The sequence below is a fragment of the Lepidochelys olivacea genome, assembly GCF_965140295.1.
Source record: "Lepidochelys olivacea isolate rLepOli2 genome assembly, chromosome: 11".
Classification (NCBI taxonomy): domain Eukaryota; kingdom Metazoa; phylum Chordata; order Testudines; family Cheloniidae; genus Lepidochelys; species Lepidochelys olivacea.
Genome location: NC_140421.1, coordinates 2,142,097 through 2,368,361, shown reverse-complemented (window position 1 = coordinate 2,368,361; position 226,265 = coordinate 2,142,097). Strand labels below are relative to the sequence as shown.

Here is a 226,265-nt window from a genome sequence, read left to right as displayed (position 1 = left end):
TGGCTTGGGGGAACACTCTCCTTCCTGGCCCTTGCTGCTGTCTGTCATGGCCTCCCCCCAGAACAGAGACCTATGGCCACAGCCACCCAGCCTGGGCAGAGCTCCCTCTCCTCAAGCCCCCCTGACCGGGGATGCCGTGCGTCCAGTGCTTAATTTGTAATCAAAGAGGTGCCGTGGCACAAATTAAGCACTGCACACGACCAACAATATATATCATGGGAACCTACGACTCCAACAGACTAGGGTGTCCCCTGCTAGGCTCACGGCTCTAGTCTCATTCCTCCTTCCACAGCCTCCAGGACCAGTCCCAGCTGAGCATGGGAATTACAAGGCAGTCAACAAACATGGACAAGGGGGATCCAGTGGCTATAGGGTACTTTGACAAGGTCCCTCACCAAGGCTCTTAAGCAAAGTAAGCTGCCATGAGATTAGAGGGAAGATCCTCTCATGGGTCAGTAACTGGTTAACAGACAGGAAACAAAGGGTAGGAATATGGTCAGTTTCCACAGTGGAGAGAGGTAAATAGCGGGATCCCCCCTGGCGTCTGTGTTCAACGTATTCATAAATGATCTGGAAAAAGGAAGTGAGGTAGCAAAGTTTGCAGACGATAAAAACTATTCAAGATAGTTAAGTTGAAAGCAGCCTGCAAAGAGCTACGAAGGGATCTCACCAAACTGGGAACTGAGCACGAAAACGGCAGATGAAATTCAATGTTGATAAATGCAAAGCAATGCACCCTGGAAAACATAATTCCAACTATACAGACGAAACGATGGGGTCTAAATAAGCTGGTACCACTCAAGACAGAGATCTTGGAGTCACGGTGGAGAGTTCTCTGAAAACATCCACTCCAAGTGCAGCGGCCGTCAAAAAAGCAACAGCGTGTTAGCAATATCCTAATGCCACTGTACCAGTCCATGGTACCCCCACCCCTGGAACACTATGCGCCGTTCTGGTCACCCCATCTCAAAAAAGAGATAATGGGAAAAGGTCAGAGAAGGGCAACAAAAATGATAAGGGGGATGGAACAGCTTCCGTATGAGGAGAGATTAGTAAGACTGGGACTTTTCAGCTTGGAAAAGAGACGACTAAGGGGGGATATGATAGAGGTCTATAAAATCATGACTGGTGTAGAGAAAGTGAATAGGGAAGTGTTATTTACCCCTTCACATAACACATAATTTCAGCGGGTGGCCTCTGATTCAACAGGCAGCAGGTTTAAAACAACCAAGGAAGTATTTCTTCACACAATGCAGTGTCAACCGGTGGAACTCTTTGCCAGGGGATGTTGTGAAGGCCAAAAGTATAACTGGATTCAAAAAAAGAAAGAGGTAAGTTCCTGGCAGATAGGTCCATTAATGGCTATTAGCCAAGATGGTCATAGATGCAACCCCCTGCTCTGGGTGTCCTTAAGCCTCTGACAACCAGAAGCTGGGGCTGGATGACGGGGGATGGATCACACAATTGCCCTGTTCTGTTCATTCCCTCTGAAGCACCTGGCATTGGCCACTGTCAGAGACGGGATACTGGGCTAGATGGACCCTTGGTCTGACCCAATCTGGCTGTTCTTGTGTTTTGGACACACACTGGCATCTTGGCCACAAAGCAGAAGCCTAGGAACAACCGGCAGAAGCTGAATGGTTGGGACAGCACCAGACTTGGAGGCAATGCTCTAGAGAAAGCATGGGCCAAAATCCCAGGGCTGGAGACATTACACCTATCAGCAGGAGAGCCTTTAACCCCAGGAGGAGGTACACTGCAGCCCTGACAGCTCCCCCTCCAGCCCACCGTTCTGTTCTCTTCCCCTCACTCCAAGTTCTGCTCCAGGAACCCAGCATTTCCTCTTGCTCCTCTACACGTCGCTTTGATCATCTTCTTTGGGCGCGTCTCCCATCTGCTCCTTCTCTTGCCCATGACCCCTCTCTACCCATGGGCTCTCTCCGCTCCTTGGTTCCTAATGTTCAGATTACAGGGACATTTGGCGCAAGAGAGCTCACCCGGGCCAGGCAAACACCTTTTGTGGGCAAACCCCCTTCCCAAGGGCTTATCTAAAGCGTCACCGAGCCAATCTCCTCATTGATCCCAGCTGCTCGGCCCGTCATCCAGCAGGATCGGCCCAAGTCTCTCCCCAACTGCCCAGAGGTTCCCAGCTGTGCTTCGTGTGCAGCCAAGTAGCAGCAGCGAGTGTGGGGAGGGGGCCAGGCTGTGCCTCCGATGGTTCCTCGAGGGCTCTCACGCAGCCCAGCCATTACACTGCGCCGAGTTGCTCACAGCAAGTCGTTCCCATCGCAGGTCTCCAGGCCGGGCCCTTCATTCCCCGACCCCGTACCACGGCCAGGAAGGCATGTAACCCGCTGACCCCCAGGCTACTGCCATGGAGGAGACCTACGGCTCCTACTCTGGGCATACCGCCACGTCGAGCCACCAGGAGACATCTCGCTGCGGCTGGTGGCCGAGGAGCGGCTGGCCTCCACTCCCAGGGTCGTTCATCAAGGCGCCGGTTCTCTCTGGAAGGTGTCGCCTCCTAGCACGACGCTGAGTCCGGGAATGCTTCGTTCTCGTGCAGGGAGCAGGAGCTTGTTACCGGTATCTCAAAAAGCCTCCAGCCTGCGAGCTGGGGGTGAAGTCTCCCACGCCGGGACGTCTCCTCCAGGGCTTGCTCCAGCTGTGTCTAGCACCTGGTGCCCAGACACCAAACTCCCCTAGCCACAGATCTCGGATCACAGCTGGAGTCACTGGGACCCTCCGGAAGGTCAGAGGAGCTGGGCCCCGTCCAGGTGAGGCCATCTCCTCCCGAGCTGGGGCAGCAGGGGCCGTGAGATCTCCCCTGGGGTATTTACCCTGGGGTCACTGCTCAGAGGCTACGTGCACTGGGGAAAACAGACACAAGGGTCTGGCAGGCTATGGAGCTGCCCCTGGTACATGCCCGATGGTTCTCCCCATGGGGAGGGTCTTTGCACCTGTAAAGCCACCATGCGGGCTCCCAGCACCCCGACTTGGGCTGCAATGCTCCACAGACTGCAGACAGCCCAGGGATGGGGATGGTGAATCAGTTCGCCTTGGCCCCTGCAGTCCTCACTGTGCTGCGAGGGGAGATCAGCAATAGTGCAGGACTTGTGTGTTCTCGCCCCGGTCCCCTCACACTTTGCCTGTCGGGCAGAGGAGCAAGGGCACAGTGGCCAAGGAGCCTGGCCAGATGGCCATGGATTAAAGAAGTTCAACAGGAAAACTCCGTCCCAGCCTGGCACGAGCCGACCTCTAATCTAGGGGAGTAGGAGACGTCCCAGGAGGCAGGTTACCCTGATCTCCACAGGCCTGGGCAGCAGCAGTGCTGGCCGCCAGTGGAGACAGGATGGCTGGATGGCCCTGGGCTCTGATCCAGCCTGGCAGGTCCTAGACTAGCTCGGCTGGAGCAGCTGCTGCAGAGACTCCCGCTCTGTCCAGTCATGCGCCTGGCATCCTCCATGGAACACGGCCTCGCAGCATAGCCTCTCGCGGCTGGCCCTGTCATTCAGATTAGTGACCTGCATGGCATTCGCTGCAGAGGGCAGAGCTCCACATCGCTTCCCCGAGGCTCTCTCCACAGGGATGAGTGTTCATTAACATCCATCCCCAGAACTACTGGCCCTCAGACTCCAGCTAGACTAGAACCAAAGCCCGTAGCCCCGCAAGCCTGGCTGTTTGCAAATAGCAAAGCAAGAGCATGCAGCAGGGAGCCAGTGCAGAACGGATCCTCTGCATGGGCAGTAGGAAGTTATGGCTCGATGGGGGTCCCAGAAGGGGAATTCTATACAGACAGCTCAAATTCCAGGGGCTGATGGTTCCCAACCAGTAACGTACCCACCCCATTGCTGGGACTTCCAGCGGGCCCTGAGCTTCCACTGCCTCAGACAGGACAGCCGGTGCCCACGTTATGCACCTCCCATTGCCTATTGGAGGTCAGGCCCATCTGGACCTGGGGTAGCGACATTGCATCCTGCATGGGATGAGATGGGCTGCAGCTAGTCCAGCAGAAGTTAAACAGGTAACAGAGGAGCGCAGAAGTGAGGAGAGCCGGACACCCGCAGGCGCAGGCTGAGAGCACAGCAAGCTCGGGTGAGTTTAACCCTGGCCTTGCTGGAGTCTACAGGCCAAGAGAGGAGTCACCCAGAAAATATCTAGGAGTCCCCATGCCAGGAAACTGCAAACATCTCGGATTCCAAGACCACACCCCAGCCTCCCCAGCAACCAGTGCTGCCTTTCCCCGTCTCCCTCCACAGCTCTCTGCTTCACTCAGGTATCTTTCTATGGAACGTCCCTTTATATGCCATGTACAGAACATGCGGCCGCACAAACCGGGAGGAGCTTGTCGCTGCTCTGTTGCCTTGTACAATCCCTTCCTATAAAAGGGACCTAATAAAATAGAGACCGATTACAAAGCCAGAGGCTGGGCTGGGCGGTGGCTTCTTTTCATGCTTGTGTACAAATGGTAGAAGTGTAAATACTAAGATGGATGAACAAAAATAGAAAACTCAATAATAATGGGGGATTTCAACCATCCCAGTATTGACTGGGTACATCACCTCAGGACGGGCTAGGAGATAAAATCTACTAATGACGGCTTCTTGGAGCAGCTAGTCCTGGACCCCACAAGGGGAGAGGCAATTCTGGATTTAGTCCTAAGTGGAGCACAGGATCTGGTCCAAGAAGTGAATGCAGCTGAGCAGCTCGGGAGCAGCGACCATACTGTAACTAGTTAACATCCTCGGGGCGCTGGGGGGAATACAAGGAAAGGCCTGAGAAAGCATCTTCTAGAGTCTAGTTTCCAGCAAGGGGGAAGCTAGCTGATGCCCGCAGGTCAACGCTGCCGCTCTAGCAGTTTCCTCATAAGCACGTTAAGTCCCCTGCTGCCCAGAGACTGCTCCGTATGCCCTGCCGGCCAGGGCACAGCTCTCCACTCGAGAGGCTCTAGGAGCTACTAGGATAAAGCTTGCACTAAAATACTGCTTTGGCAACAAAAACCTCATCAAGGAATGAGGCCAGCCTGGTAACGCCCTATTGGGGCGAGCCAGTCCACGTGTGCCTCAGCCTTCCCACCTGGACAATGGGGAGAATATTGCTCAAACCCAGAGACCCGAGGCTAACGCGCTTTCAGATCGGCAGATAGAATCATTTCTCTCTCCAGTGAATGGGAGCAGGAGGGGTGGTGCCATCCCAGCCCTTCGCTCATTCATATTAAAATCCGCATGGTTCCAGCCCTTCACCTAATGCTCTCAAAGCGCTAAGCGATGTTGCAGTGGACCTGACAAGGGTGTGTACCTAGAGGGACCCTTCCCCTCTCCCTGCCATGCAGCTGCCCCTTGTGTGGAATGCGGCTGCTGCGTAACACTACCCAGCAGCTCAGGACAGGGAGAGAGAGGAATCGACACAGCCAAGTCGAACTGCGGAGAGGATGGGGCAGCAAGAGGAAGGTGGCCAGGCCAGAGGGGTTAACACCGAGAGCCTCGTTCAGTGGCGCACCATGGCGTTAACTCAGAGGGGGCCCTTCCATCAGCTCAGGGTCAGGAAGGAGGCCTGTCCAGAGGGAGCAGCTTGAAGGGGGAAAAGCCCCACTGTTTCCTGCATCCCCTGGAGGTTTCCCAGCCAAGCAGCGAGCAGCCTCTCTAGCCAAGAAGGGCTGAGGCAGCATGGGCTGGAGAACTGACCACAGGGCTGCAAGCAGTATTTAGGTCTGAGAGACAGGTGCTACTGAGCTCCAATCGCGGCTCTGCTACAAACTCGCTAAGTGGGCGTGGCCAAGTAACAGCCTCCCCAGCTCTCAGTTTCCCCACTTAGCTGTCTCATGGGTGTGCTGTGAAGATCCATGTCTGAAATGTGATGTGCTGTAGAGTGTGAGGTGTGATTAGGAGACCTCTCCCGGGACGGGGTTTGATTTGGGCCAGAAAGGGAAGTCGGGCTCTGCAGAGCAGAAAGATACCACGATGCACAAAATGCAGCTGCTAAACACACCCAAGCGATCAGCAGCAAATGCTGCTTCTCAAGCCTGTCGTTGGATAAAAGCCCCTTCACATTTCAGCCTCTCAAATGACAGGAACTTTAATCAAACACTCCTGGTTAATGCTGGGACAAATCAGTAACTTCAAAGCCTGCCTGGCTCTCTGCTGGGCGCGGGATCTCCTATGGGGAGAGCCACCCCGCCCCTCTGAACAGCTTAGGAACTCGGCTGACCATCTTTCCAGCCGCCCTTGGCTTTGAAATTCTCCTTCGTGGGAAACGGTTCTTCTGACTCGCCAGCGCGGTACGTTCAGATCAGAGGAGCAAGATCTGCAGCACGCGGGGTTAGGAGAGGTCGCTCATATGGCGGGTGGACACTGAGTGCTGTGGGGACACTGAGGCATCCTCAACTAACGGGCGGTGCATGCAGTAGCTGCAGAGGCTACTGTGGCTCGCAGGGGATGTAGCCCAGGCCCAGCGTCCAGGGCAGCAGCTGCATGAGTCTTCGTGACAGAAGCCGAAGGTGCAAAGAAACGGAGGCCCGTCAGAATTAGAAACGAGATCAGAGAGTCCTTTTATACAACCGCATATTTTACATCCCATATACACATTTGCCTATACACACACGTACACTTTAAACAGGGGCTGCGCTTGCAGCGAGCCAACAGGGACTTGCAGTCGCCCCGAGCGAGGCCCATGAGGATTTGGCCCTGGGCTCTCTCCAGCCCAGCCTAGCCCTGCCCCGATGGCTGGACCCCGTCCTCGGCCTCCGGCTTGGGGGGCTCCAGCTGGACGTCGTGGAGGTGCAGCGTGGGGGTGCTGGCATCCTTGCCGACGCCCTGGCTGAGGTCGCCCGGGCCGCAGTCGGGGTGGTGCCGCTGGATGTGTTTGATGACCTGGAACTTCTGCTTGGCCTTGTAGCTGCAGTAGCGGCAGAAGAAGGGGTGCTCGTTGGTGTGGGTGAGGTAGTGGTGACGCAGGCCGGCCGCCCAGCGGAAGCCGCGGTAGCAGACATTGCAGACATAAGGCTTCTCCTCGCTGTGCTTCTTCAGGTGGGTCTTGAGGAGGAAGCGGGTCTTGAAGGCCTTGCCACACTGCTCGCAGATGAAGGAGCGGGCGTCCCGGTGCCGCGTCTCCTTGTGGATGCGCAGGGCATCGGCCCGGTTGGTGCAGTACTCGCACTCATCACACTGGTAGGGCTTGAGGCCTGCGGGCGGGCGGGGAGACGGAGCCGCTCAGCCTGGGGCGGCAGCTTGCCCTGGCCCGGGAGAGGGGCCAGAGACAGGCTGGCTCCATGCCCAAGAAAGGAGCTCCGTCTCCAAGGCTCTTTCAACCCACGCCTGCGCTGGGGGGCTGTGGGGGGGGGCGGGCGCCAACCACTAGGGACTCTGCACATAGGCCACTCCCTCCTCATCACCAGCCCGCCCCACGCATGGGGGGAGCGAGGGCACTGGGCCCTTCTCTGCCGATGGCAGCAACAAGCCCCACACTCCTGTTCCCAGCGAGAGGCCTGAGCTTGTGTCCCCCCCACACCCCCAAGCCTCTGGCAGTCCAGGAAGTTAGGAGTCTGATGCCCCCTGCTGCCAACTGCCGGTCACTGCAAGTAGTAGTTAGAAAACTTTCAGGCTGCTCCTGGCTAAGTCTCCTGCCCCCTCCTCCAGGGAGCTGGCTGCACTGGGCCTACCCACCAGCACCCCTCAGGCAGCAGGGGAACCCCCACGAGGAGACGTGCAGCCTGCCACTTTAGACAAGCTAAACCCATTGCTGAGCCCGCAGGTACATGCCAGGAAGGACGACAGGGCCCTGGTCAGAGCAGGCGGTTGGGCCCACTGGGGAAGCAGCGGGAGCAGCTGCAGGGGGCCCTCCCCAAGGAGGAGTCAGCGCCGGACGGAGGTGCCGTGTTCAGAGGCACTGCGGGTGCCGAGTGGAAGAAGAGCCCCACTCAGTAAGAGCCCGGCCTGGACCTGACCAGGGCCCTCAGGGCTCAGCGCCTGGCGCCGGCCCAGCTGTGGGGGCTGCTGACCCACAGCGACCTCCCTTCCCGCCCCTCCCGGCACTTGCCTGTGTGTTTGGTCATGTGATACTTCAGCTGATTCACCCATTTGCACTTGTAGCCACAGTCTGGACAAAGGTATTTCCGTTCTTCCTTATGGATTCGCATGTGGTACTGGAGAGAGAGAGCGCGGAGGTCACCGGACTCAGATGCAACCCCACTGGCCAGCCCACCCTGGCTCTGCCCTGCCTTGTGTTCCGAGGTCGAGGCAGCATGGCCTAGTGGCTAGAGCACTGGACTGGGAGGCAGAAGACTTGGGTTCTATTCCCATTTCTGTCACTGGGAAGTCATGGCTCTGTGCCTCAGTTTCCCCAGCTGTACCATGCAGGTCATGATCTTGACCTCTTTGCTGAGGCGCTGTTAGATCCCCAGCCGACAGGCCTGAGGTCAGAGCTAGGGATTATTAGCATTTGTGGTGTACGATGCCCAGGGGCTGGTTGTTTTCAGCGCCAGGCTCTCAGCTCGGAGGTCCTCTCCCCCACAGCCAGGCCTGGGCACACTGCCCAGCCTAGCTCTTTCTCGGACTTTTCCCAGTGACGGGAACTGTTTGTTAGAGTAACGCTGAGCGCCTGCACACCGTCCAAGCACCGGGCGCCTACTAACGCTGACCAGGCCTTCCTGTACCACGGGGGACGAGGGGGAAGGGGATTCAGGATAGCCACCCCCCATTGCACAGATGGGGAGACTGAGGCCAAGAGGCAAGGCAACGTGACCAAGGCCATGAGGGGAATCCATGGCTGAGCCAGAATTAGAACTCGGGACTTCCCAACTCCCAGCACTCAGCTCAGTCCTCTAGGCCATGCGGCCTCCTTAAGCACGTGGAATATCATCTCCCCCGCCCTCCCCAGCCTGACCTGGGGAACTACCCGTCTCACACAGGGCCATCCCCACTCTGTACGCTGTTACGAGCTGGCCATGGGCTGGCCCTTACGTGGGGACACGATATTTCCTGCAGTCCAGACACGCCAGCCCCTGCTCGGATCTCACTGACTGCCTGAGCACCGGGAAGCGTGTGTCTCGTGAGCAGCTCATGTCTGGGCAGTCTAATTCCTCCCACTGATGGGGCAAGGAAGGGCCTGACACTGGCCCAAGGGACTGTCCCAGCTAGGAGCTGGGCAGCCGCAGGCTGGGTGTTGTCCCAGGGGACACTCCCCACTACCCTGTCCTCGGGAGTGGGCGGCATCAGGCCAGGTGCTGCCCCAGGAGAAGGTCCCCCCTCCCGGCACCTGCAGGAGCTGGGCAGCAGCGGGCTGGGCGCTGCCCCAGGGGAAGTCCCCCACACCTGCAGGAGCCGGGCAGCAGCAGGCTGGACTCTCACCTTTAGGCGTGAGGGGTCAGCACAGGCGTACTTGCACAGATGACACTTGTACGGCTTCTCTCCGGTGTGGATCCTGATGTGCCACGTGATCTTCTGCTTGTTCTTGGTGGTGTAGTCGCAGTCGGAGCACTTGTAGACACGGGTGCCCCCGTGGCCCTTCACATGGTGGTCGAAGACCAGCTGGTGGTGGCAGGCGAAGTCGCAGAAGGGGCACTTGAGCGGCCTGTCCTGCGCCGTGGCGGGCTCGTGGCTCTCCACGTAGTGGCGCACCAGCTGCTGCCGCTCCTTGGCGGCGAAGCTGCAGTGGTCGCAGCGGTGGCTGAAGTGCACCGTCTTGTGCTCCTCCAGCGCCTCCCGGCTGGCGAAGGTCTCCTTGCAGGCGCCGCACTCCAGGTGCGGGTGCTGCTTCTGGGCGTGGCACTTGAGCGTGGCCTCGCTGTGGCACACGAAGCTGCAGAGCGGGCAGCGGTGGGAGACCTTCTCCTCGTGCCGGCGCAGCACGTGCTGCTTAAGGGCCGTCTCGGAGCTGAAGCGGGCCTCGCAGCGCGCGCACGAGAACTTCAGCTCCCCACGGTGGCAGCTGTTCACGTGGCGGGTGATGTCGTTCTGCAGGTAGCCGCTGTAGTCGCACAGGAGGCAGAAGTGCGTGGGCTTCTTCTCATGGACCCGCAGCTTGTGGATGCGCAGCTTGGAGTTGGTGCCGAAGGTCTGGCTGCAGACGCTGCAGGCGATTCGGCCCACCCCGGTGTGCAGCGACTTGTGGGCCTCCAGCCGGTAGCGCCGCGTGGTGCTGAAGTCGCAGTAGAGGCACTTGTGGGGCTTCAGCCCCTCGTGCTTGATGCGGACGTGCTGGCGGAGGCAGCGGGCCTGCTTGCAGGTGAACTCACACTGCCGGCACTGCAGCTGCGGCCGCTTGCTGCAGTACGTGCGGTGAAGGGTGCGGTGCAGCCGCAGGGCAGTGGCCCCCTTGGAGGTGAAGGGGCAGGTGGGGCAGCGGAACTCATCCAGCTTGACACAGCCTCGCTTCTTGTGCGTCTTCATGGCCCGCTCCTGGTGGCAGGTGAAGGGGCAGGTGGGGCAGGAGAAGCGCCGCCTCTTGCACCGGGCAGCTTTCCTGGCAGCCGTCACGCCCACGGCCTTGCTGGGCTGGCCCTTCCCTTTGCCAGCTGGGCTGGTCTCTCGGTGCCCATCCCGAGCCGCTCCTGCCTCCAGGGGCCTGGCGGGTGCGCTGCCTTCCTCTCCCGGAGGCCGGGAGGACTCCAGCTTGACGTGCTTTTCCAAGTGGTGGCTTCTCAGGGCCCGCCTGGACCGGAAGGCGCCTGAGCACAGGGAGCACCGGAACTGCTCCAGGCTCCGGCACCCGTCCTGCACGTGGGAGCTGATGGTGGAGACCCTGGAGCAGACGAAAGAGCAGGAGTTGCAGTGGAGCTTCCCCTGCTCCAGCCGGTATTTCTCAGGCAGGGACGGGCACTTGGCTTCCTCCACTTGGCCGTGATCTTCTGGCACAGGCAGTTCTGCCACTGTGCTCTCAGCTGCACCCTCAAGTGCCTTGCTGGGGGCTGGGCTGCCCGCCGACGGCACCTCGGGGAAGGGCCTGCTCGAGGATGCTTTCACGGGCACCCGATCTAGCTCCCAGGGGGGCTCGGGAATGCTGCTCACTTCCCCTTCCTCCGAGCCTCCCGGGCCATGCTCCGTGCCTGCGCTGCCAGGCTGCTCCTGAACGGCTGGCTTTAGAGGCTTGTTCTTTCTCAGGATCACGGGGCACTTCTTGAGGAGATGGGTGTTGAGCCCCCGCTGCTGCTTAAAGCTGGCGCCGCAATCCCGGCACACCAGTGGGGTCTTCCGGCTCTGGCAGCCGGCTTTGACATGCAGGGCCATGGACTTCTCCTTCCGTGTGATGTATGAGCACTTCTCACACTTGAAGATCTGGCTCTCCGACTGAACCACCAGCATCTGCACCCTCCCTTCTAAGACCAGCGTTTCCGCTTGCTCCTTGTCCTGCTTCCGGAGAGCTTTCAGCACCGACTCCGACTGCGGCCCCACCTTGGCCTCGGTGCACGGGGAGGCTGGGTCTTCGGGGGCAGAAAAACGGCTCTGCTCAGCTGGCTTTATGATGCTAAACCAGGGCTCTTGCATACTGGCCTCTCTAGTCTCCGGCACGACGTCGGGGTCGGGGCACTGCCCATCACAGCAATCCTCGGGCCCCCGCTGAGGGTCCTTTTCATGGCTCTCTTCTGCACTCGCGGTACAGGCCATGCCACCAGCACTGCCCTCCAGCCTCTCCTGCCCTTGGACCTCCGGCTCTTCCTCAAAGTCAGGGACATCTTCAAGTCCGTTGTCATTCTCCTCCAGGACCAGCGTGTCCCGCGAGCTCAGAACATCATAGGCTGGGTCCTTGCAGCTCAGGGTGTCTGCATTCTCTGGCTGGGCTGCCGGAGGCTCGCTGGCCCCGAGCCCCAGCACAGGGTCTGCCGAGACGTCCAGCGTCTCCAAGTGCAACGTGCAGCTTTCAACAGCGTCGCCGGCATCATTCAGCATCCCCGAGTCCTCCGCCATTGCGGAAGCGGCCTGCACGTGGGAATCTTCCAGGGGGCCCACCTCGGTGGAAGGAGCCCTCTCTTCCTCTGCCAGTCCTCGCGCCATCTCAGCGCTGCCTCCCAGCTGCCCAGTGACGTGGCCAAAGAGGGGCACAACGAAAGCCTGCTGAGAAGCCTCTTGCTGGGGTTCCAAGGCAGAGGGTTTGCTTTTCTGCCAGAGCTCCTTCCCAGACAGGGAGGAGTTGGAGTCGGACCTCAGAGCCACGCTGATGTCATAGTTCAGCAGCACGTCCGCCGAGCTGATCTCCAGCTCCTTGCTGGCGTAGTTCTCCAGCCAGTCCTTGTCTCCGGGCACGTAGCCGTGGGCCTTGCGCTTGTGGAAGAAGAGGCTGGTGTTGCTGAAGGTGCAGTAGGAGCAGAGGGCGCAGCGGAACTCCTTCTGCTTGGTGTGCTTGCAGTTCTCGTGGTTGAGGAGGGCCTGCTTGTACTGGGTCTGGTAGCTGCAGTACCGGCACTGGAAGACGGGCACCTGGTAGTTCTGCGAGTGCTTCACCTGCACGTGCTTCTGCAGCTCGTACTTGCGCTTGCAGGCGAAGCCGCACACCTCGCAGATCAGGCTCTTGCCCTGGTGGCGCAGTTTGTGGCTGCTCAGCTGGTCTGCCCGGTGGCAGCGGTACGAACACTGGTTGCACTGATACCTGCCAGAGACAACAGACACGTCAGACGGCCTGAGCAGCGGGACGCGACTGCCAGAGAGAGGCTGGGGAGAGCACCCGCTCCAGCGCAGCGCACCGGGGTTCACTTCAGGGTCAACCCACCTCCCCAGAAGGTGACAACAAGCGAAGGGGCATTTATTACGCTCTGGAGCCATCTCCTTGGGAGTGTGGGCCCTTGGCACCTCTCAGGATCAGGCCCTTTGTGCTGCCCTTCACGTCAATCCAGCCTGGGGATTCCCAGTTCCTTGGCACAGCCTCAGGGATTCCCCCCACTCCTGGTGGTCTCTGCTTCACCCTCACCAGTCTGGAGGCTTTGTAGTGGGATCACCAAACCATTTGGGCAAGGACTGTACTCTCTGCAGGGCCTATTACCATTGTCCTTCAGCTGGCCACAGGAACAGCTGCTACGCCATGTGATGCATGCAGCCAGCAGCTGAGCCTTCTGTGACGCTGGCTCCTACCAAGGTCCCCATGTCTCAACTGAACACTGATAAATCCAGGGCTGGGACCAGTCTGGCTCCCCTGTGCGTTAGTGCTGGTAAGAGAGGCACTAGGGTTATAAGAATAGGTATAGTGTTTAGACGTTATTGAATTCTTGTGGGTGGCTGCCAGCGTTAATCTGTTATAACAGCTCTATGCTGTGTTGCAAGGTAATATCGGAGCGGTTATATTGTGAGCCTCTGTAAATCACCAGCCAGGAGAGAGACATTAACTAGTATGAACTGCTGGTCTCCAACAGAAGGTGTTTGTCCTTCCTAACAGGAAAGGCCCTTCGACACGCGATGGACTATTGCAGGAAATTAAAGAGGACAAAAGACGTTTGTTGTTCCGCTCTCCTGTGTGTGAAGATGAGTCATGCAAGAGGATTCCTCTCATCAGCTGAGTTTGCAGCTCAGATCACATGACAGGAGGGGGATAAAAACCCCAAACAAAAGGAACTAGGGATCTCTATGCTACTTGGATTCAGGGGTGCAAGGTTTTTAGGTATAAGCAAGAGATTTCCAGCTGCTTAGCCTGGGTGAGCCCTAAAGGATATATAGGGCTTGCTCATTATAGAAACTTCTATTACTTTTTGAAACTTAAGATTGTTCTTCATTTATGCATGTATGTTCACCTGCTTTAACTTTGTAAAAAATTCTCTAATCTCTTTGTCCTATATAATAAATCTGTACATAGTTTACTACAAGCATTATCTTTGGTGTGAGATCTAAGATGCAGTTGACCTGGGAGTGTCACGGAGTCCCCGGGCGATGCTCTGGAACTGCTCCCTACGAAGCCAGGCAGGACTCTTGGGAAGTCTCCTCTCTGGGAGCAGACTGTCTGCAGGACACACAGCTCACACAACTTCCACCTTCCTGGGACTGACCTCAGAGCATTCAGCATCCTCTGCCCCTCCATGCGCGTCCCACAGCGAGTCCGCTCAGGCGAGCTCCTGGGGAAGCCAGAGGGTCCTGCCCCCAAACTTCCCAGTCAGACGTGACTCTCAGCCAGCCAGTAAAACAGAAGGTTTATCAGACGACAGGAACACGGTCTAAAACAGAGCTTGTAGGTGCAGAGAACAGGACCGCTCAGCCGGGTCCATTTTGGGGGGCAGTGAGCCAGACAACCACGTCTGCCCTTCACTCCATGTCCCAGCCAGCCCCAAACTGACTCCCCCCTCCGGGCTTTGTCCCTTTCCCGGGCCAGGAGGTCACCGGATTCCTTTGTTCTCCAACACTTTAGCTCTCGCCTTGCAGGGGGGAAGGGCCCCGGCCATCAGTTGCCAGGAAACAGGGTGTTGGCCATTCTCTGTGTCCAGATCCCTGCACACACCTGCCCTCCTGGGCTCTGCAACGATCATACAGAACTGCATAGGAGAAACTGAGGCACCCCCACAATATTCAGAGGAAACATTAAGAAGTGTCCCGCTTCGTCACATCTCTCCCCCCTTCGAGACCGAACTGAGCAGGGTCACTTTAGCCGGTGACCTGGAGAAGTTTGAACCCACCAACGTTCCCACGGAAGCCCCAGCATCTCTCCCTTCCTTGGTGGGAGTTACACTAGGCCCTTCCAGTTTTACACCCTTCCAGTTTCATGCCCTCCCTTAGGTCAGGGGGTGGTCAATAGCACTCGCATGCCGCATGTAGGAAGGTTTATGCAGCCCGTGCCCTTTTGCCACCCCAAAACCCGTGGGAGTCAAACAGGGATCGGGTCTTCTCCCAGCGCTCCACTTTGGAGGGCTGCAATTCGGGCTCTCTTGGTTAAGAGCCCCCAGCTTGACCTGGGCCACATGCTGTTCACTTACAGAACTAGCATGGAGACATTCCTTTCTCAATAACCTTGTCTCCCCAACAAGCTGGCCAAACACAGCCACTTGGTTATAGGACGGTTTAACTTTCTTAACAGCTTTCACTTCATCCAAGACCTTCTCAAAGCTATCCACACTGGATCTTTCAACAGGAAAGTCAGTGGACCCATTCACAACAGAAAATTTCTTGCTGTTAGGAACTGAAACTTTCTTGATTAAATCACTTTCATACCCTTCAGTTGCAGTAAACTGCTTGCAAAGACTACCATGAGGATTCCTTTCCCTAGGGGCTTTTCTACGCAACAATTCACCCCTCACAGAAATTCTGCTCCGACCCTCTTTCCCTAGGGCTTGCTCTAGAGGAACACTTTCCTGAGCAACAACAGACTCTTTCTGGGTCTCCCTTACATGCAGAATCACCTCTGCCCCATCAGGCGGATTCCTACACAATCCCCTTTCAGGCAAACTTACAGACTTCCTTTCAGGCAAACTTACAGACTTCCTAGATAAAAGGTCAGAAGCATTCTCCTTCCCTTTGCCACCCACAAGTTCAGGAATCTTTTCCTTCTTGTTACAGGTTTCCACACCCTCAGTAGGTAACACAATCACATCATCTTCATGCTCTCCTTGTGCCCTGGCTAGGATCTCACCCTGATTAGACAGAGTTGCTACAGCCTTTCCCAGCCACACACTAGCAATGGGCAAAATACAAGCACCAGAATTGTCTGGGCTCTGGGATTTTACATAGACACTAACTGGATACGACCTAGTTACAGGGCCATTCTCCCGAGCAGACACAAACTTCGGACCCTTCCCTTCCTGGGCTTTAGTTGAATCCAGAACCAGCTCTGAAACAACTGCACTACCCTCAACCATCACAGGCTGAAAGGCCCCTTCTGTCTGCTCCACAGACAAAGAAGAGCCGGACACACTTTCTCCTTTACCAGACACACAGCTTGGGATCTCATTCCCCTGGTCCCAGCACACAAGGCTGGTCACAGATAACTGCTTGGAGATCGGGGTAGCTCCCTCCATAGGCAAGTCAATACCCCTGACAGACACAGGCACGTTTCCTTCACTGTCACAATTCTCCACCCAGGTAACAGGTAAGGTCCAGGGACACTCATCTTCCACTCTCCTCGCCTTCCCACCCTGCTGCCTAGACACAGCCATCAGCTCACAAGGCTGCCTAGGCTCATCCAAACTTTCCTTACCAAGCACCTTGCCACTCCCAACAGATCCCCTGCCCTGCCTGTGTCTCCCCCGACTCAGCTGGGGTCTCAGCTCCCACTGTGGGTCCGAGGGACCTGAACCTAGGAGACTCCAAACAGACATGTAGGTTGGGACCAGGAGTGGGAGCCTGTCCACCACCCCACCCATCTGGCTGACGGAGTCTATAGCCTTGGGACCCAGCAAGGGAGCTAGACACCGGGGCTTTTCCGCAGGGTCCCCCTGGTTCAAATCGCCAGCCTGCTCAAAGGCAGTGAGGTGGCATCCACATCCCCCCACTCCTTAACCAGGGGCAGCAATTTAGTATCAAGGTTCCCTGCGGACTGGCACCCTGGGGTATATCCCCACTCAGCCCCGCGAGGTCCCTTATGCCTCTCCGCTCCACCATCGCCAGTTCATGCTGCTGCTGCTTCTGCAGCTCTTTCTCGGGCTCTCGCTGTCTCTCACAGTCCTCTTGCTCTCTCGGACTCAGCTCCAATCCTGTCCGTCTCCGATCCCTTGATGGGAAACCCGATCATGAAGACCCCCGTCTGGTCGGGGACAGGAGTCTTGGGGATACCTGGCTACCGCTCCAGCTGCTCCCAGATCCTGCTATAGCCCCATTTGGAGCGGTCATCCTCCTCCAGCTGCACGATTAACTGTGCTTTGGTGAACTTTCCAACGCTCAACCCTCTCTTTCTGCACAGGGTTACAATGTCCTTCTTAAGGAGATGGTGACAGGCCATCACTCCGCTCTTCCCAAGTTGTTGTGGACTCACAGGCCTGTGTGCTCTCAGCTCCCCACGGTTTCCAGGGGGAACCCCTAGTGTGCCAGCCCTTCTCGAGGTCACCACCTCTTTGCCAGGGTTGAGCTGCAGACTCCTCCGCCCCTTGGACTGCTCGCTGCAATCCCCAGGGGAACCCTGTTACTGCAAAAGTCCCTCTCTCTCCCAGGGCCAAGCCGCAGGCTCCTCCGCCCCTGAGACTGCTCTCCGCAGTCCCAGGGGGACCCCATTACTGCACAGTCCTTCTCGCTGGTCACACACTCTCAGGGGTTAACCGCCCCCAAAACCGCTCCTCTCTAAGCCTTCAGCACGCCTGGTCCTCGTCAATCCCCCTTTGTTTTACTGCTCCCCAGTCGCTTACTGCAGGAAGCGCCATCCATGGGGTGCAGTACATCGCACCTCTGCCACCAGTTGTCACGGAGTCCCCAGGTGATGCTCTGGAACTGCTCCGTACGAAGCCAGGCAGGACTCTGGGGAAGTCTCCTTTCTGTGAGCAGCCTGTCTTCAGGACACACAGCTCACACAGCTTCCACCTTCCTGGGTCTGACCTCGGAGCATTCAGCATCCTCTGCCCCTCCGTGCGCTTCCACCAGCGAGTCCACTCAGGCAGGACTCCTGGGGAAGCCAGAGGGTCTTGCCCCCCAACTTCGCAGTCAGACGTGACTCTCAGCCAGCCAGTAAAACAGAAGGTTTATTAGATGACAGGAACATGGTCTAAAACAGAGCTTGCAGGTGCAGAGAACAGGACCCCTCAGCTGGGTCCATTTTGGGGGGCAGTGAGCCAGACAACCATGTCTGCCCTTCACTCCTCGTCCCCAGCCAGCCCCAAACTGACTCCCCCTCCAGCCCCTCCTCCTCTGAGCTTTGTCCCTTTCCTGGGCCAGGAGGTCACCGGATTCCTTTGTTCTCCAACACTCTCGCCTTGCAGGGGGGAAGGGCCCAGCCATCAGTTGCCAGGAAACAAGGTGTTGGCCATTCTCTGTGTCCAGACCCCTGCACACATCTGCCCTCTAGGGCTCTGCAACGATCATACCCCCTTATCCCACCACCTAGATACTTAAGAACTGCATAGGGGAAACTGAGGCACCCCCACACTATTCAGAGGAAACATTAAGAACAGTTCCGCTTCGTCACAGGGAGTAACCTGAATATTGCTGTGATTCGTGCTGTGAGAGACCAGCTATCACAAAGGCAGACTCACCTGGGTGGCGACGGATTGTCTGTGACTCCATGGTTGGGCTATTACAGCCCCTGAGGAGTTCAGACTTGATAATTGGTCGGTGAAAGCTAAGCACAGGACTCTCAGCCAATTCGTGGTGCGTGCCCTGCTTCCTGCCAGTGCCTGAGGTTGCTCCCCACGCGTCGAGTTACTGCAGAGAGCAGTACGCACGATGCTGGCAGCATTCCAGCCCCCCGCAGGCCAGGAGGGGAATCTGTGCCTGGGAAGAGTCCTCAGGCTCAGTGGGTGAGGATGCAGAACACTGGCCACTAAGCCAACGGTAGCCAGGCACGCTCTGCCCATCCCAGAGCTGCAGTGGCCCAACAGACATCCCTAATTTGCAATAAACGGAACAGGCTGCAGCCTCCCTGGACCTGCCACCCACAGCGCCTACAGATCTCAGCATCGGAAACAGCCAGGCCTTGTGGATCGAGAGGGAGCATCAGATGCAGGGACCTGCCGTCTCCACAGGCTGCCTTTGGGACGCCCTGAGCTAAGCGACCAGCCCCGCCCTCTTTATGGGGATTTGCCGTTGACAGGAGAGAGGAGCCGACTGGCTGTCGCCGGACGGGAGACCCGGAGGCATGTACCTGAGGTCTCCGGTGTGCTTCCTCATGTGCACGTTCAAGTAGTGCTTCCACTTGGTGACGTACCCGCAGTCGGTGCACATGTAATTCTTGTCGCTGGAGTGGGTGAGCATGTGCTTGGACAGGTAGCTCACGTCCCGGCAGGTGAAGTCACACAGCTCACACTTGTGAGGCTTTTCCCCTAGTGACAGGAGAGAGAGATCTATTCACCTGGGGTAGAGAGAGCCCATAACTTCACACGCCCCCTCCCGCCCCACACCTCAGCACCACTGCTCTCACTGGCCGGCGACCTGCCCACCAGCCCCTCCCACAGGCCTCCTCTGAGGGAACGCGCAAGGCACCAGCTCCTCTCGTTTGTGTGACCTGCTGTCGCCTTGGCTCCTGTGAGAACCAGCCAAGAGGGCAGATGTGTGCAGGGGTCTGGACACAGAGGATGGCCGACACCCTGTTTCCTGGCAACTGATGGCTGGGCCCTTCCCCCCTGCAAGGCGAGAGCGTTGGAGAACAAAGGAATCCGGTGACCTCCTGGCCCAGGAAAGGGACAAATCCCTTCACCTCTCCTCAAGCTCAGATCGGGCACCGGCCTCTGCTGCAGAGCTGCCAGGGCAATGACCCACCTGCCCACCACGGGACGGGGCCCGGCCTGCCACGCTGCACTGCAGACAGGTCTGACGAGAACCACACCCAGGAACAGCATGGTGGTCTTGCCTTGGTATTCTCTCCCTCTGGCAGTGCAATCTGCCAGCTTAAGGCTCTTACTCAAGGATACAGAGCTGGGAATGGAACCAGGGAGTCCTGACTCCCAGCACCCCCTGCTGTAACCACTGCATCCCACTCCCCTCCCAGAGCTAGGGGTAGGACCCAGGAGTCCTGACTCCTCGCCCCCCTGCTCTAACCACTGGATCCCACTCCCCTCCCAGAGCTGGGGGTAGGACCCAGGAGTCCTGACTCCTCGCCCCCCTGCTCTAACCACTGGATCCCACTCCCCTCCCAGAGCTGGGGGTAGGACCCAGGAGTCCTGACTCTGTTCCATGCTCTAACCATTAGTTCACATTCCCACCCGGTGGAGCAGCACACCACAGCTGATCGACCCCCCAGAAAAGCAGCACAATGGGGAAGCCGAGAGGCTGCTGGTCCCTGCCGGCCGGCGAGGCGACTCACCTGTGTGCAGCAGCATGTGGCGGATGAGCACCCTCTTGTGCGCCGTGGCAAAGCTGCACTCGGCACACTTGTGGATCTTCTCGTTGGCGTGCATCTTCCCCACGTGGTCGTGGAACTCCACGGGGTTGAAGGTGGCGTAGGGGCAGAAGCCGCACTGCAGCTGCTCACTGCCGGGGTGCCCTTGCTTCTTGTGCTTGCGGAAGACGTGCTTGTTGGAGCAGACGAAGTCACACTGCTGGCAGTGGAAAGCGTAGTGGGTTTTGCGGTGGGCTTCCATGGCCTCGGCCGTGCCGAAGAGCAGGGAGCAGGCGTGGTACTTGCACTCCACTGCCTTGATGCCGTGGGCCTCCTTGAGGTGGCGGATGAACTCCTTGCGGTCTTCGCTGCAGTAGCCGCAGTCGCCCTGGAAGCAGCTCAGCCTCTTAGGCTCGGCCTTGTGGGTCTTCAGGTGCTCCTTGAGGGCCTGGCTGAGCCGGAAGGTCTCCTGGCAGACGGGGCAGGCGTAGACGTCGGAGTAGAAGTTGGAGATGTTCTCGTGCATGCTGGCCATGTGGCGGTTGAGGGCGTTCTTCTCCACCGAGCTGTAGTGGCAGAGCGGGCAGCGGTGAGCTTTCTCCCCTGTCTCGCGCAGCATGTGGATTTTCAGCTTGCTCTTGCTGGTGAAGTACTTCTGGCAGTTGGGGCACTGCAGGCTGGGGTCTGGGAAGTGCAGGTGCAGGTGCTCCACCAGGTGCGTCCGCTTCTTGAAGCACCGTTTGCACTCTGGGCACATGTGGGTTTTGAAGAGGTATTCGGAGCCCTCTGCTACATCCCCTGCAAAGAAAACCATCCCCGGTCAGCCCGGAGCCAACACACAACAGAGCACGGAGAGCTGCCGGGTCAGACCCAGCAGGGACAGGAATAAGAGGCCCTAGTGAGGGGGAACTGCAGAGTGAAGGTGCAGGAAGAGATTCTCTCCTGCAGAGGTCCCTGAGGATGGGAGACTCCAGGTGGGAAGCCCAGGAGTCATAGTTGGGTAGAAAGCCCTGGCTGGAAGTGTTGCCTCCCTTCCCTGAGCCTGTGGTCATCTGGACAATAAATGGAGCCCAGAACCAAAGGCTCATTAGGTGTGGCTGATCATCCCTGGGGAGGAAGCCAGCCTCACTCAGGCACGTCAACAGCAAACCCTGCGCTTGGAGCCAGCCGCTGCCTGCAGACACCTGCATTACTGGCTGCATGGATGCCAGCCCCCAAGCGATTTCCAGTTCTCACCACACAAAGCTCACTAACTCCACCGATGCTGACCTGCCGCCCGAAGCCACGTCTGGAGCAAGAGGGGACCAGCCTACCTTCTTCAGCCAACCCACTGCCCCTGCTACACCTAAATCGAGAAGCAGCAGCCCAGCATTAAAGCATTTGGGTGTTGGACCTTTGCTGACATCTGCCTCCAGTGGGCTGGGGCCCTGCTGAGCTGGCTCGGGCCGCATCAGGCAGCCACCTGTTATGCAGCCAGAAGGAGGAGCTAGGACCAGGCTTCACTCACTCTACGCTTCTTTTCACTTCTTTTCACAGATCAAATGAAGGTTGGTGTGAAAACCAGCACTATGAATCTCCAGGTGTGCTTAGATTCCCAGAGTTAAGGACAGAAGGGGCCATTAGATCATCGAACCTGAGTCCTGTTTACCACAGGCCATTACATTTCACCCCGTTATCCCTCTGCAGAGCCCAGTAACATGTTTGGCTAAAGCATCTTCCAGAAAGGCAGCCAGGCCGCTCTAAAGCTGGTGAATCCCCCATTCCCCAGGGGAGTTTGTTCTCGAGGTTAATCGCCCTCACGGCTAACAATTTGTGCCTAATTTCTCATTGGAATTTGTCTGGCTGTCACTTGGACAGAGCTGTGGCTTCACAGACACACCACTCACAGGCACCATCCCAGACTGGCTTTGATCTCACTTTCAGAACCGTAACAGCTCCTGGGGCTGGATTCACTGGGGAGCCAACATGCTCTGCCCCTGTGGCCCGCAAGGCTCACTTCTCTGCAGAGAGAATCCAGGACAGCTGCTGGGATTGTAATGGTCCTGCTTGCAGGGTCATCACACCTTCCAGCGGATGGGTCAGCAGGAATCCACAGCTCCTCTGGGATTTCTGCGTTGGCCTGGCCCAGCTCACCCTCTGCATCCGGCAGCTCAACGGTACCGTCCCTTTTCTTGGGGCACAGGGCTGGTCAGCCTAGAGCAGACCACTTGGCCCATCAAACCCAGGATCTTGCCTACCACAGAAGCTAGTGGCCAATACTTCGTAGCAAAGTGAAGCTCAGCATAATGCTCTTGGGAAGGACTCCAGCAGGGAAACCCTTCCTGACCATATGCATTTGGATTGATTGTCCCTATTATAGGAAATGTAACCAAGTATTATTGCTAACTAAATTATCCAGCCCCTCTTCACAAAGCAGGTACTCCGGCGTATCTCTTAGGCACGCTGACTGGGTATGGCGTAAAGCGACGGTTCACCGTACACTCTTTGTTCCCAGTGCCATTGTGATCTTTGTTCCCCCCATCATGCCCTTGGAAATCCCCCAATCAGCCAAGTCTCCTCCAGCTCTTCTGCTTTCCTAGATAAACAACCCACAATCTCATATCCTCTGCCCGACATGCCCACACTGCACACTGGCCTTTGTCACCCAGCTCTGGTGTGCGCCGGCTAGTGTAAGTTCTGCCCGCCAGCTCCTGGACCAGTCACGTCGGTCACGTGTCAATGGGATGCCCTACCTTTGACCTGCTGGGCCCGAGGTGCCTTGGCTTTCTTAGAAGCCACCTTCTCATTTCCTTTGGCTTCTGCCTCACAGGCGCTCTCTTCCTCTTCTTCCTCCAGTGATTCATCACCGGTGCTCTCAGAGTTTTCTTCCTCTGCTGGCAGTCTCGGACCCTCGTCAGATGCTTCCCTGGTGCCACCAGACACACCGTGGCCAGCCGCCTGCTCTTCTGCTTCCCAGCTGGTCTGATCGAGGGAATTCTCTGCCTCCTCCACCGTCTCCCCGGCAGCTGCAAAACGGAAAGGAAAGGGTTAATCTTCTTTGGCGCCCGACAAATCCAGGACCCAACCCCCCCTTGTGGAGATGCCCATGACCCAAACCAAGGATCTCGGCAGGAGCCTAAGGACCACACTCAGCTAGCATGGAACAGAGCTGAGTGCAGCCATCCACATCTTTCATATGGGCCTACGGCTCAAACCACAGGCGCCAGCATGCCGTACAGCCTGGCTGTGCAGATCCAATGGAGCGCTGCATGCTGGGACTTGTAGTCTCCAAGCACTGCTCACTTGGCTGAGAGCAACGACCATCGTTCTATCCCCGTAGAAAGCAGCTGGGAATTTTGGTTCTTCAGGGGTTTATTCCCCTGGACGAAGCTCAGCCCAGCAGCAGCACCTGCTTTTTAGGGATGATCCAGATTTGTTTTCTCCCAGTCTGCAGTTCCAGTCGCAGCACTTTTAGCCATAAAGCTTCCCTTCAGGTCGGCTGCATGAACTCTGCAACCTCCCAAGCCAGCCACACCCAGGGGAAAGCACCAGAGCTCAGGAGGGACCTGCTCTTTGAAAGCTCAGCGATCAAGGGTCAAGCAGCCCCTGCTGAAACTTGACCCTGGCATCTTCCCCTGCCCTATCAGCACCTTCTGGGCTGCCGGGCTTCTCTCGCATTAATGGAGACGCGCACAAGCAGCTGGCCACTGGACCAACCCAAACAGGACAGGGAACGACCACGCAACACTCGGCCCTGCTGCCGCACCTCCCATTGGAGGGACCCCACCTGCTTTGCGGATGCCAAGTCCCCACTCCTGCGTGGTGTGTCAGGAGCATGACCCCCATTTTACAGCTGAGGACACCGAAGCACAAAGGGGAAGCGACCTGTTCAGTCGCAGTGAGTCAGTCTCAGAGCTGGGGGATGAACGCAGGAGTTCTCCCTCTCTCCTACCCTAGCGAATGAGCAACACAGCTGTCCTACCCATCTGCATCTGGGCAGAGGAGCCGCTTTTGAGTGACTAACAGCACAGGAGGGGCGTCGGTCGCCTACCCCCGGATCACTGGGAAGTCATTACACACACCCCATGCCCTGTGTCCAGACAGCTCCACCCAGCAGGCCAGCTTAGCTCAGCAGCGACCGCTCACGCCACTGCAATCTCACCCCTGTAGGAAGTAGCCAGTGGCAGTGAGGGGCCCCCCTTGTCGGTAGGCTGAGCTCCCCTGGCAGCCCTAGGGCTGAGGCACCTGGGTAGGGGCAAGGTGGGGAGCTTGCCCTTTTGCCAGCCACTGTGTCTGTCCTGTAGCCAGAGGGCTCTCAGTCCGCCCCATTCCCCCCTGTTCCCCTGGGCTCAGCAGGTACCGCAGCACAGACGCAGGTGCTTGCTGGGGACTTGCCCGGCCAGGGCAGTGAAGTCGCACTTGCAGGTCGCCTCCATCCGCCCTGGCTCTGCACGGAGCTCCCCTCCCACCCTGCTCGCCGGCGAATGGCTCTGTGTGTGCTGCCTGAAGAGCTTGGCGTTGGAGCAGACGAAGTCACAGCGGCTGCAGTGGAAGGGAAAATGACTCCTGTGATGTAGCTTCATGTCCTGGCAGCTCCGGAACAAGAGCGGGCAGGCCCGGTAGGCGCAGGAAACTGGGGTCACCTTGTGGGCGCGCTGCAGGTGCCCGCGCAGCTGCTTGCGGTCCTCCGGGGTGAAGTGGCAGCCCTTTTCCGGGCATGCCAAGGCCCCCTGGGTGCTGCGATGGGTCTTAAAATGCTCCTTGAGCTCACTGGGCAGCACAAACTCCCCCCTGCAAACGGGGCACAGCAGTCGCTCAGCAGCAGAGCCAAGGTCCCCGCCCTGCCCGCTCGCTCCTGGCAAGCTCTGCGCTGGCTCCTGGCAGACAGCTGGTTCTCCTCTGCATTCGCTGGGCAGGGCCGGCAGCTCCCCCGGAAGTTGGGGGAGACCAGGAAGCTCCAGGTGCTCAGGGGCTGCTAACGTGATGCACTGGTGCTGGGTCAGCAGGCTGGGGTCAGAGAAGCTCTGGCCACACCTCTGGCAGAAATACAGCTCAACCACTTTGACCAAGACCTCTGTGGGAGGAGAGAGAGAGCGCGCGTGTCAAACAGCTGCAATCGAGATCTGGAGCCTTTTGCCTGGATGGCACTCACAGCGAGTGGGGGTGGGGGTAGTCACGGGGAGACACATCCACACAACCTGCCCCACAAGACTGGCTGGAGCATCCTGTCTGCTCTTCCAGACAGAAGGGACTAAAGAACTAGCCTTGGCCTCCCTGACACATGGGCGGGTGGCATGGCAGGGGGACGCCCCCCTGGGAGGATCTTTGATCCTCGTATAGTGCTGCCCCCTCAATGTGGCCATACCTGTGGTGTTGCCTGGACTGCTCAGAGACACATTGCCTGCCACAGCCTCTACAAATATTTCCACCTCAGCTGCTTCGGCATGAGCTCCGTCCCCAGCCATGGACGCATCCGTCAGCAACAAGCTCTGTCCCACAGTCAACGGGGAAGTCCCTGCCATGCATTCATTGGAGGCCCCCTGACTTCCTCCGGTTCCTGCCTCTCCCGAGGTGGGCAACAGCAGCCCTGGGCACAGGGCATCCATCTCTCCTCCGGCAGGCTCTGCAGCCACCACTTCTGCGCTCATTTCCTTTCACTCACCAACCTGCACCGGGCTGCGGAGGAGTAAATCTCTTTCTGAAAAGATACAGACAAGGTGACACAGCCAGACTGCCAGCACTGAAAGGGCTCGAGGGCACAGGACTCCAGAGATGCCTCCTTTTAAGGTATGAGCTTTTCAGGAGACACTAAGTAACAGTCTGCAAAAGAGACGTGATTTTGGGGGCCCACCCTGAGATGCTGTAAATGGGCTTGATTTTTAGAAGCGTTCTCGGGGTGAAAACCAGGCCTCTTCTTTTAAGGTGACTCAGGTTGGATACCCAATATCGACGTGCTCGAAATTCCAATCTCTTTTTAAAAGCTTGGCTAAAGTTCTTACCCATCATTAATAATGTATATTTTTTAATTGGAACAATAACTACTACTAGCCCAAAGGACTTCAAAGCATTTGCAGACCTACAGGCTGATGCCCAAGGCAAACACTCAGATCACTTCACCTCACAGAGAAATGCAGCTACCTCTGGAGCGGCATGACACAGCTATTTAACAGCTCGCAGCAACAGAATGCAGTGGTGTAAGCCAGGATGTGAGGAATTCTGGGTGCAGCTGAAATGCTGCGAGGATTGTAGAGATACATGAGCGAAACTAGACGACTAAGTCGCCTGCTTGTCTGTTTCCCTTCTGCATCATGAGCAAGATGCTCTCTGATGAAGGATGGGATGAACGCAAGGAAGGAGGAGTCGTAAGAACACTAGAATGACCAGACCAGGACATAGGACAAACATCTTGCCTCTTCCAAGAAGTGCCAAGGTGTCCTTTAATGATTGCAGGGAACTCAGTTTTACATCTCAGCCCAGAAGCGGCCCCAGCCCCTTTTGTGGGGACTGGAGTTGGACAAGAGCCCCCCCCGCTGAACCACAACCAGCTCCCACAGCTCCTAGGCCTCCTCCACCACCCTCTGCCTCAAGCTGGCTTTGTTTAGGGGGATCAGATGGGTTCACTGCAAGACTTAAACATCCAACTCAATTTTGAACGAGTCAATATGCTGGTGACTCATTTATACCACTCATTCAGTCACTCTGGGACAGGGATTAGACAGGTCAGTTTTACCTGACGATTTTGTGCTCCCCCATCATTCTGTCTGTCTCCACCTGTTGCCTCTTGTCTTATGCTTGGATGGTCAACTCTTTGGGACAGGGATGGTCTTTTTATTCTGTGTACATACAATGCCTAGCGCCATGGGGGCCATATCTGGAGCTCCTAGGCGCTATCACGATATAAACAGCCAGAGGATGAGGTATGAGCGCAGAACTGTAGCAGGATTAGAGATGAAAAAGGCTTCCTCAGCTCCACTCCCCCTTGGCCAAGCTAGTCTATTCTTCAGCGTTTTGGCCAGTCCAGCTGTAATGCCCCAGGCAATGGGGCAAAGCACTGATCTGTGCTATCGAAAGCTACACCTGACCGGCGGTCCTCTCTTATCCTCCCCTCGGTCCCTCCTATTCTCTGCCTGTGGCACATAACAGCATAGTCCCCTGTGGGCTGGAATACTTTGGTCTCATTTCAGTTGTAGAGTTTGTGTGCGGGTGCTGTTGGCCATGTGTGATATACCGGAGGTCAGGCTATAAGATCCCTTCTGGCCTTAATCTCTCTGACCTCCATCAGGTTCTCTCTCATACACAGATCTTATTACACAGAATCCAGGTCTGTGACACTGTATGGGTTTTATCCTGCCACCCAGCACTGTAGTTTCTGAGCAGCTTCCATGTAAAATCAGGAGAATTAGAGAAGTCCCAAGTGAATTTCATGGGTTCTCTGGTGCATCTCCCTCTGCTTGGTGTAGATTTGGAGGTTTTAAGATTTTATTCATTTCCTCTTTTATTACTGTTGTTGGCAGGGGCTTACGGGGTAGAAGGGGTTGGGGGTGTCAGTCCCATGGTGGGAAGGCTTTTTGGTAGCAATGCTCAGCCTTCTATCCCCCCTTTCCAATCCCCTGCCAAAGAACCTTGCTGGGAGCCAGGCAAGTCTAGACCAGTCCTCAGTACTGCCTCTTCTGCTAGTGCAAAGGATTAGCCTGACCCTGGTGCCTGCATTGCCCAGGTGGGCTTAGCAATGGCCTGCCGCTCACCAAGTCACTCTCCTCAGTAACCTTGCCAGTGGCACCGGATGTGCCAAGCAGCAGGGCCTGCTGCTCCCAGTGGCATGGCTCAAGAGCTGTCGGTCAGCTGGGTTACCAGTCCCATGAATAATGAGGCTGTTTCCAGGGTATGGGTGGCATCTGAACATACAACTCTCTCTCACACCCACACCTAAGTTCAGTGGCAATAAATGTCCCGATCGCATCCCAAGGCACATCTACATGGATGGTAAAATTCACACAATGAATGCTAATGCAATGGACAAATTCCCATTTGGCCAATTCCATTACACCTCCTTCAATTCCCTCCTGGATACAGGATTCGTCTTCAGGCCCTGTTCTAAACTGTTCCATAATGTTGCTGTGTGCTATTAAACCGTCATTGCATCCCATGCCAGAGGTGGCTGCATTTCCATGGTGGATGGTCAGATAGACATCAGCCTTACAAAATTCTAATCACCTGTATAAGTTCAGATATATTTTTACTAGGTGTGTAAAATATCATTCAGTTTTCCATGATAATCTTCATGGCAAAGGGCACGTGGGGGATTTTGCAAGGCTGATTATACACCGGCACGTACATATGTGGAAAGCACCTTGAGAACCCAGAAGACGCCAGATACCAGGGAAAGGCAAGTCTTAGTAGCAGTTTCCAGGGTGCTCTGGGAGACAGAAGTTCCCCGGTTTAAAGCACTTCATGGGTTTGAATTTCACACCAACTGGGCTCTTGCCACAGACATTTGAGGGAATCGGCCCCACAGCACTACTCACCTGGGTCTTGGGCCCCATCTCCTATGCTCGCCCCTCCCCTGGCAGGGCTCCATTCCCCAGCCCATCTTGGAGCCCCATAAACCCACCTGCCTCTGCCCCCACCTTGGGGGGGAAGGTGCTTAAACTCCTCCTGACCCTCCCTCTTGGGATCCCTCCCACTCACCTGCCACACTGTGAACATCCCCTTCCCCTTGCGACTGCGGGTGTGTAACTGAGGCTCCCTCTGGGCTGATCCTGGAACCCTCCCTCCCCTTCCCACACTCTAGGGAACCCCTCCCCTGGGGAACCCTCCCATGCCCCCTCCTCCCCTGGGGAGCCCCTCCTCCCCCTCCCCCCAGGGAGCCTCCCATCTCCCCTCCTCCCAGGAACCCTCCCATCCCCCGCACAGAGAATCCTCCCTCCCCTTCCCACACTCTAGGGAACCCCTCCCCTGGGGAACCCTCCCATGCCCCCTCCTCCCCCGGGGAGCCCCTCCTCCCCCTCCCCCTCCCCCCGGGGAGCCTCCCATCTCCCCTCCTCCCAGGAACCCTCCCATCCCCCGCACAGAGAATCCTCCCTCCCCTTCCCACACTCTAGGGAACCCCTCCCCTGGGGAACCCTCCCATGCCCCCTCCTCCCCCGGGGAGCCCCTCCTCCCCCTCCCCCTCCCCCCGGGGAGCCTCCCATCTCCCCTCCTCCCCCTCCCCCCAGGAACCCTCCCATCCCCCGCACAGAGAACCCTCCCTCCCCTTCCCACACTCTGGGGAACCCCCCGAACCCTCCCATCCCCCCTCCTCCCCCGGGAAACCCCGCCTCCCGGGAACCCTCCCATCCCCCCGCCTCCCCACTCTGGGGAACCCCTCCCAACCCCTCAATCCCCCCTCCCGTGGGATCCCCCTTTGTGGGGATCTCCTCCTCCCTCAGGAGCCCTCCCACCCCCCCCTCTGTGGTCCCCCCCGGTCCCCTCCTCCCTGGGGAGCCCCCGCTCGCGGGGCTGCGGCGCCCCTCCCCCCCTCACCTGAGGGGCTCGGCTCGCGCTGCCCCCGGAGCAGCCCATCTCTATGGTGCCTCCGGCCGGGAGCGGCCCCCTTTGTGCCGCGGCCCCGTCCGGCCGCTCTCTCCCGCGGCCCCGCACTCTATGGTGCCTGCGGCCGGGGAGGGGGAGCGGGGCCGGAGCAGGAACCATAGAGACGCGGGGTGGAGAGCGGGGTCCCTCGGCGGACCGGAACCATAGAGTGAGGGAGGCAGGAGGGACAGAGCGGCGCTGCGTGGCGGTAAGGGCCGGGGAGAGGGGTCGGGAGATGGTCACGGCCCCGCCCGGGGCAGAGGGAGCTGCGGGGAGGGGGAGGGAAAGGAATGGGGGCTGCTAGCGGGGCGGGGGGGCTGCTGGGGGCCGGCCCCGTGGCGGGGGGGGGAAGAGAGGGGGGCTGCTGGGGGCCGGCCCCGTGGCGGGAGGGGGAGAGAGGGGGGCTGCTGGGGGCCGGCCCCGTGGCGGGGGGGGGGAGAGAGGGGGGCTGCTGGGGGCCGGCCCCGTGGCGGGGGGGGGGAGAGAGGGGGGCTGCTTTGGGCCGGCCCCGTGGCGGGGGGGGGAGAGAGGGGGGCTGCTGGGGGCCGGCCCCGTGGCGGGGGGGGGAGAGAGGGGGGCTGCTGGGGGCCGGCCCCATGAGGTCACACCCATTATAGGGTGAGTGGGGGTCAGACCCTGTGGGCTGGGAGAACCGGTCTGTGGGATTCAGGCTGCCTTACAGTGGGGGGGGGTCAGACCCCATTATAGTGGGGAGGGAGTCAGGGGAATTAGATCCTATTACAGTGGGGGGGAAGGGGGGCAGACCCCATGAAAGGGGACCTCAGGGGGTTCAGGCTCCTTTACGGGGGACTCTATGAATGGGGGATGTGTGGAGGTATCAGGGTCTCTCTCCAGCTGGGTCAGGCTCCCTCAGCGTAAGGCAGCTGGCGGACCAAGCCACCCATCTCCCGACCAGCTGAGAGCTGCGGCAATGTGTTTGCTGGTTACAGGCTGGAGTCAGGACTCCTGGGTTCTCTCCCCAGCTGTGTAGGGAGTCAGCCTGTTGAGCAGGGGGTGGGGGGTGGAGACCCACAACTCCTGGATTCTGTTCCTGACTCTGCCACGGTCTCCCGCTCCCCTCTGAGCCGCAGCTTCCCCAGCTCTGCAGAAGGGGCGATCATGCTGCCCCCCCTTTCGCAGGGCCGCGTGAGGCTTAAGTCACTGATGCATGTAAAGAGCATCAATATGAAAAGTGCTGGATATCGTCATTGGTGGGAAGGTACAGCCCAAGGAAAGAGCAGGTCCCTGTGATACAATCAGCTTATTTATACAGCAGCTTTTATACAATGTGTAAGGCAAATTACTCAACAGGCTCCATCAGTAACAGAGCAAGAGAACATCAAGGAGGTAGAGGTTGGGACAGGACTTCGGGGTTAAACCCAACTGCCACCCAAATTTTGCATCCTCGATGCCCCTGGTAGTAACGATCCCTGGCTTTTATCGAGCAGTTGCATCGGTGGATCTCACAGTGCCTTTGCAGACAAGGCCAGTATCATTACCCGTGTTTACAGATGGGGAGATGGAAGGGAAGGGAAGGGACTGGCCCAAAATCAAGCCAAGAATAGAACCCCCTCCAGTCCTCTGTCCACTAGCCCATGCTGCCTTACCAGGGAAGCATTTCCACAGCTTGATACAGGACGGCTCTGTGGCTTTGGACCTTCCACTGCCATCACAGACGCAAGAGGCTGCTTCTGTCTCCGTCATGTCCAGGCCCCCAGCTGCACGGGACATGCCTTCGGGATGCAACTGGAGATGCATGGTGACTAGCTGCAGTAATAAATCCTCAGTAATTGCAACAGGCTTTTCCAACAGCTTAGGGCCCAAAGCCCCAGGTTTGACTTTTCACCTGAGATAGCCAAGATTGGTTTTACACTCTTGTACCCCCAGACTCCTCCTGGTGGCCTATTGTGGTGTTCCACCACTCTCCACCCTTCCCGAAGAACTCCTCGCCCCCGCTCCCGAGAGCCTTGTCCTGGCTGCATCCTCCCAGGTGATTGTAGCACTCTAGGGGCTGCTTCTCTTTCTGCAGCACAAAAAGTTACGGGGCCCCGACCCGTTGAGGACGATGGCCAGGAGTCAAGATGCTGCATTCCCTGCTGGCCGCTGCTCCATGTTAAAGGCTGCAATCTGCCCTGGGTCTGCATATCAAGGGTGGCGGCCTTCTTTAAGGGCCCAGTAATAGTTACTAAGCAGGCTACCTGAGCAGGGGAGCAGCTGATCCCCCTGTAAAGGGTAGTGGGAAGCTAGGGAGGGGAATGCTCCAGGAAAGAGGGACTGGAGAGTGCTGAGGGTGAGTAGGATCTAGCAGGAAACCCCGAGTTTTCAGAGAAAAGGCTCCTAGTGGGGAGGTCCCCACCAGGACTAGGAACGTGGACTTGAGCGGGGGCTGAGAACTCATTTTAACTTTTTTGTTACATTAAGAAATCCAGCCCGGGGAGGGGTGTTGCTGAACTTGCAGAAAGTTTGCTTTGGTAATGTAATGGAGAAAGCCCTCACAGGTGGGGAAACTGAGGCAGGGCTGCTGCAGTGTCACCTCAGGCCCCGAGGGGGCACTCAGGAGGAAGCCGGTCTGATGACAGTGGTTCTTGGGTTCCCATATGGTCATCAGTGCTGCTTCAGTTTGAGAGTTGTGTCCAAAGCAAGCCGGGATCCTCTCTGTCAGGGTGTGAGTCACTAGGGGGAAGAGGGATGAATTCTGGGTCTAATTGTGCTTGATGGGCTGAGGTATACGTTCAGGACTGTAACATCTCCCCGATGTCGAGGGTCTGTTGCTGCAGGCAGATGTTGCTGGACCTGTTACCCGTGGTTCAGGTTTTGAAGGGTTTTCTCTGCATCCATAAGGGCTAGAAACTAGCTTTGCATTTTAAGGAAAGCTCAGGTGGTGACGAATCTGAACGTACCATGCGGACGGGGCCCCGTAAAGATGTAATCTGGGCCAGATCCAGCCTGTGGGTTGTATGATTGACATCTCGGCCCTACATCTGTGTCACCGCCTTGTGCTGAGCTCTTGCATCGGCACCCCATGGCTCAGCCTTTTCCCTCTTTGTTTTATCAGCAGGTTTGTTTCTGGCTGGCAGACACGATGCCACTGAAAGCAGCCGCCTGACTCCCCCGGCCCCACCATGCCCTTTTCTGACTTTGTCTTAGCGCTGAAGGACAATCCCTACTTCGGGGCTGGCTTTGGCCTGGTAGGGGTGGGCACAGCTCTGGCTTTGGCCCGGAAGGGGGCCCAGTTTGGGGCAGTTGCTTTTCGCCGACACTACATGATCACCTTGGAGGTGCCCAGCAAGGACAAGAGCTACCAGTGGCTGCTGAGTTGGATCTCGCACTACGCCAAGCACACTCAGCACCTGAGCGTGGAGACCTCGTACCTGCAACACGAGAGCGGGCGCATCAGCACTAAGTTCGACTTTATCCCCAGCCCAGGGAACCACTTCATCTGGTAAGGGGGGCAGAGAGGGGGAGGAATGGGCCGGGAACTGCTCAGCTGCCTCCCGGAACCGTGGGCTCCATGTGAAGAGAAATTCTTGAAGAGCCTAGGGGCCTGATCCAAAGCCCGTTGAAGTCAGCGAAAGTGTCCCGTTGATTTCAGTGGGCTTTGGATCAGCACACAGGACTGCTTAGTCTGGAAAGGAGACAAGTACGAGGAGATGTGGCTGCCGTAAAATAGCATGCTGAGCTCGTCTCTAGTACCTCTGTCAGTGGCTTCATTCGGTCCAGAGACTGGAGTCGAGAATGCCCCTCAAATGCTCTTGCTCACCCGTGCGAAATGGAAAGGCTACTCGGTGAAGTTCAAACGCCGCACAACGGAAACGGATCTGTTTCTGTACGGGGTGTAGAACCGACCTGTGGAACTCACGCTGCAGGGTGGGATTGTAAAAGTGCAAAACAGTTAGCCCAGGGGACACTTAAAATGCTGCGTCAGCGCAGCTGGGCCACTGTAGTGCTTAAGTGAAGATGCTCCTAAGCCGCATCTCGCCTCATCCCCTGGCTCAGCTTCTCTCTCTCCTCCTGCTCCCAGGTATCGGAGGAAGTGGATCCGCATCGAGCGGAACCGAGAGAAGCAAATGATCGACCTGCACACGGGAACCCCCTGGGAGTCAGTGACGTTCACAGCCCTGGGCACCAACCGGGAGATCTTCTTCAACATCCTCCAGGAAGGTATGGCTGTTTGGCAGGACCCTGCCGCAACAGATTTGAAACCTGGCAGATATAAAAGCCAGGCCGTTGCCTGGTGCCTTCTGGGAGACTCCCTTTCACTGCCAGCCCCTCTTTTTGTCTCTCTCTAGCCAGGGAATTGGCTCTGAGGCAGCAGGAAGGGAAGACAGTCATGTATACGGCCATGGGTGCCGAATGGCGGCCGTTTGGGTTCCCGCGCCGCCGTCGGCCACTTGCCTCTGTGGTGCTGGAGAAGGGGATCTCGGAGAAGATCGTGCAGGACGTAAAGGAGTTCATCGATAACCCCAAGTGGTACACTGAGAGAGGCAAGGCTCCCTCCCGGGCTGATGGCTCTGTCCTTCCTCTGGGGTCAGAGGGAGGGGCAATAATGTAACCTAGAGCCAGGATGATGCGGGCAGGTGCCCTGCCTCCCCACATACCTCACCAGCCTGCCACACCTCTCCCAGTGCACCTGGATCCAAACTTGCAGCCCCTTAGCTAGTCCAGGCCAGCCTAGCCCCACCGATGTGCCTTAGTCCTGACTCATCCCCCATTATTCCACCCCTGAACCCTGGGTTTCTGTGTACGAAAAAGGTGTCCTGTACAATCCTTGCAGCTGCCTGTGGGGCACCAGGGTCCTGCTGCAGCGTCCACAACCTGAAAGGGGGGAGTTTCTGCACCTGATCGGCAGCACCTCTTTCCTGCGCTCAGCGGGCCCGATTCACCGTTGCGGGTGGAAACTGGAGCGTTGCCTTGGTGATACAGGCCCAGTGTGTTAGGCAGCCCTGCTGTGGGACTTCAGAGCCCTAGGGGCCTCTTGCTGCATGGAAGGCCGTGTTCTGTGCCTGGTGTCTGCCTCTTCTGTCTCTCCCTGGCACTGTAGGAAGCAAGCAGGTTACCCCTCCGCCCTTTAGCTTCCCCACTGTCGGTCCAGCTTGATTCAGCTCCAGTGCCCGGCTGAACCAGAGCCAAGCAGCGCTGCAGTGGGAAAGCAGGCTGGCCACGAACGACATGTTAGAGCGACGCCAGCAAGAGTCCAGCTCAGGGGGCCCAGTGCAGCTTTCAGTGACACTGGGACTTGGGGCTGTGGGCTGCAGGTGTGATCGTTAGTTAGGTTCTGTCCTTTAGGGCTCTGTGGCAGGCTGGGCGCGGGGCACGCTGCCAGCTTCTGATGGGTCCCTCTCTTCCTAGGAATCCCGTACAGGAGGGGATATTTGCTTTACGGGCCCCCGGGCTGTGGGAAAAGCAGCTTCATGTGAGTACTGTGTGCTGGGTAATGCCAGCTTTCCCCATCTCCTGGAGTTCTAGGTCCCCTTCGGCCAGATGGAGGGAGGGCCGGTGTGTGCTTCTGTAGGACGAAGGAGACTGGCTCTTTGTGGAGGAGGAGGGGAGGGTTAGCAAGGCAGAAATGTGCTGCAGAGAAGAAAGCCAAAGAACCATGTCCAGAGATGCTGCTTAGCCTGCTGGAGGCCCGAAGCAGGACTATTGGTGGGGCTCACCTGCCCCTGAAATCCTAATTGCGTTATTTCCACACGCCAAAACCCTCCTGGCCCCCCACGCGCTAATACACAGGTCAGACAGGCCACTCCCATAAGATGAGCGGTGCTTTGGGGGTAACACTAAATCGGGCCCCCTTGACCAGCTCGTCATTCAGGATCCCCCCTTCGGCCTGACACCTCTGTCTGGAGGCGCCCGCCTGGCACCTTGTGTCGTCCTGTCCACCTGTGCAGGGCGGGCAACCCACTCCCAGAGCCAAGCACCAGCACTTGCCCCCCACTCGTGCTTGCTGTGCCCACGGATGAGCGGTGGCACGAGGGGCCAGGCGGGGGAGAGTCAGGCTCCAGATGTTTCTGCCAAAGGGGAAACTTAGGGGCCCCCCTCACTGAGTACCTCGCAGTCCTTTCTGCATTTATCCTCCCAGCCCCCGGGAGGCAGGGCAGGGCTTGCATGTGGGAGGCAGGGGTGCAGAGAGACGGTGACTTGCCGGAGGTCATATGGGAGAGCCGCGTCCCAGTTGGGAATGGAACCTGGGTCTCGAATCCCAGGCCAGCACCCAACTCCTGGCCCATCCTTGCCCTCTGGGGGGTCTGATATAGGTGCCCCCTGCCCTACAGGACTGGGGAGGGAGTGGTTTCCCCTGGGGGCTCCCTCGCGGCTTGGTGCTTTACTCCTGCAATGTGTTCCCCCCCAGCACGGCCCTGGCCGGCGAGCTGGAGTACGGCATCTGCTTGCTGAGCCTGAGCGACCACAGCCTCTCCGACGACCGCCTCAACCACCTCCTCAGTGTGGCACCGCAACAGAGCATCATCCTCCTGGAGGATGTGGACGCGGCCTTCGTCAGCCGGGACCTCGCTGCGGAGAGTTAGTGCCGGCCCTTCCCCATCCCGGGGGCCTGCTCCCACCCCCGGGGAAATCGGCGCAGGCCTCGCCCTTGTCTTCAGCACCTGGGCACCCTGTGGAGATGCCTCTCCTCTCCCCTTGAGGTCCCAGCCCGGCTCGCTGCCAATGAGCGGGGCTGGAGGAGCTCCTTCTGCTGGGCCTGGGGAGTCCCTGATCCCCAGGGAGGAGGCAGCTGCATATTCCCCTTTGCTCTTCAGCCCCCTGGGGTCCCCCCGCTGGCTCCCCTGCCCTGTGCGTGGCATGGGGTGGGCAGCCTGCCGCTGGCTGTGCTGCGGGCAGGGAGTGTCCCTGGAAACATGCCCGTAGCGGGCTCGTGTGGGTTTATAGTGCGGCGGTACAGAGTGGCCAGGTTACTTGGCCTGGGACCAGCCGTCTTGGCCTGTTGTGTTGACTGATGGCAGATGGGGCGGCTCCCCGACGGCTGGTAAGCTGCCAATGCTGCTGTCTGCTGGGCAGAGTTTGGGTGCCCCAGACCTACCCTGGGTCTGAGACATCTGTGCTGCCTTTCCCTCCAGACCCAACTGCCTACCAGGGCATGGGACGGCTGACCTTCAGCGGCCTCCTCAACGCGCTGGACGGCGTTGCCTCCACGGAGGCCCGGATCGTCTTCATGACCACCAATCACGCTGACAGGTCAGAGCCCCCTTCTGTGGGCGCTGGGGATGAAATGGAACCAACCGGCTCCCAGCTAAGTTCCTCACTGCTCAGGGCAGGACCATTCCCTGAAGTGTGCGTTTCAGGGGTTGGTCTTGTCTAGTTTGATCAGCCAAACAACCGGGCTCCCCTCCCCACCTACCCCTTTTCCTAACACTGCCATTCCACAGTCTCTGTGACCTTCCTCCTGCGTCTCTCCTCGCCCCCCGGAGACCCTTCCTCCTCCTCCTCCGTGTTTCCACTGCAGAGCTCCAACAGCTGCGCTCCTCGCTGCAGTTCCTTTCACAACGGAACGCCCGTCACAGGTGTGTGGGTGGGCGTGTCCGAGTGGACTACCTGCCCAGGAGATTGGCTGCCCCAGGAGAAGCCTGATCTTTTCAGGATGCTGAGGGTTTGCTGGTCTCTTTTGTCTGGTTCTTCCCCAGGTTTCTCTCAGTTGCTTTACAGAGACCCCACCAAGCTAGAAGCCCCCAGCAGGATCTCGCCCGTACTTTCTGTGTCACAACAGTGCATGGGGCATGAGGTCTCTCTCCCAGCCTGTGGTACTTAAGTGGGGTGTTCCCATTGGAGGAAACACAAAGACGTGTCTGTGGTTTACGGCACATCCCCGTTGCTCTTGTGGAAGGTATTGAGGATAAGGGGGCCCACCTGTCTCCCCCTGCCCCTCCCTCGGGATACCATTGAAGGGCAGGTCAGAGAGCAGTGACTGGTCCCTCGCACCCAGGAGAGCTGACTCCTCTGACTGTGCAGGCCCTGGGAACTGAGCACCTCTATGTGTCCCTCTGCCCCCGCAGGTTGGACCCAGCCCTGGTTCGCCCTGGCCGGGTGGATCTGAAGCAGTATGTGGGACCCTGCTCCCGCTGGCAGATTTCCCGCATGTTCCAGCGCTTCTACCCAGACCAGCCCGTGGCTGCCAGCGAAAAGTTTGCAGAGCAGGCTCTGCACGTCTCCGAGCAGATCAGCGCCGCACAGGTGCAGGGCCACTTCATGCTGTATAAAGCAGACCCAGTGGGGGCCATTGAAAACGTGCAGTCGATTTCACTGTGACCGAGGGCAGGTGCCTTCAAAGGGGAGGGGCTTGCAGCTCCATCACTGGGAGTGACTCATGGAGGACATGATAACCGTGAGGATGCTGCTTTGTGACAGTCCCATGGAGCCGATGGCTCTTTGTTTTGCTACCTCAACAAGGCCTTGGGTTTCTATTAAAATATAAAAAGAACTAGGACACCCTGATTCCCACGGTATTCCCACTGTCCAGCGTGATCGCTCCTCCCCAGATGCAGCTGCTAGCGTGCAGGACCCAGCTGTGCCTGAAATGCCAGGGCATTCTGAGCCTGCTAATCACCTGGCCATATCCCATCCCCACACGGGGTGGCCCAGTGAGCTAAGTGAAAGACAGAGTGAGGAGATAATAGAGAGGAAGCTCGAGATGATGCCTGGCTCCGCTCTGGAGCGTAATATTTGCCAGCTGCTTTTGAATGTTCTCTGTAAATACAACACAGCGTGAAGTAGGGGGACGGGGCCCTTTTCAACCCTACCAAGCATCTACCATGCCCCTATGGGGCCTTCTGTCTTCCAGGTGCTTTGCAAACTTTCATTAACCTGCTCTGTATCTGTGGGTATTGTTACTGAGTGATCTGTACTGGGGGAGTTTCCAGGGGCCCACAGGCCAGGCCCAGGAGCCTGTCACGCTACAACCCCAGAACAAGAAGACCGTTCCTGTCCCAGAGCGCTCGCAGGCTAACAGTCTTTGCCCCAAGGAGCTCGCAGCCTAAGCATGTCTGCTGTGCCTAGGAAACGAGTGCCCTCTGATCTTCACTGGCACAGACTTGGTCACTGCGTGCGCTCACAACAAGGGCACAGTCCAGCACCTGTTAAGTTCGTGGGAATCTTTCCATCCCCATCAGCGGATCAAGCTCCAAGACAGGCTCTTTCTGACTCACGTGAGCTGTCCCTGCTGTAGTATTATCTCCATTTTATTGAGGGGGGAAACAGAGGCACAGGGAAACGAGGTAGAGGGCTGCTCTAGCCTCATTTTCAAGCCTAGCCCGAGCCCACCTGATCCTGAGTGGGTTGAGTCGTTTTCAGACCCAGCCGGAACCTGAGTCTGCACCACCTGTGCTGGGGACTTCCCACTCCCCATGCCGGGATCCGTCTCTGGCGCACCCCTGCCCGTTCCTGCGGCCGCCACCTCGCTGCACTGAGCGTGTGGCGAAGCAAGAGACGTTGCAACTCCTCAGCACGCAGCAAAGGGAGGTGGCAGCGGCCAGCAGGAGTGGGGCAAGCTGCAGCCGCGCCAGGCAGGAGGTGGTGATGAGAGGCACGGGTTGTTTTCTGACCCAGCCTACACCCAGCGCCTGTAGGCGGCTCCTGTCTGGGTTGAGTCGGCTTGCGAGGGTATAAGGGGAAGTAACTTGCCCAAGGCCATGTGGTCGGTTAGCATCCGAGCTGGGATTAGAACTATGGTCTTCCTGGCTCCAGGGTCCCCGGCGTTGCCCTCTCCAGAGGAGGCCTGCTGCCAGCTGGCGAGAGCCTGATGGGCAGAACATTTAGGGTCACCTAAGGCCTGAGCAGAAGCCCACTGAAATGCACCTATGATCTTCAGTGGGCGGGTGCTCCTTGTACCCTCTGGGTTTGATCTCTGTCTCCCTGTGTAGCTGAGCTGTGTGCATGGTGGGGGGGGAGATGTGCTGTGTGGGTCTGGCACACGCCATGGGAATGCTTCCCAGTAACATACCTGCTGGACCCCTTGTCCGGTGCCCCCTCTCCGCTCGGAGAGGCAGCTCCTGCCGGAAATACCGAGGTCACTTCAGTCTTCACTGGCGCGAAGCTTGTTGGGTGCCTGGAGCAGGAGCTCCCCGTGGAGACGCAGCACTTCAGTGACACCATCGGCCTCATCCTGGAACCGCTCTCTGGGCAGCTGGGACACCATTTTCAGGTGTGGTGAGGGGCGGGCCAGGCCTGTGGGGGAGCGAGGAAGACCCAGGATAACATTGCTAGTGTCCCCCCCACTTCCTGGGCCCTTCCGTTGACCCCACCCGCAGGGACCCTCGCCTGGGGGTCTCAGCTAAGCCCTGCTCAGAGGGGATTGGCTGTCTCAGCTGTGACTGGTTCAGTCGCCCGGACCCCCAGTCTGAGCATTCTGCTTTGGTGTAGCCGTTCCTCTTGGACTGCGACACTCCTCTGAGCACAGTGCACAGGGAAGATGGTGTGTGAGAGAGACAGACATTTTGGGGTTCAACCCAGACCAGTGAAGAGCTATATCACCGCCTGTCCTGCCACTCTGGTACCTTCACTGCAGAGCTGCTGTGTCTCACAGCCCTGCTACCAAGCATGCAGCTTCCACCGCCTGTTACTTTTTGCAGAAGGACCCTGACGCCCTCCTGGTCCCGAATTTCCCCAGCCCATCTGCCTGCAACGTCCAGCCCTCTCCCTGAACACACACAAGTTAAGTTCGTTGCTCCTTTAAAGGGTCAACTTACTGCAGCTCATTAGTAGAACTGGGGTTTGCCCCACACGCTTATTTCAATCACAGCATTAACTTGGTTTACAGTGTATTAAAGGAAGAGACCTAGAGTTACATGATACCCGTGAAGACAGGAGGGAGACAAGCAAAGAAAAGTAGAAATTCCCTTTTACAACTAAAACTTCAGCAAGTCACAATCTTTGCCCAAGCAGGTTTCTGTCCCCAGGGACCTCAACCCCCTTGGCTGAAGGGCCCAACGTTGTGAGATTTCAAGAGCTATGGGCCCTGGAATCCCCCAAGTGATGGCCAACGACAAGGGTCTCTCCCCTTCTTTTTTATAGCCCAGTAAATGTTTGAGGTGTATTCTTTGACCCGTAAGCCCAACCCACATGTGTTTCTTCTTTGGGGGTGGAGACACCACAGTGTCTTCCCAAGGTCCATTGACCCTGCTTCCATAGAGGCCTCCAAGGGTCCTGTGCTGAATCACCCCACTCAACATCAGGGGGTGTCTGATGGAGACCTGCCATGTACCCTGTGCTCCCTCCTCCCTCACACGAACCCAGCAGAGAAGCAGCCGTCCAGGTCCGTACACAGCCGCTGGGTCTGTGGGCAGCGGTGCAGCCTGGTTGTGCCTAACAGCAGGGTCCTGCGTTGCTGGACCTGGATATCAGGGCCTGCCTGGGGGCCTGGCTGTCTGCACAACGGATTCTCCTGCACCACCCCGGCTGGCAGGATGCAGACTTTGCTCTGGGCCCGAGAAGAGAGCGCCGGGGACGCTGTCAGGGGGAAGCTGACCAGCTCCCTGCAGTGGAGAGGTGCCCGACTGGCACTCGTTACCAGTCCAGCCCGCCCGACGCCCTTGTGATCTGCAGGGTGCTGCACGCCCAGGCCCCTGAGCACATGCACCGAGATCTCTCTACAATCGGCATCGTCCTGGCTAATGTGATGGAGACGGGCTCTGCCTGGAGCTCTCCCCCTGCAATCCCAAGATGTAGCCGCATCCTGATGGCTGCCCAGTGCCCGACCTCGTCGCATTCAGCCGCTCAGAGCCCGGCTGTCGCTGTGTTAACAACAGGCCAAGCCTTGCCTTTTCGACCTGCCCTCTGCCCAGCTGTGCAGGGTCAAGGGGCCAAATGCAGGTAACTGTTTACATCAACATAGCGACCGCCAGGGGAAGCGGCCCTGTGTCTTTGGAGTCGGTCTCAGGATTTCCTTACGAGCGGTGGACGGGTCAGGAGTGGCTCACTCAGAGCGCCTGTAAAGAAAGAGCCCTGGGGTGAGGAAAGCTTGGTTGCATCCTGGCTCGGGGGGTGACAGCTCCGGTTGCAAGCGCTGTGGGGCAGCGACCCGGCTGGGGTGTCTGTGCAGTGCTCGCCCCCACGGGCAGGCTGGCTGAGCCTCTCAGGGGGCTTGAGAGGCAGGGCCCGCGGGGATGCTGCTGCCCAGCTGTCTCCACGCAGAGCCAAGTCCTTGCAGTGGCTGCTTTCCTCTCAACCTCCCCCCTCCCAGGTGGGCCCCTCCCATGCTGGAGCCCCCAGGTGTGTCTGCACAACACGAGCAGCTCCGATGTTCACGCCACAGGCTTTAAACATGGCTACTCGTTTGCACGTTGGCGACGCCTTTCAGCCGAGGGCTGGACACACGGTAAGCCTCACCCAGCCCTAGGAGGCAGGTTGCTGTGATTACACCCATTTCGCAGCTGGGGAAACAGAGGCACAGAGCAGCACTGTGGCTTGCCCAAGATCATACACGCCTGGGGCAGAGTTAAGTTAAGGACAGAACTGTCGCATCCCACTGCCCCGTGCCCTGCTCTCATCACCAGACAACTCTGGTTAACGTGTGTCCGGATGCTCTGTATTCGGGGTCAGCGCGAGAGCTGCCTGGCTCCTGGGAGGCCTAGGCAGCTTGCTGCAGAGGGAGAGTGGAGCTGTCCCTCCTGCCAGCATAGGAATCACGGGGTGCAACCCTCCAGCTGCAGTCTGAGAATTTACCACTTACCCCGCCAGATAGTTCAGTGACAGGCAGCCGCTCCAGCTGCCCCTGGCTCCTGCCAAGTTCACGTCCAACATTTAAGCACAGATTTTTTTAACTCTAAAAGCCCCCCCGCCCACAATGGGGAATGTCTCTCACCCTCCTTTTGTTCCGCACCCCCCCCCCCCCCCCCCCAGGATGGCTCCTGGTTCTGATCAGCATGTTAAGAAAAGTCACCTTTTCTAGGAACCTTTTTCGTGTGAATGAGACGGATCAATTCCCTGCCCTCCTAGATCACGGGATTCCCTGGCTGGCCATAAAGAATATTCCCAAGGGGGCTGTGGAGGTTTGAACAGCAAAACTTAAAGCACCTGGTTTCCAAGAGAGAGAACCAGCTTCAAGCTACAGGTACTTGGGCAGGGGAGGGACAAGCGGAGTAGCAGGGGGTTAAATTCTGCTCTCTGCTCTGCAGCAGGAGACAAGAGGATGGCAGAGCAGGATTTGGTCCTGTTTTTTATTGCGGTGGAAATTCCTTTCTCTGGTGGCTCACACACCGTCCAGCTTCTCGTGCTGAGCATCTGAGCTAAAACCGGGTCTGTGGTCTGTGCAAACCCAGGTGCCGAGTCTTTTAATTGCATCAAGGGCACTGAATGTCAGTGCGGAATGGGAAATAGGTCAGCGCTGCACCAGAGAATCTCTCTGTTCAAACAGGCTTTGGGACACTGTCACGTGCTCTGCCCAGAGAAGTGAGGAAGATGAAGGTTCACTGGGACAAGAATCAGAGGACAAAAAATTGGGATCAAGGGTCTTAACACCTGCCCCCTCCCCATAGACTTCACTGGCTGCCCCGCTGTTCCGTCAAAGGGGAGACGTTAAGTTCTCTTTAACGACAGGCAGAACCATCCCAGGAGAGGGATGAGAACATAACGCTCAGATTTGCTGAGAGGGCTGGAGAGATGAGCAAATGGTTGCGAATAACTGAAATAATCCAATTTGATCACAGACTAGAGAGTCCCTCAAGTCAAGTCCCACGCAACCTGGCTAGGGCCTAATCCCAGGGACCAGGAAGCCCAGGCTGGAGTAGTACCAACCAGCAGGGACAAGCATGGATTAATGTTTACAGAGGGGTTGTTCATTGGGATACCATGGGGAGCTGGTCTTGGGCTGGAGTAACGCGCCCCGCCCCATCCCCCAAGGGATGGCTTGGCTCACAGGGACTGGAGAGTGCTGAGAAAAGCTGTGGTAGGGGGCAGTCCTCAGAGGGAAGACAATAGCCGTTAACCACATGAAGCCTGGAGCACCAGCTGCACCAGGGGGCGTTCACTGTGGTCTATACAGGGATGTTTACAAGGAGGGGAGGAGAACCGGTTCTGATCGGTGAGCAAGCAGAAAAGGGGGTGACGCTGGAAAAGGGACAGGCCAAGCCCCTTTTGAATATGATCAACAGGGAAATGGACCCAATGGCAGGACCTGGAAGAACCCAAAGCACTAGAACCCCCATGGCCCAGGCGGCTCGAAGCTACTGGAGCTGGACCAAGTCGAGCTCTGAGTAGCTGGGGGTGGGGGCTGTCAGTAAAGCGACGCTCCCAGCTCAAGAGGAACGGTAGTGCTATCCCGGGGGAGCTGACCCCATAGCAAGCAGCTGGAGTTCACCCTCAGGAGAGCCCAGGACACGAGAGCTGGGATTCTCCCCGCGCCCTGGCCTTGCTCACTGGCACTGAGCGGGGCCTGGCTTCCTGCGGCCGTTCTGCTCCATGGGACAGTCCCACCCTCACTTCAGCTCTAGCATTGCTGCTGACAGCATCGCAGATCCAGGCAGGGCTAGCAGCAGGGCCACTGTCCCTGCTCAGAGGAGCCAGTCTAGGCTGGCCTCGGGGCAGAGCCCGAAGCATGGGGAAGACCCTGCGTAGCCCTTATGTAGATGGCTGCAGTCAAGCGGCATCTGGCTACTCCTGGGTCCTGCCTTCAAGGCCAAGAGAGGGATTTTGCCTGCCCAGGACTAACCAGGCGATACATTGACAATCTGCCAAGAGACCCTGCAACGCAGCCATTAGTAACCACACCTGCCGCTGGTTTACTAAGATGTGAGTCCACTTCCCCCACCCCCACCCCGTGCCCAGCTCATCACACCCTCACTGTGTTCCTCTCCAGAAAGTGTTTTACCCACGAAGAGGTGTCCTGTGCCAGCCACCCACACCCACGGAGAGATCTGGGCTGGCCCGTCTCCTGGGATACGGAGGCGGACAGCTGATATTCCAATAGACTCTTTATTGTTCTCCCCAGGAAAGGCCCCCCCCTGCACCAGCCCCTGCCCCCCCACCCTGCTAGGAGCCATCCTCCTTCACTTGGCCATGGGGGTCTCTCCTTGCACTGGGCATGAATGCCCCTCGCCCCTGTGGCATCCTGGGATAGGAACTACGCTCCCTGCCCCGGGATTTCTCCCATCTCCCACAGTCCCAGGTTCTGTGATGGCCCTGCCAGCTGTTGGGGCTCCTGGGGTCACGCTGGTTTAGTGCCCGGTTTTCCTTCTCCCTGCTCTGGGTCTCAGCTCCCTGCTCCGGCGTCCAACTCCCCACAGCGGGATGCTCCTCTTTCAAGTCCAGTGCCCCTCTCCCGGGCAAGATGCCATCAGGGCCCGACTCTTTCCTACCAACAAAGGTAGCCACTCTGCCTCTGCCGTGTGGCTTAGGGAACTCCTGGCTATATCCCACACTGGGTCTCTGGCTCCTGTCCTCCCTCCGTTCGGGTCTCCAGTCGAAACCGCCGGGTCCCCCAGAGCCACGGAGAAAGCGGTAAGTTTCCGTAGCTGCTGCTTGTGGGTTGCTGTACGGCTGCCTGCCCTGGCCTCGGAATCCCGGCCTCTCCCCTCGGTGCCTCTCTCTCTTGCTCTGGTGCTCCAGGGGGACAGACGCTTTTGCCAGCTGCCCGGGTTCTCCCCCCAGAGCTAGAGCTCGGGGATGGCTGGCAGGCTCCGCAGCACGTTCTGGGGCCGGTGGTTGGCAGAGCTGCCCAGTGGCAGCCATGGCATTTTCAGGAGTCAGCAGCTCAGCGGCGGCTCCGTGGCCAGGATCAGCAGCCGCTGGAGGCTGAGAGAGAAAAGAGCCAATGGTGAGGAGAGGGCCTGGCCTGTCAGGCCTCCTGACTCCTGCTTTTCTTTAGGGAAAGGCCCCGGGGCTGCTGCCCCAGGCCCGGCTGCCACAAGCACATCCCACACCCACTACAGTCCCAGCACCAGGCAGCCCTTGGTCGCTCCTCTGCGCCGGGTCACCCGCCCCCCAGTCACAATCTGGGACCTGAAACCCACCCCCCCGACCGCTCTCTGGCATGCTGGAACATCACACGGCAGCAGGCAAAGGATCCTGCCGTGCCCCCATAGCGAGCAGGAGCTCCGGAAGGCAGGAACAGCAGAGCCCTGCGCCCCATTCCCTGCACACACGACCAGAGCCCGCAGCCCAGAGCCGCTCCTGCACCACATCAGGGCAGCACTGGAGAGCTCCCGGCAATGTCCGGCCCTGAGGAGCCACGTACCGCCTGGAGGGTGATGAAGTAGCGGTTTCTCTCTGCCTCGGGGTCAATGATCCCGCCCTTCTGTTGCTGCCTTTGGTAGATTATCTGCAGTTCCTCTCGGGTCTGTAGCGCCTTTGCATCAGGCCTGTATGGCTCCTGGGGGAGAGAGGGGTCGGGTGCGTTAGTGCTGAGCTCTGTCAATATCCAGCCTGGCAGAGCGGCTGCTCCCAGATGGGTAAATCACCCAACCCACACGCCTGCAAGGCTACTGACCGGGGCATTCAGCTAGACCTGGGAGCCCAGGTCTCCCTCTGTCCCGAGCCAGCAGCCTAGTGACCCACGCGTGCTCCCCTGCAGCAACTGGCATTGGCCTCCTCTGTGTTAGTCGGACACAGGGTAGCCACAGGCAGAGACAGCAGACTGGACCAGCTGAACCGCAGTCCGGTCACGCCTGTGTCCCTGCGAGGGGCCTGGAGAGCCGTCAGAGTCTACATGAGCCAACAAGAATTAGAGACTTACTGAAGGGAAGCTGCAATTCTTTCTAAGTGCAGCCTAGAAATCAGAGCAGCAAAAGCCCGAGTGGCCCATCTGTCCCATCCCCCAGAGCCAGGGCAGGATCACTTCCTCCAATTTGTGCTCTAGGGCTTTGGCCTGTTGGATCTTAACTTACTGAAGCGACAGGACCTCCGTCCCGCCCCTTGGGAGAAGGCTCTAGTGAGTGCAGGAAGATTCCCGAAATTGAGCCACGTTTCCTTGGCTTACTCCCATCCCATTAACCCTGCAGTTTCGATGGGCCGGAGGCTCTTTGGGGCAGGGCCCCAGCCTCGTCCTCTCCCCAGGGACAGCAGCACCCTTCCCTCTCCAGGGTGTTTATACCCATCAGACACAAGCGGACTTGTTCCCCTCCCAGAGGCAGGTCACCTGGCTACATCAGAAAAGCAAACAGTAACCATGGGATGCGGCTGGGCACGCCTCTCTGTCCATTCCCAGCCCAAGGAAGATGGGGGCTGCACTCGGCGGGAAAGGGGAAGAGTTTACATTAGGACTGTCCAGTTGCTATGAGGTGGATGCATTTAAGGCCAAATGTTAACGTGAACAGTGAGTATCTGCCAAGTTCTAGCAAATACCCAGCAGAAGCAGCCAGAAGCCCTGGGGCGTGCGAGTGGTTGGGGAGGCCCTTGAAGTGTGCCTCAGGGACCCCCCAAACACTCCCTCCCAGATCTGTGGGTGGGGTTCCAGCTAGGGACTTCTTACCACCGGGTGCTGAGGGGGGGGCGCTGCCCGCAGAGCGGAGAGGTCGTAGATTAGTGTTTCCCGGCAGACGGGGCACTGCACTCCGACTCCCTGCAGGGAGAAGAGAGAGCTGGCACACAGCCCCATCACACTAACTCCCCCTGCCCCTCCAGGAAATGAACCCCCAGGTTCTTTGAGTCCCAGGCTTCCCCAGGCACTGCTCTAGTGGGGCAGAGGATGCCTGGCTGCCCAGCTGTCTATCCTTAGCTTTAGTGCTCATATGGCTTTTGCAGCACTGCAATAGCCTTGCTGAGTGTTTTAATTCCCACGCCAAATGCACCGGGGGATTCCTGGTTTGGCTGGCTGGTAGTTTGGTCAATTTATGCCACCAGGGCATGCTGGGAGTTGTAGTCTAACAGCTGATTAATAACTTTAAAGGAGCTGGTTATAACCAATAAAGCCTTAAATGGCTCAGGTTGCCCGTACCCGAGGGACTGTCTCTCCTCGCAGACACTACTGGGCAATGTGTGTTGGCTGAGATGGCCCTAGCTTGACAGCGGGGGCTGTTCTCAGGACACTGGCTGTGAGGGGTCTTGGACCTGTTTTCTGGGCACTGGTGCTATTTAGTCCACACTTTGTGTGACTGGCCTGGGAGAGCAAGGCCTCCTCTATGTGACACCTGGGAGAGGCCCAGGCCCTCTTACCTTCTTCGAAGGAGGTACCAGGTGCTGCTCTCTCTCTTCCTGCTGCACATGAATTTCCTCCTCCATGTGCTGGGCGTAGCGAGCCAGGCAGTGAGAGTGGAAATAGTGGTAGCACTGAGTCTTTGTGAACGCTTCTCTCTCCTGTACAACGAGATGAGGCCATTTGGAAGGAGCCCTGTGTGTGCCCCACGGTGCCCTCCCCTGGTGAGAGGGCCTTCCACAAATGCTCCACCCTCAGCTGGGTCTGATTCAGATACATCTGCTCCCAGGGCCCTCCCCTCCATCAGCCCTGGGCTACAGGCTGCCAGTCCCTCCCTCAATGCACCCCATTTCTCTCCCTAGGAGACCGCAGGGCCACACACTGATTGCAGGGATTCCTACCTGGAAGCCATAGAGACAGATCACGCACTGGCCATGAGGAATGTTGTTGTCGGTGAGAATTTCCTTCCCTTTCTATAGAAAGAGGGAGAACAAACACTTTACGCACCCAAAGCACCAGGTGGGTGTAGGCTCTGACCCAACCAACCCACATGCAGAGACCAGGCGAGCGTGTGTCAATATTGGCCTGTATCTAGCACCACGCCCAGCCCACCCCAGGCCTCCCCATCTCTCTTACCTCAATCAGTTCATACAGCACGGCTGTCCCGAGCCCAGCCCCCGCAACTTGTCCCAAGGTCTGGGAAATCCTGGAACGAAGAGGCAGAAACCCGTGACTAAGGAGGGGATGTGCTAACTCCTCGTGAACTGCAGCATTAAGACGGGAACAGCCGCTATCATACAGTGGGTGAGGTGGCTGAGACAGCCACTGGATTGGTCAATAGCAGTGCCAAGTTGGGTATAGAAACCATGTGCTCCAATGTGGTTAACGTGCTCAGACCCTTCCCCCTCTCACCTACCCATCCCCCCTGGTGATGGGGGGGGGGCAGAGGAAGAGGAGTCCCATTAGAACAGGTCTGAGGCACCAGGCTTTTGGCTCCTACCTACTGCCTGGATTCTTTGGTACACACATGCCCTTCGCCAAGGCCGACACCAGGGAAGATTCTCTACTCAACACAGCCTGCCTGTGACGAGCTAACCCGGTCAGCATTTTAGTCCCACCAAGTCTGCCGCTAACCCAACTTCCGCTGCATTCACTGGTGACAAGGCAGAGAGACTAAAACCAGGCCAAACACCCAGGGTTAGATTCAGTGGGATCTGAATCACAGAATATCAGGGTTGGAAGGGACCTCAGGAGGTCATCTAGTCCAACCCCCTGCTCAAAGCAGGACCAATCCCAATTAAATCATCCCAGCCAGGGCTTTGTCAAGCCTGACCTTAAAAACTTTTAAGGAAGGAGATTCTACCACCTCCCTAGGTAACACATTCCAGTGCTTCACCACCCTCCTAGTGAAAAAGTTTTTCCTAATATCCAACCTAAACCTCCCCCACCGCAACTTGAGACCATTACTCCTCGTCCTGTCCTCTTCTACCACTGAGAATAGTCTAGAACCATCCTCTCTGGAACCACCTCTCAGGTAGTTGAAAGCAGCTATCAAATCCCCCTCATTCTTCTCTTCTGCAGACTAAACAATCCCAGCTCCCTCAGCCTCTCCTCATAAGTCATGTGTTCCAGACCCCTAATCATTTTTGTTGCCCTTCGCTGGACTCTTTCCAATTTATCCACATCCTTCTTGTAGTATGGGGCCCAAAACTGGACACAGTACTCCAGATGAGGCCTCACCAATGTCGAATAGAGGGGGACGATCACGTCCCTCGATCTGCTGGCTATGCCCCTACTTATACATCCCAAAATGCCATTGGCCTTCTTGGCAACAAGGGCACACTGTTGACTCATAGCCAGCTTCTCGTCCACTGTCACCCCTAGGTCCTTTTCCGCAGAACTGCTGCCTAGCCATTCGGTCCCTAGTCTGTAGCGGTGCATTGGGTTCTTCCGTCCTAAGTGCAGGACCCTGCACTTATCCTTATTGAACCTCATCAGATTTCTTTTGGCCCAATCCTCCAATTTGTCTAGGTCCCTCTGTATCCTATCCCTGCCCTCCAGCGTATCTACCACTCCTCCCAGTTTAGTATCATCCGCAAATTTGCTGAGAGTGCAATCCACACCATCCTCCAGATCATTTATGAAGATATTGAACAAAACCGGCCCCAGGACCGACCCCTGGGGCACTCCACTTTACACCAGCTGCCAACTAGACATGGAGCCATTGATCACTACCCGTTGAGCCCGACAATCTAGCCAACTTTCTACCCACCTTATAGTGCATTCATCCAGCCCATACTTCTTTAACTTGCTGACAAGAATACTGTGGGAGACCGTGTCAAAAGCTTTGCTAAAGTCAAGAAACAATACATCCACTGCTTTCCCTTCATCCACAGAACCAGTAATCTCATCATAGAAAGCCATTAGATTAGTCAGGCATGACCTTCCCTTGGTGAATCCATGCTGACTGTTCCTGATCACTTTCCTCTCATGTAAGTGCTTCAGGATTGATTCTTTGAGCCTTGTTCTGGCAGCAAAAGACTATCCAAATCTCACCACACCTGTGCACAACCATCTGGGACCGGGGAGGGAAGGACACAGGAGCTGCTGGACTGGACAAGGACAAGGCCAGTTGCTTCAGAAGATGCAAGAGATTCCCCTAGGGGACAATGATGGAATAATGGGTGGAATTTTCTTCCTAGCCCCAGGCAGCTGGCGGCTGGTCGTGCACAGAAGCAGGACAGTTCAGTGGCCTTTATTTATTTTCTATCCAGGCCGATGCAGCTCTGGATGACAGACAGAGCGATTCCATGTATCTGAGGGAAAAGGGGGTATTTATGTTTCCCACCCCCAGCTGGAATGTGGGAAGTTTCCTCCCTCCTGTGTCTCGAGGGCAGGTGGAAACCCCTTCCCTAGCACTCACTTCTGGATCTGCTCATCTGACAGCCCCCGCGGATTCCGGATCGAGATTTTCGGCACTTCATTGGGATACTAGAAAGAAACAAATCCAGGGATGAATGGGGCCCAAAGTCCTGCCCTGCCCCTCCCTGTGAAGCGTGGCTGCGCTCCTGGGGGTCAGGCACTGTGACCTTACCTGTGGGGGCACAGAGAGCACAAGTGTGAAGCAGACGTACTGAGAGTCCTGATCCTCCGCGGTCGCAGGGTGCAGGGTAATGCAGATTTCCCAGGGCGCTGACCTGTGGGGGCATGGAAGCTGAGGGGAAGCATCCAGCTATCACGTGAGGAATATTAATGAGGCATAGACGGTGCAGCGAGGGGGACGTGGGCTGCATATTGCCACAGCAGCACAAACCTTCCAGGCAAGCCCCATGGGGCTGAAAAGTGACTACCGTGCATGGAGTGCAGCAGAGAGGAGACCATCAGGCTGAGCGTGCCTGCCCCGCCCCAGCAGGGGAACCGCTCATTGGGATGGGGCCAAAGTGCACTAAGAGCTCAGGAAAAGGAGCTGCTAGGAATGAGGGCGGAGATTGGCAGTAGCTCAGGTACGAGCCAGGGAGCTCAGTGCGCCAGCATAGGACTAAAGACAGCAGAACCCCCTCTCAGTGAACATTCAATCTGGACACGACCATTGGAACCTTATTCTCAGCTCACCAGGGCTTTGAATCCCAAGTGCAGAATCCACAGTTGGACACCCGTAACATCTGTGTACACAAGCCAGTCCAAGGATTGCTCCCAGTACCACTGCTCTGAGATCAGACTTCTGAGATAAACATACACCAAAATGGTAAAATCTCACCCCTCAGAATCAGTGATACCTGGTAATAGCACAAATACCTGCCATTTCCTCGAGACACCTGCAGCTCGTCCAGGTATATGGACTCCAAGACCTCCACTTCTGATGGCAAAGCCCTGAGAACAGAGAAGGGACATCACACAGAGCTGCTCTCCCTCGTTCATTCATGACTCCCTCCTCCTCCTCTTCCTCCCTGAGCAATGCACAGATCTGCTTAGGACCTTATACAGCAGAAGCATCTCCCAAACTCCCAATTTACGCATAGAAATAATACTGTGGAAATTTGTTTTAAAGAGACACTGTCCAGGTAAACATGATGTGGAAGGCAGCAGGGTCTAGTGGAAAGAACAACAGGCTAGGACTCAGAAAACCTGTGTTCTATTCCTGATTCTGCCACTGACCAGTTGTGTGACCTTTGGCAAGTTACTTCCCTTGTCTGGGCCTGTCTTCTCTCCTTCCTTTGTCGGTGTTCCCCATTTAGTTAGCAAACTCTTCAAGGGGTAAGGTCTCTTTCTTGTTTCGGAACTACAGTAATGCACATGATAGATAAATTACAAACATTTATTTATCAAAAAGAAAAGGAGTACTTGTGGCACCTTAGAGACTAACCAGTTTATTTGAGCATGAGCTTTCGTGAGCTACAGCTCACTTCATCGGATGCATATGAGTATGCATCCGATGAAGTGAGCTGTAGCTCACGAAAGCTCATGCTCAAATAAACTGGTTAGTCTCTAAGGTGCCACAAGTACTCCTTTTCTTTTTGATAAATACAGACTAACACGGCTGTTACTCTGAAACCTGCCATTTATTTATCAGATTATTAAAAGTGAGGGAATTTTGAAAACTTCTTTTTTTATTGAATTTTCTTTACAGGACTCTCAAATCTAACATTTGATTCGGCTATGTTTCCATGTCAGACTCTAAACTGTAACATCAGAGTCGCAAACAAAGCACAAGCATGTTTATTTGTTTAAAAATAACAGATGTATTTGAAAATTTTAAGAACTATCTTTTTGCTTTACGTTTAAAGTTTGGGGCAAATTTCAGTTGACAGGATCTCTATAGACATAGCTGTTTCATTCTTCTCCTGTGGCTGCATTATCTCCAGCTAGGACCACCTCACATCTGGAATTAAGGAGGCTGGGGCCAGGTCATTATTCAGATGGGAGGCTGCCAAGAAAGCTCCGGTGATCCAATACCCAGGAAGGGGTCTCCGAGGGGAGCCGCTCAAGTTGCTGCATGCAGGGCACTGTGCTGCCGTCCCAGATCACTCGGAGATTATAGCCCCTGCACCCATCTCACAAGAACAGGCAAATTAGGAGACCACATTTTTAAAGTGCCTTTCGTCTCTGGAAGCCAGAATGTGTAATCGCATCCCAGCAAACTGCACCCTGGCCGCGAAGGAGGGAAGGGATCCAGGGAGGCAACAACCCAACCGAAGCGCCAGTCTGCAAAGCTGGGACGTGGCACAACAGGGGCAGCGGGCAGTGGGGGCGGAGGGGGGGGGGAAGGCCCGGGGGGGAGGGCGCGGCCAGGGCAGCGGGGGGGGGGAAGGCCCGGGGGGGAGGGCGCGGCCAGGGCAGCGGGGGGGGGAAGGCCCGGGGGGGAGGGCGCGGCCAGGGCAGCGGGGGGGGGGAAGGCCCGGGGGGGAGGGCGCGGCCAGGGCAGCGGGGGGGGGGGGAAGGCCCGGGGGGGAGGGCGCGGCCAGGGCAGCGGGGGGGGGGGGAAGGCCCGGGGGGGAGGGCGCGGCCAGGGCAGCGGGGGGGGGGGAAGGCCCGGGGGGGAGGGCGCGGCCAGGGCAGCGGGGGGGGGGGAAGGCCCGGGGGGGAGGGCGCGGCCAGGGCAGCGGGGGGGGGGGGAAGGCCCGGGGGGGAGGGCGCGGCCAGGGCAGCGGGGGGGGGGGGAAGGCCCGGGGGGGAGGGCGCGGCCAGGGCAGCGGGGGGGGGGGGGAAGGCCCGGGGGGGAGGGCGCGGCCAGGGCAGCGGGGGGGGGGGGAAGGCCCGGGGGGGAGGGCGCGGCCAGGGCAGCGGGGGGGGGGGGAAGGCCCGGGGGGGAGGGCGCGGCCAGGGCAGCGGGGGGGGGGGGAAGGCCCGGGGGGGAGGGCGCGGCCAGGGCAGCGGGGGGGGGGGGGAAGGCCCGGGGGGGAGGGCGCGGCCAGGGCAGCGGGGGGGGGGGGAAGGCCCGGGGGGGAGGGCGCGGCCAGGGCAGCGGGGGGGGGAAGGCCCGGGGGGGAGGGCGCGGGGGGAGGCAGCCGGGGAAGGCCCGGGGCGGGGGGGGGCGAGGCCGGGGAGTGGCTGTAGGAGGAAATGGGGGGGGCGCAGGGGATCGGGCTCGCTGGGGGGCTCCGCGAAAGGGCGGGGCAGCCTGGCAGCGGGCTGAGGCCCGGGGCCCCGTAGGGGGAGGGGGCTAGAGACGGGGGGAGCCCGGGTCCCCCCCGTCTCGGCCCGCACCCATCGCCATGGTTACCAGTCGGCCGCCGCCGCCGCCGCCTCCGCCTCCGCCTCCTCCTCTCTTTCGCTGGCCGCCGCCATCTGCCCCGCCTGCCCCGGAAGCGGAAGTGCGCGGAGGCCCCGGCGGCAGGGCAGCCCCGGCGGGCGGTTGCTAAGCGACGCGGGCGCGGCGGGTCCTCGGGGTCCTGGCGCTGCGCGGTGCCTGCGGCGGCGCCTGTGTAAAGAGGCGGCCTGGAGCCCCTCCGCCGGCCCCGCCCCGCCCCGCCCCGGGACAGACCGGGCCGCGGGGTCCCTGCGGCGGGGTGTCGGGGCCGGGGCCGGGCCTGGCCGCCTTTCCGCCCGCCTGCGAGGCCGGGATCCAGTCAGGCCCCTGTACGGGCACCCCGGGGGCGGGGCGGGGCGGGGCCCAACCAACGGCCCGCGCGGCGGGTGGGCAGATCGCGGTGAGCGGGTCCCGCTGATGGGGGGCGGGTCCCGCTGATGGGGGGCGGGTCCGGGGCTTGTTACCGCGGAACGGCCTGGGGGATCCCTGCGCCCGGGGGCTGGGTGCCTGCGCCCGGCGGGGGGGGCTGGATCCCTGCGCCCGGTGAGGGGGGGCTGGATCCCTGCGCCCGGCGGGGGGGGCTGGATCCCTGTGCCCAGGAAGGGGGGGGCTGGATCCCTGTGCCCGGGGGGGGGCTGGATCCCTGTGTCCAGGAAGGGGGGGCTGGATCCCTGTGCCCAGGAAGGGGGGGCTGGATCCCTGTGCCCGGGGGGGGGCTGGATCCCTGTGTCCAGGAAGGGGGGGGCTGGATCCCTGTGCCCAGGAAGGGGGGGCTGGATCCCTGTGCCCGGGGGGGGGCTGGATCCCTGTGTCCAGGAAGGGGGGGGCTGGATCCCTGTGCCCAGGAAGGGGGGGGCTGGATCCCTGCGCCCGGCGGGGGGGGCTGGATCCCTGTGTCCAGGAAGGGGGGGACTGGATCCCTGTGCCCGGCGGGGGGGAGCTGGATCCCTGCGCCCGGCGGGGGGGGCTGGATCCCTGCGCCCGGTGAGGGGGGGCTGGATCCCTGCGCCCGGCGGGGGGGGCTGGATCCCTGTGCCCAGGAAGGGGGGGGCTGGATCCCTGTGCCCGGGGGGGGGCTGGATCCCTGTGTCCAGGAAGGGGGGGCTGGATCCCTGTGCCCAGGAAGGGGGGGCTGGATCCCTGTGCCCGGGGGGGGCTGGATCCCTGTGCCCAGGAAGGGGGGGGCTGGATCCCTGTGCCCGGGGGGGGGGCTGGATCCCTGTGTCCAGGAAGGGGGGGGCTGGATCCCTGTGCCCAGGAAGGGGGGGGCTGGATCCCTGCGCCCGGCGGGGGGGGCTGGATCCCTGTGTCCAGGAAGGGGGGGACTGGATCCCTGTGCCCGGCGGGGGGGAGCTGGATCCCTGCGCCCGGCGGGGGGGGCTGGATCCCTGTGTCCAGGAAGGGGGGGGCTGGATCCCTGTGTCCAGGAAGGGGGGGGCTGGATCCCTGTGCCCGGCGGGGGGGAGCTGGATCCCTGCGCCCGGCAAGGGGGGGGGCTGGATCCCTGTGCCCGGTGGGGGGGGGCTGGATCCCTGTCCCCGGGGGGGGGCTGGATGCCTGCGCCCGGTGAGGGGACTAACCGGCCTCCAGGGGTGAATACGCAGATCGCAGTGATCTGGGCAGGGGTGATCCTGGCCATAGGATCTGGTCTGACCTACCAGATCCTGCCCCTAGACAGCCAAGCTCCGGGCAGCAGAACCAGTCCCCGTGAGGGAGACCTGGGAGTCAGGGCTCCGGGTCAGCAGGGGGAGACTCAGGGTGTTGAGCACATACTGGGGGGCTCAACCCTGACGAGCGCCATGTCGGTTCCTGGGTGCGCAGCTCGGGGCGTGGGGAGGCTCGGATGATCATGGGGGTTCCGGTCACGGGGCTTGCGTTCAGGGCATGGACCCTGACCTCATCCCCATCTGCAAAGTGCTGAGCTCACCCGGGGCGCTGTACAAATAACTGATAATAAAATAAAGAACCAGCCCAAATGTACAGGCCCCCAGGAGCCGAGAAGCTGGGACAAGAGCGGCCAGGCAGACCTTGGCCCGGGGGAACGAGCAGAAGGCTAAGGGTGTGGGAGGGGAGGGAGTAACAGGGGAGGTGAAATTCTGAGAGAGAAGAGGGAGCCAGGAGCCGGGAGAAGGACCTGATCAGGCTGGAGGACAAAGAGGAGGAGTGTGGCTGTGGGATGCCAAATAAGATGAGGGAGGCTGGTGGCCATGGGAAGAGGGAATGGTGACCCGAATGAGTTTGGGCAGCAGGGCCGGAGAGGAAGGGGTGGAATCTGGAGTGCAGAAGGAGAAGCAGGAGACTGGATGAGAGGAGCTGGAGACGTCTCAGGAGGATGGGAGCTTGAGGAACAGGGAGAGGAAAGACTGGGAACTGGGCAGCCAGAGATGGGATGTTGGAGGTCTCCCAAGAGAAGACCAATGGGAAGCATCTAGGTAGCACCGTAGCATTTGATCACCTCAGTCTCTAATGTGTTTATCTCCCCCCCCCCCCCGCCCCGAGATAAGGAGGTACTTTCATCTCCATTTTCTACATGGCAGGACTGAAGCCCGAGAGGCGACGGCCTGGATGTTCCAACATATTTAGGCACCTGACTCCCACTGAAACAATACCTTTGAGGATCTGGGCCTCAGTGACTTGTCGAGGTCACACAGGAGGTCTGGCAGAACAGGGACTTGAACCCAGGTCCCCCAACTCCTTGTTAGTGCCCTAACCATTGCACTGTCCCTCTTCTCAGCTGGCATAGGCCTGAGGGGGAAGGGGAGGCCCAGGAGGTGGGAGATGAATTGAACAGCCTCTAATGTGCCACTTTGCACTGTCAGGCTGGTGTGCCCACCATGGAGAAATACCACGTGCTGGAGATGATTGGAGAAGGCTCCTTCGGGAGGGTGTACAAGGGGCGTCGGAAATATAGCGCCCAGGTGAGGAGAGATCCAGGAAGGGGCTCTCTCAAGAGTGGGGTGGTATGGGAATACAGTACCCAGGTGAGATTTGGGGAAAAGGCCATATGGGGGAAACATAACACAGGGCTGAAGAGTTCTTGGTATGCAGCTCAGGGTTCTGTGATTGGGCCTCCAGGTCCAGGGTCCCTGACAATCATATGTGTGATCCGCACCAGATAGTTTCTCTGGTAGTTTCCACTGTACTTAAGGTTGCACAACAGTTTCCATTTTAATCCCCTGCTTTCACATGCTCAGCACTTTCTGGAACATTCCTCTTTGGGGCTGACACATTCCAGGCTTTGTTTGCACTTGATGGGGAAATTTATTTGTTTTAGATTTCTCTGATTATTTCTGAATTCGGCAGCTTGATTCTCCCTGTACCTTTTAGACAGGGCTGCAGCAAAAGCAACCAACATCTGAAACTTGGTCTGGGCAGAATCTCACTGAGGTCTGGTACCTTGGCTTGGTCTAGATAAAAATGAGGGTTTTGATTAACTCCTGACAATTTGCAGCTTGGTTACTGAGCCCGTGCAGCTGCAACTGTCATGAATTCTACAGGTTTACACACCGATTTTGGAAAGGCCTTTCACCCTGCATCCATTTCTACTGGCACGATTGTTCACCTACCGTTTTGCCTGCAGTTCATTGCGGATGCAGTTAGTGACGCTTAGATGGCTGGTACCTGATTTGCAGCAGAATATTGCAGTTATGCGACAAAGTGCTACAATTTGCACAGTTCAGTGTGTGCAAGATTCTGCCCAGGAAACCCGAGGCTACTTTTACAAATCAGAACCCCAGAGAAAGATGCACCCTGCACATGGGCAGGCCTAGCTACACTCACATACTCACTTTACAAAATTTCCCAGCATTAAATCGTCATACCTTTAAAATGACTGTAGTTTTTCAACCCTAGCTTGTTTTGTAGATCTCGCTGAGATCTAGCATGTTGGAAGAAAATCAATTCAAGATTTTAAAAGTTATGAACACTGAAACTCAGCAAACTCTGGAGTCCCCTTAATCCATGCCTGGTGCTAAGGTTACGTGCAGTGGTAGGGGAGCGTAGACCTGGCCTTAGCCTTCCACCCTAGCAGTCACTTGTTGATCCTTGCCTGGGTGGGAGCAGTGGTGGGTGCGGGCTTGCAGCTCCCAGCTTTGTCTGCTTTGGCAGGTGGTGGCGCTGAAGTTCATCCCCAAAGTCGGGCGATCGGAGAAGGAGCTGAAGAACCTGCAGCGGGAAATTGAGATCATGAGGGGGCTGCACCATCCCAACATCGTCCAGATGCTCGACAGCTTCGAGACTGACAAGGAGGTAAGAGGGCGCGTGTGGGGCCTGGGTGTGAGGGCACTGTCAGCTGCACAGCTTCTCCTGCATAGCCGTAGCTGGTCGCAGCTGGGCCCTTCCTGCAGGTGCTAGAGGGGTCCTGTCGCTTCCAGCGACGCCATCAGAGCAGGCGTACCTGGCTGGAAGAAGCAAGCGTTGGCCTTTCCAGTGACTCTGCTGCATGTTTCTTGTCCCACCTGCCGGCGGCTGGGTTTGTGCCTCGCTGTTCGGGTGAGTCCCGCGGTCGGACTGCACAGCTCTCGTTGTCTCCCACTGCTGGATTCCCCAGTGATTCCCCTTCCCCAGGGCCCAGTGGGGTGTTTCCTTCGCCCCTTGGGCTAAATCCTGAGGCCTCACTCCGGAGGGCCAGTAGGAGGCTGTCTGAGCAAGGGCTAAGTCTGGGTCTCTGGACCTGGCCAGACGTGCTGGAATCAGTGTCCTTGCCCGGTGGGTTTCCCAGCATCAATGCTCCAGCCATGAGATCCCATCCCCAGGGGCCCCCAGGACAAAGCTGGGGTTCGCACCTACTCTCTGAGGTCCCACGATCCCTTCCTGCCTCCCCCTGCAGGTGGTGGTGGTGACGGACTATGCGGAGGGGGAGCTTTTCCAGATCCTGGAGGATGATGGGAATCTGCCAGAGGACCAGGTAGCTCTCTGACGCTGACGCATCGGGGCCAGTCAGAGTCATATCAGGCCTGGGGCAGGGCAGCAGTGAGGGGCTCATTGTCCTTCAGGAAGTGGCAGTGTTGCTCCTTCAGACAAGCGGATGTCAGAGCTGGCTGGACACTGCCGAGTCTTTAGTCTGGGACTGTCCCTCCAGAGGGGAAGGAATCGGAGCCCAGATGCAGGGGCGGGAAGGCTCTGATTGGCTAAGCAGGAGAGAGAACTCACCTTTCACCTCGACGCGAGCTGGGTTCAAATCAAGCTACAAGTGACATGAATTTGCTGGGTCTCAGTCTACTTCTCCCCTGTGTCCAGGACAGGAATAGGGATGAGGGGTGGGTCGGGATCAAAGGGCTATGGCAGAGCTCTGTGCGTGGGCGGGAAGCCCAAGACTTGGATAACCGGGGGCTGTTGGTCAGGATTGAGGGGCCCTGGCAGAGCTGGGTGTGTGGAAAGCCTTGGGCTGTGGGTTGAGACACAGGGGCATCAGCAGAGATCAGTGTGTGCGCACAGCCAGAGCTGGGCTAGCAGGGGGCTGCGGGTCGGGAGTGAGGGGCGCCGGCAGAGCTCTGTGTGGGCAGGGCTGGGCTAGCAGGGGGCTGCAGGTTGGGAGTGAGGGGCGCCAGCAGAGCTGTGGGGGGCCCAGGGCTGGGCTAGCAGGGGGCTGCGGGTCGGGAGTGAGGGGCTCCGGCAGAGCTGTGGTCAGGATGCAGGCTCGGCCGTTGAGCCCTCAGGGTTGCCGTGTCTCTCAGGTTCAGGGCATCGCCGCCCAGCTGGTCTCTGCCCTCTATTACCTCCACTCCCACCGGATCCTGCACCGCGACATGAAGCCCCAGAACATTCTGCTGAGCAAAGGGGGTGTCATCAAGCTCTGCGACTTCGGGTAGGGGCCCCAGGAACTCGCCTGCCCTCGGCAGCTGGGGCCATTGGGGCAGTGGAAGGGTTCCTGGGCTGGGGGGGGGGGCTCTCGGAGGCAGAATTAAGGGGCTCCCTCTCTCCCAGCAGGTTCGCTCGCGCCATGAGCATCAACACCATGGTGCTGACGTCCATCAAGGGCACCCCGCTGTACATGTCCCCCGAGCTGGTGCAGGAGAAGCCCTACGACCACACGGCCGACCTGTGGTCTGTGGGCTGCATCCTGTATGAGCTGTTCGTGGGGACGCCGCCTTTCTATACCAACAGCATCTTCCAGCTGGTCAGCCTCATCATCAAGGACCCTATCAAGTGGCCCAAAACCATGAGCCCCTCATTCAAGGTAAAGGGGACGAGGAGTGGGCAGTTCCACTGCACCCACAAAGCCACAGCCGCCTGGTTCCAGACAGCCCCCCACCCCCGCATGGCTCCAACATCCCCTCCTCAGGCGAGGTCACTGAACCCCCCTTTCCCAGGGGATGGGCTGTCCAGGCCAAATTCCTGCTTGGGAATCATGAGCGGTTCCACTGACTCCCCTTGCAAACTGGATTCTTCACTTCCTTCCCTGGTGAGCGGTGTTGCTGTGTGCTGTTTGACGGCTGCGGGGACTCACCCCAGAGCTGGCTGCAAGGGTAGTCAGGGGCCTGCATGTTCTGTGTGTCGATCGGTGCAGGATCTGCCTCTTGCTGCTGAATCGTCCTCTGGAATCTCAGCTTAGAATCATAGAATCATAGAATATCAGGGTTGGAAGGGACCCCAGAAGGTCATCTAGTCCAACCCCCTGCTCAAAGCAGGACCAATTCCCAGTTAAATCATCCCAGCCAGGGCTTTGTCAAGCCTGACCTTAAAAACCTCTAAGGAAGGAGATTCTACCACCTCCCTAGGTAACGCATTCCAGTGTTTCACCACCCTCTTAGTGAAAAAGAAAAAGCCCAGGAACGCTTCCGTTTACACAAATTGCTTCCAGCCCTTATGGTTGTGAAGAAACCCTTCCAGGGTGACAGAAGCGTATCTGATGCAGCAACACCTGCCTGAGTCTGTAGACAGCCTGAAACAGCAGCTCTGAGGGTCACAGACTGGCTCATTAATCTCAAGGGACGTTAACTCTGAAGCATAACGATGAGATGCCGTACGCCAGCTTTTAACTATTTCAGCCATTTCACAGAAACATCCATTTCTACCCTCTACCCCACGCTCCCTTCCCAAAGTCAGGTGTAGAACCCAGGAGTCCTGACTACTCCTTAGGCTAGTGCACATGCCCAGTTCATTGTGTCCCAGCAAGAGCCAGCAACTGTGGGGGCAGTGAGTGTGACAATGGGTCTCTGTGCCCCTGGGCAGAACTTCCTGCAAGGCCTGTTGATGAAGGACCCTTGCCAGCGCCTGTCGTGGCCAGAGCTACTGCACCATCCCTTCATCGCTGGACGGGTCACCAGTGAGTACCAGCTCTCGCTGCCCCCTGGTGCAATGCCACCATCACCGCCCGCTGCCCAGCCACCCCCTCTGCCCCATCTCCCCCAGAAGCAATAGCAAACTGCCTTGCCTGGCCCTCTCTCCAAATGCCCCTTGAGACCCCAACCCCCCAGCCCAGGCCAGTCTCCAGAGTGGCCTGCCCCTCCAGCCCCCGGAGCTCCCTCCACCCCGTGTTATGGTTGCTGTGGTCCCTGACTGGGCTCACCCCTCGGCTCCCGGCAGTGATCGATGACACAGAGCAACATGGAATCGCGAACCCCTTCACCAGCAAGCTGCCCCCGGAGCTGCAGGTGCTGAAGGAGAAGCAGGCTCACTCGCTGGCCCCCAGGAGTGGCCAGTCCAAGATCCTGAGGAAGGCGCGGGAGAAGATGGCTGAGGAGGCCCGGAAGAAGGTGTGTGTCTGGTGTCACTGCAGCAGCGCTGGAAGCTCACTGGGACACACGGGGCCTAGGAGGGAACTTGACAAGGGGCTGGGCGAGAGACTGAGCAGGGCCCCTCCAGCTGGAGGTCTCAGAAGCAAGTGGGAGGGATAGTGAAGCCGGGAGGTGGTTGGGCCAGTTACGGGGGAGGCCCACAGGGGATCAGGAGTAAGATGGGAGTCTGGGGGGGTTGGTCAGTTACATGGAGAGAGATCCCCTGATGACTGGGGGGACTGAGTGGGGACAGGAGCCCGAAGGATTGGTCAGTTACACAGATAGGGCCCCTCAGGTTGGGTGAGAGTCGGGGGGTTTGGTCAGTTACGGGGAGATGGGTGTCTGGGTCTTGTCAGTTACAGGGAGAGAGACCCCCTCTGGATGAAGGGGAGTGGAGGCAGGAGTCTGGGGTCTTGGTCAGTTACACAGAGATATAATCTGGCTGAAGCTCTTCAGTCTTTTCCAGGAGCAGCTGAAGGCAGACACTCCGTCTAAAAAGGAGGCAGCCAGAAGAGGTCCAGGGCACAAACCCAAAGCAGCCCCTGGGAAGGCAGCCCTCAGGGAGGGGGAGCAGACAGCCTGCGCTCTGGGCTCCCCTCCTGGAGACAAGAACCAAGCCGTCCTGGGAGAAGAGCCCAACGAGACAGAGTGGGAGACAACTGAGCCTCCCCCTACACCACGGTGAGGGGCAGGGATGCCTGCTCTGGCTCAGCTGGGTCTGTGGGTTTCCGGGGGCGGACTGGGCTGGGGGGCACCCGTGAGCAAGGAGATGGCATGAGGCAGGTCTCTAGCTGCTCTGCTTCTTGGGCAGGGAGCACCGGATCACACAAGATTACGAGCGGGAGTTCCCAGAGGTGGACAGCAAGGCGGGGCCACACGGCAGGCGCAGCATCGAGACCGTGCACCTGGAGAGCGAGGTGAGGCGTGACTGGGTGTGGACTGGGGCACTGGGGAGGTCTGGGGCAGGGTTGGCCCCACTCCCCTGAATCAGATGGTATCCACGCGGCCATCTCCCCTCTTGTGACCTTTGGCCTAGGAACTGGATAGTGACGACGAATGGCAGCATCTGATCGAGGCCACGGAAGCCTCTGCCATGCAGCTGAGCACACCCCTGAGCCTTCTGGGGGACCCGGCCTTTCAGCAGCGCATCCGGGCCCGGCTCCAGCACTCCAGCCAGCAGGCGAGTGGGGACAGCCAGGGGAGCGGCCTGGGGGCAGCAAGCGGCTGCCGTGGTTCCTTATTCCCAGCTCGCTATTCAAGGAAGGGCTTGGGACTGGCTGGCAGGAGATCTGAACTTGGTTGTCGGCCGTGTTACCTTGCAGGACCCAGGGGGGAGAAAGAGAGAGAGAGAGGGTGTATGTGTGTCCTGTGCCTCAGTTTCCCCATCTGCACCTAGGACACAGAGCTCAGCGCAAGGCAGGGAAGCCTTCCCCTCCCCCTGCATTGGTGACCCTGGGAAACACCTGGATCCCTCCATCCTCCCTCCCATCCAGGGGAGGAAATTCCTCCTCTGTCCCCAGAAATCTGAGCTCTCCTGTTTGGTGGATCCCTGCTCTGCGCCCCCGCCCCCTGTGGGTCAGAGCCTGTGATGAGGGGAGCCCAGTGGCTGGCAGACATGCTGCCCATGCCAGTGCCGGGTTGCCCGCATCCAGGCCTGCTGCTGATCTCAACATCACAGGCCCCTTCTCTGGCCTCTCTGTGCCCAGGTGCTGGAGGGGATGTTGGAGGGAGCGTCTCATCTCCGCCCAGCCCTCCGTGTCCTGGGCAACCTGCTCGCCGCCAGGTGTGACTCAGAGCTTCTGGACAGCTTCTGCGAGGCCGCGGATTTACCTCGCTTCCTGCTGCACCTGCTCGGGCAAATCCTGCAGAGCGCCAGCAGCAAGCAGGTGGGCGCGGGGGAGTGCTGGGAATGCATGTGGCCCCCGCCCCAGAGGCTAGTTTTGCACATGCTGCGGCGGGCCTGTGGGGGAGAGGGGGTGTCGCCCCCTAGAGGCTGTTGTATCATCACCACTGCATGAGCTCTCTGGAGGCAAGTTGTGGCCCCCCTCCAGCTCTGGGTGTGTGTCCTCCCGGAGCTAACCCTGAGCGACTAGCTCCCCCTTGCAAGAGGGGGAAGGGCCCTAGGGTGCCATAGGTCAGGGCAGTTTGGCTGCCCACCAGTCAGAGTGGCACTGCCTGGCACATGGTTTCTTTCCTGCTCCCGCAGCAGCCCTGGTGCATCACGCTGCTGGCGGACCTTGTTGGCGTGACAACGGCCTATTTCACCAGTGCCTCCCACCTGGGGTGGAGCCGGAGGAAGAGAAGGTAGAGTGGCCGCCAGCGGGGTGGGGGGAGTCTCTGAGAGGCACTGCACTGAGATCCCCTCCCACCCTTCTCCCCACCAGCCCCGGGGCCCTGAGGATTGGGGGCCACGCTGCGGGATTAGAGCTTGCGGCATGGGGGAAAGACCTGAACGTGGCCCACCCACAGCATGTTGTCCTGCAGAGCTCTCAGAGCACTTGTGGATGACACTCAGGATCATCATCCCCTGTTGTAGAGGTGGGGAAACTGAGGCACTGAGGGGGGAAGGGATACTCCGGGATCCCACAGAGTAGCAGAGCTGATGAGTTCAGACTTCCTGTCTCCCATCCTGAGGCCTCCCCACTGGGCCATGCCACCTCCGTTGGGGCTGACCTGCCTGTTAGCCAGACGCCTGCCTCCCTGGGCTGCCCTCCCCCGGGGGCTCTGTAGTAAGGGCGCAGCTGGCAGATCCCATGGGGAGAGCTGTTCCCGTTGCCCGGTTGAGCGTGCAGTTCATCGGGCGACCCCTGGCCCCCCGTGCCTCACCTCACCGACACCTGCCTCCCCCAGCCTGCAGGTTTTCCACGAGGCGGCTGCCGGCTTCCTCTCCCTGCTGCCCAAGCTGCTGGCCCAGCCAATGGACATCGAGATGAGGCTCCGCCAGCAGAGCAGCATGGTAACGGTGCCCCTCCTGCGTGCTTGGCTTCCTCTCACTGCCCCGTGCTTGCTCGCTGGGCCTCTCCTGTGGGCTCCTGCCGTCCAGCGCGGGGCCTCCTTCCTGTCCCCTTGCTCCTTCCTTGTGTCTCTCCCATTGCCTCAGACCGGGCTGGCTCCCTCCCCTCTGGGGCGTGGCTCCCTCTGCCAGCCCTGGCCCTGCAGGGTCAATCCTGCGGGCCCTGAGCCCCTTGCTGTCAGAGCAGCCTCCATGGCTCAGGATCATCCGGGGCCCCCTCCCCTCTCAGGCCTGGAGCCTCCGTCCATGGCCTCCCCTTTCCTGCTCTTCCCTGCCCCGTCCCTCTCCCCAGCCGTGCAGTGACTGCGGACCTCTGTGTCCCTCTGCAGAGCTTCACCCTACTCTGTGAGGACATGGACAGCAGCAGTCCCAGGGTGTCGGGCCCCTTCTATGCCAACCTGCTCGCCAAGCAGCGCCCCCTGCTGGACACACTCCTCCAGGGGGCCACCCTGGAGATGCCCACTCCGGAAGGTAATGCTTTCCCCGCACCTGGGATGAATGGGGGGATTTCCCCCATGATGGGGGCAGCCCCACATCTGCCTGGTGGCTGGGCTCCCTCTGGCCCCTCGGGCTGGCGGGGTCCCCAGGGAGCTGCAGTCACTGCCCACGGTTCTTTGTTCCTCGTTTTAGTGCTGGGGAAAGTACGTGACCGATGGCCCTGATCGGAGCCAAGGGTAGAACAGACCGTTCCCGCCCACAGCTCTGCTGGTGCCCCTCACTCCTGACCTGCAGCCCCCTGCTAGCCCAGCCCTGGGCTCCTCCCCACGCAGCTCTGCTGGTGCCCTTCAATCCTGACCTGCAGCCCCCTGCTAGCCCAGCCCTGGGCTCCTTCCCACGCAGCTCTGCTGGTGCCCCTCACTCCTGACCCGCAGCTCCTGTGCACTAATTGTCCATCTGGCTCTCTCTCAGCACCCCGATCTTTGTTCATAATTACATATTGTCAAGGTTCCTTCCCCACTCTGAACTCTGGGGTACAGATTTGGGGACCTGCATGAAAACCCCCTAAGCTTATTTTTACCAGCTTAGGTTAAAACTTCCCCAAGGCACAATGTCTTTGCCCTTGGATTAGGTAAAACGCTGCCACCACCAAGTGTTTTAGACAAAGTACAGGGAAAGGGCCACTCAGAGCCCTATTCCCCCAAATATCCCCCCAAGCCCTACACCCCCTTTCTGGGGAAGGCTTGAGAATAATATCCTCACCAATTGGTACAGGTGACCACAGACCCAAACCCTTGGGTCTTAAGAACAATGAAAAATCAATCAGGTTCTTAAAAGAATAATTTTATTTGAAGAAAAGGTAAAAGAATCACCTCTGTAAAATTAGGATGGTAAATACCTTACAGGGTAATCAGATTCAAAACACAGAGAATCCCTCTAGGCAAAACCTTAAGTTACAACAAGACACAAAAACAGGAATATACATTCCCTTCAGCACAGTGAATTTACAAGCCATTAAACAAAAAAAACCTAACGCATTTCCTAGCTAGATTACTGACTAACTTTACAGGGGTTGGAGAACTTGCATCCTTGATCTGTTCCTGGCAAAGGTATCCCACAGACAGACAAAAACCCTTTGTCCCCCCCACTCCAGATTTGAAAGTATCTTGTCCCCTCATTGGTCATTTTGGGTCAGGTGCCAGCCAGGTTACCTTAGCTTTTTAGCCCTTTACAGGTGAAAGGGTTTTGCCTCTGACCAGGAGGGATTTTACAGCACTGTATACAGAAAAGTGGTTACCCTTCCCTTTATATTTATGGCACGTGTCTTCGATCTTTTGTCCCTGCCCAGAGCCAGCGAGGGAGGCGAAAGCCGCGCGAGAGCAGCATGAGCGTGGGGCAGATGTCTTCACAGCAGCACTGGCCGCAGTCTGCAGCCTCCCCGTGGGGCGGAACGGGTGCCAGGAGGCCAAAAAGCAGGTCAGGAGCTCAGACCGCTCATGGTTCCTTCCTGGCTGAGAGGCAAAAAGTGCCCTGCAAGCATCCTGCGTGGCTGGAGGTGACGGGGTCGCTGCAATCTGCAACCCCCCTGGCCTGATCTAGAGCATGGGATCCCGAGCACTTTACAGACGCTGCCCAGGGGACACTCGCATGCAGCCACCTCTGGGGTGGAAAGTGGCAGGTGCCACGCAGGGGCTCGGGACAGGGAGTAAATGAGGCTCCAGAAGCCAATGGAACACACGGCGGAATTCGGGGAGGGGGAATGCGATTATCCGCGCTGCGGTCTGAGCAGGACGCTGGGTTAATGCAGAGGCAGCGTGAGAGGGTCTTTACCAGTCCTAGGCGGTCTGGGATGCAGCGTTCCCCAGGGCCATGCTGGGGCATGGGGCCAGCACGGACTGCCAGGGGAGAGCGCCCCCTACAGATCTCCCACCCTGCTCCCTGCAGCAGAGCGCCCCCTACCACTTAGGTGGCTAGCAGGTCTCTGGGACTGTGATCCTCTTGGCTGATTTCCCACAGGTCGCCCAGCTGGTGGCTGAGAAACTGACGGAGGAAAACAGCCAGCTGTTAGTGAGGCTCCTGGCGGGACTCGAGCGCCCGGCCTGCTCCCTGAACGCGCTGAAGGTAACGGGTCCCTGGACTGGCCCCACCGTGCCTCCATTGCCCCTTGGTGGGCTTCCGTGGGGCCGATGGGATGGGGCCTCCCGCTGTGCTCTCCCCTGCAGATCGAATCCAGCCCTGGCCCCGCTGCGTGTCAGCTCGGGCTGATTGTCGCTTTCACAGCGCGGCACCCGCATGGCACCAGCTGTGCCACATAGTAACGGGCCTGCTGCTCTCAGGTGGCAGATCTTGGCCGTCCTGCCTCCTCCCCACTGTGTCCCTTGGGGCCCGCCTGCGATGTGGGGGTCACCATGAAACCGAGCCCACCAGGGCCTGCAGGCTGGTCTTGGGTCTCTGCAGGGCACCTCATCCCCCCTTCTCCTTTTCCAGCTGGGCTGCTGGCTCTGTGTGTCCCCCACGCTGACCTCTGCTGTCCCTCTGTCCCCCAGGTCTTGTACTCCTGTGGCCACGCCAGTAAAAGCCTGTGCCAGCTCCTGGCCAAGGGGCAGCAAGTGCCGAGCTCCCTGGCCCGGCTGGTGAAGGGCGAGGTACGTCCCTCTCGCCTCACGGAGACCCCCAGGGGGTGGATCGCGGGTACAGCTGGGCTCCTCGCTCTGTCGGGCTCCTCCCTCCTGCTGACTCCCGAGAGCACGGGCTAGATCCAGCCCTGGGTCTGGGGACTTCGTGCCCTCGGCCACCGGCTGTGGGGAGGAGGGGCAGAGGGACCTGGGGCGACGTGAGGTCCAAGGGGTGCAGAATGAGCAGAGACGACTGTACCAAGGATTGTGGGGGAGGGGAGGGGGAAGGCGTAAGGTGGGGGGTAGAGGAAAGGGATCTGGGGGAGGGGAGAGGGAGGTTAGCCAGGGCCTGGCAGGGGAGGAGTTGGGACCGGTTTGGTAAGGGGGGGGGGGCAGGGCAGGGGGGGTGGAGGTAACCGGGGAAGGAACCATTCTCCAGATCTGCATCTCGGCCTCTGGTGTGGGCAGCCCAGTGATTCCCTGGTGCCCATCCCCTGCAGCCTTTGCCCTCCTGTCCAGCGCCCAGGTCTTGCTGCCCCCAGCCCTGAGCTCTCTCCCTTCGCAGGTCCCGATGGGGGAGCGGCTGCGGGTGCAAGCCTGCGAGGCATCGCTGCACCTGCTGTCTCTGCTCGCCCTCCAGCTGCAGGCTCCCCCTCCCCGGTAAGTGTGCCTGGCCCCACCCTGCGTCCGGCCTTGGCAGGGACGCTGGCATTCAGCGCCTACAGGGGCAAGCTGGGGGGGCTTCGGCCTAGTCTACTCCACACTCCTCCTCACCAGTGGCCCCGACTGGCCCCTGGCTGGTGGCTGCTGCTGCAGAGATCTGCTCCTAGGTGGGATCCCCGCCAGGGCAGGGCTGCAGTTAGCACTGGATCTCCCCGTGCGTGGAGCCTTTCAGGCTCTGGCTCTGCCCCAGGGGAAGCTGCGTTGACCCTTCTCCGGCAAAGTAGCCCATCAGCATTGTGGCTGTAGGCCATGGGATGTGGGACTCAGCAGGGGCGCTTTCCCCTCGGAGACCACGCTGACCCCAGTGGGGCGATAGGGGCTGCGGGGCTCAGTAGGGGGTTCAGTGCAGTCCCCAGTGGGGGGCGCTGGGTTGCTGCAGTACCACTTTTCTCAGAAGACAAGAAATGAAGCCCTTAATCTCGGGGTGGGGTTTCCGTAGAGCCAGGCTCTGGACCCTCCTGCCTTGGCCAAATGCCAGCTGGGCAGCTTCATTCTGCCTCCCGAAAGTCCCTGGCAGTTTGTTGAATTATGGGATCTTGCTTCACCTCCTGGCCTAAGCCGCGCAGCAGCATTGCCATATACTGTGACCCAGCTGCTGCATTGCTGCTCAGAGGTGGCTGCCTTTCAGTGCTGGGGGAAGTGGTTGCTGTCCGTGATCAGTTTGCCCAGCTCTGTAGGGTGAGTCAGTCCCTGGCGGGGGCCGATTTCCCAGCTTCTCCTGATGCCTGGGTCTGGGTCGCTGTGTTTCAGGGTGGACCTGGTGGTGAGTGACGCCACCGAGCTCTTCACCCAGTCGGCTGTCTTCTCCCTCGTGGTGAGTCCGTCCACCTGGCACAGCCCCACCCAATCGGCTCCCGTCCTGGGAGGGCCACACCTGGCTTGAAACAGCCAAATCCCCGTCTGTGTATGGGCAGAGCCCTGCATCTCCGCCTAACCCTTCCCATTCAGGGAGCTAGCTGCAGTCGGAATTGTTCCCACACTCAGGGGGAGGGGGTCACAGCCAAATCCCCTTAGTCCGAGGGGTGTGGGGGCAGTCTGGCTGATCCTACACTTGGGGGAGGGGGTCAAAAACAGATCCCCATGGACGGGGGTAGGGGGTCAGTTTGACGGTTCCTACACCCGGGGGTGATGCTCACACTCAGATCTCCCTGGGCGGGGGTTAGGGGGTCAGGCTGACTGTTCCTACACCCGTGGGGGGGGGTGCTCATCGTCAGCTCCCCGTGGGTGGGGAAGGCGTGCCAGAGGAAGGGAGTGGCCAGCTGTGTGTACCCCCGGACTCTGCGGTGCTGAGCTCTCCCCTCCCCTGCAGAGCGCCGCGGGATTCCTGCTGGCTCAGCTCGGACAGCATGGGGCGGCCATCGAGGTGGGGTGCGAGGACGCCATGTCGGCCATGACCAATGCACTCACTGCGCCTGCCGAGGTAGGTGGCGAGCAGCTGGGGGGCTGCCCCGTGGGAGGGCAGGGCCAGGAACCCCCAGTGCACCCCCGCGAGGGGATGGACAGGCTGGGACGCCCTGACCGGGTCACCCGCAGCTCAGCACTAATCCAGTCTGGCCCGTCTGATGCCATGGGAGTGTTTGGAACCACCCACTTCTAGAGCCCAGTGCCCAGCGCTAACCTGGGCCCCTCCTGCCCCACTTCTCTTCCAGCTGCACCTGCCCCCACCCATGGGCGCTGGGCTCTACGATGGATTCCTGCTTCTCCTGCTGCAGCTCCTCTCCCAGGTACCGCGCTGCCCGCTTGGATCTGGCACCGGGACTGCCTTGGCGGGAGGCTGCCGGGGGCTAAAGGGGGTGGGCGAGGGTAAACCCAGGTGTCCTGGATCCACAGGATTGGGGTTACGCCCTGTCACGGAGTCCCTGGGCGATGCTCTGGAAGTGCTCCCCATGAAGCCAGTCAGGACTCTGGGGAAGTCTCCTCTCGGGGAGCAGCCTGTCTGCAGGACACACAGCTCACCCGGCTTCCCCCTTCCTGGGTCCGACCTCGGAGCATTCAGGCTCCTCTGCCCCTCTGTGTGCTTCCCACAGCGAGTCTGTCCAGGTGGGGTCCTGGGGAAGCCAGAGGGTCCTGCCCCCCAACTCCGCAGTTAGACGTGACTCTCAGCCAGCCAGTAAAACAGAAGGTTTATTAAACGACAGGAACATGGTCTAACACAGAGCTTGTAGGTGCAGAGAACAGGACCCTTCAGCTGGGTCCATTTTGAGGGGCAGTGAGCCAGACAACCACATCTGCACTTCACTCCTTGTCCCCAGCCAGCCCCAGACTGAAACTCCCTCCAGGGACTGGAGCCACCCATGGGTGTGGAGCTGCCAGCCCGCAGCGGGAGAGGAATGGCCCTGGGAGTGGTGCAGTGGGGGAGGAGGACCATGGGAGAGGAGTGAAGTGAGACCAGGAGACAAAACGCCCAGCACATTGACAGCTCCATTCCCAAAGCGAGCCATGATCTGGGGGTGTCTCCCTGAGGGGGCCTGGGTTTCAAAGCAGGGTGCTTGGCACTTCTGACCCTCCAGCCCCTTTAAGATGGCACAGGCAGGGCCCCCAACTCCCTAGTCGCGGGACTCGCCCGGGGAGCAGCTGCTGGAGATGCTAGTGGGAGGGGAGGCAGGGGCTGGGGGCTGGCCCGTCAGAGGGGGGTGGAGGCAAGTGAATGGGATGGGGGGACCCATGAGACCATCTCTCTATTGTGATGTGGCCTTGAAAGAGTCTGAGCCCCTGGCTGTGGTCCAATCTGGTGAGGTTCTGACACCCCACCCTGGCTCCCACTGGGCCAGGCCCTTACTTTGTGGGAGTACCAGCTGCCTACAGGACTCTGGGTTTGGCCCCTTGGTGGTGGCGAGGGTCGAGGGCGCTCCGCCCCACGCGGCATGGCGCACTGACCGGCGTTCTCCCTCTGCCAGGGCGACATGGTGATGGTGCGGGGGTTTGCCAGCTCGGAGCTGTGGAACGTCGCCTGGCACCGTTTCGCCATGGTGCTCCACCTGGCCGCCGATGAGCCAGTGATGGAGGGCGAGGAGCCACTGCCAGGCCAGCCCACTCCGGAGCCAGACTGGACCCTCGTCTCTCCTCAAGGTAGAGAGGAATGAATGTCACTTTCACCGGTGGCCTAAGACTACACATCCCAGAATGCCCTCTGGCTGTTAAATATCCCCCACATCTGGGAGTTGCTACGGGGGTACTTTGTGCAGGTTCCCATGAGGGGTGGAAGCTGCTTCCTTCACTCGGGGCAGCTCTTCACCTCGAGATGTTGGAAGCATAATTCCTCACCTGCTAATCCCCATGGAGACAACTGAGATGAATGGATTCCCTCAGCCTGGAGGTCTGGCCCGCCTGACCCTATTAGCATCTCCTGTGGCAGGTTCCTTTGAAGACTCATACGTGCGCCCAGATGCAGCCCGGCTGGTGAATTTTTGAAGGATGAAGAATATGAGGAAGGACGACACAATGGTTAGCCTGGCACTCAGGAGACCTGGGTTCCATTCCCGGCTCCACCACAGACTGAGATCGTTACTTAGTCTCTCTGGGCCTCAGTTTCCCAGCTGCCCAATGGGGATGATGGCCCTGCCTCCCAGGGGCCTGTGAGGTGCTCAGATACTCCATGATTGGGGCCCAATAGGTGCCTTAGCTAGAACTTCAGTTGACGGTTTGTGTCTCGGTGTGGAGTCTTTCACGTGTCTCACGCCATCTGCCCAAGCATCTTCTGCCTCTCTCCTGAGTTCAGCCCTTCCCTCGGGGGCAGCGAAAGTCTGGTCTCTTGGTTTATTAGTAGCTAGATTATACCCAGCGCCCCCTCACCCCTTGGCATCCTGGGACATTAACATGGGCCTTATGAGGCTCAGGCTGGTGCTTGGTGACCACGGTGGTGGGTGTCTTAGACATCCAGATTGAGTCGAACGTGGCAGCCCGTCTTCCTGGGGCAGCGACCTCAGCCAGGGAGCCGCAGGGGCCAGTGACTGCGCCGGCCTACGCCACATCCTCGATTCCTGCCAAGGTGGGGCTGGCATCCCTGCCCGTGCTGGGTGGGGCAGGAGAGGAACAGGGAAGCTGTTCTGGAGAGGAGGGGACAGCTGAGCCCTGGTGGGTTGCTTGCCGTTCAGCAGGCCCGTCTCCAGGAGATCACAGTCAGGGTCGCTAGCCTGCCTCAGGCCTGTTCCCAGCCAGCTCTTCTGGAGTCTCCCGGTTTGACGGACGCTTCCCTGGCTCTGCCTGGTCTCGGGCAGAAGTAGAGACCTGATCGCAGGAGCGCTCCCCACTCTGCCTCATGCCTGCGAGGCAAGATGGAGCGGCCTGGCTGCCCCAGAACCCGCCCAGCACCGGGACAGTGGGGAATGGGGAGGGGGGGCAAGACTCATTGCTCACCCCTCATTTCACCTGTCTGCCAATTTCCCCATCCCCTGCAGGCACCGCGCTCTTCCTCAGCCTGGCCCTCTTCGTCTTCACCCGAGAGCCTCACCAGTGCCTTCTTCAGCTCGCCCACCCCAACAGCATCATCATGGCAACCTTCCCCAAGCTGCTGTCCCTCGACTTCCTGGCTCACCTGGCGCAGACGTGAGTTCCAGCCAGTCAGGAGCTTGGCTGGGCGGGACGTGGGGGTTTCATGACTGGTGGTGCCAAGGGGAACTGGGATCTAGAGAACACGCTAACTGGGAGAGGTGCAGAGAAGAGGCTTCAAAAACCTGCCTCAAAGAGCCCAGTCTATGGAGCTTATCAAAGGACGACTTGATCAGTCTCTAAGTATCTACATGGGGAACAAATATGTGAGAACAGGCTCGTCGGTCTAGCAGAGAAAGGGTTAACACAGTCCAGTGAAGCTGGACTGGAAATCGGGTGTCCGTTTTTAACAAGGAGGGTAATGAACCACAGGAACAACTTCCCAGGGGTTGTGGTGGATTCGCCATCACTGGCAGTTTTGCCACCAAGCCTGGGTGTTTCTCTAAAAGCTCTGCTCGGAGTGATTGGGGGGCAGGTCTCTGGCCTGGGATCTGCGCGGGGTCAGACCAGATGGTCACAGAGGTCCCTGCTGGCCTTGGAATCTCGGAATCTAAGGGCAGCTGGGACACAACTTGCCCTCTTGGCATGTGTGTGCCTGCTGCAGATGGCCCCACTCAGGCGCAGTGTGGACGGATGGTCCCTGAGGAACAGTACAATCACTCAGACCTCCCCGCTGGGCCTAGCATTGCGGGGCTCATCCATCTGATCCTCTCTGACCCCTCTAATGACCCCAGGCAGGTGGGGGAGGACGGTGACCCCGAGCTGGTCCCAGCTGTGGTGCTCCAGGCCTGCCAGCTGCTCTGCTTCCCCTTCTCCTTGGACGTGGACACTGAGACCTTCAGGTGGGTCATGAAGGCCCTGAGAGACGCCGAGATCCCCGCCCATCTCCTCCAGGTACCCAGGAATGCTCCCTCCCTCCCTCCCATGGCTTGGGCTCTGGAGCCGTGATGAACGGGCCCCAGGCTCTCGGTCTGGACTCCATGTGCCCTTTCTTTCTCTCCGCGATCCCTCCACCCAACTTGCTCCCCGCATGCCAAGCAGAACCCTGTGGACCTCTCCTCCCATTTCTGCCTCTTGTCTGTGGTGCCTGTCTCCATTAGACCCTCCATTCTCACAGCCCTGGTCCATCCGAGTCCTCTCAGTAGCTGCCATCTTTCCTGCTTCTAGGTCTGCTGCCACCATCTGCCCTTCTCGGAGACCGCGCTTCCCATGAGCCTCCTGTGCCACCTCGTCCTGTCCGACGAACGGGTCATCGACCAGTTGGTGGGGGTGGCTGCTGCTTCGGACTCCGCCACTGCCTTCCTGTCGGCCATCTTGCTTTCGGACAGCCCTCTGCTCACAATGGACCTCCTGTCCCTCCTGACCCACGTGGCCCGGGCCTGTCCTGCTCACCTGCCTTTCCTCCAGAAGATCCTGGGCGGCTCGGACTCGGCCTACCAGCTGCTGAGCCACCTGCTGTGCCACCAGGAGCACCCGATCCGCGCCAAGGCCTGCAGCCTGGTGGGCAACCTGCTGCGTCACAACCAGGACTTCCCCCGGGCGCTGCGGAGCCGGGCGGGCCTGCTGGAGCACCTACTGGAGCGTCTGTCGGACCAGGACGAGAGCGTGCGCAGGTCGGCCAGCTTCGCGGTGGGCAATGCTGCCTACCAGGACGGCTCCCTTCCGCACGCCCTAGGGAAAGCCGTGCCCGGCGTGGTGAGGCTTTTGAGCGACCCCCAGGCCAAAACCCGGTGTAATGCCGCCTCCACTCTGGGGAACTTGGGCAGGCAGACAGCGGAACTGGGGGACGTGCTGATCCAGAGCAGAGCCCCCCATCTCCTGCTGGAAGTGGCCTGCCATGACTCCCAGCCAGCTGTGCAGGAGGCAGCATTGGTCGCACTGCGGTCCCTCAGCCAGCAGCCAAAGATACACCAGGTCAGGAGCGCCTAGTCAGATTTCAGTGGGGGGGAGGGGCGAATTTCAGCAGGGTCCATCCCCCTCCCCGCCTGGGGAAGCTCCCCGGCCAGGCCTGTCCCCTGCGGTTCCCTCCCCACCTCTGCCTCCCTCTGGGCCCGGCCACTCGCACCAGCCTGTTGTTAAGGGATGGCAGTGGGGGGTTTCACACCGTGCCCACGCCCCACATGCTGGTCGTTCACCAGAGTCCTGTAGCTCCAGGAGACTGCGGTGATGGTGCCCCAGGCCCAGTGCCCCTCACCACCACCATCTGGGAATTCCCGGCTGTCCTCCCATGGGGAGTCCCTCATGCCCCTGGGGCAGGAAAGGTGGGTGGCAGTCTCATGCCCCAGGGGGCAACCTAAATGATGCTCCTGCACCAGGCGCCATCCAGCCTCCCTCTGCATCCAGAACCCTCAGGCCCATCCCTCCATCTTCTTATCCTGATTCTGTGAAGTGCTCTGAGCTCCACATGTCACCTAGAAAGCTGGACTTAGACTTTGAGATGTGTGCAGACTGACGGGCAAAGAGGGTAGATGGGGCAGGGCCCCCTGGCAGGGAACGTGGCTAAGGCAACACACAGCACAGCCCAGGCTAGCTGTGTGGTGAGTGTCGTCTCCTTTGGGTTCCAGGTGCTCGTGTCGCTCAAGGCCAGCGAGAAGCTGCTGGCACTTTCCATCAGCGAAGCTCAGACCAGTTCCTATGGGAGGCCCCGACCGTCTTCAGCTCATCACTGCAAGAAGCTCATCCACCTTCTGCGCCCAACACACAGTGCCTGAGAACAGTAGGTCTCTGCTCTGGGAGAGACCATTCCACCTGCCTCTTGAGGACGACACTTTGTGCCGGAATACAGGGGACACTCCCATACTCTGTCCAGAAACAGGGGCCACCACCCCCATCTCCTGAGACCAACGCAGTGCCTGAGCATGGCAGGTCCCTGTGGAGTCGGGGGAGACCACCCTGACAAAAGTTGGTCAAGGAAACGTATCTGATAAAGACAGAGATGGGTGAAATACGGTGTGTGAGAGAAAGAAACCAGAACTCCTCCTCCTCTTGATCCAGACCCCTGCTCGCCAAAGAGACCCCTCTTTGCCAGTCCTGAGAAAGATCATGCCAGCAACTCCCTTTCCTGTCCTTTCGTAGAGATCTCTCCAACCCCAAATTTGGTGCCCCCCAAACTTCCCCAGGGACAGACGTTGGTTAATGTTCCATCTTGTACTATCTCCACCCCCACCACACTTCATTCCAAGAGCACCTTGGAATGAATGAACCCAACCCCGGTTCCAGGCTGAATCCTATCCAACCAGGTCTAGCTTCTACTTAGAGGTTCTTCTGACTCCAGGCACCTTCCTGGGAAGAAGCCTCCAAACCTAAAGTACCCAGCTTTCAAAAAGGGGTCTCATGCTTACTGAGATGTACCTTATGGTCACCTAGGTTGAGCCATGCAGGGAATCCAGCCCCAAGATCCAGTGTGCCTTTGGCCTCTCCCCATGTCAGTCTCTCTCCCACCAGAGAAGTGCCCCATCTCTCCCCATCCTCCTTGAATGAGCTCCAGCAAGATCAGATTTAATTGAACCAGATCCTGGATGGACTAAACCCAACACCAAGCCTTGATGGTTCAGGGACTCTCTCCAGGACACATTCCACATACTTACCTTCACCCTGCACTTCCAGAGTTTAACTGCAGGGTCCAGGTGATACAAGCCAGACTTGGCATCAGATTCCCAGGAGAATTGGAGTTCATGGTGTGTCCAGGATTCTGTTCACAGCTGCTGAGGGCTTCTCTTCTGCAGTGAAGTTGGAGATTGTCTCCCTGGCACAGCTTCATGAAGACAGGTTCGGTTCTCCTGTTATCCTTGGAGTGTGTGGTGGGGATTCTACTCTGCGGCTCTGACTGAAGTCTGAAGGTTTCTCCTAATCTATGTGCTCCATCATGCTGGAACCCACCACCTTTGTGGATGAGAACTGGACAGTCAAATGCCATCTGCGGAACCTGCTAGCGTTCCTTAATCAGCCAGAGGGGTCGCATTTGGGCAATGCCAGGCACTTCCTCCCTGAGGTTCCATGTACCACCTCAATGTTGTGGGTCTGAACATACTCGATCCGATGTGTTCATAGTGGTATTTGGGTGTCCATAGAAGCCTTGGGTGGACTTATCCAACCTGCATTTTCTAGCCATTTGTAGTGACTCTTTTATAAGAGAGACTTTGTGTGACGTTGGTTTGGAGTCACTTTTCTAGATTCATTTTTTGTACTATTGCATATACGTTTGTAATTTATTATAATAAACGGCTCTTCCCTTCCTGGGAAAGCTTCCTGCTGCGTGTGTGGATCCCTTAAAGAAATGAACAGAACTGGTGTGTGGCCAGCATGTAACGGGCTCCAGGGATCCCAAAGAACTTTACCCTGAAAAACGTTCCAGAGCAGCGAAAGTCTAGATCACTGATACTCTAACTTGTGGCTCCTTGGGGCCCTGCAAGAGTCTACATAAGAATGGCCATACTGGGTCAGATCAATGGTCCATCCAGCCCATCTTCCGACAGTGGCTAATACCAGGTGCTTCAGAGGAAATGAGCAAAACAGGCAATCATAGAGTGATCTATGTCATCTCCCAGCTTCTGGCAGTCAGAGGCTAGGGACACCCAGAGCATGGGGTTGTGTCCCTGCCCATCCTGGCTAATAGCCATTGATGGACCTGTCCGCCATGAATTCATCTAGTTCTTTTTTGAACCCCCTTACAGTTTTGGCCTTCACAACATCCCCTGGCAACTAGTTCCATATCTTTTTTGAGATGGGATGACCAGAACTGCATGCGGTATTCAAGGTGTGGGTGTATCATGGATTTACATAGCACCATTATGATATTTCCTGTCTTATTATCTATCCCTTCTAATGGTTCCTAACATTGTTTGCTTTTTTGACTGCTGCTGCACATTGAGTGGATGTCTTCAGAGAACTATCCACAGTGACTCCAAGATCTCTTTCTTGAGTGGTAACAGCTAATTTAGACCCCATCATATATGTATAGTTGGGATTATGTTTTCCATTGTGAATTGCTTTGCCCCTTATCAACACTGAATTTCATCTGCCATTTTGTTGCCCAGTCACCCACTTCAGTGAGATCCCTTTGTAACTCTTCACAGTCTGCTTTGGACTTAATTATCTTGAGTAATTTTGTATCGTCTCCACATTTTGCCTCAACATCTCTGTTTACCCCTTTTTCCTGATCATATATAAATATGTTGAACAGGACTGGCCCCAGTACAGATCCCTGCTATTTACCCCTCTCCATTATGTAAACTGACCATTTATTCCTACCCTTTGTGTCCTATCTTTTAACCAGTTGCCAATCCATGAGAAGGCCTTCCCTCTTATCCCATGACAGCTTATTTTGCTGAAGAGCCTTTGGTGAGGAACCTTGTCAAAGGCTTTCTGAAAGTCCAAGTACCTTATATCCACTGAGTCACCCTTGTCCACATGTTTGTTGACCCCCCCCCAAAGAATTCTAATAGATCGGTGAGGCCTGATTTCCCCTTAGTCCTCTCGTGAAATCTGCTTGTTTGATCAGATGAAATACTACATCCCCATCTAGGGCAGAGCTGGGTAGTTTTTTCTAGCTTCTTTATCCTGGCTCACACGTGGCTTTGGTCATTCAGGGCTATTTGGCTGGCTGGGACCATGGCATTCTCCCCAACTCTTTTAGAAAACTGTGGCATCGTGATCTTTGACCTGGTCCCACCCCCGGCTGGGGTGGTAGAGAGCTCTATTTATTGTCTCATCTGAGGTGGGGCACCTCTGAAAGTGCATTGCCTCCTGTACTGCCCAGTGCTGTCAGCTGTCATCTCTGACCGGCAGTCTGCTGGCAAGATAAATCCATAAGCTTCTACCCCAGGGGTACTTGTGGCACCTTAGAGACGAACCAATTTATTTGAGCATGAGCTTTCGGGAGCTGCATCCGATGAAGTGAGCTGTAGCTCACGAAAGCTCATGCTCAAATAAATGGGTTCGTCTCTAAGGTGCCACAAGTCCTCCTGTTCTTTTTGCGAATACAGACTAACACGGCTGTTACTCTGATACCCCAGGGGTGGCTTTACTGTCTGCTTCGAGTGCCCATCCAGTAGCACAGCTGGAGAGGTTCCCCAGCACCTCGAGCTCCCGCCACATCCAGGCAGGCGGGCACTGAAGAGGGAGTGGGGATGCTCTGTACTGCAGCTTTGTCTTAGCGGCTATCAAACCAACTGCAGGGGCAGGCTATAACCCATCGACCTCCTCCCTGGGAAATGGGGGGCCCCGTGGGCATTCCTCTTTGAATCCTGAGCCGCGAGGTAGGGGGGTCGGCTGGGAGGCCTGACCCTGGGACTACTGCGTGGGCGTAGGGCTGTGTGGACGCACATCCTGGAGGAGAACCCGGGGGGGCCAGTGCCGGCAGGCAAGCTTCAAACCCTGGCTGGGGGCCTAGAGCGAACCCTGGCTCGGCAGGCTGTGGGGGCCGGACCCCAGAGCTGGAGCCGTCGCCCATCAGCCCGGCTGGCCACGAGCCCAGCTCCAGCAGGAGCCATGCTAGGAGCCCTGCCCTGAACAAGTACTGCCTGCCCTGGCCTCTGTGCCACGCGGGCCATTCCGGGAGCCCTGCCCTTTGCTAGCACGGGGCATGCTGGGGGCCGTAATCCTATGAGACGCGGGGCATGCTGGGGGCTGTAGTTCTCGGAGGCGCGGGGCATGCTGGGGGCCGTAGTCCTATGAGACGCGGGGCATGCTGGGGGCTGTAGTTCTCGGAGGCGCGGGGCATGCTGGGGGCCGTAGTTCCATGGGACGCGGGGCATGCTGGGGGCTGTAGTTCTCGGAGGCGCGGGGCATGCTGGGGGCCGTAGTTCCATGGGACGCGGGGCATGCTGGGGGCTGTAGTTCTCGGAGGCGCGGGGCATGCTGGGGGCCGTAGTCCTATGAGACGCGGGGCATGCTGGGGGCTGTAGTTCTCGGAGGCGCGGGGCATGCTGGGGGCTGTAGTTCTCGGAGGCGCGGGGCATGCTGGGGGCCGTAGTTCCATGGGACGCGGGGCATGCTGGGGGCTGTAGTTCTCGGAGGCGCGGGGCATGCTGGGGGCCGTAGTTCCATGGGACGCGGGGCATGCTGGGAGTCGTAGTCCCATGGGGCGCAGTGCATGCTGGGGGCCGGAGTCCCATGGGGCGCGGGGCATGCCGGGAGCTGTAGTCTCGGTGTCGGGGACACGTGGTGTTCCGGCCCCGCCCCGGATCTCTATGGTAACGGCGGGCGGTTCGGCGCCCGGCGCGCGGGGATCCTGGGCCGCAGGAAGAAGCCGGGAGGGGCCCAGGCCGCCCGCCCCGCCGGTGAGTCCGACGGTGCCCCCCCCTTCCGCGAGTCCAGCTCCCCCCCACGGGGCAAGTCCCCCCCACGTGCCCAGCTCCCCGCCCCCCCCGCACGGGCCAAGTCCCCCCCAACCCCCCACGTGCCCAGCTCCCCGCCCCCCCACGGGCCAAGTCCCCCCCAACCCCCCACGTGCCCAGCTCCCCGCCCCCCCACGGGCCAAGTCCCCCCCCAACCCCCCACGTGCCCAGCTCCCCCCCCCACGGGCCAAGTCCCCCCCCAACCCCCCACGTGCCCAGCTCCCCCCCCCACGGGCCAAGTCCCCCCCAACCCCCCACGTGCCCAGCTCCCCCCCCCACGGGCCAAGTCCCCCCCCAACCCCCCACGTGCCCAGCTCCCCCCCCCACGGGCCAAGTCCCCCCCAACCCCCCACGTGCCCAGCTCCCCGCCCCCCCACGGGCCAAGTCCCCCCCAACCCCCCACGTGCCCAGCTCCCCCCCCCACGGGCCAAGTCCCCCCCAACCCCCCACGTGCCCAGCTCCCCCCCCCACGGGCCAAGTCCCCCCCAACCCCCCACGTGCCCAGCTCCCCGCCCCCCCACGGGCCAAGTCCCCCCCAACCCCCCACGTGCCCAGCTCCCCGCCCCCCCACGGGCCAAGTCCCCCCCAACCCCCCACGTGCCCAGCTCCCCCCCCCCCACGGGCCAAGTCCCCCCCAACCCCCCACGTGCCCAGCTCCCCCCCCCACGGGCCAAGTCCCCCCCAACCCCCCACGTGCCCAGCTCCCCGTCCCCCCACGGGCCAAGTCCCCCCCAACCCCCCACGTGCCCAGCTCCCCCCCCCACGGGCCAAGTCCCCCCCAACCCCCCACGTGCCCAGCTCCCCCCCCCCACGCCAAGTCCCCCGCAACCCCCCACGTGCCCAGCTCCCCCCCCCACGGGCCAAGTCCCCCCCAACCCCCCACGTGCCCAGCTTCCCCCCCCCACGCCAAGTCCCCCGCAACCCCCCACGTGCCCAGCTTCCCCCCCCATGAGTTCAGCTCCACCCCCAACGGGTCAAGTCCCCCCCCAACCTCCGACATGTCCAGCTTCCCTCCCCCCCACGGGACAAATTCCCCCCTCCACCCCACATGTGTTCAGCTCCCTCCCCCCCCCCCCACGGTCCAGGTCCTGCCCGGTCTCCCCTCGCGGGTCCAGCATCCAATTCCCGCCCCCGTCCCCAGCCGGGTCCTGGCCCCCCATGTGTCCAGTTCCTGCCCCCTGGCCAAGTTCCCCCCCACGTGTCCAGCTCCCCCTTCCCGCAGGGGCCAACAGGCTAGGTCCCTGAGGGAGAGGAGCCCCACCTTATCCCTCCCCCTTTCCTTTCCCACTGCTGAGGGGACTCCCGTAGGGTCCCACCTCCTCCCCGGGCGGGCTCCCCACCACCTCTCCTGCGCTGAGGGGACCCGTCTCCTTTCCCCCACCCGAGAAACCCAGCTTCCCCTCGTCCTGTCCCCACAGGCACCTGGGTGCCCGAATGTGGGGGGAGCGTTGTCCCCTCGGCTCGCGATGTCCCCAGGGCACAGCTCAGTGCACGGGGCTGGCAGCAGGCGCCGGGTCCCGGGGCACGGAGTGGTGCCCTTGGTGTCGATGCCCTGCAGCATGGCCCCGGGCGTGTGACGCGCCCTGGGCACTTGCTGAAAGTACCGTTTCAAGCCGTTCTTTAACGGTTACTGCAGGATAGCTGCTGAGGAAATGCCACCCACCCCCTCTACCAAAGCCTGGGGTGTCAGTATCTCCGACTCTGCCTTCCTCCCACGTAGAGGCTGGGGTTCGGGTCACGGGCCTCAGCCTCTGCAGCCTGCGAATGCCGAGCTTGGCTTTGTGTGAAGAGCCGCGTGTTCACCGCCCTGCCGTAGGCTGTGTCTACACGACAACAGTCAGCTTTTGTGGACGGACCGGCGGAGGTGTACGCATGGCGTTCCTCTGGCTGTGCCGACATCAGAAAACCACCTCCACCAGAGCCGCACTGTGTTAACTACTGGGGCTGTCTCCTCAATTTCACTGCACCCCTGGAGACCCATGAAATTGACCCAAGAAAACTGATTCCTGGCTCCAAAGCCTGGCTGCTGCTCGGTCTCCGCTCCAAGCTGGGCTGCCACCCATGCTCCTGGCTTCGGCTGCTTCCCGGGGTCCCGGCTCCCTGCTGGGAGCACAGCAGCCGACCAGCAGACTACGGGTGTGGATCTCCCTGCCGGAGGTGAGAAGCCCTGGGTGGCTGCCCGCCCCCTTCTCCCCCCCCACCAGCTGGGAGCAGGGAGGCGAGAAGCCCCGGGGTCAGCTGGCTCCCAGTGTGGAGCTGTGAGGAGCTGAGATCCCTGGCTCTCAGCCCCCCTGCTGCCCTTTTCTAGTCAGTGGAAGCTCTCCTAGTGAGGACGGCACACTGAGGGAAGCATGGACATCAGCTACAGCAGGAATTAATGGGGTGGCTGCAAATTGGCTGACTTTTCTTTGTAGTGTAGACGTAGCTTTAGTATGCACTTCATAGTATGCACTTCAGAGTTGTCGGCATAGCTATGTTGGTCAGGGGTGTGAGAAAACCCGCAGTGTGGATGCTGTGATGTTGACAGAAGAGGGCTTCTGTCCCCACAGTTGTGTCATTCAGGGAGGTGGAAAAACCCCTGGTGGTGGGGCAGGCCGTGTGTGCGCTAGGGGGCTATGGTAGTGTCAGCTACATTTCCAGCCCACTGAGTGATATGGTGGGGGGATGAAATGAACAGGGAACCTTCAAGCTGAATAGCTGGGAAGAAATCGGTCATGAAGCTGAATCAGGCTTTGGCAGAGCCGCCCGAGGGAAGTCGTAGGAGTTCTCCTGCTTGGGGGATCTAAGCTAGAGTGGACAGAATGAGTTACTGGCCTGATGCATGAAGTGCTGGGCGTGGGTCCGTGGGCTGTGTTTTGCAGGGCAGACTGGCTGACCACAGGGTTCCCTTCTGGCCTCCAAATCTAGAAATCTAGAAATGTACAGCAGGGTGCATGCCAGCATAGCCACCCGAGGGATTGACTGGGTCCTCTGATAGCCCATCACCCACGCCAAGATCTTATGCAGCACCAGTCACTGGTTGCTGTTACCAAGGGTTTAGTGAGAGCTGCACAGCAGTATGTGAAAGCAGCATCTGGGGCCGCGTCTTTTGTCAGTCTCCTGAGGTCACGGAGCCCTGCTGAGCAGCCTTCATGTGAGCCCTTGGTTGCTGCTCTGCTGTCAGATGAAGGAACTGGTGACTCAGCCAGGGGAGCTGTACCCAAACGGGACACTCGGAATAGGCTAGAAATCTTTGCTGAACTCTTCCTCAAGCCTGGCTGTGAGTCCGGGTAGCCAGAGGTGGGGAAGCCCTGTTAGATCATCCAGCATGGGAAAGTTTGTTCCTTATTGTACCCTCACTAGAGTTGTAGCTAATCGAGTTTCAAATGTTACACGAACTGATTGGGAGATTGGTCCCCACACGCTACAGCACCTTCTCGGCGTCTTTCCTTTCCCTTTAATCTGACTTGGCCCAGTTACACCCCTGTGTACTGGATTGAATTATTTGTATTGCGTGGCCCCTATGGATCCTGATCAGGGCCCTAGTCTGCTAGGGGCAGCAGAAACATATACAGACAGTCCCTGCCCCAGGGAGCTTACAGTCTGAGTTGGACAAGATTCAGCAGGTAGGGAAGGTAACTGTCAAATGATCCTGGTTATGCCTGAGAAGCAGCCCTCTGTTTGTCCCCTTCCTTACCATTGTCAGGTGACAGTTCTGTTAAATAATTCCTGCCCTCCTTAGTGTTTATACCCTGCAGGTTTCAGAGTAGCAGCCGTGTTAGTCTGTATTCGCAAAAAGAAAAGGAGGACTTGTGGCACCTTAGAGACTAACCAATTTATCCGATGAAGTGAGCTGTAGCTCACGAAAGCTTAAGCTCAAATAAATGTGTTCGTCTCTAAGGTGCCACAAGTCCTCCTGTTCTTTGTACCCTGCAGGTATTAGCAAGACTCTTCTGTCTCCCGGTTGTTGCTTAGCCGAGATAAGCAGATTTTGTTCCTCACAAGTCGGTCCCCGCAGCCCCCTAATTATTCTTTTCAGAGTAGCAGCCGTGTTAGTCTGTATTCGCAAAAAGAACAGGAGGACTTGTGGCGCCTTAGAGACTCACCAATTTATTTGAGCATGAGCTTTCGTGAGCTACAGCTCACTTCATCGGATGCATGCCGTGGAAAATACAGTGAGGAGATTTATATACACACAGAACATGAAAAAATGGGTGTTATCATACACACTGTAAGGAGAGTGATCAGTTAAGAGGAGCTATTACAAGCAGGAGAGTGGGGTGGGGGCGGGGGGGGGGGAAGAGAAAACCTTTTGTAGTGATAATCAAGGTGGGCTATTTCCAGCAGTTGACAGGAACCTCCGAGGAGGTGGGGGAGGGAATAAACAAGGGGAAATAGTTTTACTTTGTGTAATGACACATCCACTCCCAGTCTTTATTCAAGCCTACGTTAATTGTATCCGGTTTGCAAATTAATTCCAATTCAGCAGTCTCTCGTTGGAGTCTGTTTTTGAAGTCTTTTTGTTCTAATATTATGACCTTTAGGTCTGAAATCGAGTGACTGGAGAGATTGAAGTGTTCTCCAACTGGTTTATGAATGTTATAATTCTTGACATCTGATTTGTGTCCATTTATTCTTTTACGTAGAGACTATCCAGTTTGACCAATGTACATAGCAGAGGGGCGTTGCTGGCACATGATGGCATATATCACATTGATGGATGTGCAGGTGAACGAGCCTCTGATAGTGTGGCTGATGTGATTTGGCCCTATGATGGTATCCCCTGAATAGATATGTGGACACACTTGGCAACGGGCTTTGTTGCAAGGATAGGTTCCTGGGTTAGTGGTTCTGTTGTGTGGTGTGTGGTTGCTGGTGAGTATTCGCTTCAGGTTGGGGGGCTGTCTGTAGGCAAGGCCTGGCCTGTCTCCCAAGATCTCTGAGAGTGATGGGTCGTCCTTCAGGATAGGTTGTAGATCCTTGATGATGCGTTGGAGAGGTTTTAGTTGGGGGCTGAAGGTGATGGCTAGCAGCGTTCTGTTATTTTCTTTGTTGGGCCTGTCCTGTAGTAGGTGATTTCTGGGTACTCTTCTGGCTCTGTCAATCTGTTTCTTCACTTCAGCTCAGATAAGTTGGTTAGTCTCTAAAATGCCACTAGTACTCCTTTTCTTTTTGCTAATTATTTTTGTGGCTGTTCCCTGGACTCCTTCCGGTTTGACAATATCTTTGGTGAAACGTGGTGCCTGGAACTAGGTGCCATGCTTGTAGGGCAGGTGCTCCAAGGCCTTGTGGGAGGGGGCGGGGCTGATTGCCTCCCTCTGTGATGTGGTCGCTCTGTGTGATGCCCCAGCGTGCTTTCTGCCCATGTGTCTAGTCGCGAGGCTATCCTGGCCGAGGTGAGGGTAAAGCAGACCGAGAGGGAGCAGCGGGAGATAACGGCTACTGTGTTGGGCTTTTCCCCACCTTGGGCTGTATGGACCGGCTCACAGTCATTGCTGCTTCGCTCCTGATTCCCAGCACACAGCGTGGGGAGTGCTGGTTTGAGAGTGTTTTTCAGCTGCTTTCCAGGATGGTGATGGCAGCTTCTCAGTGCAGGACAGCGTCAAGCTGGTCATAATGGGCAAGTCTTGGGAGAACCTACAGACTTCAGGTTGTGCTCCTTTGTCTGCTGCCAAGCCTTTCCTTTGCCGGGCGTTGGCCTTCGCCTTTGCTGTACCCCCGGGTCTCCATCGCCTTGTTCCTGTGCCAGTTCCCCTCCTCCCGAGATCTAGGCTCTTCCTGGCCCAAGCAGCAGCAGCAGGGAGAGCTGGAGCCAGGCTTGTGGAGGTGGCAGGGAAAGAGGCATTTCCCAGATGTGCTGGGGCTGTTAAATGGGAGGTGGGCTTCCAGGCACTTTAATCCTTGGGCAGCAGAGGTCAAAAATAGGGCCAGAGCAGTCACTGCTACAGGGACAGTTGCGTTAAGGGCTTGGTGCTGGAGAACTGCTTGTAAGCTCTGGGAGGGTGTTTGGGTCCAGGAGGGGGCTCCGGGCTGGGGCAGAGTGTTGGGGTGCAGGAGGGGGTTTGGGGTGCTGGCTCTGGGAGGGGGCTCAGGGCTGGGGCAGGGGTTTGGGGTGCAGGCTCTGTGAGAGGGCTCAGGCCTGGGGCAGGGGCTTGTCGTGCAGGAGGGGGTTTGGGGTGCTGTCTCTGGGAGGGGGCTCGGGGCTGGGGCAGGGGTTCAGGGTGCAGGAGGAGGTTTGGGGTGCAGGCTGTGGGAGTGGGCTCAGGGCCGGGGGTGGGGATGTGGCCGCCTGCCGGGAGGCACTTACCACAGGCAGGTCCCAGTTGGCGGCGCAGCGAGGCTAAAGCAGGCTCCCTGCCTGCCCTGGCCCCACGTCACTCCCGGAAGGGGCCAATGTGCCTCTGCAGCCCCTGGGAGTGGGGGCTGGGGGCATGTGGCTCTGGACACTGCCCCTCTCTGCAGGCACCCCCTTCCCCCCGCCCTCCAAAGCTCCCACTGGCCACAGTTCCTCATTCCCGGCCAATGGGAGCTGCGGGGGCGGTGCTTGCAAGCCTGAGCAGCGTGCGGAGAACTCTGTCCCCCACCCCGGGGCCACGCTGGCCACTTCAGGGAGTGGTGTGGGGCTGCGGCAGGCGGGGAGCTAGTCGTAGCAGCTGCACCGCTGGAGATCGCGAGACGGGTGGGTGACCACTGTCCGAAGCCCTTGTTTATGGACCTTCAGCCACCTCTCCTGCACATACACGCTGGACAGGTGTAGCCCCATCACGGAACTTGGCCCCTACCCCAATTGGAATTACAGGTCTGTATAAGGTTTTGTTGCACGCTATCAGATGTACTGAAATCCTGACAAGTCACATTGGCCACTTTATGCACTAATTGTGCAAACCTACCCAAGAGTAAACGATGTATGTTTATCAAGAGCTCTTCTGCAATCCACCCCCACCCCACACACACAGCTCGGCCTATCCCTCAGGGTGCCATCAAACATTCAGTGGCTTTTTTTGTCAAAACTATGTGGAGCCATTCAACCAGAAAGAGGTGTTAACCTCCCCCTTTTCTTATTTAACTTAAATGTATGTTTGTGTTTGAACGTCCTTAGCTGGACAAAAAGAACAGGAGGACTTGTGGCACCTTAGAGACTAACCAATTTATTTGAGCATGAGCTTTCGTGAGCTACAGCTCACTTCATCGGATGCAGCTCACAAAAGCTCATGCTCAGATAAATTGGTTAGTCTCTAAGGTGCCACAAGTCCTCCTTTTCTTTTTGCGAATACAGACTAACACGGCTGTTGCTCTGAAACTTAGCTGGACAATAAAGGTGATCTGCGAGGAGGGGGAAACTGAATCATGTCCCCGTCTTTCAGACCTTCTTTACACGTCCTGTCGCAGGAAAAGATTGTTAAAAAGTTAGATTTTTATCTTAGACATGTCAGGAAAGTCAAGTCTCGTCTTCTCTTGTTTTTAGTGGAGGGGCTGCTGGGTGAGTCCGAACCAGAAATGTGCCTGAGACACTTTCTCAGCCCTTGACTGAAGGGTTTGAGCTGCTGAATCTTAGCGCAAAAGAGCTTTTCTCCCTCAGAGGTTGAAATAGGTGTGAACAAAGCCAGAAGAGTTCACAGCAGTGGGAATGACAACCCCTCCCCTCAGTTAATTATGGTTCGCTTAAGTCAAGACCTATGTTCAATAAACAGAGCGGGCGCGGGTCTGGGTGGCGGTGGTGTGGGGGGACGGTCAGGCTGTCTTTATACACCTTAAAGAAGCACAAAGGCAAATTCCAAGTCTTTTTTCCCGAGCTTAGCACCTCTGACGTCCTGCCCTGGGTGTCAGATCAAGCCTGACGCCATAATAGTTTATGGAGCAGGCAAATAGCTTCCCCAGCTTCCCCTCTTATTCAGCACTAAGCAGACAGCAAAGCCAGATTGGTGAACTGCAGTGACTGGTTCCAGCATGGACAGTGTCTGCTGCTGCCTTCCTGTTGATGGCTGGCCTTGTTACCTTTGTAGTAAGGAATGCATCCTAAGAAGTGAGCTGTAGCTCACGAAAGCTTATGCTCAAATAAATTGGTTAGTCTCTAAGGTGCCACAAGTCCTCCTTTTCTTTTTGCGAATACAGACTAACAAGGCTGCTATTCTGAAACCTTTGTAGTAAGGTTGTTAAAAGCCTGTCACTCCCTGTCCCGTGGGGTGCTCTCTCATCTCCCTCCGATTAGTCTGAGGGCGCAACTTGCTTAAAATGACACCATCAAGTCAATTTGGCCCCATGTGATTTAGTTAAAATCCAGCTCTGCAAAGTGCTTGGAGATCTCTGGAGGGGAAGCGCTGCGTGAGTGCTAAGTACTATTGAAGCTTGGACCGTTACCAGTTATTCTGTGATCCTTTTAAAATCCTGCAGGAAGACTTATGCAAATGCCCTTTGCAGCAGCCGAGGAGAGCCGGAAAGTGAAATGGACTAACACTGGGGTTCCCAAACTTTGGCGGAAAGGAAGTGCTGTTGCTATACAGACCCACTTCCCTGTGGGTGGGAAAGGGGAGAGAAGTTCCTAAAACACTATCCTGGCAGCACAAACAGGGAAAACCTCCCTCCTCTGTGTTTCCGTGTCTTAAGGCTGGAGAGGCAGAGGTGGGGAGAATCGCTGGAGACAGCTCGCTGTCCCCAGCCATGCACTGCATGGTGCTTATAAAGCAATGGCAAAACTCCTGCTGAATTCACTAGGTCTTAGATCAACATTGAAGGTGTTATGTAAATCCAGTAACTATACCAAAGAGCAGTTCTACTCGGTAGCTCTCTAAAAATGGTCTTCAGGGGCCCTGTATGTGTCTTACCATGAATCCAGTTCCAATTTGCTCAGTTCACGAGTGTTTGTTTCTGACTCTCAGCCCTGCCCGCTTACCTGGGAGCTGAGAGGCAAGCTGGTCTGTTCAGCAATAATGATTCCACCCCCCAGTTAATCGTTCTGCAGCTGATTTGTGAGCCAGGGTGGAACCCAGCTCCCCCACCTGGCGTTGGTGGCTTGGCAGGGCTGATGGTCATGACAGCTCATGGAACAGAGCAATGGAAGATGAGGCTGCCCTAGAGATTTTAGGGGACGTGGCGGTAGCAATACCTGGCTCTGTTTCAGATGCGGCGTGAATGCTAACCACAAGAAAGGGGCTGAGGGGGAGAATCTCCAGAGCAGGGCTGGCCTGTTCCTGGCAGCTGCTACTTCTCCTGCAGGAAGAGCCAAGGACATGGATTGTTGATAGTCTGGTTTTCAGTTTGCTTTCAAACCCATTGCTTGCCTTTGTTGGCAGACACTGCTCTTGTGATGCTGCTCCCCAGTTCTTACCTCCCCTGGTGTCAGTCAGCAAGACCTGTGTTATGCCTTGCACCTGGGGTGCCGTCAGGTGAGACCTCTCCCCTTGGAGGCGATGGCATTTCCCCTCGCACTTCTGTTTGTTCCGTGGCAATGACTGAGCACAGCCGTGCAATTCTAGCTGTTAAGAATGGAAAGTTCTCAGATCAGCCAGCCTGTTCCCTGGGGCCAGGCAGGGGTTGTTCCCAGCGGTGGTGCAAAGCTTTGTCCAGTCTAGCTTGCTTTGTAACACCTTTAGTGAGTGCTTTGAGGTTAGCTGGCTCGAGAACGGTGTAGCTTTGAATGAGGAAGCAAGTACCTAAAATCTCCAGCTACTGAAGAATTCTCCTCTGAGAGTTGGTCCCTGTCTGTCCTGTGCTTTGCCAGTGGCCCCGTGAATTCTTTATTTCCGGTTCTCGGAGTTAACTCACTCTGTTATCTCTGCAGGGTTCGCTTTTCCTTCCTTCCCATCTCTGACCATGCGCCTTCTCTGTGAGTTTGTCCACACGGGGAAGCTGACTGCGAGAACTCTAATGGTATAATTTATACTGCTAACACTATGTCGTATAACTGTTTGTGGGGAGTATTAGAGAGACAAGGCGGGGGGGGGGGATATCTTTTATTGGACCGACTTCTGGTGGAGAGAGAGACATGGAAGAATGCTTTCATCAACTGAGCGACTGCCTCTCGGGTAGGTGGATTACCTGCACCTACGGGGGAAGGCCTCTCATCGGGGTAGCGTCTACACTAAAGTGCTGCAGCCGTGCCACTGGAGAGGTTTAAGTGTAAACGTACCCTGAGTCAGGCATATCCTGGGTGGCGGGTTTCTTTCCTTGCTCCTTTTTACACTGTTTCTTCTCAGATTAGTCTGATTTGTCCCCTGGAATAGCTTCAGAATTCGAGTGTCTCTGCAGTCTGCGTGTGCCTGGGGAAGGAGAGCTGGAAGCAAATATTAAGTAATCTGTTTACCAGGAGTAACTCAATCCCAGCGGCTCATGGTGTCTTGGCTTCACTCTTGGTCTTGTGCTAATCGATGTGACTGTCACAACAGGGAGGCACGTGTTTTGGGTGCAGACTAGGTGACACAATACTGCGCGACTTCATTCCGTGCAACAGGCTTGATTCTCTCTGCCGGGAGCAAATCTCCACTGGTCTCCTTGTTTGCATTATTGACGGATCAGTATAGAACCGTAAGGGCTGCGAGCCACAGTTTGTAGGAGGGCGGGTCTGTGCTATCCACTTTGCCTTTTCCTAGTGCTGGTGCTCCAGTGAACCCTGTGGGTGCCAAGGTTTGTGTAGCAGTGTTTGTTGTGATGCTGTGAACACTAGTGAGCAGGATGGGAGGACAGGCAGTACATAGGCCCATGTACCTTGTTCGTCTGTGGGGACCTGCAGATATTTCACAGGCTCTCACTGGTAGCTCTTTGCAGCCATGCACATGGTGCTCATAAAGAACAATGCACTGAAGTCCTGCCCTGAGCAGCGCTCGCACCCAGCACTTCAGGACGTGAGGGCAGCAAGCTTCCTTTTCTCGCCAGCGCACAGAGCTGGGACCTGGGAACTAAGTATAGTCCAGACAATGAGCCACAGGTGGATTCTCTGGGTGCTTTCCTTGGGTATGGTTACCCTGCAGCCAGGAGCTTGCATCATAGCACAGACAGATGGACACATTAGCTTTGCTCAAGGCACTGTGCTGGACGTGGCAATGGCAGCTCAAGCTACGACTTGAGTATGGGCCGGGGGGGCCGGGGGGGGGTTGTACTCAGGTGACTAGCCCGGGCTGCTGCCCTGGCTACGCTGCTACTTTCAGTGCCTCCATGTATCCCTGCTGAGAACCATGCGCCCAGCTGCTATGTAGACACCCCCTTAGTGAGTAGTGCTGGGGAAGGGTGCCAGCTTGACATCCACAGCTAAAGGCAGCAGGGCGCAGCCTCTGTCTTGGGCCTGACCCAGAGAGATCGCTTCTGTTCAGTCCCTGTGGCCTGTACTGGTCCGTATCTCTCTGCAGAGCCTGCCGCTGACGTGAACAAAGCCTCTAGGGAGACCACATCTCACCTAGTTCGGTCGCCGCTGTCCTGAGCGGGACTCAGACTAGGACTATGAAATCCATTAACTCCTGTCAAAGTTCAGGTCTGCAGATGATCCCTGCTAGGCGCTCTGCTTGTCCGACTGAGTCCACTCATCTCTGGAGAGCTGTCTCCTCAACTGGACCTGGTGGCCTTGAGTTTGCACATGGCTCCTTTCTAAGGCAGAGAGCAGCCATGCCCGTTGCATCACCTGTTTATTTTGACAGTGCCCCAGAATCCGACTCCACCAAGTCGTGCTGTATCTGGGTCCCAGCTCATTTCCAATATTCTGAGCTTTGAGGGCTCTTTACAGGGCAAATTCTGCTCCTGCTGCTCCAAAGGGAACTCGTGCTAAACTTAATACGCTTTCTGCCTGCCCCCTTCCCAGGGATTGTAGTCTCCTTGTCCGTGAGTTCCTGCTAACAGTGTAGTACAGTTAAAAAGAGCCAAGGCTCCCGAGTGGCGAAAGGTAAACGAACGTTTGGGAATTAATTCAACCTGCTAATTCTGTTCTGTCCGGGCTCTTCTTTCATCCACATCACCACAGTATCTGGGTGCTTTCCAGTCATGCGTTAAACCATGTGACGAACATCTGTCCCATGTGTTCTCCCTCTCTCCAGTGTGCACAGGGGAGCGCGTTGGTTTGGTAGGGTTTGGGTTTTGCGTCTGCGTTTAATGTAGACGCCGCTGTGTTTATCTTAGCGGAATCTCCTTTTGGTATGGCTGCCAATAAACGTGCCCTCACAAAGGAATGGCCAGGTAGAATAGAAATGGTTACAAGTGGAGACAGCCCTCCCCCCCCCCCAAATGGTGAGATTGGCTTAAAAATCATGAAATGTTGCAAGACTATGTACTGGGATCTTATTTAGCCTTCTGGTTTTGGGGGGCTTGTCCACGCTGCCAACGCTCTGCTGCTGTAGGGCTTCAGCATAGACACTGCCTCCACCGGCGGGAGGGGTTCTCCCGTCGGCAGGGGTAACCCGCCGCCCCGAGCGGTGACCAGTCCCGCCCCGAGCGGTGACCAGTCCCCCCCGAGCAGCATGGTTAAGCTGACCCAAGTCCCCATGTAGATAGCGCTAGGTCAACGGTCCATCGACCGTTGGTAAACAGACCTTATTTTCTAATGTAGCCCAGGCCTGAGCCTTTGGAGCACACTCAGGTGACACGTTCAGGCTTTTCTCTGCAACCAGGAGGGTGAGAAACTTGAGAGTTGAGATTGTCACATAATCATGACTCCGGGAGCTGGGTCTTTAAGAGAAGCACTGCGATCTCAAGACCTGCGCGCATGAGTCAGGAATGCTGCAACTGTTGAATGCTGTAAACCTGACATTGTTCGAAGGGGTTTGGCCGTATTGTCCACCAGGCTTGGTGTGATGTCTCATCTGCTGACTCATTGAACTGTGGCTGTATTTTTTGGCAATTGGATCTGTTCTTTTGTAGCTGCTTGCGAAACTGCAAAGCAGCAGTGAAAAGGGATTTCTCTCCTGTACTTGGCTAAGAAAGTAAAGGCTTTTGTGTGGACAGAGCTCTTTTAAAGGCCACTCTGAGCTGTTCTCTGCTGCATCCACTTTTGTGTGAGAGACCAGCTGTTCTTTGACTTTGTGTCCAGTCTAGAGAGAGCTTCCATCTCTGAGAGTTCAGAACTAAGAACAGAGAATCTCTTGCCTGCTTCCTACTGCCCTGTATCTTCACATCTGTCCTGGGAAACACTGTACTCTGGGTGAGTTTGTGTGGCTCTCGTCTGAGTGAGCTCCAACAGCCAGTCCTTGAGTAGTGTGCCGCTTACCGGGGTAACACACTGAATCGGCCTGTCTGCATGCATATGGCTGTGTGGAGACCCCGTGGTGCTGACTTGTGAGGGGAGCAGTCAATCCTCAGTCTGTGATCTGTGTTTAGTTTTGATTTCAGCAACAGCATTTGTTCTAAAATCGCGGTTCTCATCAAAAGGATGGGTGGCAAACTCACTTTGCTATTTTGGGGGTAACACTGCAAGTTGTACGCACGCTTCTGAGTGGGGGGACGGTATAATCAGTCTGACAGCTGCGGTCTCTCACCCCGTGATCTCTTTCCTAACAGTGGGGTTGGGTGTGTGTTGCTCATACCATGCTGAGGGTGACCCCTGCATTTCCCAACTAGTTTCCTGAGGTTCGCCCCCGCTCCCATCACCTGAATTCGAAGAGTGTATTAATATTTTGTAACCAGCCTTGCATGTGTGAGCCCTCAAAATAGACAGAATTCCTCTCTTTCTGGTTGGATTTCTCTGGATCTGTCTCTGCCAAACTGGGGCTTCTGTAGCCTGTGTCCCAGGGGAGTACCGGGGTGTGGGGAGGGGATGAAGGTGGCATCAGCTGAGGTTTTAGCTAGCCTGTTTTGAGTATTAGGGGTGAAGCTCAGGGCCCCCCAGGTGGGTTTTAGCTAGTCTCCTTGTCAGTCCTACGCCTGGCGGGGGGCTGAAATGTTGCTGTGGGTGGTCACTCCCTCTTTGGCATTTGCTTTGTAAACTGACATCAGGAATGTCCCCGTCCTCCCGCTGAACTTCAGACGCTGCCTCTCACCCGAGTGCCCCTGTGCCCCAGGAAGCGCCGTTCACTTCTCACTGGGATGCCCGGGCAGAGCCTCAGGAGGCACCATGGGCTCGCTCTGCAGCGTGGGGAGGGGCGCAGCCATTGATAGGCAGGGATGGCTGGAGTAAGCACAGCCCACCTACCCGTCCCCTCTAATACTGTGCTACTGTCCATTGAATCATAGAATCTCAGGGACCTCAGGAGGTATCTAGTGCAACCCCCTGCTCAAAGCAGGACCAACCCCAACTAAATCATCCCAGCCAGGGCTTTGTCCAGCGCGCACAGAGCTCACCCTGCCTTGGTGCTGGGCACTGGGCAGGGTGAGCTTTGCCAGTGGTGCGGGCTGCAGCTGAAGGCTTTTGCTTACTGTGTCCTTGCTGCAGGCTGACAGGACCCTGGAGAAGATGCTGGTGATCCCGTCTGAGTCCCTATTCTGAGTCAGCCCTTGCCTGGTGTGCTATGGCTCTACATGGCCTCTGCAGAACCGGAGCACTATAGCATAGGCCTCAAGAGGGGAAGCAACTTCCAACTCCCCGTTCCAGCTGCGGAGAGACCCCCCGAGAGCCAGGCCTGGTTCCTCGCTCAGCAGCAGGTGAAGCCCATCTGGAAGCTAGGAAGAAAGCATGTAAATACTTTCCAGGACCACAGGCCAATCCACTCAGGGATCCCTCCCCAGCGCGCCTGCTTCTTGTACCCAGCCTCGTTATGCAGCAGTCACCTGAGTGACCAGAGCCTGCCCCTCTCCCGGTCCCCGCCCCATCCCTTCCCGGACCTCGCTGGGAGCCCGTTGCTGTATCGGCGCTCTTACCTCAGACACAAGCCCTACCAGCGGCTCGAGTCCATCTGCTTACGGTCCAGTGCTTTGGAGAGCCGACAGCTTCCTTTCCCACCCAGAGCTCTCCAGGCTGACCTCGGCATGGCATCCTCGGCGGTGAACCCGTTCCCCCGGCCGAGTGCAGCTGGGGAGCAGCCCGGCTCAGGGGGGAAGAGTGCTCCTCTAGGCTCAGGTAGACAAACGTCCAGCCAGTACAAACCAGTGCTAAACAATAACTCCTTCCTACGGCCAAACAGTGCTAAGGTGCCTTTGCTACAGTCGCCGGAGAACAAGAAACTGAAGACCCCCCCTAGGTCTCCTGCGATATCTTGGTCCCATTGTGGGGGGAACGGGGACGGCTCCTCCATGAGTCTGGAGAACAGATCTGGGAAAGGCAACGGCCTTGCCCTGGAGCACGCCACCCCCATGTCCCGCCTATCTCCGGTTCAGCCCAGTGCGGCTCTCCGAGCCGAGCGAACCTCTTTGTACTTGGAGGACAGCGAGAGCCGGGTGCAGACTTTAAAAGCCAAGGAACGAGAGATCCGGCTCACAGAGGCCGTGAGAAAACTGAGCGGGAAAGTTAACACCTACAACAAATTTGGCCGCAGGATTGAGACCTCCTGCCTCATGAACACGGGCTTCCAGTACAACCTATTCAACAGGAACAGCCACTGGAAACAGCATCTCCTCACCCAGCTGAGCCCAAAAGAAACGGCCGCCCCCTTGAACTTGGAGATGGGTAACCGGTGCCTAAGCAGTAACCTGAGCCTGGCTGGCCCCGACAGTGCCGCTGTCTGCACGAAACGAATCAGTGTTCGCCTCTTAGCCTCCAATTCTGACTCTTCGGACCCCAGTGCGCCCTGTCGGACTGTGAACTTCCTGGCCCTGAGCAGTGGAGACCAGGTGGAGAAAAGCGAGCCAGCCCACCATGCCGACATCTCCGCGGTAGCAGCTCAGATGTCCACCATCCAGCTGAGCAAGGATGCGAAGTGGGAGCAGGCCGCTCCCCTGAGAGACCCAGAGTGAGTACCATGGGAAAAGTCCTCCGTGATCTCTCCTTTGTGGAGCTGGGGGGTCAACTGGGCTGCCATGGCCTTGGTGCCCCTCTGCAATTCTCGGCAGGCACAGCTCGTGTTGGGCTTCTGCGTTCTCTCTGTTCTGAGAGCCGTTCCAGATTCCTACTTGGGGGTGTGGATGCTTATGGGAAGATGATTGCTTGAGAATGCAGGCAGGTTACCTAGGAGCACTGCTTCCATGTGCCATGATCCGTTATAGCTGTCGAACTGAGAGAAGCCATGTGCCCCAGACAGGGAATCGGCCAGTATGCCTGGCTTCTGTCCCTGGTTCTGCCCCTAACTCCCTGTGTGACCTTGAGTGAGTCTCTCCACCGCCCATCTGTGCCTCAGTTTCCCTATCTGTCAATTATATGGCCTCCCCTTTGGGAAGAGCTGTATGAGTACTAAGTAGGTGTTACTGCTGCAGCATGGCATTAGGCAGCTGCCGGCTGGCTCAACGTTTTTTTTTCAAGCGCGCTGATGCCCCTGTGCAGGAGCAGTTCCCTGACCTGTACTAATAACCAAATAGCCCTGTGGTGCAGACAGTGTTGCTCAGGTTGGTCTCCTGTGCTAATAACAAACATTTAGACAGAGGTGACTGTTTAATTGGACCTGCTAAAAATGAAAGGGAAGTGCCCTGAGCTTTGGAGAACCTGTCTGTCTGCAGGGACAAATGGCAGGTGAGCTGTCAGGTATTGGGTAAAGCTTTGTGACTAAATCCCAGATCAAAGGGACCTCGCTCCCTTTGCAGCTTCCCCTGTGATCTGTCTAATTATCTCACTTCCCCAGTGATCTGCCAGGCTCACTGCGCTTCCCGTGCGCGGAGGAAGTTCGGCCTCTGCAGTCAGGGCCTTTTGCCTGTCTTTTGCTCCAGTAAAGGGGTTCCTGTAGCGGTTTGCTCAGTTCTCAGGACAGTGGTGCTGCGGCAGCTTGCTGAAGCATGTCTGAAAACCGAGCACGTGTCTCTCAGCGCCAGCCCGGTTCTGAAGTAGCAGTGCTCACCCGTCCCTGGAAAAGCCCAGCCAGTTTCAGACCCAGCTCTGCCACTCAGGGGCTGCTCCTGCAGTCGCGAAGGATCCAGGTTTGTGTTTTCAGTGCAGCAGACCAAACCTTCCCTAGGGACTGAGCTGGCCTTATGCAAGCGTGGAGGTGACATGTGGGGCGCGGAAGGGAGGGGATTGAACTGCAAGTGAGGAAAGTGGGATAAGAGGGAAAATCCTTTCATGAATTGAGAACTGATTAAAAGACAGGGAACAAAGGGTAGGAATAAAAGGTAATTTTTCAAAGTCGAGGGGGTAACTAGTGGTGTTGCCCAAGGGTCGGTCCTAGGACCAATCCTATTCAACTTATTCATAACCTGGAGGAAGGGGTAAACAGTGAGGTGGCAAAGTTTGCAGCCGATACTAAACTGCTCAAGATAGTTAAGACCAAAGCAGACGGTGAAGAACTTCAAAAAGGTCTCACAAAACTAAGTGATTGGGCAACAAAATGGCAAATGAAATTTAATGTGGAGAAATGTCAAGTAATGCACATTGGAAAAAATAACCCCAACAATACATACAATATGATGGGGGCTAATTTAGCTACAAGTAATCAGGAAAGAGATCTTGGAGTCATCGTGGCTAGTTCTCTGAAGACATCCATGCAGTGTGCAGCGGCAGTCAAAAAAGCAAATGGGATGTTAGGAGTCATTAAAAAAGGGATAAAGAATAAGATGGAGAATATCTTACTGCCCTTATATAAATCCATGGTACACCCACATTTTAATACTGCATACAGATGTGGTCTTCTCATCTCAAAAAAGATATGCTGGCATTAGAAAAGGTTCAGAGAAGGGCAACTAAAATGATTAGGGGTTTGGAACGGGTCCCGTAGGAGGAGAGATTAAAGAGGCTAGGACTTTTCAGCTTGGAAAAGAGGAGACTAAGGGGGGATGTGATAGAGGGCTATAAAATCATGAGTGGTGTGGAGAAAGAGAATAAGGAAAAGTTATTTACTTGTTCCCATAATATAAGAACTAGGGGCCACCAAATGAAATTAATGGGTAGCAGGTTTAAAACAAATAAAAGGAAGTTCTTCTTCACTCAGCGCACAGTCAACCTGTGGAACTCCTTGCCTGAGGAGGTTGTGAAGGCTAGGACTATAACAGGGTTTAAAAGAGAACTGGATAAATTCGTGGAGGTTAAGTTCATTAATGGCTCTTCACCAGGATGGGTAAGGAATGGTGTCCCTAGCCTCTGTTTGTCAGAGGGTGGAGATGGATGGCAGGAGAGAGATCACTTGATCATTACCTGTTAGGTTCACTCCTTCTGGGGCACCTGGCACTGGCCACTGTGTGCAGACAGGACACTGGGCTGGATGGACCTTTGGTCTGACCCAGTCTGGCCATTTTTATGCTCTTATGGAGAGGAACATGCAGCAAAGATCTCCCAGAGCAAGGTCATGGTACCCAGCAGCCCTTGAGATTCAAGGGAAGGGGTTCTGTTTCCAAGTGAGAGGATGCCAGGAGACCATGCAGAGCAGGAAGGGATTTGAGTGGTTGTGGGGGAAGAGGTGGAATTGAGTTGCATCTCCAGAGTGCTGGGGCTAGAGAGAAGGGCAATAAATAGTCCCAGGTGTCTCCCCCATGGTGTGCTTGGGTGTCATGGCCCACAGTTAGCAAAAGGAGTTCCTGTTTTGCGTGACACATTGGGTTTTAAAAGCCTGTTGCCCTCCAGCATGACCAGGGTACAAGTGTGACGGGTTGCCCCCCTTTAAGGTGCTACCTGATGTACTGAGATACCACTGAGCCCACCTATTCTGCCAGCATGGGCCCCCTTTAACCTGTCTTGCTGAGCCAGGCTCTTAAGCCTCCTCTAGCACACACACAGGCTGGGCCACACCCTGCTGCGGAAAGACACAGACACTGAGATCAGCTGTGGGAAGACTCAGCTTAAGGGACTTGCCCCGGCACTCAGGTGCCCAGCTCCCTTGGAGTGCAGACCCAAAGGTATAATGTCTTGCGCTGTATAGAAAAATCTGCACAGCGCGAACTCATAAAAATTCACGCTCTCCCTCAATGTGAAGAGAGATGTGCACAAGTTCTTGCCCCCCCCCACCCCCTTCCCCAGTTAGAAATTGCACAAACTGGGTTTAACAATAAACAAAACAAATGTATTAACTCTAAAAGGCAGATTTAAGTGATTATAAGAGATAGCAAACAGAAGAAAGCAGATTACCAAGCAAATAAAACAACACGCAAACTAAGCTTGGTACACAAAGAAACAGATTACAAAATGTTATTTCTCACCCTAAATGTTGAATTAGGAAAATGGCAGAGTCTTGAAAGCCAGCAGCACTGGTCTGCAGCTTGGAACTTCAGGTGCTTTCACTCACAAGCTGGATGTCCTCCCAGTCTGGGCTCAGCTTCCCCCCCTCCCCGCCCCCCAGTTCAGTTCTTGTTTCCAGGTGTTTCCCAGTGTCTCTTTGGGCGGGGAGACAGAGGAGAACCATGATGATGTCACTCCCCTACCTCATATAGCTCTTGTCTATGGGGAGAACGGTTTGTCTCCCAGTGGAAAAACACCAGCATACCAAGGGGTGGGTCCAGTACCAGGTAACTCCGTCCCATGTCTCTGCAGGGTCGTAGCAGCCATTACTTGCAGGCTGCTTGGAGCATCCACAGGAAGACTGAGCTCTTTCGCAGTCCATTGTCTCTGCTAATGAGCCATCAGTCCTCTCTGGCTTTTCCATTGTTGTACCTGAAGAGCTAGTTGTGGGTGTCACCCAGAGTAGCACATTTGGAATAGATACATGGTCAATATTCCTAACTTCAGATACAGAAATGATACAGGCACACAGATTGGATAATCACGTTCAGTGAATCAGAACCTTGCCAATGAGATCTTACATGAGCCATCTGGCATGAAGTGTATCTTCGTTATGCCATATTCATATCAGAACCATATTTCTGGGACGAATATGGGGTGTAGCATCACAACAAGTACCTTGGCTCCCAAAATGTCTCGAAGTGCTGCCCCACATCTCCTCTCATCTGAGCCGTATAGGTGCCCTGGGGATCTCTGTAGCAAAGACAGATGGGCAGGTGTCATGCTCTAGCCACCCTGCCTTGGTGTAACGTACGTCAGCCCAGGCACATGGCGGAGATCCTTCTCGAGGGCCACTGAGATTCCTCCGTGGTGTGATGATGGAGACACGCCACGCGTGCTGCTGCATGGATGGACTTTACTCTCCGTTGAATTCCTTGTGTTCTAGGGCGGCCATCAACCTGCCCCTGCTCGACCCTGGGGAGCCTGAAGCTGATGCAGAAGAGGAGCTTCCTGATGGCTTGGAAGATGGCTGCAGTCAGGATGAGGAGGAAGAGGAGGGTTAGTGCGGCTGTCCCAAGAAGAGCCGGGGCTATGTGCATGTGTGTGACTGGGGATTGATGAGCACTGCTCTCCTTGCTTTCCAAACAAGCTAGCTGAGGATGCTTGGCTGGGATGTGGAGAGCTGGATGTGAGTGAGGCTGTGGGCCATGGCTTCTCAGGAATGTTTGACCCAGGTGTGATGGATTCTTCCCCCACCATCACCACCACTGGAACTGGGGTACCACTGAGCCCTCTGTTTCACCAGCTGGGGCTCCCTCTCACCCCGGGATGCTGTGACAAACTGCAGTCCCCTCCACGAGCTGTGCTCACACAAGCAGGGACACACCCAGCTGCAAGTACATGAAGGCTTCTCCTCAGCCACTCGAGCTGCCAGTAGAGTGAGGCTTCAGCCAGAAAACCCCCAGCTTCCTAGCCTGGGACCCCGGAGCTGTACTGTTCTGCCCTGGTCAAAAGCCTGACCAGTGTCTGAGTTATTACCCAGCTCGCCACTTCTCCAAAGGAAGTGGACGTGCCCCAACTCTGGTTCCTGGGCAGAGATTTTTCCCCAAGCACTTCACTCAAACCGCACGGCTTTTGGTAAAATATAAAACCGGTTTATTAACTAAAGAAAGAGCGCTAATAAGGGATTCTGAGGGGTAGCAAACAGATCAAAGCAGGTTTCAGCTTTGTGTGTATATAAAAAAATATTCTGCATTTTCCACAGTATGCATCCGATGAAGTGAGCTGTAGCTCACGAAAGCTTATGCTCAAATAAATTGGTTAGTCTCTAAGGTGCCACAAGTACTCCTTTTCTAGATCAAAGCAGATTACCTAGCAAATACACAAAACCGCAATCTAAGCCTAATATACTAAATAGGGTTTGAATTAAGCAGTGTCTCACCTGGTCAGATAGATAAAAGTCCACCAGTGTTTCATACATAGGCAGGCTTCCTTCTTTCCAGTCTGGGTCCAGCACTTCCCCCAGTTCCGTCTTTGTTCCTCAGGTGTTTCCAGGTGGAGTGTGGGGCGGGGATTGAGGCCCCATGGTGATGTCACGTCTCCCTTTTATAGCTTATTCCATATGGCAGGAACCCCTTTGTTTAAAGCCAAGCTGCCAGCCCATTTTGTGGAAAAATACAGGTACCAAAATGGAGTTATTAGGTGAGACTAAGGCTTTCCATGGCCCATTGTCTGCTGATGAACCATTAACTTTGGATAGTCCATTCACAATGTGCTGGCTAGACTGAATGTACCCCCCCCCCTTGTGGGTGTTACCCAGGAGCAAACACCTAAATACACGCACATAGTCAGTATTCATAACTTCAGATACAAAAATGATACATGCATTCAAATAGGAAAATCCTATTCAGCAAACCATAACTTTTCCATTGACACTTTACATGACATAGGTTGTAGAAGATCTATCCTATTCCTATCACTATGGTGAATATGGGTGCAGAATGTCACACCAGTAACTGGGATTCTCTGCCCCAGAATTAGAACTGGTGTTTGGCTGGTTGTAGTTGCAGGCTCTGTGGGGCATTGAACAGGGATCGTTTGAAACCCCTGTGTGTAGCCCACCTGGCCAGTTTCCTGTGATTGCTTGGGGGCGTTGAGGGAGGCTGTGAAGAGCATTGGTGGTCCTTGGGTTTCAGACTTTCCCTCATCTCCAACAACATCCCCAGTCCTTGTCTAATTTAGTCTCTCCTCCTCCTGCAGGCGAGTCAGACAGCTCCTCCGTCACAGGTTTATCGCCCAATGGCTCTGTGGCTCTAATTTCCAGGTTAGTTGTTCTAAACGGGGTCCTACAGCAGAGTGGTTGGTGTCTCAGGCAGGCGCTTGGGCCCTTGGCAGAGGGAAGCCATTTGGGTGTAGGATACAGAGTACATGTAGTGACTGGATTTCAAATCAAAGTCAGCTGATTGGAGGCATTCTGTCCCCAATACAGACTAGTCTGCAAATACCTTTAACGAGAAACACCTGTTCGCTAGTTGCAGGGTAAAGCACCTGTCTTCAGTTCACTCCTATCCCTTCGTTACTCCTGGACACAGGTTGGGATTTGCCCCAGCTGGACTTAGTTGCGGCTCTCTGACAGCTGCCTGGCCTCTGCCAAAGGAGCTGGGCTTGCCGGGCACCTCGCTCCGGTGTCTAAGGGACCAGTCTGAATGTCAAAAATGGCCGAAGTGCCTGGCCCCTGGGCTCCTGCAGCAGGGAGCGACTAGGCCATGGAGACAGCATGTACCTCTAAGCCCTCGGAAATGGCCCCCTGGCGGGAAGAGGGGCGCTTGCTCTGACACAGCCTGTGCGGCTAACCTGGGCCTCGTGCTCCAGGGCTCTCAGTGGGATGCCTTCCGCCATCACTAAACTCACTCAGGAAACGGAGCACAGGAAAGCTGCTGGAGTCGGTTGCTGCAGGTGTCCCCGAGTGAGGGGTGAAAACTCCTGATAGGAGGGACAGCCACGCCCTGCGAGAGTGTAACGTCCCTGCGGTTGGCGGATTGGGAGGGCTGGCTTTGTCCCGGGCTGGCAGCTGTACAGGGGCAGATCTAGGGAGTGCAGATCACTTTGGGGTAGCTTCCCCCTCCAGTCAGGACAACGGAGTTCCACCTGATCCTTCCCTTTCTATCAGCCAGGCTTCCTTGCTGCCCTGGAGCAGAAACAGCTCAGCCTCTCCGTGACCGGCCTCAGAGCCTTAGATCCCTCCCTGGTGCCGGTTGCGTCACGGAATTTCTGAGCCCATGGGGGTGAATTGCAGGGAGCTGGTATTGAGAGAGGCCGCCAGGGAGCTGTACCGGGGGATGCCCGTTTCTCTGGACCTGTTGTCAGTGCCTCGTCCCTTGTCTCAACACAGTCCAGCCTTCTGACCCTCCCTCCCTTATTTTCCAGGAATTGTATTGAGTGTTTGACCCAGCCACTTGCGGCCCAAGAACGAATCCTCAAACCAGCTCTCATATGCAGTTTATTCCCCACCGTGCCTCCAACCATCTACTTCAGTACTCGGGATGAGAAAGGTGAACTGGGTTTGAGGACCTCTGAGTGCTGAGAGCAGAAAGGGGCAGGGAGGAGCCATGAGCACGGACCGGGAGTGGAAGGAACCGGAAGTAGTGGAGGGCTGGAGTGAATGGTGGCACAGTAATGCCAGTTAGGTGCTCCCTTCTCATCCCGGGATAAAAGAACAAGTAACCACCTCTGTGAAATTAAAGGAATAAACTAAAATGACCACCTCCGCGGGTTAATTCTTAAAGCTGGTGGAACTCCCTGCCCCATGTTATTGAGGCAAACAGTTATGCAGGGTTAAAATACCCAAAGGGGTTAGAAATGATTGTGGTTAAGAACGTCTGCAGTGAGGTTGGAGAGGGGGAGCCTTCCGTGCCTCGGGGCAGCAGCTGATCATGAGGTGGTGCCAAGAATACAGCTCTCCCCCTTTGCAGAGTTAATTTCATTCCAGGGGGTCTTGCTCCTTTCTCTGAAGATCTGACCGTTCTAGCTTCCAGAGGCTGCTGATCCAGACAACTGGCTGGTCAGTGCTGGGATCGCAGTCCCTAGCGTGTTAGCCAGCGGGAAGAGAGAAGATATTAGACGTACTCGTGGGCAGAGCTCTGGGGTAACTGGCAGCCCATCCCCTGCTTGGAAGGGTCAAAGTGCTGTAGCGGGCTTAAGAACATGGAGAAGCTGTCTGCAGTCTTCCCAGCGTGGGAGAACAAGAGGCACTTTGCTCTGAGGGTCTGCGGCACGAGAGGGATTGGTCCGTTTGACGGAAGGGATCGAGCCCTGCTGGGTGGTGCTCTCCCCGCTCCATTCCCTTCAGTTATCACCCTCCAGTCCTTGCCCTCCTGTAATAACTTCACCTGCTTGAGCTTTCTGTGGTCTGAGCTGAGTATAGAGCTCTGCTTCACCTTTCCCCCCAGGCTGTCAATCAGCTAGCCCCGATTCACCCCTCAGGGTAAGCTTGTAAAGGCATCTAGGTTCCTTCAGGACAGAAGGGGCTACAGAAAGGTGAGCTCTTGTTTTCCCCTCATCCCGGACGTTTGCAATCACTTCTTTCCCTGCCAGTGGAGAAGCTCCCCTGGGAGCAGAGGAAGCTGCTGCGATGGAAGATGAGCACCGTCACCCCCAACATCGTGAAGCAAACCATTGGCAGATCCCACTTCAAAGTCAGCAAGAGTAAGTCGGCTGAGTTGGCAGGCGCTGAGGCTGTGGGGCTGTGGTGAGCTCCCTCTCCCAGCCCGGAGGGGAAGGCGTCTGATCCCTCCCACGTCTCATCCTGCTGCCCACAAAGGGGGAAACCGAGGGCAGTTCTGCTCTGGGCCTGTGTTGGCCTTTTCACTGCTGGAGACTAGAATTCGGTTAGGTGGCAGGAGCATACACGTAATGGTCTCGGCCTAGCCCCTCAGCCACGTCGCCAACGCCGCGAAGGTCTTTGCAGAGGATGGCTTCGCTAGCTGTTTCTGCTTGACATGCCCAGGGCTGGGAGAGGTGGTTGAGAGTCCTCCTGCATCTCCTAGCTCAGTGGTTCGTTCCCTCTGCGCGCTGGGGAAGCGGTCGCGTCTGGTAGGATGGGTGTAACTCATGAACACTGAGCTCCTGCTGACGTGCAAGTCTGAAATGAGGGGGCAGGGAGAAGCCGCCTTAGATCATTCAGCCCATCTTTCCCCCTACAGTGTGTCCTGCCAGGCTTTGACCAATCTAGCTGCAGGGCTCCTACTTGTGTCAGGACACCTGTCCTCAGCCCGGTGCATCGGGATTATAACAAGATGCCAGCAAAGAGGCTCTGTAGTATAGTGGAGAGGAAGCCAAGAAGTCCTGTATTCTCCCACTGCCTCCCATTCGCTTTGGGCAGGATGCTAACCACCCTGCCTCAGTTTCCCCATCAGTAAAAAGGGGTCTGGTTAGTTTTCTGCCTCCCCGCGTTGCTGTGGGAATTAATTCACTAATGTATGTATGGTGCTTTGAAGATGAGAGGTGCAGTCTGTGCTCAGTGCAGGGTGTTCTGCACCGGTGATAGCTTCACAGGGAAACTAGCCACCTAGAAAAGCTGGAGCCTAGCCAACATGGTTGGCTTGGCAGAGCCGGAGGGGTGTCAGTAGCAGGCATGCCTGCTTCCTGCTGGCACTGTCTAGGCCCCTCAGTCCTGCCCCTTGAGGGTGAGTTGGGGAGAATGATCCCGCATTCTTGTTTAAGATGAAATCTGGGCAGTTGGTGAATTTGGTCCCCAATTTTGTCTCATCTCCTCCAGAAAACAGTGACTGGTTGGGCTGCTGGGGCCATCACATGAAGTCACCTGGCTTCCGAGCCATCAAGGAGCATCAGAAGGTATGAAAGCGTCGGGGCTCAGTGCATGCGATGCCGTCTGGCCGAGCTGCATGCGCTTCCTTGGATACCCATTGCTACGGGCCGAGGAACTCGGCCAGGGTCGTATACCCTTATGGTGTGCAGTATCGAGACCACTTCCCCAAAACTCCTGCAGTAATATGTGCTTCTCTTCCTGGGAGAGGAGAAGTGAACCCTGACAGACCTAACGCAGCCAGGAGCTCCCTCTGTAACAGCTGTGCTCCGAGATCCTTGCAACTGATGCTGGGCAAAGGGTAGTGGAGGAAGATGCAGGTGTGGGGTGTGTCTGAGGGGAGGGTAGAGCAAGGGGGACCCGTTTTACTATGTGCCATGCACATCTAGTCTGATCCTTGTTGGGTGAAATCTCCAAACTCATCGGTTTTGTGGCTGAATCTCCTGCGCTGACCCCCCACCCCCTTTGACACCAAGCCCCTCTGTTCACGTTGGCTCAGGGCTGTGTTTGCAATGAGGCTTGTGGGGTTCTAGCTTCTGTGTGGTGAACCTGAGCTGGATCCAGATACCACCTTGGTGCGGACTGGACGAATACAGGGAGATAAGGGGAGCTAAGAAAGTGGATAAATGTTGGCCAAGGGTGCTGCTCAGGCTCTGGGCTTCTGCCAGCTTGGTTGCCGTAGGTGCACGTAACGCTTTGCCCCATAGACATGCACATCACCAGTAGAGGCCTAGTTCAAGTAGATACAGTATTTTTAGGCCTTGAAGTGCTAGCCATAAAGTGGCATGAGATGGTTAGTTCATGCTGACCTTGCTTGGGGGGCGGGAGGGCTTGAAGGAGAGGGAGGGAGGGTATCCCATGCCTAGGGGCAGTGTGGAGAGGGAAGGCAGGGATGTGGCTGCAAAAGGACACCTCTTTACTGCTGTTCGTTTGGTTCTCTCCCAGTTAAACCACTTCCCTGGCTCGTTTCAAATCGGGAGGAAGGATCGTCTGTGGCGCAACCTGTCAAAGATGCAGGCTCGTTTCGGCAAGAAGGAGTTTAACTTCTTCCCCCAGTCCTTCATCCTTCCCCAGGACATCAAGCTGCTGAGGAAGGCCTGGGAGGAGAGTGGTAGCCGCCAGAAGTGGATCGTAAAACCAGTAAGAACCAAGCTGGGCCAAGTGACTTACCCTGCTGCCGCTACAGCCAGATAAACTGATGGCCTCTGGTGTGTTTTCCAGCCGGCGTCGGCCAGGGGCATTGGGATCCAGGTCATCCACAAATGGAGCCAGCTGCCCAAGAGGAGACCGCTGCTGGTGCAGAGGTGAGTTGAACCTTTCCAAGCGTCCTTTGCTAAGAGCAGGTTGCAAACGGATACTCCCATGGGAATTCTGTGCCAAAACATTAACAGTTCTGCGCACAAGATTTTCAAATTCTGCATATTTTATATGTCAAAATAACACCCTGTAATCACGCCAGTTTTAGTTATTTTGGTAATTTCAAACCTGTCGGCACAATACAGACAACAAAAAAGATTCAGGACATTTTTTTGACAAATAGATTCCTTACTAGGCTTATTAATACAGGACTCTGAGTAATAATTCATTAAAACTTCATACAGAACTCTATTTCCTGTCCCCCTCCTCCCCTTCAGGGAAGGAGCCTGGGAATGAACCTGAAGGGCTGTTGGGGGTGGGTGGGAGGAGTATGGAACAGGTTTTTTTAGGGGAAGGGGATTTTTAGGGAGTTGGGAAGCCTTCCCCATGCAGACCCTGGCTGACCCCTAGCCTCTCCTTCAGTGAGGCACATCTGCCCCGGCTCAATGCTGGCACCCCACTAGCTCCTGAGCCTATGGCCCAGTCTGCCCCCGCACTAGCCCTTCTGAACCGCAGTCTGTGTCCCTCTAGCAGCCCCATGTGCATCACTCTATCTGTCCGCTCCCCGTCCTGCCTCCTAACCTGGCTCCGCAGGCAGGGCTCTGTGAGGAACTCGGCCAGCTGCTGGCTGTTACTGCCGGTCGGCCAGCTGCTATCTTCTCATGTCTTGCTTACAACAATCCTGCTGATACATCCCAGAATGGGGTTCTCTTGTTTTGCAACAGTGTTACACTGCTGACTCATATTTAGCTTGTGGTCGACTATGACCCCCAGACCCATTTCCTCAGTGCTCCTTCCTAGGCAGTCATTTCCTATTTTGTATGTGTGCAAAATTGATTCCTGATTGTTCCTTCATAAGTGGACTTTGTATTTGTCCTTATTGAATTTCATCCTATTTACTTCAGACCATTTCTCCAGTTTGTCCAGATCATTTTGAATTTTAATCCTATCCTCCAAAGCGCTTGCAACCCCTCCCTGCTTGGTATCATCCGCAAACTTTAAGTGTACTCTCTGTGCCATTATCTAAATCACTGATGAAGATATTGAACAGAACCAGACCCAGAACTGATCCCTGCGGGACCCCACTCGTTATGCCCTTCCAGCTTGACTGTGAACCACTGATAACTACTCTCTGGGAGCGGTTTTCAAAGAGTTATACACCCACTTTATAGTAGCTCCATCAAGGTTGCATTTCCCTAGTTTGTTTATGAGAAGGTCATGCGAGACCGTATCAAAAGCCTTACTAACGTCAAGATATACCACATCTACTGCTTCCTCCACAAGCCTTGTTACCCTGTCAGAGAAAGCTGTCAGGTTGGTCTGACATGATTTGTTCTTGACAAATCCATGCTGACTCTTACTTATCTCCTCATTATCTTCTAGATGTTTGCAAATTGATTGCTTTATTATTTGCTCCATTATCTTGCTGGGTACATGTGACGATGTGACTCAGCAGGGAGGGGGGAGTGTTGACCTGGGAATGTGCCCTGGGGAGGGGAGACCTGAGAGCCTGTCACCTGAGCCGGGAGGGGGAGGGGGAGGTGACACCTCTGCCCAGGAATGTGAAGACAGGCTGCAGGAGGGAACCTGCTGCGGGGGGGGGGGTTTAGTTTTCAGTTTGGGGCTGGGTGGAGGAACGCAGGGAACCCCAGGGCTGGGGTCTAAGCTCCCTGCTCCCCCAGAAGGACGTGATTGAGGGGTCCTGGTTGTACCCACAAGCTCTGTTGTGGACTGTGTTCCTGTTGTCCAATAAACCTTCTGTTTTACTGGCTGGCTGAGAGTCTCAGTGGATCCCAGGAAGAGGGGTGCAGGGCCTGGACTCCCCCACACTCCATGACAGTACAGAACTCTGTAATTCCCCGGCTGTCCTTATTTCGCTTTTTGTAGATGGGCACTAGATTTGCCCTTTTCCAGTCTTGTGGAGTCTCTCCCGTCTTCCATGACTTTTCAAAGATAATCACTAATGGTGCCGATATCTCCTCTGTCAGCGCCTTGAGTATTCTAGGATGCATTTCGTCAGGCCCTGGTGACTTGAAGACATCTAACTTGTCTAAGTAATTTTTAACTTGTTCTTTCCCTATTTTAGCCTACCTCATTTTCACTGGCATTCACTACTTCAGACGTCCAATCGCTACCAACCTTCTTGGTGAAAACCGAAACACAGAAGTCATTAAGCACCTCTGCCATTTCCACAATTTCTGTTGTTTTCTCCCCCCCCTCACACCCCCATTGAGTAACGGGCCTACCCTGCCCTTGGTTGTCTTCTGGCTTCTAATGTATTTGTAGAATTTTTTCTTGTTACTCTTTATGTCTCTAGCTAGTTTGATCTCGTTTTGTGCCTTAACCTTTCTAATTTTGTCCCTGCATACTTGTGTTATTTGTTATTTGTTTATATTCATCCTTTATAATTTCACCTAGTTTACACTTTTTGTAGGGATCTTTTTGATTTTTAGGTCATTGAAGATCTTCTGGTTAACCCAGGGTGGTCTCTTGCTATACTTCCTATCTTTCCTATATAGCTCAGGAAACCTTTATTCCTACTGAAGAATTAACATAACTGTGGGACACTTTGTCCTCCTGTTGATGGTTCAGTGGGTCTGTCATGTAGTTAGAGAGCATGGCTGCAGGGACATTATTCTCTTTGCAGAGCTTCTTCCCGAAACATACTTGGAGGAAACCTTCCTCTTTGTGAAACAGTTTGTGGCAAACACTGAAATCATTTCTTCCAGCACCAGCCTCAGATAATCTGCCTGGCAGAAGCTCCAACTTCAGCTCTCCCCCCGTGAAATACAGATCTGTTGTAGTGTAGTCCTGGTGGCTTTCTGCTCCAGCCAGCAAAGCTGTGAATTCTGTAGGCAAATCACTCAGAAACTTCCCCGCAAGGCTGAAATGGAACTGGCTGGAAAACAGAAATTTGTTCCAGCGAAAAGTTCCATGGTTTTGAAAACTTTTCCATCCCAAATTGGGATAAAAATTCAAAAATGTGAAATTTTTGAAGGAAGAGATTGCCAGGAGAACCAAAACAGAATCCTTCAGCTGGCTGGCTGCCTGCCTGGAAGGGCCTGGTCAATTTCACTGTCACTAGGCAGAAATTGACAAACTTCCAGATGAAGAGCCATGGTTTCAGTTTTTTCCAATGGAAGATCAAAATGTTACAGCAAAACTGAAATTTCCCCCCTGGTAAATTTTGATTTTTGCAAAAAGGGCATTTCTGATGGGAAATTCCCCACCAGCTTTCTTCCCCAAACTGAGCCGGGAGTCTGTCGGAACTTACAAGTGTGGAAAAACGTCTCCTTCCCTAAGCTCTTATCTCCTAAATGCCTTGTGCAATTAACCTCCCTGCTCCCCTCCTCCATTAGTAAGAAAGCTCATGCAGATTGGATTTGTTTTAAGGCAGATTGGTTCAAAACAGGGCTCAGAATGGAAACCATAGGACTGCAGGGTCTCCCTTGTGGAAAGCTCAGTCCTCGAATTGCATTATTTGGGCAGTGATTCTCGGTACTGCGCCCACCAGCTGCTGGTGCCAGGCCTTCTCCCAGCACCTAGTTGCTGCGTCTCCTGCAGCAATGATCAGGGAAGGCCCCCTCCTGTGCCATACAGAGTTTATCCACTTACCTGGCTCTCTTGTTCTTTGCAGATACTTGCACAAGCCCTACCTCATTGGCGGGAGCAAGTTTGACCTGAGGATTTATGTTTACGTCACTTGCTACGATCCCCTCAGGATCTACTTGTTCAAAGATGGATTAGTGCGCTTTGCCAGCTGCAAGTACGTCCCCAGGGGAAGCACGGTCTGCATGGGGGTGGCCGTGGTGGGCTCCGCAGGCGGGAGCCTTTTGACACACCGTGCTTACAGTGTGTTAGCCGCTCCCCTAGCGGGACGCAGCTTGTGTTGATAGGTTTGATTCTGGGAGGGGGATGCTGGCAGCCCCATGCGCAGCAAAGAGATCACAGCTGCGGGTGCTCGGGGCCATCGGAGACCGTGTTCTCTTATGCCCCTGGCTCTGAGCCCCTGTGGGTGGTGGGCAGAAGGGCCGTTAGTGTGCCCTCCTGGGAGGGAGGCAGCAAGGTTGTGTTGGAGCTGGCATTGGAATGGAATTCGTGCTGCCAGCCCCACGCCTATTGGCAATACCTGGCTCAGTATCCGATTGGCTGTTCGTTGTCCTTCTCCCCGGCCCAGATATTCCTCCTCCATGAAGAGCCTCAGCAACAAGTTCATGCACCTGACCAACTACAGCGTGAACAAGAAGAACGCGGAGTACAAATCCAACTCGGACGAGACCGCTTGTCAAGGGCACAAATGGTAGGGGCTGGGGGGCGGTGCCTGGCATTGGCAGAGACCAGGGCAAGGGCAGCTCCCCTTCGCTGCACTCTGGTTCACTGAGTGGTATTGTGCTGGTTCACTGGGTGGTATAGGAGCATTTATATCCTGCTTCTGTGCACGGAGCTCAGAGCGCTTTGCCAGGGTGCAGCAGCAGCATCTCTGTTTTAGGTGGGGAAACTGAGGCAGGGAGCGGGCGAGCGGGCTGGCCAAAGTAGGAGGGGAGGGTCACTGGTGGAGCTGGGACTAGAACCCGGGTCTCCTGAGTCCGGCTCGGGGCTTGGTCCCCTGGATCACATGTGCCACACGACTCACTAAAAGACGCCTGCCCCGCTGAGTGACGCGACACTCTGCTGCCGCTCCAAGGCTTTTACCTTTCAGTTCTGCTCTGCAGAGTCTCTCAGAATGGCCCCATTGACACCATGTTTGGGTTACGTATAAAAACCTCCTTCTCGCTGCCACCCCGACTCACTCTCCCTGGAATCTGAGGCTCATATGCTGGGTTCTGTCTGGCTCGTGAATCATCCCCTATAGAAGAGATTCTGCCAGTCGTTTTCTGCCTAACTGACATCGGTGCAACCCTGCTGTCTTCAGGCTCTGTCTCCATTCACCTCTCCACTCCCAGCTTCCACAATTTGGGGTACAGAGGTAGAACAGAGCATTCTGGGGAGTGGGTGTATTTCTGGGGGCAGAATTTGGCTGTGCCATTGGAACTTGCTTAACAATTCTGATGCATGAGGCTCCAGCCTCCCGGCCCCCTTCCCTGGGCACTGGGCCAGCTCTGCTGGGCTGATGGGGATCCAGGCCCCTCCCGTCACTGTGCTGGGTCTGCCGGGCTCAGAGGAGCAGAGATGCCACGTTTGTCTGTTACGTTGCCACCGCTGCCTGACTGCACAGGGAGCAGCACTGGGGAGATCTTGCTAATCCCTTCCGAGCAGGCCTGCACCGCAAAATGGGGGGAGAGGTGGTTCTGCCCGTGGGTGTTCTGTGATGTGTCCATTGGCTGCTCTCCCCCACCATGCAGCAGTGCCCCCCAAGTGACGAGTTCCCAGGATGCCAGGCTGTTCCTGTCTGGGTACAGGCACTGGGGTCCGAGGCCTTGGCAGCATTATAAATGGTGCATGATGCCACTTGCTGCCCAGCCCGAGAGATGCAGCGTTGCGCCCTGAGACCTGCCGTTGCCATGTTAAAGGTGAAGGCGATGGGAACCTTCCCCCTCTCCGCCGCGTGACGTAACCTTTGGGTTCCTGACCCCTTGCCAATGGGGCCATCACTGAACAGAGTTTGGGGGCCCCTGGGTGAGCATCTGGATGGGCTGGTCTGTTTTCTGCCCTGCTGGGTGTGGTGTGGGAATCTCCAAACCCCCGGGGGCTCCTGTTTCCCTCACCCATACAGCCTTGCGGACGCTGCTTTGGCTCAGAAATGTCTGTTCTTGGAATCTAGCTGGAGCCTGGTAGCTGCCTTGGGAAGGAATACTGGAGGGAGAGTTTTGTGCGGGGCCTGGTCCAGCAAGGGACACCCCTGTCAAGTGGTTGCTTTGGGGCTTCCCGCTAAGAGCGTGGTACATGTCTAGTTCTCATCAGTTCTTTCGTCATGCCCAACAAGAGCAGCAGCCAGAATCGGAGGGCAGCTGCCTGCGGGAAGGGGAGGGTGTGGGGCTCTCATTCTGGGAAGGGGGCACTGGCTCTTCCCCCTGATTGCCCAGCATTGATCGTTTCCTGGTAAGGTGCCCCACCATGGCTCCGGGGTCATTGGGACCTAGCTAAGAGCAGGGAAGCAGCTCCCTTTAACCTCTGATATGCTGGGGCTGAAGGGAATGCTGGGAGGCAGGGCCGGATCTGGTGACCTCCCTTTGCTCTCTGTCTCCACAGGGCACTGAAAGCGCTTTGGAGCTACCTGAGCCAAAAGGGGGTCAACAGCGAGGCCATCTGGGAGAAGATCAAGGACATCGTTATCAAAACAATCATTGCGTGAGTCCTGGGGCTCCTCCCAGCCTCTCTGCAGGAGAGTCCACAGCAGCTGGGGCTGTTTGCAGACCCCTTTCTTCCTTAACCCCACTGTGCTTGAAAGCCCCTGTCTCTTGGCTTTCTCGCCAGAGCCCTCCCTACATCCAGCTCTGTCCTCAAAGCCATAATAGCAGCCAGAGATCAGTGGCCATCTAGCGATGGGGCTGGACCCACCAACTGGATCCAAGCTGCCCTTTGGGAAGTTTGGATCCCACCTCTCTCTGCTTCCTGCGGCAAATCTGTCAGGACCGGTTCTCGGTACAACCAAGGGGTGGGTGTATTTTCTCCTCTCCATGGCACCTGCTGAAAGGCACGTGGCCCTTCCCACCATACACTGAGTGGAGAGAAACCTCTGTGAGTACGTGACCTTGTGTGCACAGCAGGGGACAAGGCCTTTGAGTGCTTCGTTTCTCTGCTTAGCTGCCCTGACCCCTCTCTGGATGGGGAAGGAGGCAGGAAGAAAAGTTCTCCCGTGCTGGGGGAATCTTATTCTTAAAGCAGATCCTCCCAGCCTGGGCCTGGACGTGGCTTCTTGCAGATCTGCTCTAGGGGGATCCCTCGGGACCTGACTTCAGCCCCAGGCGTGGTGGCGTGCTGCACCGCTGCTCCACACAGGGCTGGCCTGGCATTAATTCCGCTCCCAGAGGGTGCGTTGAAACAGCTGGGGAGTAATGCCCAGCAGCAGTGAGACAGCTGGGAACATGCGAGTGGCCTACCCGTCCGAAACCAAGCGTCTGCTCCCCTGCCGTCAGGTCCGAGCCCTACGTGAACAGCCTGGTGAGAATGTACGTGCGGCATCCGTACTGCTGCCACGAGCTCTTCGGCTTCGATGTCATGCTGGACGAGAACCTCAAGCCTTGGATCTTGGAAGTGAACATCTCCCCCAGGTAGGCCGCTGGCATTCCCCTGCGTCGCTGGGCGAGGGGTGACCCTTGTGTACCAGCTCCCTAGCTAGCCCCGTGCCCCTGTCTGCGATCAAAGACGCACGCTGCCTTTTGTCGAACCCTGCTTCGTGTTGTAGGAGCACGACTCGCTCCTGCTGGGGGGAGATCGTACCGAGCATGGACTCTTCCTGTGTGTTCTCGGTCCTAGCAGCTTTCTCTGGTGCCCCGCCGCTGGGGTTGGGCGAGCCAGTCGCCTCGTAAGAGCTGGGGTGCTCACTCCTGACTCTGGGGTCCTAGACCTCTGCAGTTGGAGATGTGCCCTGGTAGTGATGCCGACCCATCCGTTCTTTAAGTGGGAGCACCCTGACCTCCCCTTACCTAATCCGTCCGCTCAGAGGAAGGCACTGCGTTGTTTGAAGCGCTGCGAGGGACCGGAGCAGGGCTGTGTCTCATACCCCCAGGGGACTGGGCAACAAGGCTGTGGCCTAGTTAGACCTGACGAGCGTAGATGTCTGTAGGTCATGGGGAGCAGAATGCCTCCACTGCGTGCAGCTGGGAAGCCCTCCTGCTCTGTGAGCTAAGCGCCTGGCCATTGGGTCCCGAAGGAATTCCCTGCGTACATGACCGGCCTGGCTTTCACTGATGCATCCTGAAGTAGGAGACTGGGCTAGATGAAGCGGTGGGTCAGAGGTGGCTCGGCAGTTCCTACGTTCCAGACAGCAAAAGCGAAAGTGACAATGGTCTTGCAGCTGTCCGCTGACACCAGGGAAAGGAATGGGTGGTTCCAGTTTTTAATGGATGCCTGGGCACCAGTCCTCCCCCTCAGTGTCCTCAGCAGAGAAACCCCCAGGCTGACCAGGCAGGGCTCTGTCTAGGGCGGGCTGAGGCACATGAGTTCAAGGCAGTGAGGCTGCCTGTGCTGTCCCTTCCTCCGTGGAGAGGGGGCGCTAGTCCCCAGGTTTGTTGATTTCGTAGCTGCCACCAGCATTCAATCAAACTGAACCCAGACAAGCCCCATGAATGGCTCTCCAGCTGGGGGAGGCGGGCAGGGCTCCTGGAGCTCAGACAGGTCCGTTTGATTTCCTCGCAGCCTCCATTCCAATTCGCCGCTGGACGTGAGCATCAAGGGCCAGATGATCCGGGATCTCCTCAACCTGGCTGGCTTCGTTCTTCCCAACCTGGATGACGTGGCATCAGGCTCAGGGAGTGCCAGCAGCTCCGCCATCAGGTCAGGGCGAGGCTTGAGAAGGGCCTGGCTATGTGGCCTCTTCCTTCCAGACCGTCTAGCAGGGATGGACATGCCCAGCTGCCGATGCTCCATGGCATTCCCTCCCCCCCGAGGCTCTAAGCCATGCTGACAGTCTAAATCAAGGCTGACCTTGGGTTGCCAGGTGCCCAGTGTTTGACCGTAAAGTCTGAACAGGGGATCTGACGGTGTCCGGTCAGAAATACTGACCAGACACCCGAGTCTGGTTACTGTGGTGGGGGGAGGTGCTGGCTCCTCGCCTGCACCAGCCCATACTCAGCTGGGGCTGCCTCCTACCTGTGTCGGGCAGCTGCAGCTCCCAGCCCAGCTGCGCAGGCCAGTCCCTCCCGACCTGGGCAGGGGGGAGGGGGAAGCAGTGAGTGACGGGGTAGGGGGAAGGGGAATGAATGGGGGGCTGGGTTTTGGGGCCCTCTTGCTAGAGTGTCCGGTTTTTAAATATTAAAGTTGTTAAGCCTAGGCTGACCCATGGGAACGTGGCCTGCAGCTGCCCTGATCTTAACCCGCAGGGGTAGCCTGCAGCGCGCCGGTCCCAGCATGCTCCATTACCTGTGCGCCTCCTCCTATTGGTGGAGCCACCCTGTGTGTAACTAGCCACTAGACTTCCTGGCAGGCATTTCCACTGTAAACCCTCAAAGGCCTTCGTGGGCCCAGAGAGGCACCACGGTAGGTTTGCCCCGTGTTCCCACGAGCTGCAGCGTGATCAGGTTCAGTGCATCCGGGGCCTGATCTGCATATCCGTCCCTCGGAGAGGATGGGCTGCTCTTGGTGCTGTCACCACATTCAATGTTTCCTCTTCCTGGCGGGGGAGGGGAGGTTCCTTGCTGCATCTGAGCGGTCTTGCGACCACAGAAGGCCGTCAAGGAGGGGAGATGATCCGGGGCACTGGCCGTCCCTCTGGCAAGTCTGGACCCTGTTGTCCCTGGAAGTGGCTACCAATGGGCAGAGGTCCAAGCGTTAAGTGTCCGTGCAAAACAGGCCGTTGTGGCTGTAACTGCAAGTTCACAGGGGCAGTTGTGCCTTGTTCAGTTTGCAGGAGTCTCTGCTGTTCATCATTTGACCTGCACCTCTGAATATGCTGTCACCAGTCTGTGTTCAGGGACTGTCCCCCGATCGCCGGCTGCTTGTCTGTCTGAGATGGGCTAGGTGCTTTATTACGGCTCCCGCACAGATCTGCAGCCCTTCCCTTTGGCTTTTATTAAAGGGGAAGGCGATGCGAGAACTATCCCTGCCTCCAAACGTAACCAGGGTGAACAGCCAAGGAGGGGTGATCAAATGGATTTAGTTCCAGCTCTTCTTTCTGCCAGCTGCTTTGTGAGGCACGCTCATGTACCCGCTGTGCCCCCCAGCCCCCACACTCCCACGGCCACGGGCTGGCTAGAGCAAAAATAGGGCCAATTTCTTGCATACTCGTGGCCGTTCAATATATGGTCTGTACCTCCCTAAATGCAGCATTTTACTATTGCAGGGGCAGCCGCGCACCTCCCAGCATTGGTATCAAAAAAAACCTCGAAACGTTTCATGTCACTGCTGTCAGCAGCTAATCATAAGAGTTACGCAGCAGGCTCCTGCCATTTCCGTTTAGGCTGAATCTCTGCTCAGTTCATATTCAGTGTTTCTCCTCCTCTGCTGTTCAAATCCCACCTGGCCACGCGCTCTTGTTAGAACTCCTGAGCCGGGGGGCGCATGGAATCCCTCGGTAGTGACCTTAGTCGTTCAGTCGCTGGCCTCTGGGACTGAACCAATGCCCCAAGCTCAGAGCTAGGGCAGCTGTGCTGCTGAATGCACCACCTCTCAGAGGAGGCCCAAAACTGATCACTACAGCTCAAGTGTTAGCCCAGGTGTGACCAGGAGCCAGCTGAGGTCAGTCAATCAGGGGGAACTGCAAATAAACGCTGGTGGATATTCCAATACTTAGATTTACCCAGCCAGTACAAAACACCTTCTGTAGTACCTCCCTGGTGACTCAGACGTCCAAACAAGACAGTTCCCTTAAAGTGCCCAGCCTCAGGGCTCCATCCAGACACACCTGTCAAACATATGATGATAAACTCTGAAAATCTTGTCTCATCATATAAAAGAAAAGGTTCTGCTGACCCCAAAGGACCAAGCCCCTGACCCAGCTCAAATAATAACTTTAGATCTTACCCCAAATACACGCTTACAGTCAACTCTTATTAACTAAACTAAAATTTATTAAAAAAGAAAAGGGAGAGCGTTGGTTAAAAGATCAATATGCAGACAGACTTGAGTTCAATTCTTGAGGTTCAGATACACAGCAGAGATGAGTTTGTAGTGGCCGAAAGTCCTTTTAGAAATAGTCCAGAGGTTATAGTCCAATGTCCGTGTTCAGGGTGACTCCAGTCAGTGACTGGGGATCTCAATCCTGATGGCTTAAGGTTCCCCCCTCTCGAAACCCAAAGCAGATCTGAGATGAAGAAGAATCGTGTCCCAGGGTTTTTATACATTTCCAGCAGCCTTTTGGCCTGAGAAAACAATCGGCTTCACTTTCCTTCTCCCAAACACCCTGGCCATTAGCCCAGGGTCATTTATTCATCAACAGTTCAGACGCGGGTTCCCACAGCCTTCACAGAGATGAGAATACCGCTTCACTCAAGCGTCTTCCTAAGTGTCCGCAAAAGGCACAGGAGGACTTGTGGCACCTTAGAGACTCACCCATTGATTTGAGCATGAGCTTTCCTGAGCTACAGCCCACTCCATGTTAATATTCCTCTTTTGATCTTTGAATCAAAGCTAAAGCCATAGACAAGACTTGTTTGCCTACATCACAAGACCTGAGAAACATCTCCCCTTCTACCTCTAACAATGCCGGCTGCATTTCAAATCGCTATTCATTTACATCTCTTCCTAACCAGTCTTTAAAGTTCAGCCATGGGTCAGGTCAGTCTGTGAGTTAATTAACTCTTTCTGGCCCTGTCACTTTTCAGTGAGATCTTAATTTTATTAAGATGTTAAAATTAAAAAAAAATGGTACAGAGTTTAAGCGTAGACAATTCTGGTTATCAGGGAATAAGGTACAGATTATCAAGGGGTGCAAAATTCGATTTAGGATTGGATGGCGTAAGGAATACATAATCTGCAATATCCCCCTGATGGGGGGTGAAAGGTTAACGGGTCAAAGTACAAACATTGAGATATTGGGGGTATGTTGTTCATATAATGGCTATGTTCAGGTGCGGGATATAATGAGTGGATACGATGATGAGGATGGATTTACCCTCATTTGGTGAGATTTAATGTTCAGGGAGTTTATGGTTCCAGTTCATATGGTCCATACACTCAGAACGTCACATCAGGTCTGGCTGCTTTCCATATCCAGCAGCTCCCTTTTCTCCCCCACTTCTCCCTGCTGTTTTGGGTGGCTGGGAGGTGGTTCTTCACTTCCTGGGATAAGCCGCTGGTGCCCTTAGGCTGCTGCTATAGTTCAGTGAACTTGGAGGTGCTGTGGAAGGGGGTCTCCTTGCTGATCTAAGCGTTCGTGGTGGAAGCAGGAAGTGCTGACTGAGCCGAGCTCACCCTTGGGTGGGGAAATAGTGATTGCACATATCCTTTGCTTAGTCTAAGCAGCACCACGAAGGAGAAGCTGAAGTCGGCCCCGGAGCAGTTCACGGCAGAGAAGATGAAGCGAGCTTATTACTTGACACAGAAGCTACCTGATCAGGTGTGAGACGCCACTCTTCCCCAGCACTCGCCGCAGCTGCTTCGGTCTGGCCCCCCCGACGAGTTGGCACTGTGGCATGTTCCCGAATTTCAGTCCCCTGCTGTTTATCCCCTTTTCACACTGCATCCCCTCTGACTGGGGCAATCAGGGTTCAGTCCAGTTTGTCAAATGGGGCCTCCTCTCAGGAACTTCTGGTTTTCATCCTTTATTTGCCTAAAAATTGAACAGCCCAGTTCCCTCCACAGTTGTTTTCATGCCACTTGCTTTACGTTTGCAGTGGTTACATCCTGACGTCCTACCTCTCCATGTAGCGTGGTAGCTCTCCCGGGGGGAGAGCTGTCTGACAGGCGCCTGGACCACCAATGAATTCGTTCTAGGAGAGAGCAGGACAGACCTATGAGGGCGACTGTATAAAGGGGTGGCTTGTGATGGTGGGGGCAGGGCTCAGCCGCCCTGGGGGTTGTTTCTGGTTTGTATCTGATGTTCCTAAAGCTCATGCTTCAGGGTTTGTCAGCCACCAGCAGGGGTCAGGAAGGGATGTATACTGGGGGCTTTTTAAATCTCCTGCCTCTGAAGCATTGGGGTAGCCACGTCTAGAGACGGGCATCGGGCGCGGAGGGGCAGGGCTCTGAGGTGGCATGGAGCATTCTCTCTCTCAGGTGTGTGGCTGGCTGGCTCCGGCTCACATGCCCAGGGTCTAGCTGATCTCTGTATGTGGGGTGGGGAGGGAATTTTCCCACAGCTCAGAGTAGCAGAGATCTTGGGGGTTTGTCTCCTTCCTCTGCAGCGTGTGGGTCACTTGCCAGGTTCATCTGGGTGTATCTCATGTCAGCATTGCCCTCCATGACGGGGTCCTCGGGCACTGATGCCCCTCGCTCCCTCCTCTCCTCTGCCTGTGGTATGTCATGGGCTGGTCTCCTGTGGGCTGTGCCACTCAGGATCTCATGTCCGTTGGGAAGGTTTAACCAGGGGACTTAGGGATTGGGACTCTGTCCCCAGCTCTGCCACGCCTCCTTTGGGATCCTGCAGTTAACCTGTGTGCCTCAGTTTCCCCCTCCTTAATATCTGCCTGCTGCTCAAGGGACATCCACTGTCCAGTGCACTGCGGTCCCGGGGTAAAAAGCACCGTGGGGCTGGACAGTAGGGAGGGGCATGGGAATCTCTAGCTCTCTGTGACCCTGGGGCACTCTCCGCTGCAGGATTTCTACTCCTCCATCCTGGACATCCTGACCCCGGATGACGTGCGGGTGCTGGTGGAGACAGAGGATGAGTTTTCTCGGCGTGGGCAGTTTGAGCGGGCGTTCCCGACCCGGATCGCCATGCGGTACCTGCGCTTCTTCGAGCAGCCGCGCTATTTCAACATCCTCACAGCCCAGTGGGAGCTGAAATATTACTTGAACAAACCCAGAGGTAACCAGCTGCCCCCGGGGATCTCAGCCCCGGCGCTGGTGCTGGCCAGGGCAGCCCCATGCTGGTGGCTCTAGCTGGCTGGCGCACCGGGCTGAGTGGAGCAGGCCGTCTTCACAGCAGCACTGGGGAGCTTGTTCTGGTGCCAAGCTGCGTGACACCTGAGGGAAGCCCAGATCACCGCTACTGAGCAGCCATCAAATGGTTGGACAGCCCAAGAGTAGGCAACCCTGAGAGGTGTGGGGCTGGGCAGGGCTGGGTCTTGTCCCGTTGGTCATCCGGTGCCGTCATCAAAAACAAACACACCGGGCCAGTCGGGACCATCTGCCCTTCTGCATGAGGTTTTGGGGCCAGCTGGCTGCCCCACGGCCATCGCGTCCCGAAGAGACCTGTGCTTGCTACATGCAGCAGAGCACCTCCACCCACACACCCTGCAGCAGCTCCTCCGCTGGGGCGCTGCTTTGCGGTCACTGGTTCTGAGCGCCCCAGCAGCCCCAGCTGGCCTAGGGGCCGTTCCCCTTGGGGGGTGTTGTAGCTTGTCCTTCCCCTGTGCATTAGGCCAGGCTGCCTGTATCTCCTGCAAAGTCGGCACACCCCTTTCGGCAAAGGGACCTGTTGGTGCTCAGAGCACCTGTAGAGTTCACCACTGTCCCCTACACAGAGGGGCTCTCGCCCTCCCTGCCCCGCACCCACCCGAAAGGGCTGAGCTGCAGTCCTGTCTCCAGGTACGCAACGGGCGCCTTGCTGCGAACCTCTGGCCCTTCCAGTAATGTCCCGGCACCGGAGACAGTGAGTGCTTCTCCCCGTCCCCGCCGCCCCGGGGGAGGGGCATTAGACTGCTCCGTTTCACTTGCCGTTTCCCAGGCCCTGGCCCCCTCCTAGGGTCTGAGATCCCAGCACTGCTGGGGAATGTTCAAATTGTTCAGCAACCCCCCAGGAAATGTCTGCAGTCTGTTCGGGTTTGTTCCCACCTGGGAAGCGGGGGGGGGGGTCAGGTCTGTGCCCCCTTCTTTTGCTGCCGTGCGATGTATGAAGGAGGCCTCTGAAGTGGGGGACAGTTCTGCCTGTTGAACACTTGAAATGCAGGTCTTGTCTCCCCTGGGAGACTCTCAGCCGATTAGGAGCTAACAGGACAGGCAGGGGGTATCCAGGACAGGGGTTGTGTACCTGGGGGAAAGCCTAGACTAGCTTTGGATGCGGATTAATCTAAACTGCACAAGGGCACTCAGTGTGGAGTAAGAGCCCCCACATTAGTTGTTGTGCTTTAAATCCACTCCCAAGCTCCTTCACACTAACTTCCCCACATAGACATGCCCTTACTTGAGAGGGGAAGTGATTTCTCTTGAGACTGCTCCAGAGTCTGTCAAACACTGAGAGGCAGATCTTTGAGCCAGCATCTCCCTCCCCTCCATGGAAGAGCTGTGTCCATGGCAGACCTCGAGTTCTCCAGCAACACCAGAGATCCTTCCACATGAGCAGGGAAGCCAGCCCAGCCCCGCCCGGCATTTCCGCTGCAGCCGAAAAGGGTCCAGCCCCAGCCTTTGTTCCCCCTTCGTTCCTGGACATTCCGTACGGTCCCCCTTAGAAACCAGCCGCCTTCTGCAAGGGGTGGCAGCTGAATGCAAAGCAGCCCCCTTTGTCTCTTGCAGACGGATTTGGCCCTGCGGAAGCATCAGGCTGAATGGCCTCTCGCCTCCCGCAAGTGGCAAAATGCATTTTTCCCTTCAGGCCGCTGGGCCGTGTTGCAAGGTCCCTGAAGGACAGCAGGGCCCCCTCTGTTAGATGTGCCCAGGCCAGGTAGCAGAGCCATGGTGACTCCAGCGGGGAGGCCTCACTCTGCCTGGCCCGCACCCCCCGGCGTCTGACTTGGCAGCTGAACGTACTGTGGTTCCCAGCTGCCAAGAAGGGGACAATGCTGGCTCTGTGTTCTGCTTTTTCGAAGGCCCCTTTCCCTGCTGGGCTCCGTGTATAATGTGACTGGCAGGGAGCCTGGCGAGGGCTTTGGGGCATATGGGATCGCCAAGCTGGGCTGTCGTTCGGGTGTTACCAGGCAGGTGTAATGGGCCCTGGGATGAGATCAGGCTGCCCTGGGGCATTCAATGTAACATCCCTTCTCCTTTGAGAGGACCCAGGGGGTTTCCGCTCTTAGGATGTGCCCTGGGCCAAGTTCAACTCAAAGAACACCAGGCACCGTCATAACCTGCCCCGTCCAGCGACACAGGCTCTGTTTGCCAGCCTGAGAGCTCTCTACCAGTGCCGGGTTGTTGGACAGATCCCAGCTTATCATAGAATCTCAGGGTTGGAAGGGACCTCGGGAGGTATCTAGTCCAACCCCCTGCTCAAAGCAGGACCAGCCCCAACTTGTCTTCATGTGGGAGGGACTCGGAGCCCCATGGAAACAGATCAGCTGGGTTTGGAAAGAGACAGAGTAGTTTTGTGGCCACTCTTTGGAACTGCCGTGTTAAGAGAAGGGGAACCAAATCTTCAGGGCAAGAAGCCGATCAGTGAGCTGGTGTGTTCTAGGGCCGTCCCCTTCCCCTGAAGCATCCCATATGGGCCCCTGCCACATGCAGGAGACCAGACTTAAGGGCCCAGTCTGGCAAAAGCTATTGTTTCTGGGTGTGGCCGGGGACACCCGGAGAGGTGTGACATGCCAGGAGCCCAGCCTCCTCTCTGGGTTGCCTGCATCTTACTGCTTGCCCGTCCTTTCCTAGGTTTGGATCTGTTAAGAAACTGGTGTCACAAGGGATACCTCAGCGGGGCAGTGACGGACTTGGCCCAAACGGTGAGTGTCTTCCTCGATCCGGCTGTCCACAAGGCTGTCCCCTCACCGTCTCTCTCAGCTCCTTCCCTCTTTTCGGGCCCATGAGCTCATCCTGGCCAAGTGTCCTGAGTCCAGAGGCTTTCCCTGCCTTTGAGCGTGGCTGGGAGGAAGCCCCATGGCTCTGGGTTTTCATCACTCACCACTTCCTCTAGTTTCCTCTCCCTCCCTTAGCGCCAGCGTTTTCCCTGCTCTCCCCACCCATATCAAAGGGTCAAGCTGCAAGCAGAACGCATCTGCCTGCCTGTCTCGCAGAGCCATGGCCCTCAGCCTCCAGGCCCCGTTAGATGTTCCACCGAACTCCCTTCTCCCCGTCCACCTCCGGGGGACACCGCGGGACCCGTCGGGTCGGTTCTAGCTCTGAGGCTGAGGAAGCGACGGGCTCTGGTGCGATCCGGCGATTGCAGCGTGTGAAAGGCGCCTTTTAAACCACTTTCCCTGACTCCGTCTCTGCCCTGAGCAGGGGAATTCTGCCATTACCATTCTTCTCCCCTCCTAGTGGTCACTGCCAAGGCCCCACCTCTTCCCCAAGAGTGACAGCCACCTGAATGGCTTCTGCAAACTGGAGTCGGGCCAGTTCAGGTGAGTCCTGGGGCGTGTCCCCAGTGGCTGCAGCCAGGGCCTGTGGGGAGGGGCGGGCGTACCTGGCCTTGGGGCTGCCCTACTGGGAAGGAGCTCGGACGGATGGCAGAGCTGCACTGGGGCGGGATGAGGGGCTGCCCACCATGCCTTGGCTTTCGAAGGAGCCGTCCGTCAGGCTAGGCTGACGCGCCCACGTGCGTGACCTCTCCTGGGTTCTGGGCACCCCGCCCATGGCACTGGAGTGGGCGTGGCGGGAGCTTGCCCAGCCCTGGGGAGCAGGTCAGGGGTACAGGGCACACTCACTCCTGCAGCTGCTTTGTAACGAGTGGAGCTGTCCCGTCATCCCGGGTACTCCTGCGCCTGCCTCTTGCCCCCCGCAGCGAGCCGGGGACTGATGCCAAGGCCTGCCAGGGGGCGTGGCTGGGACGTTTGGGGGCGCGGGCGGATCAGAGCGTTCGAAGCATCCCTTTCTCCAGAGCTCCGTGTCCCCAGGCACTAAGCGGCCTGATGTTCCCTTTTCCTGCAGCAAACCTCTTCCGAGAGATGCCGAGGAAGTTCCCAAGTCCCCGGAGCCCAGCGCTTGCCCCCAGAGTTTGCCTCTGATCAGATATGCCGGTGGAGCCATCAAGAAACCCGTCCTCCCGCGGACACAGAGCCACCTGTCTGACTCCGCCTTGGTCATGTGACCGAGAGCCAAGGGCCCCTCGCCCTGGCGGGGGGCCGCACAAACCTACCTCAAAGGAAGACGCTGGTGCTGGAGGCCGGCGAGGCGGGGGCGACTTGTGGGCCGCGCACGGGCCAGAGGGTATTTTTGGAGAGGGATTATTACTCGGCCAAAGGGTTAGATGCTCAACGTATAGTTTTTAAAAACAAAAGAAACGTTCAGGCACCGAAGCCTTGAGAAGGCAGGTTTGTCCCTTAGCACGGGGGAACTGCAGATCTGCAAGTGCCTCTCCACTGCCAAGTGCCCTCGCGGGGAGGGGCCGGAGGCTCAGCGGGGGCTACCGAGCAAAGGGGCGGGGGTATGTGTGCTTTGACCAGGCTGAGCTCTCGCTTAGCTTAGTCTCGTATGGTTATCGCAGGCTAGTGTCTCCCGAGCCCTGGTAGCCCGGCAGGGCTGAATTCCTGCTAGCCACCAATCGTGGCTTGTGATCCCCAACTCAGCCTTGCCAGGAGCTGCAGCTGGCCCTCAGGCTCCATTCCTACGTTTCTCCTCCGGAAGGAGAAGACTTTGGGGTCTTTTTAATCCATGTGCGTCGGTCCTACAAGAGCAGCCCCTGAACTCTTAGCAAACCTCCCCCCTCCACTCCCCAACCTGACCCTGGTCCCCGAGGGAAGCCAAGGGGGGCGTTAGAAATCAGGGAGTTGTCACTGCACTAGCCACTAGCAGCAGCTGCTGCTCCGCGGAGACCCTGCTCGGGCCCCATTACACTGTAAACGCAAGGCAGGCAGGGGATCCCAGCCGAACAGGCTTGTCTCCTGCCCCTTACAAACACTGTTGCACTCAGTAGTGTAGATGGCCTCTTGGCTCTGGTCCCTACCCGGGCCAATGCTTTGGTGTTTGTCTGGTGAGAGAACCCGAGGGCCATCACGTCGCGGTGAGCCGTTAGCACTGGGCGGTGTTGGGGTGGAGATGGGGCCGTATACGGTACATGCACAAAGAAGGATTGCAGCTGCCCCCTGCTCTCTGAGGCCAGTGCGGTTCCGGGAGGCCCCATCTCCTCGGTTGGGGCCTTTTTATCTGCCTTTTGCCAAGGCCCTCCATTAAAGTTCAACACCCGAGCTGCGCTGACTGGTTTGTTTGGCGGGGTGCGCGGTCCAGCCAGCGGCTGATCTTCCATCAGACAGTGGGACGATTCCTCCTGTTCCTTTCTCCTGTCTCAGCCCAAACCCCTCCTAGCCCAAGGGGGCCCAGTGCTGCTCGGGGCCTCAGAACCAACCCCTGGCCCCCATTTTCTCCCCGGTCTTCGCCCTGCTCGGTGACCCGCTCTCTTTCGGCGGGGAGCCTCCCCTCTGAGCTGCGCCAATGTGCAGGCGAGGGCGGCTGCAGCCTCTGCTAATCCAGCCATTTGCAGGGAGGGGGCCGGGGCAGGGGGCGGCCGTGTAGGTACAGTCGCACCTGGCACCACGAGGGAAGGACACTTGCTACTTTCGTGCTGGGTGCTGACTGATGGCTCGGCTGACTCCGTGTCCCCAGCCCTGGGCGCCAGGAGCCTGTTTCATGTTCTTGGTCGTGGGTCGCTGCTGATCTGTCAGGTTGGGAGGGGACAGGAGGGCGGTGACCCTGCAGCCTTCTCCTTAATGGCAGGAAGGACTTAACCCCTTGTCTCCCTTGTCCCCCCGCCCAGAGGCTCAGCTCCCCACAGTGGCTAGAGCCAAGTCCCAGCGGGTGATAGGCCAGCTTGACCTGAGCAGCGGGGCTGTGCCATGCTGAAGGCTGGTATTAAAGATGAGGGCTGGCTGCTCTATTGCCCGGAGCAGGGTTCGCCCCCAGCACCTCCCACGTCTCCCACCTGCTGGGTAACGGTTGGGATCTTTCCAGATCTGACTGAGCTGCTCTGGCCCCGGGGGGAGCAGCTTGGGGGAAACCGGCAAGGGGCAGGGGCGTCTCGTCCGCACTGATGGTGAGCAGGCTGCCGTGTAAGTGCTGTAATTCGAAGGCATCTTGCTGCCAGGCCCCTGGGCTCGCTCGCTCGCTCGGGCTTTGCTGGAGGGCAGGGGAGCTTGTTAGCCTTTAAGGTGCCACAAGTCGTCCTGTTCTTTTTGCGGATACAGACTGACACGGCTGCTACTCTGAAACCTGCATGAAGTAAATGTCTTAAGGGGGGACGTAGGGGAGGTGCACATTCACCAGACGGGTGAGGGTCTTCTCTCCTCCTGGCACGGCGAGTGCCCGAGGGCTGCGAGCAACACTGAGCCTCTGTCCGGGTCTCGCTGGAAACCAGCACTGGAGCTGGGCTCGAGCTCCAGGACCTGCCCCCCTGCCCTTTGCATCCTGCACGTTCCGAGCCCAGTGTGCTCAGCCCCCGGGGCTATGGAAAGGGGGAGACGTACCCGGCTCTGCAGCGGTCCTGGCAGAACCACCCACAGCAGCGGACTCCTAGGACCCTGCCCTGGTACGCGGGGGGAATGGGATGGTCCACCTGCAGCTGGACTTTCTCCCCGCTGCCCCATTCCTCATCTGTCTACCAGGAGAGGCCCCATCTGCCTGGCAGGGCAGCCCCCCTTCAGCCTCTCCCTCCCCACACTACGGACCAGTCTGGTTCTAGGCCCCACCCCTCCTCGGGTGTGCACACGGGGTCGCAGGGCTGTCCCCTTCCCCGTGCCCCAGCAACCTGCTTCGTGCTTGCTGAGCCACCCGCTGGATTCACCTGCCTGGATGAGAGGCCCCCCCGTCTCTTGCGGGACTTTGTAAGGGGAGAGCCCAGGCCTGCGTTGTTCAGCCCGTGGGACTCGCTGCCAGGGGACGGGTGAAGGCCGCACATGTAACTGGCGTCTAAAAACGGTTTGGTAAGTTCACGGAGGACAGGTCCAGTGGTGGCTGTTAGCCAAGCTGGTCAGGGGCGTAACCCCTACACGGGGTGTCCCTAAACCTCTGAGTGCCAGGAGCTGGGACTGGCCAACGGGCTGGATGACTCAGTAATTGTCCTGTTCTGTTCATTGCCTCCGAAGCACCTGGCCCTGGCCCCTGTGGGAAGACAGGATACTGGGGTAGCTGGTGTCACGGAGTCCCCAGGCGATGCTCTGGAACCGCTCCCTACGAAGCCAGGCAGGACTCTGGGGAAGTCTCCTCTCGGGGAGCAGCCTGTCTGCAGGACACACAGCTCCCCTTGCTTCCCCCTTCCTGGGTCTGACCTCGGAGCATTCAGCCTCCTCTACCCCTGCCTGCGCTTCCCACAACGAGTCCACTCAGGCGGGGTCCTGGGGAAGCCAGAGGGTCCTGCCCCTGACTCCGCAGTCAGACGGGACTCTCAGCCAGCCAGTAAAACAGAAGGTTTATTAGATGACAGGAACATGGTCTAACACAGAGCTTGTAGGTGCAGAGAACAGGACCCCTCAGCTGGGTCTATTTTGGGGGGCATTAAGCCAGACAACCCCATCTGCCCTTCACTCCGTGTCCCCAGCCAGCCCCAAACTGAAACTCTCTCCAGCCCCTCCTCCTCTGGGCTTTGTCCCTTTCCCGGGCCAGGAGGGCACCTGATCCCTTTGTTCTCCAACCCTTTAGCTCTCACCTGGCAGGGGGGAAGGGCCCAGGCCATCAGTGGCCAGGAAACAGGGTGTCGGCCATTCTCTGTGTCCAGACTCCTGCACACACCTGCCCTCTAGGGCTCTGCAATGATCATACACCCTAACCCCACCCCCTAGATACTTAAGAACTACCTAGGGGAAACTGAGGCACTATTCAGAGGAAACATTAAGAACAGTCCCGCTTCGTCACAGCTGGCCCCTTCTTCTGACCCAGTCTGGCTGCTCCTATGCCCCATGGAAATTAGGGGCCTGATCCCAAAATCTTTGGCAAAATTCCCATTAATTTCTGTGGGAGCAGTCTCAGGCCCTCGCTGCCTATGTGGCCAGCGCTGGGCAAGGGCAGTGGGGTTGTGTGATGTAGCAGGGAGCGGGGAGTGTTGACCTGGGAATGTGGCAGGGGAGTTTCACTGGGGATGGGAGACCTGAGAGCCTGTCACCTGAGCCAGGAGGGGGAGGGGGAGGTGACACCTCTGCCCGGGAATGTGAAGACAGGCTGCAGGAGGGAACCTGCTGGGTGGGTTTAGTTTCAGTTTGGGGCTGGGGGGGAGGAACACAGGGAACCCCAGGGCTGGGGTCTAAGCTCCCTGCTCCCCCGGAAGGGCTTGACTGAGGGGTCATGGGGGTACCCACAAGCTCTGTTGTGGACTGTGTTCCTGTTGTCCAATAAACCTCCCGTTTTACTGGCTGGCTGAGAGTCTCAGTGAATCCCAGGAAGAGGGGTGCAGGGCCTGGACTCCCCCACACTCCGTGACAGGTTGTCCCCTGCAGCTGTCAAAGTGAATTTCCCTTGGAGTTAGCCGGCTCTGCAGCTGGGGTCTGGAAACCTTCCCCAGCCCAGCAGCTGGGGGCCCCACCTGGGGACCAGACCTGCTTTGTCACTGGCATAGCCTGGTCGGGTGGGGGGTCCCCCGTTCCCCCACGCTGTGCCAGTCACTCTCCCAGCCGTGCTGTTGGACCCGGACATGTCATGGGTGCCTCACTCGGGTCTCCTTAGTGCCATCCCTGCCTTGAGTAGCCTTTACCCAGTGACCTAAGAGAGCTGCCAGGGTGAAAGCGGAGAGGCCTGGTGGGGTGTCCTCCCAGCTGGATTCCCCAGCTGCCGGTGCCTTAATCCCCCACCGTGGCAGGGGCGGAGGGACACAGCCCTGCCGGCTGAGCAGGACCCAGGGCCACGTCCTCAATCCTGGCATGGGTTAGACTTGGGTCAGCCAAAGCGCAGCTGTCAGATCATGCCCCCGGCGAGCGCTTCTCCAGCGCGGGCCAGGCCCCTGTTGGGCGGGCGGCGAGGGGGGGGATCCCTAGGAAAGGTACTGGGGGTGCAGCCTGCTCTGTTGGGGCAAATCCGAGGCAGCCCGTAGCTCCGCGCAAGCCGCGCAAGCCCCGCAGGCCCCCGCCGAGCGGCAGGGGTGCGTCTGCCACGTGAGCCTGTCTGTGCCACCCCCTAAGTGCCCTCCGCCCCACCCGGCCTCTGCTTTCCTGGAGGAGCCCTGCCACGCTGCCCTTCCCTGGCCACCGGGAAACCCTTCTCTGCTACCACAGCCGGCTCCCTCCCGGGCGGTGCCTGGGGGCCGCTGGGTTCTGGGCAGACCCCCAGCTTATGACACTCGGGCGCGCAGAGGGACGGTTGTAGGACCCTTCCAGGAGAAATCCTCCAGGAGGCAAGGGGAGGCCGGGCTCACGCCGGACGGGTGGATGGGGGTGGACAGTGCCTCCGTGCCCCGGCCCTAATCCCGTCCATGCCGCCCCGCCAGAGCTGGATCTGCCGCGAAGAATCTGGTCTGCGAAGCGCGGCTGGACGCTGAGTGTCCGTGGGTGGCTGCCCCAGCATCCTGCCGCCATGTGACATGTTTGAATTCCCGGCCACATGGGCAGCTCCCCAGAGGGGCAGGGCGTCTGACTCTGCCTGGAGGTTGCTGGTTTGCTGGAGGGAGGTCTAACGGCGTCTGTAAGTGCTGAGGGGATCGCAACGTTGGCTTGGCCTCCAGCCCTGCCGGTGGGCGAACAGCTGCTGGGTCTGGATGTTGAGGATCCGACCCCACAGCCCTCCGCGTTCTGCCTGCAAAGCCCCCCTGGTCCATCGGCCCCATGCGCTTCCTTCTCTCTCGGGCTGGCCCTGTTCTGTATCCCCGCTCCCGCCACTTCTCCCCCTAAAACCAGAACTTCCCCTGGGACCCTTTACCTCACACACTGCACCCACCGCTCTGCATGCACTGTGTGAAGGTGGGTACCAGTACACCATCTCCTGGGGAAACCGAGGCACGGAGCAGCCTCCTTGAGTTACCTGATACTGGCTTCCTACCCACTAGTCCTCATGACCTCCCTGTTTCAGAGATCTTAAGGCTAGAAGGGAGTGTTAGAAATCATCTCCTGCAACCTCTGGGACGCAGGTCACCATGACGGGCTCCCTGGCACGAGGGTCCGATCAGGATTTAAAGATCGCACCCACGTCCTTCAAGCCGCTGAGCCCACCTGCCCCTTTACACGTGTGTCTTACTTCCAGCCCCTAGAGCTCGTTATGCCTGCTATGGGCTCCATTAATGAGGCCTCGCCTGCTTCCAGAGAGGACCAAGGCAGAAATACGGCTGCATTCTTCCTCTGCGCCCCCTTCTCCTCCCGGCTCCAGCTCTCACGGCTGCCTTGCTGGGAGTTCAGGGGGTTACTGGAACCAGAGAGGATCCTTCCATAAATAGATCTGCAGCCCTCGCCAAGCTGGCAGCAAGCCGCAAACTAGGGCAGGGGAAATCGAGCACCTAGCCCAAGCCCCTAGGGAGGGAGCTTTCCCCTTGGGTAGACCCAGGGTGCCTGGCCCAGCACGGGCTCGCGGGAGCAAGGAAGAAGTCATCTCTTTCGGGCAGACAGGAGCTGTGGTGGTAACAGGCTCGCTGCAGCTTCTGCCAGCCCCCGCTGCCTCCGGAGCACCCCGAGATCCTGCTCCCAGTGCACCCCCCAACCCTTCTCCCCTCAGCCGGGGGTTCTGCCAGCCCCACCGGGCCCCCTGTGCTGTGCTGAGTGACGGGGAGACGCGGGAAGACCCCAGTCAGCGCAAAGGAACTTTCCCCACCGAGGCTCGTGGCCTGGGGCTGACCGGTGAGAGTCCCGGCCAGGCTCGGGGGTGGGGGACTCGGCCCTGCCTGGCCAGGCCATGGCGGGAGTAGGACCAAGCCCCAGCCCAGTTGGTCGGGAAGCTGGGCTGAAGTCATGGGGCAAATTCCCCTTTGGGGTAGAACGCCACTGACCCCTGGGCCGGGAGCGCTGTGCCCCGGCTGGTTCGGGTCACTGACGGATCCGTGCTGGGAGCAGGCGTCCGGCCTGCGGAGCTGGCCCCGGCTGCTGAGCGGGGCAGGGCTCTCCGGCCTGGGATGTGCCGGAGCCGAGAGGGGATAATCCTGCTGGTCCCGGGGGCCCAGGAATCCCTGCGGCTGCCCCAGCTGCTCCGTGCGGGGACGCGCTGGCAGGTGCCAGGCACAAGGCGTCTGGGGCCGGGGCCGGGGGGCTGGATTCCCTGTTTGGAGCGTGAGTCACCCCAGTGGAATTCCCCACGGCCAAGGGCGGGGAGGGGAGCTGGCAGCCTGGCTCAGTCCGGGCAGCCGCAGGGAGCCGGGGGCACAGCATGGCAGGGGGCATGGCCCTGGCTGAGTGGGGCTGGGCGCCAAGGCGGAAAGTTCTGCAGGTCAGTGCCAGAACGGAGCGTGGGGAGACCCTGACCCTTCCACCTGCCGTGAGCTGATCTCCCCCGAGCGGCCCTACGGCAACAAGCCGGCCCCCCGGCCCCCCGCGCCCCTGCAATAACAAACTACACCCCCTGTGACCCTACGACAACAAGCCCGTGCCCCCAGCGACCCCGCAATAACGAAACAGCGCCAGAGGCCTGGAGACGCGAATCTGGGACGATCAAAGGGTCCAAGTGAGGGGCTCCCGCCATGGCCTGCTGGGGCTGGCTCTGCCCCACTGAGGGCTCTGCCGGGCCTCTCGGGGGCCGGCATCGCGGTGTCCAGTTCCAAATCGCCTGCCTGTTTCTGAGCCCCCCAGCTGAGCTCACTGCCCCACGCTGGGCAGCGCAAAAGCCTTCTCTAGCCCAGCCCCTGGCGCTGCCGTGCCCACCTGGCTCTGCCCCCAGGCCACCCCGCTGCAATTCATCTCCTCCGCAGCCCCCCGCCCCCACCGGGGCTTGGCCCTGCGACTGCCCCCTCACTGGCTCCCTTGGCCGCTCCCGGCAGGGTTCGTGGCCCGGCTGAGTCTCCGATTCGCCACCCTAAGCACAGCCCTGGGGGTGAGTCGGGGCAAATCCTGCCTCCTTCCCCACCCTGGCCTCCCTTCTCCATCCCCAAACACCCTCCTCCCTCCCCCATCTGTGTGTGTCCCTCCATCCCCAAACACCCCCTCCCTCCCTCCCTCTGCCCCTCCCCAATCTGTGTGTGTCCCTCCATCTCCAAACACCCCCTCCCTCCCTCCATCCCCCCCAATCTGTGTGTGTCCCTCCATCCCCAAACACCCCCTCCCTCCCTCCCTCTGCCCCTCCCCAATCTGTGTGTGTCCCTCCATCTCCAAACACCCCCTCCCTCCATCTGCCCCTCCCCAATCTGTGTGTGTCCCTCCATCCCCAAACTTCCCCCTCCCTCCATCCGCCCCCCCCAAAATCTGTGTGTGTCCCTCCATCCCCAAACACCCCCCTCCCTCCCTCCTTCCCTCCCCAGGCCCCTTCTCTCTGGCTGACCCATTTAGCTGCAGAGAGAAGCTGCTGGGGGCGGGGGGGGGGAAATATCTGTCACTGGACCCACGTCCCTTGGGGCGAGAGACCCGCTTTCTTTCGCGCTCGCTGAGCCCTTCGCCAGGGCCGGGAAAGGCCCCCGAGAGGAGGGCGCGGCGTGCGAGGCACGGGGAGTTAACACGCCTTGCCAGCGCCCATCCCAGGGCAAGCGGGTGGTCAATGGGCTGCGGTCCCTGGGCAGGACCAGCTGTGCCGCCGGGCATGCGCCAGGAGAGCCCTTCTGGGCCCCGGAGCCCAAATTCTGCCCTGTGCCCCTGTCTGTCTGTCTGTCCCCCGTCCCAGCTCTCCGGCGTCTGTCTGCCCCCTTCGCCCCAGTCTGTCTGTCTGCCTGCAGCTCCCGGGGGGGGGTGCAGGTCTCTATTTCAGGGCTTCCCTTGGTTCGGCTCCCCGCAGCCCGGGAAGCGCCCGTGGGGCCGTGGGCTAAGAGCAGGTGGCTGGCTGCCGGCCGTCCCCGCGGGCCCTTCCAGCCGGCTCCGGCGTGTCTCCGCGGAGGGCCTGGCAGGCCGCTCCCACAGCTGGGTGCCAGCCTGACACTCAATCTGCCGGGGCTGGGGAGCGAGCGGCAGGCCCAGAATAGCATGGAGCAGCTCACGGCCCCGGCTGCGCGGCAGGTAGGGGAGGAAACCAGGGGGCGGCCGGGGTGCCCTGTTTGGAGGGGCCTTGGAGAGGGGATTGCCTTGGGCCCCTCCTGCAGCCATGCCAGCCTTCGGAGCAAGCCTGGGGGGACTTCCTGTCCCAAACTGCACCCACCGACTTCCTGCTTCCTTTCAGCCCTGCAAGGCTAGCTTTCACCTCCACCCCCGAGACCCCTTCTTGCCCCTGCCGCCACCCCCTGGCTTCTCCCCACCCCGCCCCCTCCTCCTTCCCACCTCCCTTCCCTACCTGTCACCCCCAGCTGCTGCCCCCTGCCGGCCCTGCCCTGCAGCGGTGCCCAGCCCAGCTCCCTGGCTGCCAGCTGCGATTCCCGTCTCAGCTGAGTTTACTCCGCCCTTGGCACTGGTTTGGAACAAAAGCACAGCCAGCGGGAACCTGACACCCACGTGCGTTTCCCCCGGCGATGCTTTGCCCTCCCGGGGCGTGCCAGGCTGCTCTGTTATTGTAGGGTTGCCCCATAGCGACAGGCTGGGCCCGCTGGGTTTTGGTTGTAGGGCAGATTGTGAGCACTGGGCTTGGGTTTCCTAGGGCAGCCCAGCTGGGCTTTCCTGTCGTCGGATCGCTGCTGAGAGAGAGGTGTGCTTGCTGGTTTGTCATTGTGGGGTTGGTAGCAAGCGCTGGTTTGTTATTGTAGGGTTGCTTGCTGGCAGGAGCTGGGTTGGATACTGTTAGTTTGTTATTGTAGGTTTCAGAGTAACAGCCGTGTTAGTCTGTATTCGCAAAAAGAAAAGGAGTACTTGTGGCACCTTAGAGACTAACCACTTTATTTGAGCATAAGCTTTCGTGAGCTACAGCTCACTTCATCGGATGCATGCCGTGGAAACTGCAGCAGACTTTATTTATACACAGAGAATATGAAAAAATACCTCCTCCCACCCCACTGTCCTGCTGGTAATAGCTTATCTAAAGTGATCATCAGGTTGGGCCATTTCCAGCACAAATCCAGGTTTTCTCACCCTCCACCCCCCCACACAAATTCACTCTCCTGCTGGTGATAGCCCATCCAAAGTGACAACTCTTTACACAATGTGCATGATAATCAAGTTGGGCCATTTCCTGCACAAATCCAGGTTCTCTCACCCCCCACCCCCCTCCCAAAAACCACACACACAAACTCACTCTCCTGCTGGTAATAGCTCATCCAAAGTGACCACTCTCCCTACAATGTGCATGATAATCAAGGTGGGCCATTTCCAGCACAAATCCAGGTTTTCTCACACCCCCACCCCCATACACACACAAACTCACTCTCCTGCTGGTAATAGCTCATCCAAACTGACCACTCTCCAAGTTTAAATCCAAGTTAAACCAGAACATCTGGGGAGGGGGTAGGAAAAAACAAGGGGAAATAGGCTACCTTGCATAAGTCTCTATTTAAGCCTAAATTAATAGTATCCAATTTGCAAATGAATTCCAATTCAGCAGTTTCTCGCTGGAGTCTGGATTTGAAGTTTTTTTGTTTTAAGATAGCGACCTTCATGTCTGTGATTGCGTGACCAGAGAGATTGAAGCGTTCTCCGACTGGTTTATGAATGTTATAATTCTTGACATCTGATTTGTGTCCATTTATTCTTTTACGTAGAGACTGTCCAGTTTGACCAATGTACATGGCAGAGGGGCATTGCTGGCACATGATGGCATATATCACATTGGTAGATGTGCAGGTGAACGAGCCTCTGATAGTGTGGCTGATGTTATTAGGCCCTGTGATGGTGTCCCCTGAATAGATAAGTGGGCACAGTTGGCAACGGGCTTTGTTGCAAGGATAAGTTCCTGGGTTAGTGGTTCTGTTGTGTGGTATGTGGTTGTTGGTGAGTATTTGCTTCAGGTTGCAGGGCTGTCTGTAGGCAAGGACTGGCCTGTCTCCCAAGATTTGTGAGAGTGTTGGGTCATCCTTCAGGATAGGTTGTAGATCCTTAATAATGCATTGGAGGGGTTTTAGTTGGGGGCTGAAGGTGACGGCTAGTGGCGTTCTGTTATTTTCTTTGTTAGGCCTGTCCTGTAGTAGGTAACTACAGCAGCACAGGAGCTAGCAAACAGAGCTGTAAACAGGGGAGTTTGAGTGGGAGTTTGAAAGCGGAGTTTGTCTTGTGGTGCTTGTGTGGGGTTTGGTTTTGCTGTGGGTGGTGGTGTTTTGGTGTGGTTTGTGTTTCCCAGATTAACAGGATTTAGGTGGGAAGGCTATGACAGATTCAGAGGTGGCAGTGGGAGTGACCCATGTAGCAGATGACACAATGAAGATGACTGGATGTGGAAGCTGTGGTATGTACATGATCCTGGAGGGGGCACCTGGTAAGAGTTTTGTCTGCATGAAATGCCGTCTGATAGAGCTGATGGAGGAAAAGATCAGAGGTTTGGAGATGCAGGTGGAAAGTCTGGTAGAGTTTAGGAAGGGGTTTGAGCAGATTATGGAGCAAAGACATGAGGTATCTGAAGGGAAAAGCTCAGACTTGCAGATGGAAGCAGGACTAGGGAATTCTGAGGGGAGACTGGGTGAGGAAAGTGGTCAGTGGAAGCATGTGACTAAAAGAACTAGGCAGAGGAAAAGACGGGCTAGTGAAGGAGAAATAGAGCTTCAGAATAGGTTTGCAGAGTTGGAAAATGAAGAAGGGGCTCAGCAGGTAGTCACTGAAGGTGACAGGGCAAGGAAGAAGAGAAGAGAGGTTAGTCCTATAGGAAAAGGGGAAGAGTTAATGGAGATTACACCAAATATGAGCCCCAGGAGGATACAGGATGGGTTAAAAAGGATTACAAGGGAGAATGGGAATGGAAAAAACTTGCAGCCAGAGGGAACAGGGGATAGACTGGAGAATAGCACCGTCACTAGGAAAAGGCAGGTCTATGTGATTGGGGACTCTTTATTGAGAAGAATAGATAGGCCTGTAACCAGAGCTGATCCAGAAAATAGGAGGGTGTGCTGTCTTCCAGGTGCTAAGATACGGGATGTAGACCTGAGGTTAAAAAGGATTCTAAAGGGAGCGGGAAAGAATCCCCTAATTATCCTTCATGTGGGAACAAATGATACGGCTAGATTCTCACTGGAAAGTATTAAGGGAGACTATGTTAGGCTGGGGAGGACGCTTAAGGAAATTGAGGCTCAGGTGATCTTTAGTGGGATTCTGCCTGTTCCTAGAGAAGGGCAACAAAGGTGTGACAAGATTATGACTATCAATAGATGGCTTAGGCAGTGGTGCTATAAGGAGGGCTTTGGGATGTATGGCCATTGGGAGGCATTCATGGATAGAGGACAGTTCTCTCGGGATGGACTTCATCTGAGTAGGGAAGGAAATAGACTTCTAGGATGGAGGCTGGCACAACTGATTAAGAGAGCTTTAAACTAGGAATTTGGGGGAGATGGTTGGGAGATGTCCAGGTAATCTCCACGCCAGAATTTAGCATAGAGTGGAAAGAAAATGAAGTAAGAGTGGATACAGCTGTAGGTAGGAGGAAGGGCAGTGTAGATACAAGTCTAATAGGTTATACTGGTAGTAAAATAACCGTGCCTAATAGGGTACAGAATGCGAGTGAGGCCAAACAGCAAAAATTAAGATGTTTGTACACTAATGCAAGGAGCCTAGGTAACAAAATGGAGGAACTAGAGTTACTGGTGCAGGAAGTGAAACCAGATATTATAGGTATAACAGAGACCTGGTGGAATAGTAGTCATGACTGGGCTACAGGTATTGAAGGGTATGTGCTGTTTAGGAAAGACCGAAAAAAAGGTAAAGGTGGTGGAGTAGCACTGTATATCAATGATGAGATAGAATGTAAAGAAATAAGAAGCGATGAAATGGATATGACTGAGTCTGTCTGGGCAATAATTAAATTGGGGAAGAAAACTATTAGAGCCTCCCCTGGGATAGTGCTTGGGGTGTGCTATAGACCGCCGGGATCTAATTTGGATATGGATAGAGCCCTTTTTAATGTTTTTAATAAAGTAAATACTAATGGAAACTGTGTGATCATGGGAGACTTTAACTTCCCAGATATAGACTGGAGGATGAGTGCTAGTAATAATAATAGGGCTCAGATTTTCCTAGATGCGATAGCTGATGGATTCCTTCAACAAGTAGTTGCTGAACCGACTAGAGGGGATGCCATTTTAGATTTGGTCTTGGCGAGTAATGAGGATCTCATAGAGGAAATGGTTGTAGGGGATAATCTTGGCTCAAGTGATCATGAGCTAATTCAGTTCAAACTGAATGGAAGGATTAACAAAAATAAATCTGCAACTAGGGTTTTTGATTTCAAAAGGGCTGACTTTCAAAAATTAAGGAAATTAGTTAGGGAAGTGGATTGGACTGAAGAATTTATGGGTTTAAAGGTAGAGGAGGCCTGGGATTATTTTAAATTAAAGCTGCAGAGGCTATCGGAAGCCTGCATCCCAAGAAAGGGGAAAAAATTCATAGGCAGGAGTTGTAGACCAAGCTGGATGAGCAAGCATCTTAGAGAGGTAATTAAGAAAAAGCAGAAAGCATATAGGGAGTGGAAGAAGGGAGGGATCAGTAAGGAAAGCTACCTTATTGAGGTCAGAATATGTAGGGATAAAGTGAGACAGGCTAAAAGTCAAGTAGAGTTGGACCTTGCAAAGGGAATTAAAACCAATAGTAAAAGGTTCTATAGTCATATAAATAGGAAGAAAACAAAGAAAGAAGAAGTGGGACCGCTAAAAACTGAGGATGGAGTGGAGGTCAAGGATAATCTAGGCATGGCCCAATATCTAAACAAATACTTTGCCTCAGTCTTTAATAAGACTAAAGAGGATCTTAGGGATAATGGTAGCATGATAAATGGGAATGAGGATATGGAGGTAGACATCACCATATCTGAGGTAGAAGCGAAACTCAAACAGCTTAATGGGGCTAAATCGGGGGGCCCAGATAATCTTCATCCAAGAATATTAAAAGAATTGGCACAAGAAATTGCAAGCCCATTAGCAAGAATTTTTAATGAATCTGTAAATTCAGGGGTTGTACCATATGATTGGAGAATTGCTAACATAGTTCCTATTTTTAAGAAAGGGAAAAAAAGTGATCCAAGTAATTATAGGCCTGTTAGTTTGACATCTGTAGTATGCAAGGTCTTGGAAAAAATTTTGAAGGAGAAGGTAGTTAAGGACATTGAAGTCAATGGTAAATGGGACAAAATACAACATGGTTTTACAAAAGGTAGATCGTGCCAAACCAACCTGATTTCCTTCTTTGAGAGAGTAACAGATTTTTTAGATAAAGGAAACGCAGTGGATCTAATTTATTTAGATTTTAGTAAGGCGTTTGATACTGTGCCACATGGGGAATTATTAGTTAAATTGGATAAGATGGGCATCAATAGGAAAATTGAAAGGTGGATAGGGAATTGGTTAAAGGGGAGACTACAACGGGTTCTACTGAAAGGTGAACTGTCAAGTTGGAGGGAGGTTACCAGTGGAGTTCCTCAAGGATCAGTTTTGGGACCAATCTTATTTAATCTTTTTATTACTGACCTGGGCACAAAAAGTGGGAGTGTGCTAATAAAGTTTGCAGATGATACAAAGCTGGGAGGTATTGCTAATTTAGAGAAGGACAGGGATACCCTACAGGAGGATCTGGATGACCTTGTAAACTGGAGTAATAGGAATAGGATGAAATTTAATAGTGAGAAGTGTAAGGTCATGCATTTAGGGATTAATAACAAGAATTTTAGTTATAAGCTAGGGACGCATCAACTAGAAGTAACGGAGGAGGAAAAGGACCTTGGAGTATTGGTTGATCATAGGTTGACTATGAGCTGCCAATGTGATATGGCTGTGAAAAAAGCTAATGTCGTCTTGGGATGCATCAGGAGAGGTATTTCCAGTAGGGATAAGGAGGTTTTAGTACCGTTATATAAGGCACTGGTGAGACCTCACCTGGAATACTGTGTGCAGTTCTGGTCTCCCATGTTTAAGAAGGATGAATTCAAACTGGAACAGGTACAGAGAAGGGCTACTAGGATGATCAGAGGAATGGAAAATTTGTCTTATGAAAGGAGACTCAGGGAGCTTGGCTTGTTTAGCCTAACTAAAAGAAGGTTGAGGGGAGATATGATTGCTCTCTATAAATATATCAGAGGGATAAATACCAGAGAGGGAGAGGAATTATTTAAACTCAATACCAATGTGGACACAAGAACAAATGGATATAAACTGGCCACTAGGAAATTTAGATTAGAAATTAGACGAAGGTTTCTAACCATCAGAGGAGTGAAGTTTTGGAATAGCCTTCCGAGGGAAGTAGTGGGGGCAAAAGATCTATCTTGCTTTAAGATTAAACTCGATAAGTTTATGGAGGAGATGGTATGATGGGATAACATGGTTTTGGTAATTAAATATTCATGGTAAATAGGCCCAATGGCCTATGATGGGTTTTTAGATGGGGTAAGATCCAAGTTACCCGGGAAAGAATTTTCTGTAGTATCTGGCTGATGAATCTTGCCCATATGCTCAGGGTTTAGCTGATCGCCATATTTGGGGTCGGGAAGGAATTTTCCTCCAGGGCAGATTGGAAGGCCCTGGAGGTTTTTCGCCTTCCTCTGTAGCATGGGGCACGGGTCACTTGCTGGAGGATTCTCTGCTCCTTGAGGTCTTCAAACTACAATTTGAGGACTTCAATAGCACAGATATAGGTGTGAGGTCTTTTTTAGGAGTGGTGGGTGAAATTCTGTGGCCTGCATTGTGCAGGAGGTCAGACTAGATGATCATAATGGTCCCTTCTGACCTAAATATCTATGAATCTATGAAAAAAAAAACTTCTGGGAACTCTTCTGGCTCTGCCAATCTGTTTCTTTACTTCCGCAGGTGGGTATTGTAGTTGTAAGAAAGTTTGACAGAGATCTTGTAGGTGTTTGTCTCTGTCTGAGGGGTTGGAGCAAATGCGGTTGTATCGCAGAGCTTGGCTGTAGACGATGGATCGTGTGGTGTGGTCAGGGTGAAAGCTGGAGGCATGCAGGTAGGAATAGCGGTCAGTAGGTTTCCGGTATAGGGTGGTGTTTATGTGACCATCCTTTATTAGCACTGTAGTGTCCAGGAAGTGGATCTCTTGTGTGGACTGGACCAGGCTGAGGTTGGTGGTGGGATGGAAATTGTTGAAATCATGGTGGAATTCCTCAAGGGCTTCTTTTCCTTGGGTCCAGATGATGAAGATGTCATCAATGTAGCGCAAGTAGAGTAGGGGCGTTAGGGGACGAGAGCTGAGGAAAGCGTTGTTCTAAATCAGCCATAAAAATGTTGGCATCCTGTGGGGCCATGCGGGTACCCATGGCAGTGCCGCTGATCTGAAGGTATACATTGTCCCCAAATGTACAATAGTTATGGGTAAGGACAAAGTCACAAAGTTCAGCCACCAGGTTAGCCGTGACATTATCGGGGATAGTGTTCTTGACGGCTTGTAGTCCATCTTTGTGTGGAATGTTGGTGTAGAGGGCTTCTACATCCATAGTGGCCAGGATGGTGTTTTCAGGAAGATCACCGATGGATTGAAGTTTCCTCAGGAAGTCAGTGGTGTCTCGAAGAAAGCTGGGAGTGCTGGTCGCGTAGGGCCTGAGGAGGGAGTCTACATAGCCAGACAATCCTGCTGTCAGGGTGCCAATGCCTGAGATGATGGGGCGCCCAGGATTTCCAGGTTTATGGATCTTGGGTAGTAGATAGAATACCCCAGGTCAGGGCTCCAGGGGTGTGTCTGTGCGGATTTGATCTTGTGCTTTTTCAGGAAGTTTCTTGAGCAAATGCTGTAGTTTCTTTTGGTAACTCTCAGTGGGATCATAGGGTAATGGCTTGTAGAAAGTGGTGTTGGAGAGCTGCCGAGCAGCCTCTTGTTCATATTCCAACCTATTCATGATGACAACAGCACCTCCTTTGTCAGCCTTTTTGATTATGATGTCAGAGTTGTTTCTGAGGCTGTGGATGGCATTGTGTTCTGCACAGCTGAGGTTATGGGGCAAGTGATGCTGCTTTTCCAGCAGGAGAGTGAGTTTGTGTGTGGATGGGGGTGGGGGGTGTGTGAGAAAACCTGGATTTGTGCTGGAAATGGCCCACCTTGATTACCATGCACATTGTAGGGAGAGTGGTCACTTTGGATGAGCTATTACCAGCAGGATAGTGAGTTTGTGTGTGTGGTTTTTGGGAGGGGGGTGAGGGGGTGAGAGAACCTGGATTTGTGCAGGAAATGGCCCACCTTGATTGTCATGCACATTGTGTAAAGAGTTGTCACTTTGGATGGGCTATCACCAGCAGGAGAGTGAGTTTGTGTGTGGGGGGGCGGAGGGTGAGAAAACCTGGATTTGTGCTGGAAATGGCCCAACTTGATGATCACTTTAGATAAGCTATTACCAGCAGGACAGTGGGGTGGGAGGAGGTATTGTTTCATGATCTCTGTGTGTATATAAAGTCTGCTGCAGTTTCCACGGTATGCATCCGATGAAGTGAGCTGTAGCTCACGAAAGCTCATGCTCAATAAATGGGTTCGTCTCTAAGGTGCCACAAGTCCTCCTTTTCTTTTTGTTATTGTAGGGTTACTTGTAAACACTGGTCTTTACACGCTGTCATTCTGGGGTTGTTCTTGCTGCTGGGCTGTGCACGCAGCTTTATTATTGTAGGGTTGCTTGCAGGGCCGCTCACCCGCAGGGGTTTGTTATTGTAGGGTCGCTCAGGGGTGTCGGGTTCCCGGCCCATTGTGTTTTTCTTGAATTAGAGAAAATCAGAGGATTAAAGCCTTCTATTTGGGGAAAACCCAGGTGGGTTCCTTGGGGTCCTGCTGAGGGGCAGTGGTTCTGGGGGAAGGGATGGATGGTTTAGTGCCCGGCGCTAAGCACGGTGGTGCAGCCTGACCCTGCTCGGGGGCACAGAGCAGTCCACATGCGGGTTTCCCCAAGGGCTGGCTCTCTGGGTTCTCCGGTCCGAGCTGGGGGAACGTGGGTGTCAGGCACCCGCCGCCGGCCCTGAGCCAGCTACCAGCTGGAGTCAGGTGCATTGTCCAGTCCCAGCTACTCAGTGCGATGGGGAAGGGCAGCGGGAGGCAGGGATCTGGGTTGGGCTCCGGGAGGGCACAAGACTGGAGCTGGTGCATTCCCTCCCGAGCTGGGAAGGGAACCCAGGTGTCCTGGCTCCCAGCCCCACCCTCCCCCAAACTGGGAATGGAATCCAGGGGTCCTGACTCCCAGTCCCCCCACCCCCTCCCCCCGAGATGGGAAGGGAACCCAGGCGTCCTGACTCTGTGAGGCAGCAGGGAGGGGGGAGTGTTGACCTGGGAATGTGGCAGTGGAGTTTCTTTGGGGATGGGAGACCTGAGAGCCTGTCACCTGAGCCAGGAGGGGGATGGAGCCAGGTGACACCTTGGCCTGGGAACCCAGACAAAGGCTAGAGGAGGGAGCCGGCTGGGGGTGGGGTTGGTTTCAGTTTTGGGCTGGGTGGTGGAACGCAGGGAACCCCAGGGCTGGGGTCTAAGCTCCCTGCCCCCAAGAAGGACTCGACTGAGGGGTCTTGGTTGTACCCACAAGCTCTGTTTTAGACTGTGTTCCTCTTGTCCAATAAACCTTCTGTGATATTGGCTGGCTGAGAGTCATGGGGAATCCCAGGAAGAGGGGTGCAGGGCCCCCCACACTCCATGACAGACTCCCAGCCCGGTGCCCTAGCCACAAGCCCAGCCTTGAGGCACTCGAGGCGTCAGGGACTCACTGTGGGGCACTGCAGAGCCCTGACCTCGAGGCCGGCTCAAGCAGCCCTGTCGCCTTCCTGGAGCCCCGAGCTCCATTTGGCCAGCAGTGCCTTGCCGGGGTGGCCTCCCGGGGCAAACGGCCAGCGGGGGCTGCAGCCGTGGCACTCCGGAGAAGGGGGAGAAAGGTCTGCCTCTGACTCCAGGGCTGGGGAGGATCAGCCCTGAGTCCTCGCTGTGCCCGGCTCCCCCTGCCCTGGGGGACAGCTCAGCCCCTGGCCTCTCCGGGGCCTGCCACTGGCGGGGCCTGGTGTGACGAAGCGGGACTGTTCGGTGAGAAAACCTGGATTTGTGCTGGAAATCACTTTAGATAAGCTATTACCAGCAGGACAGTGGGGTGGGAATAGGTATTGTTTCATATTCTCTGTGTATATATAAAGCCTGCTGCAGTTTCCACGATATGCATCTGAGGAAGTGAGCTGTAGCTCACGAAAGCTTATGCTCTAATAAATCGGTTAGTCTCTAAGGTGCCACAAGTACTCCTTTTCTTTTTGCGAATACAGACTAACACGGCTGCTACTCTGAAACCTCTGAATAGTGTGGGAGTGCCTCAATTTCCCCTAGGCAGTTCTTAAGTATCTAGGGGGTGGGATAAGGGTGTATGATCCTTGCAGAGCCCTAGAGGGCAGGTGTGTGCAGGGGTCTGGACACAGAGAATGGCCGACACCCTGTTTCCTGGCCACTGATGGCCTGGGCCCTTCCCCCCTGCAAGGCGAGAGCTAAAGGGCTGGAGAACAAAGGAATCCGGTGCCCTCCTGGCCCGGGAAAGGGACAAAGCCCAGAGGAGGAGGGGCTGGAGGGAGTTTCAGTTTGGGCTGGTTGGGGACATGGAGTGAAGGGCAGACGTGGTTGTCTGGCTCGCTGCCCCCTAGAATGGACCTAGCTGAGGGGTCCTGTTCTCTGCACCTACAAGCTCTGTGTTAGACCGTGTTCCTGTCGTCTAATAAACCTTCTGTTTTACTGGCTGGCTGAGAGTCACGTCTGACTGCGGAGTTGCGGGGCTGGATCCTTTGGCTTCCCCAGGGCCCCGCCTGGGCGGACTCGCTGTGGGAAGCGCACACTTATCCCACCACCTAGATACTTAAGAACTGCATAGGGGAAACTGAGGCACCCCTACAGTATTCAGAGGAAACTTTAAGAACAGTCCTGCTTCGTCACAGGGTGTCTCTAGGGGGGTGTCCATGGGGGGGTCTCTGTGGCGTGTGTCTGGGGGGGTGTCTCTAGGGTGGGTGTCTGTGATCGCCCCCCCCCCATCACTCAGTTTCCAGGGTCTGGGGAGTGTGACAATGAACCTGCCCCTGGGCTGTTCACGCCTGCCCTGGGGCGCCCCCCTGTGGCCTCCAGTTTCTCTGCAGCGGCCCTCCGGGGCCAGGCCCCTCTGGGCTCAGCATAAGGCGACTGGGGCTTTGGGGCTAGACGTGGCCCCTCGGGCAGTGCCAGGGGCCGGGCACTCATCGCTCCCAATGGGGGGCCTCTAGTGGCGGGATCGGCCCCACAGGGAACCTCTGGTCCAGCCACTGAGCTGCTCAGACCCCAAGAGCCCACCGGTTCCCATCCCCCACTGCCTCCCCCCTGCCCCGTCAACAAACTTCACTGCCCTGCCCCCGGTCGCCCCCTTCCCAGCCCCACGGCTCCCTCTCTGCCCCAGACCTTGATCACTGGAACCTCGCCCCCTCCTGGCTTCCCACCCCTCCCTCCGGCCCACCCCACATACCCCCGTGGCCCTCCCCACTGCGACCCCTCGCCCCCTCCCGGCTTCTCACCCCTCCCTCCTGCCCACCCCACATACCCCCGTGGCCCTCCCCACTGCGACCCCTTGCCCCCTCCTGGCTTCTCACCCCTCCCTCCGGCCCACCCACATACCCCCATGGCCCGCCCCGCTGTGACCCCTCGCCCCCTCCCGGCTTCTCACCCCTCCCTCCGGCCCACCCACATACCCCCATGGCCCGCCCCGCTGTGACCCCTCGCCCCCTTCCTGGCTGTCCCCTGCTGCATCTCAGCTCCTCTTCCCAAGCCCCCTCCGGCCCCCGATGTGAGGCAGCAGGGAGGGGGGAGTGTTGACCTGGGAATGTGGCAGGGGAGTTTCAATGGGAGACCTGAGAGCCTGTCACCTGAGCCGGACGGGAGAGGTGACACCTCTGCCCGGGAATGTGAACAGAGGCTGCAGGAGAGAGTTGCTGGGGGGGGGTTGGTTTCAGTTTGGGGCTGGGTGGAGGAACACAGGGAACCCCAGGGCTGGGGTCTAAGCTCCCTGCTCCCCCAGAAGGACGTGACTGAGGGGTCCTGGGGGTACCCACAAGCTCTGTTGTGGACTGTGTTCCTGTTGTCCAATAAACCTTCTGTTTTACTGGCTGGCTGAGAGTCTCAGTGGATCCCAGGAAGAGGGGTGCAGGCCCCGGACTCCCCCACACTCCGTGACACCCCCATCTCCCCTGCCCCCGGCCCCCTCCATCCACAGAGCCAGCGCAGGGGCAGCATCTCCTCTGCTCGCCCGTGTGACCAAGCTGCCCAGCCTGCGCCCTGTCGGCCCCAAGGGGCAGGGAGCGGGTCCTCTCCCGCCCAGCCCCATGGGCAGCCTGGCCCAGGCTGGAGACCCCGGCCTGGCACCCCCCAGCATTCCAGTTGGGCAGCTCCCGGTGGGTGGTGGATCATGTGGATAGTTCAGCCTCGGATGCCTCGAGCAGGGGGCTCAGACCCTTGCCCGGGGGCTGAGGGGTCACGCCCCCGTCTTGGGCACGCAGGCTTGGAGCCACGGCACGGGGCCTGCTTTGGGGTGGGACGGGGGGATGGGGCCCTGCTGCCCCGTGGTGCTGCTGCCCCGCTGGGGTTGGCACATGCCATGCTCCGATGCCCCGGTGATGGGCAGGGGAGGCTGACAGAGCAGGTCTGCGCTGGCAGGGCCGGTGGGCGCTTGGCTCCTGGAGACACATGGGCTGGCTCTTGTTCTGCCCCGTCCTCACCGATTTCTCTCTCCCCCCAGGTACGGCCGCCGGCCACGCGTCTCCGCTCAGAGGAAGCAGGTGAGTAGGGGGGCAGGTGGGGGGGGCAGGGGGCACTGCCCGGCTGAGCAGCTTCGCTCATCTGTGCAGCAAATGCATCGCTCCTCAGCCCCACAGCTCTGCTGATGCCCCTCATTCCTGAGCCGCAGCCCCCCTTGCTATCCCAGCCCTGGGGTCCCCCCACACCCCAGTTCTGCTCTGCTGATGCCCCTCACTCCCGACCTGCAGCCCCTCCCCTCAGTACTGGTTCGCCCTTCTCATTAAAGGCACCAGAGCGGCTGCACCCCCCAGTCTGATGAAGCCCCGAGCCCAGGGGCGTCTCCCACCAATTCCCGATGCCCACGAGGACGGCGTGACCCTCTCCTCACCCCGTCCCTTGCTGACGCAGCTGGAGGGTCCGTGTCCACCCTGACCCCAAATACATCCCTGGGTTGTCGCGGTCGCGAACGAGGCCGAGACCCACCGGCTACTGCTCCAGCCGCGCCCAGAGCTCGGGGCTGGGGGCCCTGGCACGTGCAGCTGGTGGCCTGGCCCCCTGTGGGCGTTTGGGACAGGAATGGCCGGGGCAAAGCGGGACGCCAGCTGCTCGAAGGGGGAGGGTGCCCCACAGGCCTGCTGCCACGCCTGCCCGTCATCCTGCCCCAGGCCTGTGGGGATGGAGTCCCAGCGTGTGACCTTGCCCCGCTAGGTTCCCGCCTAGGTCCAGATACCGGGGCAGCAGGCTCTGATGCCGGGGTGATGGGCTCCAGCGATGGCTCCGGTACCCAGGACGCAGGCTCCGATGCCGGGGTGATGGGCTCCAGCGATGGCTCCGGTACCCAGGACGCAGGCTCCGATGCCGGGGTGATGGGCTCCAGCGTGAGCGCCGAGGCCGGCTGCATCCCTGGCACCGGTGCCAAGGCCGAGGGCTCGGACACCAGGAGCCTCCCTTTGCACGCCGAGCTCCCGGCGCTCTGCCCAGAAGCCCTGTTCCAGGGCCCCGAGGCCGAGCCCTACATGCGGTTCCTGAGGAGTCACCACTGCTACGCCGCGGTCCCCACCAGCTCCAAGCTGCTGGTGTTCGACACCACGCTGCAGGTGAGCGCCGAGGGGCCAGGCCACGGGGCTGCCCTGGGCGTTGGGGGCTGGGGGGGGCGGGCTGAGGGGACCCTGGGGGCGCAGCTGGGCCGGTCCCTCCCTCCACCCCGAGCAGTCCCATAGCCCCGTGAGGCAGGCTGGCGGGCGAATGGGGGCTGCCCTGTCGTCCCCCCTCCCCGGCGGTCTCACGGCCCCTCTGCTTGGCTTGCAGATGAAGAAGGCCTTCCTGGCGCTGGTGGCCAACGGGGTGCGGGCCGCCCCCCTCTGGGACAGCAAACAGCAGTGCTTTGTGGGTGAGTGCCGCGGGGGGCAGGGGGAGGGGGGCAGCGAGTCCGTGCCAGGCAGCCTCGGCTAGGTGCAATGGCATAGAACGGGGGGGCTGTGCCCTGTGCTGGGATGCCCAAGGCCTGGACAGGGATCTCAGCGACACCCACGCCCACGATGCCCAGCATGGCACCGTTGCCCCCCTGACACCCAGCATGGCCCAGAACCCATCATACTCCAGGGCACGTTGGCACTGGCCCGGGTTTGCTCCTGGCCCAGGTCCTTGCACCCACGGAGCCAGCTGCTCTGCGGCTGCTGGTATGTGACCTGCTGGGCTTGTTCACCCCTAGTAGGCTGGCACGCAGGTGGCCCCCGTTTCTGGCTCAGTGGAGGGGCCAAGCTGCGAATGGGCCATGGGGCCCGGCTGCCTCTTACCCTGGGAGTGGGTGGGGGCGCCGCACCATGGGGCACTGCGGAGGGTGCCGCTGCCCAGCCGGTGTGTGCCCTGTGGGCAGATGGCTTTGCCCGAGCAGGGCTGTGAAGCCAGCTGCTGGGGAATGGCCGTGGTGCCCCCAGCCAGCTGCCCCCACTGACCCTGCCCATCTCCCCTGGCAGGGATGCTGACCATCACGGATTTCATCAACATCCTGCACCGCTACTACCGGTCCCCGCTGGTGAGCTGGTCAGGCCTCTGCCCCATGGCTGGGGAGCTTCTGCCCCTCTGGGGCGGCTCCCCCTCGAGATCAGACTCCCCCAGCAAGCGGGAAGGGGGCTCAGGAACCGCTTGTGGGGCGGGAAGAGGGGCAGGCAGGATGTTACACTGCTGGGCACGTGCCGGGGTCCCCAGTGCCAGGGGGCTGTTGAGTTCCTGGTGGGGGGACCAGGGGGGCGCCAGGAGGGGACCCCAACAGCATCTGGCTCAGTGTTAGTGCGAGAGGCAAAGCGTGTCCCCTGGGCAGAGCTGGCTGGCTGGGGACATGTCCCTTCTGGTGCCAGCCACGGGAGGAGACAGGACGCCAGGCTAGATGGGCCCATGGACAGACCCGCTCTGGCAGACTCCGGGTACATCCGAGTGGGTGCCCTGCCTCTGGGATCTGCGTCCCCAGCGTGGCGTGTGACCCCGGCAGAGCTGGTGGGGGCCAAGTGGCCATCTGACACCACCCAGTTGAAGTCCCCCTTGGGAGCCACGCAGCCAAAGGCAGCCCCTGACCAGAGGCAGCTCCCAAGCAGCCCCCAGTGGGTCCTGTGGCTCCCCCAGGGCCCACCCCATGGGTCCCCCTTTGCCACCTGGCCCGGGCATCCTGCCTCACCCCCCTTTCCCTGTGCTGCAGGTGCAGATCTATGAGCTGGAAGAGCATAAAATTGAGACCTGGAGAGGTAGGGAGAAGACGGCGGGGGGCAGGGAAGGTGTGCGTAGGTGCAGGGATCTGTGGGGTGTGTACAGTATGGCGGGCTGGAGGGTGAAGTGGGGGGTGCGTTGGGGCTGTGGGAGTTACAGATCCTGCCCATGCCTGATCCCCCCCTGGGCCCTGATCCCCCTCGGGGGCGGGGCTGCCCCGGGCACCGGGAGCTGCAGGTCAGACGCCCTGGCAGGCTGCCCCGGCTGCCCCTGCTCAGAGGTCCTGCCCGCCCCAGCCTGCCCCACAGGCCTGAGCTGTCTGGCACCCACATCCCATTGCCCTTGTGCCCCAGCCATGCCCTGGCAGAGACTGTGCCCCCACAGGGACAGACTCAGGCACCCCTGCTCGCCTCCTCTGCCACCCCCACAGCCTTGGCTCCCCACTCACCCGCTCAGCTCCCTGTTGGCCCCCCCCGAGCCTCGACCCCCAGATCACCCCGTTTATCTCTCCACACCCTTGGTTCCCTGCTCACCCTCATCAGCTCCCGGTTCGCCCCCTCTGCCCCCACCCTCAGCCCCCCACTCACCCTCTTTGCCCCCTCAGCTCCCCTCTTCTCCCCACTGCACCCTTGGCCCCCAGCTCACTCCCTCTGAGATGTCAGGGGGGTTTCCCTCCACCCTCCCGCTTCCCAGGCCCCTGTCCCGCAGACAGCAAGCGGCAAAAGGCCAGGCGTCCGAAGGGCAGACGAGGTGATGTTTGCTGGGTGAGTGTCCGAGCCAGCATGTTCCAAAGCCCTTCACACCACTCGACAGAGTCTGTTCCCCAGTGTTCCCTCCCCGGCTCCGACGTCGGGGAGCCTTCACCCCGCGCCCCCCCCGCCCGGCTCCGACGCCGGGGAGCATTTACCCCGCTCCCCCCCGGCCCAGCTCCCACGCTGCACAGTCTTACCTGTGTCCCTGTTCCCCATTCCCTATTCCCGCCCCACCCTTAGCAAACATGATTCCAATTTTCCCTTCCACTTCCTGTTTTACCCCAGTTTTTTACGGTAATATTCTCAGCTATACCTTAACTCAGCGGTTCTCAAACTTTTGTCCTGGTGACCCCTTTCACTGAGCAAGCCTCTGAGTGCGACCCCCTTATAAATTAAAAGCACTTTTTAATATATTTAACACTATTATAAATGCGGGAGGGAAGCGGGGTTTGGGGTGGAGGCTGACAGCTCCTGACCCCCCATGTAATAACCTCGTGACCCCCTCAAGGGTCCAGACCCCCCAGTTTGAGAACCCCTGCCGTAACCAATCATTTTACTGAAATTTAACTAACCAATCCTAGCACATTGTAACATAATTCTCTAACGACTGGTACCCCACCCCCCTCATTAACTTACCCCAGCATCATGAATTATACAGCGAACAGAAACAATTAGAGATCCAGACAGATTGACAGTAGAAAAGTGGGGGCCGGGCCATAAAGATAAAACATACAAGAATGAGGGGTTCACAGCCACAATTGCGGGAGGGATAGCTCAGTGGTTTGGGGATTGGCCTGCTAACCCCAGGGTTGTGAGTTCAATCCTTGAGGGGGCCATTTAGGGCTTGGTCCTGCTTTGAGCCAGGGGTTGGACTAGATACCTGCTGAGGTCCCTTCCAACCCTGCTGGTCTATGATCCTGCGGAGAAGGGATTTCGTGCCAGACAGGCTACTATCGAACGGTGTTTTCTTTCACTGCCTTGAGCTGGCGGTGATGGGCACTATCCGGACAGGATCGTCTCCCTGCCAGCCCGGTGGCACTGTAGTCCCATGGGACTGGTCTGAGAGGTGAGGATGAGCCTAAGAACCAGGCCTCCGACTCTCCTAGTGAGAGAAGCCCAGACACGGGCGGACTGTGATTTTGATTCTTTCTTTTGTACCCCTGTAAGTAGCTAAGTGGTAAAAATTCATCTAAGTTGTTAAAGAATAGGCCTTTACAGGCAGGCCTGAGTATCTATATCCTGACACGCCCCTGCACCCTCGGCCCCCTGCTCACTCCCTCTGCTCCCCCGCATCCCCGACCCCCCAGCTCACCCCCTCTGCTTCCTTTCCAGAGGTTTATCTGCAAGGCTCCCTGAAGCCCCTGGTCTCCATCTCCCCCAATGACAGGTAAATCCACCCCCAGCCACATCGGGGAAGCACCTGTCTCTGGGCCGACTGCCCCCACTGTAGCCCCACTGGCCACCCCAGATGGAGCCTGCCAGGGCCTGGGTGCCCATGGCAGCCCCTAGAGCCAGGCTGGTCCTGGTGGGAGCCCGGGTGGGGGGGCTGGGACAGGTCCTACACAGAGTCTGCCCCACAGGGAAAGGGGGAACCAGGGGTTGGGGATGTGGTGGGGGGCAGTGAGGAGAGCGGGGGCGCATTGGCATATGAGGGAGTGAGGCCAAGAAACAACCCAGGAGTCCAGGCCACTATTCTAACCTTGGTCTGCCAGGGCTGAGCTGGGCAGCCGAGCCCGGGCGTGATGGGGGCAGGGTGGGGGGCTGGCAGGGGCAGGACCAGAACCCCCCAGTTGGCAGAACATAGCACCAGGCTAGATCTTGGGTGGTGCAAGAGGCTGGGGTAAGAGGGGCAAAGGGGGGGGGAGCAGCGGACCCCTGGAGCCCCCAGTCCTTGGTATTACTCCAGAGTGCCCTGAAGTTCCCGCCCAAGGCTCTCCAGCCCCCCCCCGCCATCACTGCCTCGGTCTCCCCCAGCCTCTTCAACGCCGTCTACCACCTGATCAAGAACAGGATCCACCGGCTGCCGGTGATCGAGCCCTTGTCCGGCAACGTGCTCCACATCCTGACACACAAGCGCATCCTCAAGTTCCTCCACATCTTTGTGAGTGGGGCGGGGGGGTGGGTCATTGCTGTGCCCGGGGGCCGGGTGCAGGAGGTGGGGGTGAGGCCTGTCCGTGCGGGGGGTGGGCAGTGGCCTGTGTTTGTGGGCTGGCCCAGGCCGGGACAGGCAGGCAGACAGGGCCGGGTGTGGGTCTGTGCGCAGTGCGGGTGTCGAGAGGTGTTTGGGCAGGGGGTGTATGGAGGCATACAGCGGGGGGGGGGGTGTATTCGTGCAGCGCGTGCAGACGGGCACTTGCTTGCGGCAACGTACCATGCCCGGGGGGATCTGCCTGGCCGTTGCCCTTGGCCTGACTCGAGGGAGCCCGGGACCAGCTGTGGGGGTTGGGGGGTGTCACCTCGTGCTGCCCAGGAGCCCAGGGCACTGCCCAGTGTGAGCTCGGACTGCAAACCCGAGCCCCGTCCCTGCCGGCCTCGCTGGCTCCGGCAGCAGAGGGCCCTCGGCGTGTGCCCGGGAGCTGCCCCCTGATCGCTGCCCTTCTCCCGCCGCAGGGGGCCATGCTGCCCAAGCCGCGGTTCCTGCAGAGAACCATCCAGGAGCTGGGCGTGGGCACCTTCCGGGACGTGGCCATGGTGCTGGAGACGGCGCCTGTCTACATGGCCCTGGAGATCTTCGTCGACCGCCGGGTGTCGGCACTGCCCGTCATAAACGAAGCCGGTACGGGCAGAGACACCAGGGCACGCTAGGCAGCCCGTCTCCCTGACCTCTCTGGTCCCGGTCCACCTCCAGGGTCCCCCTCTGGACTCCCTCAGCTGCCCTCCTTGGGTCCCCCAACCCACAGCCATCCTGAGCACCTGCTGTCCCGTCCCCCCGTCCCGCTGGGCCGGGCCCACCGCGGACCCCACTCTGCGCAGCCAGCACCGTCCTTGTCTTACCCCGATCCACGGCTCGCTCCCGGAATCGCTCCCGGAACCAGGGCTCCTTGGATCCCCCTTTGCCACCCAGTGTCCCCACCACGCCTTGGCTGCCCGTCTGACCCCACTGCCCGCAACTGCCCTGCTCTGCCCCGCCAGTGACCCCGGTGCTCTCTCTCTCTCGTTCCAGGGGAGGTCGTGGGCTTGTACTCCAGGTTTGACGTGATCGTGAGTATCACCCCTGGGTCCGGATCGCTGGGCTCTGGGCAGCAGAGAACGTCCCCCCATCGGGCCGTTACCTCCCCTCCCCTTCACTCCTTCCACCCCAGAGTGCCGAGCAGGGATCCTTTCCCCGCCACCACAGTGCAGCCCCCTCTGTGGTGGAGCATGGCGGCTGTTTCACAGTGCAAGAGCTGAGAGGGAGAGTGAAGGCGAATCCCCTAGCTCGGGCTGTAGGGTGGATTGTGGGGTGGCAGGGACAGTGGGGCTAACCCCCCATCTCACACAAGGGGGCAGGCGTCTCCGGTGCTAGGCCTGGGCCCTGACCGCGGCCATCTGTCCCCTCTCCCCAGCACCTGGCTGCCCAGAAGACCTACAACAACCTGGACATGAGCGTGCGGGAGGCCCTGAGGCAGCGAACGATCTGCCTGGAGGGGGTGCTCACCTGTCACCCCCACGAGACCATGGGCGACGTCATCGACCGCATCGCAAAGGAGCAGGTAGGGCTGGGGGGGCCCTGCCCCCCACCTCAGATCCTGCTCCAGGCCTCCAGGGCTAGTGCTGGGCTGGGCCCCTGGACCCGGGTCCGCCAGTTCCCCCGCTCAGCTTCGTCTGTCCCTGGACTCGCTTCCCTCCCCCCAGACTCCAGCACTGCCCCCAGTCCCCTGGCTGCTCCTTTGTGAGGCTCACCCCCTTTGTGCCCCCTGTCAGGGTTCCCTCCCCACTCTGAACTCTGGGGTACAGATGTGGGGACCCGCATGAAAGACCCCCTAAGTTTATTTCTACCAGCTTAGGTTAAAACTTCCCCAAGGCACAAATCCTTTGTCCTTGGACGGCACGCTGCCATCACCAAGTGATTTAGAGAAGACGCAGGGAGAGGACCACTTGGAATTCCTGTCCCCCCCAAATATTCCCCCAAGCCCTGCACCCCCTTCCTGGGAAGGCTTGAGAATAACATACCAAGCACATAGGTAAACCAGATTCTTACAAAACAGAACTTTATTTTAAAGGAAAAACAAGTAAAAGAAGCCCCTCTGTAAAATCAGGGTGGAAGGTAACTTCACAGGGAAATCCGATTCAGACCAGAGGATTCCCCTCTGGGCAAAACTTTGAAGTTACAAAAACCAGGGATAAATCTCCCGCTAAGCACCGGGAAAATTCACAAGTTGAAAACAAAAGGTAATCTAACGCGCCCTGCCTTCCACACTTCTGACTGCCTCTCTTTGCAGTATTGAGACTCACTTGAGGATGGTTTATAGGAGAAGAAGTTTTCTGACCTGGTGTGTCTCTGCTTCCCCAGAGAACGCACACACAAAGAGCCCACAAAAAGCCTCCCCCTGCCCCCCCCATTTGAAAGTATCCTCTTTCCCCACTGGTCCTTTGGCTCAGGTGCCAGCCAGGTTATTTGAGCTTCTTAACCCCTTGCAGGTAAGGAGGAATTCTAGGCTGCCCTTAGCTGTATGGTTATGACCCCCCCACCCCGCCCCGACAGTGGTCTGTCCCCTCCCACGGGCTCTCGCTGACCCCAATCCACTGCCATATACCCCCTCTGACCCGCCCCTCACTGACTGACCCTGATCCCCCCCTCTGACCTGCCCCTCACTGACTGACCCCAATCCCCCCCTCTGACCCAGCCCCCTCTGACTGACCACAATCCCCCCACATGCCCCCTCTGACCCAGCCCCCACTGACTGACCCCGATCCCCCCATGTACCCCCTCTGACCCAGCCCCCCACTGACTGACCCCGATCCCCCCATGTACCCCCTCTGACCCAGCCCCACACTGACTGACCCCGATCCCCTCGCACGTACCCCCTCTGACCCAGCCCCCATTGACTGACCCCGATCCCCCCACGTACCCCCTCTGACCCAGCCCCCCACTGACTGACCCTGATCCCCCCCCACGTATTCCCTCTGACCCAGCCCCCCACTGACTGACCCCGATCCCCCCATGTACCCCCTCTGACCCAGCCCCACACTGACTGACCCCGATCCCCTCGCACGTACCCCCTCTGACCCAGCCCCCACTGACTGACCCCGATCCCCTCGCACGTACCCCCTCTGACCCCGATCCCCCCACTGACTGACCCCGATCCCCCCCCTACGTACCCCCTCTGACCCAGCCCCCACTGACTGACCCCGATCCCCTCGCACGTACCCCCTCTGACCCCGATCCCCCCACTGACTGACCCCGATCCCCCCCCACGTACCCCCTCTGTCCCAGCCCCCACTGACTGACCCCGATCCCCCCACGCTGCCCGTTCCCTGCCCACCCCTGGCTCAGCGGGTGAGGCTGATGGTGGGTCTGGCTCGGCCGACAGGTCCATCGCCTGGTTCTGGTGGACGAGAAGAACTCGCCACGGGGGATCGTCTCCCTCTCCGACATCCTGCAGGCCCTGGTGCTGACGCCCGCAGGTATCAATGCTCTTAACTCTTAAGCCCGCGACGAGCGTCCTTTCTCCATTCGTACCCTCCATTTCCTCAGCTTCTCTCCGGCTCAGGTAGGCTCAGCCCTCGGCCTCCCCCTCTCTGCCGCTTGCCACCCCCATGGGCTGCGCTCCTGGGGCCCCCGCCCGGCTGGCTCTGCAGGTCTGTATTGCTCTCCGGCAGCAAGGCCTGGCCTCGCAAGGCGCCACGTCCGGTCACCCTCGAGGGCTCCGGCCCGCCTCCCCTGGACTCGGAAGCCCTGTGCCAAGTGGGGGACCGGCCCCCACTCTGGCCGTATGAGCTGAGTGCAAATCGCAGCTGCCATTGCTGGGGCGGGGATGCCAAAATCAGCTCCCCCCCACATCCCTTTCATCCGTGGCTTTCTCGCCTGCGTCCCTGCAAAGCACCCACGGGGGTGAGGTCGTTCCTGTGGGGGGGGGCAGGGCGTGTAGGTGGCAGCTGACGGACGGCTGGATCCAGGGCCAGCCGCCTGGCACGGCTCCCATTCGCCCAGGGATCCCCTTGGCACAGCAGATCACTGATTCCTGGAGCCCGCCCCGTGATCCGGCCCAGCTCGATCACCCGTCCAGCAGCGCTGGCATGGCCCGGCTCCTTGGACCCCTCCCCGTGGGGTGCTCGCCGCACCATCCCCGCGGGCGTTGGGCAGTCAGAGGTCACCGAGCGCAGGCCTCCGAGGGGAACCCACTGATGGCCTGGAGCTTCCCCTCTGCAGGACTCGATCCCTGGTCACTGGGGCCCTCTCTGGTAGGGATGGGGCCCCGATGACTGAGACCCCTTGGCCAGGGAGCCTGCGGGTTGCCCCGTGGGGCAGTGGCTGTGCGGGGTGCTGTGACCCCATCGTGCCCCAGTGGGCTGGGGGTGAAGGGTCTCAGGGGAGGGGAGCTGGGCAGCACTGTGTTCCTGTAACACTCGGGGGGAGGGGACAGATGGCACAGAGGTGGGGATCTCCCCTCCCTGCCCCCGGCCCCCTGGCCGTGCCCCCTCTGAATGGCCACAGCTGCCAGCAGCACAAAGAGACCCCTCCACGACCACGGCGTCCCTCCCTCCCGGCATGGCTGGCCCCATAGCCTGGGGGCCCCCAGGGCAGGGTGGGTGCAGAGAGCTGGGGAAAGAGAGCAGGCAGGACGCCCAGCTGCTGAGGGCATCTACGAGGCTTCCCGCTGGCATCCTGGGGGCCCCCCCCAAAAGACGGGCGGGTTCGAAGTCAGCATGGCCGGGGTGGGACATTTGGCCTGGGCTGGTGCAGAGCTTGGCTGGCGGGCGATGCCGTCGGTGTCCCGAGAGGTGCTGTGTGCCAGCCATGGGGCTGGCATGGCTGGGTCCCTTGCAGCCCCTTCCCCCGCTGCGTATCTGCCTTGTTTTCGCGCCTGGCTGGGCACCGGTAGGGGTAGCACCCGCGGGCTGAGTGCACTTGCCGGTGGGGCTGCAGAAGGCTGCTTGGCAGAGCTTCCGAGAGGCCTGGGGCCCAAGGCCACCCCCTCGCCCCCGGGCACTGCGGGGCCTTTCTTCCGGCACGCGCCCACCTTGCTGTCTGCCCGGCGGCGGCTCTCTGGGGCCTCGTGGCCGTGGTGGCATTTGTTCATTGTGGCCCGTTGAGTTCCCATCTTACTGCCCCCCCCACCCACTTCAGCCAGTCAGCTCAGCTCTGGGGCCAGGACGGGGGCCAGGGGCTGTGGCTGGAGGGACGTGACCAGTACTGGCCCAGGTGGGTGCGGGAGGGATGGCTTGGGGGCACTGGACATGGGGCCTGCCCCCCCCGCCCCCCCAGAGGGCCCCGGTTCTAACCTGGCTGCAGATAGCCCATATCTGAGTGGGAGCCGTTCCCAGCTGATGGCTCGTTGCTGGCCTGGGCTTGGGTCAAATGGCCGGATCCCGCTGCCCAGTTTGGAGCCGTAGCCAAGGGGACGGGTTGGTTTCTGGCCTCCCCGGCGTCTTTAGTCCAGTGACTCCTGCTCTCTGCACCAGAGTGGGGCTGAGCTCTGCTGTCTGCCCGCCGGGGCGTTTGCCCAGCCTAGCACACTGGGGAGGATGGGGCTGTGCCCGCGGGTGCGATCCACTGTGTCCACGCGGCTCCCTTTGCGCTGGTGGCTACGGGCCGGCAGTAGCTTGAAGTCACCCTGAGGAGGCTGGGGGGGCAGCCCATGGGAGCTACAAGTCCCAGGGTGCAAAATCCTAGCCAGTGTGTTGCACGTTGGGACCTGTAGTCTGAACAGGCCTGCAGTGGGTGCATGGAGACGCGGGTGGCGGGGCTCTGCTGGCATCGGGCCGGGTCCCCTGCCAGCTGTGGGGCGGGCAGCTGTTGCCGCCTGGTAACCCCCATCCCTGGTTTTCTGCAGGCATCAACCGGCAGTTGCTCTGAAGGTGCCAGGGAGGGCTGCTGCCACGTCTGTCTGGGTGGCCCCTTGGCGCTGCCCGGGGGAGGACAGCCGTGCAGCAGGCCATGGCAGAGCCTGGCTGGTGACTCCGCTTCTGGGACTGTCTTTGCCTCGGGGGCGCACTCTCCGGGAGCTGAGCGACAGGACACGGGGAACCCCAACCACCCAGCCCAGCGGACATAGACACAGAGCTGCCCCCTGGCACACACTGGGGCAGCCGCTTGGCTTGGCACCTGGCCGGGCCTGGCCCAGGGAAGAGCAGCCAGGCCCCACCGGGCCAGGGTAGGAGTCACGTATAGAGTAAAGCTCAAGTGACACAGGGGATGCCCGCAAAGTCCCCCCTCCCCAGACCTCCCGGCCCCCCCAGCCGCTTCGCAAGGCAAAGTGCTTCCGTCAACTCAGCTCCGGTTCCGCCCGGCTGCTCCCTCCGGCGCTGGTGTAAATAATCCCCCCGAGGACCGAGACGAAATTCTGCCCCTTTACCCGATGGCTTCAACCCCTGCGCTGTGGGGCAGACTGCTTTGTTAGTGCAGGGTGGGGGGGCTGCTATTGTAGGGTCACTCGGTTGTGCCCCCACCCAACTTGTTATTGTGGGGTTGCTCAGGGGGAGGGCTGGGGGGCTCAGCCTGCTTTGTTGGCGTTTCTGGACGCTGCCCTCTGCACACTGGCTCGTTATTGGCGCTGGGTGGGTACTTTGTTAGCGCAGGGTTGCTGGTGGGTTATGTGTATTTATTCATGGCTGGTAGTGCTCCTCCTGCTGAACATCGGCCCTCGCCGGGCATCAGGCTGAGTTTCCTCATTGCTGCCCCTCTGCCCTCGCCCGCCCACTGACCCGCTGGTAGCGTGCCCCACGGCTGGCAAATACCCCTCCCCTCACCCTGACCCAGGGCCAACCCTGGAGCAATCGCCAGATGTTATGGGCTCCTCTGGGGGTGCCACCGTGCCCAAGGTTGGCCCTTGGCAGCGGGCTGTGAGTGCCACCACTGAGCCCTCTGGCAGTGCCAAGGCACCAGGTGGAGATGGCATAACATGGGTCAAGGGCAATGGGCACCCATGCCTTGACTTGCCCTGGACAGCGCAGCAGCCGGAGGGTCATGCCCGCAGCTCTCCATGCTGGGAACAGGTTGGCACCTGGCCTTGGGTGATTATTTAGAACCCGCACTAGTCCAGGAGAGCCCAGACCTGTGGGTGTCACGGAGTCCCTGGGCGATGCTCTGGAGCTGCTCCCTACGAAGCCAGTCAGGACTCTGGGGAAGTCTCCTCTCGGGGAGCAGCCTGTCTGCAGGACACACAGCTCCCCCGGCTTCCACCTTCCTGGGTCTGACCTCGGAGCATTCAGCCTCCTCTGCCCCTCCGTGCCCTTCCCACAGCGAGTCCGCCCAGGCAGGGTCCTGGGGGGGGGGCAGAGGGTCCTGCCCCCCAACTCCGCAGTCAGACAGGACTCTCAGCCAGCCAGTAACACAGAAGGTTTATTAAACGACAGGAACATGGTCTAAAACAGAGCTTGTAGGTGCAGAGAACAGGACCCCTCAGCTGGGTCCATTTTGGGGGCCAGTGAGCCAGACAACCCCGTCTGCCCTTCACTCCATGTCCCAGCCAACCCCAAACTGAAACTCCCTCCAGCCCCTCCTCCTCTGGGCTTTGTCCCTGTCCCCGGCCAGGAGGCCACCGGATTCCTTTGTTCTCCAACCCTTCAGCTCTCACCTTGCAGGGGGGAAGGGCCCAGGCCATCAGCTGCCAGAAAACAGGGTGTCGGCCATTCTCTGTGTCCAGACCCCTGCACACACCTGCCCTCTAGGGCTCTGCGATGATCATACACCCTTACCCCACCCCCTAGATACTTAAGAACTGCCTAGGGGAAACTGAGGCACCCCCACACTATTCAGAGGAAACATTAAGAACAGTCCCGCTTCGTCACAGTGGGTCACTAGCCAAAGGGGGGACAGCCATGGGCCACCACTGACAGGGCTGCTGCTCCCCACAGCATCGCCTGCTAATCTGAACTGAGCCGAAACCAGCCCGCCGGGATCCCCGCCCAGCACCTGGGACGCAGAACCCCCCGGGGTGAAGAGGTGGCGCTGGGGACCATCAGTGTGGGGGTAGCCCAGCCCAGAGCTCCCCGGGCGTTCCCAGCAGCCAGCCGTGGTGCAGGGCCAGAGCCCTGGGGAATCCCAGGCCAGTGGGGCAGCCGCGGGGTGACGGCCTGGCCAAGGGGCTGGCGGAGGTGGGAGGGTGCTGTGGGCAGTGCCAACCTCACCTTCTGCACCGTGTCTTGCCAAGGGGAGCCTTTTCCACGGACGCCCGTGGGGGCCGCTCACCGTGTCGGTGGCTGGCGCCTTCCAGCTGCGGGGGGGGGCAGGGGCAGGGGCTCCGTGCCACCCTCCCTGGTGAGCTGAGGGTAGCACCAGGGAGGAAACGGGCAAGGCAGGCAAGGGCCAGGGATTGTTTCTGGAGAGGGAGATGTCTCACCCTGTGGGGGTGGGGGCCTTTACCCCCCCCCCGGGATGGCCAAGGGGCTGGGGGTAATTGAACTCACAGCCCCTCATCCTCCCCCCAGCTGGAGCGCCCATGAGCGAGACGCCCTGTCCTGCTGGCGGGGCGGGTTTGTCAGTGTAGCGTGGGGCAGAGGCGGGGGTCGGGGGCACAGGGGGAAGCAGGGCAGTAGAGCAGGCCAGCCCCTGGACCCAGGGCTAAGCTGGAGCCGGGCTTCCCTTGAAGTGACTCCATCCAGGAGCATCGGGGGCCTGGGAAAAGGAATCCAGGGTCTCAACCCATGGCAGAGCTGAGGCAAACCCCCAGCTGCAGCTGGCCTGGGGCCGGGGCTCCCCTCTCCGGGCCAGGCCACGCTACCCCCTGCACCTCTGTCCTTTCCTTCTCCCCGGTCTGCTTTCGTTCTCCTGCCAGAGAAACGCTGCTCGGGAGCGAGCTGTGGCCTGGCGAACGCAGGGCCCCGCTGCCCACAGGCCCCTGGCTGGCTCAGGGCTACCACTGCCCGCTGAGGTGCCGGCCAAGCCCAGGCTGTCAGAAGGCCGAGCCAAAGGGCAGGTTGCTTTGCAGTGGGGGGAAGCCTGGGGCAAAGACAAAAGCTCTTCCCAGGGGCTGGGGGCCCAGCCTAGCCCAGGAACAGCATGCCACATGCCAAGCTGCCCCCATCACGCCAACCTCTCATCTCCCCTGCCCTCCATGACCTCACGCTCCAAAGAAATCTGATGAGGTTCAACAAGGATAAGTGCAGGGTCCTGCACTTAGGACGGAAGAACCCAATGCACAGCTACAGACTAGGGACCGAATGGCTAGGCAGCAGTTCTGCGGAAAAGGACCTAGGGGTGACAGTGGACGAGAAGCTGGATATGAGTCAGCAGTGTGCCCTTGTTGCCAAGAAGGCCAATGGCATTTTGGGATGTATAAGTAGGGGCATAGCGAGCAGATCGAGGGACGTGATCGTTCCCCTCTATTCGGCACTGGTGAGGCCTCATCTGGAGTCCTGTGTCCAGTTTTGGGCCCCACACTACAAGAAGGATGTGGAAAAATTGGAGAGAGTCCAGCGAAGGGCAACAAAAATGATCAGGGGGCTGGAGCACATGAGTTATGAGGAGAGGCTGAGGGAGCTGGGATTGTTTAGCCTGCAGAAGAGAAGAATGAGGGGGGATTTGATAGCTGCTTTCAACTACCTGAAAGGGGGTTCCAAAGAGGATGGCTCTAGACTGTTCTCAATGGTAGCAGATGACAGGACGAGGAGTAATGGTCTCAAGTTGCAGTGGGGAGGTCTAGGTTGGATATTAGGAAACAGTATTTCACGAGGAGGGTGGTGAAGCACTGGAATGGGTTCCCTAGGGAGATGGTGGAATCTCCTTCCTTAGAGGTTTTTAAGGCCCGGCTTGACAAAGCCCTGGCTGGGATGATTTAGTTGGGGTTGGTCCTGCTTTGAGCAGGGGGTTGGACTAGATACCTCCTGAGGTCCCTTCCAACCCTGAGATTCTCTGATTCTGTGATCAGGCCCCTGCCCCTGGCCTGGTGCTGCTGACGCTCACTGGCCCCCGGGAACAGGGGTCGCCCCCCTCGCTCCACATCACGCTCAGACACAGCCCTGCAGGAGCATAAGCGCACGTTGCTTTATTGCTGCCCAGCTGGGCTACAGGACCCCCCCACGCCTGGGGCAGCGCTGACAGCCCCCGGCCCTGGCCCCCCGGGGAAGCTGGGAGGTTGCAGGCATGCGGCAGGTCGCTCACCAGAGGGCCTCCGGGCCAGGGCGGGCATGAGAGTCGGCGTCGGCGTTCGAACCCAGGAGTCCTGGCGCCCAGCCCTATGCGTTCGTCACAGGCCGGTGGCAGGGAGGTTAGTGGAGCCCGCTGCAGCCCAGCTCCGGCCAGGCCTGGCCGGGTCCCCCCTGGCGGTGCCCGAGACAGACTGTCCCGGTGCAGAGTTTCCTCTGCCGTGGGCGGGGGGCAGGGGCTAGGTGGCGCTAGAGCGGTGGGGGCATATTGGGGCAACCCCCCACCCCTCCCGCCGCCCAGCCTGGAACGGGCAGCCCCTGGGGCAGGGCGAGGGGGGGCGAGCTGCTCTTCGGGTCCCTGCTGCTGCGGGGAATTCCAACGACACCGAGGGGGGAGACGCGGAGTTTGCTCTTTGGATCAGAGCAGCGGCACCTCCGGCTCGGTGCTTTCATGGTTAAAGGGGACCCCAGCCCCCCCAAGCAGCGGGAGGCCCTGACCCATCCCCGGGAGCTGGGGCGATAGCCAGACCCACCAACATACCCTCAGCTCAAGCTGGGCACATCTTGCTGGGCAAAGGGAGCCAGGCTGAAGTGGTCCCAGCAAAACGCCTGGCCGGGGGAGCTCAGGCCTGGTGAACACAGCCTGGGTGGGGGGGGGTCCGGAAATGAACGAACCACAATGGGTGAGGGGGCAGTTAGGCCTAATGGGCAGACAAAGCAATGGGGGGGGGGCGGGAGCTAGGCTCCCCATCGCTGTGGCTGCATCCTCCAAAGGAGACTGGCACCACTTGCCCCCCGGCCTTCCTCACGCTGAGCAGAGGGACCCAGCTGGCAGGGCTGCCTCTGCCGGTGCCAGCCGTATCCTGCCACCCCTGGGCTGACAGCCAGCTCCGGCCCATCTCCACTAACCTCTCCTCTGTCCCAGGATGTCCTCAGTGCCAGCTGAGAGTCACCCCCAGTGCCTTTTCCTTCCCGTTCCCAGCCAGGCCTGACTTAGCCCTGCCCGGTTCCAGGCTGGCGCTGCTTCTCCCCGGTTTGGGGATCGCTAGTGAAAGGCAACCGGGGCATTTGCCAGGGTGTGCGGACGGCCCCGGCTGCGCCCGCGAACCCCAGACCCTGTTCAACACCCTGTAAGGCTGGAGTGCGACGGGTACAGGAACACCTTTGGCCCATTGATTCCAGCTACATGGAGACCACACGGCTGCCCTGCCCACGCCAGCCGAGATCCCACCTACACCCTGACCCGTGAGCAGCTGCCATCCCCAGGGCCTAACGGGGAGAGAGCTGGGCCCAGGGCAGACCTGTCTAGCCCGGAAGGCCCAGGCGAGGGGCGGACTCGGATGGGGCCCTGGGATGAGCAAAGCGGGGTGGGCGCGCTCAGGGGGCCGGCTGGCGGGCAATGAACTGCAGGTTGATGGGCTTGTTGGGCACCAGGACAATGCGGGAGACCGACTTCACCTCCGTGCCACGGGGATCCGGCCGCAGCTCGAACGTCTGGATGATCTGTAAGGAGAAGGAGACGTCTTGTCTCTTCAGTGCCCCGGAGCCCCCTCCCCGGAGCACAGCGCCCCGGCCCCTTCTGCCCCCCGGGGTGGCTCGGGAGTTTTCTCCCCAGTGGTTTTGCACACGGGCCCCGTCTGGGGGCTCATGCCGTGGCTGGGGCAGTCGGCTCCTACAGGGTGGTTCAGTTAGCAGCGGGGTGAGGGGACACTGAGCTCCCCCTCTTGGGGCATAGAGTCACGCAGCATCCCTGAGACCTGGGGGGGGACGTGTCTCCGATACGGGGGGGGGTGCTGTCTGCAGCTCTGGCCCTCGGAGCGCCCTGTCCTGCGGGCCGTAGCCAACCCCCCCGTCCGACCGCTGGCACCGCGAGGGTCCCCACTCACCCTGGCCAGAGCCAGGTGCATCTCCAGCTCCGCGATGCGCCGGCCCAGGCAGCCGCGGAGCCCGTAGCCGAAGGGGATGGAGCTGAAGGGGTGGTGGGCGGAGCCGTGGCCCCGGAGCCAGCGCTGGGGCAGGAAACGCTCGGGCTCCGGGAAGCTGGTCTGGTCGTGCGTCATCGCGTAGTGAGCCAGGACGAAGAGCGTCTGATGGAGCCGGACACAGAGGAGGTGAGACCCATCCCCACGGCAAGCCGTGTCCCAGGCAACATGCCACCCCTCTTGCGGCCCCGAGCACGTGAGGGACCAAAGCCCTGGGTGGAAGGGCTGGGGGCATGGGCTAGATCTGGGCCCGGAGCGTGCTTAGTTACCAGCACCCCTTGTTCGGGACATGTAAGCCCTGGGCTCCCTGTGACCAGCTCTGCCGGTGCCCCTCACTCCCGACCCGCAGCCCCTGCTAGCCCACCCCTGAGCTTTCCCCCGCCATACCTCTGCCGGTGCCCCTCACTCCCGACCCGCAGCCCCTGCCAGCCCACCCCTGGGCTCCCCCTCGCCCCACACCTCTGCCGGTGCCCCTCACTCCCGACCCGCAGCCCCTGCTAGCCCACCCCTGGGCTCCCCCTCGCCCCACACCTCTGCCGGTGCCCCTCACTCCCGACTCGCAGCCCCTGCTAGCCCACCCCTGGGCTCCCTGTGACCAGCTCTGCCGGTGCCCCTCACTCCCAACCCGCAGCCCCTGCTAGCCCACCCCTGGGCTCCCCCTCGCCCCACACCTCTGCCGGTGCCCCTCACTCCCGACCCGCAGCCCCTGCTAGCCCACCCCTGGGCTCCCCCTCGCCCCACACCTCTGCCGGTGCCCCTCACTCCCGACCCGCAGCCCCTGCTAGCCCAGCCCTGGGCTCCCCCCCACTTTAGGCTGGTCCCCTTCCAAGCAGAGCTGGTTTGCTGTGCCCAAGGGGGAGCTGGCTTTGTGTTGCCTTCACATGGCACATCTAATTCCTCCAGCTCCTTCCCTGGGCCCCGCAGCCGGTGCAGCCGCAGGGCTGGGGAGTGACAGCCTCAGGCCCAGGGGCCGGGAAGCAGACCAGAGACCCCCACTCACGTTCTTCGGGAAGTGATAGCCTCCAATGACGACGTCTTTCTCCACCATGACCCTGGAGTTGGTGGGGACCACGGGGTACAGCCTGCCGGGCAGGGAGAAGACGGGGCTACGGCATGGGATGGGGCAAGTGGCATGCCCCCCCTCTCCCGTGCAGAGCCATTATCCCCATTGCACAGATGGAAACTGAGGCACAGAGTCCAAGGGACACAGGGCAGCTGTGAGAGCAGGGCACTGGATGCTGAATTGGAGCCGGGGCACTGGCCGCTGGCCCATCCTTCTGTGCTGGCGAATGCCTGAAGGACCGTTTGTCCAGTGCCTGGCTCCGAATCACACCAGTGCTGGGCGCAGCGTCATCTCCCTGGGACCGGGGGGGGGGGTGTGGGGCTGCTAGGGGAGGTTTGCCAAGTGCCGGCTAGTGAGGTGCACGGTGCCATCAGTCACCACCTCACCCTCCCTTCATGAGTCTGCCCCACCCAGGGATGCCAACAGGGCTGTGGGTTCTGCCAAGGGGGCCCCTCTCGGGCCAGGCCCCGGGGAGAGCGGGGGACGTACCTGAGCGTTTCCTTGATAATGGCCCGAAGCAGCGGCATCTTGGCGAGATCCTGGGCGCTGGGGATCTGCTCTCCAGGGACGACACTGTTCACCTCCTGGTACAAGGAGGTCTGGGTCTCTGGGCTCCTGGCCAGGTGGTAGAGGGCCCAGGACAAGGTATTGGATGTCTGAGGGGGACGACAGCAGAGACAGGGTGAGGGAGCAGCTCCGCACAGACAAGGGAGGCTGCAGGGAGGAAAAGCGGGAGCAGGCTGTGATGGACAGGGCAGCCCCTCGTGGCTCCCCAGGAGTCCCCCACCCTGCCCCACGTGGACGGGTCCCCACAAGCAAAGCCTTCGGCAGCTCCGAGCTCAGCCTAAACCCAGCCCTGCATGGCGGGGCCTGCCAGCCCAGAACCCCCACAGCTGGCTGTGTCACGCTAGTGCCAACTGAGATGGGGCCCCCCCATCGTGCCAGGCGCTGCCCAGACCCCTACGCAGATGGGGGCCCCGCTGCACCAGCTGCTGCCAGACCGCTATGGAGACAGGGTCCCCGTTGTACCAGGCGCGGCCCAGGGACAGTCAGGGACAGCTCCTGCCCTAAAGAGCTCACCATCTAAATAGACCAGAAAAAGACAGAGGGGAAACCGAGGCCCAGAGGGGACGTGACTCACCCAGCAAGGCTGTGACAAGCTAGGAATGGAACCCAGGCTGGGCTGCTGCCCTACCCACTAGGCCCCACAGCTCCCCAGCGCGCTCCCTTTTAGACCCACTGCATCTGCCCTTGGGGTGCCCACCCCACACAGAGCAGCTCCTCAGCAACGGGGTTTGTGCCACAGCCCCCCCCATTCCAACAGCCCCCAGGCCTGACCCCCTTGGGCCGGGTGTCAGGGCTGCGGGCGGCCGGCCGCCCTACCGTGTCCACGCCGGCCAGGAGCAGCTCCGCCACGCTGCCGTACACCTCCTCCGGCATCAGGTTGCCGCTGGCCAGCAGGTAGCTCAGGTAGCCCGAGGCCTGCTCGCCTCGCTCCAGCTGCAACTCCAGCTCCTCCATCTTCCTGTCAATCAGCTTCTTGCCTGCAGAGCCAGAGGGTCCAGAGCCGTCAGGACCCTCGGCGGGGGGTGGGGGGCAGCTGGACTGTCGCACAGGGGAGGGGGGATCACAGCGGGTCCCGCGCAGAGACGGAGGTGGGGGAAGGGGCCTGGGGACCGTCGAGGGCTGCCCACAGAGCGACGGGGGTCACAAGCCCAGGGGATGCCCAGCTGCGAGCTCACTGCCAGGGCTCGCCCCAGACCCTGCCCAGCCGCCTCCGCGGTTGCTGGCTGGATCCCACAGGGACCCGTAACGTGGGAGCACCCCTGATGGGCACGCCTCTCCCCCAAGGGAACGGGGCTCCCCAGACGGCCCCCTCCCGCGCATGCTGAGAGACCTGGACTCACGGGCACAGCATCTCCCTGCCAGGCAGGGCCAGGCGATCCACCATCAAGGGTGGGTCTGGATGACTGCCTGTCCAGCCCAGGGCTATAGCTCCAGAGACCGGGGGTTGGGGGGATCATGGAGTCCCTCCCTCAAAGGGAGATTTCACTCTCCGTGCGGCCACACCTCTGCCAGTGGGTACTTGAGGGGCTCCCTGACTGCGGATGGAGCCAGGCAGGGAGGGCACCAAGCCCAGGGCAGGATCGACGCAGGCCCTGCCGTAGCTTGATGGGATCGAGTGGATCCTTGTTGCCCCCCCAGGACTGACTGTGATGGGAGGGTGGGGGGGCAGGGGACCTGGGCCATGCACCACGGAGCAGATCAGTCTCCCTGTGTGAATTGTTGGGCCACACATCTGAGCTGGGGCCGGTATCCCGGCAGCCCGAAGCCCCAGGGAGAGGGGTGAGCAGAGACCCCAAAGCAGCAGAATTCGCTCTGGCTTCCTGGGACCCCTCAAGGCCAAAGGCTCCGTCAGGCTCCTACCAGGCCTGACAAACCCGCTCCAGCCAACCCAGCGCTCTTCCCGCGAGCGCCCGGTGAGGTAGCGGAAGAAAGCCGAGGAGACGCGGGTCGCTAACGTCGCTGCAAAATGGGCACACTCCTGCTACCCAAGGAGCCGTGTGCTCAGGAGGAAATTCTCTTCCCCAGTCTGGCACACGGCAGCGTGGACACGCCAACGCCCGTCCGCTCCACTGCCCCGGCTCGGGGGGCAATTCATCATTGCAAAGCGAAGCCCCGTTTACATGGTAAGTCAACAGGGAAAAGCAGTGGTGGTGGGGGAGAGGTGAACCCAATGGGGGAGAGCCGCGGAACAAGGAACGGGGGGGACTCGTCGTAGCTGTGGGTGCATTGCAGAGGCTGACGGGCCTATCTAAGAAATGCAGAAGGCCCCTGGTTTACCCAAACAAAGAGGAAACCCCTGGAAGTACGTCGACACGGCAATTAAAAACCCACGGCTGGCCTGTGCCAGCCAACTTGGGCTGCGGGGATGTTTCATTGCAGTGTGGATGCCTGAGCTTGGGCTGCAGCCCGACCTCCGGGACCCTCCGACTTTGCAGGGTCCAGGAGCCCAGAAGTCTAAACAGCCCCTTAGCCTGAGCCCTGTGAGCTGGCCTGGGCCAGCCGCGGGTGCCCCCCTGCAGCGTAGACGTCCCTTGTAGGGCGAGGGGTGGGAACTCGGATCCTGGCTACGACTGGAATCCAGCACCTCTGTCAAAACCTGCTTTGCTCTGTAGGAACAGGACCCAGTGTAGACCCAGACCTGCGATTTACCCCCGGAACCTGTTCTGTTTCCATTTCTTAGCTGCACTCACATGTCGCCTTTGCTAATCAACGTCCAGTTGTTCCACTATAAATACCCGGGCTGGCATATAAGTATATAAATATAAGTGCCCGGGCTGGCATATAAGTATATGAATATAAGTGCCCGGGCTGGTATATAAGTATATGAATATAAGTGCCCGGGCTGGTATATAAGTATATGAATATAAGTGCCCCGGCTGGCATATAAGTATATGAATATAAGTGCCCGGGCTGGCATATAAGTATATGAATATAAGTGCCCCGGCTGGCATATAAGTATATGAATATAAGTGCCCGGGCTGGTATATAAGTATATGAATATAAGTGCCCGGGCTGGCATATAAGTATATGAATATAAGTGCCCCGGCTGGTATATAAGTATATGAATATAAGTGCCCGGGCTGGCATATAAGTATATGAATATAAGTGCCCGGGCTGGCATAAGGGCGCGATCCTGGCTGGGGCCCGTCCAGCTGCGTGGACCCTGTCTCTCTGCAGACAGCTGGCCCCAGTGCCAGGGGCTGGCTATTACCGAGGGGCTCGGGGGTGGGGGGGTCTGTCACTAGCCTGCGCACCGTGGGCGAGGGCTGGGAGATCTGGAAGCCAGGGCTTGGTTTCAGGGAGCTGAGCTGCATCAGGTAAAACTGCTCCCCGCGAAGGGCAGGGGGTGGCGACGCGGCCCCCAGCCCTGGGTACCATCCCAGCGACGCCAGGGTGGAGTCTGACCCCGGCTCCCCGCCCAGGGCACAGACCGAAGGCGAAGATGATGTCCCAGTTCTCCAGGTAGCGGTTCCAGAAGGGCAGCAGCTCCCGGCTCCACTGGGGCAGGATGGTGACGAAGATGGAGTTCTTCAGCATGAGGCCGATGGCGTCGATGAAGCGCCGCGTCTCCACGGGGATCTCCTGCTCCAGGCACCTGATGCGGGTCTCGAAGAGGATGTAGGAGATGCCTGGCGGGAAGGAGAGGAGAGGGGCTGGTAGGGGCCCTGAACACTGACAGGGCCCCCCTGGGGGAAGGGGACTCCAGGGAAGCAGCGCAGGGCTGCAGCAGATCCGTCTGGATGCACTAGGGGGCAGCGTGCAATGCCCCACAGGGCCCCCTGAGCCCCACTCCTTCCCCCCCGAGCCGCCCCCCTGCCCCCTACCTTCCAGGGCGAAGCTGTAGAGCAGGTTGGTCACGTTCCCCACCAGGACCCCCGAGGGGCTCCCCGCCCTCTCCACCTGCAGCCGGGCCATCAGGTCCGACACCACCTCGTTGATGGCCCCCGTGTACAGCATGGCCTCCGACGGCTTGAGCATCCGCTGGTTGAGAACCTGGCGCAGGCGGTACCAGCGTTCCCCTTCCCTGCGGGGGAGGCAGAAGACGGCTCAGCACCCGCCCACACCGAGGGGCAGCTGGGAGCGGGACACCGAGCCGCCCCCTCCGCGCACGCGGGGGCTGGCAGGGATGGGCCAAGAGATGAAGGGAAGGCCGGGAACTGCCCCGTAACACCGGGGTTCACTTTTCCTCCCCCCCCCAACACACAATTCCAGCTATGCCCACTGCCTGCCCCCTGCTCCTCATCCAGCTGCCCCAAGCAACAGCCGAATGGTGGCACCGGGCCCACCTAGCCCCAAGAGCAGGCCCTGCATCCGGAGAGACTCTGCTAGGTGCCCCCCCAGCGCCAGGAGAGGGGTACAATTGCACCAGGGTGCTAAACCCCTTGCTCCAGGGCATGAGCCAACCATGGACTCTTGGGCATGGAGGAAAACATCCCACGGGCTGGTAATTCCAGAAGTGCCCACTGTGGGGACGGGGTCCTGGGCAAACCCCAGTGCCTCTGTCCCTCCACCTCCCTGCTGCCCGCAACACCAGTCTGACCCCGTCGGGGGTCCTGACCCTCCCCAGCTCCGGGCTCCGCACCCCACAGCGGCTCAAGGCTAAGGGCCTCGGTCGCTAGCGAGACCTGGCCTGCATCACCGGAAATGCTCTGTGATGAGAATTTCAGCAGAAGCTCCCACCTTTCCCCGGCACCAAAATCTTTCTGCCCAATCCTCGACTTCACCCCAGTGCTGTCTGATCACCCATTTAGAAGCAACACGTGTTAGAAATGACACACGTGGGGGAAACTAGGTCAGCCTTGACCCATCAAGCCTGCCCGTCTCTTGCACACCTTGCCTTGATTCTCTGTACGGCTTTGGCAGGCCCTGGCGAGCCTTCGGGACGGAGCGAAGGCAGGAGTCCAAATGCAATGCTGCCTGGGTGCCAGAACCGCCAGGCAGCCGCCCGATCAAGGACATTAGTCTTGCTAGCACACAAGGGAATAGCTCAGTTTCCTAGAGCCGTCTTTCTCAGCCTTCTTCATACCAGGCTTGCTGCCTTCCTCAACTGTGCCGGGGAGATCTCAGGGACTAGCACCGGTCCACGGACCAGTCATGGAGAAACACAGGCCTAGAGGGTCCGAAGGGACCATTAGATCGAGTAGTCTCCCCTCCTGCATGTTGCAGGCCATTGTCTTGTACCCAGCTGCTCGGGACTCCAGCCCTGTATTGATCTGGGAGCCCACATGATGTTTGCATTGCAGCAGCGCTCAGGAACACCGTCAGGACGGCTAAAGCCTTGATCATTGGACTCACTCGGTGAACGGGCCGTACGGCAGCTGCCTGATATCCCGATGCTCCTTCCACAGGGCCATGTCGCTCCTCATGGGGTATTTCCCCTCCTGCCTCAGCAGCTGCTCCAGGATCTCCGGGCTCCCGATGTTCACGTTCTTGTACTTCCCAAAGGTGGATTTCCACATGGGGCCGTAAAGCTTCCGGAACGTAACCTGCAATTCACCACAGCAGGTTGGCCCCGACTGGCACGCCAGCCCCCCGTGGAGGATTGGGAGTGGGGTATGTAGCCTTGCATTGCTGGGCTGCCACTTCCAATCCAGCCACAGGGCGGTAGTGACCAGACACCACTGTGATGGTCGGGGAGCAGATGGCTTTACCTCCCCATGCTCCAGCGGGCCAGCCAGAAACCTCCCTGCAGCCCATGATAAAATTCAATGTCCCTGGGCACTGGGCTACTTACCTTCCTGAGCAGTTGCATTTCGTATTGGGAGTGGGGCAGCATATCTGAATGTTACCAGCGAGAACATCAGAGTCCACCCCTGCGGATGCTGGGAGAGTCCTACCCTGAATCTGCCCTTCTCTGGTAACAACGCCTCGGTGCTCTCAGAGACTGAGGTGACAGGAGAAGGGGGGCTGGCACAAGTCACCTGGCACCTCGCCCAGATGGTCCAGCCAAGGGATTTAAAGGAGCTCTAGGAGAATGGGCTAAACTGCTAGCAAAACCAGACAATCTCTGACCAAAAACGGCCATGGTCCCGGAGAACTGGAAAGCAACACTTTATTCTATATCTATATTTTAAAAAGACTCTGGGGGCGATTCGGGGAATTCCAATTTATATCTGGCACACTGGCTGAAAGGAGAATTAAAAACAAAACAACAAAACACCGGCTGATCCTGCGGGGAGAGGCTCGGCCCGGCCTGGCCCTGCAAAGCCAAGCTGCACCTCACCAATCTCTTGACAAGGTCTCATACAAGTAGCTACAAAAGAAGGGAAATCGTCCTGGGGTGAGAGGCCAAGTATTGTCCTAGCACAGGAACAGGCCAAGAGTCAGGGAGCAAAGTATAGCATGAAATGGTCCATTTCCACCACGGCCCCAGGGTCCTGGTGGGACCCATCAGGCTCTGCCCTAAATCCCGGGTTAATATATTTCTTAACAATCTGCACGGCGGGGTGGGGGGGATAGTGAGGTAGCACAATGGGAAGATGACACAGCTATTCAGGAGAGTCACGAGCAGAGAGCTGACTAAGTTGGGTGACCGGGAAAGATGACAGCAGATGAAATTAATGCAAAGTCCGCAGGGGGAAAAGTAAATGACTCACACACCGCCAGGGGTCTAAATGAACTGCATCGATGCATGAAAGGGACCTGGGCATCACTGTAGACCATGCGATGGAGACCTCTGCTCAGTGCACAGCTGAGGTCAAAGAAGCAACCAAGCCATTCAGCTGCATAAGGAATGGGAGGGGAATAATTATGGTGAAGTCTCTTGTACCATTCTCGAAATCTGCAGGGCAGCCTCACCTGGACACTGTGTGCATCGCATCGCAGAGAAAACCACAGCTGAGAACAGAGAGAAAGAGCCAAAGTGATTAGTGGGACGAAGAGATTTCTGCAGAGAGAGACTGGAACAGCTGGGAGAGTTCACCTGGCTGGGGGAGCAAGAGGAGACGGGACCGAGGCATATGAAGTAATGAAGGGGAGCGAGGAGGCAGGTCAGGTGCTGCTGTGGACACTCCCTCAGAACAGAAGAACAAGAAAAACTCGCCATCTCAGGTCAGTTAGGAAAGCTCTTGCCAGGCCAGGCGGAACAGGGCTGTGTGCTCCCTGCCGTTAGCCACCACGGAGGCGGAGAGCTTGGCATGACTTCTGAATGGATCGGAGACTCTTCTCCGGGCAATGGGCACGTCCCCAGTGATGCCAGGCAGGATTCGACAGAGATCTTCCTGCATCAAGCCCCGAGTCAACCTCTGGCTGAGCTGGGTCCGGGCAGGTTATTCCAGAGGTAACATTGGGGGTTCTGGAACCTTGCTCTGAACACTGGTGGAGATGGGGCCCGTAACTAGATGGATCTGGGGTCTGAGCCTGTGTGCACACTACAGGTCATTATGGTGGAGACTAAAGTAGGGAAACATGGGTTTCAGTGGGAGTCAGGTTCCTAAATACCTTTGAGGATCTGGCCCACATAGGACAATCTCACATAGGATCTAGGGCCCCGATCCTATGCATGTGGCCCCCTGAGCCTACTACAGGATCGAGGCCTACGCTGAGTAAAAGCATAAAAATACACAACACTGTGCAAAGCAAAGATAAAGGGCATTTCCCCTCTCGGCTGATTCGTTTGCAGAACAACAAAGCCTTATTTGGAAACCTGACCGGCAGGCTGTGACCGAGACCCCGTTGGCACAGCAGGGCACGTCCATTCCCTCGGTGGGTATGGCACCACCGTCCCTTATCGCTGCTTCGTCAGAACAAAGCAAAGTTGCAACATATTCCAAAAACCGGCCTCTCTCGTCAGGGCTCCAATGCAGAATGGTTCCCCCGGCTCTGGCTATACCAGCCCTGGTTCCTTTTTCTAGGGAGAAGCTGTGACGAAGTGGGACTGTTCTTAATGTTTCCTCTGAATATTGTGGGGGTGCCTCAGTTTCCCCTATGCAGTTCATAAGTATTTAGGTGGTGGGGTAAGGGTGTATGATCATTGCAGAGCCCTAGAGGGCAGGTGTGTGTAGGGGTCTGGACACAGAGAATGGCCAACACCCTGTTTCCTGGCAACTGATGGTCTGGGCCCTTCCCCCCTGCAAGGTGAGAGCTAAAGGGCTGGAGAACAAAGGAATCAGATGACTTCCTGGCCTGGGAAAGGGGAAAGCCCAGAGGAGGAGGGGCTGGAGGGGGTTTCAGTTCGGGGCTTGCTGGGGACGAGGAGTGAAGTGCAGACGGGGTTGTCTGGCTCACTGCCCCCAAAATGGACCCAGCTGAGGGGTCCAGTTCTCTGCACCTACAAGCTCTGTTTTAGACCATGTTCCTGTCGTCTAATAAACCTCAGAGGATGCTGAATGCTCCAAGGTCATACCCAGGAAGGTGGAAGCTGTGTGAGCTTTGTGTCCTGAAGACAGTCTGCTCACAGAAAGGAGACTTCCCCAGAGTCCTGCCTGGCTTCGTAGGGAGCAGTTCCAGAGCATCACCCAGAGACTCCGTGACAGAAGCCAGGATGGGCATCTTGGAAATGCACAGAACAATAATCCTACAGCTAAGTCACAGGAGTGAAAGGAAGATGGTCATTGGCCTAGATGCATGCATATGAGTTTGCCGTTCACCATCAGTTACGCTTCCCCACCTTGATAACATTCAGATGGGTTTTCACTTGCTGCTTTTAGTAACCTAGTCGCTGATCACACATTCCTCTCCCCAAGGACTGGACGGCAAACACACTGAGGCCCATGGGGTGTACCTCTGCATTTCCAGCGGGGAGCAGTCCTTACTCACCAGCGTGGCTATTGGATTTCTTGCATGAGGGAGGACTCCCTGACTGAGTGAAGACTTGCAGGACTGGATGCTTAATGAGCAGGGTCTATTTAAGCTATAGAATCACCCTCTGTGCTAAGCCCTGTTCAAAGGAATTTCCCCATTAAGTTCAGACTTGAAAAGCAACCTAGCAACAACAGTGAATTCAGCTGCAAGGCTGGGAACCTGCTGGGAAGAGGGATTATTTCACTTTGACAAACAACATGTAGAAGATCTGCTTGGTTGAAAGCCACACAGGAGGCCGACAGCGTAAAGCCAGTGCCTGCTCATGACAGTTTGCATGGTCTCATTGTGTTGCTTATTCTCAGCAAAGCAATTGGGATGGCCAGAAATGTCAAGGTCTGGTGCCAGAGTTTTATAACTTAGTAACTAATTGCTCTCTATTTATACCTCCAGCTGTATATCATGTAGAAATGCACCCAACCTCTTAAGGGTTCCTGGCTTTGCCGGGGGATGTTGTGAAGGCCAAAACCATAATTGGGTTAAAAAAACCCACAGGAGTTAGATAAATTCATGGCGGATAGGTCCACCAATGGCTATGGTGGCCAGGGAGGCAACCCCACCCTCGGGGTGTCCTTAAACTTCTGACTGGCAGAAGGTGGGACTGGATGACAGGGGATGGATCACCCGATAATCACCCTGTTCTGATCAAGGAAGCACCCGGTATTGACCACTGTTGGAAGACAGGATACTGGGCTAGGCAGACCATTAGTTTGACCCAGTCTGGCCGTTCTTATGATCTTATTAAAAAAATACAACTAAGGAAATTCCCAAGCAAAAAGCTTTGTTACACTGCAGTTAAGGTTTTGATCACATCAACCACTAATGAGTTTTGAAAGTGTTTGAAAAGAACATTCCCTTTTTAAGCTCTCTCTCCCTCACACTCAGACCCCCTCCCTTTTGGAAAGATACCCCCAAATCCTGCATCTTGGCAGGGGGTTAGGCTAGAGCAGGGTTCTCAACCAGGAGTATGAGTCCCCCTGGGGGTACGCAGAGGTCTTCCAGGAAGTACATCAACTCATGTAGCGATTTGCCTAGTTTCACAACAGGCTACATAAAAAGCACTAGCGAAGTCAGGACAAACTAAAATTTCATACAGACAATGACTTGTTATTAATGCTCTAGATATTACACACTGAAACGTAAGTACAGTGTTTATATTCCAGTTGATTTATAATTATATGGTAAAAATGAGCAACTCAGCAATCTTTCCGGAATAGTGTGCTGTGATACAAAATCAGACACAAAAATACAGAAGTAAGCAGGTAGTTTTTACGTGAGGTGAAACCTGGGGGTACACAAGACAAATCAGCCTCCGGAAAGGGGTACCATATCTGGAAAGCCGCTGGACCAGCTGACCCTTGCGGTCCCCTCTCACCCAGCTGCGACCCAGGAGACAATCAGCTCCTCAGATAACCAACAACTTCATCACACCAGTCCGGTTTTCAAGGGCATTGCCGGCTGCTAGCTTTCAGCGTTGCCTGTACCCGCCAAATGAGCCTGACTGCTTCCTGTGTTAGATTTAGGAGGTCTTTTCGTTTCAAGAGGAAAACAAACACCTGGATTCCCCAGCACGTCCCATTTTCCCCAGCACCACATGCCCCCTGGGGAAACTGAGGATTGGCACAGACTGTGTTTGTGGGCGGGAGGCTCTGGAGCTGCTCCTTGTCCACATACTCCTAGGCTACAATTACCCAGGCAGAGACAAGAGGCAGCCTGTCAGGGCTTTGGCATTCAGCTGAGCACAGAGTTCATAATAGCATGGGCTCGGCCATTTCATTTTGAAGGAGAGTCAGTTAATAGCCATGTATACCACCCCATGCTACAGATAGGGAAACTGAGGCACAGAGCACAGACATGACTGGCTAAAGAGACATAAGACACTCCTCCTTCATCCCCTTCCCCCCAGTTCCTCTCTGTGAGAAAAAGCCCCCTGCCCGGGTGCGCATTTAAGTGAGGAGGACTTTAGCAGCTTCTAAATATTCCAGCGTGCCCTGAGAAGGAGAGGTGACTCTTTCTCTCCAGCTGGGTATTTGGGTTGCCCAGGGTGACTGGACACAGAGCAGAACCTGAACCCGATTCCTCTTTGAACTGAGAGCAGGAGATCCTGGACACACTTCCTAGATCCCAAGGCCAGAAGGGATCGTTGTGATCAGCTAATCTGACCTGCAGCCTAACCCGAGCCCAGAACCTCCCTGAATGAATTCCTGTTTGAATTACAGCAGATGCTTTAGAAACATCCAGTCCTGATTTTAAGATCGCCTGTGATGGAGAATCCACCACACCCCTTGGTATGTTGTTCCAAACGTTAATTACCTTCACTCTCAAAAAGTTACTCATTATTTTCAGACTGAATTTGTCAAGCTTCATCCTCCAGTCATTGGGTCTTGTTAGACCTTTGTCTGCTAGACTGAGGACAGTGGCATCATTTCAGATTGGGGGGGGAGGGGGCAACTTTAATTGTGATTCCAGGGGCTACTTGGGGGTTTTTTTGCAGATAACTTAGCAATGAGTTGACAGGGGCACTGTATCTAATTCCTATTCAAAGAAAGAAAATTAAATATTAGACCCACTCAGCTCTAATACGAACACGTTCTGACATCTTGTGTCAAGTCACTTAAGGGACACTGGTTAGATTTAAAATTGTAATGTCTATTCTTACTCTTGAATACAAGAATTGAAATACTTGTAGAAAAATCTCGATGATTTTCTATCCCTTCTTTTCAGTTCACCAAGCTTGGAATAGATCATTTAACTTTTGGAAACGTCCTACGAGGGTAAGGCCCCGTGAGTTTATACTGCACCTGCCTGGGGCTCGAGGTGCAGTATAAACTCGCACTACAAATTGTAGGCTAGATAGAAACTGAATTTAAACAGGAATGAAACAGGCCCTGTCAAGTCACTTTCACAGGACTGCCATCCCCAAATGTTCAAAACTCATGAATCAGGCTCACCAAAAACCGTGAGATGGGCTTTAAAATCATGAGATTACATAAAATAATAGATTTGGGGATCTTTTCATTTGCCTTCTGCTTTCTGAGCCTTAAGGGTGCACTAGGGGTCACATTTTGATGCTTTCTCCACAGCCACCAGGGCTAGACACTTCATTTCTCTTTAAGAACGACGGATGAAATCATCACAGATCACCTAACTCCAGCAGCTGTGACTTTAAGGAAAACAATTATCATGAGACTCGTGACAAAGTCCTGAGAGTTGGCAACACAGCTTTCCTTTCTGTTTAAAGGCGAGTGACTTTCCAGAAGGCTCTTAAAACACAACACCCAGCAACTGAGTTGCGGTTCTCACAGGAGAATATTTAAAACCAAACACCAAGAAAATGCCACATTTTAAAACTGAGGAAAAAATGGAGACTTCTGAGGTATGTCAGGGCCACGGCAGGCGGGAAAGGAAAACAAACAGGCCCAGGTGCTCTGGGCAGCTCTTCCTCTTGAAAGAAAGTGGGAGGGTTAAATCTAGTCCTTAACCGAGTAAAACTTCTATTACCAAACTTCTGTCCACTCACAGCTATAAACGTTACAGTGAGCACGTCCTAACACGTGGTCAATAACTCTACACTTCATCCTTAAATATCTGAGCCGTCTTATCCAGGGCTACATATCCGCTCAGGAACTACATTGTCTGGCCTATTCTGAACAGTGCAGAGCACACACATGGTGCCCAAAGAATAACACAAATCATGACAGGTTTCAGAGTAACAGCCGTGTTAGTCTGTATTCGCAAAAAGAAAAGGAGGACTTGTGGCACCTTAGAGACTAACCAATTTATTTGAGCATAAGCTTTCGTGAGCTACAGCTCACTTCATCGGATGCATACCGTGGAAACTGCAGCAGACTTTATATACACACAGAGAATATGAAACAATACCTCCTCCCACCCCACTGTCCTGCTGGTAATAGCTTATCTAAAGTGATCATCAGGTTGGGCCATTTCCAGCACAAATCCAGGTTTTCTCACCCTCCACCCCCCCCACAAATGCACTCTCCTGCTGGTGATAGCCCATCCAAAGTGACAACTCTTTTGGATGGGCTATCACCAGCAGGAGAGTGAATTTGTCTTCTCGTGGCTCTTCTCTGCCCCCTCTCCAATTTATCCCCAGCCTGTCTGAATGGTGGGTGCCAGAGCTGGACACAGGATTCCAGCAGCGGCCACACCAGAGCCCAAACCAGAGATAAAATAACCTCCCTGCTCCTCCTCGGCATTCCCCCGTTGATGCACCCCGGGATCACATCAGCCTGTTAGGCCGTAGCATTCCCCTGGGGGCTCATGTTCACCACAACCTTGATATCTTTTTCGGTGTCGCTGCTTCCCGGGATAGAGTCCCCCACTCTGTCCTGTCAGTCTGGCCTGGCCTCTGTCCCTTGACGACTTTCCGCTTGGCAGTACTCAACGTTTGGCTGTATTGTATGTTTGCTTGTGCCCAGCTGAACAAGTCCAACCTCCCAGACCCTAACCCTCTGCCTCCCATAGCACGCCCTGCCAGCCCTCCGCTACTACGGCCAAGTACTCAATGCTATTTGAGTCTGTCCGAGACAGGTTCTTACCCACCTCCATCACTGCAATACCTGGGCCTCTTCTAACCCCGCACCCAGGGACACGCTGGCACCTGTGGATCTTCCTCTCTCTCACCCTGTCCCGCGGGGAGCGCCGTGCCCGCAGGGACTGGCTTGCTTTGGTTTCGAAAGGCTCGCTGCTCAGTGTTTCGGGCAGAGGTGGCTGGGTGGAGAAGGCACTGGGCACGGGGATGGAGAGGTTTGGGACGGCCCTGGAGGAGTTAGTCTGACAGTCTGGGTCCAGCCCCCAAGGACCCCGTGTCTCGTGCCCAGACAAGCCTCACCCTGAAAGCAGAACGTCCCATGGGGCCAAAGGCGCGGTGCTGTCACCCACGGTCCCCGTCCATTGCTAGAACCCCAACGCCAAGTGCCCAGCCCCACAGGGCACAATGCTCAGCCCCCCAATAGCGTGCACCCTGCTGCCCCACTCCTAGGTACCCAGCACCCCCCTCTGTTTGCCCACCCCCTAAGCCCAGCTCCCCCAGCCGGTACCCAACACCCAGCCCCCGCCTGCCTGGTGCCCAGCCCCCCGACTGCTCGGTGTCCAGGCTCCCCAGCCGGTGCCCAACGCCCAGCCCCCCGACTGCCCGGTGTCCAGGCCCCCCAGCCGGTGCCCAACGCCCAGCGCCCCGACTGCCCGGTGTCCAGGCTCCCCAGCCGGTGCCCAACGCCCAGCCCCCCGACTGCCCGGTGTCCAGACTCCCCAGCCGGCGCCCAACGCCCAGCCCCCCGACTCCCGGTGTCCAGGCCCCCCAGCCGGTGCCCAACGCCCAGCGCCCCGACTGCCCGGTGCCCAACGCCCAGCCCCCTGACTCCCGGTGCCCAACGCCCAGCGCCCCGACTGCCCGGTGTCCAGACTCCCCAGCCGGCGCCCAACGCCCAGCCCCCCGACTCCCGGTGCCCAGCCCCCGACTCCCGGTGCCCAACGCCCAGCCCCCGACTCCCGGTGCCCAGCCCCCCGACTCCCGGTGCCCAACGCCCAGCCCCCCGACTGCCCGGTGTCCAGACTCCCCAGCCGGCGCCCAACGCCCAGCCCCCCGACTCCCGGTGTCCAGGCCCCCCAGCCGGTGCCCAACGCCCAGCCCCCTGACTCCCGGTGCCCAACGCCCAGCGCCCCGACTGCCCGGTGTCCAGACTCCCCAGCCGGCGCCCAACGCCCAGCCCCCCGACTCCCGGTGCCCAGCCCCCGACTCCCGGTGCCCAACGCCCAGCCCCCGACTCCCGGTGCCCAGCCCCCCGACTCCCGGTGCCCAGGCCCCCCAGCCGGCGCCCAACGCCCAGCCCCCCGACTCCCGGTGCCCAGCCCCCGACTCCCGGTGCCCAACGCCCAGCCCCCCGACTCCCGGTGCCCAGCCCCCGACTCCCGGTGCCCAACGCCCAGCCCCCCGACTCCCGGTGCCCAGCCCCCGACTCCCGGTGCCCAACGCCCAGCCCCCCGACTCCCGGTGCCCAGCCCCCGACTCCCGGTGCCCAACGCCCAGCCCCCGACTCCCGGTGCCCAGGACCCCGGCCCGCACCTGCAGCTGGTGCGTATGCAGCAGGTAGCCGCGCCCGAAGATCCAGTACAGGGAGCGCAGCAGCCCCGGCCCCGGCAGCTCCTCGGGGCCCTTCAGCGGCCGCTCGCCCTGCGCCGCAGCGGCTGCTCCGGCCGCGCTGGCTCGGCCCCTCCGGGCCGGCTCCGAGCGCGGCGCCCCGGCCAGCGGCTGCAGCCAGCGGCGCAGGGGGAGCCCCGCAGCTCGGCGCCCGACGCCCGGCCCCGCCATGGCCACACTGCCCGCGCCGCGGTGGCCCGGGGCGGGGCCGGCACCTGGGGGGGGCCGAGGCGCGAGTCCCACCCCGGGGGCTGGAGGAGGAGCGAATCTGGAGCGGGCGGCAGGAGGGAGCAGCGCGGGGGGGGCAGGAGGGAGCACTGCGGGAGGGGGGCAGGAGAGGATCTGGAGGGGAACAGGAGGGGGCAGCGGGGGGGGGCAGGTGGGGATCAGGAGGTGGCAGCCGGGGGGGGGCAGGAGGGGATCAGGAGGGGGCAGCCGGGGGGGGGGCAGGAGGGAGCACTGCTGGAGGGGGGCAGGAGAGGATCTGGAGGGGAACAGGAGGGGGCAGCGGGGGGGGGGCAGGTGGGGATCAGGAGGTGGCAGCCGGGGGGGGGCAGGAGGGGATCAGGAGGGGGCAGCCGGGGGGGGGGCAGGAGGGGATCAGGAGGTGGCAGCCGGGGGGGGGCAGGAGGGGATCAGGAGGGAGCAGCCGGGGGGGGGCAGGAGGGGATCTGGAGGGGAACAGGAGGGGGCAGCCGGGGGGGGGCAGGAGGGGATCAGGAGGGGGCAGCCGGGGGGGGGCAGGAGGGGATCAGGAGGTGGCAGCCGGGGGGGGCAGGAGGGGATCAGGAGGGGGCCCCCTACTACAGAAAGGATGTGGACAAATTGGAGAGAGTCCAGCGGAAGGCAACAAAAATTATTAGGGGGCTGGAGCACGTGACTTCAGAGGAGCGGCTGAGGGAACTGGGATTGTTTAGTCTGCAGAAGAGAAGAATGAGGGGGGATTTGATAGCTGCTTTCAGCTACCTGAGAGGTGATTCCAGAGAGGATGGTTCTAGATTATTCTCGGTGGTGGAAGAGGACAGGACAAGGAGCAGTAGTCTCAAATTGCAGTGGGGGAGGTCTAGGTTGGATATTAGGAAAAACTTTTTCACTAGGAGGGAGGTGAAGCATTGGAATGGGTTCCCTAGGGAGGTGGTGGGATCTCCTTCCTTAGAGGATTTTAAGGTTACGCTTGACAAAGCCCTGGCTGGGGTGATTTAGTTGGGGTTGGTCCCGCTTTGAGCAGGGGGTTGGACTAGATACCTGCTGAGGTCCCTTCCAACCCTGATATTCTGTGATTCTATGTTTAGGAAAGGGATAGATAATAGGACAGAAAATATCATATTGCCTCTATATAAATCCATGGTACACCCACATCTTGAATACTGCCTGCAGATGTGGTCACCCCATCTCAAAAAAGAGATATTGGACTTGGAAAAGGTTTGGAAAAGGGCAACAAAAATGATGAGGGGTATGGAACAGCTTTTGTATGAGAAGAGATTAACAAAACTGGGACTTTTCAGCTTGGAAAAGAGATGACTAAGGGGGGATATGATAGAGGTCTATAAAACCATGACTGGTGTGGAGAAAGTAAAGAAGAAAGTGTTATTTACTCCTTCTCATAACACAAGATCTAGGGGGTCACCAAATGAAAATGTTGTGAAGGCCAAGACTATAACAGGGTTCAAAAAAGAACTAGATAAATTCATGGAGGATAGGTCCATCAGTGGCTATTAGCCAGGATGGGCAGGGATGGTGTCCCAAGCCTCTGTTTGCCAGAAGCTGGGAATGATGACAGGGGATGGATCACTTGCTGATTCCCTGTTCGGTTCATTCCCTCTGGGGCACCTGGCCCTGGCCACTGTCGGAAGACAGGACACTGGGCTAGATGGACCTTTGGTCTGACCCAGTCTGGCCGCTCTTATGTTGTTCAGGAGGGGATCTGGAGAGGGGCAGGAGGAGGGGGTTGGTAGGAGTAGGGGGCAAGTGGAGGGAGTAGGTGGGGGAGGAAAGGGGGGCAGGAGGGGATCTGGAGGGGGCAGCAGGGAGGAAGTTGGTGCGGGAGGAAGGGGTGAGGCAGGAGGGGATCTGGAGGGGGCAGCAGGGAGGAGGTTGGTGGGGGAGGAAGGAGTGGGACAGGAGGGGATCTGAAGGGGGCAGGAGGAGGGGGTTGGTGGGAGTAGGGAGAAGGTGGAGGGTGCAGGAAGGTGTTGGTGAGGTTTGGAGGGGGGCATCCAACCTTCCTGGACAGAGGAAGCTGGCCATGGGGGTCTCAGGTTGCTAAGACCAGACCCCCCCTGCTGGGAATGTGCACCTGGTTTCTGGTACCTGAGTACCCCCTCTCTCCCTGAGCCTACCCTACTGCCCAGGGTACCCATCAGTAGTATAAGGGCCCTACCATCAATCAAACCCTAACCCGCCCCTTGACCCCTTAGCCCCACCCCTTGACCCCTTAGCAAACCCACCAGAAGTCCCACCCTCATGAGTTATTACTTCTGGGGTCAAGGCTGCCACATGACCGGAAGCGAGGTGTGTCATGTGACACCCACCCCTTGACCCTTAACCCCACCCCTTGACCTCTCCCCCCCACCAGAAGTCCTGCTCTATGGGGTATTACTTCCAGGGTCAAGGCTGCCACGTGACCGGAAGGAAGGTATGTCATGTGACCCCTCTAACAACTCCTCCCACTGCCCTCTACCAATCAGGATGGGTTTCACCCCCTGTAGGACTTCTCCCAAGAGGAGCTTTCACCAATCAGGGTGAGTTCCGGGGCGGGGTGTCCTCTCTGGAAGTGGGTCTTGTGACCCCTCTAACAACCCCCCCACCACCTTCTACCAATCAGGATGGGTTTTGCCCCTGTAGGACCGCCCAGAGAGGAGCTTTGACCAATCAGGGTGAGTTCCAGGGTGGGGGTGTCCTCTCTGGAAGTGGGTCTTGTGACCCCTCTAACAACTCCTCCCCCGACCCCGCTACCAATCAGGAGGGGTTTTGTTCCGATAGGACCAAGAGGAGATTTGACCAATTAGGATGAGTTCCGGGGGCGGGGTGACCTGTCCGGAAATGATTCGTGTGACCCCTCTAACAACTCCTCCCACCAACCTCTACCAATCAGGCGGGCCCGAGAGCAGATTTGACCAAAATAGGGCAGGTTCTGGGATGGGGTGAACCGCCCAGAAGAGGGGCGTATGACCCCTCTGCCAATCAGAGCGCAGCACCATCACCCCATAAGGCCCAGCGTCGGGCAGAAGAGGCTGTCTTTTACCAAGAGCGCGTGTTTTAGAAATTGTGGAAACATGGACTCCTTCACCACCCCCGTGAGGACTTCGGACTTTGTTTTAGCCCCGAGGGCCTTCAACAAACCGCGGAGAAAGCGCTACATCAGCGAGAGTTCCGAGGAGGAGGGGGCGATTGAGGGGAGCCCTTTGGCCCAGCCATTGATGGACACACCGGAAACCGACCCCGAAACCCGGCTGCTTGTGGGGCCCCGCGATGAGCGTGATGGCCTCTTGTTGTCCACCCCCCGAGAGGTGGAAAGTGATCACGGCTTGGGGGAGTTACGGGCGGACAACGTGAATGAAAAAGACGTGGCTCAGGTAAATGAATGTTTAAGAAGTGAGGGTCGGGGTGGGGGTGTAACGGGGGCTAGGAACCAGGGATTGTGTAAATCAAAAACCAAGCAGTGGTGTGCTTACGCTGTTTCTTTTTTGAAAAAAATCTCTCAACAGCTCGATGATGCCTTTCTAGAGGACCCGGAGACTCTGGACAGCGTTGCACCAAGCAGCGAAGATGAACCGGGCCCACCTTGTTTTTGCTCAACGCCGATACAAAATGTTGAAGAGGACTCCGAGGATGACGGCTATGAGGAGTTTAGGAGGAGGTTTGGCATGGAACTGACTGAGCCAGTGCCACGTCGTGAGCGTAAAAAAGTCATGCGGATTATTGTACGCGTTGCTGTTTATTCTGTTCTTAATCACTGTCTTAGGCAAAAGCTTTCTGAAGATTGTGAGGGCTGTGTCATAGATGCACCATGACTGTGTGACTTGGACTTCAGTGGATATAAACTGCAAGCTCCGGGGGCCTGTGTGCTGAGCTGTGTTTGGAAAGCTTATTAAACACTGTTATTGCCATAGGTTATGCTATGCAATGTCTGTGCCTAACCCAAGAACATTTAGCACAAGGGGTGACCTTGATAAATGCTGCGCAATTCAGTGGAGACCCTGACCATGTTTTAAAGAAAATGACCAAACCGGAAGATGCCTGCTTAGAGCGTTATATTGACCGTCTGGTCCGCACAAAAAGTTACAGAACCCGGCTTAAGAAAAAGTCTATTTGTAAGAAATCTAAAAGGATTAAGTTAGAAAATGGTGAGGGGCCAAACATGCGATATAAAACTTGGTAGCTGTAAATTTAAAAAAAAAAAAATCTATTGAAAAGGGCTTTGTGACTATCTGTATTTCTGTTAAAAGGTCTCTGGCCCCTAAGGGAGCTTAAAGTCTTTTTTTCTTTCTTTTTTTAATGGAGCATCTTGGTTTGTTTTCAAGGAGCTGTATGTCTTTTAAATAAAAAAAATTGTTTGTGAGAACCTAGCTCTTGTGTCTTTTGTGTAAGAGAGACCCATTTACAGCAAAAAAAAAAAAAAAAAGCTGAAATGTATGTTGTGGGAGGGGGAAAAATATCCTAAAAATGTGTTTACAATAAAACAAACAGGGATGGTTCAGACATGTGGTTGAGTACAATAGAGCTGACTTATTCTGTTGAACTGAACGGGTTTAGCCACCCCCCCTCACTGAATAGCCGGGGTGACTGATTACTCACCCTTGTTGCCATAGGGTTAATTTTGATGGGGGTGCACCCATAGTAAGGGAGGTGGGTGGGTGAGGATGGTGAGTTCTGATTAATATGAAATGAAATGAAACCTCAGGAGTTTGCCGATGCTATTGGGCAGTTTAAATATAACCCCTGGAGTTGGTGGAATGCTATAGGCCAGTTCAAATATGGCCCAGGAGTTGGTTGGTTGAAGGTGATTTTCTAGAAATCACCCCCCGCCCCACCAAACTTTAAGCATGAAAGAAACATGTTTTTAGAAACAAAAACAAGTCCCAAGACGTTCATTGATATCTGCAAAGGGTCCCTCACTTGAAATGGTTACTGTAAGAAGGCCCTACAGGGGTGGGGAAAAATAAAATGTATTTGAACTTAAAAAAGAAAAAAAAGAAAAGCAGCCCAATTGTGCAGAAAACTTATTCCCCACCCCCGATCACAAAAGGGAATGCTAGGGAGGGGTGATCCAATCAACCTGCTAACTATTTTGAAACAAAAGAGTTAGGATGGTGTAAAAAAACCCCAAAAGCTCAGGTAGCTGGAGACTGTCTCTTTCAACAGAAACTCTCTTGAATTGCTGCTGGACTGCAAGAGGAGGTATGTTCCCTGGTTTTTTTTAACTCTGAAAATATATATATATTAGATAATGCCATTTTTCGGCCATGCTGTCTTAGTAAATAATGGTGCCTATCTTTATTGCAGTGTGATCTGTTTAGCATGGAGCCAGTAACTTTAAGTTGCAGTTCATCACCAGGCCAAGGTAAAAACCATTTTTAACTGTAGTTGTGCTTAATAACTTCAGGTATTACATAGGTTGAATAGGGACTTGGGAGCTAATACTAACTAACATTTTGGCTTGTTTTTTTTACCCCAAAGACCCCAAGCGCACATGGCTGGGGCGGGGGCCGGAACAACCAGGGGTCTTTTTAAAAGCATGTGGGTTTATTGAAAAGTGTTTTGTTGCAAACAGTTTTTAAACTCTATGTGTGTGTGTAAAACATAGGTGGTTTTTAAAAAGTATATGTCTACAAACTGATGGTGATGGTGTGTTTCCAATTAACAGGGTTTTTACTTTGCAAAATGAGATGTATTTTTTAAAAAAAATATTTGTGGGGGTTGTTTTCAAAGTGGTAGAAATAAACTCAAAACCTGTGTTTGTTGTACAGCCTGAAATGGATTATTTTGTTTTAAAGCTATGACTTTTTTAAATAGAAAAAACACCCTAATGGATATTTTTTTATTTTATTTTAAAGTTTACTAGACAGTTTCATGTGTTTTATTAGAATGTTGTTTGCTTTACAGCACGGTCAAAACATGAGCGGGTAAAAATGCTCAAAAGAAAAAGGAAAGAGACAACTGAAAAGAAAAATTCACAAGTATCAGTGACAGATGGATGGATGAAGCCGGGTAAATATATTTTGCTTATTAGTCTGGTTAATTATGAGGTTTTGTATTTTAAGTACATACATAGGTGTGGGTGAGAAAGCTGGCAAAGTTACGTTTTTGTAAAATGCTTTTTTTTCCCACCTGCCCCAAGCAGGCATATGCAGCCCTTCTGACAAGGCTGTAGTGGGAGCTACAAGGACCCGTCCCCGAGAACCACCAAAGAAGCAGGAATCCCGGAGCAGGCGCTCTAGGGATTGTGAATAAAAAACCAAGGATTGAAAACACCTGCGATGCCAAGGTATTGCAACCATGCAAACACAACTCCAGTTCCTCAGTGGCCACCGCCGCGCCAAGCCCTGAGAAAACTGTGAGCGAAAACGTCCACATTCACAAACCCAGAGTAGGCACTCTAGGGGTTGTGAATAAAAAACTAAGGACTGACAAAGATCCCCCATATTCTAGTATTTGGGAAGAGTTTGATGCTTCATTTAGAAAACTGATGGACACTGTATCCTCGGGGGGTCTAAAACTACGGCATTCTAAAAAGATTTGGAAAAAATACAACTCTTTGTTCAGAAAACTGATGGACGCTGAATCCTCAGGGAGCCTAAAAGAAAGGGGGGCTGGAAAGGGTGGCTCTGATCAGGCATGACTAGGTGTGGAAAGGGGTACCCTCAAGGGTGCACATCAGCTCGTGTGTAAACAAAAGGGCGGACGGCACTTGGGGGATAAACAGATGGCTGCCAAAAAATTCCAGGCCAGGGTCGCTGTAAAAATTTTAAAAAGGGCTAAAGAGGTAATGAGGGAAAAAAGCCAAAAAGAGATGCCCCCTACCAGAGGCTCTCAAACTGGTATGTCTGAAAATGGGGAGGCGAAATCAGACTCTGGTTTAGAAAATTCCCCAGAGTGCTCTCTAGACGGAGTCCCATCTACTCCCAATGACCCTCACGGAGGCGTCTCAGAGTCTGACTCTCAATTAGTATCAGATGTAGAAGATGCCACTGATGGTTCCGTAGAGGAACCCCCAAGTAACCCTGAAAATGCAGAGGTGTATATGGAGAGAGTGAGAAGTTGGCAACGTGAATTACCCAGATTTGGGGGGGTCGGTGTATTGTGAGGAGTTTCGTTTTGTCCATCTTGAGCAAATAAATTCAGCTCAACAGGCTGTTGAAGCCATACACAGAGGGATACAGCTAGTTCTTGATGACGTTAATGGTAGGGTAGGCCCTGATGATTACGTACAGTTACGTTTAGAGAGCCGTCGTTTAACTAACCCTTTGTTTTCAGTCAGAAGAACTAGGGATGAGCTGTCCGCTGAGAATTTCTTAAACCAGGCCTCAAAGCTGCTTCAGAGCAATAGAGAATTGCATCTCGATGGGACGTTGCACCTCGTTGTCACAGTTGTAAAAAATAGGGGTGGGGGCGCTCGAAGAGTTTTAAATTCTATCCTTAGTAGTCAGATTATTCATAAAAAGAAACAATGTTTAGTAGACCTGACTTACACCGGTACCAATCTATGTTTTGCGGGAGGGCTCTTGGCCGTCATAGCCGGTCATTAACCTACGGATGCAGAATTGTTAGCAGAGGCGAGAAAGTTGCACGAGAAACTGGGGTGGTCAGATCAAAAAAAGGTTCTGCTCAGTGATGTAGCAAAGTTTGAACAGCATTTAGGAGTTAACATACAGGTGGTGCTATATGCGGTGAAAGGTGGCTGGGGTTTTTTCAAAACTGGGGGCCCCGTGTACCCTAAGACTTATTTCATCCTGTTGCACAATGAACATTACTATGGGGTTCTGGATGTGAAAAAGTTGTTCGGAGCAAAAAATTCTGTGAGTTTTGCCACACGGTGCACAGTCACGACCATTCTTGCAGTATCGTTGCCGTCTCTGCTTGAGCACAACATGCTCTGACAACGTGGGTGTGCAGCTGAGGTGTCCTAGCTGTAAACTGTATTGTTGGTCCAAAGAGTGTTTAGACAGACATGTCAACTGTGCGTCAAAAAACCAAGCTGAATGCCTGTCTAAAACTTTGTGCGATAAGTGTCAGGCGTACGTGGACAAGCGGCACAGGTGTAAAGGGAGGGGCTGTAAGCAGTGTCAGGGTTTGATCGTTGGAGATGTAGACGTTCACCTCTGTTTTATGGACAGCCTTAGAAAGCCCGAATCATCAGAAAAGTATATTTTTTATGATTTTGAATGCATGCAGGAGACTGGGTTGCACACTCCCAATTATATTTTTGCGATGTCCCTAAAGCCGGAAAAATCCTGGGAATTTAAGGGTGACGAATGTCTTTCTATGTTTGTTAAGACCTTTATTGGCAAAGAGTTCTGGGACTACACGTTCCTAGCACACAATTCCAAAGGTTATGATGCGTATTTCTGCGTTAGACAGTTACTGAAGGAAAAGATGTACATAGAACTGATCACTCAGGGCAGTAAACTAATGTGTGTTGAAGTTAAAGCCCTTGGCATTCGTTTTATAGACTCTTTAAACTTCTTGCCCATGAAGCTTAGCAAGCTCCCACAGGCAATGGGATTTGAAGGTTGCAAAGGGTATTTTCCACATTTTTTTAACACTTTAGAAAATCAAAATTGTGTGGAGCACTACGGTGTAGAAAGCATGATGCCCAGGGAAAAAGCAGAGTTTCTCGACTGGTATCAAGACCACAGCTCTGAGACTTTTGACCTGCAGAAAGAGCTTGCGTATTACTGCCAGCAGGATGTAAAAATTTTGAGACAGGCTTGTATCCTATACAGAAAAGAAATTATGAATATGACGGAGAAGGTCGATCTAGTAGAAAGAGAACCAGGTAAATTCACCGAGATAAAACTGTGTATAGATCCATTCCGGTACATAACGCTGGCATCCGTCTGCATGGCTATGTACAGGTTTATGTTTCTGGAGCCTAACACGGTAGCTCTTCTCCCTCCAGACAACTATCACAGACAGAAAAAGAGATATTCGACCCCATCTATCCAGTGGCTGTTGTATATCTCTCAAAAAGAAAATATACAAATACGGCACGCTTTACAGGGTGGGGAACTACAGGTAGGCCCCTACTTTTTAGACAGTTATGCCAATATTGACGGGGTACACACAGCCTTTGAGTTTAATGGGTGTTTTTTTCACGGCTGTGTCGCCTGTCATTGTCAAAAAGCACAAAACCCTATGATGGGTACAACTTTTGGATTTCTTAATTACAAGACGCAGTTCAAGACTGACTATATAAAACGGCTTGGTTTTGTAGTGAGGACTCTTTGGGAGCACGAGTGGGTGGTGATGAAAAAAACAGACAGGGAGCTTGCGAGCTTTTTAAACCGAGCCCAGCTACCCCAGCCTCTCATGCCTAGGGATGCTCTTTTTGGGGGGAGGACGAACGCCATCTGTCTATATTATAAACCTAAGCCCGGCGAAGAAATCCACTATTATGATTTTACCAGCTTGTACCCTTTTGTAAACAAAACCAAAGACTACCCTATCGGGCACCCCGATATAGTTTATCACAAATTTGGACCCCTTGCAAATTATTTTGGAATTGCAAAAGTTAAAGTGTACCCCCCACGTGGCCTCTTTTTCCATTGTTACCTGTCAGAGTGGGCGGCAAGCTTATGTTCCTGCTATGCCGAACCTGCGCGGAAACCGTGCAGCGGGAGACGTGCACCCACACTGACGAGGAGAGGGCCATCCTGGGGACTTGGTGCACGGTGGAATTGAACGCAGCCATAGCGAAGGGGTACGCGGTGGCTAAAATCTAGGAAATCTGGCATTTTAATGAAAAATCTGATGAACTCGTTTCGGAGTACATAAAATTACACCTCCGCCAGAAACAAGTGGCTTCAGGGTATCCCAGCTGGGGCACAGACGAAGACAAACAAAATAAGTATGTTAACGATTTCTACCAGAAAGAAGGCGTGCTTTTACGCCGACACGAGATCAGGCTAAACCCCGCTAAACGCCAAATTGCTAAACTGTTTTTAAATTCTCTGTGGGGTAAATTCGGCCAAAGAACCAACCTACCCAATACCAGCATCGTGAGAGACCCTGACGAACTCTTTCAGTACCTGTTTTCCCCCAACTACGAGGTTTCATCCTGTGAGTTTATCGACGATGAAACAGCGTGCGTATCTTGGAAGCACGCAAAAGACCGTTATTCTGTCTCTGGCAATACCAATGTTTTCCTAGCCTGTTTCCCCACCGCTGACGCCCGCTTAGAGCGATACAGCCTCCTAGACGGGTTGCAAGAGCGGTGCCTGTACCACGACTCTGACTCGGTGATATTTGCGAAAAGGGAGGGGGCCTGGAATCCCCCCCTGGAGAGGTCTTGTGAGGGTGGGACTTCAGGTGGGCGGGGCTAAGGGGTCAAGGGGTGGGGCTAAGGGGTCAAGGGGTGGGGTTAGGGTTTGATTGATGGTAGGGCCCTTATACTCCCTTATAAGAAGCACACGGGATCTTTCTCAGGGGAAAAGGCAACACGCTGAGTTTATTGAAGATACAGTTAGCACATGCATTCACACAGAGAGAGAGAGAGAGTCCCGCCAGTCGATCTTATAGTTCCCAGTCCAGAGTCCGGAACAATCTAGTGGTCGGCTAGGTAGGGCTAGGTAAGTAGGAGCCGGGTTCTGTCGGTCACAACACGATGCTCTGGGGAAGTCTTTCATGGCAAGGCCCCCAGTTTATATAGTGATTTTCCTTCATTGGGACCAGTTAAGACGGGGCCCCCCAACCCCATTAGAACCTCTGCCCCCTGCCCTGCGGTGTGGGGGCGGCTCCTGCCAGCACTTGGCTGGGACAAACATGGCCCTGCAGATCTGGGGTCTCGCTCGGGGTGGGGGGTTGACACCCACTTTGCCGGGTGCTGGGCTCAGGGCCTTCCCCGCCTGGCAAAGGGCAGCCAGGGCCATGGCGTATTCTAGCTCGGTGGAGGCCTTGGAGTCCCACCAGCAGAGCCTCTGGCCCGAAGGGTCTGTTGCTGTCCTGCTGTGTGACCCCAGGATCGAAGTCCAAGGCGGCACGTGGCAGAGCGCAGCGGTGCGTCTGGGCCACCTGCACTGCAGGGACTCCTGCTGCGTCATAGCGTTCCCTGGGGGATATCTGCTCCCTTGGTGGCCTGGATGGTCTCGCAAGGCTACTGGGATGGTTAAAACGGAGCTGGGAGACCTGGGCCCAGTCCCTGCTCTGCCACTGAGTCCCGGCATGACCATGGGCTGGTCACCTAACCGCTCCATTCCCAGTCTTCTGCTTGTGTGTTGTACCCTGTCTCCTACCCTTTGGTTAGCCAGTGGGACTGTCTTTCGCAGTGCCTGGCACTGGGGAGGTCACAGCTGGGGCTGACGTGCACTACCGTGAAATACATCATGCCGAACTGTATTCTCAATGGATTTGCAGATTGCACCGATTTCTTCTTGTTATTCCTGCTTCCGGGAGGCCTGTTATTGGCAAGGTATCAGGCAAAGGGAACCTGTTCTCCATGGCTGCTGTCTTCCCAGGCTTATGTAAGGCAACTGGGGCTGCTGAATGCACTTCTGATGACAGGGTGGTTGAAGAGGAGACTTGCTGACAAAGCTTCTCTCTCGGGCAGGGGAAGTGACACTTCCCTCAACTCTCATTAAGCCCCGAGCAGCACTCGCCTCCTGGGAGAGTCCAAGGGGGGGTGACTGGGAAAGGGTGCAGGATCCTTGAGGAATCTTCTCCACAGAGCAGGAGAGGTGAGGAGCCGGGACCAGGAGAGGACAGAGCTGGCGAGCGCCGCCCTGGAGATATTTGTCTGGGCAATAACTTAGGATAGGAGCACCCCCTGTTTGTTCCCTGGATGGTGCAGGCCCTGAGCTGTGGCTGTACAGGAGGGAGGAGCAGGGAGCCCTGTTGGAATGTTTCTAGCACATGGGACTTTCCCGCCCCTCCACTCAGCCTGGGTCCCCTCTGGTACAGCTGCTGCCCAAGGACCCTGCCAGAATCTTGCTGCAAGGCTGTGCAGAATCCATAGCAAGACTCTCCTGCTTCTACTCAACAGCCCAGCCTCCCTCCCCTCCAGGACAGAGGGCAGCGCCCGGGCACCATGGCTTGCGTCTCCTCCCGGGGCAGCGTCTTCAGTGCGCCCGGCCCCCCTCCCTGCACTAAACAGACAGCTGTACACAGAGGTGTGGGCCATCCAGCTCCCTGCAAGGGCTGATCATTAACTCCTCTTATTGAGCAGCTCAGTTCAAGGGCTTGTGGGCAGACCTTTGTCCCCGTCTCTGACGCAGCGCCTCTGGAACCTGACTGACCCGTGGGGACCCATCGAGGCCCTTCCGAGCTGCGCATGCAGGAGCCTGATGTGCAGTAGATGCCAGGCGTTACTTGGGTTTTTGCATGCAGCTGGGGGCCAACTGGCTAAACAGACAGGCTGCCCCGATTTCTTCCTCAGCTCGCTGATTTCACACAGCCCGCCTGGGGCTCGTGGGAGAGGGGATCAGCTTTCCTGACCCTGGCTGTGGACCGAGAAATCAGCCTCCAGAATCAGCTCCAAGGAGCGGGAGAGGCAGGAATGCACAGGGCCAGGATCTGTAGCAAACCCACAACTGGCCCTTGCTGTACTGCTCACCCTTTGCCACCTGAGAGGCGCTTGGATACGTTAGCGATGGGTGAGGCTATAAAACCCGACTTAGACAGAGCTGATGGGCCCCCTGCTGGCACGGTGCATACCCGGACTGCGGATTTATCTCCTCTTGGACCGACTCCTGGTGGGGACAGAGACGAGCTTTCCAGCCACAGGGAGCCCTTCCTCAGGGCTGGGAGAGTCACAGAGTGTCACGGAGTCCCTGGGCGATGCTCTGGAACCGCTCCCCACGAAGCCAGGCAGGACTCTGGGGAAGTCTCCTCTCGGGGAGCAGCCTGTCTGCAGGACACACAGCTCCCCCGGCTTCCACCTTCCTGGGTCTGACCTCGGAGCATTCAGCCTCCTCTGCCCCTCCGTGCGCTTCCCACAGCCAGTTCGCCCAGGCGGGGTCCTGGGGAAGCCAGAGGGTCCTGCCCCCCAACTCCGCAGTCAGACGGGACTCTCAGCCAGCCAGTAAAACAGAAGGTTTATTAGACGACAGGAACATGGTCTAAAACAGAGCTTGTAGGTGCAGAGAACAGGACCCCTCAGCTGGGTCCATTTTGGGGGGCAGTCAGCCAGACAACCACATCTGCACTTCACTCCATGTCCCCAGCCAGCCCCAAACTGCTTCTCCCTCCAGCCCCTCCTCCTCTGGGCTTTGTCCCTTTCCCGGGCCAGGAGGTCACCGGATTCCTTTGTTCTCCAACCCTTTAGCTCTCACCTTGCAGGGGGGGAAAGCCCAGGCCATCAGTTGCCAGGAAACAGGGTGTTGGCCATTCTCTGTGTCCAGACCCCTGCACACCCCTGCCCTCTAGGGCTCTGCAATGATCATACACCCTTACCCCACCCCCTAGATACTTAAGAACTGCCTAGGGGAAACTGAGGCACCCCCACACTATTCAGAGGAAACATTAAGAACAGTCCCACTTCGTCACACAGAGCCCTGGTCTACACTAGGACGTTAGGTCGAATTTAGCAGCGTTAAATCGATGTAAACTTGCACCCGTCCACACAATGAAGCCCTTTATTTCGACTTAAAGGGCTCTTAAAATCGATTTCCTTACTCCACCCCTGACAAGTGGATTAGCGCTTAAATCGACGTTGCTGGCTCGAATTTGGGGTACTGTGGACACAATTCGATGGTATTGGCCTCCGGGAGCTATCCCAGAGTGCTCCATTATGACCGCTCTGGACAGCACTCTCAACTCAGATGCACTGGCCAGGTAGACAGGAAAAGAACCGCGAACTTTTGAATCTCATTTCCTGTTTGGCCAGCGTGACCATGCAGAGCTCATCAGCACAGGTGACCATGATGGAGTCCCAGAATCGCAAAAGAGCTCCAGCATGGACCGAACGGGAGGTACGGGATCTGATCGCTGTTTGGGGAGAGGAATCCGTGCTATCAGAACTCCGTTCCAGTTTTCGAAATGCCAAAACCTTTGTGAAAATCTCCCAGGGCATGAAGGACAGAGGCCATAACAGGGACCCGAAGCAGTGCCGCGTGAAACTGAAGGAGCTGAGGCAAGCTACCAGAAAACCAGAGAGGCGAACAGCCGCTCTGGGTCAGAGCCCCAAACATGCCGCTTCTATGATGAGCTGCATGCCGTTTTAGGGGGTTCAGCCACCACTACCCCAGCCGTGTTGTTTGACTCCTTCAATGGAGATGGAGGCAATACAGAAGCAGGTTTTGGGGACGAAGAAGATGATGATGATGAGGAGGTTGTAGATAGCTCACAGCAAGCAAGCGGAGAAACCGGTTTTCCCGACAGCCAGGAACTGTTTCTCACCCTAGACCTGGAGCCAGTACCCCCTGAACCCACCCAAGGCTGCCTCCTGGACCCAGCAGGCGGAGAAGGGACCTCTGGTGAGTGTACCTTTTAAAATACTATACATGGTTTAAAAGCAAGCATGTGAAAGGATTACTTTGCCCTGGCATTTGCGGTTCTCCTAGATGTAGTCCTAAAGCCTTTGCAAAAGGTTTCTGGGGAGGGCAGCCTTATTGCGTCCTTCATGGTAGGACACTTTACCACTCCAGGCCAGTAACACGTACTCGGGAATCATTGTAGAACAAAGCATTGCAGTGTATGTTTGCTGGCATTCAAACAACATCCGTTCTTTATCTCTCTGTGTTATCCTCAGGAGAGTGAGATATAATTCATGGTCACCTGGTTGAAATAGAGTGCTTTTCTTCAGGGAACACTCAGAGGAGCCCATTCCTGCTGGGCTGTTTGCCTGTGGCTAAACAGAAATGTTCCCCGCTGTTAGCCACAGGGAGGGGGGAAGGTTGAGGGGGTAGTCACGCGGTGGGAGGAGGCAAAATGTGACCTTGTAACGAAAGCACATGTGCTATGTATGTAATGTTAACAGCAAGGTTTACCCTGAAAGAGTGTAGCCACTATTTTATAAAATGTGTCTTTTTAAATACCGCTGTCCCTTTTTTTTTCTCCACCAGCTGCATGTGTTTCAATGATCACAGGATCTTCTCCTTCCCAGAGGCTAGTGAAGCTTAGAAAGAAAAAAAAACGCACTCGCGATGAAATGTTCTCCGAGCTCATGCTGTCCTCCCACGCTGACAGAGCACAGACGAATGCGTGGAGGCAAATAATGTCAGAGTGCAGAAAAGCACAAAATGACCGGGAGGAGAGGTGGCGGGCTGAAGAGAGTAAGTGGCGGGCTGAAGAGAGTAAGTGGCGGGCTGAAGACAGGGCTGAAGCTCAAATGTGGCGGCAGCGTGATGAGAGGAGGCAGGATTCAATGCTGAGGCTGCTGCAGGACCAAACCAGTATGCTCCAGTGTATGGTTGAGCTGCAGCAAAGGCAGCTGGAGCACAGACTGCCACTGCTGCCCCTCTGTAACCAACCGCCCTCCTCCCCAAGTTCCGTAGCCTCCACACCCAGACGCCCAAGAATGCGGTGGGGGGGCCTCCGGCCAACCAGCCACTCCACCACAGAGGATTGCCCAAAAAAAAGAAGGCTGTCATTCAATAAATTTTAAAGTTGTAAACTTTTAAAGTGCTGTGCTTAAAGTGCTGTGTGGCATTTTCCTTCCCTCCTCCACCACCCCTCCTGGGCTACCTTGGTAGTCATCCCCCTATTTGTGTGATGAATGAATAAAGAATGCATGAATGTGAAGCAACAATGACTTTATTGCTTCTGCAAGTGGTGATCGAAGGGAGGAGGGGAGGGTGGTTAGCTTACAGGGAAGTAGAGTGAACCAAGGGGCGGGGGGTTTCATCAAGGAGAAACAAACAGAACTTTCACACCGTAGCCTGGCCAGTCATGAAACTGGTTTTCAAAGCTTCTCTGATGCGTACCGCGCCCTCCTGTGCTCTTCTAACCGCCCTGGTGTCTGGCTGCGCGTAACCAGCAGCCAGGCGATTTGCCTCAACCTCCCACCCCGCCATAAACGTCTCCCCCTTACTCTCACAGATATTGTGGAGCACACAGCAAGCAGTAATAACAGTGGGAATATTGGTTTCGCTGAGGTCTAAGCGAGTCAGTAAACTGCGCCAGCGCGCCTTTAAACGTCCAAATGCACATTCTACCACCATTCTGCACTTGCTCAGCCTGTCGTTGAACAGCTCCTGACCACTGTCCAGGCTGCCTGTGTACGGCTTCATGAGCCATGGCATTAAAGGGTAGGCTGGGTCCCCAAGGATACAGATAGGCATTTCAACATCCCCAACAGTTATTTTCTGGACTGGGAATAAAGTCCCTTCCTGCAGCTTTTGAAACAGACCAGAGTTCCTGAAGATGCGAGCGTCATGCACCTTTCCCGGCCATCCCACGTTGATGTTGGTGAAACGTCCCTTGTGATCCACCAGAGCTTGCAGCACTATCGAAAAGTACCCCTTGCGGTTTATGTACTCGCCGGCTTGGTGCTCTGGTGCCAAGATAGGGATATGGGTTCCGTCTATGGCCCCACCACAGTTAGGGAATCCCATTGCAGCAAAGCCATCCACTATGACCTGCACATTTCCCAGGGTCACTACCCTTGATATCAGCAGATCTTTGATTGCGTGGGCTACTTGCATCACAGCAGCCCCCACAGTAGATTTGCCCACTCCAAATTGATTCCCAACTGACCGGTAGCTGTCTGGCGTTGCAAGCTTCCACAGGGCTATCGCCACTCGCTTCTCAACTGTGAGGGCTGCTCTCATCTTGGTATTCATGCGCTTCAGGGCAGGGGAAAGCAAGTCACAAAGTTCCATGAAAGTGCCCTTACGCATGCGAAAGTTTCGCAGCCACTGGGAATCGTCCCAGACCTGCAACACTATGCGGTCCCACCAGTCTGTGCTTGTTTCCCGAGCCCAGAATCGGCGTTCCACAGCATGAACCTGCCCCATTAGCACCATGATGCATGCATTGTCAGGGCCCATGCTTTCAAAGAAATCTGTGTCCATGTCCTGATCACTCACGTGACCACGCTGACATCGCCTCTTCACCCGGTATCGCTCTGCCAGGTTTCTGCATATACTGCTGGATAATGTGTGTGGTGTTTAATGTGCTTCTTATTGCCAAAGTGAGCTGAGCGGCCTCCATGCTTGCCTTGGTATGGCGTCCGCACAGAAAAAAGGCGCGGAATGATTGTCTGCCATTGCTCTGACGGAGGGAGGGGCGACTGACGACATGGCTTACAGGGTTGGCTTCAGGGAGCTAAAATCAACAAAGGGGGTGCCTGTACATCAAGGAGTATTTCAGGCAGGACTGCACGGAGGGTTCCAATAAGAAATGGTGCACCTAAGTTATCGTTCTTATTGGAACAAGGAGGTTAGCCTGGCCTCTGATTGATACATGGCTAGATTTACCTCGCTGCACCTTCTCTGTGAGTGACTGCAGTGTGATCTAGAGGAATGAGTCCCCTAGACAGGGGAGGAGGCAAATGAGTACAAAACAAATCTGGTCTATTTCTTGTTCTGACCCACTCCATCTATCTTTTACATCTTTGGCTGGCAGCAGACGGTGCAGAAGGACTGCATGCCATCCACATCTCATGGCTGCTCGGCAGAAGATGGTACAGTACGACTGCTAGCAGTCCGTATCGCCTGCCCGCTCACCATAAGACGGTTCAATAGGACTGACTGCAGGACTAAAGAGAATGACCTGGGCAAGTCACTCCAAATTTAGTCCCTGCGCCCATGTCTGCCCAGGCGCTCCTGATCGACCTCCCAGAGGCGACCAGGAGCACCTCGGACATGACGATGACGGCTACCAGTCGTACTGTACCGTCTGCTGCCACAAGGCAAGGGGTTGCTGCTACTGTGCAGCAAAGCCGTACCGCGTCTGCCAGCACCCAGGAGACATAGGGTGACGGTTACCTGAGCGGGCTCCATGCTTGCCGTGGTATGGCGTCTGCACAGGTAACTCAGGAAAAAAGGCGCGAAACGATTGTCTGCCCTTGCTTTCATGGAGGGAGGGAGGGAACGGGGGCCTGACGATATGTACCCAGAACCACCCGCGACAATGTTTTAGCCCCATCAGACGTTGGGATCTCAACCCAGAATTCCAATGGGCAGCGGAGACTGCGGGAACTGTGGGATAGCTACCCACAGTGCAACGCTCCGGAAGTCGACTCTAGCCTCCGTACTGTGGAAGCGCTCCGCCGAGTTAATGCACTTAATGCACTTAGAGCATTTTTTGTGGGGACACACACACTCGAATATATAAAACCGATTTCTAAAAAAACGACTTCTATAAATTCGACCTTATTCCGTAGTGTAGACATACCCAGAGTGTTTAGCGCACATAGTTAGCACATGTTGTAAGGGCCCATTCCGGGTGAAGGGGCCCGTTAACACCCCGGCAGTCCTGGGACAAAATGGGGGGTTAGTGGGTTCCAGATTGTTGTAATGAGCCATAAATCCAGTGTCTTTGTTGAGACTGATCGTGCAGGGGTTCTGCACCCCAGCAGCCTGGACTCAGCCCTGGGGGAATTTAGCCAGGCCACAAGGTGAGGCAAAGTGGGCTGCATGTGTGACCATGTCCTGACTTCATGTGCTTTGGAATAACCCCCCTGCCCCCGACAGGCTCCCAAATGTAGGTCTTATGGTGCAGTCCCCAGACCATGAGTACTAACTCCAGGCCAGGGCAGAGGGTGCTTTCCTCAGCCGCACGGGCTGGGAGCTAGAGATTCAGAGAGGCCACATGGTCACGTCCAGCAGCCTCAATAAAGAGTCACCTTTCTATCTGTAACCCTTCGGCCAGGTGCCAGCAGCCAGGCTCAGTCTATCTAGGCCAGGGGGTCAGACTCTGGCTTGAAACCCCCTTTCTCCTATGCTGGACTCCCACGTCTGGCTCTGGGCAGGAGCGGTGGAAGCACCCTAAAAGGGGGGGGGGGGGCCCAGGCACCCAAACCATGGCCCTGCCCCTGCAATGCCTCATCTCCCTGAGGCCCTGCCCTCAAGCTGCCCCTTCTTGACGCCTCACCCCTGCACCTCCTCTTTTCCCCTGAGGCCCTGCTGCCACGCTGCCCCTTCCCTCTGAGGCCCTGCCCCTGTGCTGCCCCTTCTCTCTGAACCCCTGCCTTGCCCCTTCCCCTGAGACCCCACTGTGATGTTCCCCTCTGGTGTTATCCAGACCAGTGATCTGCTAGGTCACCCCAATGCTCGACTCTGGGAGCCTTACCCTGCTCAGCTGTGAGAATCCCCACTCCTGGGCTGTTCACACACAGCCTCTGGCATGTAAACTATTCCCATATTCAGAACACTTCTACCTTGTCTGCATTATTATTGACAGGTCTACCCTTTCCATCTAGTAATGGACCAACACCATTGTTAGAATTCCTTTTGTTCCTAACATACATTTTAAAATGCCTTCTAATTGTCCTTAACTCCACTTGCCATAGATTACTTCTTGTGTCCTTTTGCTTCCCTTATCAATTTTCTACAATTTCTAGCTTCCAATTTATTGCATTGTGTGACACTTCCCCCAAAGTTACCCAGGGCTGTGAGGAACCTCATCACCACCTGCCATTAGTGTAAGGAAGTTTTGTTTATGACTGCTGTGTCATCTCCCTGACTACGCCAGTCTCTGACAACACAAGCAGTCCCCTCTGGACTTCTGCAGGCCTTTCTTTCTTTCTGCAGGTTAGCAATAGGCACACCCCAACCCCTGAGTCCTCCAAGCATTCCCTGTAGGGCCCAGCCCCTCATCTGTTGAACACTCATGAATCTACCAGACCTGCTCAATACACCCCACAGCTTATAGGTGCCGACACCATGGGTGCTCCAGGGCTGGAGCACCCACAGGGAAAAATTGGTGGGTGCTCTGCACCCACTGGCAGCTCCCCGGCCTGCCCCCGCACCCCAACTCACCTCCGCCTCCACCTCCTCCCCTGGGAGCACTGCATGCCCGCTTTTTCCCCCTAGCTCCGAGCACTTGTGCCTGTCACGGAGTCGGGGAGTCAGGGCCCTGCTCCCACCTCTTCCTGCAATTCACTGTGACTCTCAGCCAGCCAGTAAAATGGAAGGTTTATTGGACGACAGGAACACAGTCCCAACCAGACAGGTCCTTCTGGGGGGCAGGGAGCTTAGACCCCACCCTTGGGCTTACCTCTGTTTCCCCAGTCCACTCCCAACTCAAAACCCCCTCCAGCCGACTCACCCAGCCGCCCCCCGGCTCCTCCTCCAGCCTTTGTCCAGCTTCCCAGGCAAAAGGTGTCACTTGGCCCCAACCCCCCTCCTGGGTCAGGTTCCATGCTCAGGTATCGTCCCTCCAGTGAAGCCACCCCCTGCTATCTCATTCCCAATGCAGACAGTCCCAGTAAAACTCCCCTGCGACATCTCCAGGTCAATCCGCCCCCTCCCTGCTCCGTCATAGCGCCGCGAAACAGCTGTTTTGCGCGGGAAGCACTGGGAGGGAGGGGGAGGAGGGGGAACGCGGCGCGCTTGGGGAAGAGGCGGGGCCAGGGTGGGGATTTGGGGAAGGGGTTGGAATGGGAGCGGGGCAGGGGCGGGGAAAGGGTGGGGTCAGAGCAGGGGCGGGGGGGGGCGCAAGCACCCACCGGGGCCGGGGAAAGTTGGCGCCTATGCCACAGCTGCTTACTGACGCCTTCGAAGACAGCTCAGCATTTCGCTGTATTACCAGTGGAGGCACAAGTTCACGATCAAAGACCAGAGATTCAAGGGCTAATGGGCAAGATTACTGGAAACAAACTGTCCCATAGAAAACAAAATCTTAACACAGCTACATTTAACAACCAAGGTCTCCTCCGGGCCGGTGAAGCTTGTCTCATCCAAAGGAAAGGAGGACTTGTGGCACCTTGGAGACTCACACATTTATTTGAGCGTAAGCTTTCGTGAGCTACAGCTGAAGTGAGCTGTAGCTCACGAAAGCTCGTGCTCAAATAAATGTGTGAGTCTCCAAGGTGCCACAAGTCCTCCTGTTCTTTCTGCGGATACAGACTGACACGGCTGCTCCTCTGAAACCTGATGGTTGAGAGAGATGGCTCGGACTATATTAGTTTAAAAAACCTGGTTTGGAGGGGAAGGGAAAGTGGCAAAGATACTGTCTGTCTGTCTATCTAAAACAAATGGGGTAAAAGGGGAAGTTGATAGCAAGGGGTGACCCAGGAACCTCTTGATGCCAATGGGGAGAGCGCATAAGGGTACAGGGATCCCCTGGGTCTGGTGTTTATATTCTAGGTCCCTGACACTCACGTGAAGTCTCTAATGAAAGCATGTGCCATGCAGGGCATCAATGTCATTGCAAAGCGCAGGTAGAGATGCTGTGTAAGGAGTTATAGATACACACTGATAGTTAAAAGAAAAGGAGGACTTGTGGCACCTTAGAGACTAACCAATTTGTTTGAGCATGAGCTTTCGTGAGCTACAGCTCACTTCATCGGAGGCATGCTGTGGAAAGTGTAGAAGATCTTATTATATACACACAAAAAGCATGAAAAAATACCTCCTCCCACCCCACTCTCCTGCTGGTAATAGCTTATCTAAAGTGATCACTCTCCTTACAATGTGTATGATAATCAAGGTGGGCCATTTCCAGCACAAATCCAGGGTTTAACCAGAACGTCTCTGGGGGGAGTGGGGGGAGAGGGGTAGGAAAAAACAAGGGGAAATAGGCTACCTTGCATAATGAAAATGAGGACTTGTGGCACCTTAGAGACGAACCAATTTATTTGAGCATGAGCTTTCGTGAGCTGCATCCGATGAAGTGAGCTGTAGCTCACGAAAGCTTATGCTCAAATAAATTGGTTAGTCTCTAAGGTGCCACAAGTCCTCCTTTTCTTTTTGCGAATACAGACTAACACGGCTCTTACTCTGAAACCTTGCATAATGACTTAGCCACTCCCAGTCTCTATTCAAGCCTAAGTTAATTGTATCCAATTTGCAAATGAATTCCAATTCAACAGTTTCTCGCTGGAGTCTGGATTTGAAATTTTTTTGTTGTAAAATAGCGACTTTCATGTCTGTAATCGCATGACCAGAGAGACTGAAGTATTCTCCGACTGGTTTATGAATGTTATAATTCTTGACATCTGATTTGTGTCCATTTATTCTTTTACGTAGAGACTGTTCAGTTTGACCAATGTACATGGCAGAGGGGCATTGCTGGCACATGAGACTCCAGCGAGAAACTGCTGAATTGGAATTCATTTGCAAATTGGATACAGTTAACTTAGGCTTGAATAGAGACTGGGAGTGGCTTAGTCATTATGCAAGGTAGCCTATTTCCCCTTGTTTTTTCCTACCCCCCCCCCCCCAGACGTTCTTGTTAAACCCTGGATTTGTGCTGGAAATGGCCCACCTTGATTATCATACACATTGTAAGGAGAGTGATCACTTTAGATAAGCTATTACCAGCAGGAGAGTGGGGTGGGAGGAGGTATTTTTTCATGCTTTTTGTGTGTATATAATAAGATCTTCTACACTTTCCACAGCATGCCTCTGATGAAGTGAGCTGTAGCTCACGAAAGCTCATGCTCAAATAAATTGGTTAGTCTCTAAGGTGCCACAAGTCCTCCTTTTCTTTTAACTATCAGTGTGTATCTATAACTCCTTACACAGCATCTCTACCTGCGCTTTGCAATGACATTGATGCCCTGCATGGCACATGCTTTCATTAGAGACTTCACGTGAGTGTCAGGGACCTAGAATATAAACACCAGACCCAGGGGATCCCTGTACCCTTATGCGCTCTTCCCATTGGCATCAAGAGGTTCCTGGGTCACCCCTTGCTATCAACTTCCCCTTTTACCCCATTTGTTTTAGATAGACAGACAGACAGTATCTTTGCCACTTTCCCTTCCCCTCCAAACCAGGTTTTTTAAACTAATATAGTCCGAGCCATCTCTCTCAACCATCAGGTTTCAGAGTAGCAGCCGTGTTAGTCTGTATCCGCAAAAAGAACAGGAAGACTTGTGGCACCTTAGAGACTCACCAATTTATTTGAGCACGAGCTTTTGTGAGCTACAGCTCACTTCAATCAGATTGTAGCTTTTAGTAAAAAGCGAGTAAAACAGTCTTTAACAGTTCCCACTTATGACTCTCATTTCTCTGTTTAAATTCTTTCTCCCCACGGCTTTAGTTTATAATTGTTTTTGGCTTTATGGAATTGGCCCTTTCAAAGCACCAAAGTATTCAGGCCTGGACTTTGTTGTGTTTGCACCTAACACATGTGCTCCAATCATGCTCCCGGGTCGCTAAGGTAGCGCTGCGTTTTCGTTCTGTGATCGATTCCTCTTTACTCTGGCAAGGGGAGGGGTACGATAGAATTCCCCCACGGGGGATGCAGCACTTGGCGAGTTAGGTCACTGTCATCTAGAATATATTTAGAAATCCCAAGGATGTTTTAGTCCTGACAGCGTGAGATCCCCAGCATGTCAGTCAGAGTGACGTCCTGTGCGTGAATGGAGCTTTCCCCCCAATACATTACAGATAGGGGTCTATTTAAATCGCGGAGAAATCACACATTTTGCCTGAGCTGGTCAGGGCATACACAGCAAATTTCGCGGATGGGTTCAGACAGTATGTATACAAGTATTGTACTATGCAACCACTAGGTTTGGAAGACACCCAGATGAGAGAGTCTGCTAAGTCAGGGGTTCTCAGACTCTTTTTGCGGGGACCCCCTTTGAAAATATTTCAGACGGTGACACCCCCCCATACCATGCCATCCTTGGGCACCCAGCCAGCAGCCACCGCTCTCCTGCTAGCACCACTCAGCTCTGAAGGCAGCACAGAAGTACGGGTGGCAATACCATGATCCCGCTACATTAGGCTTGTGACCCCTTTTTGGGTTGGGACCCCCCAGTTTGAGAAACGCTGTGTACTTTTGTATACTAGTTGTCATAAACAGAAAGGGAAGGGTAAACACCTTTAAAATCCCTCCTGGCCAGAGGAAAAATCCTTTCACCTGTAAAGGGTTAAGAAGCTAGGATAACCTCGCTGGCACCTGACCAAAATGACCAATGAGGAGACAAGATACTTTCAAAGCTGGAGGGAGGGAGAGACAAAGAGTCTGTCTGGGTGATGCTTTTGCCGGGGACAGAACTGCAATGAAGTCTTAGAATTTAGTAAGTAATCTAGCTAGATCTGCGTTAGATTATGATTTCTTTAAATGGCTGAGAAATTAAGCTGTGCTGAATAGAATGGATATTCCTGTCTGTGTGTCTTTTTGTAACTTGAGGTTTTGCCTACAGGGATTCTCTGTGTTTTGAATCTAATTACCCTGTAAGGTATCCACCATCCTGATTTTACAGAGGTGATTCCTTTTAACTTCTATAAAAAGTCTTCTTGTAAGAAAACTGAATGCTTTTTCATTGTTCTAAGATCCAAGAGTTTGGGTCTGTGGTCACCTATGCAAATTGGTGAGGATTTTTACCAAACCTTCCCCAGAAAGTGGGGTGCAAGGGTTGAGAGGATTTTGGGGGGAAAGACGTTTCCAAACAACGCTTTCCTAATAAACCCAGATAAACATTTGGTGGTGGCAATGGAAGTCCAAGGGCAAAGGGTAAAACAGTTTGTACCATGGGGAAGTTTTAACCTAAGCTGGTAAAAGTGAGCTTAGGAGGTTTTCATGCAGGTCCCCACATCTGACCCTAGAGTTCAGAGTGGGGAAGGAACCTTGACACTAGTATAGGGTAAAAGTACACAAAAGACCAGATTTCACCAGGGAGACCAGCTTTCATGGCTTTGAATTTGGTAGGGCCCTACTTTTATATACGTGTGTACGGAGCTGGTCATTTTCTAGTGTGATGTGGGGGTCTGTAGCAGACGCCAGCGGGGGCCTCATCTTTTTCTGTGTCTGGTAGGCCACTGATCCCTGAGCAATCAAGAGAGTTTGCTTCCGAGTTGTCAGTGACTCGGACACAAGCCATGCCATTTGTGACACCGAGTGCTCCTCCCCACCCCTTTTGCCCACTCAATCCTTCCTAAACAGGTCCTAACCAGGGATTTTACCATGCCAACAACACAAGTCTTCCCATCAGGGTTCTGTAATGCCCACCAGATCAAACTGAGTGGAGTTTGGGCCCCCTTCTATTGAGATGGGGCCAGTCGGCTTGGACAGGCCCCTCTCCCCACAGAAGACGGACCAGTGTTCCTCCAAGCACAGAGCCCTTTACTCTACCCCACTTACCAATTCACTCCCACGGGGGACAGGAAGGATCTCAGAGATCCCTTGGCCTTTCCTCTCTTTCAGCGCCCTCCAGGTTCCCTGGAGTCATGTATAATCTTTGCGCTGGCCCTGCAGGCAACTGGCATTTTGCTTGTCAGGCTCCCCCTTTCGAATGCTGGTGTCAAAAAGTAAAAGGGAGCCAGGTGTCCCCATAGCACTGATATCATCCAGGGACTGCGATAATGTGACCCTGATGTCGCCCACTGCTTCAGCCTTCCCTTGGGGACCAGCTGGTGGACAGCTCTCCGTACAGCCCGAAGACACTCTGCTGAGCCCACTGCCCGGCCTGTTGACCAGCTCTGTCTCTGTTTCCTTGTGCGCCCCTGTGAAGTGGGAATTCCCTGGAATGTTTTTCTGAACCTGGTGTGTGCCTCAGTTTCCCTCTTTACTTTGCATGGCTACCTAGGATTACATTTGCTTTCAGGGCAGACTAAGTGACATGGGGGGGGAGGGGAGGGTGTTGCCTCCCTGCCTCGGTGGAATGAATAAAGTTAATAAGGGACTGGTTGAAACCAACCCAGATCAACAACAGATCCGGAGAGACCATGCAAGTGCCAGGGACTCCTGAAGCCACACTAGGCTGAGCACAGACACCAGCTCGAGCCCAGAGAACTGAGTCAGAGAATGACGTGGGGGGTTCGTGAAGAGCCTGGGACTGACTGAGGAAGTCTGAGAGAGACAGAGCCCGGAAGTGGAGTCACTGCAGCTTCGCTGGCGAATGACGCTGGGCTGAGCAGAACGGATCATGCTTTGACCTTCATCTCTCGGTGCTGACCTCAGCACGTCCTAAGCTGCGTTCCACTGACTCATAAATCCTCTGTTTTCAGGCTGCTGCTCTGATGTCACTGCAAAGCCCGGCTGGGCTGCATTAGTCTCTGAGGAGTGGACTGGTCTCTGAGCAAGCGTCTGGCTCAGCTGGCCTCGCAGGGCAGAGCTCATGGGGTGACGCAGGAGGGCTGGAGGCCAGGAGCTCAGTTAGCCGGCCGGGAGCCCTGGAGGAAGAGTGGGAAGGTTCAACAAGGACAAGACAATTTAGGACGGAAGAATCCCATGCACCGCTGCAGACTAGGGACCGAGCGGCTCGGCAGCAGTTCTGCAGAAAAGGACCTTGGGGTTACAGTGGACGAGAAGCTAGATATGAGTCAGCAGTGTGCCCTTGTTGCCAAGAAGGCCAATGGCATTTTGGGATGTATAAGTAGGGGCATTGCCAGCAGATCGAGGGACATGATCGTTCCCCTCTATTCGACATTGGTGAGGCCTCATCTGGAGTCCTGTGTCCAGTTTTGGGCCCCACACTACAAGAAGGATGTGGAAAAATTGGAAAGAGTCCAGCGGAGGGCAACAAAAATGATTAGGGGTGTGGAGCATGTGACTTATGAGGAGAGGCTGAGGGAACTGGGATTGTTTAGTCTGCGGAAAAGAAGAATGAGGGGGGATTTGATAGCTGCTTTCAACTACGTGAAGGGGGTTCCAGAGAGGATGGATCTAGACTGTTCTCAGTGGTGGCAGGTGACAGAACGAGGATCAGTGGTCTTAAGTTGCAGTGGGGGAGGTTTAGGTTGGATATTAGGAAACACTATTTCAGTAGGAGGGTGGTGAAGCACTGGAATGGGTTCCCTAGGGAGGTGGTGGAATCTCCTTCCTTAGAGGTTTTGAAGGCCCAGCTTGACAAAGCCCTGGCTGGGATGATTTAGTTGGGGTTGGTCCTGCTTTGAGCAGGGGGTTGGACTAGACACCTCCTGAGGTCCCTTCCAACCCTGATATTCTGTGATTCTATGACCCCTCTGGGGTCTGGCCGAAGGGGTTCCTCCCAGAGACTATTTAAGAGCTGGATCATAGCGGCCCCCTCCGTTTTTATCCGTCATCTCTTGTCTTACACTTAGATTGGAAGCTCTTTGTGCTGTGTCTGTTCTGCACCAATCATGAGGCGGCCCTGAGCCATGACTGGGGTTTCTAGACGTTTTGGTAAGACAACAAATAATTATTCTCCCCTCCCTCCCCCTGGGTCAGGGGGAAACTGAGGCGCAGAGTGGGGCAGTGACTTGCCGACAGACTGTGGCAGAGCCTGGCTGAGAACCCAAGTGTCCTAGCACCCAGTGAACCGTGAGCCTTTCGAATCTGCACCAGATCCCACCAGAACAACACGGGAACAAAAGCAAAGCTCCCCTGCATGTTAATTACGTCTTCCCAACCCCGCAGGGAGGCAGCTGCAAGGTTCAGCATCTCTTGATATCTGAGACCCTGCCCAGCCCCGTGTGCCCTCCCTGAACGCCGCTTGGCACAAGTGGGGAGGAGGTGCCAGGTAGGTGGGAGAACCAGCTGGGAGCAGGGAAGTGGCCACTCGCCTGGCAGCTCTGGGCCCACCAGGTGGCACTGTGACACAGCTGCTGGCGGCTGGCTGGAACTGAGGGTGCTCAGATGGGTGAGTGCGAGGGACTGGGCCCCTCCGCGAGAGCGTCCACCAGAGCAGCCTCCACCCTGGGGGGCATTGAGGGACCAAGGCGGCAGGGCCAGCCACGGCAGGGCAAAGTCTGGGGTCCCTCCTCGCACAAGACACCCCTCGTGCAAAGGTGTGAAAATGGTGCCCGCTCACCCCTGGCTCCACGACTGTTCTCTCCCTGGCAGGACAGAGGCAGCATGTGTCCCTCAGCCCTAGGGCCCCGGGCCCAGTGCAGAATCTGAGCCAGGCAGATGGGATCAGGCTGGAGAGGGACCCAGGTGGGGTCACTAGGGGCTGCCCAGGTGCCCAGCTAACAGCCCTGCTGCTGCTCACACAGCCACTTATGCAGGCTCTGAGCGAGGGTGGGTCGGTGGCTGGGTGCCTCTTGTGATGGCAGGAGGGAGTCACCGAATGAGCCCCAGCACTGCAGATCATCACGTCAGGCCAGAGTCAGAGTCCAGAAGTCATGCTCTGCACGAGCTCAAAGCTTGGCTAAGGGCAGCCTTCCATTCAACAGATGGGGAAACTGAGGCATGGCGCCTCACCCAGGGTCACACAGCTGAGCCACGAGTAGACCCCACAACTCCTGACTCACTGCCCTCCCAAATCCAAGACAAGAACCCAGGAGTCCTGACCCCCCAGCCCAAGCCACTAAACCCCACTGCCCTCCAAGCACCAGGGAAAGAATCCAGGAGTCCTGACCTCCAGCCCCTAGCTGGGAATAGAACCCAGGCAGTCTCACTCCCAGTCCCCATAGCCGACTCTCCTGTCAGAGCTCAGACGACAATGCAGGAGTCCTTCCTCCCACTCCTCTCTGCTCTAATCACTAGATTGAGCTGCCTCTCTTGAGACAATAACGTCAAGACTGGACAAAGGAGGAGAGGGAAGGGGACATATAGGAGCCGGAGCCTGCTCCCTTCCAAGTCGAGCGCAAAACCCCCATGGAGTCCAGTGAGCTCAGGATCAGGCCCTAGGGGGAGGGGGAGTGCAGCACTAGGAGGAGGGGCCCATTGGCTGTAGCTTCCCCTTCTGCAGCCACTATGGCTGCGCATTGCAGATGCAGGGCCCGATCCTGAAAGGTGGCCCCCTGCCTCCCTAAATGCCTTTGCCATACGGAACTCAGCCAGTCTGGGAAACGTCCCAGGATGGACAGATTCGGAGCAGCCCCTCGGCTAAGAGTCAGTGAGACGTGCATTATTGGAGGAATATACCCCCCCGGCTCCCAGCTCCCTCTAGGGGCTGCTCCCAGCCACTGACGAGCCTGCTGTGTATCGCTGCTGGAACTGGGTGGGTGGGTGGGGGGTAGGGCTTAGAGCCGGGGGGCCATAGCAGGGGTATTCTTGTGGGTACAAACTGCTGGCCTGGGGATTCGTGACCCCTCGGAGTCACGCGGCCCTGGACATTCGCAGGGGAGAGTTTTCACATCTGTGGGCATCACGTGTGCTTTCGCTTTCTAGCTCCGCTGATGAGCTCGGGGGGGCTGCATTTCTGCCCCGCAAGGCCTGTCGGCCCTGGTGGGCTGGGGCACGCTGCACCATTCGGCACGGGCGGCGAGAGCAGAGAGGGGCAGCTGCAGAATGAGTCACCAGGGCTGGAGCTGGGGCGGTGACTGGGAACAAGGAAAGCGACTCGGGCAGCGTGGGGGGTCTGTGCGGGGCTGGCTGATAACAGCAGACGGGGACGGGGGGCGGACGGGATGGGGGCTGGTGACTCAGCTGGCACTGCAGACGGCAGCAGGGGAGGGGCTGGGGAGTTCCATGAGGAAGCGGCTGACGGGCCTGGGCAATGACCCATCTCCAGTGAGCGCAGAGACCCCGGGCCGGACGCCGAGTGGCCCAGCTCCAGACGGGCCCCTCTCTCTGCCGGGCGGCAGGCAGCAGTGGCAGACTCACCTACATGCTCCAGCCACTAGAGGGGGACACAGAGCCACACATCCATCCCTGGGGTCCATCACCCCACGCGTTTGCCACTTCCTTTGCCCGTCTCGCTCACGGGCCCATCCCCATGGCCTCGGGCTCCAGAGGAGTCTCCTGGGAACCTGCTCCGGCTCCTGTACGGGGGCCAGGATAGCCGCGTTTGTGCCAAGCTGCAGCTGGTGTCCTGTCAGAGGCGAAGGTACCAGCAGCCGGGGCAGCTGAGCTGGACCGAGTGGGCGGCTCCAGCCCTCATCAAAAAGAAAGGAGGCAACGGAGCATCCTCCGCGAGGAGCCTGGGCTGAGGTGCCAGCCGGCCAGGGAGCCACGCAGCCTCCCGGCTGCCAGAGCTCGCGGTGTCGCGACAACCAAGGGCCCAGGAACGGTCCTGCGTTCAGCAGCCTCCAGCACAGCGAGCTGGGAGTCCTGCGGCAACTCTGCGAGATGTAACACCACAGCCCTGCGCCGGGCATTGCCAGTGGGGATCGCACCGGCGAGTCCAAGCTCCCAGGCCTCAGGCCTGAGTTAGCACGGTGGCTGCAACAGACTCACAAGCCAAGCGTGGCCAGGCCACTACAGGGGGACAGAGAGTCGCCCTGAGAGCACAGGCAGCCCGGGAAGGAAGGGGTTAACGAAGGGAGGTGCCCCAACGGGACCGTCGGTGCAGCACCTCCGGGTTATGGATCCCAGGGAATTTATTTCATGCCGTCCCCCAGGTTTCAGTTTCTCAGTGTCCCAGATTTTTGTACTGGCAACGCCCAGCGGCCTTGTTGGGGCGGGTGGGGGAGAAGCTGGGGGGCTGGCAGCTGGGTAGGGGGTGTTTGGGGCTTTGGAGCCTGGGCGGGGGGGGCAGTTGGATCTATCTGCCCTCAGGATTGGCAATAGGACAGTTACCAATGGGGACACGGACAGGGTCACCTTTAGGCTTCGGAGCGATTGCCCCTTCTAGATGAACGGGGCAGCTGACACCAGTCTCAGCCATGTGCAGACTCAAGCAGTGATCCTTGAGCCGGTTACACTCAGGTCACGGTGATTGTCGCAACAATGAGGGCGTATGGCTTCAGTTCTGGAGCCCGGCCTCATGCCCAGGATTGTGTAGCAAACTGAATGGCCAGCAACCACTTGTAACTGGCCAACACAGTGCACCCTTATGCCATGGGGGCTGGGATTTCTTCCTGACGCGAGCTGGGGGATCACTTCATGCCCTGAAGCATGAAGGTTGGTAAACCTGATTCTCCTCTCGCCTACAGCTGGTCTACCCCAGTGGAATTCCCTTGGCTTCAGGTGTCACTCCTGATTTATAGTGGTGTGACGGGGAGACAAACTCCCGTTTTCACTAGTGGATGTGACTGCAGCTGTTCCTTCTGTTCCAGGCAGTGTCCAGTCCTGTTCGATTTAATACCGATAGACCGCTTGCCTCAACGTCTTCTAACAGTATTTATAAAACCCGTGTGAAAAGGCAATAATTAAGGTTGCAACGTCGAGCACGCGTGAGCTAGGAAATGCCAGAATTAAAGTTACCTGGGCTGTGTCAATCTGGCCCCCTCGGGCGTAGGCATTAGGAGACTGTCTGTCATCACAGGTTCACACAGGGTTTTCTCCACAGGACCCCGGCCTCATTCAGTGCAGGGAGGGACGTGCTCGCTAAATGAGCAGCACTTAGTCTCTTGTTTTATCCTCACTGGTCAGCGAATGGCCCTATGACTTATTTACAGCACGCTGCTCAAACCCTGCTCTGAGGACAGAACGATTTTTCCTCTGTCATTTTATCACTGTCGTCTCGGAGACCTGCACACTCACCCCCCTGGGAAAGAAGGGATGGCGTCATCTCCGGCTTACATGTCGCAAGTCAAAATGCAGAGAGATGAAGGGAAAAAGCTCCCACTAATTTTGTGTGCCCAGTTCGAGACCCCTCAGCCCCAATTTTTCAGAGCCCTTAGCCTTACCCAGCTCACGCTGGCTTCAGCTGTCACCGGGAACGCTCAGCGTTTCCCCTGGGTTGCCAGCTGGCAGCCAGCAAACGAGGCGCCCGCAATGAAAAGCTGCTGCAAGAGACTTGCCCAGGAACTGTGGCAGAGGCAGGACTGGAATCCAGTTCCCCAGGGCAGCATCCAGCAGCCGTAACCACGAGACTATCTGGTCTCCTCCGGCAGAGCCCTGCCTCGTTCACCACACACCTGCCAGCTTCTGCAACAAATGAGGCAGGGCCCCTACAGGGAGCCGCAACCTTCTCTGCACGGCCCCGATTCATCCCAGAGCAGGTCCGTGAGGCAGGGTCCTGTGGAAAGAACAGAATGTGAGCTGATAATTAACGACCGCGTCATTATGTAAAACTGGAAATTCTAGTAGGTGGCATCGTACTGGCACCCAGAGGGGTCATCAGCGGGGTAGGAACCCTTCGATTCACCGCACAGACCTCTGCCACTTGAGCTAATGGAGTAACTGACAGCAGTAGTAGGTTGTTATCCTCTGTATGGATCAGCTCTAGATGGGGAGGAGACGCACACTTTGGCAGTGGCTTTCTCAGGTGTCTGCTGACAGCAGAGGAATGGTGAGACTCAGGAATCCTGGGGTCCAGTCCAGGCTCTGGAAGGGAATGTGCTACAGAGAACAGACTCTTCTGCCCATCCCTTCGAGCTTCACCCCTTCTGCCCCATCACCTCCAGCCAGCCCTGGCCCAGTCCTGTCTCTTCCCCTCACCTGGCTCCTTGTCCCAGTCTCCTTGCCCAGCCAGCCCTAGTCCTTCCTTCTTGGCTCACTACCCCGACCCAGTTTCCCCCCATCTCCTGGTCTCTCCCCCCACTCCCTACACCCAGTCCCTGTTCTCCCCAACTGCCCAGCATCTCCAATGGGTCTGTGTCTAACCCCACCCTGCACTGGTTCCTAGGTGGAACAAGATCCACTCTAGTTCAAACAGGAATGAAGTCAGGGCAGCCCTGTGACCTGTGCCAGGCAGGGGATGAGACCAGATGTTCACAGTGGTCCCTTCCGGTCCTGGAATCTATAAATCGACTGGTTCAGTCTCCCCCCATTCCTCCCCTGGTTCCTGATCTGATCTCCGTGGTCCCCCGTCCCTAGCCAACTGGCTCCTAGTCCCCCCATTTCCCTCTCTGTCTCCCCGTCTCCCTCCTCTCCCAGGCCCAGTCTTGCTGTCCAGCCAGTCCCAGCCTCCCCCCCGTTCACAGTCCCAGAGTCCTTGCCCAGCCAGCCTCAGTTTGCCTCCCCTCTCCAGTCCCCATCCCACCAGACTCCTCGTCCCAGTCTACCCCTTTCTCTCCTCCGGCCTGGCCCTTGGGAGCCTCCACATTAGACTCGGGCACCCTCCTCCTCCCCTCTGCATGGGCCCCAGCAGGTGGTGGATCCTGGGACAGACAGGCTCCCTGCTCTCCAGTCTGGGATGGCAAACACTGCTGTTCTGCTCTGGTTCACTCTCACTTTGCACGAGTGCAACCGGGCCCGGGGGAAGCCAGGCCCCAGGGAGTTCAGCTCGCCCGTCATCACAGAGTGGCGTGGGCAGAATCCCAGCCCAGAGCCGTCTTCCTCTCAAGCGGGCCGGAGCTGATCAGCGCTTCAAGGGGATGCAGAGTTATTCTAAGTCAAGTGGGAGAGATTGCCAGCTCCTAATCTTGGTGGCTCTGCTCCCAGCCAGGCCTTCCTCCCTGACCCCCTGCCCCAGAGATGAGCCCTTAGCCAGGAAGATGCAAGTGTGCTCCCAAGAAGGCTACCCCGGAGCTGGGGCTGGTGTGGGCTGGCGGCAGGGAAAGCTCCTTGGGCAGGCCCCTGGGGTTCCTCTCTCGGTTCCGAACATCCAAGGGGGAAAGAAGAGAGGGAGGGAGTCCTTAGCCTTAGCCAGCCCCATGGCGTCCCTGCCCCGGCTGCACATGGCTGTTTACCGTCAGCCCAAAGCAAACCAGATTTTATCTCCCCACTCCAGGCGGAGTTGGCTGCCGTCCCTTGCAGATGCCTCCTACGCAGACGGGGCGCGTGATGCACAGCCGCGGCCCCGGGGAGACAGAGCGAGTCGTTTGTACGCCCGCCTGCATTAGCTCATGTTCACGGCCCTTCCGGGGGCCACGGCCGCCCCCCGCCACGGCAAACGGCTCCTGGCTTTTCTATGCGATAACAGCCCTGTCCCCGACGTCCCGCCCTTCCTGCTGGAGACCAGCGCCTCTCTCCCAGTGCCCTCAAAGCACTTCCCATGGGGTGCTCGGTGTCATTAGCCCCGTGATACAGCTGGGGAAACTGAGGCATGAGAAGGGACGGGGTTTGCCCAAGGGCACACAGGGAGCCAGGCACAGATCTCAGATCACCTGCCTCCCGATGCTGCATGCTGGGCCATGTGGCTTCCCTTTGCCCCTGCTAACTTTTCCCTAGGAAGCTACTGAGATCCAGCATTTTGCGAGCAGCGCCGACAAGAGCCACAGGGGAAACTCATCTGAGCAGGCCTGGGACTTGGGAGACCTGGTTCAAGTCCGACCCAGACTCCCTGTGTGACCGTGGATGAGTCACTTAGCCACTCCGTGCCTCAGTTTCCCCTCTGTACAATGGGGGTGACAGCCCTGTCCTGCCTCCCAGGGATACTGTGGGAATAGAGACATTGTGAGGTGCCCAGATACTGGGGTGAGGGGGGCCAGAGCCGCACTGTAGGTAGAACCCCCTGAGATGGCACAAAGGGGCGTGTTTTCAGGGGTCACTGAGATGTTTTGCATTTTGGGACAAAAGGACAAATTTCCAGGCCGGGACAAAGTCACGCGAATTCCCCTGGAGGGCAGAATCTGGTCTGTTCTCCCCATGTCCAACCGGGTCTGCTGGGTGGAGAAAGTGACTGGAAAGCAGTGTGAGCTCTGTGGTTTGCACAGAGGCCACCTGGCCACCCAGCCACCCTGCCTGGGAGAATCTGTCTCTGCAGGGCTAGTGCATCCACCATGGGGAAGCTGAGGCACAGAGTCTGTTCATAGATTTTACAGGCAGGCGCCCAGATACCACGCTGACGGGCGGCTGATAGATGGCAGGTTTCATGCAGCGAGTCCCCACCGAGCAGTACAAACCAGGGGCGTTGCTTTGGCAGTAGCCGTATGATGCCCCCAGGGGCAGCTGCAAGCGCCCAGCTGACAGGAGACAGATGGGAGCATTGCTGGGCTCTTTGGCTACGTTTACACTGCATGTTTTAGCTCTTAACCCCAGCCTGGCGGGCCCCGGCCAGCTGCCCCGGGCTCGGAGACTCAGTGGGTGTGGGGTTTATCGCAGTGCGGATGTACCCTCAGGCTCTTGGTAATCCTCAACTGGGACTGTGTCTCGTGAGCCGCCATGGGGCAGCAACCCAGGGATTAGCTGACACTGCCCAGCCTGGGGGCAGGGAGTGGGGGTTTCTGCCTAGGGAAAACTCCAGCAACGAGCCCTAACCCCAAGGGCCCAATCCTGTGCACCCAGAGCTGCCCTTGATGCAAATGGGCCCAATCCTGGCCCCAGCATGGTGGATTAGGCCCTTTAAGAATGACATGAATTAGGGAGAGTGGAAAACTGCCTGCCGTTTGTGAAGCTGAACCCAAATCTAGGATCCCAATCCAACCCGACCCCCATCTCTGTAATGGGCCAAACCAAAACCCCAGATCTGGATCCACACACCCCCATCTATGTACTGGGCCGAACCAAAACCCCAGATCTGGATCCACACACCCCCATCTATGTACTGGGCCGAACCAAAACCCCAGATCTGGATCCACACACCCCCATCTCTGTACTGGGCTGAACCAAAACCCCAGATCTGGATCCCAAAAAGCCAGATCTGGATCCACACTCCCGCTTCCCCACCTGCCTGCAACGGACAAAACCTGTATCAGGATCCACAACCCTATCTCTATAATGGGCCAAACCAAAACCATGGCTCCACATCCACTCCCCCATCTCTGTGATGGGTCAAACCAAAACCCTGACTCTGGATTTCACCCTCTCTATAATGGGCTGAACCAAAACTAGGGCTCTGGATCCAAATCCCCATCACTACGATGGGTCAAACCAAAACCCTGGATCCGGATCCACACCCCCATCTCGATAATGGGCCAAACCAAAACCCTGACTGTGGATTCACCCTCCCATCTCTGTAATAGACTGAACCAAAACCCTGGATATGGATCATAAAATCATGGAAGGTCAAGGTTGGAAGGGACCTCAGGAGGTATCTAGTCCAACCCCCTGCTCAAAGCAGGACCAACCCCAACTAAATCATCCCAGCCAGGGCTTTGTCAAGCCTGACCTTAAAAACCTCCAAGAGAGGAGATTCCACCACCTCCCTAGGGAACCCATTCCAGTGCGTCACCACCCTCCTAGTGAAATAGTGTTTCCTAATATCCAACCTAGACCTCCCCCACTGCAACTTGAGACCATTACTCCTCGTTCTGTCATCTGCCACCACTGAGACCAGCCAAGCTCCATCCTCTTTGGAAACCCCCTTCAGGTAGTTGAAGGCTGCTATCAAATCCCCCCTCATTATTCTCTTCCACAGACTAAAGAATCCCAGTTCCCTCAGCCTCTCCTCATACGTCATGTGCCCCAGCCCCCTAATCATTTTCATGCCCTCCACTGGACTCTCTCCAATTTGTCCACATCCTTTCTGTAGTGGGGGGCCCAAAACTGGTCACAGTACTCCAGATATGGCCTCACCAGTGCTGAATAGAGGAGAATAATCACCTCCCTCGATCTTCTGGCAATGCTTTCACTAATATGGCCTTCTTGGCAACAAGGGCACACTGTTGACTCATATCCAGCTTCTCATCCAATGTAATCCCCAGGTCCTCCTTCTGCAGAACAGCTCCTTAGCCAGTCAGTCCCTAGTCTGTAACGGTGCATGGGATTCTTCTGTCCTCAGTGCAGGACTCTGCACTTGTCCTTGTTGAATCTCATCAGATTTCTTTTGGCCCAATCCTCCAATTTGTCTAGGTCCCTCTGTATCCTATCCCTACCCTCCAGCATATTTACCTCTCCCCCCAGTTTAGTGTCATCCAACAACTTGCTGAGGGTGCAATACACACCATCCTCCACATCATTAATGAAGATGTTGAACAAAACCAGCCCCAGGGCTGACCCCTGGGGCATTCAGCTTGATACCGGCTGCCAACTAGACATCAAGCCGTTGATCACTACCCGTTGAGCCCAACGATCTAGCCAGCTTTCTATCCGCCTTATAGTTCATTCATCCAGCCCATACTTCTTTAACTTGCTGGCAAGAATGCTGTGGGAGACCATATCAAAAGCTTTTCTAAAGTCAAGGTAAAGTCCACCGCTTTCCCCATATTCACAGAGCCAGCTATCAGAGAAGGCAATCAGGTTGGTCAGGCATGACTTGCCCTTGGTGAATCCATGCTGACTGTTCCTGATCACCTTCCTCTCCTCCAAGTGCTTCAAAATGGATTCCTTGAGGACCTGCTCCATGATTTTTCCAGGGTGAGGTGAGGCTGACCGGTCTGTAGTTCCCCGGATTCTCCTTCTTCCCTTTTTTAAAGATGGGCACTATATTTGCCTTTTCCCAATTGTCCGGGACCTCCCCCAATTGCCGCGAGTTTTCAAAGATAATGGCCAATGGCTCTGCAATCACATCCGCCAACTCCCTCAGCACTATTTTCTAAATAGTCCTTAACCTGTTCTTTCACCACCGAGGGCTGCTCACCTCCTCCCCATGCTGTGCTGCCCAGTGCAGCAGTCTGGGAGCTGACCTTGTCTGTGAAGACCGAAGCAAAAAAAGCATTGAGTATTTCAGCTTTTTCCACATCCTCTGTCACTAGGTTGCCTCCCCCATCCAGCAAGGGGCCCACACTTTCCCTGACCTTCTTGTTGCTAACATACCTGTAGAAACCCTTCTTGTTCCCCTTCACATCCCTTGCTAGCTGCAACTCCAGTTGTGTTTTGGCCTTCCTGATTACACCCCTGCATGCTCGAGCAATATTTTTATACTCCTCCCTAGTCATCTGTCCAAGTTTCCACTTCTTGTAAGCTTCCTTTTTGTGTTTTGTGTTCACCGAAGATTTCACTGTTAAGCCAAGCTGGTCGCCTGCCATATTTGCTCTTCTTTCTGCACATCGGGATGGTTTGTTCCTGGGCCTTCAATAAGGATTCTTTAAAATACAGCCAGCTCTCCTGGGCTCCTTTCCCCCTCACATTAGCCTCCCAGGGGATCCTGCCCATCAGTTCCCTGCGGGAGTCACAGTCTGCTTTTCTGAAGGCCAGGGTCTGTGTTCTGCTGCTCTCCTTTCTGCCTTTTGTCAGGATCCTGAACTCGACCATCTCATGGTCACCACTGCCCAGGTTGCCACCCACTTCTACGTCCCCAACAATTCTTCCCTGTCTGCCCGGGGCAGCCCCAGAGCCTCCCTTAGGGCCCAATCCTGCTGTTTGCGGCAAGCCTGGGAGAGAGGGGGAGAAGCAGAGCAGCGGCGGTGCGCTCAGGGGAGGAGATAGAGTGGAGGCGAGCTGGGGGGGCACGCGGGGAGCTGCCGGTGGGTGCTAAGCACCCACCAATTTTTCCCCCAGGGTGCTCCAGCCCCGGAGCACCCACAGAGTCGGTGCCGATGGGCACATTTCCAGGGGCAGCACATTTGCAGGGGCAGCATTCCAGCCAAAAAGGGGGGCTGGCCAAAAATTTTTTTTCTTGGGGCGGCAAAAAACCTAGAGCCGGCCCTGGGCTGGGTGACTGGGAGGATCTGGAGTGGGATGGGGTGGAGCAGGACTCGGGTCCTGTTGGGGAAAGGCAGGGGCCACACAGGTATTTAGTGGGGGGTTAAACCACCCCTGCACTGGCAGTCTCTCAGCACAGCACCCCCCGCAGCCGCTCACTCCAGTTACCCTTCTGGGGCATGGCTTGTGGGTGGAGGAGACACAAAATCCTTCACAAGCAGGAGCACCTGGCTCTGGCGCTGGGGGTCCTATCCGGGGTCCCACCTCCAGGCCTGGCAGCCGGTCACATGGCAGCTTCATGCAGGTGCCAGCTGGAGAATGATCTCCACATGGCTCTGATCGGGAAGGGTGCGAGGGCTGAATGGGGCGGTGGGCTGGGGGTTGTGCAGGGCTGTGACCGGTGGGGAGAGTTTGATGGGGAATGGATGGGGCTGGGTGATGGACAGTGTGTGTTTGAGTGTAGTGAGGGGTGTGTCTGTCCAGAGAGCCAGGCCAGGTGTGGAGAGGGTGGCTGGGTGTACAAAGGTGAGTGTGGGGTGGTTGGGGGTGTCTGGACAGCAATGGGGCTGAGTGCGGCGGTTGTGGGGTGCTGGTGCTGTGTGTGTCCCGGGGCAGAGGACGTGGGGCGAGGGGCAAGGGAGGGGGCTGGGGCCACAGGCTGGGGCCACGGCCTTGTCTAAGTCAGGAAGCGTCCCCGTCAGCGCTGGGCGGCCACTGTGATCTGGAGACAGGCCCTCATCTGCTGATGGAGTCACCTCCCGCCAACAGCGACACCCACGTGGCCCCACGCGTGCCCCTGATAAGTCCCAGCTGCAGACGCCCGCGGTGGCTGGCCCGACGCTGCCCTGGGGAGAGAGGAGACGCCGTCTGGCCTGTGCTGCTCTGTGCCGATCCCTGGGCTGCGGGGAGCCCAGCTGGCCCCCTCCCTCTCCCACAGGGAGCAAATGACCCAGCCAATGGCCCCCTGCCAATGGAGCCAGCCCTGCCTTCGGTTACTGAGCTCTGCCAGTGCCACCCTGAGATCGTGGCCCCCGCCGTCAGGGCCTGCCACCCACACGCTGTGCCCCGGCTTCTGCTGGATCCTGCTCCACTGGGGGATCCTGGAGCCGGGGTTAGTAAGGAAAAGCCTAGTGCTGAGCCCCATCCTGCCCCAGATAATCTGGCAGCCAGACCCTGGCCCCGGTTGGACTTACCGTTGTCAGCTCTCAGCCCCTCAGGGTCAGCATCCCCATGGCAATGAGGGGGAAACTGAGGCACAGAGAGGGGGACGGAACTTGCTCAAGGCCAGCCCTGGGAGAGGAAGCCAGGAGTCCTGACTCTCCAGCTTGTACTTTTGCCACCGTCCTTCCTGTCTATCACAATTCCCCTTCCCAGGAGGGTCACTCACCATCCGCTCCTTTAGGACCCAGTCCTGCAGGCACCCGTCGGGCCCAGTTCCGCTCTGACACTGAATGTATTTATCCCATATTCATGCCACTGGCCTCCCTGAGTCTTGAGTCACAGCGGTGCCAGAGCTGGCCCAAGATCGATCTTCTTTGTAGCCTGCCTGGAGGGGACCCTTCCCCTCCCCCATGCTTTCATTAATGCAGCCCTGTATGCCCCGGCCATACATGTTGCTACACCTCCATGGGAAGGTGGAGATTTCCCCAGAAGCAGAGTCTAGGGCAAAAGCCGGAGGCTAGGTGGGGGAGGTAGAGTGGGCCTGTGTTATTTAAAGCCACGTTACAGCAAGATCCACCAGTGCCTCTTAGGTGCAAATTCACCAGACTTCACAGCGTGAAAGGGCTGGAGCAGCAGGAGGCTGGGGAACGGGGTCTCACCGTGGGAGGACGGGGGACGAATTGCGGGTGCGTGCAGAGCAAAATCCACACAAGAGGCCAAAAATCGCAAGCCGGCGCCCCCTCCCCATGAAATTGGCTTTAAAACATCACATGCTTTTTTAAAATAAACACGGGGGCTTCTTTGCCCTCTGGTTTCTGAGCTCATAGGGAGCTTATTTTCCAGCTTTGCTCTGCAGCCAGCGAGGCTGCAAACATTGAGTTTCCTTGTAAAACGAGAGCGGAGCGTCTCCCTGCTGGGAAGTGGGGCTTTCAGAAACACCCCAGAGCCGGTGACGGCTGGCCAGCCCTAGCATGCTGGTAGGTGACCTCCCCACAGGGAGGCTCTTCCCCAGAGCAGTCCGGGTCCGTACGCTAGCTCTGGAAGTGGCAGGAAGCACAATCCAGACCCAGACCCACCAGCCCGACCGGCAGCCAGCGGGAGGGAGGAGAGATTCGTCCTACTCCAGCGTCCACGGCATGAATAGGAGGACTTTTGTGGCACCTTAGAGACTAACCAATTTATTTGAGCATGAGCTTTCGTGAGCTACAGCTCACTTCCTCGGATGCAGTCAGTGACGAAAGCTTATGCTCAACTACATCTGTTAGTCTCGAAGGTGCCACAAGTCCTCCTGTTCTTTTTGCGGCTACAGACTGACACGGCGGCTACTCTGAAACAAGGCATGAATGCGAGAGAGAAAAAGGGACACCCACAAATGGCCGGAAGTGGGCCAGACTTTCCAGTGACAGGGGATGAGAAGAAACGGGAGCAAGACAGCAGGGCTGGCATCCCGTGGGCGGCCACTGGGTGAACTGGGGACTCAACCCCCGACCCGGGTCTGCCCCCAGGCTCTCCCCCTTGGGCGGAGGCAGAGTTTTGCCTTGGAACGCCCTGGCTGCTGCTTCTCCGTGCCGCCTGCATCGGGATCCTGTTGTTTCAATCAGATCATTCTCCCCCTGCCGGGAGGGCCGCAACCCCATGCTGATGACATCACAGCGCGCTGCCATGGAGACGGCGGGGATGTCACAAACACGGGTCTATGACCTCACTGCAGGGGCAGGCGGCGGGGCGGCGATGGGGCCACCCTGGCTTTAATCACCAGCGGCCGTGGTCACAGAGGAGAGATAAATGATGGGAAATATGTGCCTGCAGAGCGGCCGGCTGTTTGGGTTGGATCTCGCCGCGCTTTCCCACAGCGGGGATGGCCCGTTTCCCTGCCTCCCTCTGGCTGCGGAGCAGTTGCAAGGCGGGCGATTCCCTGCAAACAGCCAGACCACCTTGGCCTCCCGCCCTGGCGGCTCTCGCAAGCGAAGCTGGGGGGGTGGTGGGAAAAGGTGCACGGGACACCGCTGGCCAACAGGGGGTAGTGCACTGGGGATCCCGTGGGAGGCGCTGTCCTCTCTGGGTCCATGCAGACCCCAGTGCTCGGGGGGCACTGTGCTGCAGGGAGCCGTGGGGGTGACCCCAGGCTAACTCCATGGGGGTGCTGGTGACTCTGCGGAGGGTGCCATCCGGAGGTGCTGGAGCTCGGGGTGCTGGGGGTGCTGCCACGGCCCCCTGGCTTGAAGCGGTTTCTGTCATATACAGCAGTGGTTTTCAAACGTTTTTTTCTGGCCACCCAGCTGAAGAAAATTCTTGATGCCCGTGACCCCGTGGAGCTGGGGATGAGGGGTTTGAGGTGTGGGAGGGGCTCAGGGCTGGGGCAGAGGGTGGGAGTGCGGGGGTGAGGGCTGTGGAGTGGGGCTGGGAATAAGGGGTTTGGGGGGAGCTCAGGGCTGGAGTGCAGGAGGGGGTCAGGGCTCTGGGCTGGGGGTGCAGGCTATGGGGTGGGGCCAGGGATGATGGGTTTGGAGTGCAGAAAGGGGCTCCGGGTTTGAGGGGGGCTCAGGGCTGGGGCACGGGATTGGGGGGTGGGGTTGGGGCGTGGGCTTACCTTGCGCAGCTCCCGGCCAGCGGCACAGCCGGGGAGCAGAGGCAGGCTTCCTGCCTGTCCTGGCACCGCGGACTGAGCTGCGCCCCGGAAGCAGGCAGCAGCAGGTCCAGCGCCTAGGCGGAGGCTCGCAAGTGGCTCCGCGTGGCTCTTACCCACAGGCACTGCCCCCCCCCCAGCTCCCAGGAATGCAGAGCCAATGCTCGGGGTGGGGACAGCGTGCGGGGTCCCATGGCCCCCCGGCCTAGGAGCCGGACCTGCTGCTGGCCGCTTCGGGGCACAGCGTGGAATCAGAAGAGGTACGGACTAGCCTGCCTTAGTCGGGTAACTCCGCCTACGGGACCGGGACCCAGCGCCTTCCATGCCGCCGCCCAGTCCTGGGTTGCGACCTGCAGTTTGAAAACCACTGATACGCAGGGTTTACAGTTTGGTTCAATGGCTCTCAGCACCCCACTATGCAAATTGTTCCGGCCCCCCTGGGGCTGTCTCCGTAAAGTGAGCGCTAAAACCAGCCCCAAGGTGGGTGGGCGGGCAGGGCTGTACTTCAGGGGAGATTTAAAACCAAGGCCCCAACCTCTTGGGGTCTTGTTTTGCAAGACGAGGATATTTACATTCCCAAATGCTCCCTGACTTTTCAACGGGGGATTCATCTTCACTTCCTGTCCCAAACTGTGTTAACCAGCTGCCAAGTCCCACCCAAGAAGTGGCTGCATGTAGGGGTTGGGATCCCTCCCAGCTTACTTTGCTCATCAGCGTAACAATGACTAATAACACCAAACACTTTTACAGCACTTCACTGTGCTTCGTGCAAAGCATAACTCAATTAATAGCGGATAACTCGTGAAGAGCCCAGCAGCTCCTCTGCCTCTGAGCTCTGTGGCCAAGGTATTATGAAGATTAAGTGTCTCCGCTGGGGAAACGCTTTACCAAGGCAGAGACAAATCTGGAAGTCCCCTGCCCTAGGGGTCATCAAGCGGCCGGTCCTCGCTTTGCAGGGGCGACTTAGGAACACGGCGCTCTCCCCTGATAGCAAAAATAAATACATTAAAATTCTTGCAGGAGGCAAAAGAATGCGGGACGGCAGGACAAAATTGTTTTATAATTTGCAATAACACAAAAGACGGGGGGAAGAGGGCTGGGAGGGGAGAGACAGGAACAAGCCAGAGACAAAGGACCGGATCTGCTTGGTCGGTGTTGCGGGTGGATGGCAAATGACAGGTCTCTCTCCACATCCCTTTGCCCCCCCTCAGTCTATGGCCAGCTCCTCCGCCGGCTGCAGTGAGCCGAGCTCCATGGGCGGAAGGGTGGCGACCGACAGCAGATAAGGATCTGGCCCTTTGGATATCAGTGTGTTCTGTTCTAGAAAGGCTGGCCTTAAATCCACAGGGCTGGGACCCAGGAGATCTGGGCTCTGTTCCAGACTGTGGGTAAGTCCCTGATTCTCTGTGCCTCAGTTTCCCCATCTGCAGAATAGGGATAATGACCCCGCCCTGCCTGACAGGAGGTGACGTTCATTCATGTCCAGGAGGGGCTCAGGTCTGATGTGGAGGGGAGACACAGAATCGCTCATGAATAAATAAATATAAACCCATGGTGATCCCATTCACCCATCTCCACGGAGCTGATACCCCTCCCTCCCCCGCCTGTGACGTGCTGGTACCCCCAATGCACATCTGTCTTTCAGGAGCAGTCCTGCTCCCCCCTTTAATCCCAGTGCGGAGGTTGACAGTTCCCTGCTGTTTCACACCAAACTGGAATCCCAAGATACGCTCCGGTCACTTGATACCATTCCCCGGGGATATCTGGGGGGCTGCCCAGGCACGGGGGCTGCAGGGAGGGAGGCACGGGGGCCTGCGCTGAGCCCCCCCATGGATGCAGACATGATGGATTGCAATCGGACGCACCTGCTGCTCTGCTGAATAGGCTTTGGCTCTTTTCCCCTTTGAACTCCCCCCCGTGGAAGAAATCAAAGGGATTTTTCTGCCATTAGTACATCAGATAAACGGTTTTCACCTGCCCCGTGGTCCCTTTATGGCAGATACTAAAATGGCTTAGAATGCCAAGAGCTGGGGGGAGCTTTTCAGCACGAGACGTGGCTCATATTTCAGCTCTCTTGGGCCTTCCCCTCTGTCCGGAGAGCCTGAAAGCGAAGCCCCCCGTGTGATGAGTGCTACCACGCCACAGCCCTGCGAGCCCCCTCCCATGCCCCTGCCGCATTCTGGCCTTGCCTTGGCCCAGAGCCCAGTGCAGCTCTGGGGTGGATGCAAAAACTCAGCGGGTTAGATGCCTTCTGGTGGGGATTAACTGAACCACTCTGGGGGAGATTGCAAATCTACCTCTGTCTCTTGAGCCCCCCAGCCCCGGTCATTATCCTGCTGCTCTGAGTTTGAATAACGAGCCCCAGGACCCTGGCGACAGAGAAAACCGCCCAGCCATCCCAGCAAAGACTCCAGGGGCGCCTGGGTCCTTTGCGGTTTGTCTCGGAGGTGGATGCATGTTTTAAAAGCGCAGCGACAGACCCATTCCCCTGGGGAAGAAGTTGCAGACAAAGAGCAGGTAAAGGCATGCGGGGAAGCTGGGAACACGGCGAGAGCCTCTGGCGAGGAGGGGGACGTCGGAGTCCTGCAGGCGGAGAGGAGTTAGCAAAGCCCTACACGGTAGGGGGACTAGAGGTCAATATATCAGGGGCTTTGCCTTATGCAACGATACCCCCTCCCTGAAAAGAAAAGGGTTCCGATTTGTCACACTTGCTCTCTGGTCACCCTAGACAACGCTCTGGATTGGGGGCGGCCGTGGGAGCCTGGAGAAACCCGAGGTCCTGCTGCTGTTCAAACAAGGGACAGGAGAGAGACCCCGGCAGTGGCTTCTCTGGCAGTCAAACAACAGGGCAAGTATTAGGAGAGCAAACCTCACATGAGTTGGTGGGGCCAGATGGGCCGCCAGGGCATCGAACACGGCTCCCAACAGCAGTGGAGTTGCAGGCCCTGGCTTCAGGGCTGGGTTGAGCTCTCAAGCCAAGTCAGTCCGGGCAAGCCGCTGATCTCTGGCCTCTCACCCTCACCTGGCAGGCAGCTAACTCGTCCCAGGAGGGGAGCCTAAGCCCAACTCCTCTTAAAGGGCCAGCCCTCCCGTGCCACGCTCTAGGCCGACAGGCTCATCTGCCTGCCTTGCGGACCCCAAACCACCCACCTAGCACCCAGGCCCACCCAGATCTGACCAGGGGCGTGGAGCTGCCCCAGCGGCCCGGAGCGGCACTCGGGCCCCTGGAATCCAGGACGGAGCTCTGTGCCCGCCCTTCCGAAAGCCACGCTCCGGAAGCTCTGCCGGGCCATTGTCTGAGCCACCCCATGTGCGTGCCCCGCTCGGCAGGTGAGGCTGTGTCTGGGGGCAGCAGGGCTAGGGAGAGGGCGTGGTGTCGGGGGAGATGCTGAGCGAGCGCCATCTGTCATTGCTCACCTAAATTCCCACTTCTAGCTGCCCCAAACTCCAACCCATTTCAGTCGGAGTGCTGGAGGGAGGGGAGCAGCTGACCCCAGGTGCACTGAAGTCACGTGTGTCTTGATATTGCTGGATCGGGCCCCAGGGGGTGAGGGAAGAGAAGAAATAATGAGTATGGGGTGGCCAGGGCCCCTTCTGAGCATGGGCCTGGCA

General features: G+C 57.1%; 8 protein-coding genes across 19 annotated transcripts; 5 read left to right on the top strand and 3 right to left on the bottom strand.

The window, feature by feature from the left end:
- Positions 1–6,523: 6,523 nt before the first annotated feature.
- ZNF142 (zinc finger protein 142) lies at positions 6,524–29,466 on the bottom strand. Of its 2 annotated transcripts, XM_084643512.1 has the most exons (9): positions 29,362–29,466; positions 25,205–25,537; positions 24,200–24,913; positions 22,593–22,865; positions 19,846–20,658; positions 18,688–18,865; positions 9,345–12,579; positions 8,035–8,140; positions 6,524–7,180 (listed from the first exon to the last, which is right to left on the bottom strand). In XM_084643512.1, the coding sequence occupies exons 2-9, from the start codon at positions 25,485–25,487 to the stop codon at positions 6,705–6,707; spliced, it is 6,078 nt and encodes a 2,025-aa protein (XP_084499638.1). In that variant the 5' UTR covers positions 25,488–25,537; positions 29,362–29,466; the 3' UTR covers positions 6,524–6,704. The 2 variants fall into 2 exon arrangements, with proteins under 2 accessions (XP_084499638.1, XP_084499639.1); XM_084643513.1 differs by lacking the exon at positions 29,362–29,466 and having other exon boundaries at positions 25,205–28,503.
- Positions 29,467–29,486: 20 nt separating this feature from the next.
- Positions 29,487–37,846, top strand: BCS1L (BCS1 homolog, ubiquinol-cytochrome c reductase complex chaperone). Of its 4 annotated transcripts, none has more exons than XM_084643518.1 (8): positions 29,487–29,617; positions 32,465–32,851; positions 33,431–33,570; positions 33,699–33,893; positions 34,759–34,822; positions 35,759–35,928; positions 36,483–36,600; positions 37,416–37,846. In XM_084643518.1, exons 2-8 carry the CDS (start codon positions 32,532–32,534, stop codon positions 37,666–37,668), a joined length of 1,260 nt encoding a protein of 419 aa, XP_084499644.1. In that variant the 5' UTR covers positions 29,487–29,617; positions 32,465–32,531; the 3' UTR covers positions 37,669–37,846. The 4 variants fall into 4 exon arrangements, with proteins under 4 accessions (XP_084499644.1, XP_084499643.1, XP_084499645.1 ...); XM_084643517.1 differs by having other exon boundaries at positions 29,546–29,617; positions 32,468–32,851; XM_084643519.1 differs by lacking the exon at positions 29,487–29,617 and adding an exon at positions 30,252–31,168.
- Positions 37,847–44,373: 6,527 nt separating this feature from the next.
- Positions 44,374–53,827, bottom strand: RNF25 (ring finger protein 25). 2 transcript variants are annotated; one of them, XM_084642878.1, is made up of 10 exons: positions 53,703–53,826; positions 51,278–51,352; positions 50,577–50,679; positions 50,406–50,473; positions 48,119–48,188; positions 47,884–47,955; positions 47,503–47,643; positions 46,820–46,909; positions 45,587–45,721; positions 44,374–45,144 (listed from the first exon to the last, which is right to left on the bottom strand). In XM_084642878.1, exons 1-10 carry the CDS (start codon positions 53,765–53,767, stop codon positions 44,383–44,385), a joined length of 1,581 nt encoding a protein of 526 aa, XP_084499004.1. In that variant the 5' UTR covers positions 53,768–53,826; the 3' UTR covers positions 44,374–44,382. The 2 variants fall into 2 exon arrangements, with proteins under 2 accessions (XP_084499004.1, XP_084499005.1); XM_084642879.1 differs by lacking the exon at positions 46,820–46,909 and having other exon boundaries at positions 53,703–53,827.
- A 269-nt stretch (positions 53,828–54,096) lies between these two features.
- STK36 (serine/threonine kinase 36) lies at positions 54,097–76,978 on the top strand. Of its 6 annotated transcripts, none has more exons than XM_084644062.1 (27): positions 54,097–54,129; positions 56,549–56,647; positions 57,837–57,977; positions 58,558–58,635; positions 59,405–59,535; positions 59,658–59,907; positions 60,903–60,996; positions 61,257–61,426; positions 61,914–62,128; positions 62,259–62,364; positions 62,484–62,627; positions 63,154–63,333; positions 63,654–63,751; positions 64,298–64,403; positions 64,790–64,931; positions 66,247–66,374; positions 66,915–67,019; positions 67,445–67,543; positions 68,079–68,173; positions 68,987–69,050; positions 69,546–69,656; positions 69,886–69,960; positions 71,134–71,305; positions 72,634–72,781; positions 73,459–73,618; positions 73,892–74,638; positions 75,289–75,585. In XM_084644062.1, exons 2-27 carry the CDS (start codon positions 56,564–56,566, stop codon positions 75,433–75,435), a joined length of 3,990 nt encoding a protein of 1,329 aa, XP_084500188.1. In that variant the 5' UTR covers positions 54,097–54,129; positions 56,549–56,563; the 3' UTR covers positions 75,436–75,585. The 6 variants fall into 6 exon arrangements, with proteins under 6 accessions (XP_084500188.1, XP_084500189.1, XP_084500193.1 ...); XM_084644063.1 differs by lacking the exon at positions 54,097–54,129 and adding an exon at positions 54,179–54,272; XM_084644067.1 differs by lacking the exon at positions 54,097–54,129 and having other exon boundaries at positions 56,252–56,647; positions 73,463–73,566; positions 73,892–74,337.
- A 2,907-nt stretch (positions 76,979–79,885) lies between these two features.
- TTLL4 (tubulin tyrosine ligase like 4) lies at positions 79,886–125,605 on the top strand. 2 transcript variants are annotated; one of them, XM_084643647.1, is made up of 19 exons: positions 79,886–80,004; positions 94,385–95,837; positions 100,125–100,237; positions 101,939–102,002; positions 103,106–103,230; positions 104,273–104,383; positions 105,456–105,532; positions 106,449–106,643; positions 106,725–106,807; positions 110,497–110,625; positions 111,037–111,159; positions 113,049–113,147; positions 113,936–114,070; positions 115,158–115,295; positions 118,911–119,013; positions 120,213–120,423; positions 123,135–123,205; positions 123,741–123,823; positions 124,350–125,605. In XM_084643647.1, exons 2-19 carry the CDS (start codon positions 94,471–94,473, stop codon positions 124,507–124,509), a joined length of 3,387 nt encoding a protein of 1,128 aa, XP_084499773.1. In that variant the 5' UTR covers positions 79,886–80,004; positions 94,385–94,470; the 3' UTR covers positions 124,510–125,605. The 2 variants fall into 2 exon arrangements, with proteins under 2 accessions (XP_084499773.1, XP_084499774.1); XM_084643648.1 differs by having other exon boundaries at positions 120,213–120,337; positions 124,350–124,487.
- Positions 125,606–145,785: 20,180 nt separating this feature from the next.
- Positions 145,786–155,279, top strand: PRKAG3 (protein kinase AMP-activated non-catalytic subunit gamma 3; the record flags this gene model as incomplete). Its single annotated transcript, XM_084642723.1, has 12 exons — positions 145,786–145,854; positions 146,199–146,238; positions 146,606–147,294; positions 147,506–147,587; positions 148,174–148,232; positions 148,890–148,935; positions 150,982–151,036; positions 151,624–151,750; positions 152,260–152,425; positions 152,813–152,850; positions 153,195–153,341; positions 155,163–155,279. The coding sequence occupies 12 exons, from the start codon at positions 145,786–145,788 to the stop codon at positions 155,277–155,279; spliced, it is 1,635 nt and encodes a 544-aa protein (XP_084498849.1).
- A 6,473-nt stretch (positions 155,280–161,752) lies between these two features.
- On the bottom strand, positions 161,753–180,634 carry CYP27A1 (cytochrome P450 family 27 subfamily A member 1). The gene is made up of 9 exons (XM_084644061.1): positions 180,374–180,634; positions 170,785–170,975; positions 169,314–169,513; positions 168,921–169,118; positions 166,306–166,466; positions 165,412–165,578; positions 164,860–164,941; positions 163,764–163,964; positions 161,753–163,380 (listed from the first exon to the last, which is right to left on the bottom strand). Exons 1-9 carry the CDS (start codon positions 180,617–180,619, stop codon positions 163,255–163,257), a joined length of 1,572 nt encoding a protein of 523 aa, XP_084500187.1. The 5' UTR covers positions 180,620–180,634; the 3' UTR covers positions 161,753–163,254.
- A 2,103-nt stretch (positions 180,635–182,737) lies between these two features.
- LOC311528073 (uncharacterized protein) lies at positions 182,738–184,952 on the top strand. Its single transcript, XM_084642702.1, has 4 exons — positions 182,738–182,754; positions 183,024–183,083; positions 183,770–184,023; positions 184,156–184,952. The coding sequence occupies exons 3-4, from the start codon at positions 183,868–183,870 to the stop codon at positions 184,459–184,461; spliced, it is 462 nt and encodes a 153-aa protein (XP_084498828.1). The 5' UTR covers positions 182,738–182,754; positions 183,024–183,083; positions 183,770–183,867; the 3' UTR covers positions 184,462–184,952.
- Positions 184,953–226,265: the final 41,313 nt, after the last annotated feature.

Coding starts and splice junctions, on each gene's coding strand:
- CYP27A1 (XM_084644061.1), bottom strand. CDS start 180,619: ATGGCGGGGCCGGGCGTCGGGCGCCGAGCTGCGGGGCTCCCCCTGCGC. Junction 169,119..169,313: donor CTACAGCTTCGCCCTGGAAG/GTAGGGGGCAGG, acceptor CCTTCCCGCCAG/GCATCTCCTACATCCTCTTC. Junction 166,467..168,920: donor GGACATCATCTTCGCCTTCG/GTCTGTGCCCTG, acceptor CTGGCTCTGCAG/GCAAGAAGCTGATTGACAGG.
- STK36 (XM_084644062.1), top strand. CDS start 56,564: ATGGAGAAATACCACGTGCTGGAGATGATTGGAGAAGGCTCCTTCGGG. Junction 62,129..62,258: donor GAGCCTCCCCCTACACCACG/GTGAGGGGCAGG, acceptor CTTCTTGGGCAG/GGAGCACCGGATCACACAAG. Junction 62,628..63,153: donor TCCAGCACTCCAGCCAGCAG/GCGAGTGGGGAC, acceptor CTCTGTGCCCAG/GTGCTGGAGGGGATGTTGGA.
- LOC311528073 (XM_084642702.1), top strand. CDS start 183,868: ATGGACACACCGGAAACCGACCCCGAAACCCGGCTGCTTGTGGGGCCC. Junction 184,024..184,155: donor ATGAAAAAGACGTGGCTCAG/GTAAATGAATGT, acceptor ATCTCTCAACAG/CTCGATGATGCCTTTCTAGA.
- TTLL4 (XM_084643647.1), top strand. CDS start 94,471: ATGGCCTCTGCAGAACCGGAGCACTATAGCATAGGCCTCAAGAGGGGA. Junction 100,238..101,938: donor GGATGAGGAGGAAGAGGAGG/GTTAGTGCGGCT, acceptor CTCCTCCTGCAG/GCGAGTCAGACAGCTCCTCC. Junction 115,296..118,910: donor GCCAGCAGCTCCGCCATCAG/GTCAGGGCGAGG, acceptor TCCTTTGCTTAG/TCTAAGCAGCACCACGAAGG.
- RNF25 (XM_084642878.1), bottom strand. CDS start 53,767: ATGGCGGCGGCCAGCGAAAGAGAGGAGGAGGCGGAGGCGGAGGCGGCG. Junction 50,474..50,576: donor TGCTCTCTGTGCCCCCACAG/GTAAGGTCACAG, acceptor GTTTCTTTCTAG/TATCCCAATGAAGTGCCGAA. Junction 46,910..47,502: donor TGGTACCTCCTTCGAAGAAG/GTAAGAGGGCCT, acceptor TTCTCCCTGCAG/GGAGTCGGAGTGCAGTGCCC.
- BCS1L (XM_084643518.1), top strand. CDS start 32,532: ATGCCCTTTTCTGACTTTGTCTTAGCGCTGAAGGACAATCCCTACTTC. Junction 35,929..36,482: donor CCGGGACCTCGCTGCGGAGA/GTTAGTGCCGGC, acceptor CTTTCCCTCCAG/ACCCAACTGCCTACCAGGGC. Junction 36,601..37,415: donor ACCACCAATCACGCTGACAG/GTCAGAGCCCCC, acceptor CTGCCCCCGCAG/GTTGGACCCAGCCCTGGTTC.
- ZNF142 (XM_084643512.1), bottom strand. CDS start 25,487: ATGAGCGCAGAAGTGGTGGCTGCAGAGCCTGCCGGAGGAGAGATGGAT. Junction 20,659..22,592: donor TCGGGCCCAGCAGGTCAAAG/GTAGGGCATCCC, acceptor TTTTCTTTGCAG/GGGATGTAGCAGAGGGCTCC. Junction 7,181..8,034: donor TCACATGACCAAACACACAG/GCAAGTGCCGGG, acceptor GCCCGCCCGCAG/GCCTCAAGCCCTACCAGTGT.